Source organism: Peromyscus leucopus, chromosome 10 (genome assembly GCF_004664715.2).
Source record: "Peromyscus leucopus breed LL Stock chromosome 10, UCI_PerLeu_2.1, whole genome shotgun sequence".
Classification (NCBI taxonomy): domain Eukaryota; kingdom Metazoa; phylum Chordata; class Mammalia; order Rodentia; family Cricetidae; genus Peromyscus; species Peromyscus leucopus.
Window position 1 is genome coordinate 19,192,249 of NC_051071.1, and position 288,358 is coordinate 19,480,606.

Here is a 288,358-nt window from a genome sequence, read left to right on the forward strand (position 1 = left end):
CCACTATCTTTCCTTTCATTGTTTTCCCATCTTTACTTCAGTTTCCATTGTCTATTTCATTCTTTAGCCTCCACATCAGGGTTACCCCACCCCCACCCACTGCTTTAGTACAGGCACTTAGCCATAATTGTGATACCTCCCAAGACTTGAATGGACCAAAAAAAAAACCAAGCTAATTGGTGGGAACTGCTGAGGTACTTCAGTGTCCAAGGCAAGGCATGGTCTTAAATTGTACTTTAATTCCTATATACCCCTCAAGAACACAGTGAACAGTACTTTACTGGTCTAGTTTACGTACATTTGACCCTCAATTGACAGATTAATGTGGTGAATAACAGTAGCTTGTGGGATCACTCAGACCAGAATTGGGGACTAAAATTTCTTGGAACCATCCTGGTCCTGAGAACATTGTACAAAACAAAACAAAAACAAAAACAAAAACAAACAAAAAAAGGAATTGCAGAATCTGGGATGTGCCTACTTTTGCTAATCAACAGATTAATGGTGAATTAATTCTCTGAAGACTTTTGAAGTATGCTGAAAACACAGTATATAAACACACTTCATGCAGTGTAAGTATACCTTAATAATCTACTTACTTAAGGATACATATAAATTGGTTTATATATATTACATATAGATCACTCATCTGTATTTTTATTATCATTAGTAAAGTGAGGATTAATTTATAAAACTAGCATAATTATTTTTTCAGATGAATAGAAAGGTTTAAAGAAACTCTCTGATAACTGTATACTAAGAAAGATTTTACTACCTAGTCTTCTGAGAGACTTTATTTCTCAGAATTTGATGGTTGAAGAAGATAAAAATATTCGACACCAAAGAATGCTACTTTGGTATATTGATTATGTTGAGTTAGGGGTAACTGAGAGTCAATGAATGTGAAAAGGATTATCCTAGAGCTTCCCGTAAATGACTAAAGTAGAAACATTTGAGAATTGATACATACTATGAATCTGTTGGCTCAGAAGAGTTTTAGAGTCCTGAAGAAGATGGGAAATGGGCACCAAGATGCTGCTGCCACAATGCTTCCAAATAGTATTTTTCTTCCATCAGTTCCCCTTAGACTGACAATCCACATTGTGTGTACAATTGAGGAGTAAACTATTTTACCATCTCTACCATATATCAGCCTTCTTAAAAGTGACATGTGAGCTCTCAGGTATATTTGCCTTTGTGGTCCTCATGTCAATTCCTCAGGGCCTGTATTTATATGAAACTACAAGCAATGAGTGGAGTTTGTATCTCTCTTTTCCTATTAATCAGTTGAATGAGCAGAGACTTAACTTCTGAATACATGGGGGGAAGAACAATCCTCCCCCCCGCTTTAGGAAGTCTGATCAAAAGAAAATGTAATGGCTACAAAGATTACACAAAGTAACATATATAAACTTGCAAACTGTACAAAAAGGAAGTGAAATAATGAAAGGGATTAAGACTGAACTACAGCTACATTGACTGGATAACACCACAACCTGCAATGAATTAGTAATGAACAACTCGAGAATTTCTACTGAAATCAAAAATCACTGGGAAAGCAGGATCCTCAGACCAGGTGTGAGAAGGAGGGCTAGAGATTGACAACTGGGAAAACAGCCGGAGGCAAAATGTAAGCAATGAGGCATTCTGAGAGTATCAGAGAAGGAAGAAGGTGAAAAAATTCCAAATGCTGCCAATGAGACAGGGATGGCCAGGAGTGGCTATTAAAACCCATCAGCCATGTGTGACTGTTCACTGCAGGTAGACAGGTTGAAGACCAAACTCACTGAGAACATAATTTCATTCACTCCTACAGCCTGCAGTTAAACAGGAAGACAAGCGTTTCGACAGTCTCCCAGCCAAGTTTAGCCATAATGAGGCATTTTAGTGGTTAAGATCTGGTGACTCAGCTGAATAATAGAATTTTTGTTCAATATGAGAAGCTAGACTCAAACAAACATAAAACCAAACACAAATCAAAAGAAAATAAAAGCCTAAGTAATTCTATATAATTTGTTTTTGATTCATGTTCTTTAGCACCTAGGAGCTCTGGGCTCAACCATGTCCTATTAAGGGCAAATCTTTGCAGAACACGTGAGCATAACATATTTTAGAATAATCATTTGTCCTAAACATGTAGATAAGTATATGCAAATAAATAATGCTTGGCTTTTGATTAGATCAATCTCATTGATGGTGTTGTCTAAGCTCTCATACTTCTGATTCATTTATTTGCATGCTAGAAAATGATAATGGTGCTCTACCACCAAATCTAGTGATCCCAGACAATAATGACAGCTTCTTTCCTTCAGAGTTCTGAGTCCTGATCCATACTTACATTTCAGCTCAACTCTGCTTCTACTCTTACATTTGTTATATTTTTATAGTGATTTTGAAAAGTTACCAATCTATAATAAGATATAGCTTTGAAATAGTCTTCTGTCTACTAGGGTGCTTTTTCTAAGATTACTTTAAAATTTGCACTATGCATTTTTAACATTTTTGAGATATAAAATTACATCATTTCTCCCATCCCTTCTTCCTTCCAAAATCTCCCACTTACACCATCTCTTTTAAATTCATAGCCTTTTTCCCTTTAACTGTTGCTACATATATAAAGTTACATGCATATAAATGTTGCATATACATTTGCAAATATATAAATACAACCTGTTCAGTCTGTTTAATTATAACTCTGTATACACACACACACACACACACACACACACACACACACACACACACACACACACACTTTTCAGAGCCTACTACTTGGCATTGCATCAAATCTGGTATATATTTCCCTGGGAAGACTTTCTCTAGCTCTCAGCATTCTTCAGTTGTGATAGTGCATTTTAATGTTTGAGACCTCATGGACTTTCCCTTGTCCATATTAGTATATCTATTGGTGTTATTCCTGTTCAGGTCACATTAATGCAGCTATGATAGTAAGACTTTTTGGATGTAGCTACTCTCATTTCTAGGAGACACAGCCACACAGTAAACCTTCTGCTTCTCTGCCTCTTACATTTTTTCTGCTCCCTCTTCCACAATCATCCCTGAGCCTTGGGTACAAGGGTTATGCCATAGATGTATCAATTTTGACTAGACTCTACAATTTTGCATTTTGATTGATTGTTTTTATATAATGGTCTCCATCACAACATGTATTTTAAAAGCTACTAAACTTCATATTACTTGAATGATTATGTTGTACTTATTATTTTGTAACACAATCCTATTGTCTATCACTATGGTTGTGCTATTCCCTTACTATACTTTCATTTGAACTTAACTGAGAAAATTACTAAGTGTTAAAATTAGTATATATGTCATTTCATACAATTATCTTGTAGTTATGACCCAAAAATTTTACTTTGGGCATTTAGATATAGCCTATCAGTTAAGAGCATTCACTGCACTTATAGAGAAACTGATTGTACTTTTACCTGTCAGAGGACTCGTAAGCATCTGCAACTCCAGATCTAGGAGATCTGATATAGTCTTCTAGTCTTCTTGGACACCTTCATTCATGTACACACAGACACAAATTTATTTATATAATTAAAAATAACCATTAGTGAAAGGTGCATTTGTCAAATTTCAAGTAGTAGAAAACCAGAAAATGAATCTGATAGTAAAGATATTTCAGTTCAAACTAAGATGTCACATTTTCACCAAAAGCATGCTGAATGAAAGGCAATATGAGTCTCTAAAACTATTTATTCAGCTTAGTGTTTATTTTCTGGAAAAGTGTGCATGTATACCTATACTTGCACATGTGTATATGTATGCTTTTGCTAGTTTGAATAATTAGAAAACATAGTTTAAAGAAATATAACAATGCTACTTTCTAGTTTCTCTTTTAAAATAAATATACTTGGCTTCCTAATTTTTCCTTGAATTGTGATTCTTCTTCATTCACTATAAATTCTGAAAGAAAGAATTATCATCATATCAATTCCAAATCCTATTACTTTGATTTTGCTACCCCAGGGAATTAGACCATAAAGACACCAAGTAAACAAAGAACTCCAGAACTAGTATGAGATGGAAAGAGCAAGTCATACTATATAATACTAAATCATTGTTCATTTACATAATATTTTCCCCTTGGGATTTTCAGGTTGATTTATGTTAGTATTGAACATGGAGGTTTTTAATTTGTTTGCTACATTAAGCATGAAATCATTTTGCTTTTTGTATTGACTCATATTGCACGTGTTTGCCTTAGAACTGAAGTATGAAAGGACAATGGTGAGAAGAGGGTTTTGTGATGATCATGAGCAATTTATTTGCATTTCACAGACCTTGAACACAAGGTAAAATACACAATGCTTTTTGGTTTTATATTTAAAATTAAAACTTAACAAACTGACACTAGCGATTTAATTTATTCTATAAGAAAGTATCTTTCTAAAAGATAAATTTATTTATTTATTTTACATACCAGCTGTAGTTTCCCCACCCTCCTCTCCTTCAAGTCCTTCTCCCCAGCCCCTCTTTGTTGTTTCAACTCCCCAATACTCTTTTCTGTTTCTTTGTAGGAAAGGGCAGGTCTTCCATGAGTATCAACAGAACATGGCATATCACGTTACAGTAAAACTAAGCATGTTTTCACTATTAAGGTCGGGTAAGGTGACCCAGTATGAAGAGTAGGGTCCCAAAGGCCAATAAAAAGGTCAGGGACAGCCACTTCTCCCACCGCTAAGAATCTCACAAGCTACATAACTCTGACTTATATACAGAGTGCCTAGGTCAGTCCCATGAAGGCTGGTTGTCAGTTCAGTCTCTGTGAATCATTTAAGTCTCCTATTTCACTATCAAAAACTTAATCCAAGAGAGTCTGCAATATCTCACTTTCTCCCACAACAAAGTTGCTGAGTAGAAGTCGGGCCATGGTGGGGATTGTGGGAGTTTGTTGATGGACCTTGTCTGTCACCTTGGGTCAAAAATCTCATAAGACCACCTTGATCTTCTCTTGGGTCATTGCAAGCAACAGCTACATTGTTTGATGAAAGTCTGTAAGGATTGCCAGGTCTGCCTCTCCCAAACCTCTTTTGAAATAAGAGCAATACTCAAAAGTTTCCCTTCTGACTTTCTTAGTCCTATTGCTTGGCCATTTCTTTTTCTTCTTTTCTCCCAGTTACAAAGGGATTTAGACCATTATAGAAGGAAAGGAGCAATTTTAGAAGAATTATCTTCTTGGATGGTATGGCCCTTACATAATATAAAATATAGACAATTCACAAGAAAAACAGTAAGTTTTAATATGTTCTGCTGATAAGAATGTTGTTGGGAAATTTTAATTTCCTAGGCACATTAGTGATCCTTCTGGTCAGAACTTTACCATCCCTGCAGCATCGGACTCCATGCTTAGATGCTGCTCTGCTAGACCTGGTTAATTCTAAAAATTTTATAAGTGACAGCTGTTTACATTTTTGAGACACCTCTCTCATTAAAGCATTAGAAAAGTTGTTTTCTACTTTTCCTATGGATGCAAATCCAATAATTTTGATACATTGCTCACTGATTTTATTGTGCTGATCATTCTAATTCATAACTAACAAGGTTTTATTTTGATATAAACTACTTTCTAGTTTCTCTTTTAAAATAAATATACTTGGCTTCCTAATTTTTCCTTGAATTGTGATTCTTCTTCATTCACTATAAAATCTGAAAGAAAGAATTATCATCTTATCAATTCCAAATCCTATTACTTTGATTTTGCTACCCCAGGGAATTAGACCATAAAGACACCAAGTAAACAAAGAACTCCAGAACTAGTATGAGATGGAAAGAGCAAGTCATACTATATATTACTAAATCATTGTTCATTTACATAATATTTTCCCCTTGGGATTTTAAGGGAAGTTACTTTGCTGTTTACTTTTTAAATAATCTGACTACATTTTATACTCTTGGGAAAACTGCTATTATTAACACTCTAAAAGGAAAAAATAGCAAATTAAAGATTAAATAGAATTGCTTCATCTTTATCTTAATTATTAGAATATAATTCTATTCCTAAAGAATTTGGAGGAGTCACCCATTCCTAGTGGACTTGGTGAATTTATTAAGCAAAGCTATATTTAATAGAATTTTTCTTTGAGTTTCCTGGGAGCAAGCTTGTAAAGGGCTCACAAGGAAATACAATATTAATAAATGTGCTTGCTACACCCCTCCAAGTAATGTGCTGTCAGTGGCTCTGGACCTACTTACTGCCCCAGAGCTCTGCAATAAGGAGAATAGCACATCAGTGTTATTCACTAAAATTGTTGATTTTCAAATTAGAAAACCAAAACAGAAGGAAAACCAGCTTTTTGGTATAATATTATATTTTATGATGTGTTTAATAGTGCTTTTTTGTAGTAAGAATCTTAAAAGGTCTTATTAATAAAATCAAACCTGGAGCCAGGTATTGGGGTGAATGCTGGAAGATCAGAGAAGCAGAACAAGCCACAGCCACCTCACCTCACCAATTCCTCAGCTGATCCTATTTCCTTAGCCTGGAAACTTCTGTGCTCTCATCCAAATGGCTCTCAGATGAACTGCTGCTAAAAGTCTAAAAGCTTAACTAGGCTCTAGATCCTCATCCTCATGCCTTAAATACCTTTCTGTTTTCTGTCATCACTTTCTAGGATTAAAGTCATGAATCACTATGTCTGGCTGTTTCCAGTGTGGCCTTGAACTCACAGAGATCCAGATGGATTTCTACCTCTAGAAAGTTAGGATTAGAGGTGTGAGTACCACCATTTTCTGGCTCCTATGTCTGTCTAGTGGCTGTTCTGTTCTCTGACCCCAGATAAATTTATTAGGGTGCACAATATGTTGGGGAACACGATATCACCACATTTGTTGTTTATTGATGTTGTCTGCTAGAAGATGGAATTTCTGGTGCTTTCATGTTAGGGTTCCTTAGACCACTTAAATTGGAGTGTCACAAAAATAATAATTTCTCCTCACTTTATCTATGTTTTTAACTGTCATTGAATTTATTCATTAAAAATATCATACATGGGGATGGAGAGTTTTTTCATTGGTCAAAAGCACTGGCTGCTCTAGGTTCAATGTAGGCAGATCATAACAGCTTGTAGCTCCAGTTCTAGGGCCTTTGGGGGCAACAGACATGCATGTGATACACAGACAAACACACTGACCAAACACCTATAAGCATAGATAAATATATTTAATTTAAAAGAGAAACTATTATACACGTTTAAAGTGAATTCTGTGGTGATATTTTATCTGTGCTGAAATGTGATATTTTATTTGTATGTTAATAAATAAAGTTTGCCTGGATATCAGAGGACGACATAGATATCCATCCATAAAGAGAAGTCAGGCGGTGGTAGCACATTCCCTTACTCCAATCACATGGCAGGCAGTCTTTTTGTGTTCAAGGACAAAAACAAGTGTGGTAACACGAACCTTTAATTCCAGTACCAACTATAAAGACCTGGAGGTCTGTATAGACAGGCAGTGACAAGGAAGTGAGGTCGTGCTATGGGATGGTCTGTATGTCAAATTGCTCTGATTGGTCAATAAATAAAACACTGATTGGCCAGTGGCTAGGCAGGAAGTATAGGTGGGACTAACAGAGAGGAGAAAAGAAAGAACAGGAAGGCAGAAGGAGTCACTGCCAGCTGCCACCAGGACAAGCTCATGTGAAAATGCCAAAATGCTGGTAAGCCACGAGCCACATGGCAGGGTATAGATTTATGGAAATGGATTAATTTAAGCTATAAGAACAGTTAGCAAGAAGCCTGCCACGGCCATACAGTTTGAAGCAATATAAGTCTCTGTGTTTACTTGGTTGGGTCTGAGCGGCTGTGGGACTGGAGGGTGACAGAGATTTGTCCTGACTGTGGGCAAGGCAGGAAAACTCTAGCTACAAGGTGTCTGGGCTAAGAGCCAATGAGAAGACAGAATAGCAAAGCAATAAAGGTGCAGGTTAGACAGGAAGAAGCTGGTTCTCTCTGGGGAAGCTACAGTGGTGTGGTAAGATTAGCTGGTGGCTATCACTATTTCCCTGATCTCTACAGCTTTCACCCCTATATTTGGCTCTGTGTTTCTTATTTAATAAGACTGTTTAGAAACTCATCTACAGAATTCTGATTTACTGTTACCTTTACCCTATCCAATATTCCTCTCTTCCCTCTTTCCTACAATTGCTTTTAATCATTCATGCCATTCTATTTATATACTCACTAAGCTTAAGCAGGATCAGCTATGTGACCATAAATTTGTCTTGTTTAGCTTGGGATACCCAGGTGTCATGTATCCTTAGCATCTTGAGTCTCTTCATTCACTGTCAGTCACTGAAAAGGGAAACTTCTCTGACTACACTGAGAGTAACACTTGTGTATAGTAAAGACATAAATCTTTACAAGGGAACTTAGACCATGATTTAGCTAATCAATCCCCAGACCAGATGTATAAGGTGCCATATTTTGTTTGGAAAGTTGGTATTGTAGATCACAGGTTTCACAGCTGGGTAAGCCCTTGATGCCTTTTCTCTCATAGTAGCCTACTTAGTATCTTCTTCCATTACAAAAGCTAGCCAGCATGGAAGAAGATCCTGCTCAGTTTAAGTTAGACTTGTTTATCCATTAAAGGTGTGTAATGTCTTCAGTGGTAGGATCTTGTCAATTGCTTATGATAGAAAACCAGAAAGAATGGCAAGAGACTGTAATGTTTTGGGAACCTCTCGAACCTCTCTGGCTAACAACACATAGAAGGAATCTCACATGGCACTGGAGATTTTGCTTAGTAACCTTGGGTTTTCAGAAGAGTATTATCCAGATATGAAAGATGTCTTCTTTTTTAACTGTCTTAACTTATACTTTTAATTGGTTTGCAAAATAATAACTTTTCATATGATTGCTTCATGTGTCTTTAGTTTTGGTTAACTGTTTCTCTTTGTTCCTTTTGCTCATCTATCATGCAACCACCATTTTTCCAACTGTTCTCCCTCTCCCATTCTGTTTACAGATCATCTATACTCTTCTCCCCAGCCACAACACACACACCTTAAGGCCCCTCCCATACCAATGATCTTCTTGCAGTTTTATTACTTCTGTAAGTACTCCTGGTCAAACACATAAACCTAAAGATTTGAAGCCATGATCTACACATGAGAATGTGACATTGGTCTTTCTGAACTTGAATTACCCCACTGAGTAATGTCTTTAAAACTTTTATCTATTTACTTTAAAATTTTAAATATTTATTTTATTTTATTTATTTATTTATTTATTTTTTTGGTTTTTAGAGACATAGTTTCTGTGTGTAGCTTTGTGTCTTTCCTGGATCTCAATCTGTAGACCAGGCTGGCCTCAAACTCACAGAGATCTGCCTCTGCCTCCTGAGTGCTGGGATTAAAGGCGTGGGCCATCACCACCGCCCAGCAATATTTAATTTTTTACAGCTGAATAAAATTCCACAGAAGGAGCACCAGTTATGTAATAGGTTTGTACTTGTTATATATAATAATTGTGTCACATGCCCCACATTTTCACTAGTGTGTGCTCAGGAGTAGCATACTTGGAGCAAATGACACTTCTAATGTTTGTGTTTTAAGAAACCTTCGGACTGGCATCCAAAGCGGTTCACCGTTTTAAATTTCCACAAACAGTGAATAGGTTCTCCTTTCCCTACATCCAAGACAGCAATTGTTGTCATTTGATTTCTTGATAGAAGCAATTCTGACAGGGGTGAGATGGAAAGTTAAAGAAATTATAATTGCATTTCTCTAATGGCTTTTTAATCATGATTAAAAGTATGTTTCATAGGGGTCTGTGTCTTACTTGTATCAAAAAATTTTGTTTTTCTGATATTAATTTTCATCAAACATGGCAAACCTATTTACATAAACATAAGTAGAGAACATTAAGTCCAAGTTATCTTGAGTCTGTGGATGTGACATATATACCATAATGTATTATGCACAGGGTGATCATTCAGATGAATAAGTTCTCAAAAAAATGAGAATTATTTAACAGCTGAAAGAAAAAAAATAGGTGAACTGGCATGGCAAACTAATCCTTACAGGAACAAATAGAGTGTGTGTGTACTTGGAGTACCTTTGTGTCTTGTGATCCCTTTGTATCTTCTCAGTCACTACCCTGGGTGGAAGCTTCCCAGGGAAGATGAATGATGGCAGTTTTACTCTCCAGAGTATCTTTGCTTAGCCATAGTAGGGAAGCACAGAAAGCTTCTATGACCTCTGCTTCATCTCAAATGTCTCTAGTTTGTATAGTGCTTGTTTCCTCATGAGTTCCTTCACATACATGCTCTGACAAATCTTCAAGGCTGGTACACATTGGCTGAATATTTTAAGGAGAAATTTGGTATCATCTATGCTTGTTGCTTGATTCAACCACTAAACTTTATGGCACTTAGAGTATAGATGTGCATAGAGGGCTTCCTAAAGACATATTTAGTTTTGGAGTGCAAATGACATTAAACTTCATTTGAGAGTAACGAGTATGGAAAAGCAAGCAAGCAAAGCCTAATTGTTAATCAGAATAAGTACTTGTAGATGAAATTTTTAATAAGCCTGTATAATGAGATACTAAATAGTACTTAATGGGACATAGGTTATTCAGATAAAAGCAAATAAAAACTACTAATGAGTTACTAGTTCATTCCAGATAGAATCACTACTATCAAAGAAAACAAAGAAACAAACAAACAAGTACCAAATAGTGGTGAGAATGTCGGAAGCAAACATGGAGAAAAAGAAAATGGACTCTGTGGTGGTTATTAAAATTAGTGCAGCCACTATGGAGAACAGTGTAAAGGTTTCTAAATAGGTTAAAATATGTAAATTACAAATAAAATTCAACAGTCCCACTTAGAGTGCATGACTGAAAGATATAAAGTCATCAAATCAAAGAGATACCTGAATTCCTAAGTTTATTGTTACACTAGTCGTAATAACAGAAATGTAATCCACAGAGGTAAACATCTACAGATGAGTGAATGAAGGTGTGGTAGATACCTACTGTGTAGCACTTTCCCCTGAGACAAAACCTTATGTATTTGGGGAAGCTCTATAAAACAGATATTCTAATAAGGGATAAAAACCCTCCATCAAACAAAGAAGATATCTTAGCACACAAGACCTTTTGATGAGAGGTAAAATATTCTTTACATCATCAAGCTAATTCTTTAAGCACAGAAAATAAGCAACTAAAGGGCTTCAGAAAGTCCCTAACACTGATTAGATTTACTGGGCTTTTCCATCCCCAAGCATATGGAGGCAGTAAGGACTGCTGAGGGACACTGTGAAAGAAACTGTGCTGCCTAGAAGAGACTCAGACCAGCTGAGTTGCCTGGAAGAAACAGATCACCCAACCCACCGGGATGAAAAAGATGTAACTGAGTTGCCTACTTACAGCTTAGACCAACAAAACTTCCTAGCAGAGCTAAATAGGCCAGTCAAGTTGCCTGGAAGAGGCTCCAAACAACCTGGAAATGACACTCACCAACCTGTTGAGATACCTGCAGGTTGTGCACCATAGTCTAGATCTTCAGCTTTTCTGAGCTGTCATGCAGGTTGCTGTGGACTTTGGGGATGCAGCTGTCTTTGAGTCACTTCTCTTGTAAGTAACTCCTCAACCGTCTTCCTATAAGTTACCCCAATAAAATTCATTGAGTTACCAAGTTGGACTTTGATAGTATCTATATTTTGCTCTGTCATTGGTGCCCTATCTGGGAAATATATTCCAAGAAATAGTGCCACTTAACAGTACACAAAATAGAGAGTTATTCTGTCCCAAAAAAGAATGATGTCAGTTAGCTCCAGCACTTCTCTGTTTGGTTTTAGTTTGGATGAACTGTCCATTGGTGAGAGTGGGGTATTGAAGTTGCCCAATACCAGTGTGTGATGGCCAATGTGTGATTTAAGCTGTCGTAGTGTTTCTTTTTAAAATGTGGGTGCCTCCTGTTTGCTTTTTTAAATTATTTAATTATTAATTATTTAATAATTATTATTTAATTATTATTACATATATGTCTGTATATATAGTTAAAATCTCAAAAATTAAAATGAATAATTTATAAAAGAACAACAGCACACACAGTAATAGGCTGATGTGCTTTAAAAAGTAATGCTGCTTGAGTTTAGATGTGCAATGTACATATTATGTTCATTTATTTTACATGCCTGATATTATTCTTGCTAAATGGCTACTTTTAAATTAGAGATATTTTATTGACTCTGCTTTTGAATCTTACCTTTCAAAATTATCCAGATATAGCAAAATGAGGCACTTATTTTGATTTCTTACACTATTAGTCTATTTTTTGAGGCGATAACATTAAACACCAACTTTTTAAAGAGACAAGAAATGTTGTTTCTTGTAAATGTGCATCTTTAAGTGAAGAAAAGCACCTTGATTGTGACAACATTTCTCTGTTCTCACTGAGCACTGGAATGCTAGATGATGAAGATATTGACATTCAGAGAGACAGCCAGGCTAGTCCATAACTCATTACACCAGGTGAAGTGCCTTCCCAGCATGAACAGAAGCTACTTATGTCTTTAGACTTTAGAATACAACAAAAAAAAATCTAACACAGAGGCCTTTGGGATATTAGGTGTAGGTATTTTATAAATGTATGTGGCTGAGTACCCGGTCTTCATGAGTTTGAAATTTATTTTAGTGACCATCAAGATATGATTTTTTTTTTTTTTTTTTTGGTTTTTCGAGACAGGGTTTCTCTGTGTAGCTTTGCGCCTTTCCTGGAACTCACTTTGGAGACCAGGCTGGCCTCGAACTCACAGAGATCTGCCTGCCTCTGCCTCCTGAGTGCTGGGATTAAAGGCATGCGCCACCACCGCCCAGCAAGATATAATTTTTATTGTAATATTATGTCTTTTGCTATGTCTCCATGCCATCTGAGTACATAGGAAAATCTTGTCTTTGAAGATCAGATAACACTGTCATAAGCAGATTTTGATCACTATCTGACCCTTTAAAGTGATATTTTAACTCCAAATTAGTTTACTTTTGTTTAGTTTAAGCGATTTTAACTTGATGAATGGTTCTTTTCCCAATTTATGGGTTATAAATGTGCTATTGCCATGGATTTATACACAATAGAGATAAATTAACATGTATACTCATAAAATTTATATGGAGAAAAACATTTCCATGAGCAAAAGAATGAGAATCCTGGTAAGAAAATAAATTCCCTATACAATCTGAATTAATATATTAATTCATTGGTTAATTTATTTAGTAAATAGAAATTTTATCAGGTTTTGCTGTAACTGTACTATTAACTCTTTACTAGATGCAAGGAAAACAAATTTAAATGGTGTCGTTATCTGCTTCAAGAAGTCAAAGGAGATTAAATTCAGAGGTTAGAATTTAATGCAATGAAAACAGGGAAGAACATGAAAAATGAGCTGCACAATAAGAACTAATTGAATTACACACTAAGTCTACAAGTTAGGAAGCCATGGGAACTGCTTTTCCTAATGGATGTACCAAATGTAACTTTTGTATATAGTCCCCTTGAAGATGTCCAGTCACTAGTTGAGAGACTTATGCACCCTGGGTGAGCATGAGTTGCCCACTTGAAATGCTACAGAGAATCTGAGCACGCCCTTTAATCAAAATCTCTGTCTGTTGCCCACTATGAGACAGTGAGATTATAGCTTCAAGCTTGTAACCGGTTTCTCCACAAGGAAGAAAAGAGATACAATACTTTAACATGACTCTTTTTCCTCCAATGTGGAGATATAAAAAAAAGTTTGTATACCTCATATTAGAGACAAGAATAATGTTTATATACCCCATATCAGACACTGACAGAACACCAAAGAAACAATCTTACCCAAATGGGGTTTGATGAATCAATTAATCCTTTGCAGTGTTTACAGAATGTAAATACCTCAGTGGTAGCTATATCACTGAAAAACGCAACCCTAGTGTGGTTGAAAGGTCATGAAAAGTGCATTTCTGCATCTTCCTGCTCAACTTGAGGAGATGGGATTCTGTCTAGATCTGAGAGCATCAATAAAATGCTTCTGGCAGGGGATAACTTACATGGAGATTGTCCATTTTGTTTGATTGTGGATTGATTTGTTTTTAATAAAATATTTTTATTTTAATTTTTGAGACAGGGTATTTCTGTGTAATTCAAGAAAACCTAGAAATAATTGTAGGGAAAAGGGGCTGGCTAAAGAAACCCATCCTGACCCTGGAGCTCAGAACCAGGAAAAAAAAAAAAAAACACAGCCTGTGTCTGAGACCTGAGCCAGAGAAATACTCTTTATCCCCAAACCTGGAACCAAGGAAAAATTCCCTGACTCTGAAACCAGTACCAAGGGAACACTCTTGGTCCTTAGACACAGAGCCAGTGAAATAAATGTGCCCTGGCCTTAGAATTAGAGTAAAAAGTCAACAAAAGCCAGTGAAAGAAATATAGTTTGGCTCTGAAATCAGGGCTATCTCTGTTCCTAGCCCACAGGTGTTTCTGCAGGTGTTTCCCCTTTTTCAGAGTGAAGCAAAAAGAACCAACATCTTAGGCCAGAGAAGAAGAGGAACTCTGATAGGAAGATCCCTTAAGTGGGGGCTGAGCAAAGCTCAGCTATAGTGGCTCTCCAGGAGAGGAGAAGGATTGCTATATCCTGCAGGGAGCCCATGTGTAAATCTATGTAAACATAGAACTTGTTAGACAATGATCAATAGGCAACTACTGACAGCTGAGAGGGGGAACAGCCCTGGGAAATTCTGTTTAGATCTGTACCTTATTTTTTTTAAATTGGATTATTTGGTTTGTTGATGTCTAGATTTTTAATTCTTTAAATATTTTGGAAATCAGCACTCTTTCAGATGTAGGATTGATGAAGATTTCTCACATCCTGTAGGCTGCCATTTTGTCCTATTGATGATGTCATAACCATTACAGAAATTCAAATGGATGTAAGAAACAAGCTGGTGTGGATATCCTAATATCTAACAAAATAGTCTTCAAACCAAAAATAATCAAAGGAGATGGAGAAAGACATTTCATACTCATCAAAGGAAAAATCCACCAAGATGGTGTCTCAATTATGAACAGCTAAGCCACAAATGTAAGGGCACCGACATCTACAAAAGAACGATTAATAAAGCTTATAACACACCAAAACCCATACAAAAATAGTGGGAGACTTCAACACCCAACTCTCACCAATGGACTGGGCATATAGACAGAAACTAAACAGAAAAATAACAGAACTAATAGATGTTACTACTCAAATGGAGCTAACATATCTATAAAACATTTCACCCAAACACCAAAGAATAAATACACCATCATCTTAAAACCTCATGGAACCTTTTCCAAAATTGGCCATATACTCAGTCACAAAGCAAGCATCAACAGATATAAAAAATTTGAAATAATCCTCTGTATCTTATTAGACAATCATAGATTAAAGATGGATTTCAACAACAGACACAACAGAAAGTCTGCACTTAATACTTATTTATTCTTTCATTCATTAATTTATTATTTATTCATATTGAAAGTAGATTTTTCTCTCATACAATACATACTGAGCACAGCTTTGCATCTTTCTACTTCTTCCAGCTCCCTTAATCTTCCCTGTCCCCCAGATCTACCAACTACTATTTTCTCTTCTGACAGGAGCAAGCCTCCAAGAAAGGGCAGCCAAACAAGACCAAGCAAGGCCCACAAAAAAGACAAGGCAAAAGTCTTCATATCAATGCTGGATAAGGCAACTCAATAGGAAGGAAAAAGTTCCAAGATCAGGCAAAAAACTCAGAGACATACCTGCTCCCACTGTTAGGAGTCCCAAAATAACACCAAGCTAACAGCCATAACTCATAGGCAGATGGCCTGCAGAACCATGCCTGCTGCTTAAGTTTTGTTGATCCCATGTGAGCTCTGCTTAGTTGATTTGGTGGGTCATGTTCTACTACTGTCCTCCATCCCCTCTGACTCCCATAATCTTTCCTCTCTCTCTTCTGAATGGTTTCCTGATCTCTGGAGGGAGTGGCCTGATGGAGACCTTATATTTAGACTCTCTCTGTGCATGATATCTGGCTGTGAGTCTCTGTACCTATTCCCATCTAATGCCAGAGAAATCCTCTAATGAAGACTGAACAAGACATCAATCTATAAGTGTAACAGAATGTCATTAGGAATCACTTCATTGATTTGTTTTTGCTAGTTGTGTTTGGTTTCACCCTAGGTCTCTGGGCTTTTCAGTCTCCAGTTCCTAGCCACCTAGGTAGTGCAGCACATGGAATCCCTCTCTGGACTACCAGGCTTGGGTCTCAAGTTAAACCAAAAGTTATATATATATACATAATTTCTATACCACAATTGTCCTAGCACATCTTGCCAGCAGGACAGATTATTGGTCAAGGGTTTTGTGGCTGGGTTGGTATCTAGGTTTCTCCTTCCATAGCTTTCGGAGTATATTTTTGTGCCAGAAAAGATGAGAACATACAGGTGAAAACTCCATCCTGTCAACAGTTTAACCTCTCTACATTCAATAAGTTAGGTGGAACTTGTTCTCAGCAATGGGGCCCCACTGTCAGTTTTCAGAGAGTGGCCTTTTATCCTAGAATCACCCTGGATTGTTCAGGGATCTCCACAGGGTGCTCTTAGACAACAAAGAACTCAAACAAATTCCATGTAGTCCCCAAACTGGAAGCCTCCCCTGGCTAAAAAGGATATCCAATTCGGACTCCATATCTTCCATTATTGGGGTCAACCTCATAGATTCCAGGAAGTTTTTATTGCACTAGGTTTACACACACACACACACACACACACACACACACACACACACACACACACACACCTATGCTCCCCAATTCCAGATGTCTTCCCAACAATCTCTCCCTCCATCCTTTCCTTCCAACCTGATCCCTATCACTCTTGTCCCCAACCACCCCCAATACACCCACAAATTTTATTCTGTTTCCTCCTCTCCCCTGAGAGGTCCATGCTTCCCCCCAGAGGCCTTCTCTTTACATCTCCTCTCTGGTTCTGTGGAATGTAGCTTGATTGTCATTCACTTCACAGCTAATAGGCACTTATAAGTGAGAAAATACAATGTCTATCTTTCTGCGCCTGGGTTACCTAACTCAAGAAGATTTTTTTCTACTTGCTGTGGGATACTTTTCGGTATGCTGTGAATATCTGTTGCTCTATTGGTTGATAAATAAAGCTACATTGCCCTATGGCAGGGCAGGATGGAGCCAGGTGGGAGAATCCAGAGAAATAGGAGAGAAGGAGAGTGGGGCAGATGCTGATAGCCACTGCCAGGAGAAGCAAGATGTAAAGATACCAGTAAGCCACAAGCCATGTGGCCAGGTATAGATTTACAAAAATTGGTTAATTTAAGATATAAGAGCTAGCTAGCAAGAAGCCTTCCACGGCCATAGTTTGAAAATAATATAAGCCTCTGTATGTTCATTTGGGTCTGGGCAGCATCTTCAGCAAATGGTGTTGGTCAAACTGGATGTCTGCATGGAAAAGAATCCAAATAGATCCATATTTATCATCCTGCACAAATCTCGAGTCCTAGTTAATCAAAGACTTCAACATAAAAGCAGGTACACTGAACCTCATAAAAGAGAAAGTGGGCAACAGTCTTGAAATCATTGGCATAGGAGACAACTTTCTGAATAGAACACTGATGGCACAGGCATTAAGATCAACAATTAATAAATGGGACCTCATGAAACTGAAAACCTTCTGTAAGGCAAAGGACATCATCAATTGGATAAAGAGGCAGCCTAGAGAACTGTAAATTTTTTTAACTGACTCCATATCTGACAGAGGACAAATATCCAAAGTATAAAAAGAACTCAAGAAATTTGAAATTAAAAAGCCAAATAATTCAATTAAAAATGGGGCACAGCTATAAGCAGAAAATTCTCAATAGAGGAATCTCAAATGGATGAAAAATGCTTAGAATGTTTCAACATCATTAGCCATTTGGGAATTGCAAATCAAAACTACATTGAGATTTCATCTTATACCAGTCAGGACTGCTGAGGTCAATAACACAAGTGACAGATCATGCTGGAGAGGATGTTGAAGCAAGGGGAAAACTCCTCTACTGCAGTTAGGAGTACAAACTAATTCAGCCACTATGGAAATCATTATGGTGACTCCTCAAAAAATTGAGCATTGATCTATTGCAAGACCCATCAATTTAGACATATACCCAAAGGATGCTCCATCCTACCATAAGAGCACTGGCTCAACTATGTTAATCATGCCTTTATTCACAATAGGCAAAAACTGAAACAAACCTAGGTGTCTCTCAGTAGAAGAATGGATGGGAAACAATGTAGCACATTTACAAAGTGGTGTATTACTCAGCATTTGCATCTTTTAGTCTTTTGTTTTCATTGATTTCTGCCTTGATCTTCATTCTTTATTGAAAGGAAATTTCATGCAGTATACTTGGAACACATTCTACCCTCTCACAACTCCTTCTTACTGTCTATTATACTTGGGATTTTGTCTTGTTGCTTTTCTAGAGGTGTGAGTCATTGGCAATCTGCTGTATCATCTTATAATGAACCAGTTTAAATATGAAAGGAGGAAGGAGGAAAATGATTATTGTTTGTGATTTTTTAAATAAGCAGCAGATGGATAATTAAAAAAACATACCTTTTAACTCATAATAGTTTTAGGCAAGAGAATGGAACTGGGAAAATTATACTGAGTAAGGTAACTCTGAACCAGAAATGCAAATGTCTTGTGTTCTCTTGTGTATAAAGATCTAGACTTAAATATTTTGTTTAATATGCTCAAATTGGAGCACAAGAAAAGCCAAGAAACTATAAAAGAGTCTTTAGGAGGAAAGTTACATTAATGGAAAGGGATAGTAGATTATAGGTAAAATTCAAATAGTGTTGCAGAATCTTGGGATTGGAAAAGGGTTAAGTAGGGAGGAGAATAGGAACATGGGAGCATAAGAGGGTGTGGAGAGAGTTCAGTGAAAGGAAGGGTGTAGTGCTAATTCAAATGAAAACCTGCTATCTCACAAGTCAATTAAAATATAACTGAATGAGATAATGCAATACATGTGATATGAAAAATGGGGATGGGAGATAAGGAGATGTAAAGACTTATGCAGGAATTGATGCAATAGGATGGATGAGATTAGTGCCTAGGGAATGTGTTGACCTAAACAAAGGAATTACGAAAGAGCTTCATGGAAAGCCTGGAGTTATTAAGCTAATTTTAAAATACATATTTTAAAAGGAACATTGAATGGAGGTACTCTGCATATTTGTGTAATGGTGCTTTAGAAAGACATGTAAATAAAAACTATGTTTCTAGTATGGGATAGTTATTGATTAGAGAGCCCAAGAGTTCTCCAGAAACAATACAGACTGTTGTTATTGCTTTTAGGTGCTTATCAACAACCTCAAACTGTTTTGAAAATGTCCTTGTTTGCTATCTTTAAAAGAGGTAGAAGGGTCTATGCAAGGTATTGAGATGGAAAAGACATTAATAGTCTCACGCAGCATGGAGCCCTGTATATTATAATACTTTTATGCCAGGCAAAATGTGACCACTAGTATAATAATGGCATGGCAGTAATGGGGTAAAAATTAACTTACTGACTGAATCTGAAACATGTTCTATAGGAGAGACTTCATGCTTGGAACCTAGTCAAAATTCCATAGCTGTGGAGGTCATTAGTCCTTAGGTGGAATTTACTATTTTTATTTTGTTAAATGATCACATTGCTAAACTCTCTTCTAAATATTTATATATATGCTCATAGATACAGGCTATCCTCAACCATCCTCCAAGAAGTTTCTTTTTTCAGTTGTTGTGAGTGGATGAAGAGACTCATAATTGGTTAAAGTCCTGAGGAAAAAAATGATTATGAGTGCTCAGCCCTAAGCAGGACAACTTCCCACCTCAACTGTCCCACCTCGATTCAAGAAATATGGAAGAGATCTTGAAAGCAACAGATGAACTAGAGTATGGGGAATGAGGTTTATATAGTTCTGCCTCCTGGCAGTAGCATTCATGAACACATACCTACACACACACACCAAAAAAAAAAAAAACAAAAAAACAAACAAAAAAAAAAACAAAAAAACAAAACTGCACAAGGTCAAGCCAGTTAAATTTCTAGAATGGAATAAAGATGTACTTGACAGTACCCATTTCTCATTGTAGAACTAATGGCTATTGATAGCATAGGGGTCAAGAATCATTCTTATTTGAAGAAGTGGCTACAGGTAAGTTTCCCATACTGCAGTAGATGCTCTGGTACCTATACACCCATGGGCAGCAGGGGTTAAAATTAATAGGTTATAGAATAAGAAGTAAAGGAGGAAGGAGGAGGAGGAGGGAAAAGATGGAGGAGGAGGAAAAAGAGGAAAGAGGAGGAAGAAGAAATAATGAAATTAGCATGGGATATGTTGCAGGTTTCTAAAGACAGTTGGAGGGGAATCATTATTGAATATAGATATAAATTTTAAAAAATGAGTTTTTTCAAAATCTGAAAAAATTATTAGTACTCTTCTCCTTCTCTCATGTTTTGTACATTTTAAATGTCCTATAATGCAAGCTAGTAACATTTGCAAACTAAAAAGATCAATTTATTTTATAAAATACCCTGTACATAGACTATAAAATACGATACTTACTGCCTTCTTGCATACACTGCTGTAAATAAAGCCCATGGAAATGATATTTTGCTCCTTGAGGCACATCTTCCCCTAACGTTTAACACGACAACCCACATATATTTACTCTCTGAACTGTTTGAAAATCTAAACTACTTTACTCCTGAAATCTAATGCAAATTATTTTGTTTTAGAACAAGATATAATGATAATCCCTGACAGCATGACTTTTGCATTTGTGTTATGTGAGAAAAGTATCTTCCTTTTGACCTTTAAACACTTCATCATTTCCATCTATATTTACATGATAAAAAATTCCTAAAAATTAAAATTTATAAGGTTGCTTTCATCATATATTTAGTAAGAATCTAACATAACTTCACAGTCTGTTCTCAATGGGACAAGCACAGTGCCATTTTTCTTTGTTGCTGTAAGATATAACAGGCTCAACTAATGGTGAAAATTAAAAACAAAAAACAAAAAAAAAATTCTGTTCTGGTCTGATTTCATGGAAGGACCAGCCATTGCTTTCCCAAGAGCCAAAGGGACATCCTATTTATACATTTTACTATGATCCATTACTACTTTCTCTTGTAATATTGTTCCCACACAGCACTTTAGAGAATATATATTGAGTTGTAATTCATGATCTTCCATAGCAGAAATAAGTGTCTATTAATCATTGTATAAAATTGAATTTCAATAGCCATATGAGTTTTATGATAAACCCAGCTATATTACAGGAAACGACCATTTACTACAGAATGGAAAATTAAAATAGTTACTACTTTAAATATTTGAATTAACAGTGTGCTGTTTGAAGTAAGATACTGACTTCTGTTATACACAGCCAACATAACCATTTTCTAACATAGCAAGCAGTTGTCTTTGTATAAATAAAATTGATGGGGTCACCTACTTCTACTTTCATCTTAGCCAATAGGCTCTTGCACTCATGAGTTTTTAAATAGTGAAATCAATTGGAAGTTGAAAGTAAAATACTCAGTAAAATTATTAAAGGTAATACATGTATATTTTCTAAAACTTTGTACTATAAAATTTTTACTATAATATTTTAATTTTTGTAATTAAAACCTTTTTATTCAATATATTTTTATCATATTCTTCCCCCTAACTTTCCCCCAATCCTCCTCACTTCCCTTTCCACACAACTATATGTTCTTTTCCTCTCAGAGAAAAAACAAAACAAAACAAATCTACCCCCCAAAAAAATACAAGACAAAAGAGATCCTCTGTGCATCAATCCACCCTTTTAGAGAGCTTCTTCTTGCAGTATATGGTAATTAATACAGAGATCCACAACTGGACAATGTGCAACTTTGTAATACACAGTTCTGGGGTGTTTTTAATGACCCTCCTCTCCTCAGGACTCAGGGAAACTTGTGGAAGAGAAGAAAGAAAGACAGTCATAATGAATAATGAACTGGTGTATGGCACACAAACAAACAAACAAACAAATCTCCAGAGTCAGCAAGACATCAGGACTGCCACACATGTGAACTCACAAAGATTGTTAAAGCACACATGATGCTCGCCTAAACTCAAACCTGACTAGATGCCGTTTTTTTGAAGTAGTATCAGTATTCTTTCATAACTGATAAAAATTAGAAAAGGGACTGGGAAATTAATATTCTGGTAATGTTTTCTTACTTATAAAATATTTTATGATGAAGATTTCAACTGATTATACTTGATATTGAGATTAGAAGAAAATATGGTACATTATTAAAAAGTATTATGATTCCTTAACATAAGTTTGACTTGACCACAAACAACTTCTGTAACACTAATCTTGTCTCTTGGACAGAAATTCTGGTCAAGTAAACAATGGGAAAATGTAACAACATATTTATAATCATATCATGAAATGAATGATTAATTTGGGGTTATGTGAGAAAGCCAGATGTAACTGGCTCAATTAAGAGAGTTAGTAACTAATTGAAATGCTCAGACTAGAAGATACCAGTTGATTTTAGTAGAATAGACTACTATGCTCAATCTTGTCTTCTAAAGCACTTTTCAATGAAATGGGTTAACTATATTAGATACAAGGTAAGTAAAATGCATGTTCATTTATCTAAAGATTTGTAGACCTTTTAAAATTTTATGCTACAGAATACTAAATTCATAAGTTTTCAATAAGAGAGAACATTAGATTAAGCATAGCAAGAAAATGTAAAAGGGAAACTAGGGAGGTTAGTTTGGATGTGCTTTCTGCTAGCATTAATATGTTAAATATTAAGATATTTTTAAGTTTTGTGTTTTTCTAGGAAGTTATCTATACTTTAAGTTGCTTTAAACCTATAGTTCATTTTGATCTTAATAAAAATGACTTTGCTAACACTCAACATTTGAATTATATTGGTATGTTGCTTATGGTATTTTTTTACAGTTTGGAATTTAATAAGTTGATTATCCCATTTTTAGAATGTGATCATATTTTTACTCATATTTTGTAATCAGTCAGTGCTTATTTCTTTTAAATTTGGAGTATGACACGGTTGGAATAGAAACCTTAAGTTATTTAGACATGCATTCTGTTAATTTCTAAATTTGTGAATTTTTTGTCTATTTTATTAAATTTTCTATTCATTTTACACATCAACCACAGATCCTCTTTTCCTCCTTCCTCCCACCCCTCCAGAATTCTCCCCCCAATCCACCTCCCATTCCCACCTCCTCCAAGGCAAGGTCTCCAATGGGGAGTCAGCAGAGCCTGGAATATTCAATTGAGGCAGGTCCAAGCCCCTCCTCCCTGCACCAAGGCTGCTCAAGGTATCCATAGGCACTGGGCTCCATTGGTCCCCATGCCGGCTCTTCTACCAGTACCAAGCTGCTTTTATTACTGTTGCTCTACAGTAGAGCTTTAGGTCAAGGATCGTGACGCCTCCCGAGGTTGCTTTATTGTACAGGATTTTTTTAGCTATCCTGTTTTTTTTTTTTTTTTTTTTTTTTTTCCATATGAAGATGATGAGTATTGTTCTTTCCAAGTCTGTGAAGAATTGTGCTGGGATTTTGATTGGGATTGCTTTGAATCTGTAGATTGCTTTTGATAAGATTGTCATTTTTACTATGTTAATCCTACCTATTCATGAGCCTGGGAGAACTTTCCATTTTCTGATATCTTCTTCAATTTTTTTTCTTCAGAGATTTAAAGTTCTTATCAAACAGGTCCTTCACTTGCTAAGTTAGAGTTACCCCAGGGTATTTTTATATTATTTGGGGCTATTGTAAAGGGTGATGTTTCTCTGATTTCTTTCTCAACCTGTTTATCATTTGTATATAGGAGGGCTACTGATTTTTTGTTAATCTTATATCCTGCTACATTACTGAAGGAATTTATCAGCTTTAGGAGTTCCCTGGTAGAATTTTTGGGGTCACTTATGTATACTATCATATCGTCTGCAAATAGTGAAAGTTTGACTTTCTCTTTTCCAATTTCTATCCCTTTGATCTCCTTTAGTTGTCTTATTACTCACGCTAGAACTTCAAGTACTATATTGAAAAATATGGGGAGGGCAGACAGCTTTTTCTTATTCATGATTTTAGTGGAATTGCTCCAGTTTCTCTACATTTAATTTGATGTTGGCTGTCAGCTTGCTTTCAATTATCTTTATTATGTTTAGGTATGCTCCTTGTATTCCTGATCTCTCTAGGAATTTAACATGAAGAGGCATTGGATTTTGTCAAAGGCTTTTTCAGCATCTAATGAGATGATCATGTGTTTTGTTTTTTTTTCAGTTTTATTACATAGTGTATTACATTGACAGATTTTCATATGTTGAACCATCCTCGTATCCCTGGGATAAAGTCTACTTGGTCATGGAGGATAATTTTTTGATGTGTTCTTGGATTCGTTTGCCAATATTTTATTATTTTTGCATTAATGTTCATGAGGGAGATTGGTCTGTAATTCTTTTTCTTTGTTACATCTTTGTGTGGTTAGGGTATCAGGGTAACCGTAGCCTCATAAAAAGCGTTTGATAATGTTCCTTATGTTTCTATTGTGTGGAACAATTTGAAGAGTATAGGTATTAGCATTTCTTTGAAAATCTGGTAGAATTCTGTGCTGAAACCATCTGGTCCTGGGATTTTTTTTTTTGGTTTGGAGACTTTTAATGACTGTTTCTGTTTTCTTAGGTGTTATTAGTCTATTAAATAGTTTATCTGGTTTTGATTTAACTTTTATATGTGGTACCTATCCAGAAAATTGCTCATTTCTTTCAGATTTTCCAATTTTGTGGAGTACAGGTTTTTGAAGTATGACCTGATGGTTCTCTGAATTTCCTCCTTGCCTGTTGTTATGCATGCCTTTTCATTTCTGATTTTGTTAATTTGGATGCTCTTTCTCTGACTTTTGGTTAGTTTGGATAAGGACTTGTCTGTCTTGTTCATTTTTTCAAAGAACCGACTTTTTGTTTCATTGATTCTTTGTATTGTTCTCTTTGTTTCTATTATATTGATTTCAGTCCTTAATTTGATTATTTCCTGGCAACTACTCCTCCTGGGTGAGTTTGTTTCATTTTGTTCTAGAGATTTCAGGTGTTCTGTTAAGTCACTAGTGTGAGATTTCTCTATCTTCTTTATGTGGGCATTTGGTGCTATAAATTTCCTCTTAGCATTGCTTTCTTAATGTCCCATAAGTTTGGGTATGCTGTACTTTCATTTTCATTGAATTCTAGGAAATCTTTAATTTCTTTATTTCTTCCTTGACATATTGGTGATTCAGTTGGGCATCGTTCAGTTTCCATGAGACTATAGGCTTTTTGTAAATTTTGTTGTTGAAATATAACTTTAAAGCCATGGTGGTCTGATAAAATACAGGAGGTTATTCCAAATTTTGTATCTATTGAGATTTGCTTTGTGACTGAGCATGTGGTCAGTTTTAGAGAAGGTTCCATGGGGTGCTGAGAAGAAGGTATATATATATATATTTTTTGTTAGGGTAGATGTTCTGTAGACATGTATTACATCCATTTGAGTCATAATGTCTGTTAATTCCCTTATTTCTTTGTTAAGTTTCTGTCTGGCAAACCTGCTCATTGGTGAGGGTGGGGTGTTGAAGTTTCTCACTACTAGTGTATGGGATTTGATGTGTGATTTAAGCTTTAGTAACATTTATTTTACAAATGTGGGTGCCCTTGTATTTGGGACATAAATGTTCAGAATTGAGACTTAATCTTGGTGGATTTTCTCTGTGATAAATATGCAATGTCCTTCCCGATCTCTTTTGATTGATTTTAGTTTGAAGTCTAATTTATTAGACATTAGGATAGCTACACCAAATTGCTGCTTATGTCCATCTGATTGGAAAGTCTTTTCCCAGCCTTTTATAATGATGTAGTGTCTGTCTTTGAAATTGAGGTGTGTTTCTTGTATGCAGCACAAGGATGGATCCTGTTTTGTATCCATTCTGTTAGCCTATGTCTTTTTATAGGTGAATTGAGACCATTAATATTAATGGATATTAATGACCAGTGAAGGTTAATTCCTGTTATTTTTGGGGGGTAGTATTGTGTGTTCCCCTTCTTTGGTATTTGTTGGTGTGGAATTATCTGTTGCCCATATTTTCATGGGTGTATCTAAGTTCCTTAGGTTGGATTTTTCCTTCTAGTGCTTTCTGTAGGGCTGGATTTGTGGATAGATATTGTTTAAATCTGGTTTTATCATGGAATATTTAATTTACTCTGTATATGGTGGTTGAGGGTTTCCCTTGTCTATGGTCTCTTAGTGTCTGCATAACGTCTGTCCAGGACCTTATGGCTTTCAGAGTCTCCATTGAGAAGTCAGGTATTATTCTGATGAATCTGCCTTTATATGTTACTTGGCCTTTTTCCTTTGCAGATCTTAATATTTTTTCTTTATTATGTATATTTAGTCATTTGATTATTATGTGGCAATGGGACTTTTTGGGATCCAGTATATTTGGTGTTCTGTCTGTAAGCTTCTTGTGTCTTCATAGGCATTTTCTTCTTTAGATTGGGAAAGTTTTCTTAAATGATTTTGTTGAATATATTTTCTGTGCCTTTGAGTTGCTATTCTTCTTCTATCTCTATTATTCTTAGGTTTGTTTGGTCTCTTCATGGTGTCCCAAATTTCTTGGACATTTTATGTTATGACTTTCTTGGCTTCGGTGTTTTCTCTGACTGATGAACCTATTTCCCCTATTGTATCTTCAATACAAGAGATTCTTTCTTCCATCTCTTGCATTTTATTGATTATGCTTACATCTGTAGTTACTGTTTATTTACTCAAAATTTCCATTTCCAGCATTCTCTCAGTTTGTGTCTTTTTTACTGCCTCTATTTCAGTTTCCAAACTTGAACTGTTTTCTTCATCTGCTTAATTGCTTTTTCTTGGCTTTCTTTAAGAGATTTATTCATTCAACTGTCTTCTGTATCCAGAGGGCCTAGTCTGGTCCCATGGGGCTCCACAGCCACCAGTCCACAGTTCATGGGCTTCCACTAGTGTGGCCAGTCATCTCTGCATGTCCTCTCATCATGATCTCCATGTCCCTCATATCTCTCCTCTCTCTCATCAATTGGATTCCCGGAGCTCAGCCTGGTGCCTGACCATGGATCTCTATATCTGCCTCCATCAGTCACTGGACAAAAACTGGGGGGCATGCAGGCAGAGGGATCGGGATCTGTCCCTGGTCTATGGGTAGGCTTCTGGAATCTGGTGCCTGTGGTGTGACACCCTGCACAGCCTTGGTGCACTGGGAAGGGGCTTGGACCTGCCTAGGCTCAGTGTGCTGGACATTGCTGACTCCCCATAGGAGACCTCGATACGGGGGATGTGGTGATGTGGGGTGGCTTGGGAAAGAGGGCTGGGGGTGGGAGGAGGGAGGAGGGGGGTCTATGGATAGCATGTGGAGTGAGTAGAAAATTTCTTAATAAAGAATAAAATAAAATAAACAGATTTACTCATTTCTTCCATTTTTTTGTCTTTTCCTCAATTTCTTTAAGAGAATTTTTCATTTCCTCTTTAAAGGCCTCTATCATCTTCTTAAAGTCATTCTTAAGTTCAATTTCTTCTGCTTCTGGGTTGGAATGTTTATGTCTTGTTGATGTAGAACCACTAGGTTTTGAGGGAGCCTCTCTTGGTCTGATTGATACTCTTGATCTAATGGGAGCTCTTGGTCTAATTGGGGCTCTTGGTCCAATCAGTGCTGATGAACTCTGTGTCTCAGGGAGAAGCTCTTAGTCCAATGGGTCCTAGTGGACCCTGTCTCAGGGAGCGGCTATCCCTTCCCCAGTCTCTGGGCTCTAATGGCTGAGGAAGGGACACAGAATGTGCCTGCAGGGCCTAGGTGTTAGAGAACTGGTCTGCCCAGTCTGGATATGGGACCTTACCTGTTCCCAATCTGGGCAGGGTGGGCTTATGGGTCCCTTGAAAAAGCTTAATGGTACATTTTAATAGTTACATTTTAATGACACATTTTAAAGATGCCTTTTTAAAAATGTTATGTGTAGAGGTGTTTTGACTGCATTCATATCTCTGCACCACCCACATAGACTTCCTGAAGACACCAGAGGAGGGCAAAAGGTTTTCTGTAAGGGTCACAAGTTATTGTCAGCCTCCATGTGGATGCTGAGAGCCAAATTGTGGATCTTTGCAAGAATAAATTCACTGAAGTGCTGATTCATCTCTCTAATCTATTTCATTTGGGTTTTGATGACCAATTTTCTGTATTTATAGCTTATCTAGTGTTACATGTATGATTGACATGCATTTACTACTCAAAAATAGTGTTACTGGCAGCAATTCTTATCTTTATTATTGTTAACAGTCAAAATTTTTAAGGAACATAATGTCGATTTGCAACCTTTCAAGGTTATTAGTATTGGATTTGTGGCCCAAAATGTAAACACATAAGTTTTTCAGAAGCCCTTGAAAACAAACAAAAAAATTATTCTTTTTGGATTTCACATCATACATCCTGTTACCCTCATCTCCTCATCCGTTCTTATTTACTCTTTGTCCTTGCAGGTTCCAGCCAAAAAGAAAAAGAAAAAAAAATCTCAAGAAAGCTGAGCTGTGACACAGTGAGTCACATGGTTTACACTTTAGTCTATACAGCTTTACTTGCAAGTGTTCATTTTAATGAGTCATTGGTTTTGTTTGAGGTCTCTGGCTTCTGCTACACTATGGGTACTGGGCCCTCACTGGGACTCCACTTGGATATCCTATTGTTGCTCTGTGTAGTAGAAATCCTGAAACTTTGGAGCTGCAGAATCGGCCACTTTACGTGTTCCATTCATAGATGGAATGGATATTGGGGTAGTCAACTCATAGCCCTGGTTCAGGGCCTGGGCAGTAGCTGATTTGGTGAACCTGTCAACTCTTTCATCCTTACTGGTAGGGCGAGCTCTCTAGCACTGGGCCTGCTAGCTCACTCAATGCAGGAGACAGCAAGGGATGAGGCCATTTCTCCTGCTTTCATACCCTCAGAGCAGGCTCACCAGCACCCTACACTACCAGGGCCAGCTCTACTGTGCTGCTCAGGGAGGTGCAAGGCCCTCTCTCCCAAGTGCTGCAGCTGGTGATGGGGTAGGACCATATCTCCTGCTCTCTTGTCCCTTAGATCAGCCCTCCCACATGGCAAGGGGTGGCAAGGGGCACAGTGGCACCTTTCCCTCACCATGCCACCACATGGCAGAAAGGGGGAAGGTTGTGTCATCTTTTCATCTCTCACACCCTCAGGGATGGCTCACCTGCACCACTGCCAACAGGGTCATCCCTACCGTATGCTGCTCAGGCAAGAAGTGCATGGCCTGCTTTCTTGCTCTCGTGGCCTCAGGGCCAGCTCTCCCACTCTCACTCCCTCAAGCCTGGCTCACCTGAGCCCTGTGGCGAAGGCCTCAGCTCTATGGTGCTTCTCAGCCAAGGGGCAGAGCTAGCTGAGTGCTATAGCTGGTGAGGGACAGGACTAGCTCTCCCTAGTGCTGCAGCCAGTGAGGAGTGAGCCCAAATCTTCTCAGCTCTATCCTCAAGACCTTCAGTGGTAAGCAGAACCATGGACATCAACACAGACCAGGACTGCAGCAGGACCACTGACCCAGACCTGGCCCTTGGCAACAGCCAAGACCTGGATGTCACTATGGCCATAGGTGACAAGCAGGCCACCAATCTCAGCCCGTGTCTGACTGCCTTCACCTCTTCAAATCTGCTTCTATCCACAGGACAAGAACCATTCTGCTTCTCTCTCTCTCTCCCATACCCCACATTATATTTTCTCAATATAAATTACCCATGGTTTCTCCTACCCACCCGGGGCAGGCGGGCCCCACATGTGCATGTGGGTTTTCTTCAACTGCTCGGTCCTAATAAAAAAAGTGCATCTTATTTGTAATGCATCTACTATTAGAAGTACTGGTCATCTCTTTTCTATTCCTTTAAAAGATGCTTTATTATAAAAGCTTAAGTGATATAAGATTCTCCTCTCTAAATTCTTTTATTAATGTTGTTCAGTTAAATGATCATCACACAAGTGTTCTTCTGTCCAGTCCCACAATTGTAATGCTCATGATAATTGCCTTCTCAACTATATTGTTCAAAAGTTCCAATACCCAATGCACTATATATGTACTTATATATAGTATTGTATAATATATATGTATATGTACATATGAAGTCTATCATTTTCTATAAAATATAGGCAGCAATATATATCTGTACATACTGCATCCACAGGTTCAACCAACCATGATCAAAACATTTATAACAGTCTTGTATCTGTGATGAACATGTAGAGATATCTCTGTTGTCACCACACACAAAATATGATAGATACCACCACTATTTACAAAGCATTGTATTGTTTTTATTACTATAGACAATCCAGAGGTAATGTAATGCATACAGGAAGATGTGCGTAGGTTATAGGCAAATGTTATCTCACTTTATGTACAGGATTTGAACATCTGTGGCTTTGTGTTCAGAGGTCTGGAATCTTGCGATGCAATCCTCACAGATCCTGAGCATTAACTTCTGGGATAGCAAAACATATCCTTTGTTTCAAGTAATTTGTCTCCTGCTATAAATATACTTAAACAATCTGTGTGGAGATTCATCCTAAAGAAATTTAGGATGTTTTTTAAAGAGAAAGACATCATTGACTTAAATGAAGATTATTTCTGAATATTTTAAACATGAATGACATATTTTGACTGGATAACTGACATTATGGGAAAACATAAGAAATGTATATGTTTACCATGAAATACATTCTCTGTAATGGAAAACCACTCAAAGGGAATTAATTGAAAATTTATCACTTGGAATAAACACATGATAGCATAGTGCTAGTGATAGCATACTAAGTGCTTCAAATACTGTTTTATTTCCATTCAACATCAGCTTTTCAAATATGCTTAAAAGTATATTTTTGCAAATAACAGAATGGCTCAAATTTGTGATTAAATTATGGCAAGTATATCGATATTTTATGGTCTCTATTGTGGACTGAAATAACATTCTGCTTAATGGGCAGCACTAATGTGAAGAAAATCTATATAATGTGCTTTCATTAACACAGGCAGCTTAAGATATGAAATGAAGAATCATAAAGCTGCTATATCATTAGAAAAGAATTCTGTACATGTGTTTCACAAATGAGCTCATTCGACTTAGTGTACAAATTAGACAGTGACTGTAAGTATCATTCTGTTGTTTTTTCTAATTACTTAATGAGACAAATTTGGACACTAACCATAGTGTAACTGCAATATCGCTAGATGAGTTAGAGTAGATAATATTGAGATTTTGTGAATTGATTTTTAATACTAAGATTGAAGCAAAGTGACTGATACAATGGAGTCTTCATTCAAGGATCACAAAATATATTCAACTGCCCTAAGATAGTCTGGTTTTTGTACCCAAGCATTCAGACAATTTTGGCTATCAGCAGACGAAATATAAGGTTATCCTGCCTGAACTAGCTAAATGTACATTGATCCACGTTCACTCTTCATCATATAATAGATATTGATTCCCAACTTTGGGGTTTTCCATTTTATTTATGAAATTACTGAGCAGGAAAAATATTGCTCCAGTTATCAAAAGACCAAAACAAGTGTTGATTGAACTGAGATTCTTGCCAAGGTCTGTATTCTCAGACATGACTGAACAAGAAGTTGAAACTCTCTCAGAAAACCTTCCGTTTCATACATGCTATGGGGACTTTTAGCAACAAACCTAGATGTGCAGGACTCTGAGCCCAAGGCAAAGATGTTTTTATAGCTTGTAGTGTAACCTTGTACTTCACTTCTACAATTAATAAATGCTCTTAAAGTGGATGTATGAAAAGACAAATGGCAGGATATGATGTATATGAATCGTATTTGGCATTCTCGCTCCAGGGCCTCCAAGTTTCCCACAGCTTCAGAGCTGACTTGAGATAGTATGAAAATTACATAAGTAGAGGAAAGAACTCTGAAGGGCCCAGGATGACATACTTGTCCTTCTAAGAGCTGACAGGGTTATTGTATAGACAAACTAACAAAGCAGAAGTGGGCCAATTCAACATAAGAGGCTTAACATTTTTACCTTCTAGGCTTAATTCCTGGTGATTTAAATTAGTAATAGACTTTTTTTAAGAATAAAACTATGAAAATGTGTAAATATTTAGCTAAAAATATATAACAATTTTGGACAAATGGCATATGATTAGGCTTACAAAGAATATTTATTACATATGCAAGTAGTTTATCATACGTGTTGTGTGAAGGCTGAGGGAAACGTTGAGGTGGGCATGCAGTATGCTCACTGAGCCATTATTTTGTGCTGTGCATGTTACTGCTGTGGCAACAAAGCTTATAACAATAGGTAATGTTGTGCATTTATATAATGATTTATATTCATGAAAATGTTGTAGCACTAATCTAGGGAAGTGGCTCATAAGCAAAGGCACTTGCTGCCATGCCTGATGAGTGGAGTTCAATCCCTGGGACTCACATAGGAGGAGGAAAAAAACAATTCCTTCAAATTGTCTTCTGACCATATGTGTGCCATGACACACACACGTGTACACACACATATAATACAAATAAATAATTTCAAATAATTTCAAAATTGTATATGAATATATCAATGTTCTAAAATTCAACTTCTATGATACATCTCAAATATGCACATCAAAATGTATAAATGCCTAGACATCAGTTTTTTAATTTGGGTTATCTGCAGGTATGGATAATTATAAAGTATCCATTACTATCTAAATGGTCTAAGCAGAAAATCATGGCAGATGCAATGGATTACTTTGTATCTAATACTAGATTGGGAAAGCTGAGTGTGATAGAAATTGCCTTTAATTTCATCATTTATGAGATAGTGGCAGGTGGGTCTCTGAATTCAATTCCAGTCTGTTCTACATAGTCAGTTCAAGACCAGAGATTTATAGAGAAATACTGTCACAAAAAATAATGGAGTACTAAAGAAAAAATATCTTTGATCTGTACATCGAAGGAATTTTCAAGACAGGTAGAATTGCAGCGGGCATAGGATTTGACTTTGTATAGTTTTTAAGAAAGAGTCAGGATAATAAGCATATACTATTTTTTTGCTTTTAAAGATGAACATCAAGTATGACAGGGTGTCATTCACAAAAAATAACTTTAAGTTTATAAGTAACTTATTAAAATATGAATCTACCTATGCATTAATATTTATAACATTTAATAATACACAAATAGGTAACAAATGAATAAGCCAGCAAATAAATAAATGTTCACAAAGAAGAGGGATTCTCTTAAATGAAATTTTCAGCTCTGATTGATTCATGTATTTGGAAGAATCTAGAATGGAGGCCAGGCAGTTGGTGGCTCATGTCTTTAATCCCAGAACTTGGGAGACAGAGGCATATGAATCTTTGTGAGTTTGAGGCCAGCCTGGTTTATAAAGTGAATCCCAGGAGAGGCTCCAGGCTACACAGAGAAACCCTGTCTCAAAAAATCAAAAAAAAAAAAAAAAAAAAAGAATCTAGAATTGTAAAACCTCCACTTTGTAACCATTATAGTAACTTAGTCATGAATCATTAATAATTAATTGACTAATGTCATTAATATACAAGATTTTGCATAATCTGGAAGTTTCTCAGTAAAGATTGAATGTTATTTGTCACAGGTAAAATTATAAATACAATTAAGCAAATACATTCAACAATAAAAATACATTGAAAAAATCTTGACCAGATCATCAAACTACTAAAGAACAAACGCTGTTATGCAACTCAGTGTACCAGGAGAATATAAAATTGCTTCCAGAGTTCACCAAGTTAGCTGTAGACTGGATCTATTCACATGGACAACACAAGACAAACTCATACTGAGAGACAATCTAAAAAAACAAGTGAACTCTACTTTAAAATGTGAATAGTGTGAAAGACAAAGAAAGATGGAAGAGCTATTTCTTCTTAAGACATTCCAAAGAAACTTGAGCAGACTCACTGGGATTCTACTTTGGAGAAAAGTAAAACACCACAAGATATGCTGTTGGAGAAATGACAGGAAACTGAGATATGTTCCAGATTAAGTGACATGAAAGAACTAAGGTTTAAATGAAGATCTATATATTAACACTAAGTTGCTTGAATTTAATCACCCTTAAATGACAGTGAAAGATATTGGGAAGCACATACTCATATGTTGAGAGCTACAATAGGTGTCAGCTATTTGCTAGAAGTATGAAGAACTTGAAATATATATTTTGTTATTTGACATATCAAATGTATAATTTATTTCTCATTTGAATATGTCTATCCATCTAGAGAGGTGATGGGACATATTAGCCACATGGAAATTTGGAGAAATGAGCCAATTATTTTTATGTACTATTCTTATGTTTTTCTGAGTTTTAAAATTATTTAAAAATAAAATATCTAACATAAAGTATAAAATTAAACAATAAGACATATTCAGAAGATAATTTGACATAATTATTAATGATTATGAGCTTTCGAAAATCAAACAACTTGAGTACAGTGATAATTGTTATAATGTTATAATGAAATGTTATGAAAAGAAAGGGTCAAATAAACACATTTTTCTCTATAGAAATTAAAAACCATAAAATAAGTTATATGTAATCAATACTATTCATAAATATAGTCTTTTTAACTTTTTGTTATTGCTGAAATGTCTAGGAAGGACCATGTATATTATGTTTCAGAAACTTAATTTGCTACAAGCTTTGGGAAAAGCAATTTGGCAATATTTATCTGGATCATTAAAATTGTTTATATACTCTAGTCCATTAAGCCTGCTTCTGTAATTATTTTTTAAATAAAATGATGGAGAAGGCAATCAAAAGTTGGTATAAGGATGTTCACAGCACTTTAATGTTATGGAAGAGATGGAACTGCTGTCTAGTGTATCTGCAGGCCAGTCATTTTCGCAGGATGTTCTAAAAGAGCACCCAAAATGCACAGCAAGGCCCGAGAACAAAGTAATCACATATCTGCATCTTAAATGGTACTAAAATAACAGAATATTATAAAGATATCAAAATAGCAAGTTTTGTTAAACCCCAGTGCTGCGGGTTAGCATTTCTTTTGCAAAGTACTTAGCTATTATTCCTATGAACAATTTAACTTCCCAAGTCAAATAAAATGCATTATTTAAGTAAACAGTGTTTGTAATTTCATACATAGTGTTTACAAGTGGCAAAGAAAGTTTTTCACTTAAGGAACAATTGTCAGGAAAAATTAAGTTTTTCTCTATGTGTTAGAGAGTACAGCATATATTGTCAACAGAAAGGCATCTTTTCCAGGAGTGGAAGTAGGGGTGTTACATTGAATTTCTACTCATTGAACACAAATGTGAAGAACACAGATGGATTTAATATAGTAGAGTGGTATTTCGAGCATGGAGCTATAATGGCCACATTTCTGTTTGCCTTGAGTACATTGTTATTCTTCAACTATTTACCCATATCATGTACAAAGCCACATTAAGTTCCTAGTCTGACATCGGTATGACAAACCCAGATCTATTATAATAAATATCTTGATGGGGAAACAGAGCTGTAGGAGTAGGAAGAATATATTTGACAGATTAGAGCATTGGAAAGGAGAAAAATGTATGGAGACAGAGCTGTGGAAAAGTACATAGGAACCAAACAAACAGTAAAGCAACACAGAGATCAGAGAACATGCCTAATGAATTGCATTGGGGAAACCCTCTGCTGTGATTTCAGAAAAAATATCCTTGATTCTCACTTAAAATGAATATTGTGGAGCATTCAAAATCCAAATTGTGTTTGGAAAGGTCTTGCATGAGAAATAAGGACAAAAATAATAACTTTTGACTTATTACCCTCTGGTAGTTCCTTATAGATCCTTTATTAATCTTTTTAACTAAAATTATTCTGTGAATGTATGTCTATGAACCACTTGGTTGCCTGGAGACTCTGTAATTCAAAAGGGGCATAAGGTCTCCTGGAACTGAAGTTACACACACTTGTGAGCCACCATCTGGGTGCTAGGAAACAAACCCAAGTCCTCTGCTAGAAAAAGTTCTCTTAACCACAGAGCCAATTATACAGCTCCTTTACTAAATCTAAAAGTAATAATATAAATAGCCCACTGCTCCTACATAATTTATATATGCCTTGCAACAAACTTCAATAATATTTATGAGAATTTAAAAACTCTATCAACCAACAGTTAAATTGACAACATATGAAACCTCACTAGTACCCTCTAAATACACAAAGAAAAAGAAAAAAAAATAAATTCCACTCAAAGCATAAGTAAATGGGCTGAAAGCATCTAAGAATTAATTTGGCTAGTTAGATACATTTTTAGAACACTGAACTGTTATTGTCAGTGCATCCATCTTAGGAAGATACCATAGGGGAGGGGAGAAGGGACTCTACAGAGGGGAATGATAGAAGACAGGTACCATATTTTATGTAATTGTAATATTTTATATTTGATAAGTTCATGTATTTGTAAAATGCATTTTTATCATATTTACCCCTCACTCTTCTACTTTACTCATTTCACCTCCACTCCTACAATCTCCAAATTTGAGTCTTTTAAAATACATTATAATATATGCAAAATATATTATACTATAATCACATCATTTATCCCTTTCCTTTCTTTCCTTTAAACTCCCCCCTAAGACTGTCTTTTTTATAACCCAGTGAATCTAATTTTTGCTGCTTATCTACATATATATGTGAGGTATAAACTACACTTATCTTTTGATATAAGGATAACTTCCTAGTATACAGCTAGAAATTACATTTATTTACACAACTTGCCATAATAAGTTCTCCTCTAGGGTCTATGAACTATCTATCCATGGGTATTTGGCTAGGTTTCTACTACTAGACATGAATTTCTTCTTATTCAACAGGTCTTAAGGCCAATTAAATTGCTGTTGGTTCCCCCTAAGATATAAGTATCACATTTGCAATACTATATTGTCAGGGTATTTACTGTTTTGATTCGTAGGATTTACAATTGGGTAAGACTATTTTTTAATCTGTTGACAACTTCCACAGCACATTTGGTATCTGTAACTACATATCTTTTTTATACATTTGGTATCTATAACTTCCATATCTTTATGGAGATATCCAGGTCAGTTTCAGCCTGGTTTCTCCTAGTCCCAAGTCCAAAGTGTGTAGTGTTTTCAGCAACTGAATCTTATCTTCAAGTTCTGGGACTTATCTTCAAGTTCTTAGGCAACTAAGAGCAATGGTAATAGCCTCTGTCATTTTGGGAATCTCTTGGACACCCTTGATGAACAACTTGAAAGGAAGCTTCCTATTTTTGTCCTTATAGTTTAGCTCTATCAAGGAGCATTATCACCCCATGAGGCATAACTCTATTTAAATTATAGATAGATTAGAAAGACAGAAAGAAAGATAGATAAATGATAGGTAGATAGATAGATGATAGATAGATAATTATTTCTCAAGTGCCAACAAAACTAGAATCTATAGCCCTTATTATGCATATCACCTGTTCTGTCTCTATTATAGAGTCCTTTAGTTGTTCATAGTGATGCCAGATTCTATCATTTACATAACTTTGCCTTTTGGTGCATGTATAAATTTTCCTTTCAGCTGCAGTAAATTTTGGATATTGACAATGTACTTTCTGCAACCACCACTTTGACTTATCACAGTCAGTTCCATGAGGCTCATTTTTCCATATCCATGGAATGTTCAGATCATTGATAGGAAAAGTGCCAAGAGCAGAGGTACTCTCTCTACCTCCCTGATAGTGGAATGCCTATGCCTGACATGGCAGTGTGAAGTAGGTGCAGAACAGACACTTTTGAATCAGGGGTGACCTCATTCCTCCCATTACCATCATTGTTTGCCTGTCTGCTTCTAGGCTTCAAGGTAAACTTATTCACACAAATTGAGCTTCCTTCAGGAGTCTGCATCTGTGACTTTAGGAATCAATTCCATATGAGATGAATTAAAAAACACAGCCTGCAAACAAGGAATATGATTAAATCTTTCTTTTATATTTTTCTACACAACTTTCTACAATGGCCTTACAAAAAAATCTCTGTATCAAAATATATAAAGTTGCAGTTCCTTTTCTGTAAGTCTTTCAGAAGACCAGAGGAAGTATGTTTGGTTTGTGTTCTCCAACTCTGAGATGGCCCTAAAGTGAATCATTAGATACATGCAGGCAATATGTCTAGCTATATTTTCATATGTGTTTTTTCTGCTGAGGTAGCTCTCAATCTGCCTTATTGCAAAGTTCATTGTCTGTTACATATTTTAGTATAGTCATTAGAAACAGTATGATAATTCAGAACATGGATAAAATGTATAGTGACAAATTGGAGTATCCATTGTCTTAGAAGGGTGAAGAAAAATAATAGAAGTAGCTTAGATGATATATATGAAGACCTAGTGAGGCAGAAGATTTACTTCAATAATATACAGCTCAGTAAGTTAGGTCTATTCATAAGACATTGCTATATATTTAATAATAATTACCAGTATAAAGTTTCCCACTGTATAGATGTGTCAAATATTTGGGGATATAGTTATTATACCTTTTAAAATTTAACCATCCATTTTTTTAGATAGCCCTTGCCATTTTGAATTCATAAGAAAGTTTTAAAGTAAACATAATTAAATTTTCTTATATTGTGAAATTCAAGTATTATGTGGTATTCTAGCACATTAGATATGTGCTTGCCTTGTATAATCATAAAGACAAGGGAGGGATATGGTTTTTGCTCTAATTTCTCACTTCCTTCCTCAGAGAAACCAACATTAGGTGAGAATGAAATTTCCACTAGGGAATCTGTTCAACTCTACAAGATTACAAAGATGTAGCTGCTTACTCTTACTTTTCACTTAAGTCAGGCTTCTCAAAAATTAGAAAAACTAAAAGAGGACTGATCTGTTTTTGTAAAAAAGCAAAATAATGTATTTTTTATAGTGAAAATTATTTGATTCCCAATGACTTATTACTAAACACATAGATATATATCACTCAGTCCTCATCAAAGAAGTTTTTTCTTGCAGTCAATGGTAGTTAATACTGAGGCCCACAACTGGTCAATGCATAGACAAAAGAAACTAGAGAGCTCACCAGTAAATGAGACAGCTATATCACACCCTTCCCCTCAAAGCTCAGGGATCTATGTGAAATAGCAAATGAGAAGAATGTAAGAGACAGAGGTGAGAAAAAACACAAACAAGATAAGTGTTTTCTAAACATAGCGGGGCATATGCACTTATGAACGACAGAGATTGTGACAGCATGCATTATTTACTTTTTATTGCAATGATTAAATATAACGACCAAAGCAAATTATAGAAGATAGAGTTTTTGTGGCTTATGACTTTATGGAGTTATGCTCTGTAATGTTTCAGACAGCATGGCAGGAAGAGACAGATGTGATGGCTGGAGGTGGAATCTGTAATCTGAGAGTTTATGTCAAGAACCACAAGTGGGAATCAAATTAATGGAAATGGCACCTGGCTTTCAAACCCCAAAGCCCTCCCACAATAACATTTCCCCCAGCAATGTCTCACCTACTAAACATACATAATCAGAGCCACTGCCTAGGGACCAGGTATTTAAACACTGGAGTCTGTGTGGGTACAGTCAAATCACTGCAATGCACAGAACCTTTACAAGCTTAAATCACACAGAATCCCTATATGGAGGAGGGTCCTGGAAAAGAAAATCCTACCCCTAGCTGAGGTGTTATTGATATTTACTTGCTGCTTAGGTAGGGAAAGTTAAGTTTTCTTCACTGGTTTGACAATTGATATATCAGCAACACTTCAGTGATGTTTCAATGTCCAGGAGTAGTGGGACCAACACAAACTAGACTCAGTGGTATTAAAGGGGGCAGGGATATGAAACTGGATAAAGTGGGGTTGGAAAGTTGGGAAGAATCTGAAAAAAAATATGTGTGAGTTGGTAAGTATGACCAAAATAAATTTTATGAAATTATCAGAAAATTAAAAAAAAAAACTTAAAGAATTTTCAAAAATCCTTGAACTCAGGAGCAAGGCACATGGGGGGGGGCAGTTAAAGAACTACAGGGAGGAAATGGGTGGTCAACATGATCACATTTTGTAGGATACCTGTGTGAAATTCTTGAGAATAAACATGAATTTTCTATATCTCTAGCAAATGATTTTTGTTCTTTTGTTGAGAATCAGTGGAATGTTAGCTGTCAGCTTAGCTGGATTGAAGAACTCCAGAGGTAGTGGTAAATCACCATGCTGGGTATGTCGAAGGGGGCATTCCACAGACACTACTTCATGAGGGCTTTGACCTAATGAATACATTAATCTATTGATAGAAGCAAATCTGAAGGAACTATTGGGGACTGGCCAAACTATGACAAGTAAGGGCTCCTTCCTGCTATGATGAACTCTTCTAATTATTGGGGACTGGCGGAGCTATGACAAGTGAGGGCTCCTTCCTGCTATGATGAACTCTTCTAATCGTCGGCCATGATGAGAATGGCTCTGCTTCATCCTCTATGTCACGAAGGACCGAAATGTCTGAAAATTAAGGAAAATAAATATTTAAAGTTGAAGCCATTTCTGTCATTTCTTTGTTCACAGTAACAATAAGATGAACTGATAGAGTGCAAAATTGAGAGGACATTGCTGTATCCTCAGCTTCGTTCCACTGATGTCTGCAGTTACGCTTGTGTGATGATATTTCTAGTACTATGCTTTCTGGGAAGTTTTGAAAACAAGAAGCATCTATCCTTCACATATTTGATTTTTTTCAATGTTGTTTTTGGTAGTTTGGATCCTTTAAATTTTAATCTTAATTTTAAGTTCGGTTTGCCAATTTTAGTAAAAAACGAGAGAGGAATTTTGAAAAGGATTGTATTAAATCTTTAAGTGACAAGAATACTGTCATTTTGTTAATATAGTGTTTTCAACATTGATTATGTTGCATTTTTACTTATGTAGGTAGTTTTATATAACTTTAAATAATACATTGATCAATTTCAGTGTGTAAGTAAACTGTTAGGATAGATTTATTTCTAAATGTAATATTATTTCCAATTGTCTTAAACATCTGATTCTCAGTTTTTTTTCCTTTCATTTTCATGGATTATTCATTCATTCATTGTTCATGTATTGGTATAAAACATAATTTTGTAATATGAAAAAATATTGACATGCTGGCTTTATAGATAAATTTCCAATCTATACAAAATTGACATATGCTCATATTTAGCTTCTATTATTGATCTATTAGATCAATATAATTTTAAAAAATAAGAAATGTTTTATAAATAACTCCCTAAATGCTAGTCTTCCATGTATAGATCCAGTTGCTTTCCCTGTAGCAGCTGCAAGTTTCATTGGCATCCACAACTCCATCGCTACACTTTTATCACTATATCAAAGTTTTGCTTGACTGCATTGCATATTTACAGTTCAAGTGATTGTTGTTTTGTAGAATTTGACCCTCATAATTGAATAACCTTGTCCTACATAACTTGGACTCTCACTTGCAGAAACAAACGCATGTCTCTCAGGAAACATGCCAGTCATGCCTCTGTTCTTCTTTTGTCTCCTCCATCAGGAGTGCACATGTCCAGGTAAAATACTAAAATAAAAGTCAGCATGCAAGCCAGATTTCCTGATCTAGTCCATAACCAGTACTCACAAAACTTCTTTGTACACAGATCACCTTTCTTGTGTAAATTCTTTATTTCCTTTAGTATATTTCTTTCCCCAAGTTCACTATTAGCTAAAACCTAGTACCAAGCTTCTTCCTCTCTTTGCCATCCCCCTACACATGCACCCAATAATCCTTTGCCTGTAGCAATCTCCATACCCACAAGTTTAGTTCCAGATCAGTGTCTTTTGAGCCTGTCATTTTCTTGAGCTTATTTTAGCTGGTGAGACATTCCTTTACATTCCCATCCTTCCCTCTGCCTGCTGCCATCTCTGCATCCATAGTCCTAGCTGCAGATCCATAATATGGGGTCCATTTTTCCTGTTCAAATTAGAGTCTATCTACCAACCTTATCTGACTTTGCTCAGGTAATGTATCTCTTGAAATAGCCCAAGCTATGGAAAGCTACACTATCAAATTAGACACACGTCAAAAAAGAAATCTACATGTCCAGTTAAACACCAAAATGAAAAACAACATGAGTGGTTAAGACAGCATGTTTCCCCAAAAAAACACACTAGTCATGTAAAAATGTTCTCAAATGAGAAGTATCTAGATGATCCCAGACAATTTAACTCAAATGTCAATCATAAACTTTATCAAAGAATACAAGAAACTTAGGAAAACATGAACAAATGCTTCATTGAACTCTAAGAAAATAATAGTAAACACTTGAGTGATGTCCAGGCAAATGCAAGTATACAGCTGAATGAAATGATGAAGATAAATCAGGATTTTAAAACTGAATTCAATTAAGAAATAGAAACATTGAATACAAGTGGAACTATTCTAATCAAAAAACTCATTGGAAAGCCTTACAAGTAGAATAAATAAAGATAAAATATGAGAAATCAGAGATAAAGTAGAGAATTTGTATGAAAAAGGTAAAATAAATAAATAAATGACAGTAAATGAACACACTGGGAATATGGGATGCCATGAAAGGACCAAACCTTCCATTTTTTAGAAGAATTGCAGGTCAATGACATATCTTTAACAAGACCATAGAAGAAAACATCTGTAAACTAAGAAAAGATATTCAGATTCAATAAGTATATAGAACACCAACTTGACTAGACCAAAAAGGAAACATCTTATGGCATATCACTGTTAAAACATTAGATATGAATAACAAAGAAAATGTTGAAAATTACAAGAGAAAAAATACAAGTCACATAAAAGGGAAATTCATGAAAATAACATGTGAATTCTCAAGGGAAACTCTGAAAGCCAGAGAGCTTGTAGCGATGCATTCAAAGTTTGAAAAGAACACAGCTGCCCACCTAGACTACAGTATCCAGCAAAGCTACTTGCCAGTGGTTGAAGAAGAAAGAAATGTTTTTCATGATTAAAACAGCCCAATAAAATTCATATAAAAACAGAAAACAAAAAAGAATCAAAATAAAAATATTAAGATTAAACAAAATACTGAAGACAATACTTCAAACTGAATATAGGAATAAGCACAGTCAATCTACTCTAGAATGAAAACAATTAATGCTATAGTTTACTGTCAAACAAACTGCAACTTAGATCATAAACCAGTAAAACCCAGCAATATGATGTCAGTACACACACATTTCAATAATAACTCTAAGTGTTAATAGCCTCAACTCTCCAATAAAAACACACAGGCTAACTGAACTGATTTCAAAAAATGATGTATTCTCTACAAGAAAAGCATCTCAACTTGACAGGCACCACCTGAAAGAGAAAGAATAGAAAAAAAATTAATGTTCATGCAATAGTATAAAGAAGATACCAGGTTTTGCTAATAAACATCAGATTAAAACTAATTGGAATAGGCATTGAATGACACTTAATTTAATCCAGAGATCAATTAATCATGAAAACAGTATAATATTAAATATATATACACCCAACTATTACAGACTGACAAAAACTAATAATAGTTGGCAATTTCAATACCTCACTTTCTCTAATAGATAGATCATCTGAAAAAGAACAACAAAAAAAATCAGAGAATCCTCTAATTTAAATGACATCTTACATTGGATTAAATTACAGTGAACCTGCCAGATATCTACAACATATTTCACCCAAGGCCAAAGAATATTCTTCCTATTTAGTGGTAGATGGAAACATCTCTAAAATAGACTACATGTTTGCACACAAAGCAAACCTTGAAATGGAAAAACTGACATTGAAACTCAAATAATCATAGGTATCCTTTATGATGATAAATGCAATCAATGTTTAAATTAAAAACAAACAAATCTCTAATAAGTGTAAAAATCAGGGGATTAAATAACAAATTACAGAAAGATGAATGGGTCAAAAAAGATAGAACTGGAGAATTTAGAAAAATAAGAACAAATTAAACCCAAATCCAGCATATGGAAAGATGTATTAAATACCAAAGCAAAAATTAATAAAGTAAAACAAAGAAAACACTCCAAAGACTATGTAAATCTTAATGCTGGTTTACAAGATTGGCAGGCCCTTGGCCCAACTAACCAAAACAAAGAAAGTAATAACCCAAATTAATAGAACCAGAAATGAACATGGAACCATTGCAGTAGACATCGAAGTAATTCAGATATTATAAGGCAATACTTTATAAACCTCCACCAGATTGGAAAATCTAAAAGAAATGAATGGATGTCTCGAGTCATTCAAACTGCCAAAGTTAAACTAAGAAGTGAACAAGAACCTAAATAAACAGATTCAAAAAAGGAGACATAAAGAGTGATCAAAAGTTGTCCAGCTAAAATAAAATCCAGGCCCAGATGGATTCACAGTAAGATTCTATCAGACTTTTAAAGCAGAGTTACATCTAACCCTTAAACTGTTAAAAAAAAATGAAACTTAAGGAGTTCTACTAAACTCCCTCAACAAAGCCTGTATCACTCCATTATTCAAGTCAGGTAGAGGCAAAAGAACAGAAACAACAATGAAAAAAATTACAGACCAATATTCTTGATGTAAATAAGCAAAACATTTTAAAATTCTCGATAAAATACAAGCAAGCTGAATACAATCACATACCAATAAGATCATGCATGACAATCAAGTTGACTTTATCTCAGAAATTCAGGGTTAGTTCAACATATGTATGTCAATAAAGATAACCTGATACAAAGATAAAATCATTTTAATATATACACACAGACTTTTCAAATTCCGACAGGCCTTCATAATAAAAATTCTTAGAAGGAATAGGAATAGAGGGAATATAGCTCAACCTAAAAGGAATATTCATGATAAACCCACAGCCAATATTATCCTAAATGATAAAAAACTTGAAACAACCCAACTAAAATCAGGAAGAAGACAGGAATGTCCACTATTCCCACTCATTTTCAATATAGTGCTAGATGGATTAGCAGGGACAATAAAGCAAGAGAGGGAAATTAAGGGATACAAATAGGAAAAGTCAAATTAGCCCAGTTTGTAGGTAATATATTAAGCACAAGAGATCCCACAATTCCCAGCAGAAAACTTTGACAAACAATTAACAATTTAAGCAAAGTAGCAGGATACAAAACATCAGCAACAATCACACTGTACACCAACAACAATCACACTGAGAAAAAGATGACTGACTCACTTTTATTTACAGTAGCACTTAACACTAATAGAATGTTTTGTGATAAAGCGAACAAGGAGGTGAAATGCCTTTACAATGAAAAATTCAAAGACCTAAAGAAAGAGATAGGGAAAGACAATAGAAAATGGAAGGACTTCTCATTTTCATAGATTGGTAGACTTTATATTGTGAAATGACCATCCTACCAAAAGCAATTTAGAGATTCAACACAATCCCAATAAAAATACACATTTCATTCTTCACAGACATCCCAGGCTTCAAGATATATTATAGAGCTATAGTAATAAAAACAATGTGGTAATGGCACATAAACAGATATGTAGACCAAGTAAATAAAACAGAAAATGCAAGTACATATGCTTGTAGCTACTACTATCTATTATTTTTCAAAAAATGAAAAAAAAAGAAGAAAATCCAAGCAAAAGAAAAACATACACTAGGAGAAATGAGCATTTCAACAAATGGCTCCAGGAAAAATAGATACAGGAGAATGAAGTTAGATCTCTACTTATCACTACATAAAAATTAGATGCAAGTGAATCAAAGCCCTCAATTTGATTCCTGAAACACTAAAACTGTTGGCAGGAAGCACAGTCAGATCCCTATAAGACATAGGTGTAAGAAAGGTCATTCTGAGCAGGACTCCATTTGCTCAGGGATTAAGGCAAAAATTTATAAGTAGGAGATCATAAAACTGTAAAGAAACAATTAATAGAGTGAACATGAAATTCATTAAATGGGAAAGAGTATTTGCAAATATATAGTGACAGAAGATTAATATCCAGAATATAAAATGAACAAAACAAAAGAAAACAAAGACCCAAACAACAACAAAATAAAACAAACAAACAAAAAACACAGAGACAAAGAAACACACAACCCAATTCAGAAATGGGTTAGGGAATCTAAGCAGAGAGTTCGCATTAGAAGAAATAGAAATGACCAAGAAATACCAAAAAAATGCTTATCATCTTTAGCAATAGGGAAATGAAAGTTTAAACAGTTTTGAAATTTCATCTCACAACAGTTATATCAACAACAACAAAAGCAGAAATGCTAGTGAGGTAGTATGTAAAATAAAATGTTATATACTGTTGGTGGGAATACAAATTGGTGCAGCCTTATGAAATTCCACATAGAGCATCCTCAGAAAAACTAAAACAAATGTTAATAAAAATAGATGTTATCTAGATATACTAATCATTGTCATAAATCCAAAGAACTTGCCATCCAATTAGTAGGACACTTGCTTAGCAATATTCATTGACCCCCACTCATAATATCCAGGAAATGGAAACACTATTTGTCTTTCTACAGAGGAACTGATAATGAAAATATGGTAAGTATATGTAATAAAATACTATTCATATGTAAAGAAATGGAAACTATGGGTTTAAAATAGATTACATTGTGAAGATAATCCAGATCCAGAGAGATAAACAATGCATGTTCTTTCTAATCTGTAGTTCCTACCTCAAAATCTCCAGGTATAAGTGTAGCTGCCACCTCTCAACAAAGCAGCTCTCTACACCAAACCCAGACTATCACAGAAAACTACATCTAGACACAATGCGGCTGTCAACAACAGAGTGTGGCAAGCCCACCCCAATAGATATAGCGACATCAAAGCTCCTGCATCTCAACAGTCTATTATTTGTGCACACATATAAATATATGTATATATGCATGTAACAATAATAATCATAAAAAGAGCCTATCAGTTGGAGAGTTGGGGGTTATGGGAGGAGTTGGAGGGAGGGTAATTGAGTGGCTGTAGGCTAGAGACTGAGGATGGTAGTGATGTAATTCTGTTTTAATTAAAATCTATTTTTCAAACAAGACTCTTATCAAAGCTTAACTCTATTGGTTTTTCCACTAACTGATTTGTACACACAATTTTGAAAATGTCATTTAGAGTCTTGGGCATTGATCAAATTGCTTCTTGTTGCTGTATTCCTCACAAGTGGTTCATTTTCATAATCAAGAACCTAGTGTTATATGAGACACAAAAAGATATATGTATATCCTTTCATGGCATTACAAATAATAACATGCAATATAAATAGAATCTTTCAGCAGTTCCAAGTTATCAAAATGGGTTTGACTTTTATTATCATTGCAGTATTTTTAGTGATCTCTATAGAAATTGAACAGATGGCTTCATGTATAATGGAAGAACTATTATCATTAAATGGGTAATGATCTACAACATTTGAGAAGGAAAAAATAAAATTCTATTCTTTTTACAGGTTTCAATGAGACAATTCTTTCATGTATAGGTAATCATTCTGTACAAAGCTCAATAATTCTTTAAGGATAAAAGAAAAACTCTCAACTAAAAATGTGTTTATTCTTAAACTGGAGTGGGTTGTTGCCTTGGTAGGTCTATTTCTTTAACAACTTATGTGCCCTCTGATATAACCCTTTCTCTCAGATTAGTTACAGAACAATGGAAAGTGTATTGAAGTCAGAAACCCACACAGAAGTAACACAGAATATATTCTGTTAAAGGTTATTGACTAGTACAATTCATACAATGATGTTCTGAAGGAAACTGGAGGCAGAAAATAGGATAAAATCAGTAGAAGAATATTCATCCAAGACATGCTCAGTTACTACATACAGTCAAACATTGTTCAAGGTGCCTAATATGCAGTGCCCTTAGCTAAAGAGGAACAATAAAGAGATAAGACAGAGGAGCAGCTCCTTATGGTCCTTGTCTTGAGCATAGAAGTCTCAGTTCTCCTCCATATACTCTACTCCATTGGTCTCAATATCCCACACTCCAAAAGAAAAAAGAGAAATACATGGGATTGTTTGGAAGAAGGAGAAGAGAGTAATGATATAATTATAATCTAAAACTTAAAAAGAGAAATAATGAAAAAAAGACATTTGGGATGTTATATTTATAATTTCTGGAGTCCCTGTAAGGCATTTTGACATACATACATACATACATATCTATATATCTCTATCTCTATCTATCTCTGTCTCTATCTCTATATCTATATATTACAAATGGGGTTTGTTAGGTCTCATCAAGCATGTATAAATCTTGAACTAAGGAGAAAGTTACATCTTTCCTTAATCGCCATGTCATTTCCATGCTAATCTGAATGAATGATGCTTTTTGTCCTTTCCCAGTTCTAATCATTTCTGTTTGTTTTTTTTTCTGAAATGGTCATTTTACTCTAAAATCCCATGATTTCTCATTCTCAAAGAATGAGAAAAAGAAAAGGAAATTATAGACCCAAATCCCTTTTATATATAGATATTAAAGTTCCAAATTAAATGCTCATAAAACTATGCCAAATAAAATATGTAAAGGATTATTCACTATGATTAAGTAGGCTTCAACCACCCCAGAGGTGTAGGGGTGGTTCAACATATGTAAATAAATAATCATAATTCACCACATAGACTAAGGGACAGAAATAACATGATCATCTAGTAAGATGCAGAAAAGGCCTTTGACAAAATTATAATATCCTTTAGAATAAAAGCCCTGAAAGGACTGGTGATGTGAGGAGCTATCTGAATATAATAAAAGAAATTTACAGCCAGCCCACATCCAGCAACATTCTAAATGAAAAGTAACTCAAAGAATTTCCATCAAAATCAGGAACAAGACGAAGTTGTTCATTCTGCCCATACCTTTCCAATATAATGCTTGAAATCTTAGCTAGAACAATGAGACTACTGACATCTAGGCAATAAAAATAGGAAGAGAAGAAATTAAAGTATCCTTCGTTGCAGAGGATATGATTTTATACATGAAGTACCATAAAGACTCTGCCAGAAAAATTCTACAGCTGATGCTTTCTGCAGTGTAGCCAGATACGAAATTAGCACAAAATAATCAATAGCCTTCCTACATAAAAATGACAAACATACTGAGAAAGAAATCAAGGAAACAATACTTTCCACAATAGCCTCACAAAATAAAGTATCTTTGAAAAACTCTAAGTGGAAACTTATATAACAAAAATGTTAGGACACTGAAGAAAGAAATGGATTAAGATGCCAGATAATCAAAAGAGTTTTCATGCTCATGCGTTGGTAGGATTAATATTGTGAAAATGGCTGTCCTATCAAAAGAAATCTACAGTTTCTATGAAAAGCCCATCAAAATTATAACAGGTCTATCAAAGAAATTAAAAGTAATCTTAAAAAATAATAAACACACTGAGGAATCTGGATGCAGACATCCACAGCTAGGCCCCGGGTGGAGGCTGGTGGGAGTCTAATTAGCGAGAAAGAGGAGGGTTTATATGAGCGAGAATTGTTGAAACCAAGGTTGGATAAAGCACAGGACAAATAGCCAAACAAATGGAAACACATGAACTATGAACCAAAGGCTGAGGGGCCCCCAACTCGATCAGGCCCTCTGAATAGGTAAGACAGTTGATTGGCTTGATCTGTTTGGGAGGCATCTAGGCAGTGGTACCAGGTCCTGGGCTTGCTGCATGAGATAGCTCTTTGAAACCTGGGACTTATACAGGGACGCTTGGCTCAATCTGGGAAGAGGGGACTGGACCTGCCTGGACTGAGTCTATCAGGTCGATCTCAGTCCTCGGGGGTGGCCTTGATCTGGAGGTGGTGGGAATGCAGGGTGGGCTAGGGGGAAGGGAGGGGGCAGGAAGGGGGAGAACAAGGGAATCTGTGGCTGTTACGTAGAACTGAATAGTATTGTAAAATAAAATAAACTTAAATTTAAAAATAATAATAATAAACACACATACACAATGATATCCAAAATTATCCTGAACAATTAAAGAACTGCTGGATGTTTTACCATCCCAGATTTCAAGCTGTATTACAGAGAGCTATAGCAATAAAAAAAAAAAAAACCTGCACAGTATTGAAACACAAACAGATACATGGATTAACGTAATAGAATTGAACACCTGGAAATAAGTCCATGCACCTATGGACACCTAATTTTTGACAATAAAGATAAAAATATACACTAGAGAAAATATAGCAAATTCAACAAATGATGCTGGTCAAATTAAATAACTCAAGGAATGAAATCATATCCGTATCTTTCACTGTGCAACAACCTCAACTTCAGGTAGATTAAAAGTCTTGATATACAAACTGATACCCTAAATCTGACAAAATTGAAAGGAGTAAATTCAAATACTTGAACTCATATGGACAAAAAGTGACATTATGAACAGATAGAACAAGAATTAAGTACAACACTTAATAGATGGTACCTCATAATACTAAAAAATTCTATATAACCAGGAGCAACATATGTAAACAAAGAAGCATCCTATAGAATGGCAAGAAGACATCTTTACCAATTGTATATGTGGAATTTCTATTCTATCTAGAATAGAAAAAGAAGTGTAAAACTGAGTATCAACCAATGGTGGTGGAGAATTACTGCCTTTAATCCCAGCACTTGAATGTAAAAGCAGGCAGAGCTCTGAATTCAAGGATATCCTGCAAAGATAGTTCAAAGATAGAGAAGTCTACGCAGAGAAACCCTATTTTGAAAAACAAACAAACAAAAACATAAATAAATAAAATGCTGAGCATTAAAAAAAAGCTCAATTAGAAATTGGATACAGAGTTATGCATAGAGTTCGAGAACCATGAAATACAAATGACTGAGAAAAAACTTATCTCATTCTGAGTGAGTGACGAATATTAATAAAAACAAATGACAGTAGATGCAGTGAAGATGCACAAAAAGGAGAATTTTATTAATTGCTGGTGGAAATGCAAACTGGTACAGCAACCATTGATGGCAAAGTGGAATTTCCTTAGGAAGCTGAGAATAGATCTACATCAAGATCTAAATATACTGCATTTGGGAATACACACAAAGGACTCTATATTTTGTTATAAAGACACTTAACTTGGTTATCTACTTCATTGTGTCTCTATTCACAATAACCAGAACTTGGAAATGCCCTAGAAGTCTACTTACTGTTGAATGGATAATGATGATGTGGTGCATATACACAGTAGAATATCATTGACCTCTTAAGAAAAATATAAATTGCAGGTAAATTGATGGATCTAGAAGCAATAATCATAGCTGGTAGAGAAGAGGCACTGATTCTATAGATTTTTTAGGTAGAGTTAAAAGCTTGGTTGCATGTAGTACAATGGGAGAGAAAGGAAGGCTACCCAGGACCAATCTCACATGTGGTGGTGTGTCCCAAGTGAAGAGATATGGGCTAGGAGGAATGTCTAAAGTGGGCAGTGGCAGAAGATCTAGGTGACCCTGGAGAGATTAGAATATATGAGGGAAAGGAGGGCATAAGTAGCCTTTGTGAGTCCCCATCTAATATGTTAGATGTAAGTGTCCTAGAAGAGACAGGTCTGGGATCCCTGGTAAATCCCAATGAATGTAAATAGACTGGTTACCTAACTATGAATATTTGTGCAAACAGTTAATGTGACCTATACTAATGCTACTCTCTTATATAATATGTTGTCTTTATCAAAACAGAGTTAATATCTATATAGAATTATTTTAATACTATAGGCTCTAGTAGCATTTTGGTTTTGCCAAAGGCATTTTGGCTAACATCCCTCTCATATTCTAGGACAGTCCTGGAGGACATTGAATATACTTGTTAACTTTCTTTAGTGTTACTTAGTCTCTGCTTTTGCTAAAATCAAATTCTATAGCAAAAGTAACATAGCTTTGATAGATAGATTTTTAATTATTCACTACTCTGAGTTCTAGAGTCAAAGAATAATGCCCTGGCAGATTTTGTAAAGTTTTCTAATTGTTGTCCTTTTCCTTTTCCTTTTCCTCTGTCAAGTAGACAATTGTCCCATCATTATATTAATTTCCACAACCCCATCAGGGGGACTGCAGTCCCAAATTACCTCCATGACCATGTATCTTGAAGCTATTGGCTTTATGTGCTGTCTAGCTATATGTCAGCATGATACAAGCTACAGGCATGTGAAAGGAGGGAAATTCAAATAAAAACTTGGATCCATAAAATACCATTCTGTAGATCACTCGCTTAATTAGTGATTGATGGGGAAGGGCCCAGGCTTTAGGGGTGGGGCTACCCCCTGGGCTGGTGGTTCTGAGTTCTATAAGAAAGTACACCAAGAAAGTCATGAAGAACAAGCCAATAAGTAGCATTCCTCCATGACTTCTGCATCAGCTCTTGCCTCCAGGTGCCTGCCTTATTGGAGTTCCTATTTTTACTTCTCTCAATAGACTATTATTCAGGCTATGTAATAAAAATAAAATTCTTTCTTCCCCAAGTCTCTTTTGGTTACATTGTTTCATCAGAGCAATAATAACCCTATCTAGAATGCTTGAGCTGTAGGATTTCAGCATGTAAGTTTTAGTCTATACTAGTATTTCTTGTCTCTGAACTTCTTAGTGTTTCTTATCATTTATTACTATGAGGCTTTTGAAAATATCAATAATATATTTTATAGAATATCTATTGAGTGGATTTTTTAGTGTAATATATTAACACTATTAAGAAGAAATAATGGATTTGGAGGAAGAATCCTGAACTTTTTAAATGCTAATTTATTATGTCAAATAGTAGGAATATAAGGAATTTAATAAAGGCTCTACTGTTATAAACCTATTATCAACACTATAATAAATGGGGGAAGTTGACACTATGTCTTCTAAAACTCAGAATTCAGGATATACTCTTTCCAACCTGGTACAATATAGTACATGAAGTTTGGAGAAATCAATGAGACAAAAAAAAAAAAAAGAAATACAAATGAGTAAGGGCAGAAATAAATAACTCATATTTGCAGATGACATGATCTATATTTTGAAAACCTTGTGATGGTTAGTTTTCATTATCAACGTGATAGAATTTTTGTCATCATAAAAACAAACTTTTGGGTATGTTAGTTTTAATTATCAACTGATACAATCTAGATACAATCTGATACAAACAACTGTCAGTTGATGCTATCTAGAACCCCCTAGGGAAAAAGCCTTAGGAAGTAATTATCTAGATAATGTCGACATGTAGGAACACCTTTAGCTATTTAAACCGGCAAAGACCTACCTCAAAAGTAGGTGGCACCATTCTACATGTTTGAAATTATTAATTTTAAGATTATTACCATCACAGTTGATCATCCTGTCAACCTGAGTACTGGAACCTAGGCAGTCTAGGATGAATCCAGGTGCTTCTGAAACTTCCCTATTCCTCACTCCATCTTGCTTTCCTTTGGAGCTCACTGGCTGGCTTCTGACGCAATGTCACCAGCTACATCCTATTCTTGTCACCATACTGTTCCTGCCATATTAGACTAAATTCCATAGAACTGTAGGCAAAAATAAACTTTTCTTTTTAAGTGACATATTTTTTATAGCAACAAAAGAAGTAACTGATAAAATTCTAAAGATTAACAACTTTTAGATGTGGTAACAACTTCTATATAAATTCAACATCCAAATGCCATTAGCTTTTTATATCCATAATGAGCTTGTTGAGAAATAAATTAGGAAAAAGTATTTCATTCATGTTAGCTTAAACATTAATAATGAACCTAACCAAGAAATCCTCATGGTAAAGAATTTCTACCATAAGAGCCTTAGGACCAGGAATAGACAAATTGAAGAAAACACTTAAATATGGAAAGACATATGAAACACAAAGTAGTCAAAATAATGCAAGGCTGAAAATAAAGTATTGAATATATCTCAATGCCTGGTCTCAAATTATAATTTAGAAGCATAGCAACAAAGCTGTCATGGCCCTGGTTCAAAATGCCATGCAGACCACGAGTGGAGTGAAATAGAGAAGGACCCATACACAAACTCACATAGAAATAATCATCTAATTTCTGACAAATGTGTAAAAATGCATATAATAAAAACAGATAATTTTATCAACAAATGTTGGGAGAACTGCACATCATTATGTGGAAGTATGACATATAGACTATGAACAAACTCAAGTGAAATTGGATCAAAGGAATACTGCAAGACCTGACACTTTTAAACTACTAATGGAAATGATAGAAAACACACTGGACTCCCTGGAAAGTACTCGAATAACATAAACTATATAACCTAAAGTATTGACAGGGAAACTGCATAAAGTTAAAAAGGTACTCCACAAAAAGCAACATCATCACCAGACTGAAGGGAAACACAACACAGAAGAAAATATTGTCTAACTGTGCATCAGACATGGCCTTAATATCAAGAATATATAATTAACTATGAAAATAAACACCAATAAAGCCAATATCCACATCAATAGTGAACTAATAATGGGCTAAGAAAAATAAAAGTGTCTCAAAAATAGGAAAAAATGACCCATAAATGTGCTTAAAATTCTATTTGTCAGGAAAATGCAAATTAAAATTACTTTGAGAGTCCATCTCAGCCCAGTCAGAATAACTATCATCAGGAAAATAAACATCTACAAACCTACAAAATCCTGGATTATGTGTTGGCTAAATACTCCTGGACATGAGGGGTGTGCTTGATATACCCAGTGAGATTCCACTGGAGAATATATTTCCCTTTGCTAGCAGGCTTTAATTGGAAATAGCTTCTTCTTTACAAGTGAGAATCTGTGTGCACTACAGCCTCTTGTTCTTGGACCCTATTGCCTTAAAATTGTTCAGGTCCTATGTGTGCTAACATCAGCTAGTTCTGGCACAATGTGGGGAAAGAGAAAACTTTATTCATAATGTTGACATTGTGGAATCATATGGATTTTTTTTTATAAAACATTAAAAAGAAAAACTCCATATGGCCAAGCTACATCAGTACTGAGTATATAAACAAAGAACTTCAAATCCTAGCACATGGAGATTCACAGAGATTCATGAAATTTGGTTTGAGTAATGAAACCTAATAACAGACTGGGCTCTGAGCCTGAAGGTGTGTGATTCTATAAACGGTTCTCATATCAATTCATGTCATAAAAACCTTAGCCTAAAGTTTTTAAACTAGCTCAGTCCAAAAAGAAAAAGAAAACAGAAAGCCTATAATTAATCAAGTAAGCGTAATTTTGCAAACAACTAGAAATTTGAAAACTGATTTTTTTCAGATAGCAATAGATAAAATGTATGTAGACACAATGGAATTTTATTTAGCTCTAAATATTGACATCATTATATGTGTGCAAAAATGGGTACAAGCATAAATCATTTTAAACAAAATAAGCCAGACTGTGACATTGAATGATACCTTTTTTTCATATTCCGATCCTAAATTTTATCTCTCCCTACTATCTATTCAGCTGTCTCTATATATCCCCTCCCCATTTCACTCACTCTGAATGAAGGTACATACATTTTGAGTTTGGAATGATGACCATGAAAAGGGACAGAAACACACACACACAAACACACACAAAAGTAACCTATAGAAGAGATAGTTTAGATGCACACACACACACACACACACACACACACACACACACACGTAATGGACACACATGCTATGTGGGCAGTAATAGGGGTTACTGTGGAGGAAGATGAACACTAACTTGAAGGAAGCACGAACAGGAAGATGGCACAGGAGTGAAAAATAAGACAAACAAAATGAACTTTGAAATAGTCATTATGAAACTTGTGAATTTGTATGCTAACCTAAAAGACTAAGCTTTAAAACCTTTCAGATAATGTAAAAGTATTAACAGGATCCCACATTTTAAAACTATTCCTAGTTTCTGTACAAACGTAATCTCAATTCATAATTATTTAGGTTCTGTGGATATTTTAATTTAAATAATGCTAATAATCACTAATTACTGGGAAAACACAACATTTATAAATCACTTTTTACCATGTGATTATAATATGCAGGTATAGAAACTCTTTTCTGTTTGATTGCCTCTGAACTTTAAGGGTGATAGGTTTCAATGCAGAAATAGAAAACATTTCCTCCGTTATGATGGGGGCATTTCTCTACTTCTCCTCTCACAGCTCTAAGAACCCATCTGGTGCAGCTCTGTGCAGCCCCATGCACACTGCCACAAGATATCTCCAATTTTAACTACCTGCAGGTGAAAATTCAGTTTTCTCCCAGGGAGTTTCACTAGGTAAACAACAACTCTTAAGGGCAGGCACCATGCCCAAATTGTGTAGATGACCAACACGAATCAAACTCAACTGCATCTGTGCAAGTTCTTTGCCTCATAATGCTCAGTCAGAGGTATTTGTTTGTTTCCTCATTTGTTTCTTCTGATTGCTTGTTGTTTTTTTAAACCTCACAGGTCTTTTCATATATATTATGGCTTCTGGTTTTGTGTTTCTGTGGAAGTTCTATGTATGCTAATGTGTGTATCTCTGCACTGTTTCTGTATGTGTGTTTCCTCTGGTTCTTCTGTTTGCTTTTCCTGTCCTATTATGATCGGTTTGCTTCTGTTACTTTATTTTATCATTATTTTATCCTTAAATACCTGTTTGGTTTCAAACAAGAGACAGAAAGGGTATGGGTCTGGAAGGAAAGAGAGGTGGAGAAGAATTGGGAAGACATCGTGAATGGGAAGCATTAGTCAGAATATATTGTAAAAAATGTATCTTCCATAAAAGAAAACATTACATTACATGTATCAGTAAGAACAGATAGATTCAAACTACTATTTGGAAATAATTACTTCTATATATCCATAATGACTTAAGTAGTTGATTTAAATTTTCAAACACACTTTTACAAATGAGAAGATATAATGAACAAATTAAGAAATTAAGTAATATATTATTTAAGTTAATTTAATAAATATTTAACTTTTTCAGGTCAATTTCATGTACAGACTTTGAATCTTGATGTTCCTATTTGTTTTATTTTGTTTTTTGTTTTGTTTGTTTGTTTTTTCTAGACAGCGTTTTTCAGTGTAACAGTCCTGACTGTCCTGTCCTTTGTAGACTTTGTAGTTCCAGGCTCACCTGGAACTCAATGGGATCCTCCTGCCTCAGTCTCCCAGGTGCTGGGATTAAGAGAGTGCACCACCATAGTCCAGCTTAATGTTCCTATTTTTAAAGCTATAGTTACCTAGTTCTGAGGGCAGAGAATAGCCATTAGATATAATTAAGTTAACTGACTTTGTTGATGCACTGCATTCCATTTTAAGCTAAATTGGACAAATACATTTATAGGCATTTGTAGCATGATGGAACAGATATCAGGAATAGACAAAGTACTACTTAAAATATTTTGCTTTTGATTATTATGTGCCCAATAGTGCTCTCTTCTAGATTCAGAGAACCTTTGAATTTTTCAAGGAAGATTTAGCTAGCATAAATAGTAATTCCTTCACAATTTGATGTGTAAAATACAGTGAACATGTACTTAATCACTAAGCAATATGTTTTATGTCCCCAATACATAGTACCTTGTTATTCTCACACTATGTTTTACCCTTTTCTGAAAGTTTTAGGTCAAATATGGCATCAAAACTAATTGCAATCCTGAAGTTATTTTGATTCATTATTAATACAGCTTTGTTGGAAATAATATATGGATTTCAGAATCAGATTCATGTCATCCTTATCTTAAGTCTTTACTTCTCTTTATATGACTTTAGTTTTTCTTTTTTCTCTTTTATTAATCTTTTAAAGTTTATTTGATTACTCATATTTATGTTTGGAAATCACTACTTCTTATGAGGTGAACTATAAAAATAAATAAATAATTAGATGTAGTTGGATGGATACTGATACTACTGAATTCATTTAGATCAGAACACATTCTGGTAAGATTGTACTAATTAGCTTCTCAGATGACCTCAAGTCACATTTCTCATCAAGGCGGAGTTAATTTTGTTCCCTGTGGCTATGTTTAATGACCCAATACCATTTGCTTTTGTGTGATGGTCTTATATATTCAAGGTCAGTTTCCCACAAGCTGTTTTCTTTCTTTCTTTAATTTTAAATGTATTCTGTCTACATTTTGAGCTGCAAAGACTGAAAATTGTGTGCACTGCATAACAAAGTTGAGTATAATTTTGTATGTCCCATGGAAATAGAATATAGAGAAACATAAGGAAATTAACACAATTATTCATAAATTTTGATTTTTTATTTGTTAAACATATTATGCACTATTTCAATATAAAAGATCTTCTGAAATTAACATAGGTTCTAGGACCTTGCCCTTATGAACAGGTATGTCCTTACATTTTCATCAATATTTTGTTCTCATGAATTATAAGCGAGATTCAATTTATAATTCGCTATGCAGTACCTAGAACACATGAAGAGTTGCTTATTCATTATATATATGTGTGTGTGTGTGTGTGTGTGTGTGTGTGTGTGTGTGTGTAGAAACAAAGTTTTCTGCATTTCCTGTTAAAAACTATGTTGTTACTTGTTATTATAAAACAAATTATCCAAAAACCATCACTGAAGTGATGGTGGTTACAAATGGCTAGCTTGGCATCTCAGGTAGAATTTATGTGACTGCAGGGCAGGATGGCCTCATGGAAACAAATTTTTCATAGTTACTAAGGACTCTGGAGAACATGGCAGCCTTATATCTGCCCTACTCACCAGTTAGTGGGGAGCCACAAATGCCCTGGTTCCAGGAGATAGATAGAGATATGACTTCTGGAGGGAAGAAAGACCAAGACATCCTGAAACACTGGGATTGTGGCAATCTTCTTTATAAAATATCATATGCCAAAATGGTAGAAAGTCACAAAATAAGCAACAAATCCATCCCATTGAAACTGTTATGTACATTCAGCTTTACTGTATAAAGTACTTATTGTAATAAAAATGAATAAGTTGCAAAGATATTTAGAGAAATATTTATTCTTAAGGTGTATTTGCACATATGAAGAAACAAACCAATTTTTTGGAAAAAAAATTTACTTGATATGAATTTACTTGAATTTTACTTGATATGATTTGATATGAATATATGTAATTTGTATATTTCTGTGTAGTTTAATTTTTCATTGAGTTAAAATTATGTTATAGCATATATATAAAAAATAGACATGTGAAATTTTAATTTCTCCTTTAAAATATAAAGAACTCTTATTTCTAAATTATAAAGACATAGTAAGGGTAAAATAGAAATTAAAATAACAAGCTACTAGATGGAATAAATAAGAATTGCCAATAATACATATGTATTCAAGAATACATAAAATATTACATTTTATAAAATGGCAACAAGTATCAACATGTAAAATGAAAATAATCATCTATGAAATAATTAAGAATGTTTATTATTTGGAATAGAAATGTACAGCTAAACAGTTATTTTTTTATGAAGTATGCAGTTAAGTATCTAAGCATTAAAAAGGAAATTATAAAGATATAAATAAAAGTTGATGCAAAAATTTATATATATATTATATATATATTCCACACACACAAACACATACAGAGAAAGAGAGACAGACAAAGAGACAGAGAAACAGAGAGATCCTGACTGCTCTGTGTTCTGGATCGAAAGTAAGTGGTAGCCAGAAACAAAGGGTCTTATTATCAAGTTCTAGGCGGCAATCTATGATTGAAAAAAAGGTTCAAAGATAAAGAAGCAGTTTATGCCTGATACTGTAGACTGCTGTGGGATGCCCTGCTGTATGCTGTGAATGTGTGTCGCTATCATTTGTTGATACACTGTTTGGTCAATGATGAGGCAGAATAAGATTAAGTGGTTCAATCAAACTGAAGACAGAGTTGAAGAAGGGTGGAGTAGGGGAAGATGTCAGCCAACTTCAAAGCAGAAGCAGCAAGACATGTAGGAAATGAGGTAACCAGCCACAAACCATGTGGCAAAGCATAGATAAGGAACATGGGCTAATCTAAATGTAAGAGCTAGCTAGTAATAAGCCTGAGGCATCAGCCAAGCATTTATAATCCATATAAGCCTCTGAGTATTAATTTGGAAGCACTGCTATACAGACAATGGGACAGAAAGATCTGCCTCTGGATATAGTGGGCCTGGTCAAAGGTCCATGGCTGGGGAGGGCATAGGCCTTAGGGTGAACTGCTAATCTGTTTTCCAAAGCAGTAATTTGACAGACTCCTAAATATTCTTGTCCATGTCTACAGAGTAATGCAGTTACCAGTGTTGGTCAGAGAAACCTTGTTTTGCAGCCAACTATGGCTAATCAAGCTGTTGGGAATAAATGAATGTGGAGTGTTCAGCCATCAATGGAATATTCAAGGGGTTACTCCATCTGATACTCTGGGAGCATGGCAGGAGAAGAGTCAGAAAAGTCAAGAGCTGGATGAAACAGTCAAGTCATGACCTGACCAGTAATTAATGGAGGAGGTATTTGTGGAGCTCAGATCCATTCTCAAAAGCTGTTGACATTTGATGGCTTCTGGGATAAAGAATGTCATTGTCTTCTGTAGTGTAGCCAATGATAACTTACCCATGCTGCTACAGATCCATACTTGTGTACATGCAAGTAAGTGGCTTTGAATAAATTCAGTGGATCACAAAACAGCAATAACAAAAAAAAAAAACAGAGTAATAAGTTGGGTCAGATTTAATTATATACATGTATGAAATTAACAAAGTACAAGTTAATTGCAGAAATATTGCTTATATAATAAAAGCAATCACAATAAATGTATATTTTGATCTTTCCCCTAGCACAAAAGACAGCTCCAAATGGCTGAAGGGTCTCAGCATAGGACCTGAAACTCTTTATCTGATAAAAGAGAAAATAGGAAATGTGGTTGAACTGTTGACATATGAGAAGAATTTCTGAACAGGACTGATAGCATAGCGATTAAAGCAAACATTAATAATTAGACCACATGAAATAAAAACTATTATTTGTTTTAATCATAAAATAAAATATATGATTAAATTTATGATTAAACATTGGTGTTGGACAAGAGAGAAGAAAAAGACAACAAAGAGGGTAACAGAATCAAAGGCCAACTCACTCTCTAACTCAGGAATCTATTAAAAACACTAAACTGGAAGGCATAAAATATATGCAGAGAACCTAGTGTAGACCTAGGCAGGCCCTGTGCATGCTGCCTCAGTCTCTGTGAGTTTATATGATCTTTGATCATATTTGATTAGAAGGCCTTATATTCTTGGTGTCCTCCATGTCCAATGGCTCTTATACTGTTTCTTTCTCCTCTTCCATGGGCTTTCCTTTGCCTGGAGAGGATGGATTTGATAGAGACACCCCATTTATAATTGAGTGTTCCAAGTCATCTCATTCTGGCATAATGTCTCTGTATTTGTTCACATCTGTTGCATGATGAAACTTACTGATGATGGCTGACAAAGGTACTGACCTATGAATAAAAAATATCATTAGGAGTCATTTTATTGCTACCTAAAATAATTCTGTTTTTTTTTTTTTTAGTAAATTTATTTTACAACATCATTTAGTTCATAATAGCCACAGATTCCCTGTTCTCCCACTCTCGCCCCCCTCCCCCTCCCCCCACCCCACCCCTCATTCCCCCCTCCTCCAGATCAAGGTCTCCCCCGAGGACCGGGATCGACCTTTATTTTAACTAATTTTTTTTTTCATTTATTTTACATACTGACCACAGTTTCCCCTCCATCCTCTCCTACTATTCCCACCCCCTTCCCTTGTTCTCCCCTCCCCATACACTCCTTTGTTGTTTCCATTCAGGAAAGGACAGGCCTCCCCTGGGCTTGAACAAGTTGAGGTAGGTCAAAGCTCCTCCTCCTGTACCTGTATATAGACTGGGGTACATAATCCAGCATGGGGAACAGGTTCTAGAAAGCCAGCTAAGTGCCAGGGACAGGTACTGATCTCACTGCTAGGAGTCTTACAAACAGACCAAGCTACACAATTTTCGCAAACATGCAGCGAACCTGGATCAGTCCCATGCAGGCTCCCTAATTGTTGGTCCAGAGTCTGTGTGCTCCCAAGAGCTCAAGTCAGCTGTCTCTGTGGGTTCCTCCATCATGACCTTGATCCCCCTGGCTCCTACAGTCCCTCCTACCTTTCTTCAACAAGACACCCTGAGCTCAGTCCAGTGCTTGGCAGTGGATCTCTGCATCTGCTTCCATCTGGATAAAGGTGTTGTGATGACAATTAGGCTAGCCACCAATCTAATTACAGTAGATGGCCATTTCAGGCACCCTCTCCACTATTGCTAGGAATCTTAGTTGGGGTCATCCCTGTGCATTCCTGGGATTTTCTTTGGCACCAGATTACTCCCTAAGCTTGAAATGTGCTCCCCCACCAAGATGTCTTTTTCATTACTCTCTCCCTCTTTCCTGCCCCTAACCTGCCTCCCTCATCCAGCCAGCTCAAATGGACCTTTCCAATTCTCATCCCCCATCCCACCCTCACTCCTGCCCCAGTTTACCTAGGAGATCTCTTCTATTTCTCCTTCCCAGGGATATCCATGCATCTGTCTTTGGGCCCTCCTTGTTATCGAGCTTCTCTGGGGCTGTGGATTCTAGGTTGGTTATCCTATACTTTACTCTTAGTGTCTATCCACTTGTGAGTAAGTACATACCATCTTTGTCTTTCTGGTTCTGGATTACCTCACTCAGAATCATTTTTTTGCTAGTTCTATTCATTTTCCTGCAAATTTCATGGGGTCATTGTTTTTCACAGATGAATAATACTCCATTGTGCAAATGTACCACATTTTCCTTATGTGTTCTTCAGTTGAGGGACATCTATATTGTTTCCAGATTCTAGCTATTATGAATAATGCTGTTATGAACATAGTTAAGCAAGTGTCCTTGTAGTATGACTGAGCATCCTTTGGGTATATGCCCAAGAGTGGTATAGATGGGTCTTGAAGTAGATTCATTCCCAATTTTCTGAGAGACTGCCATACTGATTTCCAAAGTGGCTGTACAAGTTTGCACTTCTACTAACAATGGAGGAGGGTTTCCCTTGCTCCATATCCTTTCCAACATAGGCTGCCCTCAGTGTTTCAATCTTAGCCATTCTGACAATTGTAAGCTGGTATCTCAGAGTTGTTTTGATTTGCATTTCTCTGATGACTAAGGATATTGCGCAATTCCTTCAATGTCTTTCAGTCATTGGAGAGTCTTCTGTTGAAAATTCTGTTTAGATTTGTACCCCACTTTTTAATTGGATTACTTGGTATTTTGATGTCTAATTTCTTGAGTTCTTTTTTTTTATATTTGGAGATCAGTCCTCTGTCAGATGTGGGGTTGGTGAACTCTATAATTCAAGTGAAGAGGCAGCCTACAGAACTGGAAAAAAAAATCTTTGCTAGCTATACATCTGAAAGAAGGTTAGTATCTACAGAATATGCAAAGAACTTAAAATTAAAAGAAAAGAAAACAAAACAAAAAACTAAACATTAAGAAAACAAAATCCTGGTATAAAAAATGGCATGTCTCATAAGGCAAATTACAAATAGTTGAAAAAAATTAAGTATTTAAAATTCCTAGTTATCATGAAAATACAAATTAAAATCTTTGATATTGTAATTTACACCTATAGGAATGCTTAATATACCCAAACAAAATAACAACAACTGTGAATGTGGAAAAGGGTAAAGCAGAACCCTTGTTCACTGCTGGTGGGAGACAAACTGTGTGGTCTCTAAGTAAATGATGGGGAAGTACCTCAGCAAAGTGGGAGAACTACCACATGTCTACCTATTTCACTATTCGATGTACCCAGAGACTATATCCTACCATAGTGATACCTGCTCATCAATGTCATTGCTGATCTATTCATAAAAAATACGACAACAATAACAATGACAGACTGTTTTAATAAATCTAAAATACAGCATTAATACAGTGAAAGAGAAAAAGAAATATCAGGATAATTAGTAAATGTTAAAAGCTGCGTGGGAAGACACAAGCATTCAGAGCAAAATAATAATGTCTAGAACAATTATAATACAGTTTGACAAACATAATCTGTGAATTATTTCATTCTTTACCTGGGAATATTATAAATCAGTACATCTTTTTAAAAATAGCAAAATATGTTGAAATAACTGTTCTCTATGAATAACCAATTTGTGGCCTAGAAAACTTTCCAAATAAAATAAATATCTATACAATTAAAATCCTCAATTTTCTTCTTAACTGTGAATGAACACTGAAACTATAAATACTGACAAACTTATTTATCATTTAGTAAGATATCATTTATCATATAGAAATACTCAACTGACTTAATTTTGTGTCAAAGTGAATAATGATAAATTTTAAAAATTATAACAAATAAAATATCATTTCTCTTTATATTTAGACATGAACTAAATCCTTGGAAAATGGCTAAATGTGATAAGGCCTTAGAATATTGAAAATTGGAAAATTAAAATATAGAGATTTAGAAATTATATAAAGTATTTTCTATTGTTAACTTAGTAATAACAGCTCCATTTATAGTAGTCAAGTTTTCTACTCCATAGAATGACTTTTCATTCTACTTTAATTTCTTGACTATTACCAAGATATTGATATGTATTTTAACTTATCTGTTCAATATTTACTTACTATTTTATAAAATTAGTTATTTTCAACACAGAAACATTTTGCTCATAATAGTTTTTAGCTTGTTATTGCTAAGGTTACAACAAGTCATTTCATTTGGAAAATAATTTCTATATTATTAAATTTTAACAACTGTTTCACATGATTCTCCAGTGAGTACATTTATTTTGTCTTTCTTCTTGGCTTGCAATTTCCCAGCAAATGTAATTCAAATGGCCGCATTTAAAAAGCATTTACCATGATTTTAAAGTTAAAACATACTACTGAAAGTTTTACTTAGAAACTGATATTATGTATTTATTATCTGATATGATACCTAGTATATGAAAAATATAATATCAGCATGAATGCATAATATCATAATTAAAAAGAAGGGTCCAACTGACTTTGTGGCACCAAGTATAATCTCAGCATTTGAGAAGATCATGGCAGTGGACAGTAGAAAGCAGCCTGGACTGTACTCCACTACCAGAATGGTAATGATTGCATACAAATAAAAATCAGCCCCTCCAAAAATCAATACTTTTATTACTTTCATCATAATAGCTACTTTTGAATTTTACCCTCTTTGTTCATGAATAAAATTTCCTAAACAATAAATTTATCAGTTTGGCTCTGTTAGTGGTTTTATTAAATAATGTGTTTTTTTTTAATGATTTTAACATCCAGTTTGTGGAAAACTGGGCAATTTTTAGTCAAATTTCAAAATACTCTGTGATCACCTACAATCGTCTGTGCCTGTTTCAAAAGAAAACAACTATCCCCTGACTCATGACACACTTGGTGGTTTAGGGTTTGCAAATATCACTGAATGCAAACTAGCTTGAGTCCTGACTGAACATTTGGTTGTGTTTTCAATATTCTGCCTCCCACTCTTGGACTTTGCAACCCAGACCCCTCGGCCTCTCTGTTCTTCACCATACACCATGATAGATGCTTCCATCAGATTCTTCGCATTCTCTGTGTTAATCATTCCTTAGGTGTTGCCCCAATTTTTCTATTCCATTGACACAGCCCAGGCAGTCAACTCCTGAACGGGGTCTGACTTCAAAGAAATTGACTTCTCTCATCTACAAATCATAACCCTCAGGTAAAATCTAAGTAGCAAGGAGGGTTTTGCACAAAATTTCAATTCAAATTCAGTTTGTAAGAAACTATTGAAGATGAAGTGCGTGACAGTGACCACACTCTAAGACAGTATCCCTTACAATATGAAGTTAGCTGATTTATTCAAAGGGATATGCAGAAACCTTATTATCTGAGTTCTGGGGAATGCAGGATATTTAAAATTGTGGATGTGGGATGGGTTGGAGGAGTGAACGGGAGGACAGATGAGAGAGGGATCTGTGGTTGGTATGTAAAATGAATTTAAAAAGTCTTAATAAAGGAAAAAAAGGAAAAAAACAAAATGGTTTAGTTCTTCTGTCTCTTGTTTGTTTCATTGCTGAAATTGAAAGACTGGGGAGGGAACATATTAACTTTGCTCAATCCTTTTTATTTTCATTTCTTTTTCATTATTGATTTTTATGTTTTATATTTAGCATCCTAGATCCATTTAAATACAAAAATGAGATCATCTAATTTCTTCATGATTCTATAAAACAGAATTAACCTTTTACCTACATTCAGATTCTACTTTCTTCTTAAGATTTTGGTTTGATTACCAGATTCCCTATAATTAAATGAGAAAGTATAATTTAATGATTAAAGGTGTGTACTGGGTTCCTGTTCAGTACCCAGGCACCCAGTCCCCAGCTCACCCCCTTCTCTTTTCAGGCCCCATTCGTCTTGAGAACTCAATGTTATGTTCTTCCTCCCATATTCCAGCCACTGCTTCCTTATCAATGCCCTTCCCTTGATATGATCTGGCTGGCTCCCTGTAAACTCCACCACTCTGTCCATAGCTCTTGCCTCCTCCTCCTCAAGTACCTACCACACTACCTTGGGACCCCATTCAGCTTCCCAGCTCTCCCTGTAGACCGAGCTTCTTCTAGACCTTGTGGTACCTGCCTAGTCCCATCATCAAGAGGAGCAGTCCCAACCACGGGCCCTGGCTTCTAGAGGAAATAAGAGCTCTACAGTCTCCAGTGCCAGTGGATGCAAATCCAGTGGTCAGTGTCCCATCTACCCTGGAGACAGGAGTTCCCAGAGGTGCTGCTGGGAGCTCAAGGTAAAGATTAGATGGAGGAGCAGCGCAGATCCTGGCCCCTTATACACACTTTCTGAAACCCGAGCCCACAGTCAGCCTGTTCTTTCTGGAAGGCAAAGCTTAGTCACTGCCTGCATGTCTCCAATCCACTTTGGCAGGGTGGCTGGACTGAATATCTGTCTAGCTAAAATTGCACTGTTTACTATGCTCAGCACTTTCCCTCGGAACTGGGATGGAGGCAAGTACTCTAACCTTGAAACTAGGCAAAGTAGGATGGGCAAAACTTCCTGAGAAAGCTAAGGGTCTCTATTCTGAGCTGTCAAGCTACTAATCAAGATGTGAATGCCAACGGCTGCCCTTTCACACCTCATAAGAAAAAAAGAGAAAGATTAAGACAATTGACCATCATGAGCATCCCCAGCCCCGAGGCAGAGAGACCCAGAAGCTCTGAAGGAACCTTGTCCCTGCCCACTGGCCCACCTGCCCTGCTGCTGAGTCTCTCTGATGTTTTGGTTGTATGAATAAGTACAATTTCCCTCTGAGGGGAAAACATTTACTGAGAGCTTGTCAAATGTACTTAAAAACATATACCTAGGTTACACTGGGAATATTAATTATCAGTTGAAACTATGTGCTTAATGTAATAGAAAGTGATTCATGTGATAATTTTATATTGCCTATTAAAATATACCATTTTCCTCAACTGTTGGACTTTATGTAACAAAATTCTAGTTAGAAAACTAACTTTGTTAGATAAAATTCAACAGCTGATATCACTGTAGGTGAATAAGTATAGTTTTCACCCCTCATCAAGGAAACTTTGATTTGAAACAGACAGAGACCACTACAGAACACTACAACCAATCAAAATGCAGAGTGGTGAAGCCCAGTCTCAATGGGGACATTTACAAATACTCAAGGCTCAGAGAACATTGTGGAAGAGGCATTTAAAGATTTGTAAGAGTCAGAGGATCGAGGAGTTTGCTATGAGATCATGTCCCCTAGTAATTGGAAGTTACGCACATAAAGTCTTACTAACATGACTGCCTAAATATGAGCTAAACAAGGATGATAACCATGGACATGATTAAGTGTATGTTCGGAGAGAATCCAGTAGGCCTAAACCCTACACAAAGAACTATAGACATCAGAGGAAAGCTAGGAGCAGGCAACTTAGTCTTCCCCATTGAAGAGCACACTGATTCACTGTCCAGTGAAAAACAGTCAGCACTGAAAACACAATGGAAGTGGACGGAACAGGTTACATTTAGGAATATATATTCATATCCATAGATATATGTATATATACATATATTTAATACATTTATTTACTTATTTTTATATTCCAGCTATAGTTTCCCTTCTCTCCTCTCCTCCAACACCCTCTGTTTCCATCCCTCAATCTAACTCACTCTCCTTTTGTTTCTGTTTAGGAAAGGGCAGGTCTCCCATGAGTATCAACAAAATATGGCTTATCAAGTTACAGCAAAACTAGGTACCTCAATGAGGAATAGAGTTTCAAAAGCCTGTAAGCTCTGTTCCCACTGTTAGGAGTCCCCATAAGAGAACCAAACTGCATTACCTGTCACATGTATGTAGAGTGCTTAGGTTAGTCACATGCAATTTCCCTCGCTGTTCAATCTCTACCCAGGTTAGTTGATTCTGTGAGATTTTTTGTGGTGTCCTTGCCCACTCTGCCTCCTACAATCCTTTCTCCCCCGCTTCTGTCTAATGTTTGCCTGTGGGTCTGCATCTGTTTCCATCAGTTGCTAGATGACGCCTCTCTGATGGCAATTGGGCTACGCATCTACCTGGTTACAGGAGATGGTCAGTATTGCTAGGAGTCTTAGCTGGGATCATCCTTGTAGATTCCTGGGAGAATCACTTGTGCCAGGTTTTTACAAGACTTGGAAATGTGCCCCTTTTCCAGTAGTCTCTTTCAGTACTATCCCTCTTTGTGCCCATCCCAATCTGATTGCTCACGTTGCCAGAACACAGTTCTGCTTACCCCTGAATCTATTCTACAAGTTCCAATTGGGATATTGGACTTTCAGTAATATGAAAAAAAATAATTGTTTGGCATTAAGTTTTTGGTGATTCATTACAATAGCAGGAGAAAAGTAATATGCTGCTGTTAAAATATATGATACAATCACTGTGAATAGTAGGTTTATTTTCTCCAATTTTTATTACTTATTTATGTACAGTTTAAGGCGGAACGAATAGTTGCTAGTTGTCTTTATGTCCTCCTGGGACTTTATTAAAAAACATGCTTAGGTCCACTGGTTTGTTATTAGTAAAGCATTCACTCCACTTACACTTTAAAATATAATGAATAATTTCATTATCGTAACATGTATACAAGTGCCCTTGGGACATAATATTTAAAAAAAAATAGAAGATAAAATGAAAGTATTGAACTTACAAATTCTTATCATTTACAAAGCAAAAGCATAAATCCTAAGTCTGATAAAAGAATGCTTATACCAAAAAAAATTAAAAAGTTATTACTTGACAAGGATAAGAATAGTACCAAAACTGAACAAACATGTGGTATGATCTTACCTATTCCAAACCCAGCATAAACAAGCAGAGGTGCTACTACTTTCTAAAAAATATTACTGCATGTTTAACTCTGAAAAAAATGCCCATAGTGCCCTAGTATTTGTGATATAAATAATGCTACTTCTCAGTTAACTTGTCTGAATTGTAAAAGACATTTTACTTGATTATAGATGATAAAATTTATATTAAAATTTTATTTTTGAGATTATAATTATGATATTTTCCCTTCCCTTTCCTCCCTTCAAATTCATGTTGTTTTTTTTCCAATGATTATTTTACACACACACACATACACACACACACACACACACACACACTATATTTCCTCTTCCATGGAGATCCTGGCATCTCCCCATGAACCCAACTTTTTACCTAGACTATCTGGGTCTGGGGATTGTAGCGTACTTATCCTTTATTCCTTTATTTTACAGCTGACATTCAATTATGAATGAGTACATACCATGTTTGTCTTTTTCAATCTGGGTTACCTCACTCGAGATGATTTTTTTCTATTTCTATCCATTTGTCTTCTATTTTCCTGGTGTCCTTAATTTTTTAGGAATTGAGTGATACTCCATTGTGTAAATGTACCTCATTTTCCTTATCCATTCCTTGTTTCAGGGAAGTAGAAGAGATGTTGTGAGTGGACTTAGGGCAGATGAAAAGTCTTAAGCCAGCTTGGTCTTCCCTAGTTACTAATAGCTCACATTCCTCTGCTACTGGCCACAGCCCAACTTTTTTGCAGCATTACTTCCTTCCTCTGTTTTTTCTTCCTGCAGGATTGCTAAAGATTAGTTTGAACATACCCATGTGATTCATGGCAACTTCCTTTTCTTAATAGCCTTAAACCTTATCCATCTTCAGTCTCTGTTGTTATCTAAGGTGACACATTACAAGCATTCATGGGTTAGGCTTGAGCAATCTGGCTGGCTTTATTCAGCCTTATTTGAAGATAACTCCATTGACACATGTGCTGCCATGCATTAGTTAAGAATTACCTAAGAGACGCAATTAATTGGTATTGATAATACATTCAGTGACAACCACATCAAAGTCAGGGAAAAATCAAACTCATTTCTCACCTTGCTTTTTATATCTCCAGACTTTGGCAAAAATGTTTGTTATTGGGTCAATCTCAGTTAAAAGACAGGCAAGCATTTTGGCAGTTGAACTGTTTATTCAGAGATGCCCCATTTTGTTCTACCTGTTGGTACTGAAGACACACTGAATGTTTATTCACCTCTGTAATATCATTGCCAACTTCATTTCCATATCTGACCTCTCTTTGGTCATTAAAATGGTGTTCAAGAAAAGGTCATTTACATTTTTGAGACAATCACTAATAGATAATCTACTTAGTGATTATTTTGCAATTTTGTTAAAGGTCTTTGTCTGAAGACAAAATGATAGGACATTATAAATCTCTGACCTCTATGTTCCTTAATATAGTAGAAGTAATAAACCATGCTAAAAAATCACCAGAGTTTATGGCTCAGAATTCATCATGGATTCATAAATGTGCTAATGTAATTGGATGTGTCTTCTTTTCCAGAAGAAAGCGGTGTAGAACACTGGGGCAAATGACCAAGGACAAGGAAATGGACCCATGAAAGGAGCAGTAAGGAAAAGTGATCACTGAAAACAATGTTTGTCATGTCTAGGTAGAAATTAATTTGCTTAGTGTTTGTCTATTTAATGAATGGTAACCATGAGTAATATTGTAATGCACAGTCAGATTCCCAGTCTTTAGGCTTAAATACCAGAAGATAATATTTATTTAAAACTAACCAAAAAACAGATATGTATACCATGTCTACAAATGTATGCCCATTAGAGAGTGTTACCAGCTACAGTACCAGTAGAGACAACTTGATTACTTTTGTACTCACTTGTTTGCCTTATTATGGTAATTTAACTTTATAATAGGTGGGTTCAGATTTATTCTATATCCTTCAAGACTTTGCGTTTAAATGCTAATCTCAGATAATCAAGGGTTTGGCCTTTGCAATGCAACAAAAATAAAATAAAATAAAATCAAGAAAGTTAAATTCACGGATAGGTAAAGATTTAGAATGTGATAAAGTAGCTTTTAAGATAATTCCAAACATTTGAATTATTTTATGAAATCTATTAAGAAGAAAACTCTGGAAAATCATTTTAAGTACATATACAGACTGAACATGGGGCAAATTTCTTTAAATTAATAGTGGTTTCAATGAAAAGTTCAAATAGTTTGGTAGACTAATGGGCAATGATTATAAATCAGAAGTTCATATATTAAAAAGAAAATATGATTAACTCATAAACACAAAGATGATATAAATACACAAAAATAGAATAATTAAAATAACATAAACAAGATTATTTTCTTCTGTTATCTAGGAAACATTATGGGATCAGACAATTTCCAAGGTTCACCAACAGACAAAGAAGGATATTACAAAATGATAAAAATATTGTATAGAGAAATTAAAACTTACATTAGCAGAGAGACTTACACAAGAATGCTCAGAGATGCTTTAGTCATCACAGACAGGAATAGGTAATAGCATTTTTAACAGTCTGGTGTAGCTGGAGTTTTCTTTCCCGGTTCTGCCAAGCCCTGGCAGTACAACAGCCCACTTATAAAATAAACACACAGACACTTTTATTATTTAAACTGTTTGGCCTAATGGCTCAGGCTTCTAGCTAGCTGTTCTTGTATCTTAAATTAACCCATTTCTATTAGTCTATAAGTTGCCACGTGGCTCATAGCTTACTGGTATGTTACACCTCGCTTGTCATGGCAGCGGCTGCTAGCATCTCCATGAGTCAGCCTTCTACTTCCCAGAATTCTCCTCTCTCCTTGTCCCAACTATACTTCCTGCCTGGCTACTGGCCAATCAGTGTTTTATTTATTAACCAATCAGAGCAACACATTTAACATACAGACCATCCCACAGCAGTCTGGCATTTTGTATAAGATACTTATGTTACTTTTCCTAACAGAGGAGCAGAGTAATTGTCAGTAGCTCTTATGTATTGTAATTAGAGCATTATTGGGGAGACGTGAGGACACTTCATGTCAATTAATCTCTACCATGTCCACAAACTGCATCTACAAGTGACCACAAATAGTTCTCAACTGTATATCTGTTAATGGAGAAGACCTGAGAATTTGAGTATACCCTGGGAACTATTAGTTGTCTGTGAAGGTATGGTTTAGGGAACATTAGTTCGTGGAACTGACTGATCAGGCCCAATTTGTCAGCCCCAGCAATGGAAAACATTATATTTCAAGGAGTACCAAAAGTACACTCAAATTGTATGATGTGTAGCTTTGACTTCCCTACCTTCTGATCCTATTCAAATAATTCTATGCATTATATCTCAGATGTGCAATTAATAGCACTTCTCTGTTACAGAAATTCCAGCAGTAGAATACCTAGGCCTCCCAGAACTGGAGATTGTTCTCTGAAAATTAGGCCAAATTTATTAAAAGTTTATCATTCAATGGAGTTTTCAAGATGAATAGCGAATCCATTATTGCAACTCACATGGCTAACAGTTTTCTTCTTTCAATCATGCTAACTGGGCTTGGTGGCACAGATCAGTGATCCCAACTATTCAAGAAGCTGAGAGAAGGCTGCATGATATATATATGGTTGGGCTTATAGAAGAGTGGTAACATATTTACTTAGCAAGCTCAATATTCTGATTAAATTTTCAGCACCAACTTTTAAAGATTTTTTTTTGTATAGCGTAATTTGGTTGCTCTTCCCTCCCACAACTCTTCATGAACCCTCCACGTTTCCCTAAACACTCAAAATCGTGCATACTAGATCTTTCTCTCTCTATCTCTCTGAAAAAAAAAAAAGATATAAAACCACCAAAAAGGGACAAAAAATGCCCAAACCAAACAAATGAACAAAGAATCCACAAACAAAACAAAACAAAACACGGAGTTTGTGTGTTTTGTGTTGGCCAACCAGATTTGAATATGAGCCTAGTTCAACAGTGTGTTTGGTATACACAGTGGCTCTCCATTGGATAAAACTGCTTTTCTTATTCTTTCCAGGAATCAGTTGTGTGGTGATATTTTATTTGTGCACACCAATAAAGCTTATCTGGGGATAAGAGGAAAAAGCCAACCACTATATTAAACATAGAGGTCAGGCAGTAGTGTCACATACCTTTTAGGATAGAACTTTGCATTCATTTCTTTGTTTAAGTGATGGGATTTTGTCTGACATGAACCTGCACCGATCTTGTTCATGCTGCCACAGTCTCTGTGAGTTCTTACATGTATCATTCTTATTATGTGGGGAAAGCAGTCCATTTTTGGAGCCATAAACCACTTGTGACTCTTACAGGAGCTCAGGTCAGCTGTCTCTGTGGGTTTCTCTGTCATCACGTTGGCCTCCCTGGTGTGTATAAACCTTCCTCCCCTTCTTTAGGATAAGTCCTGTAGCTTGGCCCAATGCTTGGCTGTGGATCTCTGCCTCTGCTTCCACCAGTTATTATTTGAAGACTCTCTGATGACAATTAGGGTAGTCACCCATCTGATTACAGTAGATGGCCAGTTTGGGTCCCCTCTGAACTATTTATAAGGGGCTCTTAGTGGAGGTCATCTTTGTGAATTCTTGGGGGTTTCCCTGTTGCTGGATTTCTTCCTAACACCAAAATTACCCCTTTCTTAACTCTATTAACATCCCTTTCTTAACTTTTCTCCTCCATCCCACCTCCAACCCACTGCTAGAGCATAGCAGTACCAACCACATCCCTAAGTTACCATATCCCCACCCACTCAAACCTGCCCCCAGTTTACCCAGAAGATATCTTCTATTTCACCTTCCTATGGAGGTTCGTGCATCCCTCTTTGGGCCCTCTCTGTTTTCTAGCCTCTCTTGACCTGTGGATTGTAAGCTGGTTATCCCATATTCTACTCCTAATATTGATTTATGAGCGAGAACATATCATGTTTTTCTTTCTGGGTCTGGATTACCTTATTCAAAATGACTTTTTATAGTTCCACCCAATTGCTTGCAAATTTCATAAGGTCATTAATTTTTACAGCTAAGTAATACACTATTGTGTAAATGTACCACATTTTCTTTATCCATTCTCTGGTTGAGGGGCATCTAGGTTGTTTCCAGGTTCTGGCTATTATAAATAATGACACTATGAACATAGTTGAGCAAGTGTCATTGTGGCATGACTGAGCACACTTTGGGTATATGCCCAAGATTGATATAGCTGTGTCTTGATGTAGATTGATTCCCAGTTTTCTAAGAAACTGCCACATTAATTTCTAAAGTGATTCTACCAGTATGTACTTCTACCAACAGTAGAGAAGTGTTCCCTTACTACACATGCTCTCCAACGTAAGCTGTCATCAGTGTTTTTGATCTCAGCCATTCTGACAGGTTTAAGATGGTATCTCAGAATCATTTTAATTTGCATTTCTCTAATGACTAAGCATGTTGAGAAATTCCTTTAATGTCTTGATTATTTGAGATTCTTCTGTTGAGAATTCTGTTTAGATTTGTACACCATTTTTAATTGGGTTATTTGGTATTTTGATATCTATTTTCTTGACTTCTTTATATATTTTCGAGATCAGCCCTTTGAAATATGGGGTTGGCAAAGATATTTTCCCATTCTGCAGACTGCCATTTTGTCTCATTGACAATGTCCTTTGCATTAGAGAAGCTTCTCAATTTCAGGAAGTCCTATTTATTAGATGTCAATCTCAATGTCTATGTTATAGGTGTTATATTCAGGAAGTACTCTACTGTGCCAATGTGTGTAAGGCTAGTTTCCATTTTCTCTTCTATCAGGTTCAGAATAACTGGATTTATTTTGAGGTCTTTGATCCACTTGGACTTTAGTTTTGTGCATGGTGATAGATATAGATCTATTTGCATTCTTTTGCATGTAGACATCCAGTTATGCTAGCACCATGTGTTCAAGAAGCTTTCTTTCTTCCACTGTATAATTTTGGTTTCTTTGTCAAAAATCAGGTGTTCATAGGTGTTGGATTTATGTCAGGGTCTTTAATTCCATTTCAATGATCCACCTGTCTGTTTTAATGCCAATACCAAGGTGTTTTTATTACTATAGCTCTATAATAGAGCTTAAAGACAGGGATAGTGATACCTCCAAAAATTCCCTTATTGTTCAGGATTGTTTTAACTATCTTGGATTTTTTTTTTATTTTTTACATGAAGTTGTGTATTTTTCTTTCTGTTCTGTGAAGAATTGTGTTGGAATATTGATGGGGATTATGTTGAATCTGTGGATCACTTTAGGTAAGATTGCTATTTATTTTTTACTATGTTAATTGTTCCTATCCAAGAACATGGGAGATCTTTCCATATTCTGATACCTTCTTCAATGTATTTCTTTAAAAACTTAAAGTTCTTGTCATATAGATATTTTACTTGTTTGGTTGGAGTTAACTGAAGATATTTTATATTATTTGTGGCTATTGTAAAGGTGGTGTTTCTCTGATTTTTTTCTGAGCCTATTTATCATTTGTATCTAGGCGGGCTACTGATTTTTTTTTTAATTAATCTTGTATCCTGCCACATTACTGAAAGTTTTTTATCAGCTGTAGGAGTTCCATTGTAGAATTTTTGGCATCATGTACGTATACAGTTATATTGTCTGCAAATAGGAAAATTTTGACTTTTTCCTTTCCAATTTGTATCCCATTTATCTCTTTTTGTTGTCTTATTGCTCTAGCTAGAACTTTGAATACTATATAAAATAGATATGGAGAGAGTGGACAGCCTTGTCTTGTTCCTAATTTTTGTGGACTTGTACTGAATTACTCTCTATTTAATTTGATGATGACTATCTGCTTTCTGTATAATGCTTTTATTATGTTTAGGTATGTTCTTTGTGTCCCTGATATTTCCAGAACTTTTAGCAAGAAATACTGCTGGATATTGTTAAGAGATCTTTCAGCATCTAATAAGATTATCATGTGTTTTTTTTTCTTTCAGTTTGGTTTTTATGTATTGAACCATCCCTGCATATCTGGAATGAAGCCTCTCTGATCATTGTGGGTGTTTTTTGATGTGCTCTTGGATTTGTTTTGCCAGCATTTTATTGAGTATTTTTGAATAAATGTTCAAGAGGGAGACCGGTCTGTAATCCTCTTTCTTTGTTGCATCTTTGTGTACTTTGGTATCACAGAAACTGCAGCTTCATAAAACGAATTTAGCAATGTTCCTTCCATTTCCATTGTATGGAAATATTTGAAGAATATTGTTATTAGCTCTTCTCTAAAATTCTGGTAGAATACTGCATTGAAACTATCTGGCCCTGTGCTTGCTTTGTTTGGGAGACTTTGAATGACTACTTCTATTTCCTTAGGGGTTATAGGCCTATTTTCATTATTTATCTAGTCTTGATTTAATTTTGGTCTGTGGTACCTATCAAGAAAATTGCCCATTTCTTTTAGATTTTCCAATATTGTGGGGTACAGTTTTTTGAAGTATGACCTAAGGATTCTCTGTGTTGCCTCATTATCTGTTGTGATGTCATGCTTTTCTTTTCTGATTTTGTTAATTTGGATATTCTCTTTCTGCCTTTTGGTTAGTTTGGGTAAGGGTTTCTCTCTCCTGTTGATTTTTTCAACGAACTAACTCTTTGTTTCATTGACTATTTGTATTGTTCTCTTTTGTTGATTTCAGCCCTGAGTTCAATTATTTTCTGCCAGCTATTCCTCCTGGGTGAGTTTGTTTGTTTTTTGTTTGTTTTGTTTTCTAGTGCTATCAAGTGTGCTGATAAGATGTAAGTGTGACATGGAAGACCCTGCAAAGGAGAAGTGGATGCGATCTACATGAGCAGACTGGGTGTGGGGGTGTAGCAGAGGGTGAGGAGTGGGGGATGAGAACATAGGGAAATGGGAGGGTCAAGCTGGAAAAGGGACAGAGTGGGAGGGCAGGGAGGAAGATACCATGATAGATGAGGACATCATGAGAATAGGAAAAGGCAGGGTGCTGGGGAAGCTTTCAGGAATCCACAAGGATGACCCCACCTTGGATTGCTGGCAGTGGTCCAGAGGGTCCTGGACTGTCATACTCTGGTGACTGGTCTAGCGAATAACCTAGCTGTCATCATAGATCCTTTGTTCAGTGACTGATGGAGGCAGATGCAGAGATCCACAGCCAGGTACCAGGCTGAGTTCCTGGAATCCAATTGATGAGAGAGAGGAGGGATTCTGAAGGTGGGGGACATTGATATCATGATGAGAGGAGGTGCACAGATGAAGGGCCACACTAGTGGAAGGCCATAAACTGTGGACTGATGACTGTGGAGCCCCCATGGGACTGGACTAGGCCCTCTGGATACAGAAGATGGTTGTTTGGCTCAAACTGTTTGAGGGGCACCCAGGAAGGGGGATTTGGATCTGTCCCTGGTGCATGGGCAGGCTTTTGGGAATCTGGTGCCTGTGGTGTGACACCTTGGGAAGGGGCTTAGACCTGCCTAGACTCAGTGTGCTGGGCTGTGCTGACTCCCCATGGAAGACCTTGATTTGGAGGATGTGGGGTGTGGTGTGGCTTGGGAGAGAGGACTGGGGGATGGGATGAGGGAAGAGGGGAGACCTGTGGTGGAATGTGGAGTGAGTAGAAAATTTCTTAATAAAGAGAAATGAAGAAAAGAAAAAGATGCTAGTGTGAAATTTCTCCAAATTCTTCATGTAGGGACTTAGTGTTATGAAATTTCCCTTTAGCACTACTTTCATAGTGTTCCACAAGTTTGAGTATTTTGTGCATTCATTTTCATTGAAATCTTGGAAGTCCTTATTATCTTTATTTCTTCCAGTGCTAATTCATTTGTGAGTTGTTGAGTTTCCATGAGTTTGTAGGCTTTCTGCAGTTTGTTTTGTTGTTGAATTCTAACTTTAACCCATGATGATCTGATAAGATACAGGGGTGCTGGGCGGTGGTGGCGCACGCCTTTAATCCCAGCACTCGGGAGGCAGAGCCAGGCGGATCTCTGTGAGTTCGAGGCCAGCCTGGTCTACCAAGTGAGTCCCAGGAAAGGCACAAAGCTACACAGAGAAACCCTGTCTAGAAAAAACCAAAAAAAAAAAAAAAAAAAAAAAAAATACAGGGGGTTATTCCAATATTTTTGTATCTGTTGAGAATTGCTTTCTGAATATGTGGTCAATTTTAGAGAACATCTATGAGGTGCTGAGGAGAAGGTATATTTTTTTGGTGTTTGAGTGAAATGTTCTGTAGATGCCTGTTATGTCCATTTGAGTCATAACATCTATTACTTTCCTTATTCCTCAGTTAACTTTCTGTTTGGTAGACCTATCCACTGATGAGAGTGAGGTGCTAAAGTCTCCCACTATTAATGTGTGGAGTTTGATGTGTGAATTAACTCTATTAATGTTTCTTTTAGAAATGTGGGTGCTCTTGTATTTGAGCACTTTCAGAATTGATACCTCATCTTCCTGGATTTTTCCTTCAATGAAGATGAAATGTCTTTCTCTCTCTTTTGATTAATTTTAGTTTGTAGTCTATTTTGTTAGATATTAGAATAGCTACACCAGCTTGTTTCTTAGGTTCATTTGATGCGAAATTTTTTCTAATTATTTACTCTGAGGTAATCTTTCTTTGAAGTTGAGGTGTGTTTCTTTCATGCAGCAGATGAATTCCTGTTTTTCGTATCCATTCTGTTAGCCTGTGTCTTTGTGTAGGTGAATTGAGTTTCTTGATGTTAAGGGATATTAATGACCAATTATTGTTAAATCCTGTTATGCTTTGGTTTTGGTGGTGGTGTGGTGGTAATGTGTATGCATTTCGCTTCTGTGGGATTTGCTGATGTTTGATTATCTATTGATTTTGGGTGCAGCTAACTTCCTTGGGTTGGAGTTTTCCTTCTACTACTTCTGTGGATTTGTAGATAGGTATTGTTATATCTGGTTTTGCCATAGAATATCTTATTTTCTCTATCTGCAATGATTTAAAGGTTTGCTGGTATAGTAGTCTGGGCTGGCATCTCAGGATCTTCTGGCTTTTAGGGTCTTCAGAGAAGTTTGGTGTAATTTCGATAGGTCTGCCTTTATATGTCACTTTACCTTTTTCCTTTACATCTCTTAATATTCTTCCTTTATTCTGTGTGTTTAGTATTTTGATTATTATGTGGCAAGGGGGCTATTCTTTTTTTCTGGTCCAGTCTATTTAGTGTTGTATAAGCTTCTTGTACCTTCATAGGCATGTCCTTTATCAGGTTGGGAAAGTTTTCTTCTATTACTTTGTTGAATATATTTTCTGTGCCTATGAGATGGAATTCTTCTCCATCTTCTATCCTATTATTCTTAGGTTTAGACTTTTCATGGTGTCCCAGATTTCCTGGACATTTCGTATTAAGGATTTTTTTGGATTTAACATTTTCTTTGACTGATGAATTTATTTTATCTATCATATATTCAACATATGAGATTCTCTCTTCTATCTCTAGTATTTTGCTAGTAATGCTTGCATCTCTAGTTCCTGTTTGCTTACCCAGGTTTTTCATTTCCAGAATTCTCTTGGTTTGTGTTTTCTTTATTGCCTTTAATTCAATTTTCAAGCCTTGAACTTTACCTTCACCTGTTTGATTGTTTTTTTTTCTTGTCTTTCTTTAATGGATTTATTGATTTCCTCCATTTTTTGGTTGTCTTTCCCTTGATTTCTTAAATGAAAAATTTCATTTTCTCTTTGAGGGCCTCTATCATCTTCATAAAGTTATTTTAAAAGTCATTTTCTTCTGTTCCATCTGCATTGGGATGTCCAAGTCTTGCTGTTTTAGGACTACTGGGTTCAGGTGTTGCCATCCTGCCCTTTATGTTATTCTTGCGCAGGGCCTTTACCCATTTCTTTTTCCAACTGGAGTAGTTGGTGCTTGTGCCTATAGGTGCTGCTATACTTCCAATTGGTGTGGTTAATGCTTGTGCCTATAGGTCTGCTGGTATTGCCAGAGAGGGCTGTCCACAGGAAGGATGCTAGGGTAGGTATGATTTGAGAGTGTAGTGGGTCTCGTGGGAACAGAGTCCAATGGGTGGCAGAGGTGCAGCCTGCCCACATATTTCTCACTTGCTAGCCTGCTGCAGTGGTCTGCATCAGAGCAGTGGGATTCCTTAAGAGTTGAGGAAGGGCCTAGCTGCCCTGCAGGGGCTTAGATAGGAGGGGGAGGGACATTGGATGTACCCTAAGGCTTAGGACCTGGAAGTTGGGGCAGTTCAGCTGAAGGACCAGTCACTCACCTATTTATCCATTTGGTGTGAGTGATGCATGTATTTATAGGTGTTGTGGGAGATGGGAAAACTAATTTTAAAAAGCCACTTTAAAATAGTTGAAATGGAATTAGTTAATACGAGCGGGGAACTTTGCTTTTGCAAGACATGGGTTGCTTAATTAAAATAATGGTACAAGACATGGAATATTTCCCTATAAGTTAATGGTCATGGAGGCTCAATAGGTCTCTAAATAATTTTGGAGGCTATTTTCATTGACTTATTATAAGTTTAGAATCTATTGCTGAAGATATCACAGACATTAACTATAGGACACTCATTCTTCAACATGGTATTCTATTGAGAGTAGTGTTCACTGAAGAATATCTGGATACATTAAATGGAGGTGATGCTGTCCTTTCACTGTCAGATTAAATAAAGTTGCAAAAGAATTGGGGGACTCATTCTTTAGAGTCAAGAAAGCATGCAAATAAGGGGTAGACATTTCTGGGAGAAAGTTCTCATAAATATGTCATATTTCTGCACCTAACAGCAGTCCACTGAGTCCATTTGTGCTGAGATTTACTAAAACAGGCTTATCATTGCAAAATGTATTTCTTACAACTTAGAAGCTTCTGTCAAGTACCTGAAAGAGCAAAATGCAATCACCAGTCAAATGGGATTTCATCTCCTTGAACTCATGGAACACAGACACAGTGTTGACAATTTTTAACAACCAAAGACACCTTAATTTCATTTTCAGTGACTAAGATTTTGTCTTCTTTTTTTCCTGACCTGTTGAGCCTCTACACACCCCTGTTCCATCTAAATCAGAATGGAGCTAAGCATTTTCTGTAATGTAGGAATTTAAAAGTAACCTTCTCTTTTTCACCTGCGGTGTAGATGGCATGCTGTCTTGTGAGATGATTCAAAATGTGACCTATTGATGGCCCTAGGATGGAAAGAAGAAAAGGCTTAAATCAGTAGGAATTTATATTCATAACTGGGGGTTAGATGGGCTATAGTCATTAGCCAAAGGTACTAACCATAAAATCAAGCATAGGACTAAACTAGACAAGACCTTGAAAGACTCAACTCTGCCCAGTGAAGACAGAAATACTTTCAAACTATCAACATCTAAAAGCCCTCAAACCCCTCTTCAATGAGCTGCTAGACTGAGAGACAGATGTGTGTCTCTGAACTCCTTGTTTACAATGAATTCTACAATGAAATGCCTTTGTCAAAGACTGGTGTTATAGTATCACCTTCTATACATCATGGACAATAACCGTCTCTAGTGTCTGTAACAACGTGTTTCACACTGATATTCAAAGAACTTTAGATACTGAATGAGCTTAGAGACTGTGTCCTCTCCATATCCCTGCACTCTTGTAACAGAGAAAAAGAACTGAGTTTGTTCACTGCCTAGTACCATGACGATGAGGCTTTCCACTGGTGAAAGATTATTTCAGAGATTTGAATTTTAAAGAGATTTGGATTCTCTTTTAACACAACCCACCACATCTGTCAATATTCTCCAAACCCTTTTCACATGACTACAGAATTTGGAGCTTATGGACTACGGATAAATTTTCATAGTCAGCTTTTACAATTGTTCTGAGTAACACCATGTCTTCTGTCCTGCCTCAGAAGTCTCATCACTTCTTCAAGGATCCACCAACCTCTATCCAATTAAATTATTATCTTGTTATGTTCCCAGACTCCTCATAGTTCTTGATAGAGAACCATTTTGATAATGTAAAAGGAGTTGATTATATTTTAACTAAGCATATCCTGGCATTTTTTGATCAAGTGATCAGGTTTTTTTGGGACAGAGAAATACAGTTAAATTATGATTCAATATAGAGTGAATTTGACTGATATTTCTTGAAATCTTTGTGCTACAATGTACCCAGCTTAGTTATTGTACTGGACCTGAAATATAGAACAAGGAGGAACTGAAGAAATCTCTGTCACCACAGCTACTTTTTTATTTATTCTACATTCTCCCTTAGGACCCAACTAGCTTTATCAGATGTTTGAAAATACTACTTTGAACATGGGAAAAAAGAGTCAGCTCTTGGAAGCAGAGTAAATCTGCTGAAGAGGAAAGGTTCTCACTGTGAGTGTTTAAAAAAAGATGATGTGAACACTGTACATTGTGTATAAGCTATCATGCAATTTTATATAATATACATGTTGCTGTTAACAAAATTTAAATCTTCAACAAAGAAATCATGGGATGCTTTAATTTAATAATAAAGAAAAAATAAAATTCTTAAAGGAAACTAAAGATGGACATTTTGGAATAACAAAAATAAAAACCCCAAACTACCATTGTAAAAAGAGAGAGAGAAAAGACAAAGTAATAAGAATGTGGTGTTTAACAGAGTCAAATATTGGGGAAAGGAGGATTGACATGAGGAATCTAAAGAGGCCAATGGCTTTGGCAATTAGGAGGTCACTGGTGACATTTAATCGTACAAGTCATTGCATAAGTCAGCTAATGAAGACAAAGCTGTCAGCCCCCAAGTGTACCATAATATCAGCCTTATGATGAATGATATTATCCACAGGGTAACACTTACTGATGACTGGGATTGTGATTAAATTGCCATAGGATACCAATGGGAATGTTCATTGCAACCCGTTAAATATCAGCACTGCGATTAATACTCTAGAACAGACATGCTAGAAAGAGATAGTGGCTTGCTACTTATATCACTGTCGAATTTCATGTCCCCCTTGAGGGCTTATTGATGTGAAGTGGAGTGCATTTGCTGACATAGAGTTAGTTCAGCTTTATTAAGAATAAGAAATTATTAAAATGGTGTTTCAAATAAAAATAGAAACATTTTAATATGCATATGCTGCTGCTATTCTATAATTTTTATGGTTATTTTCCCATAATTTAGAATATTTTTATGAAAGAACTATGATGGCAATTGTCAAGGGACAAACATAACTTTAAGAAAGGTCACTTGTTTTTATTCCTTCCAGAGAATATTCTATTGTAGGAATTTTCCATATTAAGAATTCAGCTATATATAATTAAGTGCATTCTTCTTCTGCTACCTTTTGAAAGTGTTCTCTTTTTTTCTTTCAAACTGCATACATTTCTAGATACTACAGTCTTCTATCTACCCTTATTTTTAAAGGACCATGTTTGTTGTCTATAAATTTTGCACACTCTTTCTTGTTTAAAAATTGTTTGCATGTCAACAAGGAGTGTGTATTTGTGTGTGTGTGTGTGTGTATGTGTGTGTGTGTGTGTGTGTGTGTGTGTGTGTGTTTAGAGGGAAGTAGATTAGGCACCCAGGTTATGTTAATGAGTCTGTTAACATAACTCAGAAGGGGGATGCTCATTGTCCTCCTTCCCATGTCAGTTTATTTCGTTGCTTTTGTTTTTTAGTGGGTTCACTGAAAGGGAAATGATGCAAAAGCTAGATTTCCAGGTACTTCAAAGAACACAATTCTAGGCAGTGGGTGACAGCAAAGTTGATTAAGGGTATGTGTCCTTGACTTTAAGGTGTTAGAAAAAAATAATAGGGGCCAACTAAGAATTTCGCTGTTTACCTTTAATCAATAAGATATTTTTCTTATTTTCATTTTTTTCCAAAGTGTTATCTGTAATTAAACCTGTGACTTATGCTCTATGATTCTCTCAGATGGAGAGGTACTTCAAACATTTACAAAAGTGACCACTGGATACATTGTGTATTTTAAAAATTTTCAGTTTCCATTCAGATTTTAAAGATATAAACAGAAATTTGAGGTTTTCCTAGTTAAATATTGCTTCAAAGAGATCAAGTCTGTATATTCTACCATTCTGTCATCAGGTAACATACAAGAATAATAATAAATACATACACCTTACAAAATATTTCTTCCCAAATGTTTAAGCTTAAGTTGGAAATCACCCAAATATCAATAGATTATTGAATACATTAAAACATATACACATATAACAGAATGATATAAAAGACGGCAACAGTACTCATTCACATTGCAAAGTCATGAAAATAATATGTAGCTGAAGCACATACTGATGTCACATGCTGGATGCTTTCATAATCTATTGTACTTGAGTAGGAGATTTGTAAATATGGAGCAGATTTTAGCTCACCATATGCGGAGGAAGGGCATAGCATACAAGAATGAACACCAGATGACTGTGATTGAAGTCTAAGACTGAGCTAGGATGCTGACTTCAGGTAGGTATCACAGTATATGAATTACATCTCAATAAAATTGCCACAATAAACTTTAATTGTTTCAAAACTATCACATTGAAGCTGGAGAGATGAATCATTTTTTAATTCTATAACGTGCTGGCTGTGCAAACATCATGACCTGAGTTCAGGTGCAGCCACCCAAGTAAAATATGGGTTAAAGTTCATGTCTATAACCTTCCTGTTGGAAGGGAAGACAAAGAGAGACAGATTCGTGAAGTTCATTAGCTAGCCAGTCTAGACAAATTTATGAATATCGGGTGTGGTTATATACCGTGTAAAAAACAAAATGTGAATAGATATAAAGAAAGTCTCCATATTTCAGCCTCTACCCATCACATGTGCATGAGCAGGTGAACTCAGCTACATACCTATGTACACACACCACATACACAGACAAACATACATACACACATGCCCACACAAGCAGTACCTATAAAAACCACATATGAAAAACACAGTACAGATATCCATGTGGTTTTCATACCACATCTAAGACCCTATGATTTTGCTTGTAGTTTAGCTTTACATACAGGTATTTTTCTGTGGGTAAATCTCATCACCAGAACTTTCAGTTTATGTTCTTATCTACCTGAAACTTGTACTGTTTTTCACAAAATAGTTCAGTTAGTCATTTACTATTAAGAAACAGGGCAATAAAAATGGCAAATAATAATGGTTTAGTTTATGCTGAGTACAATGAGAAAACTGTGCCAAATGTTGGACTTGGTAGCATATAGATGTAATCTCAGAACCCATGACTGAGACAGGTAACTGTGAGTGAAATGTCAGTTCTATAATTGTCTTTCATAAGAAGGAGAAGGAGCAGGAAAGGGGAGATAGGTAGAGAGAGTATTGATAGAGGGTATTGGTAACTAGGAATTCATGGAAGGAGAGACTAAGGAAGACAGAAAAAGAGGGGGAAGGAGTGAGGGAAGAAAGAGTGAGGATGAATAAATGATAAATATTAAATTAATTTTTAAATATAGTTTCTTCTGATTTGAAAGTATGTGTGTGTGTGTTAGTGTGTATGTATGTGTGTATGTCTGTCTGTCTGTGTGTGTTTGTGTGTATGTTGAAAACTCATTTTCCAATGCAATAATGTGGAAGGTTATTTGGATAATAGGGGTTCAACCCTCATGAATTATTACCTTTAATATTCTAGAAATTTATTTATTCTTACAACTGTGGTAGTTTTAAAAAATGAATTGTACTGTCTTTTTTTCTGGCTTTTCTCATGTTAGAATGGTAATATTGTGGTCAAAGTAAAAAGCATTGCTTCAGACGCTCCCTGAAGCTTCTTGTGTTTTATGGCTTTGATCAAAATGATTACCCTACTTTATAAATTACTCACTCAGTGGTATGCTCTTATAGTAACAGCAAATAGACTAACATAAATCAAACTCAAATCTGGACCAAAATTCTTAGGACAAAGTTTACTGTGTAAATCTAAACATTTACTAAGTAAGGATGGGCTCATAGAATAGAAGCCAGATCTTGACCGTCAAATTTAGAATAAAGCCAGAAATAGTGTTCTGTAACTTTCATACTATAAAACAAAGTTAGGAGTTGTGGGATGATTCATCCCTAACAGGTTTGAGGGCCAGCTGGCCCAACCCAATAAAAAAGATACTTTCTGAGAGCCAACCTGGGTCTGCCTAAGGGCCTTAGCAACAGCAGCTGAGACATTATCTGGAGATGACCTGGACTAATGACAGGCAGCATGTCATACCAGCAGATGCATATACATCAGACCTTCCCCCAGGGTGGGATGGAGAGTATATAAGGCTTGGCTTTCCTGAGCTTATTGTTTTGAAGTTCTCTTGGAGTCTGTATGGTTTGACTCTGTGCCTGCTTGGCCCCCTCGCTCAAAGGGAATATCAGTACAGGACCCTGCCACAAGGAGTGTAGAAGGGAGGCAGAGACAGAATGGTGTAAGAACAGAGGAAATGATCATCACGCCCTTCCAAGAGCCTGTGATGACCAAATATTGAGTCAGTCATTTACCCCAGATATATATGTGTACACACACAGACACACACACACACACACACACACACACACACACACTCACACACCACTCCAAAATGAGTGACAATATTCATCCCAAACCGTAGACTATGTTTATTTTTGCTGTTCATATTTTCCTACTTTTTCTTTGTTGCTTAAGTATGGATATATAAAGTTTTTTTAATGTTTTAGTTATATTTCATTCTAGTTATTCTAAAATTATAAAGAAAATGTTAGTTTTATACAGCACTTAAAATTTTAGATATTTAATTAATTTTTCAATGTTTTTAAACAGTCTATAATTGCCCAACAATTATAAATAATTCTATCCTCATCCAGAACAGGCAAGAAACAGAAAACTCGAACTCACTGATGGTATCTGCTTCACTGTTACTTTCTTCATTCCTGATGTCTAGAGGAGTGTTTTCACTTTTTTCTTTCAATCAAAAATGCTGATTAAGGTTCCATGATATCACTTTCTGTGCATGCTATATTTTCATCTGCCTGCACTGGGCTGTAGATCACCAGTCTATAGGAGACATCAGTGTACTTTTGGAAAAATCTGCTATTAGGTTCTGTGAATTCATTGATGATTTTAAGGCTATGTTGTTTTGTGTTGGCAGAAGATGACTCCAGACCAACCTTCTTTAGCTGATAGGCCAGTTGCTTCCAACACTTGGTATTGTGACATTAGTGTTAAAAATTAAGTCATTAAAATGTACTGTGGAAGGATTAACTCAAGCAACTAGTATTCTCCTTGCCTCACATCCATTTTTACGGTAAGAACATTTAGAATCCTCTTTTGAGCAGTTTTGAAATTTATGGTACCTTGTTAATTAATAATGGGTAATGCTGTGACAAAGTAACTAGAAGTTATTCCAACTATGCAAGTCAGACGCTCTGATCAGCAGGTCCCATTCTCCAACCATGCTCCAGGTCACTGTATTACACAGCACTTCTGACTCTGACCTACTGTAGATTTTATGTAAAAGTGAGGTTATCCTGCATTTTTCAGTTTTCCTTGCTTATGTCACCCCAGACAACTATGTATATGACTACCAACCCACTGACAATGTCTCAGCTAAAGTCTGAGTTCCAGATCACCACAAGCAGGCTTTTCTTTGTTGTCCCAAAGGTTGCAGGGCACAGGAAGGGGCCTACACAAACAATGGTTAAATTTCCACATGGATTGTTTTTTTTATAAATGTCAATTCCGCTATTTGCCAGAAAAGACAAGTGTATGTTTTTTGCCGCTGTTGTCTCTGTCAGGTGCTGTAATCTGCATGGTTTCAATTCACCACTGCCTTCAAGCTTGCTCACATCCACAGCAGTTGTAAGGATGGTTCTGGTTCCAGAAGAAATGCATGGGGATAAGAGCCAGCTTAGTATGTGGCATGTTTCTTTTCTTTACTACTAATCTAAATTATATTTGTTTTCCCACTTTCTTCTCTTCAACTGCGCTATTTTTCTATAAAATAAAGTGTTATAACTAACATATGTATCTGTGATTTACCCAACTTAACTGCTCAACTGTCATTACTTGGGAATTTATGTATCTCATTTTCAGGCCCACAAGATTTGAATTTTTTTAAGGAGACTATATTGCTGCTTTCAATCTCAAGCCCATTGTCAATTCTTTTTTTTTTTTTATTGAAAATAGATTTTTTTGTACAGTATTTTCTGATTACAGTTTCCTTTCCTCCAACTGCTCCCAGATCCTTGCCATCTCCACTGCCACCCACATCGATACCCCTTCTTTCTCTCTCTCATTTGAAAACAGGCATCTAAAAAGAAATAATAAAATTCCATATCACTTGAATATTAACATTGTTCTATTAATTTCACTGTTCCTTAATCCTAATTTCCTATTCATCTCCTAACCCCCTTGTCCTTATGTCAGCCATTCTGTCTTCCTCAATGATTGCTACCCCCATTATTCCTTCTCCTGCAGGCTAGAAGGTCTGTTTCCCCACTCTTGTTCACTTTGCCTTTTTTTGCATCATTACCTAGGCAATTTCACTCTACCCTGTGTCTTTTTTTTACAGCAACATTTGCTAGTGGTTCTTAAACTTATACTCACAGCAAAGATCTCTAACTGCAGTCCTGAATGTACAGCTGTTTCCTGATCATTTGTCCTTGAACATTTATGTCAGGATTTGTTTCCTATTACCAAAGCAGCATTGCTAAATCTGATCACTCTGAAGACAAACAGGAAGCATGCTCCAGTTTTACATGGGCAAGAATACAACACTCCTCTCACTCAGTCCTTCTAGAATAAGTCCTAGAGATAATCTTGTCTCCTTCATATAGGGCATCCGATTTACCAATAACACTGCACACCTGTGCCAATGACCAAAGACACAGAGTCAAAGTGTCTATCAATGCCATCCTCAGTATTGCAAGGGATCCCTAGTCCATGTTTACATTCCATCTTGTTCTATGATGCAACTTCTCTAATTCAAAGTCCAAGTTACTCATTGAATGTATAAATGGGATCATGAAAATATATTTTCAAATGTTGGTTTTCTTATTCAAAAAAGGGTTCACATTTTTTCACACTGTGGTAGACCTGATGTGATTTGCTGATACTCAGACAATACATAATTCTCATCTATTTGTGCTGCTTTTGGAGGGTTTGTTTGCTCCTTTGCCTAATGTGTTCTCCAAGCATGTGTATTGCATATAACTTGCTAGGCACTGTATCAGGCTTAAATCAGTGTCTTTCCTCATCAATGTCCCTTACTCATAGACACTTCATCCCCTTGTTGTCAACACTAGTTTCAGCAACTTAGCTGTAGGATCTTCATAACCATTTAATGGATGGTGACAATATCATGTGTATCTGGTGTCCATATAGCTGGGGTCAATTGTAGAGATGACAAAATAACAGAAGTATACTCATTATTACTATCACTTATTATTATTATTTCAGTTATTGTTGTTCATTTTATTTTGAATAAGATCATTGTTTAAAGAATACTGAGTTATATCTATCTATCTCTATGTATGTATTTATGTATGTATGTATCTATCTATCTATCTATATCTATACACACATATGTATATATGTATATGTGTATATATGTATATATGTATCCATATATATATATATATATATATATATATATAGAGAGAGAGAGAGAGAGAGAGAGAGAGAGAACATACTCTATAGTGCATGATGCTCTCAAACTCAATTTGTAGTCCTTGACATCTGTAAACCCACAGCAATCCTTCTGTCTTAGGCTCATCAGTGCTGGCATTAAAAACGTTCAACAATATCTGGGTCAGAAGATCTAGTACAACTTCTGCTTCTTTATTACCAGAAGGAAGATTAGATCATTTTAAGATGAAAGACTTATTTAAAGTGTTTGCCTGTGTGACAAATATAAATCCCTAGAGTCAGATTAATTTATTATAAAAGGACAAATATTCATAATTGACAAATTTGGACTCTATTGTTGTTGTCCATATTGACATGAAAAATGGCTTGTCATTAGGGAGAGCCTCATTTTGTTATTCAACCTGGAAACTGGCTCTTAAGGAAATTGCTGTAAAGAAATAGAAAATTGCCTTGAGCAGTGCAGTATCATCAGAGTAAGCATTTCGGCTGATGTAACCACTTTAAAGGACAGCATGTCTGGCAATGTGTCTGTTATTATGATTATTTAAAGCTCACATCCTATTACAGATCAAACAAAGTAAAATAAAGAACTTCTCAGTGATATTAGCCAAGCTAGGTGTTTCATCTGTATGGTGCTGGCAAACACTAATGCAGGCTAAATTCACTGGTTAATTTTCCTATTTTAAACGGACAAAAAATAAATTGGAGAGAGAAGTAAAGCCAGCAACAAAAATAATTAAACAGCTAGGGGAGACGAGTAGGTTTTGATTAGTTGGCTGAGAAAATATGCCCAAGGACTAAAGGAGTGTCTCTATTACTCTTCTCAAACAAATGAGAGGAAATGCTCATTACTGAGCATGTGTACACAGAAATGACTTTGTTGGCAATAGCAGCTTTGTGCAGTGCATATGTTTCATCATCTATGCACCCTACTGTGTTACGTTGACCCAACAGGACAAATCAGAAAAGCAGTACATATGTAGCGACACACAATTTTCACATATACCATTCATTTTAGAGTAGTAAGTCAGAGACTTACAGCCAGCCCAGAGAGTACTGAAATCAACTGATTGTAATATTTTATAATCCATGCAATCCCTTTTTGTGATCCATCATAAAACCAGTATATGGAGGAATGGAAGGGATCAATTCAATGGTCTCACTTCATATTTTTTATAGCATTTTGTTCAAACACAATTCTAGGAACTGTATTAGTTCCTTGTTTGTACTATGATAAATATTGAGAAACTCATGGCTTAAAAGAGAGGAAATTATTTTTTTCATTGTTCTAGAAGACAGGAATCCAAAATCTATATCACTGAGATGAAATAAAGGTGATAGTAAACAGTCAGTTTTCTCTGGAGCTTATCCTGTCTCAAGTGGTTAACTCTAAGCACACACCTATACAGTACAAATTGACTCAGCAAATTGTGTGTGTGTGTGTGTGTGTGTGTGTGTGTGTGTGTAACAATAATAGTTATAGAAAAGGTCATGAATTTGAGAGGCAGTGAGGGCAGGGAAAGAGTTCACTAGAATAGAAGAAGGGGTAGAAATAATGTAATATAACATTCATGTAAGGAATTACTATATACATATTAATTAAATATATAGTAATATATAATTGTATACATATAGTAATATACATATATGGTTTCAAATTTTTAAATATGAATTCAAAATAAATGTTACTATTGTTATAAGAGCACTATCTGTGATGAAAATATTATAGTAGGAATAGCTCCATATTAATTCTCCTGCATCTATTAACTTGCATCTTTTTAAACTCACCATTTAACTTTTAAGTATGTACAAAGTGTCTTTCCACATAAATCTTAACTCACATTAAAGAACAAATAGTCTGTGAAATTCTCTGATGCTCATCCTTTGGGGGATAGTTCATTCCTTGTCTTGTTGCTGCACTGTGCCTAGTATCTGATCACATACATTAACATTTTTTAACATAAATTAACATGTTTCCATACATTCTTAGTGATATTTATTCCTCCTCCCTCCTTCTCTGTCTGTGTTTGCACTGTAACATTTTCCCCAGTATCTACCTTAGAGCACCGTGTCCTCCCATTTCATTCCTTAGAATGGCTTCTTCTCCCCAGCTCACCACATGTTCCCTTTTTATTTTCCTGATAGCTGCAGTTACTTCAGGTGATGTAGTTGCATCTAAAGATGCAGAGGTAAGATCTATAAATAAGAGGGAATATGCAATGTTTGCCAGTACCCAGCATGGAAAAACTCCTTTAATTTGTTGGTCAAAGGAGCCTAAAAGACCTTCATATATGTATATACACATATGACTGATGTTGCCCTATTTTGTTTCCAAGAATTTGAAGATAAGATCCTATTGCTGAAGATATCACACTCATTGGACAGAGTACTTGGGTGATGTGAGCTGTAACTGATCTGGAAGCCTCCTCCGTGATGACTATCTTACATAGTACCAGAAGGATCTGGTACCAAGCTGCCATGGTAAAAAAAGAGCAATCAATAACCCAATCCATCTATAGGCCCAGTGACCAGAACAGCAAGATACCCCATAAGGTATGATAGTGTCACTTATATCCTAGGTGTAACCAACAGCCAAATTTTTACTTAATGCCCATTCAATTGGAGAAATTTCATGTCAGGTGATGTAAACCTGACCCAGTACTCATGGCTGGTGAGGTCACGGAGGCTAGAGGAGCACTTACTACTGTCACTTTCTAAACTAGTATAATTTCTAACTGCATTCTAAATATTTCCCATCATTCTCACAGACAGACAGGTATAATCTCCTCATTAAAGAAGCTTCTTTTTGCAAGAAAGACCATGATAGAAAGGCACAACTCAGGAAAAGGAAAAGAAGAGCTGACTACATGTTACCCAGATCTAGTTAACTAACACATCTACAACACAATCCCTATACATGTTACCCAGACCTAGTTAAATAACACATCCACAACACAACCCCTATACATGAGGCCCATGGAGCATCATGGAAAAGGAGCAGAAATGTAAGAGCCAGAGGACCAGGCAGTCATCTACAAGATAGTGCCTTCTGCACATTACAGGGAAGCTGCACCTATGAAATCTTAATAATGTTGGAGCTTAAACAAGACCCCCCAAATGACAATATCAACTGATGTTTCAACATATATGGGGCAAATCTCACAAAACCTTTTCTTCAAGACAAAGAGTTCTAAACAGTTACTATTGCTGAGAGAGGAAGAATCAGTTTTTTTTTCCAGAAATAAAGACCTTGGTAGGTTATCCAATTCCAAGTGGTCAGTTATAAACACCTATACAGATGGGCAATACTCAATAGAGAAGGCAAGTGCACATACACACATTTACACACACAAACTATATATACATGTTGCTTAATTAATTAAAAAGAAAACAAAAACTTCAAAAGAAATAGCACACACTTCTATATAAGAAATAATTACAAAGAGATTATTTTAAATATGACAATCTTATCAATGAAAGTGAGGTTGAACTAAAATTTTAAATGTATCTGCAAGTCCCTTATGAGAACTAACTTACCAATAATATTAAATATCTGAACATTAAATATTAGAGAACAGTCATAGTATGACAACCTGTGCCTCAGGACTTGACTGCAGAGGCAGGGAGATCACAAGTGCAATGGATACATGAGATCATGCCGAAAGTTCATTGGGAAACATATAATAGAACACTATTAACTGAACTAATTAATTTTTTCTGTGAGTTCTGTTGGGCCTCATTGCCAAGGTAAATAGGTAAACTTTCGTTGGTGCTTCTCTGAGAGTATTTTTGGATGACATTAATCAGAGTGAGTAATTTTCCTCTGTGATGGGATTGGGTTTTGTCTATTACAGAAGAAGGTTTTAACAGAACAAAACCTGATGCATAGATAAATATACAAGTACACACACACACACACACACACACACACACACACACGCACACAAATTGCTATTGACTTTTGTTGAGTCAATTTATATTAAAAACTTCTGTAATAGGTTTATTGTGATTCGAAATGCATTTTCAATTTACACATTTTTTCCTGTTTTATTTATGTCTTGTTATTATAAGAACAGGACAGTCGCAGTTTAAATGAAAATTATCACACAAAACTCTTTTTTCTTTTGCTTCCAGTTTGTGGTTGAAATGTGTTCTCTTAGGTCTTTCCTGCCACCATGCCTCACATTCCATTATGTACTCTCCTCATGGAATCGTAAGCCAAAATTAATTCTTCCTTCTGTAAGTTGACTTGGTCATAGTGTCCTATCTGAGTAGTAAGACAAGAAACATCTTTGTACAATTACTGGGAGGAAAGATAAAGCTAGAGAGAAAAAGATTTATGGTCAGATTTGGCGGTCTACAGTTGCTACAGGCAATATGTGGTTTATGGAAGATTTGTCTACAAAGCTGATGCTGGAGACTAAGACTATGGGCAGATATTTACATGGGAGATGCATAGCAATTAGAGGAGTTGAAAAGCAGCCTGTGAACTACAGGCACTTTCTTGGACTTCATGACAATGGACTCTGGAACCACAGTCTGTCCCAGTTGCCTACAATCTTTCATGTAAGAGCAGTACTAGTTCCACCTTTCAGCAGATAGGTGTGGTTAAGATTACCATTCTTTGATTCCTTTGTAGCTAGGAATGATCATGTATCCAAATTTGCAAAAAGAGCAATAGCTGAGGTGTTTGAGAAGATATCTTTATGTTTGTAAACAAAAAGGTAGTGCCAAATTGAATATGCTTGCTCTATTTTTCTTTCTGGCTCTTTTCCACTCTCCAGTGCCCCTGTCTGCAATGCTTAGCAAGTGGGGTTCTCAAATAGTATTTTAAGGTATGAGGAAAAAATCACATTGAAATGACTTTTGACAAGACGCTGGACTGTCTAATTCAAAACAGATTATTTTATTGGGAAAACAGATTCATAAATATTTCAAACATAAGAATTTAGGTTTACTGGTACCTGAAACCATAGTCTCTTATGTCTACTAGTTCTAATATCTTAGTAAGTTATAAAGCTCAAAGAATGGGGAAGAAAATATTTGAAGATTAAAAAAAAATAGAGAAGCACAACACAGTCAACAAGAAGCAATGACTGCATGGCCAAAGCTCCTCAGACTTGTCATGTAGTCCCTTTCAGTCTTAACCCAACTCGTAAGGGCTGAACATGACAACAGTATCTTAGGGGCGAGGCCTCCTTCACAGAGGGAATTTTGTCTTATTTACAGGGTCGGCCTCAGAAAATAAAGACTGTCAAAGGAAATTATTGTTTTCTCAAAGTGTTCTTTTTAGACAGCAGGATAGTGACACACCTTCTAGGATACAGGTAAATACCATGCCCTCTTTATGGCAACTATCTATATCTCTAATTCTACTAAATCTTACTATCTCTCTATTACCTGCTACTTTTAAAATGTAATACATGCTGGGCAGTGGTGGTGCACACCTTTAATCCCAGCACTTGGGAGGCAGAGGCAAGCGGATCTCTGTGAGTTTGAGGCCAGCCTGGTCTACAAAGTGAGTTCCAGGAAAGGCACAAAACTACACAGAGAAACCCTGTCTCGAAAAACCAAAAAAAAAAAAAGAAACAAAAGAAGAGAAAAATAAAATAAAATAAAATGTAATACATGATTTGAAATATTAAATGTCACGAGATTCAAATACATGTGAAATTGTACAAAAGATATATATGTGTTAAAGGTTTATAATAATGCTCTCTCAAATAAATAATAACCTCTCAAATAAAAATAATACACATTCTACTGCAATGTAATTGTACACTTCATTAGCTTTATCAATATCATATCAAAAGCAATTAATTATGATGGCCAGAAACTATCTGAAACACAGTAATATATTTTTAGAATCCAACTCAGTTAACAATAAAATTAACAAAATATATGGAAAAGAAAAAAAAAAAAACTGAAAGTGACCCACAGTTGAATGACTTTTCTAGATAGTCTCCTTCTATTAGCTTTTTTTCTAGGGATGGTAACAACACACCAAATATGATTCTACCCAAGTCCATCATAGTGAATTAGTAAGCTCATTGAGATTATTTCCATAATTAGAGTGGAAGGGCAGCATACAGGAGCAGGGGTATGGTAACTTAAAGGAACATTGGCAACAGGACAGCGAGAACACAGTGAACTGCCATCCCATTGCACAATTCTTTATCACTTATGTTTCCTCAGGGAGTGAGAAAGGGACAGAGGAACACTCAAGCTCCCAGATTTCTTAGGATTTTCCAGTGGGATAACAGTTGCACTGACTCAAGACAGAAATATTGTTGCTAAACCAGAGAAAACAAAAACAGAACACTGTCACCTAAAGGTGAGTGTAGGAGGCTGACTTCAGGTAGCCTTCCTATGACTGCAGCCAACCACAGCAATGATCCTCGACTAAAAAGGATGGCCACTGTCTTGCATAACTAGTACTTCTTCAAGAACCTAAAAAGAAATCCTCAAGTAATGCAATGAACAAAAAGATAAATATGAAATATTTATCATTGCACAGATACCAAGCAATTACATGTCAAAACTTGTATGATTACAGTAAATCACTAATTAGAAGTGTATTTGACTGTCTTCAAATGATATATTCATTCACACAGGAAATTCTAAGGCAAGAGAAAAGGTAAAACCAGAAAATGTGCTGGACAGAAACTTGTTGAATTCAAATGCAAATATATTAAGCAACAATAATTGGAAAATAATAGGAAGATGCTAAGGGGGCAAGAATAGCTGATATAAGTTTTAAAATTGAAGAACACAATGAAATCTTCCTTATCAGGTATTCAAATTATAATTAAGATAGTATGTGTTGGGTCATGGTGGAATATTAAATACTTGGAACCTGTAAAGAGGCCTCAAGCAGACTCTTAAAAGGCAGACACTTAGACTACAAGTGAGATAATATTAAATGCCAGTTGAAAAATTAAGAATTTAATAATGGAAATCAACTGAGAATCCATGTGTCAAAAATAATTTCCATCTTTATCTTTTCTCTCATAAAATACTTTTGATATGTTAACATTTTATATCATTAAAAAATAACAATAGCTTTAGAGAAATATTAAGAAACTATGACTGAGGGAAAGAACTGAGCTGGTCCATTGCAAAGAATTTACAATTCATGTTTTAGGATTCGTGGATAATGCTGTGTTTCCAGTGAGTGGATGAGGTCACTAGAAGTAATTTACCACCCAGCAAAATACCTAGGCACTGAAGTTCTATAATTTAGCTGAATCTGTGGGCCAAGGAAGGAGGCCACAACCACTCTAAGGAAAGACTAAGAGCTAGCTCATAAAAATGATAAACAAGATTGACCCCAGAAAAATTAGGCAAAAGAAAGAGAAAACATAAGATAGCAAATTTAGAAATGAAAAGGGAGACATTAAAATAGATACTAATGAAATTCAAAAGTAGTAACAACATGCCTTAAAAAAAAAGCCTTTATTTCACTAAATTGGAAAATACAAAATAAATGGAAGAAGTAATAGATAAATAGATAAATCTGACAGACAACAATTAAACCTAGTTGAAATAAATAATTTAAATAGATTAACAAGATTTGAAGCAGCAAGTTTCTAGGGAAAAATATATAAGAATAAAAGGGCCCAGGACCAGTTGGATCCTTGAAGAATTTTCAAAAACTATAAATGGACCTGTCCATCAAGTGAAGTGAAATTCTAAAGAAAAGGAGGAAATCTTTGCCAAATATAATTCAACAAGTGTTTCATATCCAGAAGATCTTGAATATACACAGAAATTAAAAAAAAAATTGGTACCATTTGCCATCTAAGAAATGCAGATTGAAACAATTTAAGATTCTATCTCACACATGTCAAAATGGCCATTATAAGGAATACAAACTACACATGCATGGTTGGACATGAAGAAAAAGAGGACATGTTTATGTTGGTTGCAGGTGTGTAATCTAGCAGAGCTACTTTCCAATTCAGTTTGGGGCATTCTCCTTATTTCTGTGCCACCTTTTCCCCAGCATATTTTATAGGCAGGACAAACTGTAGGTCAAAAGTTTTGTGGCTGGGTTGGGGTCCCAATCCCTCCACTGATAGTCTTGCCAGGTTACAGGAGATGGTCAGTTCAGGCTCAATATGTCGCATTGCTAGGAGTCTTGCAGATGGTCACCCTCATAGATTCCTGGGAGTTTCCGTGGCACTAGTGCTGTGAGCCACAGAAATATGAAGTAGGAACTCAGCTGGCACTGACAAGGCTGATCCATTAGCGCCAGGGGCTCTGGTGGAGGTTGAAGACAAAACATAAGCTGTTTTGGTGATATTGCCTTTTGAATGTATTAGCTGTTTTCTGCATTGAATTTTTGTGCTCTATTGTAGCCTTCTCATTTGATACTTTCCCAAAGAACTTCTAACCCTGTGATTGATCATTTATTGGGCATAACTCTCCTATGCATTTGAGGTATTTGTATAACATCCCCCAGCAAGGTGTGAAAACAGTCACACAGTCAAAACCTTTTCCCCAAGACCAGATCTTTTTGTAAACTTAGAGGTCTGCCTTCCTGCAATTATCTTCATTGGCACGGAATTGGTCAGTGTTAAGTGTCCAGGCAAAAGTATCTCATTTGAGACATTCTCAGACACCCAAGGACATAGAATTACAACATGTCTGAGTTTGTTGATTCACAGACTTTAGATAGAGGGGGATCAAGTGTGCCCTGGGCTCACCAACTCTGCAGATAGGAAGGTGATGTCCCAAGCTAAACTCGCACTAACAAATTCCTAACTCCTTTTCCTTTCACCTTGGTTTGTTAATCAGCTTATTATCTAACCACACTTAGGAATGCAGTATTACACAAGGATTCCCCATTTCACCTTCTTAGCTTTCCCTAATTGATTTAAGGTCTCTTTCCCTCTCATTTGACCCCATTGTCTTTAAGAGTTCACTGAGGCTTTTACAAGTCAACCCTTCCTTGAGTCATAAAGAAAGCCTGACAGTCTCTGCCTGGTGTAAACTCCAATCTGCTTTTATGACCCTAAAAGAATTCAAATTTTGTGACCTTGCTTTGGCCAGGGAATTGCTGACTGTATGTGTATAAGAACTGGAAACCTCAGAGACTCCAAGTAGAACTAAGATAGAACAAAGAGAGAACAGCAGAGAGATGTGGCAGAGAGAGGAGCTAAGAATGAGAGCTGAAAAGAAGCTGTAGATTTTGAATTAGCTTGCATAGAACAATAAATAATGGATTGAAAGAGTGTAGAATCATCTCATATCTTTCAGATTAGAATCCTGCTGATTGTAAGTGCCTTCTCTGGACTCGGCGAGAAAGCTTTTCAGAGCAGGCAACCGAAAAGCTTTCGATACACTAGGTTTCTAGCTCCTCTCAGAAACTGAAGTATTATATCCCACCTATATAATTTATACCATTCCTTGATATATATCCAAAGAATTTTGTGTTCTACTACAGATATAGCCTTATCCTCATTGCTGATTTAGTCACAACATGTAGGAAATGAAATCAACCCAGATGCCTTTCAAATGATGAATGAATAACAAAGCTGTGGTCCATATATATAACTGACTTTTGTTTTGCTGTAATGAACAGCAAAATCATAAAATTTACAGATCAGTGAATGAACCTGGAAATTATCATGCTGAGTAAGAAAACTTAGGCCCAGAAAGGCAAAAAATTGTATGACCTCTCTGATATGAAAATTATAGCCTCAAATCTCTCTCTCTCTCTCTCTCTCTCTCTCTCTCTCTCTCTCTCTCTCTCTCTCTCTTTTTCTCTATATGTTTAACTTGCAGTACATGTGAATGTTAGGTAACTAGAAAGAGGCCACTAGGTGATGTATTTAAGAATGATGGATAGAAGAATGCAGGTAATATGAAACAGAAAGAAGGAATCTTTAGGAGCCAAAGATTTTAATCAGTGAGGAGGGATAAAGCACATGAAAAAATAGAGAAGTGGGAGAATTGACAAAAATGGAGTTGAATGAAAAAGCCACATGGAGATGTATGACCTTAAAAACTAAATGAAAATATGTTTGAGGGGGGTCTTAGAAGATGTGTGATATGAAAGACTCAGAAAAGATACTATCTATGGGTTCGAAGCTTAGGAAATGAGTTAACTGGGAAAAAAAAGGACCGTGAGAAAGCCTTATGGGGACCCATTAGTGTGTATTCTAAGTAGAAAATTATTTTTTTAATTGAAAGAGTTAGAATTGAAGTACTCCATACATGTGGACATTATCATCCTTAAAAAAATAAAACAATTTATTAGATGAAAGCCTGAGTATCAGACTGGAGCTCTTCTATATGTGTTATTTGTCTGAGAGGCCTCAGAAATCTCCAAACACCATAAGCTATCATCATTGCTTTTAGATGAACATCATAATTAGATGATAAGATCTTATTGTTGAAGACATAATATAGTTTCCTTGTAAGACAGAGAGAAATCAAATTTTGGACTGGCCAGAACACTTTCTCCTGGCTGGATTTCTTTAATATTGCCAGTAGGTACTACACAGTCAAATGTGGGGAAAAGGCATGAAAGGTCTTACACAATTTTGGACCTTACATGAGGCTGGACTGATATATCACAAAAGATGTGCTCACTAATGCAATAGTTGCTCTTGTTACAAAAATTACCCTTTCTGATCAAATTTGAGGCCTGATCACAAAAAAAGAATAGGTGCTTGATACATTAAGCTACATCAAAAGCTTGTGTTAGGGCTGTGGGAAAAACCAGAGGGTAAGGTAATGTTGTTATTCAACAGAAAAGTTGTGTTGGTAAGCTGCCTTTTAAATTATGTGTGTTTATACCTACAGAGATAGGATGTAAAGAAAAAGAATGCATACTGCTAATTAAGAGAATTGGAGTTCAATTTTCACACCCATATCGAATTACAGCCCCATGTAACTCAGGATCCACAGGATCTAACATCCTTCTCCTGGCCTCTGCAATTACTCGCTCTTATGTGCACATATCCACATGTGATTGTACACTCATACACATGATTTAAATTTTAAAATGTTAGAAAGAATATATTACTGATTGCAACAGCTTAAAAATAAAAATTTATGCCAGGCTGTAGTGGTGTACACCTTTAATCCCAGCAAGCAGTGGTAGAGGCAGGTGAATATAGGAATTTGAGGCCATCCTGATCTACAGAGTGAGTTCCAGGACAGCTAGTGCTGCACAGAGAAACCCTTTCTCTAGTAACAATCAAGCAAAAAAAAAAGATTTGTATGAAGACCATATAAATTAAGTTTGCAAGGAATGATATAGATCAAAAAAGATATTTCAAGATGCAAGTTTATAGAAAAAAAATCATATAAATCAATCTAAGATTTAGACAGACATCGATTTTATTTAGTGGTAAATTAGATATAAATTATTTCATAGAAGGGAGAATTCAAATCCCTTATATACAAAAACATGGTTATCATATGTGCAATTATAATTAGAGTCGATGGTTTGTACATATCATCTGAGCATTATGTAAGTGTAGGTAGAAGTATTGAGAATGTGAAGGTAGCCTGGGCTAAATCTGAATACAATATCCATATAAAAGGACAAAAAATGGAAATGATAATAAATGAGGACAAAAAGCATAATAACAAGTAAGATCAGGTCATATGCAATGTATCGTTCATATCACTGGTGAAGCAACTATCTCAGAGCCTCATAGTAATAGATGTTGATCCGATAGAAGAAAGTCAGATGTTAGAGATGAGAAAGTAGTGCTGCAAACCCATCAAATCAACTTACACAGTAATTTGACAACATTATTTATGTTTAAAATAACATACTTATGAGCAAGTAATTCTTATCCTGGCTATTTGTAGAGATCTGGCCACACATAGATTTTAGTAAATAACAGACAGATTTTTCTTGTAGTATGATCTGTAATTAAGACAACTATAAGCAAGCCAATCCTCTATCTGAAGTAAATTCTAAAACATGATATGCTCTTTTAATGGAAGAATCTAAAACATCTCCAGTGAATGATTTAACAACAAAGCATGACATGCATAAAATCTAAATATGTTAAAAACATTACCCCAAAGCCAATTGCTTTATATAGTTCATATATCTAAATACACGTAGATGGGACATGCAAAAAAATCAATGTTTATTTTGTAATTTAAACACAACAGTGAGCTTTGGGAAGCGAGGAATAAGCTGTAGATTAAGACAGAAAGGCCTCTGGAATGCTTAGTTTGCTTTAATGTTGTGATCAGAAACAATTGTTTGCTAAATATTGAGTTATGAAGTCTCAAGAAAGGGTTCTAGGAGAGTTGTGTTAAATTGTAGTCATTAATTTGGAGGCAAAGGAATAAGCTTGTTGGTGAAGGCTTCTTACTCACTAGGAATATCGGAGAAGCCTTTCACTTGCATTGATGCGTCAACAGCACCTTACATCAGCTGTCCAGCAATGCTGAATATAGATATCAAGAAAGCTAGTCAGTCCACCGTTTACTGTGGTGTTCACATTGTTAGTGATGTTTATATGTCAGTGTTTCTTTGTTGCGATGCTTTCTCATCATTCATATATATTTTAGCTTGGCTCTTTAGTTAAGGAAATATGTGTACTTATTTTATAATTAAATTTTTAGTCTTGGATTTCCTAACTTTGTGATTATACTCTAGATTTGATCCATTGATTGTTCACACACAGCATTCATTTAGCACAATATGCCTATTTATCCTTTGTAACTGTGTGTATATAATCCTGTGGGTTTAGAAGTTAGGCTAATTGATTTGTTTTTGTATTGTATCTACTTTAGTGGGTGATTATCCACAATTATAGCAGATTAAGCCAGTGTAGAGTTGGGCTATGTAAAATGCTTCTTCACCTTTGGTACTACATTGTTGAATAAAATGTGAAGGGAGATTTTGTTTTCTTGTAAAAGGAAGATAGTCTCAGCAGGATTTTGTGGCAGCTGAATAAACAGAATTATGCTTTCTTGAGAAAACATTCACAACTTCTAGCTTTTAACTAATTACAAATAAGACGATTTTAAAACTTAAAAACCAGACATTGGTTCATTTCCCCTCTCACTAGTACTCTAACATTTCAACTCAGGACCTGTTCTGAGCACGTGCTCACATCACTGATAGTTTCTGTATTTTCTTCTCTTAGTATTCTAATGTTTCTCCTTATTGCAGAGAAGCTCTCCCATTTCTCTACCTCTCCAGCATGCTAACACCACCAAGACTCTGAAATGATTAGCTGCTCATTCCACAGGCAGCAATCACATTTTGTTCCCTATTAAACCCTTACTTATGTCATCATTTAGTCTTTTCATGGGGTCTTCAAGATCTTTCATGTTACATTCATGATTTTATACATTAACCAAAACATTTTGCATCATTGTTTGATTAATTGATTGGTTTTCTGGCTATGTGCACATAAGAGCAAACACATGCATGAGAAATTCAGGGAACAACTTGAAATCGTCTGTTATTGTCTTATACCATGTAAATCTCAGGAACTGGATTCAAGTCATCAGTCTTGGTGGCTAATACTTTCACCCACAAAGGTATCTTGCCAGCACTTAATTTGTCATTTTCTTTGAGTAAATGGTCCAGTTCCTCTACCTTGTATTCAAACAATGACATTCTGTCTTCTACTTGATCCATTCTATTGTAGTTAAACAAAAAAACTTTGTTTCTCAGATTTGAGTTTTTATGAAACAATAGGTAGACAATCTCCTATCAACTGGTAATGAGTGCTACATTACTTATCAGGTTCAGATACTTTCACTTTATCCCCAAAGGACTGCTAGCCTTTATTAATCATTTTTAACAGAGTAGAGTCATTATCTCTTTCCTTTCGAAAGGAATGCTTCATTTTATAATATGAAATAACATGTGAGATAATATTTTATGATAACAAGATTGGTAAAAGATTTGGAGCAGCAAAGAGGCTACAAATAACCTTTTGTTTTTCTATTTCACTCTGAATATATTGAATATCAAAGCCCATGAATGAAGTTAGTCATTTTTTAATTAATTAAATTTATTCATTTATTTTACATTGCAACCACAATTCCCCCTCCCTCTTCTGTTCTCATCCCCTCCCCTACCTCTTCTTACCTCACCATCCACTCCTCTGTTTATGTTCAGAAAGGAGCAGAGTATCCCATGGATATAAATATAGCATGGCATATCAAGTTGAGGAAAGACAAAGCTCCTTCCTGTATTGGGTAGCCATTCCAGCTTTGGTCTGGAAGTTCCATCCCCCATTGAGGCTATCACGCCTACAAGGCAGGGCCAAGAGAGGGCCCTGAAGACCCCAGATCCAGATGTACAGTCCTCTCTTGTTTCTTGGTCCCTGGATGCTGGAGGTGGACCGTGTAGAATTCTCCAGAGAACACTGCCAGACTGTGTTATGTCTTCCCCAGACTCTGGAAAGTATCCCTTCACTTGTAAGTTACCCCTCAAAATAAACCTCCCTTTTAACTACTTGGAGTGGCCTTAATAATTTCACCCATATCTGGCACTCACATGGGGCAAATTCTAAGGTCTGGGTGGCTCCTGCCCTCAGCTTCTTCCCCAGCTGGTGGGCTTGAAGCTGCAGGTTACCACCTGCAGAGTTCTGTAAAACCAGGAAAAACCTACAGGGTTCCATTCTTAAAAAGGAGCCAATCTGGTCTCAGTTCCATGGCAAGTTTAGCCCCAGACCAGTGAAATCGCTGTGAGTGGGGCATTCCCCCTCTTTCCTGACTGCCGTCTCCCCACCCTAGTTGGAGGCGTCCACAGTTTCACCTAGTTTAAATAGACGGGGCACTGTCCCCTGTCCCTGGTGGGGTTTTGGAACCATGCCTGCTGGCAGACCTATTGTCTGTAGAGGCAGAGAGGGCCTTAGAGCAGCCTGGAAGTCTCCAAGCCCTGAAGCTCCAGGGGGTCACAGGAAAAATTGCCTGTTGTCTGTGCTCACTCTGCTGCCAGCCAAGGCTTTCAACAGGATCTGCTTTAGCGCTATACCAATGCCTCCTTCTGGCTGAAAAGTCCTACTACACCCTCCCCCGCCCCCAGAACCATGGAAAGGTAAGATAGGCAAAGCAGCGTCTTATTTCAAATAAAGTACTTGATAATTTTATACCTTAAAATTGACTAACAAATTTTGAGTAATTCTAATATGGCCAACAACATTACCTCACAAGAATTTAAAAACCTTTTTGCCTGTATGATGAATGACATTCTCCTGGAAATATATGACTTTCCTCAGGCATATCTGGCCTGTACCATTTTGGCATTCATCGTAATAATTCACACAGTGTTCAAACACTGGTTTAATGATAAGAACAAAGATGAGCTATTATTGGGACTGATACAGGCTTTAAAAGATAGCAATGAAGGCTTACAGAAAAAGATTCTCTTTCTGGAATCTGCTTTCAAAGATAGCAGTGAAGGATTACAGAAAAAGATTCTTTCTCTGGAATCTGCTAATCAGGATTTACAAAACAGACTTGTACTGAATATTGATCTTATTGATAATAAATGTGAATATTTAATGGATAGAACACTAACACTCCAGACACTATATAAGGAAGAAAGATTATCATTAATTGACAAGATAAGGTCCATGGAATCATGTGTTTCTGAGGAACATTAATTTCTATGATTCCACGAGAAATCTGGAGTCCCTTGCAAGAGAGGAGGTTCACTCCCTAGAACAGACCCTAGGTGCTCATTTGCAATCCCTGGAAGAAATTCTCAATAAACATGACAAGGGACCTAATAAGCAAAGGGGCAAGACCATAGAGGTTGTAAGATCTCCAAATGGCTCTCATACAATGGCTTATCCTGTTATCATCCATGAGAAACCAGCAGATGACACACACCCAGAAACATATAATACATATACATTACAACCAATTTCAGAAAGAGACTTTAAAAATGTAAAGGAAGCAGTATTTATGTATGGGATACACTCCACATACATAAGACAGATGTTAAATTCATGGTCTACCTCACATAGAATCATTCCAGATGACTGGCATCAGTTAATTTCAGCTGTTCTAGAATATGGCCAGCAGCTACAGTGGAAAAGCTGGTTGAGAGAAGAGGCAAAAAATTTAGAACAACAAGGTAAACTCAGAGGTTTTGTGATCTCCCAAGATCAAATCCTTTGTGAGGGATGTTTTGCTGACAGGAATGTACAAGCCACTTATGATGAGCATACAATATCCCTATGCTGTACAGCAACTCTAAATGCTTGGGAAAAAATTCCAGAACCTGTAAAACCAACTGAGGTATACACAAAGATATTTTAGGGACTGCACGAACCCTTCATTAGTTTTTTACAAAGGCTGAACACAGCTATAACAAAAGCTGTGTCAGATAAAGAATTAGGTAAAGTATTAACTGAGTCCTTGACATTCAACAATGCTAATGCAGAATGCAGAAGAATACATATACCATTAAAGATCAGATCAACTCCTTTGGAAGAATGGATACAGTACACTAATGGTGTTAAATCTCTTAACTACAGTAATGAGGCTTGGATAGGAGAGACAAATCCCAGAGGTGAAAAAAGGCCCCGTGGTACCAAATGTTTTAAATGTGGTACACCAGGTCATATAAGTAAAAACTATACATGGGGTACTCCTAGAAGTAATACTCCTTTTAGGAATAGCCTAAACAGGAGACCCCAAACACCTCCTGGATTATGTAGGTGTGGCAAAGGCCAACATTGGACCAGGGAGTGCAGATCAAAAATAGATACAAGAGGCAACCCTTTACTGGCAGGAAATGCCTCAGAGGGCCTCTTCCAGGCCCCCAAATCAAACGTAGTATAAACATTCCCAGTCACTGTGGAAGAAATTCCTCTCAGGACAACTGAGTAAACCAATGCCTAATGTAAAAACCGATACTGCAATGGATGATAAAATTGCTCTGATAGATGGATCACAGTTTACAAAGAACACTATAAAACAAATATTTTGGCAGACTTCCATAAATGAACAAAGACCAATGTTTAGAATTCGAATTAATGGCCTGGTTCTGGAGGGCCTGGTAGACACAGGTGCAGATGTGACTATAATTACACCAAAATCATAGCATCCGAATTGGCCTCTTCAAGAGGTAGATGTCCAACTTTTAGGGATTGGCACCCTATCTCAGATAAAACAGAGTTCGAGATGGGTTGAATGCATAGGGCCAGAAGGACAGAGAGGAAGGCTGAAGCCACATGTGGCAAATGTAGCAGTAAATCTTTGGGGTCGAGATCTGTTATAATAGTGGAATACCCAGATTAAAATTCCTACACTCTCAGAAAAGGAATACAGACCAATGCATGTTTCTAGGAATAAATTCATAACAACCATTTAGGCTGTACACAAACAGAGCACAACTGCTTTTGAACTCTCAGAAGCACGAACTACCTTACCTTTAAAATGGCTAACTAATAAACCTGTCTGGGTTGGACAATGGCCTTTGACAAAAGGGAAGCTACAAGCTTTAGAACAACTGGTTCAAGAGCAGTTAAATGCTCAACACATTGAAGAATCTACCAGTCCTTGGAATTCTCATGTATTTGTTATTAAAAAAGTCTGGTAATTGGAGAATGCTGATAGATCTGAGAGTTATTAATAAAGTAATTCAGCTAATGGACTCCCTATAGACTGGGATGACCTTGCCCTCTCTGCTACCCAAAAAATGGCCTATAATAGTTATTGACTTAAAGGACTGTTTCTTTACCATACCCATACAAGAAAATGATAAAGAAAAATTTGCCTTCACAATACCTAATTATAACAATTCTCAGCCAGTCAAGAGATATCAGTGGAAGGTCCTCCCACAGGGAATGTTAAACAGCCCTACCTTATGCCAGTACTTTGTGCAAAAACCATAGGAGATTCATGTAAAGTTTCCACAATCCATAATTTATCACTATATGGATGATATCCTATTAGCTGATCCAAAGTTAGACACATTAAAAAGCATGTTTAAAGAAGTAAAAAAAGTATTGCCTCACTGGGGACTGCAAATTGCTCCTGAAAAAAAATACAAAGAGGAGATTCTATTAATTACTTAGAATGTAAGATAGAACTACAAAAAATTAGACCCCAAAAGCTACAACTTAGGAGAGATTTATTGAAGACTCTTAATGATTTTCAAAAGTTATTAGGAAGCATTTTCAACTTACTGGGTATCATGGGAATACCCAAAGATGGACTATAAAATTGGCTAATATTCTAGAAGGGGACAAAGAATTAAATAGTCCAAGAGAATTATCAGCCGAAGCTGAGAAAGAATTGGCTCTAGTAGAAAAGATAATTCGAGAAACACATGTGGAGTTCCAGAACTTAAATGCATTCTTGTCATATTCCCTTCCAGACATTCCCCCACAGGTATTTTGATGCAGAGGAAAGATATTATATTGGAATGGATATTCCTACTACATAAACCAAATATGAAATTAAAGACTTATATAGAAAAGATCTCTGATTTGATTCAAAAAGGTAAATTAAGACTTCACCAGTTGACAGGAATGGACCTAGCAGAAATTGTAGTACCTTTATCTAATGAGGAAATTTCATGGGCTGGAGAGCTGGCTCAGGGGTTGAGAGCACAGGCTGCTCTTCCAGAGGTCCTGAGTTCAGTTCCCAGCACCCACATGGTGAATCACGGCCAGTGTGGTGGGATCTGGCACCCTCTTCTGTGTACAGAATGAATGAATGAATCTAAAAAAAAAAAGTTTAGGGGAAATTTCATCACTATGGAAAGATAATGAATACTGGCAGAGAACCTGCAGTAATTTTTTGGGAGAGATTAATAACCACTATCCCAAAAGCAAAAGAATAGAATTCATAAAGAAGACTGAATGGGTCCTTCCTCACATTGTATGACAAAAGTCAATTTCTGGACTCCTGACATTCTATAGTGATGCAAGTAAATCAGGGAAAGCAGGATATAAATCAGGAGACTTAAATAAAGTGGTACAAAGTCCATACAGCTCTGTACAAAAGGCAGAACTACATGCCATTCTTATGGTACTAATGGAATTCACAGAACCCCTCAATATAGTCACTGACACTCAATATGCAGAGAGAGTTGTTTTACATATTGAAACTGCTGAATTTATCCTTGATAATAAAGAATTAACTTCATTATTATTACAATTAAAGGAAATCAGAAAAGGGTATATATATATATCACATATCAGATCCCATACAGGTCTGCCAGGACCTCTAGCACAAGGTAATGATGAGATTAATCAGTTACCAATATGTAATTGCTAGAAGCCTCAGAATTTCATAAGATATAACATGTAAATAGCAAAGGTTTGAAGAAGGATTTCTCCATCACTTGGCAATAAACTAAAGATATTGTGAAAAAATGTCCTACTTGTTCCATCTATAACCAAACTCCATTACCTTCAGGGAGAAATCCAAAAGGTATACAAAGAAATGAAATTTGACAGATGGATGTGTTTCATTTTGCAGAATTTGGAAGATTAAAGTATGTACATCATACAATTGACACCTATTCAGGATTTCAATGGGCAACTCCTATGAGTTCTGAAAAGGCTGATTCTGTGATTACACACCTATTAGAAGTTATAGCCATCATGAGAATACCTGTACAAATTAAGACAGACAATGCCCCAGCGTATGTCTCCAATAAAATGAGACATTTCTTTGCTTATTACAATATAAAGCAAGTTACAGGTATATCACACAATCCCACAAGCCAAGTAGTCATAGATAGATCTCATCGAACTTTAAAGAATATGCTAAATAAACAGCAACAGGTAACAATGACTCCTAGAAATAGATTGCATAGTGCTTTATTAACCTTGAATTTTCTCAATGCTGATGAGAAAGGAACAACAGCTGCAGAGAGACAGTGGATGACAGACAAAACTCTTGAGCTAAACCAACCAGTTTATTGCAAGGATGTGCTGATCTCAGAATGGAAACCTGGACATGTTCTACATTGAGGAAGGGGTTTTGCTTTTGTTTCTGCAGAAGAAAAGCTATGGATACCAACAAAATTAATAAAAATTTGACTCGAACAGGAGAAACCCCTTGATGAGGAGAAGTAAAAGCTCATCCACCAATGTGACATCTCTACAAATTGTAAGAAAGATTTAACAATCAAAGGTTTGGGTAGGGTTCTGTTTTTGTCTTTTCAGGATAGTAGAAATACCCATCTTCCAGAAATCATAATGCCTTGGATATCCGGATGTTTACAGCAGAAAGAAAGAATCTATTGTTACCAATCTACACAGGGTAAAATCTCACTGTCTAACATCTATATCTCTATCAATCTAGAAAAGTTGTGGTTCCAATTTAATTATAAACTAAGCTTGGCTTTGGAGATGGAATTGGCTCACTCCTTCTCTAAACCCAAGCATATTGCTAAAAGAAAAGGTTGAGAGATTCTTCAGTCCTATATCAGAAGAGCCCTCCGGTGTGGGACAGAAGGAAACCAATAAAAAGGGACCATTGTCTTCAAGATTCTAATTCTCTCTATGCTCACTCTTGATTTCTCGAAATCCTTTCTTATATGTTATGTCCTCTTTAAATCCAAACTTTCCATTTTGATAAAAAATAAGGTTTTCCAATAGCAATCTCTGAAGTCTCCAGAAGGAAGATGGGGCCCCAACAACAACAACTTTACCGAATCCATAATGATGCCATTGTAATCATCATCATACTACACTTTTTGCTAGAATTTCAGACAATTTTACCCATTACTCTAAGACTTGCTGCAGAATCTACAGTTAGTCTGCAATTCAACTATCTGAGCTTTCTCACAATACCCGACAGTGATACCATCACCCCAAAAACAACAGGAAGCAATTCTAAGAAAATGATGCCCCTTCTCCCTAAGGGTTTCATATTTCTCAGGGTTATGGATGCTAGTAAACAAATTTAGTAAAATAGCAGCCTTAGATAATTTGTACTGTAATTTGCACTGTCATGGATTCTTATATGTTGATACAATTGTAAATATTTTTATATTCCTATTTTTATATTTTTATATAATATAAAATATATTATATTTATATTTTATATTATATTTATAAATATATATATTCTGTATATATATTTATATATACCTAACTATATTTGTTAGAATGTACATGTATTTCTACTCTTATTTGAAATATTTGTATATTGATTCAAATGTAAATTTATATCTGTCATATTTTATGTATGTTCTACTTCTGTTTAGGATATTCGGTCTATTGATATATATTTAAGATTATTGTCATATCACATATTGCACTATATAATCCTACCTCTGTTATAAATATCTTGTGTATTGTCACAATTTTGAAGTCATCGTTCTTTACTATACATTTGCTTGTAGACTGTTTACCTTGTTTACATGAAGCCTTAGTCCTTAGGTTATTTTGGTAGATAAGACTTATAAATTTATAACCATGTATGCTTATCATCTCTATAGTTACATTAGTTAGGTTATCCAGATTTACAGATACATAGTTCAGATGGACAGATAATCTTCAAACCCTTCATAGACCTAGAGAATATGGCATTTAAACAGCTTAGAATTCTGCTGACATGAGACACAATTGCTCCTGGCAGCACCAATTTGATCCCGAGAGAATGTTGGGCTTCTAAGATATTTCCATTTGGAAGTTTGTCTTCTTGGCACAAAATGGCCTACTGGGCAAAGAACTGCCCTTGCCTCGACTGCTGACAGTACGAATGCAATGCTGTCCTTTCTGGACAAGCGGGACACAAGGAAAGCGATCACTGTACTGTGCCAAGACAGGTTAAGATGGTCTTTCAAAATTCCTGCTTCTGAAAATAGTCTCTCAGGTACTCTAGGCCTATAGCCAATTTGAATGCACCAACAATGCAGAGACCCACAACTGGCAAAGGTCTAGGAAATAAGAAACTTGAGAAATCTCAGCTCTAAATGGACATCTATGTCATGTCCCTTTCCCTCCAAGCCTTAGGGATAATAGAGGAAGAGAGTGGAAAGAATGTCAGAGCTGGAGGTGGTGGCTGAATTCCAAGGAAGAGTTTCTTCTGAACAGAACAGTACAGCTGCACTGTACATACGGGTTCATAGCAATTGTAACAGCATGAAGACCTAATAATATTTTTTAAATCAAAGGGTTATGAAATATTAAGTATTCATGGCAGGGCTGCTTTTTGAATGGTTTGAATTAGTGTTTTGGAGCCTATGTTTTCTGCACCTAGCTTTGAGTAAATGGGTAAATTAATTTAAGTGAAAAAAAAAAACTAAGGCAAGTTCTCACCTTGAAAATGGATCACAAATGCAATGGAGGGGTAGAAGTCAATAGAAAGGGCAAGGTGGGTTGCTTCAGAGATGCATAGCATTGTTGGTGTTCAGAAAAAGACCTGTTCTGGCTGATTCTAAAAGTCCTGGGAATCATTTCTTTGAGTCATTCTTCATTTACCCAGCGATTCACTAGAGGCAGTTCCACATTCATAGAAAACACTAGTAATTTCTTCATGATAAGCAATTTCAAAGAAGAAAGAGAAAGGTGTTTTTCATATAAATTTTCTGGCTTTGATAATTGTTCTACGGTTAAAATTAGATATAACCAAGGAAAAAGACAAGATCAACTTTCTATACTTGCAACTGAAACATCCATTTAAAATCTAAATTTATTTTAATTAACATGTTTATAGAAAATATATTTGGGGGGCTGGAGAGATGGCTCAGAGGTTAAGAGCACTGTTTGTTCTTCCAAAGGTCCTGAGTTCAATTCCTAGCAACCACAAGATGGCTCACAACCATCTGTAGTGAGATCTGGTGCCCTCTTCTGGCCTGCAGGGGTGTGTGCAGACAGAACACTGTATACATAATAAATAAATAAATCTTAAAAAAAAAAGAAAGAAAATATATTTGGTACTAAAAGATTTATTCTCATCTTCTCAGTTGTCTAACTGTAGGCAATTTTCAAGGAAAAATATAGGTGGATATTTCATACAATTACTTTAAAATAAAATAAGGATCCTTTCTGATAAACCTTAGTTTAGAGATTTGAAAGGTGTCATTAAAAAACAAAACAAAAATTACTCTGTTTAGTCCATACTATGGCTGCTTGTTGGCATCTGCTCCTCATAGGAACTGTTATGATTTTGATGAGCTGTGTTCCCATGAACATGATGCCCATGTAAATAAAAATACTTAATATAGTTTTGGCAAAAAAAAATGCTCTTTGGGACAGCAGGAAGGAAACACTTCTCTGTATTAAAGTCTAAGAACAGTGTTTGAGTCAGAGCTCATATCTGAAAGGATTAAAAATAACACCAGAGGACCAAATACTCCAAACATAAACATCTAGAGGCATTACAAATTTACATCAGGAAAATACTTTTTGTACTATATTTAATAGAATGGCAAATATATGCCTTATATCATGAATGTTGCACTGGCCCCATCATAGAATTTCCTTAATATAAAATTAATTCAGAAACCTAAGTAGAACTGTTTGCTCCTTGCAAGGGAGGTGGTGTATTCAGGGAACTTAACACTTCACTTGTAAAGGTATTGCATGTTAAATTTAGAAAATATATAAAAAAAATACAATTTGCCATGAATTCTGTTAGCTGTTTAAATTTAAACTTTTGTTTGATTTATTTTGTTGTTATAAATTTTTTGAAAATTGTATTATTCTTAGAATGCATAAGAAGAGATGTTAACAATCCCTTGTAGCAAAATGCACAGCTTCCCAAATTTGGTAACTACAGCCATTTTTAAAACATAACAAATCTCTTAAAATATTGATATTAATATTTTTTTTACTTCTTTTTTAAGCTAGCACATGCAAAAATACATGATAATATGGTGCTCTTTTAAAGTGAATTTTGATAAGGGCCCTGTAAAATATATCTCAGATCAGATAAGATATGAACTTACCGTATTTATTTAATTCAGAGTCTAAGAAATAAGGAAGTGTTTGGGAAAATACTATTTTACCATTTTATGAGTTCCCATTTATTAATTGTCAATCTTAGTGTCTGTAATACAGGTGTTCTATTCAGGAAATTGGCTCCTGTGCCAATGTGATCAAGGTTATTTCCCACTTTCTCTTCTACCAGGTTCAATGTATCTGGATTTATGTTGAGGTCTTTGATTCACTTGGACTTGAATTTTATATATATATATAAATTGAATTTATATATATAAAGTGTAACTATAACTGCTAGTCTTCAGTCCCATCAAAGACCTGAGAAGGAATATAATGGTACCTGAGAAATGGTAGATAGATACAAGCAAGCAACTTTCAAGAATCTTACAAGAGTAGACCAAGACAGCTGGCAGCCTGGATAGTCACCTAATGTTTCTCAGCATTGTTGGTGCATTCAAATTGGCTATAGGCCTAGAGTACCTGAGAGACTATTTTCAGACATCATTGTTACTACTAAGACACCTATACTGAGCATACTATATGTAATGCTTCTAAACTAGCATACTCCTGCAATCAAATTGGCGGCTACCCTAATTGTCATTAGAACTTTCATCCAGCTACTGGTGGAAGCAGATGCAAAGATCTACAACCAAGCACTGGGCTGAGCTCTGGGAGTCCAGTTGAAGAGAGGGAGGGGGGATTATATAATCAATGGGAGTTAAGATCATGAAGGGTAAACACACAGAGACAGATGACTTGAGCTCAGGGAAGCTCAGGGACTCTAGACTGATAGCCAGGGAGCCTGCATGCCACTGAACTAGGCCCCCTGCATGTAGGAAACAGTTGTGTACACTGATCTGTTTATGGGACCCTAGTAGTGTGACCAAGATCTGTCCCTGGCACATGAGCTGTTTTTTTTTTTTTTTTTTTTTTTTTTTTTTTTGGTGGGGGACCTATTCCCTATAGTGCGATGCTTCACTTACCCTTATCTAAGAAGAATTGCTAAATGGTCTTATAAAAAAAAAAACCTGTAGCCAGATACTGGAGTGAAAACTGAAAGATCAGAGAGCAAGCCAGCCACGTCTTACCTCTAGGAATTCCTCAGCCCAAGAGAGAACTATTTTCTATATACTGACTCCTTTATGCCTTACTGTGCTCTGCCATCTTACTTCCTTTCTCCACCCAGCTTTATCACTTCATCTTTCTGCCCAGCTCTGTCTGTCTATACAGACCTCCAGACCTCTATGGTTAACTAGCACTGGGATTAAAGGCATGTGCTGCCATCCCTGGCCCTGTTCCCAGTGTGGCCTCTGATCTCTGCCTCCTGAATGATAGGATTAAAGGCATGTGCTACCACTGCCTGACCTCTATGTTTAATATAGTGGTTGGCTTTTTCCTCTGATCCCTAGATAAGCTTTATTGGAGTGCACAAATGAAATATCACCACACCCTTTATGTAGGGGGCGGGGGAGAAGCTTGTTCCTGCCTCAACTTGATATGCTATGCTTTGTTGATTCCAATGGGAGGCCTTACCCTTTCTGAGGAGTGCATGGGTGGATAGAAAGGAGGTTGGGGGAAAAACGGGAGAAGAGGAAGAAGGGGAAACTTTGGTTGGTATATAAAATAAATTTTAAAAATTAATAAAAGAAAGAAAAAAGAAGAAGAAGAAACATGCCCAAGACATCACAGGGAACCAATGTACAATACTAGGATATGTGATTAAAAAAAAAAAGACCTGAGAAAGTGCGACAAGTTAAACAAAATTACAAAAATTAATATAAAGCTTTCTATAATAATTTTAAATATTAATAGTCATAGTTCACTGATAAAAAAGACACAATTAATACAGTGGATTAGAAAACAGGATCTGTCTCTGTGCTGCCTCCAGGAAACATACCTCATCATCAATGGGAGGCAAAAACGTATTACAAGTTGTTGGAAAAGAGCAGCAATAGCTCATCTAATGTCTGACAAAAACAGACTGAAACTGAAAACTAGTTAGAAGAAATTAGGTGGTGTCATGGCTGGTTTCTATGCCAAACACTTTTTATCTGCTGCTATTGATGTGACTGCATATTACTTTTCTTTAATCACATAGGATGTTTGTATTTTACTGTTGAAGCCTCATAATTCTAGGAAAAGCCTACATTTGTAATAGTGCATAGTCTTTATATGTTGCTACATGGGATTTGCTGACTTATTTTGGGGAATGTGGTGTGTAAACATATGAGAGATAATAATTTATAGTTCATATCCGTGAGGGATATCAGTCAGGTCTTAATAGCAGGGTAAAACTGTATTCAGAGTAAATCAGAGGCTTCCTCCATGCAGAATGATAAGATCTGTTCTTTACTTGTTTAACAGAATCATAGGCACCAACACCAGCCTGATCATCCCCTTTTTAGAAGAAATTTAAATATTTTTGATGGTTTTGTAAATATATTTGTGGCCTCTCTTCTTCCTGGGGAGTTTTGATTGCTTGCATTCCCAAAGAGTTTGTCATTTTTATGAAATGTAGTCATTTTGCCATTTATAGTATTTATTTATAGTTTTAAAAATTCATCTGAGGAGTATATGACTAATCTTTCATTACTTATATGCTTAATTTTACATGGTAAAATTTTAATCTGAATAAACATTATTAATGACTTACAAATTTGATGATTTTTGTATAAGAAGGAATTTTTAGCCCTATTATTTTTTCCATTTTTATATTAATTGCATAAAGTTTTACTGTGTTCTGCATTATATCCTGTCTCTTGTCCTGGCTTTAATTTTTTTCTTCATTTTCTCTTGTATATTTGATTTTCTTTTATTTCCTGTTGGAAGGATTTGCTACTAGATATACATCCCCAGAAATGGGCTGGATTACAGTCTATAAATTTTGATTAATTTCTCTTGTTATTTGTACTCAGAACAAATTCTTCTCAGATGTATTTCTGATGTTTTTCTTTGCTGAATAGATTATTTAGAAATGTCTTAATTACATACTGATGTGCCTTTTTAAAGACATTTATATTTTTTATGTTATTTAGTCAGAAAAAATACTTTGAGAATCTGAATTTGAGACTAGTTTTATGATCAGATTATAGTCAACTTTGGAGAATGTTCCAAGGATCCTCAATAAGAACATGTCCTCTGTCGTTTTCAATTGGAGTGTTAAATAACTTTCAGTCAGGGCATCATAGTTGGTCATGTTTTAAAAGATTATTAATCAACATTTGTAGATATTTGTCTACTTACTTAATTATTTATTTAACTATGTGTTTTGTAATGTACAGCTCTAAAGCTAAGTCCATCAATTTCTTATATAGTATTTCAGATTTTGGCTTTTGTGTCTTGGGCATGTATATTAGGTATATGAATGTGATGGTGTGCTGTCCTTTGAATTATTTTATTACATTATAATGACATAAAATGAATTTCCCTATACTTAAAAATTGCCAACAGACAGTATCATATGGCATTGGGTAATGAGACTAGCCTGTGAACATTGTAATAGCTCTCCCAATATCTGTTTCTCACTCAGTTTAGTCTTAAATGTGTGATACATTGCCATTGTTTTGATTTAAACAATTACTCATATTTTAAGCAGATTGTTCAAATAATGTGGTAGGTGAACTATTAGCTTCCAAAGGAGTCATAAAGCCCATTTTTGGTAGTTTAAGTGGTGTGTTCCCCATAAGCAGGGACATTAGAATACTTGGTTCCTAACAGGGCATTGTTTGGAGAAGCTTAGGAGATGTGCCCTCTTTGTAGAAGATGTCACTGGGCAAGGCTTAAGATTTCAAAAAACTTCCCACCATTCCCAATGGGCTCTCTTCCTTTTTTTGTGGATAAGGATGTGAGTTCTCAAATGCTGCTCAATTATCATGCATGCCTACCTGCTGCCATGTTCCCTGCCATGATTGTGATGGACTCCTCTCTCTCTGGGACTATGAACTCTAAATTGAATGTTTTCTTTCATAAGTTGACTTGAACACTTGTGTTTCTCACAGTGGAAAACTAATCAAGATGTTAATACAAGGGGTCAAGATCATGTTGAGGAAAACCACAGAAACAGCTGACCTGAGCTAGTGGAAGCTCATGGACTCTGGACTGACCACTGGGGAACCTGCATGGGACAGAACTCAGCCTTCTGAATATGGGTGACAGTTGTGAGGCTTGATCTGTTTGTGGGGCCCCTGGCAGTAGAACCAGGATTTATACCAGGTGCATGAACTGGCATTTTGGACACTCCTCTCTGTGGTAGGATACTTTGCTCAGCCTTGATGCAGGGGTGAGGGGCTAGGCCCTGCCTCAATTTGGTATGCCAGACTTTATTGACTGCCCATAGTAGACCTTACCTCACTCTGAGGAGTGAATGGGGGATAGGATGTGGGGGAAGGTAGGAGGAGCTGGAAAAGGGGAGGGAGGGGGAACTGGGGATGGTATGTAAAATAAAAAAAATTAAATAAAAAATTTAAAAATGTATTCTAAAACACTGTAAACAAAATATATGCCTCAGGAAAGAAAAAGATACTAACATAAAGAATTTGTGAATACCTTATTTTACATGCTAAATATGAGTTTCAACAAGGGTTTATGTTAATGATAAGAAGCAATCATTAAATTATCTGAGTGACTTCAACTGAAAGAAATGCACTGAGAGGAGGAGGCAGGAGTGCTATAATTAGATGGGCAGGATGTGAATATCTGCTTTTGTTAATTTTAACATTAATGCAGTGCACCAGAGTAACAGCAGGTTGGAGAATCTAGAAATTGTTGGGAAGCTGTCTTTCACAGAATATATAGAGAAAAGTATGAATGTGTTGATCCATTTTAGACAACTAAGCTCAAGAACATTAACAGGCTTGCCTTGGGTATTAATTTTATTATGATTAATCCTAACATGAAATGGGGTATACACATAAAGATTCCTCTAAATAACTATTTACACTGTCCAATAGTTTCATATATTCCTGATAATACATGTTTGCCTTAACTGGGAATATTTCTTTTTCTAATGCTTTCAGATCATTTTGATATCTGGAAATATCTTTTTTTTAATCTTAAATTAAAGCATTTTCACCTACAGAATTTCAAACTAATGAGGTGTGTTTTCATTTTGTACAATAAGTGTGTGTGTGTCACACTCTTTACAGATATATAGATTTTAGTGAAATGTCTGTTGCTCTTGTATTTATTCATTTTATTTTGTAAATAGGATGTCAATTGTGACAGCATAGTTTCACTTAATTCTCTGTATTACTATTTTTCATTTTGTTTATTTGTTTTCAAGTACAATAATCAATTCTACAATGAAGTTTTAGGAGATTTCATCATGACTTTTAGACTTGACATTAGTGATTTCACCTTACTGCTCATATTTATTGTTCATACTTTCTTTGGCTTCTTATACTTTATTTCCATAGATGCTTTTGTTTTGCCACTTACAATAATGCTGTTGTGGTTTCTACACTAATTACAGCAGGTATCCTTAAGGTATCACAGTCATCTCTGAGTCCATTTCTCACTATTTTACCTGGAATGTAAGAAGCTTACATTTCTGCACCTCTCTTTAACTTATCTTTAACTCATTTGATATGTTCTGCGGGATCTTTTCTTTGCTGTCAAAAAATATTGATGGTTATATTTTATTCTGATTAATTTGTCTTGATGTAATAGCAGCTATAGTTTATAATTTTATTGTAATTACTGTTAAAACCATGACTATCAAATTTTTCTTTTTATTTTATGCAAGATGAAGTGGATGTCATCATCCAAGAATGAAGAACAAACCTAGAATTTCTCTGCATTTTTGTTCTAAACATCCATATAAAGAGTAGTGTGGCTTTGCAATCTTGCTGGTGAAAAGGTAGTTTCACTATGTTTGCTGAGTCAAATGATAATGTTATTAGATAAGTCACTGTGAGAGACTTAACAGTGTTTTTTTTTTTTTCAGCTATGTGAACAAGGGTAGTTTTACTATGTTTCCTGAGTCAAATGATAATTCTAGACGCACGGTGAGAGACTTATCTAATAATAGTGTTTTTCCAGCTATGTGAACCACAAAAATTAACACAGACCAATATCTAGCTCTGGTGAAGGCATGTACAATTGCTTCCTTGCTCCATGCGCATCCTATTTTGGTAACCACTGATTCTAGTTAGGGTAAGGTATGTGATAGATCCTCCTTCCTGTAGTAAAATGACAAAGTGACCACACTGTAAATTTGTAAAATGTATCTTCATTTGTGTTTATACATTTTATTTCAATGTTCGTGATAATGACTTATCTTCCTTATTCATGAAAGGATGACAGTCTAGTTTGGTTTCTCTCTCTAAGATAAGCACCATGGCTAAAAGCTATTTGAGTAGGAGTTTATTTCATTTTCTAGCATCATCAAGGGAAGTCAGTACAGGGACTGGGGCAAGAGACATTGAGGAAAGCAGCTGAGTGGCTTACTTTCAGGCTTGCTTTTATCTACCTTTCTTATGCAGCCCAGATCTACCTGCCTTAGAAAGGTATTGTTCAGAGTAGGTTTATCTCTCCTACATCAGTTATCAATCACTGAAATACACCAAAGACATACCAACAGGTCAGACTGATGGAGAAAATTCTTCTACTGAGGTTCTCTCTTAACAGATATGCCACATTGACAAACAAGATTTGCAGTCACAGAGGCTGAGAGCATTCAATTCACCAAAAAGCTGAAGCCAGACACACCTATGTCCACCTACCTACAGAAATAAAAATGCAGGAAGAGCTTATCTTTAGTCGTCTTATTTTCTTGGGTGTTTGTTTTCATTCTTGGAAAAACAGGTTATGGTTCACAGACACAGTAAGAACTATAACGAGTCAAGCAACCCATCTTCTCAGAAGCTCTTATGATAGGAGTTTTCAACATAACTTCAGATATTCTAAGGCTCAAAGGTTTATGTGTGCCAATCCTTTGCTTATGTTCCTGACATTAAATATTTCTGTTCAATTTGTATACTGGCTTGGCCAGTGAAAAATTGACCATATGCTTTATATATGACTCACTATGACAATTTGAATTATAAACATGAAGGCTGCTATAATATTCATATAGACAAATGTTGACATACACTAAAATATTATAGGCAATATAGTCTGTATTAAAATTTAATGGTAATCCTAAATTATCATTTATATGAAAAAATCACTAAATTCAACAATACTTTATGATTTTATAATAATTAATACAAAAGAGCAAGTAAACATATTTCTTTAGTATTCAGACTATCTTCAGATTTTCTACCATTGTTCTGAACATATAAGATACTATATAGTGTATATACTAAGTTTTGTGGCCTCTATTTTTCCTGTAAAAGGTGGTATGTAATTTGTGTTGAGGACATTGTGGATCATACATTTCTCTATGCCTTCTTCTGTCCCTTCTCAATTTTTATTTCTTTCTTATTCCATCTTTTTTCATTCCTTTCTTCCTTGCTTCCTTAAGATCAGGTTCAGAGACACTCCTGAAAGATTTTTTTCCATAATATCTGTATTTTGTTATTTTGTCTTTCCTTTAGGGGTATCATGGTTAATGTCAGGTGTATCTTGTTCAACTATTTCCTAGTCACGATGATGGATAGGAGCAACTATTTCATTTCTTTTCCACAACTTTGAAGATGGTACTAATCAACCTGGCAGCTATGAGATTGCTTGCATTAATGATTGATGATAGACCACTCTCATTTTTGGCATATGACTCATAAGGGATCCAGAGTTGAATGGAAATGTTATGACAAAACTCCTGTCAAACATGACTGCTTGTCTGTGTGACACATATCTAATGCCTGCACCTGCAGAAGTGGTCATGAGCTTTGACTTAACCAGGTGGCAATAGTCTTCATTTATATAGGTGCCCACCACAAGATACATCTTAACCTTGAAGCTATTCATTAAGATCTGCAGTTAAATGATGCATTATTTTAATATGTAACATGTATTTATTTTTATAATTTATTTCTGAAGTTTAAACAAGATTTAATTATATGTGTTTTAATAAGTATCAACCCAGACTATTACTCCAGTTAGATGTATGTAATTACAGAGTATTTTTAAGTTTGAACTTCATATGTCTCTTTGTAAGAGGTATGTTAAAATATTAACCACACTGATTTGAGGACCAAATACTAAGCTAAAATCAAATTCTAAAGGAGTAATGGACCTGAAACATATTGTAGCCAAAAGGGTTCAACAGCAATTTCTGATGTTTAAATAAGCATTGATGTTATGGAAGAATTCATCTTCATGTATAAATTATTCTGAAAGTATTTTAAAAAAAACAAGATGCTTGATTCATGTTTTGTTGTGATGGAAATTCATCCTTTGGTTTTCTCTATAGTTTGATGAAATATTTGTCAACTGAAAAACATCAAAAATTAGCATATATATTTTCAAACTCTGCAACAAAAATTCTAAGGGAATAATGTTCTAAGATGTTTGCTGGTGTGTTTTAAATATATATTATTTTAAAAGTGGCCTAAACAATCCATCAGTTTTCTGAACACAGTAAAATGTTACCTATCACATTTCAGTATTACTTACTAAAGGGTTGTTCCTGGACTTTACTCTTAACATGGTGAAGTTTCCACTTCTCCATCAAAGTCATGGTATTTTACATTTACAGTCTCACTACCTGAGGTCAAGTGGTTTTTTTTTTTTATTATCATTCATATTTTCAGTTTATTTGTCTATGAAAATACTCAATTTATTTCTTAAAGTTATTGGAAATATACTGGTAATATTTATTGTACTCTTAAATATTTTGGAAAAAAATGTGAATCTAATTTAAATATAGTTTTCCTTCATCATAAATAATTTGTGTACGTTACTTTCATATCGTAAAATGATAGTTCATGTTTACTCCCACAGTATTTCATAATGGTTATTAGATATTTTTCCTAAAAATATTTGGGTGATTTTTAACTATGCTGAGGATTTCAAAAGACACATTGCATATATAATTTTTGTTGTTAGCAAGAATATGAATTTACTTAATTCTGAAATTTTAAATTTTTTTCCATTGGCAACAAATTGTTATTGGCATGTACCTTTCCCCAAAGATAGGCTTTGTATAAACATCTTCAATTAAGCATGTCATGTTCCTTGAAATTAATTGTTTTGTCTCTTTTAATTGACTTATGAGTTATTGTTTGTATGTATCAATGCGTATGTTGGGTTTCATACAGACAGCTTCATTTGATCATGTAGCCTATGTTGATCATTATTTGACCTAATTTCTATAGATTATCACAGTCTGTTTTCTCTATATAAAAACATATTATCTGTAACCCAAACTGAATTGTTTCTATTTCAGACTTTTTCCTCATAATTTCAGATCCCCAATGTACTGTTGAACACTAGTTGGTAGACAGGGCCGGACCAATTCTGTGAGTAGATTTTAATGGATATCACTATATACCCTTGATTACATATTTACTCCCTGGATTCCAGTAATTAGAAGCAAAACTCTCAGATATGTAAACCTCAAGATGTTCAAAGTGTGACATGGAAAATCAAGTGTCATAGTTATACCTCTGTTTAAAATTCTCAGCAGTCAAAAGCAGTGTCCTAGTCAGTACGGGTTTATCTTCATCTGTATACACAAAAGCCTGCCGTGAAGTTTCTACATATAACTAAGATTAGGAAGCCTATGACAGATGTGACTTGTGAGGCTGTAGAGGTGTATAACTACAATTTTAATCCAGATTTTAGCTACCATAGGAAGTGTGTCACCAGGCACCTTTCATAGTTCACAATTTGTAAGTCCAATCTATGTGGCCACCTCTGAAACAAATAGTACTTTATCAAAAGTGTACAAACACCAACTTGTGTCATTGTCTCTGATTGTCAGGGTCTTAGGAAGAACACCGCAAGTTAAGGTGAAGACAAAGACAAAGTCCAAATTATCCTCTTCTATATAAATCTGTTTTGTAGGAATGTAAGGAAGAATAGTTGAAAATAATGACCAGAAGTTTATTTCACAGGTGTAATAAACACTAGATTGTTTCATTAAAGGATATTATGGCTTGTGGGCATAGTAATTAGAGAAAGGGATATATAATATTATACATTAATGATTATGATTATCAACTAAAAGGAAAGAAAAACTCACAAGACACAATCAGAAAACTATAATAGGAAAGGGGGAATTATATTAACAATAATCTTTTCATATGAAACAATGAAGAATTAACTCCTATGAAAGAAAAATTACTAAATAAAGATGAACTATTTATTTTGGCATGCAAAAGTATTTTTATGTTCATTAGTCAAGGAAATGCATTTACTACAAAAACAAAAAGGAAGGCTTAATTCTCGTGCCCAGAATCTCATCTCTTGGAATGTTAATACAGAAAGATTGAGAATTTGGTATCATCTTCTTCTTCTTCTTAGTGAGGATCCTGTCTCTCTCTCACACACATGAAAAGAATCAACCAAACAAAATTTAAAAAAAAACAGGCTTCATTATCAATGATGTGTCCTACTAAGGAAGTAAAAGGCACAGAACACCATAATATTTTAGACTTCAGATCAGAGAATACATTTACAGATTAGAGAATTATTGAAACAAAGGAGGTTCACACCACTAATTACATTTGTTTGGTTTAGCATTTTTTCAGTAAAAATTAAATTAGAATAAAGATATACATGGAAAAAAGAAAATATAGAACTCACTGTTGAGGGTCTGAAGAGTTGGCTCAGTGGTTAAGAGCACTTACTGCTTTTCCAGAGGATTCAGGTTCAATTCCCAGCACCCTACATAGTGGCTTACAATCATCTGTACCTCTACTTCAGGGAGATTCAACATCATCTTCCACCCTCTCTGGGCACCAGGCACACACACGGTACACATGCACGCAAAATACTCACATTATATTTAAATTTTAGAAAAAGTTAAAAAAAAAAAAAGACAATTGTCTAGTGGTGGCACAAACTTTTAATCCCAGCACTTGGAAGGCAGAGGCAGATGTATCTCAGTGAGTTCCAGGCCAGCCTGGTTTTCAAAGCAAATTCCAGGACAGCCAGAGCTGTTATACAGAGACACCCCGTCTTGAAATACAAACAACACAAACAAACAAAAAACTCACCATGGATAGATAATGTGCCTGACTATCAAGAACATGCAAAGAATAGTCATTGTTTAGGATAAATAAGGTCAACAAGAAACTATAGTGTTTGCCTAATGTGATGTCCTGAAGAGGCCAATTACAGTGACTTAAACCAGTAGCAAAGTGCTAATAGATAATTTTTAAGGAAAACTTTACAATATCAACAAGTCATTTAAATACTGGTAATAAATATAAAGTTTAAAAGACTATTATTCACTCAGATACAATACAGAATTTGTAACTAATAAGTGGCAAGTGAATGTAAAGGCTTTTCACTCTGGGGATTAGAAGATTCAGTGAAAATGTAAAGTGATTCTAGATTCATCTTAAAGGAGCAAAATTATCACTGAATTCCAAAGACATTTAAAAAATACCTATCTGATTGTGACACTTGCACTGAAAAACCAAAACAGAAAGAGCAGATAAAGCCTTCCTTAAAGGAACCAAAAGCTACAGGAAACTACGTTTTTCTCAAGTTATTTCTAAAGGTGCATTTCAAACATTAACTTCTGTCAAGATGTGGTACCTTTTCTACTTATCTCTTCCTCATGCAGTCAGTATAGCATAGCAACTCATCACAAGGGTCTGAAAGGAGTTCAGATCCTAATGGCTTCTGTTCTGCCTGTATATCCCAAACAGGAAAGTCTACTGGAACTGGCAGGAGAGGCAGACAAGAAGATCTCCAAGAAAGTCTATCTTCATGGATAGAGCTAGAACAACGGGGCCACCCACCAATAGACAAACTTTTGAGAAGATTCTGAGCAACAAGCTGCACCCTCCCCAAGATTTCCATTGTAACCCAATAGAATATTGATCCTTGAACTCATGAACCCTGCCACAACACCTCTTTCCTTAAGTAAGGGCTGCATCTCACAGAGAAGTGTTAGCTCATCTGCTCATTTACACTGGTACAGAATGGAGAAGAAGCTATGCCTGGAATTTCCTGGCATCCTGTTGAGTGAGCTGAGATTCCTGCTTCTTGCTGCAAGATATAGGTGGTTCTTTCATCACCCTGAACAGACAGCATCAACACATCCCTAGAGCAAGATATGTTTCCATCTACTTTCCATCATTGTTAGCCAAACCTAAACAAGATTGTGGAAATTGCAGTCATTGCCTACAGGTTCAGTATTTCCTTTTCACATGGTGACATTCCACTGAGTCTCTAGGGTGACTACCCCTAATCCTCCACCTTACATCAATACTGAGATAGGTAATTTAGTGAGGACTAGAAAGCACTCTATGCCTCTTTCAGTCATATTGCATAATGTCACGGGGGTAAGGTGAGAAGAAATGATGTGCTCTGCCAACAGCCATGACACTGCGGGAAGTAGCACGGAACAATGGGTTATAGCATCTGATACAGTAAATCATGAAGAATCCCAAGCCCACGATCACAGTGTGATGGCTACGCTAGTCTTGGTTGTCAACTTGACTATATATGGAATTAACTAAAACTAAAAATGGAGTATACTTGTAAGGGAATTTTGATTAGTTTGAAGTGGGAAGATCCACTTCTAAATCATGATCTTTGAAAGTAGGAAGATATATCTTAATCCAGATCTTTTGATGTGAGAAGACACACTTCTAATCTGGGCCATGCCTTCTGCTGGAAGTCTATATAAGCACATAGAGTAAGAAAGTTTTTCTGTTCTTTGCCTGTTAGCTTTTTCCTTGCTAGCAGTTCCATTCCATTACAGGCTTTATAGCCAACATCTTTGAGATCCCTTCTGTATACTGAAGATCAACTGAGAGATCTGGCCTCATGGACTGAACAATTACTATATCCTTAGACCTTCCATTCATAGGCAACCATTTGCTGGATTAGCTGGATTATAGCATGTAAGTCATTCTAATAAGTACCATTTACATATATACATATAATAAATAATATATATTGCATATAGATCATTTGAAGTATATATATATATGCTATGGCCATGTACATGGTCACATATATGGCAGTATATATACATATATGATGTATGGATAATGTTAAATGGTTGCAAATCAATCCCTTTAAGCAACATCAAATAGTCTGTTGTAGTAGGATCAAGCTCTTTGATATTTTAGGCTTATGAGTTCTTTTACTTAGGAGGCAGTGGTCACATCAATGGCTTTTTTTTTGCTGTCAGAGTATAAAAGTTGATTGGAGTTATCTCTTTGCTTCTACCTTCCTAGGAGCTCACCTTCACTTGCAAGCAGAGGAAGAATTTAATACTCACATCCCAGGCGGTATAAGAAGGACTTGATGGGAGATAATTTATAAACAACCTGACCATCCTGTGACAAGCCAGTGAGGTATTGCCTGTTTAAAAAAAATGGTCCAGTGAGGTACGTGGTCTCATAAGTGATTTATACAGAACATTAAAGGGATGAGTAAAAATAATCTGCTTTACCAAGAAACAGAAAAGGCTGATAACATGAATGAGAAATGATAACCAGTAGATGCTAAAAGAAAAATAAATCTGAGGAAGATTTTATTTTTCTTCCTTTACTAAAAATAGATTCTTTTCTCATATAATATAATCTGTTACAGTTTCCACTTTTTCTGTTCCTCCCAGTTCCCCATTGCTTCCTCTCCGATCCAGTCCACTCTTTTCTGTTTTTCATTAGAAAAGAACAGAGTTCTAAGAGATAGCAACCAAACATAACAAAATAAAATATAATATATAAAACAAAAAACATCCCATTGACATTGGCCAAGGCAATCCAACAGAAGAAAGAAAAAAAAAAGCTCAAGAGCAAGCACAAGAATAAAAAACCCACACATTCACACACTCAGGATCCCCATAAAAATACTGAACTGAAAGTTATAATACGTTCTCAGAGGCCCCGTTGAAAACCTGTCAAGGCCCAGTGTTTGTTGCTTCAATTTGTCAATTCATATGAAATTTGCTCAGTTGATTTAGGGGGTCTTGTTATCCTGTTGACCTCAATCCCCTCTAGCTCTTACACTCTTTACATCTCCTCTTCCATGGGGTTCCATGAGCTCTGAGAGGAGTTATTTGATAGAGACATCCCACTTATAGTTGTGTATTCCAAGGTCTCTTTCTCTGCATGTCAGGCTGTGGGTCTCTGTATTTGCTCCCATGTGATGCAGAAGGGTATTTCTCTCATGATAGCTGAATAAGTCACTGATCCCTGAGTATAGCAGAATATCATTAGGAGTCATTTTATTGTCCCTTTTTTATAGACCAATAATTGCAGCCAGAAATTTTTCTGTGTCCCATAGCCGCTTGGTCCCAAGTAAACATACAGAGGCTTATATTAATTTGGTCTATGGCCCAGGAATCTTGCTAGCTAGCTCTTTCATCTTAAATTAACCCATTTCTATTAACCTACATTCAGCCACATGGCATTACCTCTCTTTTATCTTGTACCTTCTGTTTCTTCTCCCTGTCTCACTGGTGACTCCTCTCAACCTTTCCTGTTCCCAGCCTTCTCCTAGTCTAGTCCCTCCACCTACACTTTCTGCCTGACTACTAGCCAATCAGCATTTTATTAAACCAATAGGACTGACAAATATTTACACTGTACAAGAGCATTTTTCCACAGTATTTCCCCTTTTTTTCGTTTCAAAACAAAAACTCTGAATCTAATCTCCTATGTTTAGCTTTTTTCCAGACCATTATCCATAACAATTTGTAGCAACATTCTAAAGAAAGACAAACATCCTAATCCATTTTTTGGGAATGTGGGCATAGTATACAAAGCTACTTCCTGCAAATTGGGGGCACTGGTAATCTTATGGGAACCCAGCAAAAGTTTATGATTATGGTCAAGTCCTCACTGGAGAAGTCTATGAGGCTTGAGAATTTTGGCCAGTTGCCTTGAAGTTGTTCTGGATATTGGATCATCTGGGCCATCAATCCCATTGGAGACCTCTTAGGGGGTCTTTCTTGATGGAACCATATTAACTTGGAAAGAAGACACAGCTTCTCATCTTCTGTGGAAATAAAAACAGAACCTCTTTTCCAAAGTAATGTATCCTTAAACCCAAATTTTGAACTCAAAATTCCTTTAAGATATATATGTTTGTTTAACCTGGTAACTCCCACAATCAAATGCCTCATAGCAGTTAAAAAAATTCCAAAGACAACAAAATAATATACAGTATTCAGACTCTCTGTGTGTTTTCCATCTTTATGTGGTTTATTATATTTTTTTAATTATTGTATTTCTTTTTTAATGACTTTTTCTATCCTTTTTCTTTTCTCTCTCAAGCCTACATATATTTTTAAACATCTTGTAACCTTTTTAAAGGTTTTCTCCATCTGAATCTGTCTATTATATATTTTTAATCCTTTTCTGACCAGGAGAGTTTTCAAACTAAACTGAGTGACTAGGACTGAAATGCAGCTTTAGTAACTGGGTCCACCCCACTCCTCTTTCCAACATGGCACAGGTACCAAGGAGTCACACTTATGTCCCCAATTCTGAGAAGTGGTATTAAGTAACATGGAGCTGTGTTCTTAAGTCCATGCCTGTCTTCTCAAGCCCATAGGCAGCAACTGGGAGAATCCTCTCTGTGGGGAGACTGTGAAAATTCACCATGCTGCTTAACTCATGGCAGCTGGTGGCCAGTTCCATCTCTCAGGCAGCTGTCCAGAGATGCTCTCTACACTGCTGCTGGCATGAGACTGTGAGACTGGTAAGGACAGTCTGGCTCCATTTCTGTGTGTTCAGAATCCCTTTTTAAGCTTTTTCGGGTCTATGTGGATCAATGCCCCATGTTGGGTACCAATTGTAAGCTGAAGTTTTCCTGTGTCCCACAGCTGCTTGGTCCCATGTAAACATACAGAAGCTTATATTAATTATAAACTGTTTGGTCTATGGAAGGGGAAGTGCTCTGTGATGGTCTTTCTGTACAGTGTAAATATGTGTTGCTATCATTGGATGCTAAAGAAGCTGCTATGGCCTATGGTAAGGCAGAATAGAGCAGGGTAGTGAATCCAAGCAGAGAGACAAGGAGAAGGCAGAGTCGGGGAAGACACTGAATGCTACTGAGGGAACAAGATGTAATAGAAAACAAATAACTCCACAAAGCCACCTGGCAAAACATAGATGAATAGAACTGGGTTGAATTAAGTTGCAAAGCTAGTTAATGATAAGCCTGAGCCTTAGGCCAAACATTTTGTAATTAATATAAGCCTCTGTGTGTTTATTTGGGACTGAAGGGCTGCAGATTGAGGCAGGACAGAAACTTCTGCCTACAAATAATATGTTGTTTTACCCTAAGTCTCTGGGCTATCTAGTCATTGTTTATTAGTCATCCAAGCAGTATTGGGTATGGATTTTAGTTCATGAAGCAGTCATTAGTGAAATCAGACATTGCATGGTTATTTGCACAAGCTCTGTGTCACCATTGTCCTAGCATATTTTGCAGGCAGGATAGATTGTAGATTGAAAATTGTGTGGCTTGGTTAATGTTTATGTTTCTCTTTTGGTAGCTTGTAGAGTACCTTACCATAATAAAGATACTAGAATGCAGGTATGAAGTTTCTATATAGACACCAACTTTGACCTCTTTGTGTTCAATAAGTTGTCTGAGTATTGTCTTTAGCAATGGGGTCTTGATGTTTGTTTGTGGAAAGCAACCTATTGTTTAGGCAGCAGACTGGGTTGTTTAGAGATTTCCATGGGACCTCTTGGGCAAACAACTCAATTATATGTATGTATGTAATACATAGATGTAAGTCCATGAATGGGAAGCTTCATTTGGGGACAATTGATGAGTCCTTCTCCCTCATTATTTGGAGATGTCATTAGGATAATTTTCATATATTTTAGAAAGTTGCCATTGCACTAGGATTTCATACCACTTCTCAAATGCTACTCAATTCTATTTCTCCCTGTATTCCTTCCCTCAGCAATATCTTCCTTCCCACTTCCTACTTGATCCACCATTCCCATCACCTCTACCCCATTCCCACCCATAAAATCTATTCTACTTACCCTACTCAGGGAGATCTATGTGTCTCCCATAGTACCTTTCTGAGGAAGACATTGAAAGCAACTGTCATGAAAGAATATTGATAAGTAATCATGAATTATCATGAAACAAAAGAGTAATTGTTTAGCCTCATAGAAAGCAATACACAACAAAGAGTCAAGAGGATATATATTTATCCTCTTGAAGTGTGTGTGTGTGTGTGTGTGTGTGTGTGTGTGTGTGTGTGTTCATGAGCATGTATGGGTGATCTAAAAACAAAATATTCATAAATATTTTAATTTTTTTTATTTTATTTAATTCATGTTTTTTGAGAAAATCATTTTTCTTTTTATATTTCATTTTTGATATTATAATATAATTACAACATTTCTCCCTTTCCTTTTTTTCCCTCTAAACCCTCCCAAGTACCCCTCTGCTTGCTCTCCTTCAAATTCATGGTCTCTTTTTTCACCAATTGTTACTGAATGTATATGTATATATGTATAAACATATATGTCCATAAGTATACCCTGCTAAGTTCATAGAACATCACTTGTATGTACACTTTAAGGATTGGCCATTTGGCACTAGACAATCAACTGGTGAATTGGTGTGTTCTTCCCTGAGGAAGACAACCTCTTCTTCTCTCAGCTGTCCCTTGCTGCCTACAGTTCTTTGTGAAGAGTTGAGGCCTCACAGGATTTCCCTTGCCCACTCTGCCGTGTACATTGATGTTTTCATTGTTCAGCTCACATTTGGGCAGTCTTTTGGTGAGACTTTATGGGCTTTACTTCTGATAATTCTTGTGGACACAACCTCACAGAAAATGCCCAGATCCTCTGGCTCTTCCAATCATTCTGCCTCCACTTCTGTAATATTCCCTGAGCCTTCAGTGTTGAAGTATATTGTTCATCTATCTATTGGAACTCTACATTTTGATTGGTTGTATTCTTCTATTGTGATCTCTACCTGTTGCAAAGGGAAGTCTCCTTGATGAGGGATGAAGACTACACTTATCTGCAGATATAAAGAGAATTTTTATATGTTGATATAATGAATTAATTCGCTTTAGTAAATTAGTGGTTGTAGATAGATACTCTTCCAATAACCATGACTTTAACAGCAATGAGTAGTTAGCTAAGTTCTTAGTACCAGGCACGGTATCCCTCTTGTTGAATAGGTTCTTAAGTCCAAATAGAGAGATGCTGGTTAGTACCAGTATATGTCTGTCACTACTGCATTCTCCAAGTTAACATGCCATGTTGTTCATTGATGTGGTTCATAGGCATCATGGCTCAGAAAGACTGTTGGTTGCTTCCCTCCATTAAAAGCTTCCATGATACCTTAAAGTACCATGAAGATATTCCTCATGAAGGAGACATTAAGGTCAGTTCCAGCTCAGGAGACTCTGGGCACTGTTTCTGATATACATGATATTTTCAGCAATTTGAATTTACCTTTCACCCATGGGACAGCTAAGGCAACATCAATAGGTTGTATGTTATGGGAGTCTCATGGACAGCTGCAACCAACAACTCATTTCCCCTGATGACTTCTATGCTGATTACTAGAAGAAAAAAAAAGGAATGAATGACTGATGGTTACCTTTATAGTATATGTCCATTGTGGACAAATTAAAGAGAATTCCAGTAACAAAGTTAATACAGATACAATGTATCAAATATTAAAAGGTAAAAAGTGAAGGAAGTTCAGACATATACAACCAGTGAGCTAATGTTCACATCAAATACATAGAAATAAGAAAGTGAAATACATTGAAATTATTCAAACAAATAGGGACTGAAATTCCTCAAATTTGCCAAAATTATAACCTACAGTCACAAGAAGACATGTAAAACATAAAGGAAGGATTTGACAGAAATTCCTACCATGATACATAATAAATAGGCTGAGTAAAAGAAAATAAACTAATGCATCTTGCAAGGAGACAGGAAGAAATGTTTTATTATTAAAACCAGAACACAATTTTAAATGTCATAATTTTCTTTTCTGAAAGCAGATACAAAAACAAAGGTTACAAAACGCTTTTTTATAATGAAAGAATAAAGGTGTTAATTGTGAATTTCATACCTGACAAATAGCTTTAGGAATAAAAATGAAATAATATGCATATGCAAGATGTGTTAAATAATTTATTTTACTTTATTTATCAAAGAATAATCCAGAAAGATCTCTAAACATAAAGGAGATGAAAATAAAACAAAAACCTTAAAGTTTGAAAGGAAACATTTAAAGGAGTGAAAATAAAACACACTGTCCATTTTTTCAAAAAAAAAATGCATCCTAAATTTTTTGTAGTGACAAGCAAGTTTTGTACCATTTGATGAGAAGTCAATGTACACAAAGGGAATACACTTGTATTTTAAAGTTTAAGAGGATAAGCTGTCCTAGATTTTGCTCAAAATACTAAACATTGCTACCAACCTATTATAATGACATGTCTAAGTAACTTAACAACATTAAAAAAAAAATCTATAGCAACCAAACTAGGCATCTTGGTACACACCTATAATTCCAGCTTTTGAGAGCATGAAATATGACAATCATGAGCTTCATGCCTGCCTGGCCAACTTAGCAAGACCCTGACTCAAAGCTAACAAGTTAACCAAACAAGCAAACAGCCTTAAGAAGTGATACACAAAAGAACTGTAAATAAAAATAGAATTATCTTTTTTGTTAGTTTGTTTGTTTGATTTTCAAGACAGATTTTCTCTGTGTAGTTTTGATGCCTGTCCTGGGTCTCACTCTGTAGACCAGACTGGCCTCAAACTCACAGATTTTCGCCTGGCTCTGCCTCCTGAGTGCTGGAATTAAAGGCATGCGCTACCACTGCCCAGTATAAAAATAGAATTACTTTAAAATTCAAACATCCTAGGACATGAGAACAGACAAATAAAGAATAGAAAGCAGATGAAATAAGCAGAAATTAATAGATTCGATTCAGAGTCAAATATGCATATATCAATCATTAATTGTCATCACTGAAAGAGAATGCATGTGGCATGGATTAAAAGAAATAAAATTCAACAACATGATATAGATGAGACACAGTTTCAAGACAACAACATAAGTAAGGTGATTAGAGTGGCAAAATGAATAATGTAGAAAAATAAGAACATTGCCAGAGAAAATTAGGTGTATCTCATAAAGATCCAGCAATGTGACATAGATCAATATGACAATCCTTAATAGGTAAATTAGAGCACTCCCCAATAATTCAACTAACTGACACAACTAAGAAAAATCAGCAACACTGGAGACCTGGATGACATCATCAGTCAGTAAGCTCAAGGGGATCCTAGAAGCAGGAACTGAAGCAGACACCATGGAGGAAAGCTGTTTACTGGCCTGCTCTTTATAGCATGCTTTGCCTATTTTCTTGAACAATCAAGTACCACCTGTCCAGGGTGGTGCAAGCCAACGTGGACTGGACCCTTCTACATCAATCTTTATTCAAGAAAATGCCCTACAGGCTTTCCTACATGCTAGTCTAAGGAGACATTTTCTTATTTGAGGTTCTCTCTTTCCAGATGGTTCTAGTGTATGCTAAGTTGACAAGAATATAACCACCACACACCTAAGCTCAAAATGCTTGCTTTCAGATAGCACTAGGGTGAGGAGATTACCCCATACAGAAATGTTCAAGCCATAATACAAAACTCAAGATAACTTAGTGAAATTATAAGTTAATATTTGTTATTTTTCTTAGCCAAAATGGAATTGAGCTATAAATCAATTCCAGGAAGAAGAAAGAAAATTTCAAAATCTTAGAAATTAACAATAACCTCTAAATAGTCCATTGGTCTAGAAGAGGCAAAGTAAGGAAATTTGCAACAAATACATAGGCTAAAAGTGAACTACACAGAGAACTATGTAGATCTAGCTGAAAAAAATCAAGTGGAAAAGTCACAACTGCATCTTTAAACTATTGTATTAAAAAAACAGAAAATTATAGCAACTAATCTTTAAAGTAAGCAGAAGAAAGAATTAGAAAGCAATGTAAATAACTAGAAAAGAAATGGAAAACATTGTCTTAGAGAAATTTAGATATTTGGATGTACATTTTGAGATATATGTCTTTATCAACACTTAAAAAAAAGCCAACAAGATCTAGAATGAGAGAATAAATAATGAACACGTTGCTGCAAAAGTTTGAAACCTGCTGAAATTTATAATCATTTCAACGAAAATAAAGCATATAGCTATCAACTCAATGAAACATGCACAAGATCTGTGTGCTGAAAACCTCAATATAAGGCCATGCATGCCCTTCTTCCCAGGACTTGAGAGGCAGAAGTAGGCTGGTCTCTGAGTTTGAGACCAGCCTTTTCTACAAAGTGACTTCCAGGAAAGCCAGGGCTACACAGAGAAATTACGTCTCAAAAACAATGGCAACAACAAAAACATACAAACAAACAAACAAACAAACAGAAACAAACTCAAAATGAAATGTAAAATAGCTTCATAAATGGAAATACCTTTCCATTTAGCCATTGATTGGATACACCAAGCATAGGAAAGATAGAATTTCCTTCTAAATTGATCATTGGTCTCATTGTAATATCTATTAAGAAAATTTTGCATGTTCTCTGAGTATTTGAAGGTGTATGTAGAAAGCAAATGAGCTATAATTGTGTAACTTTTACAAAAAAAGGTGAGAGAAATAAACACATGTGATTTCAAGATATATCCCTGCTGTAATTATATTGGTACAGGAACAGACACAATGGCTAACAATAGAACGACGAGCCCACACAGTGACCTGCATGGTATGAGACTAAGTTTGAGCAATGTTCATTATAGAGAATAATGTTTAATTTCAAAGGGAGAGAGAGAGAGAGAGAGAGAGAGAGAGAGAGAGAGAGAGAGAGAGGGAGGAGGGAGGGAGGGAGGAGGGAGGGAGAGAGAGAGAGAGAGAGAGAGAGAGAGTCTTAAGGCAAATGAACGCAATGCTTCCAATTTGGGAATTTTCTTAGGACTTTTTTGTTCATATTTTCTTCTTTTCTTTTCCCACTTTTTCCCATTTGTTTTATTTACAGACAGGGCTTCACTGTGTAGCACTGGCTGACCTGGGACTTTCCACCATTATTTTTCAAGATAGGGTCTCTTACTTATCCATTTGGCAAAAGAGCTTCAGGAATTTGCATGTCTGGTCTCTACTCTCCAGTGCTGAATTCAGATCACTGGGATTTCTGTATTGAATCTTCAGGTCTGAATTCAAGGCTTTGTGCTTGCCTGGAAGATATTTTACCAATCCATCTACTGAGAATCTAATTTATAAGTTTTTCTCTTTGACTTTAAGTTTACAGTTTAATTCCAAATTACCACAGAAAAGTGTACATTGAGTAAAATAGATTGACCTTTCATAATGTAGTTAGGTTTCATCTAATTAGGTAGGTTGAAGATTGGACAGAACAATATAGAATTTTAATGAAATGCTTTAATTTTGTGTAAATATAATCTCTCATGCAGTGAGAAAAATAAGAAAAACCCATTGCTCATTTACTTCCACTCTTTTCTAGAGCCCGCATATATCCTGTGTATAATAGTTTTATGTATCCTTCTACTAATTTTTAAAGATAATACATTCATTTAAAAGCTCTGAGGTAATTACCATACAGTTATTTTTTATACTTTACAAGTGATTATAACCTCTTTATCTTTCATGTAAATAATTCAGTGTCAATTACATGGTTGTCCATCCTTCACCATGATTATTATTATCTCTTATTAATGTATGACAAACTACTCAGTTTCACATAGGAAAAGGAGACACATTGAAACAAAGTAAACAGTTGGAAGTCATAAGCTAAATGACTGTGGGGAAAAATAATGGTTTGTTCCTTAACTAGCTTGTGTTACACAGTGGGTTATTTAGCTCCATACTATATGGAGACAAATAGCACACAAATCGGTTTCATCTTCTACAAGTCAAACTTCTAAAGAGAAATGCTTAAAATTGCAATAGTTATCAGAGCCAGTGAACCACAAAATCGATTTCAGAAAACAAACAAAAGATAATCTACTAGCAGGGGAATTTGTCCACAAATCAGCACTGGCAAATGGCAGTGTATCATTGATAGGATCCAAAATACATATGGCCATGAACTATCTATTTTTTCTTCCTTCCTTCCTAACTCCCTCCCTGTCTCTGTCTCTCTCTCTTTCTCCCTTTTTCCCTCCCTTTCTTCCTTTCTTTGTTTATTTTTTGGTTATATTTTTACATACCTACCAAAATTTTTACTCCCTGCTTTCCTCATAATTCCAGTGAGACTAGGCACTTGCTCTTCTGTTGAGGCTGTATGAGGCAATCCAGTAAGAAGAATGGATCCCAAAAGCAGGCAACAGATTCAGAGACAGTTCCTGTTTTCACTGGTAGGATTTTCACAAGAAACCAAGTTACACAACTGTAGCATATATGCAGAGAGCCTAGACCATATGCAGAACCATATGCAGGGTCCCTGGTTGTCCTTTCAGTCTATGTGAGCCCCTGTGTGCCAAGGTTAGTTGGTTCTGGGGGTTTCATTTGTAGTGTACTTGATACCCATGGCTTCTCCAATCAATCCTTCCTCAGCCTCTTCTGTATGATTCCCCAAGCTCTACCTAATGTCTCTGCATCTGTTTCTATCAGTTGCTGAGTGTGCCTTCTCTGGTGACTATTGGGCTAGGCATCAATCTATGAGTATAGCAAAATATCATTAAGAGTCCTTTCATTGACTTTTTTTTGACAGTTGTGTTTGGTTCTATCCTAGGACTATGTGCTATCTGCTTCTGGGTCCTGGCCCTCAGGGTATGGGTCTCCAGCTGGGCCAGTCATTAGTTGGTCATTCCCACCATTTCTGTGGCATCTTTACCATAGCAACCCTAAACCCAATCTTAATATATTTATCAGCTTATCTATTTTTTGTATATAGGACAGAAACTAATTTTTTTCGAGTAAATTTTCTATCCAGTCACTGCACTGAAGGTGTTTATCAGCTTTAGCAGTTCCTTGGTAGAATTTTGAAGTCACTGGTATATACCATCATATCATCTGCAAATAGGAATAATTTGACTTATTCCTTTCTAGGGGATCAAGGGGATAGGAATGACCAATTTCTATCCCCTTGATCTTCCTATGTTGTCTTATTGCTCTAGCTAAAACTTCAAATACTGTATTGAATTGATATGAAGAATGTGGAGAATCTTGTCTTGTTCCTGATTTTAGTAGAATTGCTATGTTTCTCTGTTTAATATGATATTGACTCTTGGTTTGCTGTATCCTGTCTCTATATCGTCTATATGATATGTTCCCAGTGTCCCTGATGTCTCCAGGTCTTTTATCATAAAGGGGTTCTGGATTTTATTACAGGCTTTTTCAGCATCGAAAGAGATAATCATGGTTTTTTTTTTCCTTTTCTTTCACTTTGTTTACATTGACAAATTTTCTTATGTTAAAACATCCCTGAATCTCTGGGAGGAATCCTACTTGACATGGTGGATGATCTTTTTGATGTATTCTTGCATTCAGTTTCTGAGTATTTCATTGAGTATTTTTGCATCTATGTTCATGAGGAAAATTAGTCTCTAATTACTTTTCTTCCTTGAGTCTTTGTGTGGTTTGGGTATCAGAGTGACAGTGTTCTCAGAAAACAAATTTGGCAATGTTCATTCTATTTTTTTTATTAATTTGAGGAGTATTGGTATTAGCTCTTCTTTGAAGGTCTGGTAGAATTCTGTACTATAATCATCTGGCCCTGGGTTTTTTGTGGTTGGAAAGCTTTTAATGACTCCTAATTTCTTAAAAATTATAAGCCTATTTAAATAGTTTATCTGATTTTTATTTAACTTTGGTAAGTTTTATATATTGAGAAAATTGTCCATTTCCTTTTGATTTTTCAGTTTTATGGCTTACAGGTCTTTGAAGTATGATCTAATTATTTGTTGAATTCCCTTGGTGTCTGTTTTTATGTCTCTCTTTTGTTTCTAATTGTGTTAATTTGGATATTCTCTCTTTGCCTTTTAGTTAGTTTTAATAAATATTTGTCTACCTTGTTGATTTTTTGAGGGAACCAAATCTTTGTTTTACTGATTCTTTGTATTTTTCTATGTTTCTATTTTACTGATTTCAACCCTAAGTTTGATTATTTCCTGCCATCTTCTCCTCTTAAATGTGTCTTCTTCTGCTTGTTCTAGTGCTTTCAGTAGGGGTGTTCAGTCACTGGAATGAGACTTTTCTAGTTTTTTTTTTTTATGTAAGCACTTAGTACTATGAAATTTTCTGTTAGCACCATTTTCATTTGATCCCATAAAGTTTGGGTATGCTGTGCTTTAATTTTCATTGTATTCTAGGAAGTTTTTAATTCCTTCCTTCCTTCCTTCCTTCCTTCCTTCCTTCCTTCCTTCCTTCCTTCTTCCTTCCTTCCTTCCTTCCTTCCTTCCTTCCTTCCTTCCTTCCTTCCTTCCTTCCTTCCTTCCTTCCTTCCTTCCTTCTTCTTTCTTTCTTTCTTTCTTTCTTTCTTTCTTTCTTTCTTTCTTTCTTTCTTTCTTTCTTTCTTGACCCAGAGATAACTCAGTAGAATGTTGTTCAGTTCCATGAGTTTGTTGGCTTCCTGTTGTTTCTGTTGTTGTGGAAATCCAACTTTAATACATGGTGGTCTGACCAGATGCAGGGGGTTATTTCATTTTTCTGTTGAGACTTGCCTTGTGATCGAGTACATGGTCAATTTTGGAGAAGGTTCCATGAGATGCTGAGAAGGTATAATCTTTTGAGTTTGGGTGAAATGTTCTGTAAATATCTGCTAAGCATATTTGAGCCATAAAGGCTATTAGTTCCATTATTTCTCTGCTTAGTTTCTGTCATGATTACCTGTCCACTGATAAGAGTGGGATATCAAAGTCTCTCACTTTTAATGTATGGGTTTTGATGTGTAATTTAAGTTTTAATGATGTTTCTTTTACAAATATTTCTGCGTTTAGATGTTCAGAATTGAAAAATCATCCTGGGGGATTTTTCCTTTAATGAATATGAAATGTCCTGTTCTATCACTGTTGAATAATATAGGTTTGAAGTCTCTTTTGTTACGAATTTGGATAGCTATAACAGCTTGCTTGTTAGGGCCATTTGACTGACAAATCTTTTTCTAGCCCTTTACTCTGATACAATGTCTATCTTTGATGTTGAGGTGTGTTTATTTTAGGCATCAAGTATGGATCCTGCTTTTGTATCCACTCTGTTAGCCTGTGTTTTCTTATTAGTATATTAAGTCCATTGATATTGAGTAATATTAATGACTATTGATTTTTAATTCCTGATTTTCTATTGGCTATGTGTAGTGGTTGTAGTGAATTTCATTGATTTGGAGTTTTCCTTCTAGTACCTTCTGCAGGGCTGAGTTTCCTTTAAATTTGATTCAGTCATGAAATATCTTTTTTACTACATCTGTAGTGATTGAAAGTTTTGCTAGGTATATTAGTCTGAGCTGGCATCCATGGTTTCATGCTGTCAGCAAGACATCTGTCCAGGACTTTATGGCTTTTAGAATCTCCATTGAGGAGTCAGGCATAATTCTAATAGGTCTGCCTTTATATGTTACTTGAGCTTTTTCTCTTACAGATTTTAATATTCTTTCTTTGTTCTGTATGTTTAGTGTTTTGGTAAATAGGGGACTTTCTTTTCTGATACAATCTCTTTGCTATTCTGAAAGTTTCTGAAACCTTAATAGGCATGTCATAAATTAGGATAGGGAAATTTTCTTCTATGATTTTGGTAAAGATATTTTTTGGGTGTTAGAACTGAAAAATTTCCCCTTCTTCTATTTCTATTATTCTTAGGTTTGGTCTTCTTATGGTGTCCCAGATTTCTTGGATGTTTTTATTTAGGAGTTTTGTTTTTTTTTCAGAGTTATCATTTTCTTTGGCCAATAAATCTATATCTTCTTTTGTATTTTCAATGCTGAGATTCTCTCTTCTATCTCTTTTATTCTACTAGTGATGCTTGGGTCTGTAGTTCCTGCTCAATTATCCAGATTTTCCATTTCCCAAATTCCTTCAGTTTGTATTTTCCTTATTGCTTCTACTTCTTTTTTCATTTCTTGAATACTTTCCCTCATCTGTTTGTTTGTTTTCCTTTGGCTTCCTTGGAATTCTTTAATGGATTTATTGATTTCCCCGATTTTTTTATTGTATTTTCCTTGATTTCTTTGGGGGAGTTTTTCATTTCCTCTTTAATGACCTCTAACAACTTCATGAAGATGTTTATAAGGTCATTTTCTTGTGTTTGATCTACATTGGGATGTTTGGGTCTTGATGTTATAGAAGAGCTAGGCTCTGGTCATGCCCTGGATTTTGTTGATTGTATTTTTAAAGTGGCATTTAAGCATCTGGACTTATGGTGAAGTCCGAGATTCTGACTGGTATGGCCTATGTTTGTGTGGAGAAAGTCTGATGGAGCTGTATGCTGGAACCATCAGCAAGATAGATAATAAAGTGGGGTGGCATTGGCTCTTAGAGGGTTCTTAGGAAACAGAATCTTAGGAGGGGAACAGTTCCACTCTCAGGCAGGTCACTTACTTGTTCTGGGATGTGTGACTATGCTGTTTCTCCAAGTAGAGTTTGCTTTTTAAAATGAAACAGTTGTAATCCTGCATACCTGCAATACTTTAAAACTTTTGGAAATTGTAGATTGTGAAAAAAATGACAGACAACAAGAGTTTTCAAGTATCATTTGCTGCTTTATCTTCAATGGATATTATATTGCAAGAATATCTCACAATGTCACACCACAGCATCCCTTTGATGTTGTGAATACATAGAATATTTCCATCATCTTATGATCCCTCTTTATGCCAAAAACTATTTCTTTCTTCCTCCTCCCAAATCTGACCCTGTTAATGTTCTTCTGGATTTGACATTTCAAGAATATTCCTTAAATAGAATCATTCCAGTCTGTGACATTTTGCATAGGCTTTTTTTCTTTTTCATTCAGAATGATTTTTTGGAGACTCACTGCAATTTTAGGTATCAATAATATGTCCTTTTTATTCTTGATTACTATTTTGAGGCATGAATGAACTATAGTCTGTTTAATTATTTAACAGTTGGTAGATGTGTTATCCATTTCAACTTTTTTCATTTTATGTAATAAGAACTCAAGAGTGTAGTCTGGGACACTCAGTTATTATATGTTTAGTTTTCAAGAACTGTGAAAATATTTTCTGGAAATGATTTTAGAATTTTCTTTTCTCACCATCAGTGCCAGGGTGAGCCTGTTTCTCTGCGACACTGACAGTACTTCCCTTTGTCATTGTTCTTCAGTTCAGCTGTGGTGTCACTTTGGGCCTGCCACATTTTTGCATGTACTTTGTTAACATCCCAATGGCATAATTAATGAAATGCCAATTATTATTTTTTTAGATAAATAAATTAATTATTTTCTCCAGAGTAAAGCACAAATAGCCAATTGTTTGTCTTATCTTTTTAAATTTTTGTTTTGCTTTGAGAATTCTTTGTATGTAGACTCTTGGCATTCATCAAATTTTGATGAATCATTCAACTTTTCTCTCAGCCAACTACTTGATTTTTAATTTTCACAACAATATTTTGCACGAGAAAATTGAAATTTTGATGAGATCCAAAAATATATTATTTTTATCTGATTATCAAATGATACTTTTTTATCTGACTCATGAACTAACTGTCTAATCAAATAGTGAAATTTTCTCCTACATACTTTCTTCTGAAAATTTTATAAATTGAATTCATTCTTAAAGTTTATGATGAGTCTTGTGTTATTTGTTAGGGAGTGATTCTATTTTGGGTGTAGATGCTTACTCTAGGCTAACTTTGAAATGAGTATCCTTATTCATTTAGTTGCTTTTGATCTACAATAAAAAACTAGTTGGGCCAGAGGACCTTGGTTGATTCTCAGAACCAACATATGAAAACCCACAACCATCTGTAACTACAGTTCTTGGGGATCCAATAACCTCTTTGAGAACCTGAAGGAACCAAGCATTCGTGCACTTGGTACACAGACATATGTTCAGGCACAACACCCTTACACAACAAAATTGAATAAAAATATGAAAGCAAGCAAAATTTAAAGCCAGTTATGGTGACACATGCTTTTAAACCCAGCACTCAGGAAGCAGAGGAAAACACATCATTATGAGTTAGAGGCCATTCTGATCTATGTAGTGAGTTTCAAACCAGCTAAGGACACATATTAAGACCCTATCTAAAAAAAATTAAACAAACAAAAACCAGGCAAATGCATTACGATGTTTGGGCTCTCCAATGTTCTCAATCGGTCTAGAATCTTTCATTTTAAATACCACATCATCTTGACTATGCAGTTATATTTTGATTATTTCTTTTTATAATTGAAATGAGATCATTTTCTATATTTCCTAATTATGCTTTCCCCTCTCTCAGTTATCCCCCTCTCTCAGATCCTCCACCTTCTCCAACAATTCAAATTTACACTCTTTACTTCTCTCTACTAAGGGGATTTTTTGGGATGAGTTGATTTTTCAAGTGAGTAAACACTGAATACACTGATCAATTGGAGAAATGGAAATAGTGGAACAAGATTAATTAAATATGGTGGCAGATGCAAGGGAGTAGGGAGAGATTATTGGAGAGATAACTATCATTAAAAGCCATTTGAAAGTGCCATGTGGTAACCCAGTACTTTAGAATCTTCTAAAAATATACTCATACACAAATACACACACACACACACACACACACACACACACACACACATTATATAAAGGAAGTTTAAATAATAGTGGGAACAATGCCTTAAACATATACAATACACTAGCATATAAAATCCCAGTAGCAGGAATATGTTATGTTTTTCTTAGTTGATGGCCCATGGAGTCCCATAGACCTTCAAACATGTCAGTAAAACTCTTTTTGAAAATACACAATACATAACACATAAAGCACATTGATACTGTTCTGAAAGCTTCATCCCTGCTGGTTAGTTTTCATAATGCTAGAAGGTGCTATGCCTTTTACCAGAGGGAAAAAAAGTAATCATCAGTTTACCCACCATAAACTCTGAATGCTAAAATAATTATCTGTCTTCAAAATATGCCTACCAGTATACTAGTGGCAGTAACTTTATGGAAGTAACTAACTAATATTTTATTGGATATAAGATCCACTCCATAATATTAAAGCCAATGACTAACATTGTTAAATGACTAAGAACCTGTGACTAGATATGTCACAGACCCTAGAAGGGAGCCTAATACCATTGTCAAGCTAAATAGAAGAAATGTTTAAATTACTCCTATGATTTATTGCTATACTCATAGATTGGTGCATCTCTAATCAGATAAGATTTTGATTTTAGTAGATGGCAATTGACACAGAGATCCTCTACTGATCAGAATAAGATACTAGGGAATATTCATCTGTAATTGAGACATACATCACACACACACACACACACACACACACACACACACACACACACCACACATCACACATATCACACATCATACAAATACCAAGGCTAAAAGAATTTTTTGAAATAAAGTTGTAAGAGCCATTTGTGGTGGATGACTTCAAGGAAAAAGGGTTTTCCACATAGAACAAGTCAGTTACATTTATGAAGTAACAGCAACTGTGACAGCATACACAGGACATTCAGAACCTCAAGCTAGAAAATATCCTTACACAGGGGATCTGGTCTGAAGAAGTCTTACCACTATATGACAAACTATTGGCTTTGATAGTTTCTGAGAGATGGAGAGTCCATTTTCGTTAGTGGTGTGATCCTTGGATAGGCTGACTATAATCCAGGCTAGGCCCTATAACAAAAATTGTTTGGCAACACAGATTGGCTTCCATGAGGAAGGAGGAGGAGGGAGGAGGAGGGGAGGAGGAGGAGGAGTTGGAGGAGGAGGAGGAGGAGGAGGGGGAGAAGGAGGATGAGTTGGAAGAGGAGGAGGAGAAGAAGAAGAGCAGTAGGAAGAGGAAGACAACTCTAAGTTGTGAGGTTAGGGAGGAAAATGTAGTAATTTTGTAAAAAGGAATGAATATGATTAAAATATATTCTATGAAATTCTCCATTAATTAAACAAACTAATGCTATTTTGTAGTAGTTATTATTTTAATTTAATTTACAGTCCTTCTGTTTTTAGTATGATGACTTATTTTCTGTTATGACCATATATCTAATAACTTAGTATATTATTTTGGGGAAAGGAAAGAATTAACTTGGAGATAAAAATTCCTACTTTGGATCTGTGGAGTGACCTAAGAATTCCTATATAGCCCTGAAAGAAATTCTTACTTCCCTTTACAGCCAAATGTCTAAAATATAAATGAATAATATCATCCTATGGGAAAGAATTACAATGGAAATAGAATTTCCATCCTCTGGGTATGTTCTGTTTAAAGAGTAAGCCTTTGATTGTGAAGGAATTGAATCTTGAAAAATCAAAATTGAGGTGTATGGTTATACCTAATAAAGTTAGCATAGTAGTCCTATAAATTCTTCTGAGTCTTATTTGCCAGTAGAATCCATCAACCTATGCACAAGGAGATGAAACTTTGCCTTAAGTCTAAAATAGCTTTCAGTGAGTTACATATATTAAAGTTAATCCTGATGATCTTAACGACCCAGCCTCCTCACCTTTCTTTCCTTCAGATCTATAACTAGACAGAAGTTCCAGAAAAGTTTAAAGATGAATCATAAGACATAACCCATGTATTTACAGATTCTAAATACATTTAACTTAAAGAAGAGTGCTCAACAAGCATTGGAGCTGTATAGGTGGATATACATCAATGAACTCTGTTTCCAGAAAAAAAGGCAAGCTACAGGACTCTGTAGAACACTTCTTATTATCCATTCCCAATCAAGAATGAATAATATGAAAGACTTTAGATTAAAACTGATGAATTTTTAAAATATGAATTACATGACCAATTATAGAAGGAGAGTATGGAAACAGCAGCCAGGTCTATAATAATAAACTCTTACATTTTCAAATGGCTTGAAAGAAAAAAATGTGAGTTAGGGAAATATCAGTAAATTATGACATTAATGTAATTGCTACAAAATCAAACTTGCTATTTTTTGTTTTCCTGCTGGAGATTGAACTCAAGGCCCTATGCATGCTATGCATTAACTTCATTGCTGAGTTGTACCCCTGTTCTGGTTCAGGGCATTTTCACATCACTATGTGTTATTATATGATCACAATTCACTACGGAAAACTAGACTGGATTTTTAAGATCATGGCATGTTCTGCCATGACAATGAATATTTTTCAATATCTTCATAACATCTATCTTGAAGCTATATAAAAGTTCAGATAATTCCATAATGAACTGCAGCCACCTCCCTCTCATCCCAACAGACCCTCTCCTGTTCTCCCTCCCCTATTTTTCTTTCTATGATGTCCTGAATCCAATGTTTAAATCAGTCTTTAGGAAGAGAATTATTTCATATGTCAGAACAAAAATCTCTCTCCATAGGGTAACTTCAATATTTATAAAGAAAAGATTCATAATGTCTCGCCTCTAAATTCTGCAGGTTGCCTCAGACCCTGTCCACATTCCTTTTGCCATTCTTCTCTCTAGAAATTGCTTTAACCCAGAAAACAAATTATAAATAATCCCTTCCTTTAGCCATGGCTTTCCTTTACTCTAGGCCTCTACTGTTGATCCTTTTGTTTTCTAAAGGCAGATATTTCCTTTTGTTCATAAGTACCACACTCTAATTGTGGCTTTACAGCTCACCATTGGATACCTATGACTGCATGCATTTTGAACTCAGTTCTGCACCAGAAGTTCTAATTACACATGGAACAACCACCCAGTTTAACAACAAGCAATTTTAAATTTTGTGACATATGCTTTTAGCCTGGGTCCCAATTATGAGTTACAAAATTCATATTACCTCACATAGATTCTCCTTCCACACCCACAGAAGGTATTCCATACCCCCTCAAATCTTTTTAAAGTATAGTTCATGCCATAATTTTAAACTCATAAGAAAAAAATCATTAAAATCAGAATAAGTAAAAAAAAAATCCCACTTCATCAATATATCAAATATAAATCTGAAGGAATTACTATATGTATAGTAGCTTAACAATAGAAATACAAATAAATTTAATACAAAGACAAAAGAACACACAAGAATTTTAATTCAAGGGCAAGAAGAAGGTTCAGTGGGTAAATGTTCTTGTCATTCAGGATCTGAGCTGGGATCCTCAGAACCCACATACAAGCCAGGCACAGTAGCACAAGTGTCTATAATCCCAATGTGCCATGAGAGAAAGGAAAGTAGAGCTAGGAGAGTCTCCAGAAGCTGGCAAGCCAACTTGCCTGTTCAAAATATGCCTCAAAGAGGTGTAAAAAGCAGTAAAACCAAAGGCAGTCATCTGCAGACTGCTCTCTGACCTCCATATGTGTCCACACCAGTCCAAGAAACACACACACACACACACACACACACACACACACACACACACACACACACACATTGGATTGGGAAAAGCATGCATGATATGAGGAAAACTGACCAACTAATGTTCCATGCCCCGTTCATATCTGCCCTCAAATCCCTTCTCTTGATTTCAAATGTACATATATCAGTCCACACTATGTGATCTGGAAAATTCTAGCCCCTGCCTTACTTATAGCTTATTATATATTGTAATTCCTTTGCCTATAATTTCTTAGCATGATTTCACCACAAGAATTTGCTTCATATTACTCCACTGATCACATTGTTAATAGATATCCTTTGTCTGTGTTAGACATCCCCCAGCTGTAAATATCTTATTAAATCATGTTTTTTTTTTTATGCCCTTCACAATGCACGACTGGGCTGACTAAAGAACTGATGATGATTTTGAAAAATTTCACTCTACACACTTTTATTAAGTACCTACTATAAAAGTAGAGAATTATATGAGATAGTAGAGATCGTGATGATAAATAAGACCTAGTGTCTGCCCTGGAGTAGCTCCATACCCTAGTGGTTGGGGCTGTTTGACCTATAAGAATAAAAAATATTATGAAAAAGGATCTGTATGCACTTAGCTTGAGAAACAGATCCATTAGGGATGATTTAATAACAGACTGTGATCACAGAAAGGTTAGCAAAGGCATGGCATTAAAGTACTCTCAATCTTTCTGAAAACCTAAAAGGGCTATTAAGCCACTATAAGAAGAATATGTGTCTATAAATAGCTGTTACTAAAAAAATAGGTTAACGTCGGGTACACAATTATTATTTCTGGAGCTATTTCAAAATAAAATGCCTCAATTTGTATATAATTATATTTCCCTTCCCATAGTGTGTGATGATATTCTTTTACCAAGCACTGTGTTCTTTGCAGATTTCACATTTTAATTTTATTAGTGTATGGTTATAAATATGAAGAAATATTTTTCTGGCTTAATTGAATATCAGCTTGAAAGTGAATAATACATGTTATACAGCACTCTTCTACAAAACATGTATGAAGCATAAAGCTGATCTGACACATTAATAATTATTCAAGTGTTTCTGTTCAGTTATTATGCTAAATATAACTGTGAGAGTCATTCTGATTCCTAAGGGATATGCATGTTCTGTGAGGCAAAGTCACACTTCAGCAAAGGAGATGAATTTAGACCTTTAGAAGTTGTGACATTTGCATATAAATTTAAACTCTGCCTCTGAGCAGTAAGAATGAATTAATAATCCAATTCAAACATTTGAAAGATATGTCTTATAAGAAATATGGTATTGAAAGATATCATATAGTGGTAATACAGTAAGAAGAATGTTCCTCTTAAAAACAATTTAACTTTCAGAAAAACAACGAATGTAGAGTCCATCCAATTTGTAGTATATATCTAATGTGTACATCAATAATAAGAAAGCCACTCCAAAGCTGAAGTATTGTCATACTAATTGAGGTTGATATTTTAATTCATCAATAGAGAAAAAACATATTATTTTTAATTAAAAAATTGGAAGATAAACCAAAATGGTAGAAAAAAAATGTTAGTTTCAGTGTCTCTTAAGGATGTCAGGTTTAAAAACAAACATTCCCCAGTTAAATCCAAATTTGGCAGGAAACTTGATATATTAGTTACAGATGATTTTCTAATTTAGTGATTTGGGTCAGAAAAGACATAAAACCTCCAAAGATATCTCCCATCCTGAAACAAAGTTTTCTCAAAATGAATCTATCTGGTGTACAAAGAAATACTATGCTGTTAATAATCAGGTATGTCAAGAAGTAGGTCAGCAACATACATTACAAATGCCTCTCAAAGCTGTGTAATGATGTCAAATCGTTCTGTATACAACTAAACTTGCTCCTATTGAATCTTAGTTCACTCAGCTAATGAGTCATTGAGGAGTTTCAATTGCGTTATTTTATTAATTAAGACATAATTACATTAGTTTAGAGAAATTTGATTTGTATCAAGCTGACAAATTACTACCCAGGTTGGCACAAATCTCCAATACTTAACTGAAGACAGGAAAGAAAAAATATAAAATTACATACAGTATCAGAAGATTATTTCAAAACTCTTCCTTTTTGCATTTTTAATCCTCCACTGCTTACCCCTGTGTTTGTTATTTGGCAATTATTGAAAGAAATTCTGCCTGAGTGAGAGGAGAGTTTATTTGAGTGCTATAAAGATTGTTTTGTATTTTTTTCTGTACATAGTACGGTGTTTTTTGAAACATCTCTACACACTTATGTTGCCATACTAAACCTGACAGTGTGGTTAGTGCTCCTTCAGAACTGGTTTCCCAGATTATGAAAGAGTCTGAGATGTGAACTAGAGAACAATATAGAGGAAGTTAAATGAGTCATTCTGCCAGGAACTGAGAAGTTCAGTGTGCCAGCAGAAGCACACACATTAAAGACTATGCACATCAGTGAGGAAGAAGGGCTCATCTGGAACTTGGTCAAGAGGTAGTTTCCATTACTATCTGAAAGAGAGTCTGCTTATATTCTTCCCAGATCTAAAAATTTGAGTTTTGTAATGTAAAATTAATTGGTGTCATTTATTTGGTAAAATATAATTTTTTTCTGCAGATTAAGGATATAAGGATTTATTTGTGCTGAAATGTGATTTTATTTTTATGTTAATAAATAAAGTTGCCTGGAGATCAGAGGTCAAAACAAGCCATAAGCAGAATCAGGTGGTGGTAGCTCATGCCCTTAATCTGATCACATGGCAGGCATAGTCTCTGTGTGGTCAAGGCCTCAGGCAAGCATGGTGACAAGGACCTTTAATCCCAGTACCAACCATAGAGGCCTGGAGGTCTGTATAGACAGGCAGTGGTGAGGAAGTCATGGGGTTGGGTTCAGAGCCAATGAGAAGGCAGAACAGAAAGGCAATAAAAAGACAATTCAGACAGGAAGAAGCACTCTCTCAGGTGAAGCGACTGCTGGTGGTAAGCTAAAGCTAGTCGTGGCTCTTGCTCTGATCTCTTTGGCTAATAGCTCTGTATTTGCCTCTGTGTTTCTTATTTAATAAGAATGTTTGGAAATTCGTCTACACTATAGCATGTTTGTTACTGGTGGCTTTTAGTCAGATCTATAGTGAGGATCCAGAGGAGACTTCACAGAAGTAGATAAGGAAAATATGCAATGTGGTGATGAAAGGAAGGATGATGAATTCAAAGTTATAGACAAGGTAACACGGACAAAGCAGCTGTATGTAAGCATTAAGGACACCAGGTTTATTAAAGAAAACCTGAGGACTTTGCACTGGGACAAGTGTGAAGAAAGTTTGAGGATAATGGTGGCCCTCCATTTCCAGTTTCAGGGTTAAAAGTCTGCAAATACTTATGAAAGAGTTTGCTTTAAATAGAGTGTCTGGGAGGATACAGCCTCAAGAATGCCCTATAAGGTCCAAGAACAAATCTCTGAGTCTGCTACAACTATAGCACAAGGAGGCCAGGGCGTGTGTCAAGCTGTACAAGGAACTTTGCTTTGGGTATGTCATGCTGACTTTGCAGGTAGGCTGCAACTTACATGCTTATGATCCTAAGGCAAAAACAAACACCAACCAGTCTTGTTTCTTTGAGTAACAGCACTGTAATGCCACAGACCATCATGCCCACAGGGAGATAATAAATTTATTTATTGAATTTAGACTTGCTACTTTGAAAATTAGATTGCTCTGTAATTTCATGATAATAAATGATACAGTTGTGTGATTCACATTTTTCTGTGATGTATTCCTTATTTAGTATAATTATATCTATCCTGTTCATGCTGATACATTAAACATCTAAGTCTGCATATGGTTTATACGGGTTTTAAATAGATTTGTAGAGGATGCTTAAATCTTTTTCTAGAGAGCTTTTTAAGGTTGCTAAATCCCTGACTCTACAATAAAGCCATTTGAAGTACTCTGTTTAAAGCTGTTGTTAGTGCTCAACCGTGTTCTCTCTACTTCATCTTAAAGGATTTTACATTAAGCAAAAGCAGTAGCATGCCATGATCATTAGATGAGGGCCTTTATCTTTCAGTATCTGGGTCTGCAAACTTTACAGCCGCACATGCAGTTGGACAGTTAAACTACACAGAAACATAGCTACCCACGCCTTAATGCTTTCTTGTCAAGACCTTTACTGTTAAAACAGCTGGCCCTTCCTTTTTCTCATTTAATGACAAATCTTACCTTTGTGGTAGTATATGGCTGTCAGCTCAGCACTGGAATTACATATTAATGCTGAAAGGTGTGAGCTTGAATGCAGTCTGAGATACAAATTGAGATGCTTTCTCAAAATAAATAGAATTGGAAGCAATAAAAATCTGTCTGTTTTCTCCAACCAAGTATTCAGATTCCAGAATCAAAATTAACAGTCACAGCTGGAGCATAAGTAGGATGCTCAAGTTGGTTGCTCATTCCCCACCTGTCATACCAAGGTGTACCCAGAATACTCACTTAAGATTGTTTCTGTATAGAAACACTGAGATGGGAAGTTCAAATCTAACAGCTTGTACAACAGCCTTATCTTTGTTACTTTGTTCTCATTCTTACCTCCTTCTTTGCTCAGTGAGATGACATTCTAGAAGAATGATACAGTACTAAACCAACCATCTTGTTGCTTTAACTGTGGGCCAAGGATGTGCAGGGACACTCAAGGTTTATAGCATATAGCCCTTCCAGAAGTCACATTCTAACTCCACAGGACGGATATCAAGAATGTAGAGAGTACTGTCTTCTTGTGGGATGAGCTTTACTTTTCTCCTATACTTGAAGGGAGAGAGACTGGCGCCTAGAGAGTAATTGTGCTACATAAAGACACGTCAGGTAGTTCACGTGATTACAAAGCACAGAGGTAAGCACCAAATCCAATCATTTTTTTTAAGTCTCCATCTTCCACTCTATTCAAATACGAAGAAAATGAAACAAACAGGAGAATGTGTCAAAGAGGCTGCAATAAATATTTCTCTAATTTTCAATTTTTATTTCAAATTTAGTTTCAACTTCTGTCTCCTTTCTTGGGTTACTGGCAAGTTTTGAATTTAAATGATTGGACCCCAAAGATAAAATGAATGTTATAACCCTAGGGAATTGGTGCTACCCAAAAAAATCATCCAAAATGAATTTGTTAGTGATACTAACTACTGATGACCTACTATGATCCAGTTGTGTGTCTGTCTCCTAGTATTCTACAGCTCCTCTTCCAGGCTGATTCAATGGCTAAGCCATTAAGTAAATGCTTGGTACATTTATTTTATTGTTGTGTAGCTCAAAACAAAGAAGCTATTTGTTCTGAGGTCTTATCTATTTCTACCTCTCCTAATGGTGTTTCTGACAAATCCTGAAAGAATTTTGGGCAAGGTAACCAGTTATTCAGTTAAATCATCATCCATTCTATCATGTGCTCCTACAGCACATGTTAAATACAGGTTTATAAAAATCTCCCCAGTAAATGTGAAAGAATAGAATGCATTTAAAGAAAAACCTTAAAATTTAAGCATATAATAACTTATTAATACAGACTTTTCACTTGGTATTGTATAACAGAGCAATGGTATTATTAATATCAATATGACCATCAGATTGTCCTTTGAAGATGTAAATGCTCTCATTTTAGAATATTTCTTCTAGTTTCATCTTTGTGGCCCTGATGACAGTTAATTGCAGACTACAGCAAATAGATTTTGCCATTTCTTTTTTTATAAATTACACTGTATTTGCATCCATAAAATGGGAAATGAGTCCACTCTATCCCTAGACTTAGCTGGACTCCCTCTTAGATGAAGTCAGGATGATGGTGTTCAGTCCTCGCTTACTTACATCTTCTCCCTGTGGGAAAATTTTCACACTTATTCTATTGGAATACTTGAATGTTGAAAAACAAAACTTCATTTAGCCTAGGAATGTAAACATATACTACATAAGCCCCATTTAAAAGTTTTAAAATTGTGTTATGATGGTGTGGATGAGGAATATCCACCAGGGGACCAAGTGTTTGAACACTTGGTACTTGGATGTTGGTATGTTGGTGAATATTATGAACTACTAGGTGGTGTAGCCTTGATGAAGCAAGTATAATTCTGGGAGCAGGATTTGAGAATTTATTGCTTTTCCCGACTTTTAGGTCACTGTTTCTGTTTCATGTTTTGGGTGAAGTAATCCTTCAGCTTCCTGTCCTTCTTGCCTGCTGCCATGCCTCCCTCAATTATTATGGCTCCTCCTTTGGAGAGAAAACAAAATAAATTATTTTATCTATAATTCAGTTTTGGTTATGACCTTTATAATCACAGCAAACATTTTACATGTCAAAACTTGTATTTGAGGAAATAGAAGTTTTCTGGTTGTTCGAGGGGAAAACTAAACTCTTACTTAAGCCAATTGTTTAACAAAAAATGAGTTGTTTATAAGAAACATTAAGATACTAAGGTAATATGAGGCTGGAGAGAAAGCTTCAAATCTCAGTGTTTGCTGCTCTTGCAAAGTTTAGGTCTTAGAAGTGACAGATCGCTATTGAACTCTGTTGTCAGTTTCCCACTTCTGCTACAGCAAGAGAAATAAATGGGTCAATCAGATATTAGTAGAAAACTGTAATTGTATGATGTTTCTTTTTCCTTTTCAAATTGCATCTTCTTTACTTTACATACTTTTAATTTGTGAAGAAAATGAACAGAATAAAACAAACAAACAAAAATCCTAGAATACACGCTATTCAACTGTAGTGGGTAGCTATTCCAGCTTGGTTCTGGAAGTTCCAACCCCCATTGAGACTCTGGCAACTGTCACGCCTATGAGGCGGGGCCAAGGGAGGCGTGTGGAGACCCGAGAGACTTGGATGGGCAAGCTCTCTCTCTGTTCCTGGACCCTGGACAGTGGAGGCTGACTGAGCAGAGCTCCAGAGAACACTGCTGGATTGTGATACACCTTCCCCAGACCCCCGCAACCTATCTATTCCTTCATTTGTAAGTCATCCACTAAATAAATCTTCCTTTTAACTACGTGGAGTGGCCTTTATAATTTTCCCCAATATCTAGCGCCCACATGGGTCAAATTCCAAAGGCCTACGCGGCTCCTGCCCTCAGCCTCCTCCCTGGCTGGTGGGTATCTAAACCCGCCTGCAAAGTTCCATATAACCAGGGAAGGCCTACACAGTTCCATTCCCGAAAAGGGGAGCAGATAGTCCGGTCTCAGCTCCCTAGCTTAGCTCCGAGACCAGTGAAAAACCACTGCGAGTGAGGTATCCGGCTCCCGGCTCCCGGCTCCTGGCCATCCCGCCATAAGTATTAGATTCAGGTTCTTTAGGATAGGACACCTTTTGGAATGATCTTTATAACATGCTATTTACCTATGCTCTATACTTCTCTGGATTTTAGTATGTGTTTCTTGCTTGATATTGTTTGCATTGGTTGTAGTTCCATCTTATCTAGGTCATTATCCCTCATTATTCCTGGACAATATTTAATAACCGTTCCTTTGTATATAGTCTTGTACTAGTTTAGAACCTTCTTATTTAGACAAAAAGGGGGAGATGTAGTGGGTAGCTATTCCAGCTTGATTCTGGAAGTTCCAACCCCCATTGAGACTCTGGCAACTGTCACGCCTACGAGGTGGGGCCAAGGGAGGCGTGTGGAGACCCGAGACCTGGATGGGCAAGTGCTCTCTCTGTTCCTGGACCCTGGACGGTAGAGGCTGACTGAGCAGAGCTCCAGAGAACACTGCTGGATTGCGATGCACCTTCCCAAGACCCCCACAACCTATCTATTCCTTCATTTGTAAGTCATCCACTAAATAAATCTTCCTTTTAACTACGTGGAGTGGCCTTTATAATTTTCCCCAATATTCAACCCTGATATTTTGTGGCAGGGTGTTTTCCTGCCTTAAGTCATCAAGGACAGCATGGAAGATACCCCTTAGATATAAGCTGTAATGTGTCTTTCTCTGTCCTAACTGACAGCACCCAAGTAATGACCTGGAGGCTTATTATTAATTATGAAAACTTGGCTTTTAGCTTAGGCTTGTCTCAAAGAGCTTTTATAACTTAAGTTAATCCATAACTTTATTTATATTCTGCCATGTGACATTACCTCTCTTCCACCTTGCATCTCTCATTATGTCTCTGTCTCACTGGCAACTCTACTTTAATTCTTCCCAGAGTCCTATCTCCAGGAGTCCTGCCTAACCTCTCCCTACATAGCTATTTATTCAGCTCTTTGTTAAACCAAGTGTAAGGCACCTTGGCAAAGATATATCTTCAGAGTATAAACAAATATTCTGCAACATGTCCCCCTTTTTGTCTAAATAAAAAGGAAATCATTTAACCCTAACATAGTAAAACTATATATCATAAGAACAATTATCGGGTAAGAATTACACTTACAATGTCCAGTCCACTTTTATTTGGCAATTTTGGAGAAAATACTCTATTGTTGATCCTATCTAGTGAGTCCAAAGATTTGTATCTAATCCACTTCCTATCCTAACTTGTATTACCAACCCAAAGCTATCTTTTTAGACCTCAAAACATTTTCTTAGAAAAACAAATTAAGATTTGATATTTCCTAACCTTATACACTTTATATTTCTTACATAATTTTCTTTTCTGAAATTCATAACATGGAAAACTGTAACTATAACTATGTCACCTTCAACTCCATCAGAGACAAAGAAGGATATACCACCTACATAATCAGGAAGTGCAAAGCAAATAACTTCCAAAACTATAGAAAGAACAGAGACATCTTGCTCCCTGGGTCATTACCAAAGGTTCCTCTGCACTATTGTGGCATCCGTCTTTGGCCCATAGACCTAGAATACCTGACAGACTGTTATGTGAAACATGACTTTTGAAGGACTGTTCTACCTTGTCTTGGCAAAGTTTGGCAGTTGTCTTATTTTGTGTCCTGCTCATCCAATTTGGACAGCATTCTGTCAGCAGTCAAAGCAAAGCCAGTTTCTTGCCCAGTGGCTAACTTCATGACAACAAAAGCAAACCTCATATGGAGGTTCTTCAATACCCATCATCCCTCTTTGAAGTAAACTGATGCTGCCAAAAGCTGAACAGTCTCACTATCATGAAAAGACTCGTGTTATTGAAACATCTAAAATGCCATATTCTATAGGTCTCTGGAATGTTTGAAGACCACCTGTCTATGTAAAATATACCTGTGTTTCACCTTGAGAACATACCAACCATGACTACAAGTTTAATTATTATAGACAACTAACTACTAACCTATATTTCTTAATTATATATAACATTTTAAAATGAGCTGCATAGGTACATTATAATAAGCAAGAGTAGAAACATATACACAGTATAACAAAAAACCTTAAATTTATATTAATATATAAAAATATCTTTTAAAAATATTTTTATTTTATAAATAATTTAATTTTACATATTAGCCACAGATTCCCCTATCCTCCCTAAAAATATCTTTAAACAAGAGTGGAAACATATAGAGTATGTTCTAACAAAAAAAAAACCCTAAATTTTTATCAATATACAAAAATCTATACACATGTAAAATATTTGAGATTAATAGTTGCTCTTTAGTTTAAAGTAGATTCAATAATCTACCCATCTATCCTTTATTTTCATATTCCCCACTTTTTTCATTTCAGAAAGAGAACCTTAAATCCAACTCCCTATGCTTAATTTCATCCCTTACCATGACCAGCAACAATTTATAACCCACCCACTAAATGATGACAAACCACCCAAAACCACCCATCCCACCTCTTGAGAATATAAGCATTGCATTCTTAAAATTACTTCCTGCTACCTGGGAAGTGACATCATCTTTAGGGGATCCTGCGAAAATTGAGATAATGTTCAAGTCCTGGGAAAACTAGCTGTAGCATTGGTTGTCCAGGCTGTGTGTAGTAGAAAGGTGCAGGGCTTATCTGAAGTCTTGACTAGAGTAGCTTGTAAGGCTGGACCATCTCAACCAACCACCTTGAAATTGTTCTGAGCAGTTTGATGTTCAAAGCTGACCTTTGAATGGTGTTTTTCAGCTTAATGGTGTCACCACAATCCAGATGGTCATTGTTGTGGAGCCACATTATCCTTTTGCATACTTCAAAGGAATGGTCATAGTTCACTGCAGAAAACCTAAACATTTTAAATGTCATATGCAGCAGACCTCAGAGTGGTTAAAGGACCACAATCTCATCAGCATATCTGGGATACACAAACTCAAATCCTAGTTACCTGCTTCAGACTCAAGTACCAAATCATATACAGGAAGCTAGATGAAGCCTATATCAAGAATTAATACTCTATATGACCATTAATATCATGATAGAAAGTTTATATATTATATAATATTTATAATTACATTATATATTTATAAAATATATAATATTTATATCTTAAGAAAAGTTTTAAAGTGCCAAAATAAAACCAAAGAACTATGAGATTAGTGACAATAGAAGGGTACCTTAATTTTGGTTTTCTTCTGTCCCATATCAGGTGGCTCTTCTGACATGAGATAGAGATTTTGGATTTTCTTTTAACAAGCATGCTTGGGTTTAGAGAAAGAGAGAGCCATGTTCCAACTCCAAAGCCAGCTTTAATATTTAATAGAAATGGGACAAAAAAAAAACACTTGCCTTTTATGTTTTTGAGAGTAGCAGAAACAAATATTTGGGAAGATTTATGAAATTCCATCCTGTTGAAAATGTGCTATACTATTAGGCCAATTTTACTTTTTTCCTTGGGACATTTTCTCTGAATAATTCTTCCTTCTTCAGATGATTTATTTGTCCATTAGTCTTGAGATTCCATAGGTAGATGCATATATTCTCTTCAAAAGACAAAATAAAATTTTGTGTAGTTCTTTTGTGTGTTGGTTTGTTTTTGTCAGGTTATAACTTTGTTAAGACAAAATGTTTTTTGTGAACAGAAAAAGTATTATCTTTTAATAGTAAAAAATATTTTTTCTACCTGATGAAATGAAAGGCATTTATTATTCTTAAAAATTAGTTTGTATTGAATGACCAAGCAGTTTGATGAACTATAGCCTCTCCTTATCCAGAGGTCTCTTCTTTTTGTATATAATCTTTATTAATATTTATAGTTTCCCTAGCCTTTCTTCTACTGTGGAAACAAAAACAAAACCTCTTCCCCAATGCAACAAATATCGTGCTTTCCATTCTGAAATAAAAACACCTTTAAAATATATAGGCTGATTTAATTAAGCGTTTTTTCTACTATCCAATGTCTCTCCACAGCCATTGTTCTTTTTCATTAGCATTTAAAAATTTTTGAGTGAAAAAACACTGTTTAATCTGTCTCTGGGGCCTTTATTACCCCTTTCTCTTTACTAAGTATGTCTTTTAAAGTGTAATTAGATCTTTTGTTAACTGCTTTTCCTGTAGTAATGTATTGTATATATTTAATAAGATTTATGTTGTGATATGCAATAAAGTGTTTCATGTTACCAGAGACACATAGTAAAGCATTGTTAGCCTTAATTTGTACAGGTGTCCCTATAACAATTATGACTTCTAATAAATGCATAATTACAGAATCAGCTTTTTTTTTTTTTTACAACTTAAAACAGTTACCCATTGAAACCCTGATATGTATCTATGGTGTTTTAATTTTCCAAACTTTACAAAATGAAGTACATCCATTTGCCAAGTTTCATTTCTTTGAATACATCTTAGGCTACTTCCTGTAGGTAATAGAGTTTGATTACACAAAGAAAAAGTACAACTTTTTTTTTATAATTTTCTTGCCTTGTTGCCAAGTGTTAGAAAAAATTCTTCAAATCTTTGCTGTTAAAATGGTGTCTCTTGTGAAATTCTGAAACCTCTACAACATTTCCTACCAATAACTGATCAATTTCACTGTGCTAGAAGGTTCAGTATACATGTATGGTATCTGATATGTGTTATATACAAAGAATGACTTCTATTTCTGATTAATTGCCATAATTGAATAAATAACAAATGTGGTGGTATTGTGTTCCCCAAAAGAGTGTGAAACCTAATAAACTTATCTGGGGTCAGAGACAAAACAGTCACAATATTATATATACATAGAGGTTAGGCAGTGGTAGCAACCTATGGATCTCTGTGAGTTCAAGGCCACATTGGAAACAGCAAGGTGTGGTAACTCATGTCTTTAATCCCAGAAAGTGAGCCTTTAATCCCAGGGAGTAATGGCAGAAAGCAGAAAGATATATAAGGCGTGAGGACCAGAAACTAGCAGCATTTGGCTGGTTACGCTTTCAGGCTTTTGAGCAGCAGTTCAGCTGAGATTCATTCTGGATGAGGACTCAGAGGCTTCCAGTCTGAGGAAACAGGACCAGCTGAGGAACTGGCGAGATGGTTACATTTACAAACAAAGTTAATTCTAAATCATCTGGAATAAGTTAATTTTAGTTGATCATATGAATGCCTGTGTCCACCAAAGTCAGGATATGCTCCTGAGGGTTGGGGATTATGTCAATCTTCAGCTTTTTACCACTGTCCTATTTGAAAGGATAGTTCAGGTTTTCATTGCGAATCTTGTCCAAGGCATCAGAAACATTAGATATTAACTCCCATATAAAAATTTCTTGTTTGAATAAAATATACTGATTATGAGAGGCATTAGCTGAGTTATTTCTGTTTGAAATGGAAAGGTCTCTCCCTATTCCTCTTTGTGGTGCAATTCTTTAGTCATCTTGACAGGTAAGTGTATTGGTAGTACAGATCAGAAGAGGCCTGTACCACATCAGACTTGCATACTGAACCTAGGCTGCATAGGGGTAACTCAAGAGATGACTATATGATGATTCTTATCCTAGCTGCAAGGGAACTCTTTCCTGGAATTTAGATTAATTAATATCCTTGGCAGATGAGCCAAGAAATCTCTCCTGGGATTCACTTTACTCAAGGCATTTTTGTTTTTATTTTTGTTTTTATTTTGTTTTCTTATTTTGTTTTGTGTTTAGAAAAAAAGAAATTAAATAATTGAACTTAGGTTATAAAAGATTGATGGGTAAATTAGAGGACTTGCTTCTCTTGCAGGAAATCCAGGATCATGGTCCAGCACCCACATGGGGTTTCACATACATTTGTAACTCCAGTTACAGCTGGCCCCAGAGGGAATTAGGCACATCTGATGCACTTAGAGGCCTATGAGCAAAACACACATACACATAAAAATTAAAAATAATATTTAAGTGATGACCTCTTCAAACATACATGGTATAATACTGCAACCTTTGCACAACTGGCACCTACCAGGTATCTACAGGCAGGCCTAACATCCATTAGTGGTCTGTCATTATTAAGGTAGTAATACATCCACTTAAAGATTAGACAATACTGAGATGTTTTCCATGTCATCCATTTAACATTGGCATAATAACAGGATTTCTACTTTCAGCTGGACCTTAGCATATAATAACAATTTATGAAAAATAATTAACCATGAAATTTGCAAACAAAGTCCCACATCAAAAATGGTGGTGCAAACCCTGCTACCAGTGTATTAAATGTGACTCTAGGATAATACAGAATTGATGCATAGTGTTTTGAAATTTAATAAAAAAAATCAGACACTTAAAATAGTTTCTGTATTGGCTGGAGAGACTGTTCAGTGCTTAAGAGCACTGACTATTCTTCCAGAGGACATTGGTTTGACTCCCTGTACCCACCTGGAAGCTCATAGGTGTCTGTATCTCCAATTGACCTGATTTAAGCCCCCCTTTAACCTCTTCAAGCACCTGTTATGCAAGTGGTACACAGACACACACATAGGCAAACCACCCATACATATAAAAATAAAATAAAATTTAAATTAAAAAATGGCACATGCTTTAATTGAAATTGTTTGTTAATTGATGCATAATGAATGCAAAATAACAAAAGTAATATAGGATTTGTATACAAATGAGTTCAATGCCCCTCCCTTTATTTCTTAAGTATGACTACCTAGTGGCACATCTGAAGTTGGATTAAGTAGCAGAATGACCGTTTGATGCCACCACATAGAAGTAGGTGGCCTCAAGGAGAAGCCGAAATCTGGAGTAATGAAGATAGTTTCAGAATATTAAAAAGCAATCTAAATTAAATGCTACTAGAGCAGAGAAGAAAAAACAGTGTGATGAGAAAATCAGCTTTGTTCACAATTGCCTGGAGCCACAGTTGCGGTGGGGGGCAGTTATAGTGGTCTTTACCAGTTGGTTGGCTCTGAGCAAATGTGTATCATTTTCAGAAGAATTGCTAAAGCAGTGTCTGCTCTTTCTTCCCAGATGGTAATACTTGTTATGAGGCAGTGACCGCTGTGATCTTTTCTCTCTCCCATTTCTCAAATGAAGCTATTATAGTGTTCACACAGTTCTAAAAAAAGACTAATACTGGATTTTTTGAAGATGATAAATTATAAATGTATCGTCTGCTAAAACATTAGAGTCTCTAACTGCATGCCACAGGGAAGTCTTCTTATCTACAGAATTTGAACTGTTTTTTAAAGAAGAATGCAAAATAAACATGGGACTGAAGAGTGATCTTTGGAAATAAGGAAAAATCTTATCTATATTAACTGCAGGTTTTAGCCTATGCCTGAACATTTAGAAGACTCAGTGGAGAGGTTATGGTATATTTATTTTATTTGACTTTCTTAACAATTGAACCTTATTGGCAATGTTATTGTGCCTCGGTTTTTCTAATTTTATTTGTTCAGCTCATGGGTGGATGAAGGTCCAATTTATGTGATGATTACTGGAGGAAACACGTAGGAAGTATTTTAAAGTGTGATTTATTATGAACAGAAATATTGGAACTATCTCCTTGGTCAATGATACAGGACATGATGTCTGATGTTTCATATGACTATCAGGAAGTACTGACAGAGAAAATTATGTGAATTGTTCTACAGAAAGAAGCATTCAACAAAGAAAGCAGAATGAGCTACCATGTCAAGTTCATAATGTTATTCTAAAAAAAAATCACAGAATATGACAGAGAAAAACTCATGTAATATATTTCATATGAAATGTATTCATAAATAAATTCAGATACTTGTGAATAGCTTCAAGAACTATGATGATCTTTAATAATTGTAATCAATCATTCATGTGTCACTAATTACATTAAGGATAGAGTGTTCAGACCCAGAGCCCATTCATGCTCCTTCCTAGTTGGGCTCCTGTATTTGGGCTTGCCCATTGGACTTTAGAGAACTGTAGTCATCTAGACTTTTAGTACATAGAATATCTCTTGCCAACTATTAAAATTTATTGCTGAGTGTATCAATGATTTATTAAGTTTTGTGAGTTTGTAGTACACTGTTTGAAATGTATCATAATTGCTTACTTATTTTTTTCTTTATTAATATTTATGTTTTTCTAGGGTTTGTCTATTTTTGCTACTATAAATGAAAGCCGTGTGCACATTTGTTTTCACAATTTTACATTTTATGTAGTGTGTGTGTGTGTATCCACACTGGTGCAACATATATATGAATGTCAGAAAACAACTTGGGGAGGCCTGTTCTATCATTTATCATGTGGGTCTCATGAATTGAATTCAGTCCATCTGGAGGAAGTGGGTTGCCACAAGACAGGTCTTAATGATTATACACTGGCCTCACTTCTGAGTGGAACACTTTAATCCCTGCCTGTTGCTATAATGTTATTGTCCACCATCTTCTATCTCCATGAATTTGCTCTGCTTCAGTCTCCGTGTCTTCCTTGCTATGACAGATTATATTGTGTTAAACTTTGATTCACTAAAACCTCTTCTTCCTTCAATTTTTTCTTTCAGGATTTTGATCATAGTGATAAGAAAGTTATCTATTACACAATCCATAATAAAAAATATTGAAAATGCATCAAATTATATATGCATGGGTATGTGTCAGTACCTAAAAATGTACACATATGAGTACATCTACATAAATAGGTGCCATTAAAAATGTTGAAGAAATGTATTAAGTAGATATACCTTCTAGCATTTATTTAGGCATATTTCAAAGCAGCAGTAATATTTAATATAACAAAATATTTTTGCATCCCAAGACAATAAAATAATATGAGAAATTGGGGTATATTTTCTAGAGCAATGTGTGGAAAATATATCTTCCTTACGAGTAGAAGTTTATGAATGAAGTACAGACAAGTGTTTATAAATACATAAATCTTATTATGTATCTATATTGCAAAATATGAAATATCATTTGTAGGTGGAATAGGATGGGGTTATTAAAATATTTACTAAAGTTAACTATGTTGGTAGATAAGAAGAAACATTACACTAAACACATTCGACACTGAATAGTGTTTTTACAGGGTGCCTGAAAATTTTAAATCTAATGCATCAATGAAATTGGATAACAATGTAAAAGAGAAAAATAAAATACTCAATTTATGGATAAAACACATAATTATGCTGCTTGGAACCTATACCATAGCTAAAAATGGTATTAATCAGAATTTAAAAAGTGGAATTCAGATGATATTTACTTAGTGAGTAATTTGCCTATATAAATTTGTGACACAAAAATGAGGAAATTCTAAAACAGTAAGATATATGCTAGCAAATGAAAGTAGAGATATATTAGTGGTATAACAGGCATTATTTAAATAAAAAAGAAGGAAATGAAGAGATTTAGTTATACCCAAACTTTGTTCTTCGAAATGACCATCTTTGAATAAATAGTATGACGAAAAACAAATGAGAAGACTTGAAAGTTATTGCAAATGGGAAGATGAGGCCACTATGAAAAGATGTGCGTGGTTCCGGGCATTTTCATCAGAAGAGTAATAGTTTAAGATCTACATATGAAGTCATCAGTATGCTTTGTGTTTGTGATGGTAGACTAGGAAGGAATTTGAAAACCAGTCACTGTGCTTTACAGAAACAACTCAGGAATCTGTGGTAACCCATTTGTTGGTTAGGAATATGGCTTAAGGAATATGCTTTGTGAATTATGCTTGAGAAGTGGATGCCATTTCCACACAGGACTAGAAAACAGTAGACAGTCATTTAACACAGATACACTGTTGAGGAACTGAGGTTTGTGTTGCTCTAGGTGGTAAGAAAGTGAGGATGCAGAATACTTCCATGAAGAGCCTCCTAAGTGAAGCTCTATGGCAAGTCCTGGTGGCAGCAGAGTGTTCCATGGATAAATAATTTTACTTGGGTACCTTTAGTGTTACTGGTGCTTTATAGTATTAACACACAAAACATAAGTTATATATTAAGAAACAAATATGATGAGGAAACTGTACTATCCACACTTGATTGTGGCTCTGTGATGCTTTGACCATTATTATTACTTTAATGTGGATGTGTGTATTCCCTGTCTATGAACCCTATGCATACAGTGTCTGTAGAAGCCAGAAGATGCAGTCAGATGTCCTGGGAACTGGTGTTACAGACAGTTGTGAGTTTTCATGTAGGGGCTGGGAAATGAACCAGGGTTCTCTGGAAGAGCACCATGTCCTCTGAACAACAGAACCATCTCTCCTCCTCTTTGACCAATATTTTACATGTTTCCCTCATAGCTGAATCTAATCCAACTGTAGAGTATCCTTTTAATTATCATTAAAAAAAACCCTTACTTATATGCTTGATGATAATTTCACCAATGTTAAGAATGTAAAAGTATGGGAATGTTGTACTGTCATGTAGGCTCCAGAATTGGGAGTGCAAAATGATTGGCAAGCTTTTCCCCTAGGAAAATTTCTTTTTCTATTTCCATTCCTATAAAGGAAAGAAAACACATTTTTTGACATGTATCTCTTTTCCCAATTCTTCAGCTGAAAATCTTGTCATTTTTTTTTCTGTTTTATGACTTGTTATGTGATATAAATAATCTACTTAATACAAATCACGCATATAAAATAAAAAAAGCTCTCCCTTCTCCAAAGGTCAAATGCATGGCATTAATGAGGTCTCTTCAAATCTGGAAAGGAGACTTAAAATCAGGAACAAGTAGCCGTGTATCTTATATCAATAGGAGACAGACTGATGAAATTAGAACAATAACACAACAAACAAAACCACACAGTTTATTCAAGACAGGCATTGGATGTTTTGGTTCATGCCATAATCCCTATAATCAGATGATAGAGGCAGGAGGATCAAAGGTTTAGGACCAACCAGACTGAGACCAGTCTGAGCTATAGGAGACCTTTGCTTGAAAAAACAAACAAATGAAAAAAAAAAAAAGGCATTATTGTTATACATGGACAGACTAAGAAATGAGGTATGGTCTATCCTCTGTAAGTCGTTAAAAATACAGATTTATACACTTAGCTAACTCTAAGGAGATGAAGGGAAGAGAACCAGAAAATAAGACAGGTTTCTTTAGTGAAAGAAAAATCTCAGATCTGTGTAGAAGAGCAGAAGATGGGAACGTGTGTGTGTGTGTGTGTGTGTGTGTGTGTGTGTGTGTGTGTGTGTGCTATTTCTGTACACACCTGTGCTGTGTCTTTACATCGTCATGGCTATGAAACATCTCCAGAGAGAATCTAACAAAGATAAATCCTCACTTGACTTTTCTGTTGTGAGTACCTTGCTCCAAAGAAGGAATTCGTGGGAGATTCATTTTTTTTCCCAGTAATTGTTTTTTGGAGTCAGGTAAGGCAAGCAATAAGAAAATTGATTCTTTATTCATCTATCAAATCTCAATTATCCACAGCTTATAATAATGCTCATACAAATTCTGGGATTCTGTCTGGGCTCTACAGTGTCTAGGATGGCTATTTGAAGTACTTAACAATGTTGATGATAGCATTGATCCTAAGGTCTAGCTATTGTCTTACTGTCTGAATGAAGATACTTATTAACTAATACAAGAAAATAAATTCATTTACAGTTGTCTATGTTGTACATAACAATGTTCTAACTACAAAAGATCGACTGAAAGTCATGAAGTATTCTTGTATAGATTTAGATGTGTGCTCTACTCCTAGGCAAAGGGATATCACTCTGCTGATGTTAGGGTCCATGGCTCAGACATCTTGAGTGATGGAGTTGTGTGTCTCATTTTCCAATGCCATTTCCTATTATTATCCTAATTTCTGTGCCTCCATAGCAATACTAATTCAGAAAAGAAAAACAGAAATAAAAAACAACACATTAATAGCCATCAATATTGCTGCAGTCTGTGTTCTTCCCTGCCAATGCCCCCTACTGAACTGTGGGAGATGGAGCTTTAGTGCATGGATAGAATGGATTAATTCAAAAGTGGCTCTGAGTAATATTTATTTCTTTTCTCTAAAATCTTCATCTTTGAGACAAGGGGCCTCCTGAGTACAGATGATATCATCAGACAAGAAGCACAATAGTGAGAGATGTGTATGGAATCCCATTCCCTAGCAGGGTCTCTCCAGACAGTTTTCTCTTTTTCAGAAAATTCATCTGGATTAGCAACCTAGTGCTCCTGTGCCAGCATTTGCATTTCTGTCCAGGGGAACACATAGTTCTGAAAAAAAAAAATGTATTGTTACTAGGGTAGGGGTGATGGGGATCAGAATTGTCTTTTAGGTTGTTATTCTCACTAATAAAAGCATTTAAAACCAGACTCAAAAGGAAAATTCATGAGAATTTCATGAAGGTTTCACAGTAAAGCAAGCTAGACAGACTGAAAATTCTTGCAGCCTCCAGGAAGATGGGGCTAGATAAGAAGAGCGAAAAAGCTGTGAGTAACAAGGATGAGCAAGCATTCCAGGTAAATGAAAGAGCCCCTTCCTCTTCTCCCCATTTCTATCCTTTGCATGTTCTATTTCCTCCACATATTTTACACCGAAAATTGAAAATATATTACCAAATGAAAGGTGTCAGAGACCACACCACACCTCTTTTCCTGAAGGACTCGATTGAGATTTCATGGGAATGACCATGATGGGTTTCGAAGAGACTGTGGCGAAAAAGACACCTGAGGAATCTACATATTTTTGGCTGTGATTTTTACCTTTACTAGCAAATCCTTGGACCACTGATGGATTTTCTTTAATTGTGCTCCCTTTCTTGGGTAATATTTCTTGCCTTGTTTCTTTTTAACCAACAGAAGTTTCCTATAGTTTCATTCAAAAGATAGTTTCAGTTGACATATAAAAATAAAATCGTGCCTGGCAGTGGTGGAACACACCTTTAATCCCAGCCCTTAGGAGGCAGAGCCAGGCAGATTTCTGTGAGTTCTAGGCTAGCCTGATCTACAGAGCAAAATCCAGGACAGCTCCAAAACTACACAGAAAAACCCTGTTTCAAAAAACTAAAATAAATGAAAATAAATAAATAATAAAATAAAATCATGGTAATGTTTCCAGGGAAACATTTTGACTTTTTTATTAATAAATTTCATTTAAAGCTTCAAAGTTTATAGTATTTACTAACCACACTAGCTATTTTCTGTATTGATAACTTTGCGCTCTCTTTTCCAAGTAGATCTTCTAAGATTCCTAGACTTAGAAAAGCAAGCACACCTGTGTGAACAAAGGAAAAAAGAAAAAAAAAAGCAATTCACTTGAAACATCAATACGTTTTAATAAATATTATTTATGTTCTCTGGGTATTAACAATTTCTTCTTAAATTCTGATGTGAAAATGATTTAATAATTTCCATGGAAGAGTAAGTTCTACATCCTACATGCAACAGATTAATTCAAGAGAACAAATCTTTAGGCAGGTTGTATCTAATGCTGTTGAATCATTGTTGACACAGTGTCCTTGCTTCAGAAATCGATGTGAAAATGTCATTTTTCTTCTCTCTGATGACATAGATATTTGCTTTTGTAATTTTTTGACTGGATGATGTCATTTGCACATTTCCATTATTTATTCTTTGAAATGTACATTTAAAAAGAAAATGTACGAAATGAATCGGTGTATTATGTAATTTGTCACTGAGAATTGAGATCTCATGTTAAATCACTACCTCTTACTGACTCATAAGAATAAACTATACAGTTACAGTATGATCTACATCTCTAGTTTACACTATAAAAAACTTGGTGCCCTTATAAACCCCACCTATAAAAGCTCCACCCTATCCAAAGTATTTACTGTTCATTATGGCCAAAAATCTCATAGACTCATAGTCTTTCTTTTTTCAGGAATATTTTACTTTAGAAAAACCTTCACTTATACTATTATATCCCTTGAAATGTAAATGCTAAACTCCACTATCTTCCCTTACAGGACTTGGAAGGCCTTTAGATTGTTATTGTGAAGGATGGGGCCTACCCCTGCTAGGCCTCTGTAGGAAAGAGTAACATGACTTAAAAACACAACCAGCTGAAGCAACTGATCTTTCCACTTTTACACTGCTAGTCTTCACGTTAACTTCCCTCCATAACCTTTTTACAATGTATGTCGCAGTTGAGTTGAGCTTACTTCATATTGAATACACTTTTCTCTACTATTTTGGCCTGAACAAAATAACTTTACCTCTATTAGCAGATATTCAACTCTATTTCTCTTAGATATTTGTAGATAGAAAAAAAAAACTTTATAAAAATGCAATGCAAAACAATTAAACCAAAAAAAATCTTTAATTCACAGAGAACCCTGAATTTTCGAGGGTAGGCATCTTCTAATTGGTTACCTACCAATAATCAAATATAGGTTAGTTTGATTGTGGTGAGTGGACACCTGATATTTTTTTCCATAATCACGTTCCTAATTTTGTTTGTTTTGTTATGTAAGAACTCAAAATATGGACACAGTCTCAAGCTATAGATCTCAGTCTTTGCCAACTGACATTATCAGGGTGATATATGTGTCATTCTTCTTTTTAAGGCTAGGATATGCATTACTAAGCAAGCATTTTTCAATATTGTAAGAGCCTGTGTCTCACAGGGAGCTCTCATTGCATCTTTGCACAGCAGAGCAGACAAGGCAGCTCTCTGAGCCTCTTCTCTATGGCACCAATCCCATTCATTGGGGTGTACCTTAATAATCTAGTTTAGTCACTTCCTGGAGATCCCACATTCTAATCAGATCACCTTGAGGTTTGTTTCAATACATGAATTGGGAATGGATACAGTCAAAACATTCATACTCAAAGCATTCCATATTCTTTTTTAATTTAATGTAAAATCCCTATTGTGATTATTTTATAAGAAAGAATTTCAGAATTAAAATAAAAGCACCTATTTTGTGTACTTTGGCTATATTTCAGTAAAGAATACAATGTGAAAATTATTCAATGAGAAAGTCAAAAGAATAGAAACATTTATTTATACAAAAGGATCATTTCCCTCCTAATTTTTTAAGCAAGAAAAGTTTATCAATACAGTCTCTGCCTCACCATTTTACAAAATTGTGCACAAGTATAAGACTGACAATACAAAGAATAATGCAACCTAGAGAACGTTCAATATATGCCATAAATTGTAACAGAGGAACAACAAAATGGTTTTAAAATCTTTATATGTGTTTTAAATAGCAAATATATTTTAGTTTCTTTACTGCCATGATTTCTAAACAATATTACTTAATTCCTCCAAAAAGAATTCAATACAAACTTCTTGTTGAAATAACTGAAGATGTAAAAATTCAGAGGAGGCACTTTTTTTCAAAGACATTATTATTTGTGTGTATGCATGATGTGTTTGGCAGAATGACACAAGTTTTGCACACTATAATGTAGAAGATGGAGGAAATGTTTGTAAAGTAAGTTCTCTATTTCCAACTTTATATGGGGCTCATCCCCAGGAGTTTGTTTATTTGCTTTATTGGATTTTTTGTTGCTATTGTTTGGGTATTTTAGTAATGAATATATTAGAAGTACTGTACAAGTGATACAAAAAGAAAGATAACTTAAATTTTTCTATGATAATTGGTGAATGCAAAGGTTGAGATAGCATTGTAGAAAGCAAGCTTAACCACCTGAAAGGGAGGATTTAATTTCTCCTACAATATAATTTGGTATCATGTACTTTAGATACTTCCCCATAATTCTGCTGTTTCAGAAAGTGTCCTAAGTAATTCAAAATCAATTGAATAACATCATCTTGGAAAACTACAAATAGAGTCATGAAGCAATCATAAACCCCTCTTACTTTCCCTTAAAACTTTGGTCACTCTCTGGATAACTTCTGCCCATGCTGGCCTGGGAATCAGTGTGACCTTCTTATACCTAGAAATACAGTCTAGTCAGGATCCCCAATAGAGACACCTGACAGTATCTCAAAAGTATTCCCTATCACTCACAACCACCACACTCTCCTACTAACCAGAGAGGGAAAATGAAACCAAGGAACAGAACCCAACAAAGACAAGACCAGATATGAGCACCTAGAATTATAATCATGCCAAACCCAGATGGTTAGACACCAGTTATATACACAAAATTAATAACATCCAAGATGATATGTCTCCATTAGATCCCCAACAACTCTGCTATAGTAGGCCCTGAGAAATCCAATATAACTAAACAAGAAAAGAAGAACTTCAAAGTAGCTATTATGAATATACTCAAGGACCTTAAAGAGAATATGCACAAACTCATTTATAAAATCTATGAAAATACAAACAAACAGTGGAATGAAATGAAGAAAAGTATTCAAGACATGAAAGTGGAAATGCAATCAAAAAAGAAATCAAAATCTGAGGTACAGATGGAAATGAAAAATTTAGGAAGTCAAACAGGAATCTCAGAGGCAAGCTTCATCAACACAATTCAAGAGATGGGCAAGAGAATCTCTGACACTGAAGACAAGATAGAAGACATGCATACCTCATTCAAAGAAAATGCTAAATCTAACAATATCTAGGCACAAAGTATCCAGGAAATCTGAGACATTTTGTAAACACCAAATATATGAATAATAGGAATAGAGGAAAGAGAAGAAACCAAGGCCAAAGGCACAGAAACTATTTACAACAAAATCACAGAAGAAAGTTCCCTTATTCTTAAGAAGGGGTTCCTGTTAAGGTACAATGTAAGATGAAATGCTATGTGGTCTTATTAATAAAAAACCTGGAGCCAGATACTGGGGTAGAAATTGAGAGATCAAGGAAGCAGAAAGAAGTCAGCCATGTTCTTACCACCAGAAATTCTCAACCAAGGAGAGGGCTTCTTCTTATATACTCACACCTATATCCTTTCTGTCCCTGTCCTCTTACATCCTCTCTCTGCCCAACTACATCAGTTCCTGTCTGTCTGTACAGACCGTCAGACCTCTATGGTTAGTGCTGGGATTGAAGGCCTGTGCTACCATGCCTGGCTTTGTTCCTAGTGTGGCCTTGAAATCATGGAGATCCAAATGAACCTCTGCCTCCTGAGTGCTAGGATTAGAGGTGTGTGCTACCATTGCCTGATTTCTATGTTTATTGTAGTGGCTGGCTTTTTCCTCTGATCTTCAGATAGGCTTTATTGGGGTCCACAAAGAATATATCACCACAGTACAAGAAGCATCTAGAAAACAAAATAAAAGGACCAGAAAATAAAATCCCCTTAGCACATAATAATCAAAACACTAAACTTACAGAACAACAATAACAAAAGAATATTAAAAGCTGCTAGGGAAAAATGATCAAGAAACATTTAAAGGCAGACTTATTAGAATAACTCCTGACTTTTCAATGAGATTCTAAAAGTCAGACAGGCCAGGAGAGATGCTCCACAACAATCAAGAGCCTTAGATGCCAGCCCAGACTACTATACCCAATAAAATGTTCAATCACAATAGATGAAGAAAGACATTCCATGATAAAACAAAATTTAAGCCATTATCTATATAAAAATACAGCCCTATAGTAGGTTCTAGAAGGAAAACCACAATATAAAGAGGCTAACCACATCCAATTAACACAAGTAATAAATAATGGCAGATCAGAAAATCAAAATAGGGAGCACACCACAACAAAGGAATAAGAATCAACAATCACTGCTCCTTGATAACTGTCAACATTCCTGATCTCAATTTTCTATTAAAAAAGACACAGATTAAAAGATCTAATTTAAAATTGAGTCCATTCTGCTGCTGCATACAAGAAACACACCTTATCATAAAGGATAGACATAGTATCAAGGTAAAACTATGGAGAGTTATTCCAAGCAAATGAACACATGAAACAAGCTAGTGGAGCCTTTAATATCTGACAAAATAGGCTTCAAACCAAAATGAATATGAAATAATTTTTATCAAAGGAAAAATATACCATATTTGTCCTTCTGAGTCTGGGTTACTTCACTCAGGATGATTTTTTCTAGATCCATCCATTTGCCTGCAAACCTCATGATGTCATTGTTTTTCTCTGCTGAGTAGTATTCCATTGTGTATATGTGCCACAATTTATTTATCCATTCTTCAGTTGAAGGGCATCTAGGTGGTTTCCAGGTTTTGGCTATTACAAACAATGCTGACTCTTCCTGCTGTCAAGCTTTCATAATGTCTGAAAGTGCTGTGCAGCTTCAGTAGTTAAAATATTTCAGTAATCTCTCCCAGTTCTGGACTCTACATGTTCCAATCACTGGGACAATAGTGACAAAAGTGATTTTAAAGATAACCAGCTGCATTCTGACTGGATATGAGGCATGGCCCACAGAATGAAAGTCATACCTGGAATATAGATTAGTCAAAAGCCCATGACTGAAGATATCATAAGTCATAATGTCAAACTGTCTTTAAAATATTTGTGTTTATAACCATAGATGTGTATGGCTCTCAACTTATCTTAGAGACTGCCCCCTACCTCTCTCTATCTATCATCTATCTTCTACTTATATGTTTATCTGCCTTCTATCTGCCCCTATCTTCTTTCTTTCTTTCTCTCTATCTACCTATTTTCTATTTATCATCTATCTATATCTATCTATCTATCTATCTATCTATCTATCTATCTATCTATCTGCACACAGAATGGAGAGGAGTATATGAAAGGGTTTTGAGAAAAGATATTGAAGGGAGAAATGTAACTATTTTATAATCTAAAAATGTATGGTTACAATATCAAAATAAAAGTTTTAAAATATAAAAAAAAAGAAAAATATACCTAGAGGACATTACAATTATAAATATATATACACCAAACGAAAGGGCATGCAAATTCATAAAAGAAACAATAGTGAAGCAAAAATGTCATTTTGACCCTCATACAAAAATGATGGATGACTGTAATACCCTACTCTTGCCAATAGACAGAGAATCCAGACAAGAACAAAGGAGAAAAATCTTGGAGCTAAATGATGTCATAAACCAAATGGACCTAAAAGATAGTTACAGAACCTTGCACCTAAACATTACATTTGATGTTAGTCAAAGGGAAGAGAAGAAATTCATCCAAACACAAAAGAATATACCTTCTTATCTGTACCTCCTGAGATTTTTTTTCCAAAATTGACTCACATACTAGGACACAAAAAAGTCTCAATAGATACAAGAAATTTGAAATAATATTCTCCATCCTTTCTGACCCCATGAATCAAAGCTGGATATCAACAACAAAAACAGTAGAAAGCTTGCAAACTTTAGATAAGATCTGTGACACATTCAAACACTCCTTCCTGATAAAAGCCTACAGCTAACATCAACTGAAACAGGACAAGCTCAAAACATTATTACTAAAATAAGGAAGAAGATAATATTTTCTATTATCTTCATATCTAGTTAATAGGTTACCAGAAGTCTTCATTAGAGGAGTAAGACAGTTGAGGTAGATTAAGTGGATAGAAATAGGAAGGAAAGAAGTAAAGGTGTCTTTAATTTCAGATGATATGGCTATAATACATAAGTATTCCTAGAACTTCCATCAAGAAACACTTACAGATGAGAAACATATTCAACAAAGTAATTGGATACAGAAGTGACTTAAAAAAATCAGTATCCTCCTTATATAAAAATGGCGAATAGACTAAGAAAGAAATCAGGAAAACAACACCTTTCATATTGCCTCAAATAATATAAAATATCTTGGGGGTAACGCTAACCCACACAAGTGAAAACTTGTATGATAAAAAAATTAAGACATTGGAGAAAGACAGTGAAGAATATATCAGAAAATGGAAAGAGCTCACATGCTCATGGATCGGTAGGATTAATACAGTAAATGTGACCATCCTATCAAAAACAATCTGCAGACTCAATGCAATCACCATCCATGCAAATTCCAATTCTTCAAAGAACTTAAATGGTCAGCTTTATATAAACACAAAAACTAAACAAGGAGAGATAAAACAATCCTGAATATTTAAAGAACTACTGGAGGTATCACCATCCACAACCTCAAATTGTTCTACAGAGGACTACTAATATATGCAGAGCATGGTATAGGTAAAACAAGACATGTTGATCATTGAAATTCAACTCAGGACAGAGACATTATTCCTCAATCTCTGGATATCTGACTTTGATTAAAAAAAAAAAACTCCAAAAATGCACACTAGAAAAAAGACAGCATCTTCAATTAACTGTGCTGTTCAAACTAGATAGCTGAATCTTGAAGAACACAAATAGACCCATACTTATCACCCTGTCTCAAACACTAATGCAAATAAATCAAAGATCTGGATATATGACCATATACACTGATTTTATTAGAAGCAAAATTAAGGAATAGTCTTGAACTCAAGAGAAAAAAATTAATTGAGACCAAATATAGCAACGGGAGTAAGAAAAACAGTGAACAAATGAGACCTCTTGAAACTGAAAAGGTTCTATATGACAAAGATACCATTGTTGAGGCAAAATGGAAGCTTATAAAATGAGAAAATATCTTTACCAATTGCATATCTGATAGAGGGAAAATATCTTAAATATATAAATGACTCAAAAATGGACATCAAGGAAACAAACAAACCCATTTAAAATGAAGTGCCTTCTTACTGATGACATCCAATCTCCAGCCCACACTTAACTTCTGCCTTGAAGGAGGAAGAATGAACAATTAGTCTTCTGATTTTATCTTCTTTAACTCAAGATATAGACAAATGCCATCTTCCAGGAATTGGGATGCATAGTCTGTCCCTTTTTTGTGAGGTTTACAATTGGATGGCTTCAGAAATAGAACCAAGATTTGATGTTCTCTCTGTAATACATTATAGGACACAGTTACCCTATGCATTGTTGTGGCTGATCACCAAGAGGTTGACTTAACAGCCTGACTGATTTTATGAAGCTGTGAGTCCTAGTATGGACCTTGCTCCTATGAGGCGTATAGGGAACAAGGTAATAGAGACCATGCAATATGAAGAAACCTACACCAGTTCCCCATCCCTGCTCAGAGTGGAGTGGAGAACAGGCAAGAAGCTTCCCATTATCTTAAGGAAAGTTATATCTATTTAGCTAGCTTCTCCAAGTTCTGGTTATGGTCTGGTTTCAGACTCACCTGTTTCAAACTTTCCCAGGATTCAGCAGGCTCTTGTCTCTATGGTGTTCTAAAACAGAAATAGCAGGAGTCCTTGGCTCTGCTGTTGAGTGAGAGTCTTACCTTGTACCAGACCACTACAAGATGACTGCAGATTTTACTGTTTTATTCAAGAAGACACCAATGCAAAAATACAGTCAAATTAAAAGAAATATTGTATAACACTTGAAAAAGAAAAATAAGATAAATCTCTAGAAACCAACTCTAATTTGAAATGTTAGATTCTAGTTAGCAGTAAGAACTCCACCTTAGTTCCAGTTTGTTCTACTCAGAGCTGTTACCCACAATTTCCTGAGAATATGCTACAATTCACAACCCTACATAGGTGTCAATCTTCTTTTTAGAATAAGGCCAAAGCACAAATGTTCAATCCTCTTCTGAGTGATTGTCCTAGAACCAAGTCCAGGCTGCTAAACCATACATTTCCATGATAGGCTAAAAGTATATCACTATGGAAAATTCCCAACCACCTCCCCTAGTATTACATTATGATTGGATAGAACTCGAGAACTGTCTTTTTGTAGTTTTTCCCTTTAAAAGTAGCTGCTACCCCTACCTCCAAGACATTGTTGGAGTGAGTCCTGCCATCTCCCTGATATCAGTTTTTCAAAATAAAATTTTGACTTGTTCAAACCTGGTCTTTCATGGTGGATTATTCCTGTATTCTAGGACCCTAACAAAAAGAGGTATGTTATTTACAGTAGAAATGTAAATAACGGTCAAGGGGAGCTCTGTGGATATAAGAGCAATACAAGCAAAAAGGAAGCTTTTATTGAAGAGGAAGTGTATAGGTGTATGTGTATATGGGTGAGTTTGGGTGTGTGAGTGTGTGCTGGTGTATGTGTGTGTTTGTGTATGTGTGTATGTTTGTGTTTGTGTATGCTTATGTATGTGTGTGTAGGTTTGTGCAATATGTATTTGTGTATGCTTGTTGATGTGTATGTGGGTATTTGTGTATGTGTAGGAGTGTTCTTGACTATGTGCTTGTGTGTATGTGTTTGTGTGTGTATTTGTACATATGTGTGTGGTGTGTACTTGTCTGTGCATGAGTATGTTGAGTGTGTGTGTATGTTTGGAGATTAGAGAGCTGAAATTCAATACTGAGAAATGTCAAGTAGAATAAAAGACTTGTGACCCAAAGACAGATATTCAAAAATCATCTGCTTAAGAAAGAGAAATAGATTAAAATATGTAACGAAAGTGTATGGTATTTACATAACACACTGAGTAGATCAATACACACATTTTGTACTTTCTGAAGGAATACACAGGGATAAATAACTGGAAAGATTATTTGAAGATATAATGGGGCTAGAGGAATGGCTCAGTGGTCCAGTGCCTGTGACACACAAGCATGACGACAAGATTTGAAATACCCAGAAATCCATTTAAATAACAGATTGGTGAGGTATCCTGCCTATAACGCAAGCTTCAGAATACACAGATCACAGAGCAAGCTGATCAAGAAAAGCAGCCATATTGGTGAGCTGAAGCATTTGATTCAATAAGAGGAAGAGCATTAATGAATAAGAAGGAAAAGCATTAGTGAAAAAGAGGAAGAGCATAATTCCAAGAATTAACTTCTAATACACACACACACAAACACACACACACAGACTCACATAACAATACTATGATTAAATTTCAAAATTTGGAGATGAAGGAAATTCTAAAAGCATCAGAAGAACAACAATCTGTTTCCTACAAATATATTGCCAGGAGATGATAAAGTGAAATTATCATTAGAAATGTTCAGGAAAAAACTAAATAAGAAAAGGATCAAAATAGGGGGTTAAGATAAGGTAATGCTTAATCATACCACAAGGTCACTTGATCAACTATGCTTTATGACACTGACATTAATCCACACACCTATGAATACCTTATTTTTGACAAAGAAGCCAAAACTGTAGAATGGAAAAATGAAAGCATCTTCAACAAATGGTGCTGGCATAACTGGATGTCAACATGCAGAAAATTGCAAATAGAACCATATCTATCACCATGCACCAAAACTCAAGTCCAAGTGGATCAAAGACCTCAACATAAATCTATTTACACTGAACCTCATAGAAGAAAGTGTAGGAAGTATCCTTGAATGCCTTGGCACAGGAGACCACTTCCTAAATATAACACTAGTAGCACAGACACTGAAAACAGCAATTAATAAATGGGACCTTCTGAAACTGAGACGTTTCTCTAAGACACAGTGCATAGTAAATAAGACAAAATGACAGCCTCCTGAGTGGGTAATATCTTCACCAAACCCACATCTGACAGAAGGCTGATATCCAAAATATATAAAGAATTCAAGAAAGTATACATCAAAATACCAAACAATCTAATTTAAAAAAAAAATGGGGTACAGAGCTAAACAGAGAATTCTCAACAGAAGAATCTCAAATAGCTGAAAGACGTTCAAGAAATTGCTCAACATCCTTAGTCATTCCGGGGAATGCAAATAAAAATGACTCTGAGATACCATATGTCAGAATGGTTAAGATCAAAACCACTGATGACAGCTTATGTTGGGGAGGACATGGAGCAAGGAGAACTTCCTCCACTGTTGGTGGGTGTGCAACTTATACAGCCACTTTGGAAATCAGTATGGTGACTTCTCAGAAAATCGGGAATAAATCTACCTTGAGACCTAGGCATATACCCAAAGAGTGCTCAATCATACCACAAGGACACATGCTCAACTAGGTTCACAGAAACATTATTCATAATAGCCAGAACCTGGAAACAACCTAGATGCCCCTCCACCAAAGAATGGATAAAGAAAATGTAGTACATTTACACAATGGAGTATTACTCAACTTTAAAAAAACAATGACATTCTGAAATTTCCATGCAAAGGGATGTAACTAGAAAATATCATCCTGAATGAGGTAACCCAGATGCAGAAGGATAAACATAGTTTTTTCCCACTCATAAGTAGATACTAGATGTAAATCAAAGGATAACTATACTACAACCCACAGCTCCATAGAAGCTAGCTAAGAAGAGGACTCAAAGATGGATGAATGGATTGCCCTGGAAAAAGGAAATAGATGAGATCTCCATGAGTAAACTATGGGTAAGAAGGGGTTACCGTGTCTAGGGTATGGGGGATGAGAACATAAGGTACGCGATGGTTGAGCTGGCACAGGGGCAGAATGGGAGAGCTATGAAAGAGATACCATGATAGAGGAAGACTTCATGGGGATAGGGAGTAACCAGGTACTAGGGAAGTTCCCAGGAATCCACAAGGATGACCCCAACAGGCAATGATGAGGAAGTAACGTAACTGGGATTAGAGCCAATGAAAAGGCAGAACAGAAAGGCAATAAAAACACAAGTTAGACAGGAAGAAGCTCTCTCTGGGGAAGCAACAGTGGCGAGGTGGTAAGATAAGGCAGTTGTGACTCTTCGATTGTTTTCTGATCTCTTTGGCTATTACCTCGGTATTTGGCTCTGTGTTTCTTGTTTAATAAGACTGCTTAGAAATTCATCTACAAATACCCTAACTGCCATCATAGAACCTCCATCTAGTAACTGATGGAAGCAGATACAGAGATCCACAGCTGGGTGCCAGGCTGATTTCCAAGAGTCCAGTCAAAGAGAGAGAAGAGACTGTATGAGCAAGGGGCATCAAGATCATGGTGGGGGAACATACAGAGACAGCCAAACCAAGCTAGTGAGAACTCATGAACTGAAGACCAACAGCTGTGGAGCCTCCATGGGACTGGACTGGGCCCTTTGCATGAACGAGAAAATTGTTTAGCTTGATCTGTTGAAGGAACCCCTTGGCTATGGGATCAGGATCCATCCCTGGTGCATGAGCTGGCCTTTTGGAGCCCACCACCTGTGGTGGGACACCTTGTACAGCCTTGACCTATGGGGGAGAGGGTTAGAGGGGAGCACCTTGGTCCTGCCTCAACTGAATATTCCAGGCTCTGCTGACTCCCCATGGGAGGCCTTACGTTTATGGGGGAGGGAATGGGGAGTGGGTTGGGGGGCAAGGCTGGAGGTGGCAGGAGGAGGGAAGAGAGGGGGTCTGTGGTTAGTATGTAAAATGAATAAAAGGTTTCTTTTAAAAATTTGAGGTAATCAGATAACTGACATGAAAGCATAAGAGGAATTTAGCTAGGAGGAAGGAACAAAAGTTAATGACACAAATGCATGAAAATTCCTTATAGAAAGCCTCTTATTATGTATGTTAACTTAATAAAAAAAAAGGTTGTTAAATCACAGTGCTGGGGAAATGAATAAAATCCACTGTAAAATAGAATAATAAACTTCTGTCCTTCGAAAATGAAAGCAAATTTTTTTCTTAGTCAAACCAAGGCTAAGAGAGTCCATTCAGTTTAGTCTTCCATACACGCAACACTAAAGAGAAAGTGCCAAGCGGGGATGAAATAGTGCTGAACAGTGACAAGCAAAGATAGGATTCATTGGAATGGCAATTATGTAGACAAGTTTTTAAAAAATTGTATAGTGTAATGGTGCTAGTGAATTGATTCTAATGCAAACACAAATTTGAAATTCACAAACCTTGAACGTAAAAACTAATAAAATAAAGCCACATTATAAATAGATGTAATTGGTACTATAGCCTATGGTATGAGATAAAAAGAATCATAATTGTTTAATTCTCATCTATAAATAAAATCAATATAATCAGTTCACACAATTTCTTGTGAAAATAGTACTACAGGAACTATGATAACCAGACCAAAAATACTATTTAAAATTATACACACATCCACATCTCTCTCTCCCTCTCTGTCTCTGCTTCTCTCTCTCTCTCTCTCTCTCTCTCTCTCTCTCTCTCTCTCTCTCTCACACACACACACACACACACACACACAGATACAACATGCATGCAGAGAGAGAGAGAGAGAGAGAGAGAGAGAGAGAGAGAGAGAGAGAGAGAGCACAATTAGTTTATCAATACAAAAATATACAAAAAAAAAAAAAAAGATTTCAGGAGAGATGTGTAAAACAACCAGGAGACGGTCTGGAAATACTTAATCAGGTGACAGCAGTGAACTGCTCTTTATCAATAATTAATTTATACATGAGTGAACTGAAAAATCTAAAGGACAAAGCAGCTAAAGTGGCTGAACAGGTGGAAATTCCCACAAAAAATGCTGACTGGGGAGGGAGTTCTGGCAGTAAACTGCTTACTTCTTAAGCGTGTAGATCTGAGTTCCATCCCTGTGCCCCTTTAAAATGAAATCTGTGAGATATAGTGACATTATAATCCTAGCACTAGGGTGATGGAGATGAAATGGTTCCTTGGGTTCACTGAATAGTAAGTCTAGTGTAGCTGCACTGCTGTATTCTAGGCCAATCAAAGAAAGACTATCAAAAAAGGAGGCTGAAGCTGGGCAGTGGTGGCATAAGGCTTTAATCCCAGCACTTGGGAGGCAGAGCCAGGCTGATCTCTGTGAGTTCAAGGCCAGCATGGTCTACAGAGTGAGATCCAGGACAGGCACCAAAACTACACAGAGAAACCCTGTTCTGTGGGACATTCTGAATGCTGTAAATGTGTTGCTCTAATTGCCTGATAAATAAAACGCTGATTGTCCAGTAGCCAGGCAAAAAGTATAGGTGGAATAAGCAGACAAGGAGAATTCTGGGAAAGAAAAACAGAACTGAGGAGGAGACATCAGCCTGCTGTCCAGGGAGCAGCATGTAATAACACACAGGGAAAGCCACAGAACATGTGGCGACACATAGATTAACAGAAATGGGCTGAGTTTAAGTGTAAGAGCTAGTCAGTAGTAAGCCTGAGCTAATGGCCAAGCAGTTTTAATCAATATAAACCTCTGTGTGTTTACTTGGGTCAGAGTGGCCACGGACTGGGTGGAACACAGGAAAATTTTCAGCTACAACCCTGTATCCAAAAAACTAAAAAAAAAAAAAAAAAAAAAGAAAAAAAAAGGCTGATAAGGCTGATGAGGCTGATGATCTTCTGGCCAAAACATTAACAAGTGCACTGGTACCTCCACAAACTCAGACACCACCTCCATTCATTCACATACACATAGTCACCTAAGAATTATATTTTCCATGCCATTATATATTTTACCAATGTTTATAGTAACCATGAATAAAAATGATTACAGTAAACACTTGCTGAATGTAATCCTTATATACCATGGAGTCAGCAATATTTTTACCAAATAAATTCACATAGTTTAAGAGAATATCTTAGTGAGTTAATATTGTGACAACAAGGAAGAATCCCAGTACTCAATTATAGGTACCAATTTCATGTTGTTCTACAACCAGACAAAATGATGCCTCTGCTGAAAGCTTTACCTATTAGAAAGGAATGGCTCCAGCAAGGAAGGGAACTTCAACAATAGTAGATTCCTGGTTATTTTTACCCAATATTTGTTGGTATGAGAAGCATAAGTATGATGAAAGGAGAGATACACATTGCTTAATATTCCCATGATTGATACCAGTTATAAGTGCTAAAAATGCTAAGAGAATGTAGTCAACCAGACTCAAGACTCTGGAAAGGATTTAACTGCAGAGGTCACCACCAGAATGTTGCCAACTGGATTTTTCTTACAAAAATGAGAAACTAAAGCTTAACCAATTCAACAACCAAAACAGTGAGTTATAGAGAGAAGAGGGGATGCTCTGAGTACTTGGTGATTTCTTTTATACTTGGAGGATTAAGAAAATAAAAGTTACTGTGTCATAATTAACATTATATTTGCAATCAGAATGGAAACTGCTGCAAAAAAATCTTGAGTAAAGGAGTATAAGTTAATACTCTTTCAACATGAAATTTTTGTTAAAAGATGAAATGAAACCAACAATTTGCAGATAATTTTAAGCACAAAAGATTCCCCTCTTTTTAAAAAGGAGGGAAAAGGAAAGTGTTTCTGATTCTTGAATGAGAAATCCCCCTGACATGTATGGCTGCTTGCAGAGTAACGTGAATTCAGACCTGGAAAGAAATGGGCAATCTGGTGTGTAAACTAACCTGAAAGGGACACTTGTGACAACCACTGAGAGGTTTCAGAATATCTTTTAGCAAACAGTGGGGACTGCCTTGGCTGACGATATGTGTGTGTGTATTTGTTTCATTGTCTTCATGAGAGAAACTTGAAGAATTAGCAGCTCCTGGAATGAGCATAGAGTGACATTAAATAAATTTCATTAAATTTAACCTGTTAGTTCTCAATATTCATTTCATCACTCTATAGCATTGTTTCCATGGCCTCATTTATATAACTATTGTGACAATATCATGTAAAAATAAGAACATTAGAGAGAGCTACAGCTGATGTTACCATGAGTGCTTACACAGTATTGGTATTTATAAAAACTTAATCTGGTTTTACTTGCTGTGTTGAATGGTTTGCTGAAATGCCTATTAGAACAACCATTGTTTTAATCTGTTCTAAAATGTCAAATACTGCGATGTAATGAAAAGATTTTGTTCTGAGATCCTGCCAGTACTCTGGTGTTTGACACTCTTTCTGCTCTGCAAAGTCCATTCTATTTAATCTTTAATGGCTTCTAACTTCTTGAGAAATATTTCCTATACTTTTCCATGAACATAGATTTCAAAAATCATACTGTACAGCATGTTTTACTGCTGTGTCAGCAAATCAAATGTGCCGATATCTGACTTAATAGTGTTCTCCAATTTTTATTACTTAATAAATTTCAGAAGCTCACAGTTCACTTTATATGCATGGACATTTTTCCTTGAGTGGGTTTGTATGCTCACACTTTAATTATTACAAATTGTATCTTCTATCAATTAGAGGAAGAAATCAGAAAAATTCAGAAAAAGGGGGTTTATATGATCACATTTGAATGTTTAGTAAGAAACTTTAAATTTGATAAATTATAGATGATTTATTGCTAAGGTGATAGGACCACATTTTCCCCCAAGTGACCACCTTTGTGAAGAGTCTTGCCTAACACCCAGGTCTTCCACTCTCCATCAACAGTGTGTGTGGCCCCTTGCCATCCTGGAGACACTGTATGTTCTTCTGCTCTTTATCCTGATAGTCACCTCTTCTGTTTCTGAAACCAGACCCTCCATTACTTACATATGACTAGTGTAGAGATAGAAAGTACCAAGGTTAGGAGGAATAACTCAACTGCAGCAATTCCCAGACTGAGCTTTCAGTGATGAAGCACCTAACACAGCCCGTTCACTTTTGTTTTGGCATAAATTATTTGGTGTTAAGAGAGCAGTTTGGGAAATAACACAGAAAAACAAAATCTTAGGATATGTGTTAGACTGTTAGACTGTTATTAAATTTTAACAATATCCTTAAGAATATTGGGAAGCCTGATATTCTCTGTTGACTACTGAATAACACACTGTCAGTTTATACTATCCACAGAGGTAGAGCCCAGGCTAAGTAATAGAATAGTGTTTGAAGCTATTTTCTGGGATAAATGTATAGAGAATAGGAGCCATGTAATCTACATTATATATATATATATATATATATATATATATATATATATAATATATATTATACTTCACACATGCTTCCACATTGACATCATTTGACCACTCTTCATATTCAGGTTTTTAAGCCCTTGACTAAAATCATTTTCTAGTTCTTTAATACTTCAGTTCCTTTTTGGAAATCCAGAATAATGACTTTTGCTAAAACTTTGAAATACCTAGCCTGCATAACTTATGCTTGTTGTTTTCTTACTACTTGAGTGCAAATAACTTAACAGTTGCTGAAGAGGAAAAACACTAGAATTGGTTGGTAAATGTTCATATTACATAATTTGAAGTAAAATTATTTATGCCATTTGACTAGGATTGATTCCTCCTACACGAACTGCTGGCATGTGTGTAAGTATTTTTTTCTTTCTTTTTTATTGAAAACAAGGGAACATTGTCCATAGAATCAACTAGGCAGGGCTCATTGAAGCTCACAGACTGAAGCAACAATCACAGAAGCAGTACGGGACTGAGCTAGGTCCCCTGCATGTAAGCTATGGGTGTGCATCTTGGGGTCACTGTAGAACACCTAACAGTAGGGGTGGGAGTGTCTCTGACCCTTTTAACTGTTCTCATGACTCTTTTCCTCCTACTGGATCGCCCCACCCACCCTAGTCTTACTGTAACTTGTATGCCATGTTCAGTTGCTGTCCTTTGGAGGTCTGTTCTTTTCTGAAGGGAAAGGGAAGAAGAATGGATCTAGGGAAGAGGGAAGATGGGGGTATGGGTGGGAGTGGGGGGGGGACAAAAAGTTATCTATAAGAATGTTGGAAGATGTTCCACATAACTAATATGTTATTCACCAGCTTAAAAAAAAAAGAAACAGATTCTTCTCTCATACAACACACCCAGACAGATTCTCCTTCCTCACTCCCCCCAGGTACTTCACAACTCCCCTCTCCCCAAGATAAACTCTTCCTCCATTTTTCCTTCAGAAAGGAGCAGGCCTCCAAGAGACAACAACCAACCATGACCAAACAAGTTATAGTAAGACAAGGCAAAGGTCCTTGTATCAAGGCTTGACAAGGCAACCCAATAGAAGGAAAGAAGAGTCCCAAATTTATTTAAAATGGGAAGTTGACTAATAATTCTTGATTCAGTAGTACATCTTGAACAAATTTAGTATCAGGATAGTTTGAAACCAAAATAAATGAACATATGGAATTGGATCCTAGATAGTCCTTTCCTAAGCTTTTTAAGAAGTTCTAGTTTTCTTTCTTTCTTCCTTTCTTTCTTCCTTTCTTCCTTTCTTTCTTTCTTTCTTTCTTTCTTTCTTTCTTTCTTTCTTTCTTTCTTTCTTTCTTTCTTTCTTTCTTTCTTTCTTTCTTACTGTTTGCTTTTAACTTTATGCCTGGAATTGTTCTTTTAGCCTTTAAGTCAAAATTCGCAGGCCCTTGTAGAGGTGCATGGATCTGAGGTAGGAATAGAATTCTAGATAATATAGGAAGCCTCACTCCCTATCTTGTGACTATAAAAAGTTACAGAAATGCAAATGTAAAGCTTCGAACAGTGCTTTGAGAATTAAATATAATAATTTAAGTCAGAGAAGAGTATATGCAAGGGCTGTTGCTGAGATTGTGATAGAACTTCATGAACTGTTTCTGTCTAAATAAACAGCTTCTTTCCAGGCAAATTTCTCAGCTAGACTCATACCTTACCTTGAATCTATCCCATAATCTCCCCAAAACTAGATGCACAGGATATGAGTCTGGATGCACTGAGAAAAACAGTGGGATTGAGGGGAAGCTACAATAATGTACAAGTGTTGTAATCTTACAGTAGACTGTGATTGTCCTGTAATCTCTCAGAGGACATGAAGAGTTCTAAAACCCTTGTACACAATGCATGGTGCTTGACATTAAGCAACTTGTTTTGTATGGTATGTAAATTTAGAACAGACAAGGGACACAAATAAAAGTAATTTTAGTTGAATTCAGGACAAAATATTCCAAATAGTATCATTTCTTCATGGAAATAACATTAAGCTTTAAATATAATAGTTTTCTTCTTCCTAAATCAATTGTTAAGACTATCCTGCATATTTTTGTGCTAATATCATATCCTTTTTCAGATCCACAACTTTCTAATATCAGTTAGCCAGGGCCTTTCAAGTTGGTTATATTGTACAGGCACAGTTGTGTAATATGGACCAAGGACTTTGTAATAAGCAAAGAAAAAGTGCATAAGAAAAAGAGGATATGCTGTCCTTTGTTTAAGTATTCCAAAAGGCAAATATCAAAGCATCCTCATCATGGGTATTTGGGGATGGAGCTTTTCAGTTTTCATTAGGCTGTGGGTTTGGAGTTCTCATGGATGGAATTAGTGTATTTAGTAAAAGGCCTGTAGTTGATCATTGCTCTTTTGCCCTGCTGCCTTGTGAGCACACAAAGAAAGTGCCAATGTTATTGCTGAGTACCGAAGATGGACCAGACATCACAGTTCTTAGTCTTTCTAGCTTCCAGAACTATGACCAATCAACTTCGGTTATAAATTATCTAAACTGTTTTGTTATAGTAGCAGTAATGGTAAATGAATCACCAAGCATGTCTGAATTCCATATCTCCACACTTTCATTCTTTGGCTATGAATTTTACAAGCTCTCAGGCTCTAATGCCACGCATTCTGGTACCTGCTGATGACTCTATTCACTGCTCTTTTTCGTGTTTCTTATTTGTTTCTTCTCAGCTTTGCAATATGCTTCCAAGACTCTATTTTGCCAGTGGATTTCTCCTTTTCAACAACTTGATCCAATGCTGATCTACTTCAGTTTTAGCTCTATATCTGCATAGTTTTAGTCAACAATCATGGGAATTCTATGCTGCATGACAGACAGAATTCCAACAGCTAATAGAAAGTTGAAACCAAAAAGAGAACAGCAAAGGATCTGATGGCTGTGCCTAATGACATAAAATGAATATAAACTGTGTCTTGATTGTAAAAGAGAAATCAATTTAGAAGGTATTGACTTGGAAGAACTTAATTGCTCATAAAATTAATTTATGGATGACTTTATTTGATGTTTGGAAACAGGAATACAAATGAGCTCACGCTGATGTTTATGAATTTCCAAGGCTGGCCAAGAAAAGGTAACTGACAGGAATTGAAAATGGAAACAGATTAAAAGAGGAAAGTGGTGTACACTCCCATGGAAATAACCCACACCAGGTTTTATGTAATGGGCAGTTATAAAACTACTTAACAGTATGAGCTAGAGACAAGATTAAAATTACAAAAGTGCTGAATCAAACTCTGGTCAAAAACTTTTCAGTGACTTACTACTTAAAATTGATAAAGGAATATGGAAGTTCCTTTTACAAACTTAAAGGAAATAATAACTTTGTAAGAAGTTACAAAGGAAATAATATGATATCTCTTAAGCTCCCAAGAGTTATCAAATAAGACTCTTCATGCTGAGACATCAGATTTTTTTCATAAAATATTATGTCAACAAAAAAGTAGGGCTCAATAACATGGATGTAGATCATAAGTAGTGTACATGACTTGTACACCTTGAACCTGAAGCAATGGGAATATTCTATAATGAAGTTTGCATGATTACAAATATTTAAAAGCATTGTCTCCTATATTTATATTATTGTTATTTACATTTGCTAATTAAAAATATTATGCATATAATTGTTTGCCATATATATATATATATATATATATATATATATATATATATATATATCAATAACATGAGGCATCCACAAAGGCTAGAAGGAATCCACAGATTCCTTGAAACTGGAGTTACGTGCAATGGTCAATCACCATATGGATGCTGGAAAACAAAACTCATTTCTCAACAACTTTTGGAAATGTTCTTAACTGTTAAGCTATCTATGTAGTCCCTGTTTTTGTTTTCACAGGTGGCTTGACCTGTTAGTCATTTGATCTAAGTCAAACAATGATTTTATCACAGAATATTTTGTAAGTTTATAATCAGGTATACACTCATGAGTGTGAAAAAAAGAGCAGATTTGTATTGTAAGTGGAAACTCCTTCCACTAACACATACTACAATTTATAATAGCAAATAAAACATAAAGACATACACATAAATACAGACATGCATATGTATATGAAGTTAGAAGTTACTGTGATTTTCAGTATTATAAAAAAATAACACTTAACACCCACTGAGTGAAAATCTCCCCCTAGATATTTTTACATGTAGAGCAAAATGAAGTACTCACAACAATGTTGAAAAATTATGTTTCTGAAGCTTATATGTTTAGAGGTTAATTTGTATAATGGGAACAGAACATACATTTTGTAGAAGCTGTATTGATCTAACCTATCGTGTCATTGTGTACAGGTTTCTGCTTTGTATAGACTCTCTCCTTAAGACAAGGGCTGGCACAGGTTGTATGCTAGTGTGTGTGTATGTGTGTGTGTGTTTACATGTGTGTATTTTCTCTTGCTTTTTGAATAAGTCATCTATGTCACATCATATTTGTAAATAAGGTAATACATGAATTTTAGTCACTAGATGACCACTAAAGTCATAAATAAGTTAGTATCCGAGTGTGTGGTTGGGGAGGTATGTGCCCAGATATTCACATCTAGTGTGGAAGAATGTGCAGAAGGTAGGACAGATGGAAAGTCTCTGTCTACTTAAGTTGTTCTTAAAAACAGGATAACCATCCATTTAAATTTGGCCAGTTGCAATACCTTTCAAGTGTTTGTTTATTTTTGTTATAAATGTCTTAATATTTCTGTTCTGTGTGAAATTCAGATATATGACACATTGCATTTTCCAAAGTAATGAAAGACAAAGTTTAAAAATCACCATATTAGTTCTGTTAATAAAGCTCATGAAATGGAATTTCCAAACCAAATATATGGACTTTTCAATAAACCTTGAGGATTTGATATACAGTAAATACTTAATATATCTAAAAATAATACACATCAGAATAAAGTAAATCCAAATAGTAAAGAAGAGTTCACATGGTAATTATATTTGAAACCAAAATTAAAAGGAGTTTCCATACTTAAGTGAAATTTATATTTGGATTACTCAGTAAATATGTCAAAAAAGATCAATATTATATTGAAACAATTCTCCCAATTAATTAATGACTGAATTTGTCTAGCTACACATTTATAAACAACTGGGGAGAGAGTCCTTGAGGCAGATTTTCTTACCTGAGCACATTTAGATACATTTCATTTTGTCTAGAAATCAAGTCTACAAATCTGATCATTTATAAAATCCAAGAAACCATACTCATTAATGTATATCATATAAATACAATGAACTCAATGCAAGTTTTACTGCATAAAAATAATGCCCATTTTAAATTTGAAAGACATTGTCTGTCCTCTGCTGCATGTGTTGTTTCCTTGGTAATGGGACTCCTGAATCTAGAACATGGCATCAGGCAGAGCTACACTTAGAAATGAGGTGGTTTTGTTTGTTTGTTTGTTTTATTTGCTTATCTCATCTGAATCACTTCGAGAAAAATAAGAAACTGGATCACTCTTGATTAAGCGAGGATCGTGCTGTGGTAGATCTTCAAGAGAAGGTAGGAATCAGGCAACACAGTGGATTTTTCCTACAAATTAAAAGACTATTGTTACGTTTATAAATGAAAGTAAAGGGAAGAATCCAAAATGAAAATTAACCAGGTTTTCTTGCTACCATTGGTTCTTGGGTTATGTTCATCTAAGGTCTTATTTGAAGAAAGATGTATCAGATAGTTTTATACATATATTGTAAAGAATATTATTAACATTTCATGGTGAGTCAATTTACCAGGATTAACAATATTTATCTCTTCTGGAATTCATACTTGTACCTACCAAGTAAGTGACTAATAGCACATCTTGTAAATTCTCCACATATTTTCTAGCGACTGGGCAACTAGTAACTGACACTTATCAAAATTATGCTATATTTATTTCTAAAACTGCTATGCTACTGCCATGGATATCACTTTGTATGCTGTGAATGTGTTGCTCTGATTGGTTGATAAACAAAATGCTGATTGGCCAGTAGTCAGGCAGGAAGTATAGGCAGGATAAGCAGACAAGGAGAATTCTGGGAAGAGGAAGGCTGAGGAGGAGATGTGAGTCTACTGTCCATGAAGCAGCATGTAATGGCACACAGGTAAAACCATGGAACATGTGGCAACATATAGATTAACAGAAATGGGCTGAATTTAATTATAAGAGCTAGTCAGTTGTAGGCTTGAACTAATGGCCTAGCATTTTTAATTAATATAAGCCTCTGTGTATTTACTTGCATCTGAGCAGCTGTGGACCAGGCAGAACACAGGAAAACTTTCATCTACATGCTACTCTTATTTTTTGTTAATTATTTGATATAATTCAACTGCAAAGTAAGAACTGACAGAGTATAAATTTTATAAAATTTAATATAAATAATTTAGACAGGCTTGATAAGAAATAAAAAAAAGGTATAACTGTGTGAAAGTGAGCCATAACGAATTTACCTCTTTTCAAATTTTTTTTTCAAATTTTTCATCCACATTAGCAAAAAATAAAAACAAAGTGTCATGTCATTTTGTAAAATGTTTTATTAAGAAATACATCAAACACTTATAACAGTAATAAACTGGCATAGTAAACTGACACCAATATTAATCTATTAGGACTTTATAACTACAAATCATAAACTGTTTCAATGCAGTTCTACTCTTCCAAGTTTCTTCATGATCTTTGGTTATTTTCACTCAATCACCAGCTAGTTTCCTCAGCAAATTCTTCAAAAGGTGGCTCAAAGCATTATATACTTTTTAAGTGTTTGAAATGTCTCAATCCTCCAAAACAAAAAGTACTAATATCATTGAATGTTGCCCAAAAGTTTTATTCATCTCATGTTTTCTTCACAATTTGTTTGAATGAAGAATCTAACAGAGTTAAGACATACACACATATGTGAATTTGTTAGCATCTTTGAACCTTTTTGAATACACAAACACACAGGCATACAAATACATTTATTTTCAATTATTTGATGAAAGCTACTTCTAATAGCTTCATTTATAGTCTTCATTTTATTATATTTATATTTTTCTTTTTTTATTAATTTTCTCTCATATATTACAACCAGAGTTGCCCCTCCCTTCCCTCCTTTAGTCCCCCGCCCGTCTACCTTCTCCTCTTGAACCACTCCTCCTCTGTTTCTCTTCAAAAAAGAACTAGTCTCCCAGGGATAACAATAGAACATAGTATAACAAGTTACAATTAGACTAGGCACATACTCATATCATTTCTCATATCAAGGCTTTATGAGAAAACCAAATAGGATGAAAAATGTGCTAAACACAGGCAAAAGAGTCAAAGATGGCCCCACTCCCACTGTTAGGAGTCCTACAAGCACATCAAGCTACACCACCATAAGACATATGGAAGGGATATCCATGCAGGTTCCATGGTTGTTGTTCAGTCTCTGAGTCCCTATGATCCCTGAATCTGGGTTCTTGTGGTGTCCTTACCTCCCTGGGCTTCTAAAGTCCTTCCTCCCTTTCTTTTGGAGGATATCCTGAGTTCCTCCTAATGTTTGGCTGTGGGTCTCTGCATCTGCTCCTATCAGTTGCTAGATGAATCCTCTCTGATGACAATTATGCTAGGCTACAAATATCAATACAGAATATCATTAGGAATCATTTTGTCAACTTTTTCTTTTTTTCTGATTGTGGCACTCCTCTGGTTCCTGGCTCTACAGGAAGTGCCAGACATAGGCTCTCTCTTTGTGGCCTGGGTCTCAACTTGGACCAGTATTTGGTTGTCCATTCCCACAAGTTGAGCCATCTTTACCCTGATACGTCTTACAGGCAGGACAAGTTGTAGGTTGGAGGCTTTGTGGGTGGATTTGCGTTCCAGTCCCTCCACTTGAATCCTTGCCTGGTTACAGAAGATTGCTAGTCAGACTGCATGTCTTCCTTTATTAGTAGACTTTGCTAGGATCACCCTCATAGTTTTCAAGGAGTTTCTATTGCAGTATTATAACTCTTCCAGAAATGTTCCCCCAATTCCAGTCATCTCTCTCTCTGTTTCTTGCACCTTATCCCTCCTATTCTCCATCCCCACCGTACCCCAGTCCACTCTGGAAATCTACTCTATTTCTTCTTTCCTGGGAGATCTATGTGTCCCCTCTTGTTCTCTCTTTGTTACTTAGTCTTTCTAGGTCTGTGGATTGTAACATAGTGATCCTTTATTGTATAGCTAATATCCACTTATAAGTAAGTACATACAGGGTTTGTTTTTCTGAGACTTGGATACCTCACCCAGGATGATAGTTTCTAGTTGCATCCATTTGCCTGAAAACTTCTTGACATTATTGTTTTTAATAACTGAGTAATTTTCCATTGTGCCAATGTACAACATCTCTTTATCTGTTTTTCATTTGAGGGGTATCTAGGTTGTTTCCACATTCTAGATACTCTGAATGAATCTGCTATGAACATAGTTGAGCAAGAGTCCTTCTATTATGTTGCAGTATGTAGCTGAAAGTTTTTCTGTGTTCCTGCCTGGTGGCCCTACGGTCCCACAGCTGTTCAGACCCAAGTAAACACACGGAGGCTTATATTAATTAAAACTCATCTGCCATTAGCTCAGGCCTACTACTGACTAGCTCTTACATTTAAACTCAGCCCATTTCTAATAATCTATATGCTGCCACGTGTTCTGTGGCTTTACCTGTGTGTCATTTTGTGCTGCTCCCTGGATGCCAGGCTGGTGTCTACTGACTCAGCCTTCCACTCCCCAGAATTCTCATTGTCTGTTTATCCCGCCTATACTTCCTGCCTGGCTACTGGTCAATCAGTGTTTTATTTCTCAACCATTCAGAGCAACACATATTCACAACATACAAAACGTCCCACAGCATCAGTGTCCTTTGTGTATATTCCTAAGAGTGGTATAGCTGGGTCTTGAGTTAGATCAATTCTCAAATTTCTAAGAAATTGCCATATTGATTTCCATAGTTGTTGTACAATGTTGCACTCACACCAGCAATAGAGGAGTGTTCTCCTTGCTCTACGTTCTCCCCAGCATGAGCTGTCACTTGTTCTTTTGATCTTAGCCATTCTCACAAGTTTAAGATGGAACCTCAAAGTCATTTTCATTTTCATTTCCCTGATGGCTAAGGATGTTGAACATTTATTTATGGTTCTCAGCCATTTGAGAGTCCCCTGTTGAAAATTCTCTGTTTGGATTTATACTCCATTTATTAATTGGGTTATTTGGTTTGTTGGTGCCTAGTTTCTTGAGTTCTTTATATATTTTGGAAATCCAGCCCTCTGTTAGTTGTAGAGCCAGTAAAAATCTTTTCCTATTCTGTTTCTGCCATTTGGTCCAAATAATGGTGTCCTTTGCCTTACAGAAGCTTTTCAGTTTCATGAGTTCCCATTTATTAATTGTCCATCTTAATTCCTGTACAGGTTTTCTATTCAGAACATTGTGTTCTCTGCCAATGCATTCTCTTCTACTAGGTTCAGTGTTTCTTGTTTTGTGTAGAGGTTTTTGATCCACTTGGACTTGAGTTTTATGCCAGGTAATAGATATGGATCTATTTGCATTATTCTACATGCCGATATCCAGTTAGACCAGCACTTTTTATTGAAGGTGCTTTCTTTTATCCATTGTACTTTTCTGGCTTCTTTATATAAAAAAAAATCTGTCGATAAGTGTGTAGATTTACTCAGGAATCCATAGGTGTGTGGATTTACATCTGGATCTTTGATTCTATTCCATTGGTTAACTTGTTTGTCTTTATGTCAATACCATCTGTTTTTTTATTACTATGACTCTGTAGTACAGCTTGAAAGCAGGGATGGTGATACCTCTAGGAGTTCTTTTATTTTATAGGATAATTTTAGATAGACTGTGGTTGTTTTGTTCATATGAAGTTGAGTATTGTTCTTGCAAGGTCTGCAAAGAACTGTGTTGGAATTTTGGTGGGGATTGAGTTAACTCTGTGGATTGATTTTAGTAATATCATCATTGTTAATATGTTAGTCCTATCAATGCATGAGCATGGAAGATATTTCCATCTTCTGATATCTTCTTCAATTTCTTTCTTGAAAGACTTGAAGTTATTGTGATACAGGTCTTTCATTTGCTTGATTGGAGTTATCCCAAGATATTTTATATTATTTGTGGCTAGTATGAAGGGTATTGTTCCCTGATTTCTTTTGCAGTCAGGTTGTTATTTGTTAACAGTGTCATTATGGTGTTATTTCTTCTGTTTCTCTGATTGTAGAAAGTTTCAGAATACATTATAGCATCTATAATCTCAATTAGATTCAGAATCATCATTTTCAGAATCCTTCACTGTTGTCATTTTCTACTTCTTTAACTAATGGCCATTGTAATTCAATAGGTGTCTTTCTGATTGTGTATGCATTAGCTGCTATTGATGACCTTCATTGAAATTGGCTTTCTCAATAGAAGTTATAGCTGCAAACATTATAATTCTCTTATTCATGCTTCATTTAAAAATCATGATTCTCAATAGCAGATACATTTCCTTAACTATTTTGTTACCCACATCCCTTCCCTGAAAACAAATGCAGATATCTGGATATAGTGGCACATGCCTGTCCTCTTGGTCTTTGGTTTTCTGAAGCAAGAGGACCATGATTTTATGGCCAGTGTAGGTTGCATGTGGAGATCATGTAAATACATAAACAAGTATTGAAATTTCTTGTAAGTTCCTTGTTTTTACAAGATGTAGTTTGTCAATAACATGTTTTATTTACTTTACAAGATTTAAAGTTCCTATTATGATTAGTCACTTCACCAGAACTGTTAGAAAGTTCCAGAATCCCCGATGTTAAAGACAGAATTTACAGCATTGTGTGTTCTTTTTAACCCCTGGGGACAGTTCCCTAATTCTACAACAGAGTACATAACTCAGTAGTTGAAAAACAATCTCTCTTTTAAGTTTCCCTTTTCTCTGCCAATAAGTCTAGTAACTATATTTTACAAGGAGACTCTGGTTTGGAGTAGTTTTTCATTTGGTCCTTGTAGACTTTCTTTTGTGTATTTATAACGTTATTCATTATAAAAATATTAATGTTTGTCATTTTTATCCTTCTGATTGCATATATTGTGGGTACTATAGATAATTCCAATATAATACTTCTAAGTTTATTTTTTTTCAAAGATTTTTTCATGTTTTTATTTTAATTTCTTAAATTATATACATCCTGCATATATTAAATGTTAGTTCATTCTTGTTTCTATGCTATTTTGCTGAAGACATACTTCTTACAAACAATACAAAACTGAATTTTTTGGCATTTTGATTCAATATAGGAATATTTAACTTTATTTTTTTTATTAAGAGATTTTCTATTCATTTTACATACCAACCACAGATTCCCCTGTCCTCCCTCCTCTTGCCCTCTAAGATTTCCTCCCCCAACCCACCCCCCTTTCCCACCTCCTCCAAGGCAAGGTCTCCTATGGAGAGTCAGTAGAGCCTGGTACGTTCAGTTGAGGCAGGTCCAAGCCCCTCCTCCCTGTACTAAGGCAGCGAAAAGTATCTCACCATAGGCACCAGGCTCCAAATGGCACTCATGCACTAGGAACAGGTCCCGATCCCACTGCCAGGGGACCTCTAAACAGTTCAAGCTAAACAACTGTCTCACTTATCCAGAGGGTCTAGTCTAGTACCATGGGGGCTCCTCAGCTATTGGTCCACAGTTCATGTGTTTCCACTAGTTTGGCTAATTGTCCCTGTAATTTTTCCAAACATGGTCTCGATATCTCTTGCTCATAGAATTCTTCCTCTCTCTCATTGATTGGACTCCTGGAGCTATACCTGGGACCTGGCTGTGGATTTCTGCATCTGCTTCCATCAGTCACTGGATGAGGGTTCTATAATTACAGTTAGGGTATTCAGTCATCTGATCACCAGAATAGGCCAGGTCAGGCATCTTAGCTTTAAAAACAAATATCAGAGCATGAAGAAAACACTCACTCCTGGGTCAGCAAAATTGTAGCTGAAATCTTGATTCTTCTATGTACATAGTTTCTGAATTAAAAAATTCCTCACAAACTATTTATACTTGAGTTATAAAGTGGATTATTCTCAGCCTTATACATGACTAATTTCATGTAGAGAAGACAGGGAGGCTAGGGACACATAAAAGTCTTTGTAGAAAAAGTCAATGCCCCTGGTGTTCCTCATATGCTTTCACAGCTTGTTCCTAAAAATAAGCAACAATGTTCCCACTGCAGCTCAGAAAAAAATTGAATGAAGAGTCCAGAAAGATGACATGTACATACATGGCATGTTGACTTCAGTAATTTATTTGCATTTACATATTTGTCATCGGATGCTATAAGTTGTCTTTAAATATATTAAGACAGTTGTCATAGTAAGATTATTTTAAATTTAGATAATTCATTTCACAATGGAAAGGAGGAAGGTTTGTTAGTAACTTAGAATGGATTACTCACCTCTGTTTTAAACCTGTAACGGTAATACAGTGAAGTTAAGCCACATCCAGTGACTGGGTCTTTAGAACTGAGCCACAGTGTTTGTAGACACAGAGAGAAGATCAAGCGAAAAAGAAGGTCTAGCATTCAGTGCCTGGTGAACCACAAGTCAAGGGAAGCCCAGGGGTGCAGCAGTACCCCCAAGGGTCTCAGAGGAGGAATGACACAGCCCACACTGATATTTTTGTCTACTCCAACCTACACTTACGAGAGTTGTTTAAGCCCCACTGTGAGGTGACAATTAGTTAGAGCATACTCTAGAAATTAACTTAGGCACTAAGTTAGGAAACACATTTTTGGCTGAGAAATGACAATGATCTTTGATTTGACTCTATTTATCATCTCCATTGCTTTGCTTTTTCATATTTGTCTCTGTAACTGTACAGTATTCCATTTTAGTAAGAATCTAATGAAGCAGTTTAGAAAGAACACAGAACATCAACATCTTATGTCCTACTTATGTGGTTTCATCATTTCGTCCTCTATCTCCATGTGGATCACACTGAATGCCTTCACTGAGATTCTTGTTTGGCTACCCAGAACCTCTGCTTCTATGTTTTCTCTAAGTCTTTGCTAGTCCATTAGGAATAGCACCAAATATCTGCACTGATCATTGGTCATAAATGGTCACATTGCTCTGTATTCCAATATGTTCCTAACCCCCTTACTGCATTTAACGAGGTTTTAATATTTGTTTCTGGAAATAAGAGTACAGTAGATTTTCAGTAGTAGACAATGTTGGTGGCAGTGACAGTCTGATGAGAAATGTTTCTGTGAGGCTCAGTGTGTGCCAGATGCTGCTAGGATGCTTTTATGGCTTTGACAGATCTTCTACAACTGCAGCCTTCTCATATCCATGTCTGTGGGTTCCTTTTCAGATGGCAATATTGAACATTAAAGAAGCTGAGTAGATACTTAAGGTTACATAGATAAGCCAGATTATATTAAATTATGATATTATAGTCTAAGAAAGTAACACTTGAAGTTATTACAACATTAAGAATAACTTGATACTAATGATAATATTCTTACATTTTATTTTTTGTAAACAGGAGAAAATAGTCTATTGTCTTTTGAGCTAAGTGAAAAAGGCTTAAAAGCTTTATTTTAAACTGAATACTCTAAATATTTCTTCTAACATTCATCTGACAAACAAATTGACTGTTTTTTCATTATTAAATGTTGAAATATATATTTAAACAAAACATTCTTCAGGGGGAACTATTAAAAGACTTTTGTGCTTATAACTAACTTTTTTAATAAAACAGAAGACATTTATATTTTTTCTTGTTACATTTTGTGTTCAGCAGATATACTGAGGGGAAATAATAATGGCTTTATAATGACATGGACTTACTTGCTGCTCTCATAGTGGGAGATATGGATTCTCGGTACAATAGTTGAGGAGCATATAACTGCCTGTAACTCTAGCTACAGGAAACCTGATGCTCTATTCTGGTCTCTACAGCACCCACACTCATATGGCAGACTCACATCAACATGTGAATAAAATATTTTTTAGAAATTAAAAATCATGAGCCATAAAAATTATCTGTGTTGGCTATTCATTTACAAAATGTTAACATTTTCAGTAGATAAATGAAAAATTGTATTTAACCTTAATCTTGAATGTGAAGCCAGTTTCTAGTGATACTCAAATGTACACATACAATACAATGTGAACATTGATGATTGGCATTCTCTAATTGAAAAATACTGCTATAAGTACATATGCTTATGCTAAAATTGGATTGTTACACTACCATCAAATAGACTTCCTTCTTCACTTGGGCTTCCTCCAGGCTTCAACTCCCAACGCGTGTGTTTTAGTTGTAATTTTTGTGTTTTTCTGACAGGAAAAACTTGAGGAATTTTTTTCTGGAGTCCCACCATTCCAGCAATAATGATAAGGATGTGAAGTCTTACAAGAATGATGATGGCAGTGAATTTGATTTTAGAGCTCTAGCATTGAATCCCTGGCCCAGGAAAGGCAGTATGGATGGAAAGATGTAGGGAGACTTAGAATCCACTTCTGCTCTGCACCTTGTTCCTGCAGGGTGGGGCGGATAGAGAGAGCTGCTATCATGTGACACTGAAGCTGAATCAAAGGTGGTGGCAGGGAAGGGTATTAGAATGAATATTTCTCAGATAACAGTCCCACTTGAGGACAACTTAGTACTCTCTGCAACGTCAGCTCTAATAGTCAATTCCTTTCATGGATAGGAAAGTGCTCTTTCTAAAAAGTGACTTTAAAACCACAACAGTTTTCAGTTCCTTCTATTCTTCCTGGAAGGTACAAAGAGTAGGTGCATCAGATAAACAAATATAATTGCTACTAAGAATCTCAAATCATGAAGTCATGAAAGTGTTAAATTCTGTTTTTTTTTGTTTTTTTTTGTTTTTTTTTGTTTTTTTTTGTTTTTTTTTGTTTTTTTTTGTTTTTTTTTTTTTTTTTTTTTTTTTTTTTTTTTTTTTTTTTTTTTTTTTTTTTTTTTTTTGGTTTTTCGAGACAGGATTTCTCTGTGTAGCTTTGCGCCTTTCCTGGAACTCACTTGGTAGCCCAGGCTGGCCTCGAACTCACAGAGATCCACCTGGCTCTGCCTCCCGAGTGCTGGGATTAAAGGCGTGCGCCACCAACGCCCGGCAAATTCTGGTCTTACATAGAAAGAAAATGTGTTTTAATCAACTGCAAATTAGCTAACCAACACTTCAACTGAACAAGGTATGGGGGACCCCGGACTGCAGTCCCAGAAAGTTAGCAGCCTGCTTAGTGTTTGGCAATGTTGTATCCCTAACAATGATGGTTTTAGGAAAGTTTATCTGGAAATTTTCTCAAAAAAAAAAGTCTCTTTGATTTATGTGTGTTCAAAGAGTCATCCTTAATGTCTAAGCATGAAATAAAATCTTCTAATAAATAACTTACCTTTATATTTTATTGTTTAATGGCCATAGAAATGTTCAGGGGTTGAGAAAAGAATATCAGGATACAGATATTAGGAAGCCAGGAAGACAAAAGGAAGAGGGTCTCTAAGCTAGGTAGAGGAGGTGGGAAGTCAATACAGAAGGAGTAAGAGGCACAAATGCCCAATATTGCTTGATAAAGCCTCAAGGAATATTATTATTTTGTATTTACTTATATCACATAGAATACATATGTGTATGTGTATGCATACATGTATACCACACATAACACACACACACATACAAACTCATATGGTTGGATATATGTATCTAAAGAAAGTCATACCACTATCATTGATAATGATCCCCATTAGAACCATAAAAGTCTCCCTATTTCTGGAAACACAACACAATTAGAACAGAAAACTTATGTTATTTTGCTAGATTTAATGTGATAGTCTCCTTTCTGTGGTCTATCTTCCATATTCCAGAAAAATACAATGCAAGCTGCCAAGTGAGAAAAAAATTAATTCTCTTATCTGGCTATGATATCTATGTACCACAGCAATGATCAGCATAGCAACGTGTGTTTGTGTGTGTGTGTGTGTTTGTGTGTGTGTCTTTGTCTGTGTGTCTCTGTGTATGCATGCGTGCACATGCACCCGTGCTTGTGTTAAGTGAATCTCACATGGTGGTAAACAACATTTAACTTAAATTTCACTCAACAGGAAGGAAAACAGGTCTGATGATTCAAAACTAGACAGTGTCCCAGGGATGATATAGTCATGGATCATAGAAGAGAACATCTACATAGAAGAGAATTGGCTACCGCATTGCTAGACTGTCATAACTCCTTACTGTAGTCTAAATCTTTTTCTTGTATCTACAGATAAGTGTAGTTACCAGTCTTCTTCAATGAGCTTCTCTTTATAGCAAATGGAGACCATCACAGGAAATCTCACTGTACACTATGCAGGGATCAACAAATCATGGGGAACCCAGCCCCAGCAGATGCATCTAGATCACAGCTCCTTCATCCATGGCATGGCTCCGGGGACATAGTGGAAGACGGAGTGGCAAAACAGAAAGAAACAGAGTATCAGGAAGTCTGCTGTAAACAATCTCTCATAAAAGCAGCTGCATGAACAAGATCTGAACAATGGCAATACCAATAGACAAGTTGAAGCAAAGGGGGCTGGGAATCTCACAGGGCCACACCCCCTGCTCAAAGAACTATAGACAAGCAATGACTGCTGGGAGAAGGAAAGGAAGCCTCTTCCAGGGATGAGCCTCAGCAAGTATTTCCAATACAAAGTAGACAGCCCTGAAACCATATAAACACAATAAAAATGGGCTCAGGTTGTATTTACATATGCATGTGTGTGTGTGTGTGTGTGTGTGTGTGTGTGTGTGTGTGTGTGTGTGTAACAACAATAAACAGGGGAGAAGAGGCTATCAATTTGAGGATCTGGGAGGACATTTAAAGAGTTGAAGAGAGAGGAGTTGGGAAGGGCAGGAGGGAAGAAAAGAAAGCAGTGTTATTATATTTTAACAAAAATATATAAAAAATAAAATAAAATCATCAGGAAATATACCCTAAACTGGTGAGATACACCTTAATATTGGAAGGCATCTTTTATTTTTGGCTATAAGAAGGTACGTATTTTTAATTTTTTTCATTTTACATCAAGTTTCCAGTTTCCCCTCCCTCCCTCCTAACATCCTCTCCCCCACTTCTTCTCCACCCATCTCCCAATCCACTCCTGTTTTTGTTTAGAAATGGGCAGGTCTTCCATGGGTATCAACAAAGCAAGGCATATCAAGTTACAGTAAAACTAAGTACCAACCCTTCTTTTAAGGCTGAGCAAAGCAATTCAGTATGAGATATAGGTTCCCCAGAGCCAGCTAAAGTGTTAGAAACAGTCACTGCACCTATTGTTAGGAGTCCCATAACAACTGTCACATATGTGCAGAGGTCCTAGGTTGGTCCCATGTAGATTTCCTGGTTGTTGGTTCAGACTCTGTGAGTTCCTAGCGTTATCCCTCAGATTCCTGTACCCACCTGCCACCAGTCTGTAGTAATATTTTATTTGTGCATCCCAATAAAGTTTATCTGAGGATTAGAGGAAAAAGCCAGCCACTATATTAAACTTAGAAGTCAGGCAATGGTAGCACATGCCTTTAATCCTAGCATTCAGGAGGCAGAGATTCATCGAGATCTCTGTGAGTTCAAGTCCAAACTGGGAACAGAGCCAGGCATGGTGGCACAGGCCTTGAATCTCAGCACTAATCATGAAGGTCTGGAAGTCTATATAGACAGACAGGAAGTGATATAGCTGGGTTGAGAGAGGAAGAGGGCAGGGACAGAAAGGCATATAGGCGTGGGTATACAGGGAGTAGGTCTCTCTATTTGCCTGAGGATTTTTAGTGGTAAGAACGTGGCTGGCTTCTTTATGCTTTCCTGATCTCTTAGCTTTTACCCCCAATATTTTATTAATAAGACTATTTAGCAATTTGTCTTACATGAGTCTACCCAGGAGATCTGTTCTACTTCCCCTTCACAGTGAGATCCATGTATCCTCCCTTGGGCTTTCCTTGTTACCTAGCCTCTCTTGGTCTGTGAATTGTAGCATTCTTTGGTTAAGGAGCATCTAGGTTGTTTCCAGGTTCTGGTTATTATGAATAAAGCTGCTGTGAATATAGTTAAGCAAGTGTTCTTTGCATATGTTTGAGCATCCTTTGGGTATATCCCCAAGAGTGGTATTATTGGGTCTTGAGGTATATTGATGCCCAATTTTCTGAGAAACTGCCATATTGATTTCCAAATTGGCTGTACAAGTTTGCACTTCTCCCTAAGCAATGGAGGATTATTCCACTTGCTCCACATCTTCTGCAGCAGGAGCTGTCTTTTGTCTTTTTATCTTAGCCATTCTGATGGGTATATAGTGGAATCTCAAAGTCATTTTGATTTGCATTTCCCTGATGGCTAAGGAGGCTGAACAATTCTTTAGTTGTTTTTCTGCTATCTTCAACAAATGATGCTGGCATAACTCGATATCAGCATGTAGAAGAATACAAAGAGACTCATATCTTTCACCCTGAATAAAACTCAAGTCCAAGTGGACTTGAGTCCAAAGACCTCAACATAAACCCAGACACAAGGAACATAGCAGAAGAGAAAGTGGGGAATAACCTTGAACATACTGTCAAAGGAAACAAAAAACTTATAGTTCAGACACTAAGATGGACAATTAGTAAATGGGAACTCATGAAACTAAAAGCTTGTGTAAGGCAAAGGCACCATTATTTGCAACAAATGGCAGCCCACAGAATAGGAAAAGATTTTCATCAACTCTGCATCTACCAGAGAGTTCATCTCCAAATATATAAAGAACTCACAAACTAGATATCAAAAATCCAAGTAATTCAGTTTAAAATGGAAGTTAATATTTAAGCAATGCATCTATGGGGACATGTGCCTCACAGAGGTCTCACTACCCACCCCACCAATCCCAGTACTCTGTGCCTGAGGATCATGAACTGCCATATAATTCCCATAAACTAAAACACAAATCTGAAGATCTGAAGCTAGGATTGCAAAGTTACACATGAAGTAGGGGTATTATGAATTTAATTTGACGAAACAAAATTTAAAAATCCTATGTATTTGAGCTACTCAGTCGGACTTGAACATTCTCCCTATGAATGACTAAAACTGGACACAGAATTTGAAGGAATTGAGCTAGAACTGATCTACAAGTCCTGTCTCTGAGGATTGTCCTCATATTTCTGAAAGGGGCTATACATGCTGCTAAAAAGGAAAAACAGTTACTAGTCTTACCTCATAAGTATTTTAAATCCTTGGTTGTGGGTTTCTCTGCAGATGTAGTAAGCCAAATTGAACCAAATAAAAAGGTAAAGGACCATGTTTAATCTCAGCAAAGCACTCCAGGGTGATCTTGGGGGAAGGGAGAAGGAGAAATGACATGGCAGGTCTACAGACCAGAGCTTAAATACCTGTAGGCGTGGTCTTGAGCAGCTCTGTTGGGGGTGGGGGAATGCCACTTGTCGTGCTTTCTGAGGGGCATGGTTTGGAGAGGTAGGAGGAGGGTTGGGATGGAGTTTCCAATGGAACACTAATTACTAGCAATGCTTATGAACAATGACCATGACCAGAATGACAAGATATTCTGGAAGGCTTAATAATGTCACTTGTATCCCGGGGGTAATCAACAGCAGTCTACCTGACCTTAAATTCTACTCAACAGGAGGAAATCCATGCCTACTGGTCTAAACCTACCCCACTACCCATGGCTGGGGAGGACACTCTACTGCTGTAATGTTCATAAACTATGGTAATTTCTGACTACATTCTGAATAATTATCTTTTTTAATCCATAAAAATATAGCTCTCAGCCTTCACAAAAGAGGTTTCTTTTTGCAGTCAATTGAAACCATTAGAGAAAGACACAACTGCTCAAAATGTAGATAACAACTGACTTATGAGTATGCCCAATACTAATAAATACATCTGTAGCTGCACCCCTACACCTAAGGCCCTTGGAACATGATGAAGAATTGGGCAGAAAGACTGAAAGAGCTACAAGATCTGGAGAGGAGTACATCTGCTATGTGATAGAATCTTCTACAGGGAAGCTGTACCAAGGAGATTTCAATATGATTGCCTCAATAAGAATTAAAATTAATTGGCAACGATAATTGACATGTAAGCCTTCACGTCTAGAAAAAAAAGTTATAACCTAATGCCTGGGAGAGAAAGAATCAATCTTTTCTGGGACCAAACTCCCAAAAGGTTAGCTAATCCCAAGAGATCAGCCCAACACACATGAGCAACCCTAAAAGCTCTCTCCTTTTCATCTTATTAATGACAACTTTTGTCTCAGTATCTCTACAGTCAGATGTTAAGCTGTCTGTAGTTTCAATCTTTGCGCACCCACTGAATTAGTTTCTTTTCTAGTCTATGGTTAGTTGTGCATCTATCAAAAATGTATTTTCTTCTGTGGTTTAAGAAAATAGTGTTCCTTTAAAATATCTGCTCAGGTGTTTTACATTATTTTTAAAGTAGGCTCTTAGTGAGTATTAGGTTTGACTATTTGGAAGAAAGAAGCAAAAATTTGGAACTATCATTAAAAAGTATTTCCGTCTTGCCTTTTGTTTCTTCTGTCAGTACAAAACAAAAGAACAATGGCAAGAAGAGATAATATATCTTGAGACCAATTTGAATGACACAGATTCAGGTTGGCTGAAATGATATATTCCCCATGGGACTTTTATATCCACAAAACAAAAGAAAACCATAAATAATGAATTTACCCGATAGATTGTTAAGGACATACGTCTGCCAGGTTATAGCAAATGAGGACATCTTTGCTCTCAGTTTGAAATTCTGAGACTTTTGGTTGATAGAAGTTAGTGCTCTATTAAGACAATACATTCTAAAACTGCTGTGTAACAGTCACAAGGATGATGGTTCTGTTTAGAGGCTGGTGAAAACTGTCACATTGACTAAAGGTAGCCTAAGCTAATTTGGGTCATGAAACTAGACCACTTCAACTTTTCATATTCACAGTTTGAATCAGTCAGTCTGTTTACAGACTCTTGAACAGGGATGGGGCTTTGATCAGTGAGCTTGACTCCCAAGTTTTATTTTAAGAAGCTTGCGGTCAGCTTCACAGAATTTGAGGATCTCTCTCTGTGTGTCTTTCTGGTACTCCAAACAGGCATGTACTGGCAAAAACCAAACCAAACCAAACCACACCAAAGCTAAACAAAAGACAAAACATCAGAAACAGCAACAACAAATCAATTTCCTGGGATCTAGCAAAAGGGCCTAGGATACCTGAATTATTGGACAATAGGAAACTTCAGCTTCTAGGGTGTAGATAATACAACCTAAGGCTGAAATGGCAAGCGATGAACAGCTCAAAACAGGCCTTGAATTTTCTGATTTGACTAGTATTTACATCCTAACAGCCATTTTGTTTGCTGTTATTTAGGTTGTCAGCACACTACCTTAAGAACTTGTGTATCATTTTATAGATTTTGGTTTTCTTCTTTTTGGTTGTGGATTTTACTTCTGCGTTTTCTATTATATTTTCTATGCTTTTGTTTATACTATTTTGAATCTTTATAATTCTAGCTATTTCTTCTATTTAGCATAGATATTATCCATCAGGAAACTGTAGTTTTACATTTAGTATGAAAACTTATATTTGCTTTTCTTTTTTCAACTTCTTACATACATATGCATATTCCTACTATTTATGTGGCTATTTTGAAATTATAAAAGTCATCTACTAGTATGTTAGATATTATTTGATTCTTGAATTTTGGTTTATTTGTATTAGTTAAAGAAGCATGAAGCTTTAATTTACCAGAGTCTAACATCAATTATCTTTTACCTAGTCCCAGGAAATCCAAGAACCTTTGAGTCATTTCTGTATTAATCATGGTTGCACTCTGGTTTTGGTTGCCCTGATTCCCAAATTGTATCATTTACCCTGATCCATCCTGCCTGCCATTTTATTGGGCAAAATTCAGGTTAGGTTCACATTGTTCTGTCATGAAGACAGGTAGCCTCATGCTTAGTAGTAGATGGTCAACACAAAAGAGATTTCATGGTTTTTGTTTGCTTATTTGGTTTTGTTATTTTTATCCCCTAAGAAAAAAGGAGGAAGAATATGAAGTTCAGTGGGTTGAGAGGTAGAGAATATCTGAGAGGAGCTTGGGGAGGAGAAAGAATATGGTGAAGATACAGTGTATGGATTTTTTAAAAAGTAAATAAGAAAACAGATGGTAGTGTACCATGTGGCTTTAGTTGTCCTTTGTAAATTATTTTATTTTAAGTTTTGTTTCATTTTGTACTTTCATCTTTGCAAATGAGTGGATCTCAACCATTCTAGGCCAAACCTGAAGGCTATGGTGTGGGAGAAATTATCACACCTCCTCTAAGTAGTTCCTGAACTACCTCATGTCTTCCCATCACTAGACATCTACCACCTCCTCAGATGTGCTCTTATTTCTTATGTACCTTTCCTGAGTTAGTGAATGAAACTGGAGAAAAGACCAAATGACCTGTTGTGTGTGTTTTTATAGTTGAAGATTTCTCTGGTCCTGCACAGGCCTGTGGTTGGGGCAAATCTCTCACCCACAACCCCTCAGCCTTTTATAAAATAATCACAGGGGCTTAATATTAATTATAATTCTTGGCCACTAGCACAGGCTTATTAATGACTAGTTCTTACACTTAATTTAACCCATTATTCTTATCTATATTTAGCTAAGTGGCTTGGTACCTTTTCTCAGTTCTGATTTGTCATTTGCTTCCTCTGTGTCTGGCTAAAGACTCCTGACTCAGCCTTCCTCTTCCCACAATTCTCCTAATCTGCTTATCCTGCCTATACTTCCTGCCTGGCTACTGGCCAATGTAGCTGGAGAGTTTTCTCTCCAGTTCCCACCAAGTCCCTGATTGGCCTGCTGTGGGGTGTTCTGTGTGTTAAATGTTGATCTGATTGGTTAATAAATAAAACACTGATAGGCCAGTACCCAGGCAGGAAGTATAGGCGCGACTAACAGAGAGGAAAATTGAGAGAACAGGAAGGTGGAGGGAGATACTGCCAGCCGCTGCCATGACGAACAGCATGTAAAGATGCCGGTAAGCCACGGGCCATGTGGCAAGGTATACATTTATAGAAATGGCTTAATTTAAGATACAAAAACAGTTAACAAGAAGCCTGAGCCATTAGGCCAGGCTTTACATGCCGGCATCTTTACATGCTGCTTGTCATGGCGGCGGCTGGCAGTGTCTCCCTCGACCTTCCTGTTCTCTCAATTCTCCTCTCTGTTAGTCCCGCCTATACTTCTTGCCTGGGTACTGGCCTATCAGTGTTTTATTTATTAACCAATCAGATCAACATTTAACACACAGAACACTCCACAGCAGGCCAATCAGGATTTTATTTATCAACCAGTTAGAGCAACACATACTCACAGCATACAGAACATCCCACAGCATGCTTTTGTAGCAGTTCATCTTCCTTAGTGCTTATATGTTTACTATGCTTACTTGAAATGCCATATCTCAAACCAATGAGCATAGTATTATTGATTTCTGTTAATACATTAGGAACATCAGTGGTTTGTATCATGAGTTAAAACAACATTTCTGCCTTTTTCTTCCAGGTAGCATTTTAATATCATTGTATAATTTCATCAATAAGCAGTTACATGCATATTATTATATTTTAATTAGTAATTGACAGATTTGTATAAATTCCTAGGCAAAAGAGTATAGGAAACATTGAGATTTTCACCCTCCTTTAGAATGGCAGACTAAAGAATCACTTATCTACATCTTAAAAGCAATACTATCAATCTAAATAAATAAATAAATAAATTAGATATACTAGAATGTTTTATGCATGTATATAACTTATTTCCACAAACCTCAAATGTGGTTAAATACTGTGAAACTGCTTTGGTTGTTCTTCTTTTGTTTATTAAAACAGAAAGTCAAATCTGTGACTGACATTCAGTCTTTTTTTAATATGCTATATTATTCAGGAGTTTTGTTTTTCTATTTTGTTTGCTTGTTAATCTGTTTTGAGTAAGTAGCTGCAATAGCAGTGTACAGGCAGGGATTTAGCACATTCCTTTTCAATGAGTTGAATGAATAGCTACATAAGAATGACTCTGTTTAGCTTTAACTCCCAAAGAACAGGGCCATTTTTTTAAATAAGAAATTAATGGTGTCATTCATCATTATGCTTTAAATATTTATTTTATTTACTTTGCTTTAGTGTACTACATTCAGAAACCTCGGACCCCCAAAAGTAGTCGCATTAACAATGCTGAATCAGTCATTGCTTCTCAACCTATTTCAAGTCCTGAGGATCTTGCTTATTATATATATTACCAACAAAGTTCTCCATTCTTGAATCAGTTAGTGTAAACATATGTTAGAGTAAATTGAAATTGCCAATTAATGCCAATATTATATTGCATTGTGATCTAAATGAACTATTCCAAATTCACCTGTAGAATTATTATAAACCCTTTAATCAAAGGCATTCTGATTCTTTTTTATTCTGGTTAAATAAAATCACAACCTACCAAACAATACCATTATTTGGTAAACACATAAAACAATCAGGATTAATGATATATTTGACTATTATGGAGGGTACATTGTATTGTGAATATATAAAACCTATTTATGTGACAATAGTCATAAAATCAAGGCATCCACTTATTTATATTTAGAAATATTCATAAATAAAATGAGGACATCTGTGTAGAAAATAGAATTTTCAGTATAAACATGAAATTAAAATATGTGAAATCTTGTTTTACCAATGAAAAATTTTTCTTTTCATTTTCTGAATCAATAATTGTTTGTTATATACTATTTTCCCCAAAAAACTCTATTAAAGGCTTGGTCTTCTGCCTGCCTGCTGCCTGTCCTGGTATCCCCACTGTTGTTCATCATTCATTTCTTACCAAAATAATTTTAAAGGGCTTCCAACTCTTCACTCAAGTCTTCAATTTTAGTATTCACTCAATCAGTTTTCATAAAGATGTCAAAGTAATACATTTATTATTGTATAAAATATACACACATAGATATTCCTGTCTTCTACTTCTGTCACTGTGGTCTTTGGAACATCCACTATCCACCCTTTAGATGAGTATAATGTTCATCACTTCACAGGGCTTTCTACAGGATTGCTTCCAAGCAATCAAAGAAAAGAATTGTTACTTGTATTAGTTTTAGAAATCAGTCAAGAATTATAAGCATTTATGCAGAAAGGATGTATAAAATGCACAGAAATACTGGGAAAAGTTTTAAAAGGAGCTGATTTGATAAAGAAGGTTTAAGTGGAGCATATACAAGAACAAAAGAAACACTATTATGTGACTTCTAGTTTCTGCACCCCAAATCAAAGCTTTCACAGTGTTGTGTTTCTTTCTCTAACTCATTATAAGAATTTATAATTTAACATGAAGAAATAATGAAAGACTTAGACTTAAGTTAATTATGTAATAATATAGCCAGTCAACAATTATTTTGTTTATCCTATTTCTAGGATTTACTGTAAATGTTATGTGTTAATGAGTTCATTTAATTTTCTCACCAGTCCTAGAGAGTAGATAGTGCTAATTATCTGTGTTCTTTCAGCTTAAAATGCATCCATTTTACAAACTTTGATGCTGGTTCTGGAAGTTTTCCACCTATTTCACATACTCTCTACTCTGTTGACTTTCTACTGGGTTATGCCAACTGGAGATCTTCATGATTCTAGAAGTTATTAATCTCTCACTTCAGTGTACACTTATTGAATTTTATCATATCAATTGTGTAGCCAGGTTTTTATACTGTATTTCTGAAGCTTAAAACACCTACCTGGTTTCTACTGATTGTAAACTGACTGCAACAATGTTTGTCAAGTCCAAAGGAAACTCCATTTCCCCAAATTCTAGTGGTTAGAAAAAGCCAACAGTCCTCAGGATTTTGTGAAGCTTGTTCACCTCTACAATAAATAGCCATTTCCCTGAACACCAGCAGAAGATACAAATATCTATCTGTGGTTAGCAAACTCAAGTGCACACTGGCCTCTAAACTTCCTCAATATCACAAGTATCTGTTACACATTTCAGAGTCCATACTGGCATCTTAACTCTTCTCAACTCCTCCTCTACTGTAAATTCCTCCAGCTCCTCAACTTTCATTCCCCATCTACTCCTCCTTATATCACTGATATTTTCAATATGCACTTTTTGTTGTCCACCCCTCTCTCTCTCCTCTCTCTCACTTTCATTCTACTCTGCTCTTGCTTCTCTCATGGCCAGGTTAGGTCTAGGGTCGTGTTCAATCTATTACATTCTCTCTTAGGCCTAGATTCTTCCACATGCCACTATCTATTCCTTCTCTACACTAAGAAAATTCCCCTTAGCCATACCATGGAGTGCTCATGTTGTCAATTTATACAGTATTATTCTCATTTGAACTCTATTGAAAATAATACTCATGCACAAATGAGTTCGGTGGCTTTCCCAGAATTGTTAAACTACTAAGTTTCAGAGCAACAGTCAAGACTCAAGTACCTGACCTAGCAGATGAATTCAGGGAGTAAAAGTATTACCACATGCTCAGAGCTCACAGCTACATATGCAACTCCATAAATGTTAGAAACAATATATATGTTTATCAAAACAGTAGCATTAGTCTCCTTTCTGCTATCTATGGCCATCTAAGCCAAAGATTTCTGTTGTGGTTTATAGTCTTGAATGAGTTTCCTCCTTTGTAATTGATCTTACATCAATTGGAAAGCAATTGGTTGCACCTGTAACAGTCACTAATATATTAGAGGACTGTTCTTGCCCGGAATAATGGTGCAGTGCACAGATTTCACATTTGATCAGGACCATGGGTAGAAATTCCTCCAGGGCAGCTTGAATAGTGTGTTGTGGCACCACAAAGCCAGAAAGCAAGAATGGAATTTATATTTCCACCCCAGTTTATTTTCTCTGTGTCCTGTAGCCAAAGTATGCAGTGTCTTTAGCAAAGGGGACTTTTCATGTGGTTCTGGCCTGTAACCAACAGCAGTGACAATAGGCTTTATGGTCAGGGTTTTCCCAGGTCAACAACTCATAGGGTAGTAACCTGTCCCTGTTACTAGGATGCATTAATCCCAAATATGGGAGGAGAAAGACCACAGACCAAAATTATCATGGTCAAATTAATTGAAGCAGGAAATTAAACGAAGCTTTTTTATTCATGTACCCAGGCTGCCTCCCCTAAGGTGGAGTTTGAGAGGTCATCATTGGATGTGTAGAAGACAAGGCTATAGCTCAGGGGCAGAGATTTCCAAATGGGAGATTTTGCAGACAATTAGGTGAGATTACAGGAGCAGAATGTAAGCATAACAAGTTTTTCCTAACAACCTCTTGAAACAAAGTCAAGGTTTCAAGGTAGGCATAACAAGGTAGTCAAAACAACAGGTGGTCATATAAATTTTTGAAACAAAGGTATGGTTGCAAGACAGTTACCAACAACTTTTTGAAACTAAAACATGACTGACATTCATGGAAGCGGCAATACCAAATCATTTACAGGAAATGTCACCAGTGGGGCATATCCCAATCCTTGAAAAATAGAGTTTTAATCCTAAACATGAATGAACCTAGTTTGTCTTTACTATAAAGATGACTTTTCAGCTGAAAATGGAGCAAGACTGGTTCCTCAGATGTTCATTCAAGAACATCATACACTCTAGGAATACACTTTCTCATCCATGTGGGATACCTTTGTTTAAATTCACTGACTCCTATTTCTGTAGTTCTTCCAGGTCTTTTTAAATATTAAATTGGAAAGACACCCCAGGGTTAGTGATATATGAGGGAAGCTTTTTACAAAAGGCGGACAGGATCTTTAAATGCCCACAGGTATGAGGTGTTTAACAAGTAGCAATTAGTCTTAATTAGCTAAGGGCTACAACAACAACAAAACAATGTTAGTTAGGTCTAAGGGAATTTGAAATATCCCATTACATGTATCAGTTGTTTCATCAAAAACAGCAATGTTGAAATGATGTAATCATACTATAATCTCAAAAATAAAGGAATTTTGTCAAATTGCATCTAAAAGTAGAAATAAAGCACCTAGTTTTCCAGAAAATGAAAAATGAATATAATACTAGCAAATGCCTTCCTTGTATTGTTTTCTTATCTGTTAACTCACATGAACATATCAGTTAACATTCAGACTCTTTACAACTCATGTTGTAAATACATACATCTACAACTAATTGTTAGTCACAAATAAAAGTTCAGCACAAATCAACAAAAGTTTTACAAGCAAAACATTTGGATTTGTTGAATTCATAATAAAATTATCATATATTGCTTATTTTAAAAAGCAATGTTAGGAGCAGTTGCATGCATAATGCATAACAATATCTGGCACTTCATAATCCATGGTTATTTTCATTAGACATTTGAATCCTGGGATGGGCATCCATCAGAGGATGGTTTTACATTTCCCTACATGGTTATATCTCCCTACCTGATGGCCTCAGTGAGGGAGCCTCACAATTCTCAGCTCAGCTCAGATCTGAGAGGGAGCTTGGCCATGCTCTATTCTGTCATGCCTGCTTCTGAACAAGCCTTCTGAGTTCTTCCCGGATCCATGATATGCCAATATCACAGCTCTTGTCTTCCAACACTCACTCATGCCTGCTGACATGGCCCCAGTCTTGGTGAGTACTTTCCACCTCCAGGTTACTTTCTTGTATGGTGAAATGTATCATAACTCTGTAGAGATAGCAGTCCCCACCCCAGGACAAGATTAATCTTTTTTTCTGCTCTGTTTTATCATTCTTGTCTTCATTGAAATGTTGTTGAGGTTTTAAAGATTTCTAGAAAATCACTAGCAGAACATTTGGCTATCTGTTTACTTGTTCCCATAATTACAGCTTGACATGATTCGTATCACATTTACCTCCAAGTGAGGTGGTCAGATGCCTGTGAGTACTTGCCCCTCTTGTCTCATCTCCTTTAGATTGCTTTGGCACTTTATGAACTCTATTTATATGACTGTCAATGTCATTAAGATTTGATAGAGCTTCTCCTACAACATAAATCTCTGCCCTGCTCTTGAACTCAATAAAGCCACTAAAGTTCACCAGGCCAGAAAGGACTATGTTCACAGTCGATTTTTGAAAGAGGTCCCTGATAAATTAATTCCTCCCTTAGTTCTAGTAAATATAGTCCTGTTTAGACTGGTCAATTAGCCATCAAACACTGACTCTTTCAGGCACAATTTCCAAAATTATGCCCGTGCTTCTAAATCTGCAGTACAGGAGGAATTATTTTAGTGATAAGCAAGATATATTCTCAGTTCATATAACTGAGTACATCAGAGACAGATTTTCCTGGAATGCCTCAGGCTCTGTAGTATGTGTCCTAAGGTCTGCATGTCTTATCACCCATCATAGTAAGCACACAGCTGCCAATGGAATTGTACACCCTCTCATACACCATAAAGCAAGTCAGCCACATTTAGATTTCCTTCATGGATATTCTACCCTCAGACAAAACAGCCTTAGCTACACATCTCATCTCCCTAAACTGAGAACATGAAATAAATCCTTCCAAACTCATAGTTGCTCCTGCCATTCACCATTTGGTCATTAGTTTTCCTGTGTGAATTTTGCTTGGGATATGTGAACAAGTATCAATTCATCACAAATAAGACACCATAGAAAGACGAAAGAAATGATTCTAACCAAGTATAGCTTAGTAAAAAAGAGAGCTGCAGGAAAATGGGAGCCATAAAGGCAGCTGAATCACTAAAATGGGTGATGACTTATGAAGCTATGTCTGGAGAGCTTTCCTAAGGTTTCAGGCAGCTTAGCAGAATGGGGAATCATTTCCTAACAGTTGTTGCTTCTGAATCTTAGAAATCTCTGTGTGTCTTAGGCCTTGTTAGTTACAGGAGATCCTTTCATCTTTGCCAGAAAGTGTATGAATTTGGAGAAAACAGAGGTAGGGGACTTGTTTATCCCTTGCAGACTTGAACTATTTTATCAACTCTTCTAAGATTCTCTGTTTGCTGCTATATTTTTTGTCATCTTAAGCTGATTGAAAGTGTATCATTGGCTGATATTAGAGCCTATCACTTAAGGCTACCCTCAGAGCTAGATAAATCACTGTTTTACCATTGTGGATATCAGGACATTGGTACAACAGTCATTGGATTTGGCTATTTTAGCTCGTTTTCTCACCATCATGCACTCACTCAGGAATAAACTTGTGTTTTCTTTACCTTGGTCTCATTATCCTTCCACATGGTGGTGTATTCTGGGTAAATGGCAAATGGCTGGATAGATGCATGAATGGGTGGGTGGGTGATGGATGGGTTTAGAAGAGAATGTTTGGATAAGCTGTTTTACTTAAACAGATGTGAAGATAATACTCTCAGATAAAAAGTAAGGATCCCCCCGCAAAAGAAAACCCAAACAACAATGCAAAGTCACTTCTAAAAGGAATAATTTACTGAATTCTGACAACTTCCAATGGTTGTATGTGTCTTATACATTTTTATCTTTGGTTTTGAAGATAGTTCTCTGACAGTAATGACTGCTCTCCACACTGTCGTTTGCTTATGTTTAGACAATGTCTTTATATGTCAGCTTTTTCATATTCATCAAGTTTTCTGGTTTGCAACAAATAAGATTATAAACATAGTGCTCCTTAAGACACTTAATAAAGTCAGGTACTTAGAAAATACCTAAGTGGTTTCTAAAACATTGGCTATAAGTCTTTTCAAGGGACTAATCAAATGCAGAGATACAGTTTTTAGATAGCATTTGTATTTCTCCAATGCTGCACTGTTTGTCATTTTAAATATGGGACATTTTCAGTACTTCCTTTTGTGGGCATTACCTTTCTGCCCACTGGAAAGACATGGCTCCATCACATATGCTTCATATCCTGTGTCAAAATTAGAAAGGAATGATATGTACATGCTTAAATTATGGTGTGAACTAAACAGTAAGCAATAAAACATCAGCAACATTCAAACAAAATTTAGAATAATATGTTTTAGAGAACTCTTATACTCATAGAGTATAACATTTCTTTAATTTAGTAACAACTCAAAGATCAAAATATATTCCATTAATTTAACTTTAGAGCCGTACAGAGAAAACCCTATTCTCTCACAGAAAGTAAACTAAACCATCTTAGAATGGAAGGTGAGTTCAGGTCATTTACAAAGATAATTTTAATATGTTTAGAAAATAGGTATCTAGGGGATATGAATTATCACATTGTTAACAAATCACATAATAATTTACATAATGACTGAGGTAATTCAGTTGAGATGCCAATTACTGTTACAACTAATGTCCCTAGGGAGTATCCTAGTAATTGTACACAAACCTCAGCTTGCTATTTATGAGAAAAAAATGGTTTTGGAATTTGCATACATATGTATTAGAATATAACATTGGTTTTTTTGGCAAGAAAAAATTTTTACAGCAGTCTAGAAACCCAATGTCTGTGTAAGATAACTTAGACATGAATTGTCCTAATCAAATCACATTTCAAAAAATAAATGAAGTAGGAAGGTTATTGTAAAGACCAAACAGCCACATCCTCGGAAACTGGGACAAACTCATAGGCTTCTGCTTTCCTACAATTTCTGGAAAACACCCTGACCCTGATACCACACAAGAGTTTGAAAGGAGATTATCACATTTAAGCAGAGCTTTGTCAATATAAAAATCAACGTGGCCACTTTTTAACAACAGAGAAAATGATTTCTTTTTTTCTCATCACATAGTACATTGTAGTCTCTCACTCTCAACTTTTCTGAAACTACCAACTAGAACAAGAACACATGATAAGATATCAACAGGAACTTTGTCCATTTCAAGTACAGAATGTACATCTATTTTTTTGGCGTTAACATTTAATTTCTAAACCTTTCTAATTTGAAAACTGTAGAAAAGAAAACAGTATCCAACCTGAATATCATATTTATCTTTTTCCTACACCTTGTCTTTGATGCCTTGGATTTTTATTAACAAATTTCTCTTTCACAATTTATCAAATTCAGTAAATATTTACTTTTGGATTCATCTGTTCCTTTTTTGTTCCTTTTAAAAATTTATTTCCCTGTACAAATTATCATCTCAAATCTAGGAAAACCCACAATATAGTAAATAAAACAACCAGAGACTCTTACCATGAGTGCAAAGTTTAAAAAGTCACAACAGTTTGTAAATAGAGTACTCTTGTATAAAGTTCTTAAAAATAAACCAAAGAAGCCGGGCAGCGGTGGCACACGCCTTTAATCCCAGCACTTGGGAGGCAGAGGCAGGCAGATCTTTGTGAGTTCGAGGCCAGCCTGGTCTACAGAGTGAGTTCCAGGACAGCCCCATATCTATACAGAGAAACCCTGTCTTGAAAAACCAAAAAAGAAAAAAGAAGAAAATAAACCAAAGAAAAGAAAGAGACCACAATAAGAAGACCCCATTTCTGATACGAGAAATATGTCAGTAAAAGAAGATGAATATCTTTCTTGTTGATGACTGATACTGAAGCTGTGATTTACACCATGTTCTTGGAGTCAATAAGAGGAATTTCAAAGGTCAGGATTTCTGGGGCCTTCCAGAGCTAGCAATCTATTCTATAAGTTTTTATATAAACCCCTTTCTTATAAAAGGTTAAAGAGGAAATATTCCAGGTTTTTTGGTTCACATAATCTCAAGCAGAGCTATTGAGCTTTTTCATTACATGAAGGAATCCAACATAGACAATATAAACCAATGAGCATTATTTGCATTCAATAAAACTTAAATTCTACTTACTCTACTACATGCTGTTGACATTAATGCCTAAAGGCTGCTTTGCCTAACTTTCAAGTCTCTTTCCTAGATTTTCTCAATTATTTTGACAGTTTTACTGAAAGCAAAAATATAACCAACACTACATGGCACATTCATTCCTCTGCTTTGGTTTGTTTCTTTGCTTTTGTTTTTCATTCCTTCAGTATCAGACAGTTTTTTACATCGTGCTCTAGTTTCATTTTGTTGGCATAAGTAAAATATGCAAACAAAAAGCAACTTAGGAGAGAAAGGGTTTGTTTTATTATAAAATTTTAGGTTATAGTGCAACAATGTAGGGAAGTCCCATATTAGAGCTTGAAGCAGCTTAGTCACATTATGCCCACAGTCACAAGCAGAGAGAAATGTCACATGCTTTCTTAGAACTCAGCTGATTCTCTGTCCTCTTATACAGTCCAGAACCCAAACTGGCTTTTGTTTTTTAAAACAACTTTCACGATGACATTTTGTCTTCCCCACCCAACTTGTGTATAAGCTTGATTGTGTTTATATGCATGTATTTGTATATCTGTGTGTGGAGGTATGGATTTGGGTGTGTTTGAAGGCCAGAGTTTGACATTGAATATCACTCTTCCCGTTATTTTTTTGAGGCAGGATCTCTCATTGAAACTTGAGTTTGTTGATTCGGTTGTTGAGTTAAAGGCACATGCTGTCTCACATGGCATTCATTGTTCAGCAAATGCTGGGATTTAAGTCAGATTTTCATGCATGCCTGGAAATTACTTTACCCACTGAGCCATTTCTTCTGCCTTCACGGTATTATTCTAAATTTAAGTGGATATTTTAACTACTTACTAGTTTATTAAAATTGTATTGCTTTTGAATTATTTTGCTATTTGTATGAGTGAACTATTTGGTCATAGTAGATTTCCCATAGTTGTATTTTTGTAAAGAAATGAACTCTTTAGAGTTTTTAAAATAATTCTGTAAAAAGAGTTCTACCAACTTTACTATGGCCATACATTTGCAAATGTAATATATTGCTTATAAATTTTACTATTTCTATACAAAATTGAGTGATTTGTTAATTTACGAACATTTACTAATATGAATAATAGCAATACTTTGTTGTCAGTAACTTTATTCTTTTATTTATTTTCAATGAATTTTGTGAAGAAAGGAAATATTCACTTTAGAGAAACAAAGTATCCCCTTATTAAGACAGGGGGACCTAGTACAATTGTCCCAAATGTACACTAAAATACCTATTTACACACAAAAATGTGAAAACTCACATGGTGAAGCAATGGCATTCAGTCAAAGTATTGTCAAGCCTGGGAGAAATGTCTTCTTATGTAAGCAGATGGAGCTCAAATTAAAACTTGCAAGTTTTTTTTATATATATAAAACAGACATTTGAATGGAGGAGGTTAACCACTACCCCTTTAAAATATTGTTTTTTAACTTATTTTTCACTGGTGGTTTGAAGTTTCATTCCCTTTTTAACTTTGATCTTTATTTAGAGACTTCAGGTTTGTTGATATTAAACACAGGCAATACTGATAGATGCATGATTCTGCAACTCTGTACAGTTAGCTTCATCTGTACTGTATATTAAAGGTGGAATTTCTATGTTATAACATACACATAATCTCAATTATTTTCCAAAGTGATTGTAACAATTTATACTCCAATCAATATTCAAGTAATGTCTATTGTTTCATATCTATATCAACCATGAGTTGTTGAAATAAGACTGTTGGCAATTGTAGCTATTATTATGGGTCTATTGAAGTATCTTTTGGTGATTATTAAAATAATGTTCAGGTGGTTTTCAAGCATTTACTAAATATTTAAATATTTATTCATTATCTGCTAATGCATACTATGGTACCCAAATTTGAATGGCTTCAAATATAACATTTATTATTCATAGTTACACACGTCAGGAATATGGATGCAATTTATTAAGTCTCTTTAGGATCCTGTTAATAAATTCACTAAGCCTGTAGCTTTCCCCATGCTGAACTATAGGCAGATCCAATTCCGAATGAGTTCACATTTTTGTTAGGACTCCTTCAACCTTCCACACACCATCAGAACTCTAGGGGGATTAGCCCTTTGTAACCTTAGCCTCTTGGCTTCCTTCAGAAGAAATTTTAGAAATGAAATATGCAGCATTATTCATAATAGCCAGAACCTGAAAACAATGTAGATGCCCGTCAACTGAAGAATAGATAAAGAAAATGTGGTACATATACATAGTGGAGTATAACTCAGCTGTTAAAACAATGACATCATGAAATTTGAAGACAAATGAATAGAACTAGAAGAGATCATCCTGAGTGAGGTAGCCCACACCCAGAAAGACAAACATGATACATACTCACTTATAAGTAGATATTAGCTGTAAAGTAAAGGATAAACATGCTACAATCCACAGACCAAGAGAAGCTAGGTAACAAGAAAGGCAAATGGGGGAATGCTTGGATCTCACCATGAAGGGGAAATAGAAGAGATCTTCTGGGTAGACTCAGGGCTGGTGGGGATGGGAGCATGAGGGATTGGGTTGGGAGGGTATACAGGGAGAGTAATGAAAAGGACGTTGTGATGTCTTGATGGGAGGGGCATTTGGGGGGTCAGGTAGAAACCTAGTGTAAGTTAAAATCCCCTCAATCTACAAGGATGACCCCAGCTAAGACTCCTAGCAATAGTGGAGAGATAGCCTCAACTGGTCATTTCCTATAATCAGATTGGAAACTACTCTAATTGTTATCAGAGAGCCTTCATCAAGGGACTGATGGAAACAGATGCAGAGATCCATAATCAAGAACTGTGCTGACTTCGGGGAATCCTGTGGAAGAAAGTGAGGAAGCCAGGGGAGTCAAGGTCATCACAAGGAAACCCACAAAAACAGCTAACCTGTGCTCATAGGAACTCATAGACTCTGGACCAACGCTAGGGAGTCTACATGGGACAACTTTGGCTTTCTACATATGTGTGATAGTTGTATGGCTTGTTTACTCATGGAACTACTAATGGTGGGCAGGGTCTGTCCCTAAGGCTTTGGCTGGCTTCCAGGACCTATTCCTCTTACTAGGTTGCTTGCCTAGTCTTAATATAAGGGGAGTAGCTTACTGCTACCTCAATTTGATATGCCGTGCTTTATTGACATCCGTGGGAGGCCTAACCCTTTCTGAACAGAAAGAGGGGAGGATTGGTTTTGGGAAGGTGGAGGGGGAAGAGGTATGTGTAGGGGGAATGGGAGGAGAGGAGAGAGGGAAAACTGCAGTTGGGATGTAAAATATATGAATTAATTTAAAAAAGAAATGTACTGTGTGCATATTCGGAAGCAAAATGCCTTTATGATACCTACTGTTGGAAGTGATTCGTGAAATACATTATGACTGTGTTAGATTTCTGCTGATTTCAATCTTGGGCTGAGAATCTTGCTGCAGTAGTTAACGCAGAGAAACAACTGTTGAGGGTACTAAGAACAAGAAACTGTGAGTGCTCAGCTATAAATGAGACAACTACATCAACTACTTTTTTAAAGGGCCAGAGATCATTGTGAAAGAGAGGGCAGAAAGAGTGTGAGAGCCAAAAAACTGAGAGAAGCTCTGTGACATGCCCACCCCTGGATATGGCATGCTCCACTCATCTAATTGTAGCAGTTGTGGCTACCTCTGCATGTTTCTGCATAAGAACAGGCCAGCTAATCATTCTAGAATGGAGAGGGAAAAGGCCTGTGGGGCTCTTCCCCTACCTGACAAGCTAATGGCAGTTGATGGCTGCTGAAATAGGAGAGGTTTTTTTTTCCCCTTTGGAAATTAAACTATCAGGTTGCAAATGCCCCAGTGCATGCTCTCACACCATCTGCATTTGGATAATTAAAAAAAAATAGGATATGAAGTTGGGAAAGAAATATAGGGGGCAAGTTAGTATTTTAGAGAGAGTGAGAAGTAGATGTGACCAAGATATATTGTATATATTCATGAAATAATCAAAATATGAATAATAACAAAAATTTATTTAAAAAGAATATTGCAACACAGGAAATGTTAGAAAGATTAATATGTTATGAATGTAAATGTGAATTCTATTTTCCAAAATATGTACAGATGAGTGTTCTGGATAGTTTTATGTCATCTTGACAAAAACTAAAGTCACCTGAGAGGAGGGAATCTCAATTAAGAAGACACTTCAATAAGATGGGGCTGTAGGGTGTTTTCTTATTTAGAATTGACAGAGGAGGGTCCAGTCTCTGTGCTGGTGGTCCTGATGTCTATAAGAAAGCAGGCTGAACCAACCATGAGGAGCAACCCAGTAAACAACATCCCCCATGACCTCTGCAGCAGCCTCTAGCTCCTGGTTCCTGCCTTGTCTGAGTTCTTGTCCTGATGTGTTTATAAGTCAAATAAACCTTTTCATCTCCAAGTTGCTTTTAGTCATGGTGGTTCATCACAGCAATGAAAACCCTAACTAAGACAATGCCACTCTGGTGCAATACATTTTCCTCTTTGAAAAATATTGCTGTTTTCTATGGCAAAAACTCATTTTAATGTCAGTTTTCTGTTAACTAAATTGCTTTGTTTTTTATAATGATTTATCATTATGAAATGACATACTTGTGCATAAAATATACTCACACACACAAAAATACTCACACATGCACACAAAAACTTGACATACAATACACAACACACACACACACACACACACACACACACACACAGCTGTACACAAAATCTCATGAATACCATGAAAAGAACCATGTTCAGTAGCAGACTCTCTCAAACAGCTGGAGCCAGGAGAACTACAAGACACCCATAAACTTCTGACAATTGGTTTTCCTCTCCTGATTATTGTGAGCTTTTTGGAGACCAACTGGTTATCTTTATAATATTACCAAATAAACATATTTTAAAACATAACATGTGGTATTCTAAACTCTTAAACAATTGAAGTAGAATCATCCATCTGTTTCATGTCTTTGGCTTTTTATCCACTATATATTTTTTACTGTTGTACTTACCTGTACATAGTTTGTTCCTGTAGTTCCCTGGCTATCTGTAACATGTTCAAATAACACATAATGTTGAAGAGTTTCTGATTGGTACCCAGCTTATGACTATCAGTAGGGGGCTCTCTTAACCCCCATATATGTACCTGGAGCATGTCGCTCAAGAGCGCTCTTCTAATGTGGTCAGTCTATGAAGTGGGTGCATCAAAGTTTCAAAACGTTTTAGACTGTAAAGATCAATCCTGTTTCAGAATGTAAATTCTAGCCCCTCTGAGCCTACAAGAGGGCTCATTACTTATAGTGTAGGGACAAGTGCAGGGATCTGGATTTGGATTCTCAGAACCCAAATGAAAAGACAGGCTTATTCACACCCCTAATCTCTGTACTGGAAGTGGGGAAACAGGGCAACCCCTATGAGTCCTGATTTAATATTCTTGCCAAATCGATGAGAACCAGGCTCAGTAAGACATCATGTCTCTAAAAAATAAGTTAGAGCACAATTGGGGAAGATACCCAGTGTCAACCTCTGGCTTGACTCACCTGTGTGCAGGAATGTCCACACACATGCACACTCACACAGAAATACACAAATGCTGACGCCATACACACAAAACTAATTAATAATTTGATAGTCTTTCTTATGAGAGTTTACTAGTATGGGGATGCATTCTAATTCCTATTTCTCTAATCACTGTGATGGTTGAGGATCTATTTCCTATAGTTAAAGGGAAGTTAGAAGCCATGTCCAGGTCTTCTGCTGTACATCACTACATGCTATCTCCTTTTTCAAGAATATATATATATATATATATATATATATATATATATATATATATGAAATAGAAGGGGATTTTATATGGCTGATTTTCTCCTAGTCTATACCTCCCATTTTTAGATTTTTATTTGCTTCTATTTTACTCCTTAAAAATGACTTGTGCAAGTAACAGGACATAAAATTCACTTACTGTAAATGTTTGAATCAATGAGTTTTTAGTGAATTTATTGGATTGTGCAAATATCACTGATATCCAGTTTTAAAATATTTTGTTCTTGCCAATAAATTTCTTTGTGCTCATTTTACGCTAATCCTCATACCCATCTTAACTAGAGGCAACCACCATTCATCTCTACTTTATAAATGTACTCTTTCAACCATTCATCCGTATAAAATCATATACTGTATAATTATTGACTTCTGGCTTATTTCAGTTAACACAGGCTAGTGAATTTCCTCCACATGAGTTAGGGATTAATATTACTTTTCAAGAGCCAAGGAATCCTTTGTGAATGTGTGTCTCATGTTTATCGGTTTATGGGCATTTCTTTCCAATTTGTATACATTATAAAAAATACAAAATGATTGACCTGATATATATAGATATTTTAACATCTCTTGTATTTTGCATTGGAAGATATAAAGCATGAAATTATTAATACAGCTGGGCATGGTGGCATATGCCTTTAATCTCAGCCCTGGGGAAAGAGAGTGCATTGAATCTCTGTTATTTTGAGGACAATCAGTTGTAAGTAGTGAGTTCCAGCCCAGCCAGGATTACACAGTGAGACTCTGCCTCAAAACTAAGAGGCAATAATAATAATTCATTACATTTATAGATACCTTTGTAGGAAGAGTTAGAGCCGTTTTATAGAGTGGATAGCAACTAATTTTCCAGCCAGCAATGTATGAGCTTCCTGTTTATTTTCACTTCTCTAATATTCACTGCTCTCTGCTTAAATTTTTCAAACACACACACACACACACACACACACACACACACACACACACGCACATATATAGTGTTATATTATTATGGATTAAATTTCCATCTTCCTAAATGCCACTGCTTAACACCCTAATTCTCTACCCAACCCTTACCACTGACTTTTTTCCTGCTTCAGGAAATCTATGAGGACAAAGAACCAGGAGATTGGATCATGAATTACCCCAACCAAGGGTGCTGTTCCTGTTTCAAAATCTAAATAACAGCCTCAGCATTATTACAGCTGAACCCTGGAATGAAAGATGAAGAACAGGACTCATGGGAAAACTGTCCTACTGGTTAAGCTGTACATCCCTCTGTTGATATTCCTATTTCTTTGCAGTGGTGTGGGTCTCCCAGTATATGCTACTCTGTAAAATATTCTTAAACAGGAGACAAACTAGGAAGAAATGCCAAGTCTACCTGGCTACAGTATTTCAATATGTTGTCAACTTTCTCCCTTTCACCACCATCCACCATGCCTCTAACTACTTCTTTGCTGCATCCAACAAAAGACCTCTACTGACAGATGTACTGGTCAATACACTCTCCTTTACTCCAGGACCAATGTCTCACTAACATCATTCCTTCCAGCCTGACATGCATCATGCTTCCCCTTCTTCTTTGGCATAAGGGGAAGACAACTTCCTGAATAGATACCTCCTACCAGAGTTTTGCACTATTTGGCCTTTTAATGTGTGTTGGAAACATGTGTCTTCATTAGTTTAAAAAAATGCTCCAAATTTTTCCCTACATAATTTGTTAATTTGTCTGCCTTGGAATTGAGTGGGTCCGTCCTCTGTGTGTTCATGTTTATATATATGTACACACACACACACACACACACACACACACACATATATATATACATATACATATACATATATACATGGGTGCCTACTTTATGACATTAATATTCACACTGCTAATGTGTTGGGAAAAGAGTTGCTCATTCTATGAAGTGGATTTTTATTGATTTGTCTTTTATGGTTTTATTTGTATTTGTGGTTTTAATGGAAATAATTTGTGTCCCTCAGCTATCCTATTTAGGTAACTATTTTGAGTAGCTTTTTGTAGGTTACATGTGTTAATCCACTTTACTAACCAGTGTTTTAGTTATAATCATTGTCTTTTTAAGCAGTCTTAAAATTACTTTTTTTAAGAACACATGAAAAAAATATCTACCATGTCCAAGTAGGCTTCATCCCAGGAATGCAAGGATGGTTCAACATACAGAAATCTGTCAATGTAATAAACACTGAAAGAAAAAAACACAGGATCATCTCATTAGATGCAGAAAAGCCTTTGACAAAATCCAACACCCCTTTATGATAAAGGTCCCAGAAAGGTCAGGAATAGAGGGAACATATTTAACATAATAAGGGCAACATCCAATTAAATGGAGAGAATCTCAAAGCAATTCCACTAAAATCAGGAACAAGTAAAGGCTGTTCACTCTCTCCATATTTATTCAATATAGTACTTGAAGTTCTAGCTAGAGTAAGACAACAAAAGATCAAGGGGATACAAATTGTAATTGGAAAAAGTCAAACTTTCACTATTTGCAGACAATATGATAGTATACTTAATTGACCCCAAAAATTCTTACAGGAAACTCCTATAGCTGATAAACTCCTTCAGTAATGTGGCAGGATACAAGATTAACTCAAAAAATTAGTAGCCCTTCTATATACAAATGATAAATGGGCTGAGAAAGAAACCAGAGAAACATCACCCTTTACAATAGCCACAAATAATGTAAAATATCTTGAGGGTAAATCTAAGCAAGTGAAAGACCTGTATGATAAGAACTTTTAGCTGAAGAAAGACATCGAAGAAGATATCAGAAAATGGAAAAATCTCTCATGCTCATGGATAGGTAGGATTAACATAGTAAAAATGACAATCTTTTTTTTCTTCACAATAATTTTTTTTCTTTTTTCTTTTATTTTACAATACTATTCAGTTCTACGTAACAGCCACAGATTCCCTTGTTCTCTCCCTTCCTGCCCCCCTCCCCTTCCCCCCAGTCCACCCCCATTCCCACCACCTCCAGATCAAAGCCACCCCCGGGGACTGAGATCGACCTGATAGACTCAGTCCAGGCAGGTCCAGTCCCCTCCTCCCAGGTTGAGCCAAGCATCCCTGTATAAGTCCCAGGTTTCAAACAGCTATCTCATGCAGCGAGCCCAGGACCTGGTATCACTGCCTAGATGCCTCCCAAACAGATCAAACCAATCAACTGTCTCGCCTATTTAGAGGGCCTGATCCAGTTGGGGACCCCTCAGCCTTTGGTTCATAGTTCATGTGTTTCCATTCGTTTGGCTATTTGTCCCTGTGCTTTATCCAACCTTGGTTTCAACAATTCTCGCTCATATAAACCCTCCTCTTTCTCGCTAATTAGACTCCCAGCACTCCACCCAGGGGCCTAGCTGTGGATGTCTGCATCCAGATTCCTCAGTCCTTGGATGGGGTTTCTGGCACAACTATTAGAGTGTTTGGCTATCCCATCACCAGAGTAGGTCAGTCCAGTCTGTCTCTCTACCATTGCCAGCAGTCTTTTGTGGGGGTATCTTTGTGGATTTCTGTGGGCCTCTTTAGCACTTTGTTTCTTCCTTTTCTCATGTGGTCTTCATTTACCATGGTCTCCTATTCCTTGTTCTCCCTCTCTGTTCTAGATCCAGGTGGGATCTCCCGCTCTCTTTCCCTCGACCCTTGCTGTTCATTGCTCCCACTCAAGTCCAGGCTGTTCGTGTAGATCTCATCCATTTCTCTGTGTCTTTCTTGGGGTCCTGTTTTCCAGGTAGCCTCACTGGTGATGTGAGTAGCAGTCATGGAACCATGACCATACCTAACTGCAACTTTGAAATCTTCAAAAGGACTATGGTAAAGCCATTAAGCTGATTAGCACCATGGAAAGATCTGCTTTGGACTACAAACTGCTTAGGACAATTTTGAGATGGCTAGCTGAGATGATCCAGCCTGACAGACTACTTGAACAAGGACTTGAAACAAGCCCTGAACTTTCCTTTTATGCAGAGTCTGGACAAATGATACAGGACTTGACAATTAACCCAAAAATTTCCTTTTCAAGATTCCCTAAAGATATCTTCACCCCTAGAAAGCAAAAAGGAAAAAAAAGAATAAGATATGAGATAGATCATTGAATCTACTCTGAGAAAATAGGTAAAGAAATAATGGGATAAATAGGTAGATCACTGAATCTACACTAAAAAAAAAAGGGGGAAGATATAAAAATGACAAAAGGTAGACTACTGAATGTATTATGAAAAGAAAAAAGAGAGAATATTGATATGATAAGATAAAAAGGGAGATTATGGAATCTACTTTTAAAAAGGAACTACTTGTTTTAAATAAGATAAGTAATGAAAATTTTTTGGTCTGAGTTTATCAGATGTTACTGGACTGGACATTGTTAATATATGTAATGGAGTTTTTGTCTGAATCTGTCAAATGTTAATGGACTAGACATCATTAATGCAATTTTGGCTGTATATATTGTATATACTTATTGGATAGTTTTTCTTGTATTAGTTATAAGCTTTCTTTAATTTTAGACAAAAAGAGAGGAAATGTGGTGGTATTGTGTTCCCCAAAATATTGTGTACCTTAATAAACTTACCTGGGGTCAGAGAACAGAAAGCCACTAGTTAGGCAGTGATAGCACACGCCTTTAATCCTAGCATTCCAGAGACAGAAATCCCTCTGGATCTCTGTGAGTTCAAGGCCACACTGGAAACAGCCAGGCATGGTGACTCACGCCGTTAATCTCAGGAAGCCAGCCTTTAATCCCAGAGAGTGGTGGTAGAAAGCAGAAAGATATATAAGTCGTAAGGACAAGAAACTAGAAGCATTTGGCTGGTTAAGCATTTTGGCTGGTTAAGCATTTGACTGGTTAAGCTTTCAGGCTATGGAGCAATACAGCTCAGCTGAGATTCATTCTGGATGAGTACTCAGAGGCTTCCAACCTGAGGAAACAGGACCAGCTGAGGAATTGGCAAGGTGAGATAGCTGTGGCTTGTTCTGTCTCTCTGACCTTCCAGTATTCACCCCAATAACTCGCCTCGGGTTTGATTTTATTAATAAGAACTTTTAAGATTCCTGCTACAACCAACCCCACATCTGACAGAGGACTGATATCCAGAATATATAAGGAACTCTAGAAATTAGACATCAAAAAGACCAACAGTCCAATTAAGAAATGGGCTATGAGCCGGGCGGTGGTGGCGCACGCCTTAATCCACACTCGGAGCAGAGCAGTGATCTCTGAGTTCGAGCAGCCTGACTACCAAGTGAGTCCAGAAAGCGCAAAGCTACACAGAGAAACCCTGTCTCGAAAAAAAAAAAAAAAAAAAAAAAAAAAAAAAAAATGGCTATGGAACTAAACAGAGAATTCTCAATAGAGGAAACTCAAATGCCCGAAAGACATTTAAGGAAATGCTCAACATCCCTAATCATCAGGGAAATGCAAATCAAAACAACTCTGAGATACCACCTTACACCTGTCAGAATGGCTAAGATCAAAAACACTGAGGACACTTTATGCTGGAGAGGATGTGGAACTGCTGGTGGGAATGAAAGTTTGTACAACCACTTTGGAAATCAATATGGCGCTTTCTTAGAAAATTGGGAATCAATCTCCCCCAAGATCCAGCTATACCACTCTTGGGCATATACCCAAGAAATGCTCAATCATACCACAAGAGCACTTGCTCAGCTATGTTCATATCAGCATTGTTTGTAATAGCCAAAACCTGGAAACAACCTAGATGCCCTTCAACTGAAGAATGGATAAATAAATTGTGGCACATATACACAATGGAATACTACTCAGCAGAAAAAAAAAAAAACATCATGAGGTTTGCAGGCAAATAGATGTATCTAGAAAAAAATGACAATCTTACCAAAAGCAATCAACACATTCAATGCAATTCCCATCAAAATCTCAACACATTTCTTCACAGACCTGGAAAGAACAATATCAACTTCATATGGAAAAACAAAAAAAAAAAAACAGGATAGCTAAAAGAATCCTGTACAATAAAGCAACCTCTGGAGGCATCACAATCTCTGACCTCAAGCCCTCCTATAGAGCTATAGTAATAAAAACAGCTTGGTACTGGCATAAAAACTGACATGTGGACTAAAGGAATCAAATTGAAGACCCTGACATTAATCTGCACACCTACGAACACCTGATTTTTGACAAAGAAGCCAAAACTGTACAATAAATTTACTTTTTGTAGTCTATATCTGTGAACTTTGCAAAGATTTTTCTCAATTGAGAAAATAGCAGAACATTGACCATATATATGTAGTGTAAATATTAACTACACATACCTACATACACATACATATATACATACAAAACACATTCTTTTACTTTAACTTCTTTGCTTTAAATCCCTCAGATTTCTTCTAAAAGCATTTTTCCTTTAGCCTAAAATAAACTACTGTGTTTGTGTGTGTATATGTTTATTTGTGTGTGTTTACTGTGTATCTGGTGTGATGATTTTTTATTAATGTGAAGGTAGCATTATTTCAATTAAATTTTAAATGATATATTTACTTAACATATACTTTCCAATAACCAAGTTTCCTCCATATTTTTATTTGTATCTTTCAATTTTAACTTTCATCTACCAAAACAAGATATTAAACTGTTTCATTTTCAATTAATTTCTATTTTCTTCTCTCTGCTTACTTTTTTAATGCTTTCTTCTTTTTGCATTTCTGTAGTTTCTACATTATCTAAGGCAGCTCTTCAAAGGTCTACTTGAATGTAAATTTTATGATATATATCAGTTTTAGAAAATTAGAAGTGCTTATATATACAAAACCTGATTTTGTCCTACAATCTTAATCCCTTTTCATTGGATCCTCTCACTTTTCTCTTTCATTATTCTCCTGCACACATGCACACACACACACACACACACACACACACACACACACACACACATATATATATATGCATGTGATATATATGTGTGTGTGTGTATGTATCTAATTTGTAATAACAAACAGTTCTGTGACACATTTACTGATTCACCAATTGTTTGAATGGTGTCTTTGTTTCTTCTGCTCAATTATTTCCATTTTATTTTTATAATTATTTGTATTATTTTACATACTTATGGTTCTGTTGCATGCCATTATTATCGATGTCATATTTAGCTCTGTATGGAGAAGAGTTTTCAATTCTTCACTTATTAACTAATGTTGGGGGACCATTATTGGTTGTTCTTCATCTTCTGCTTTGTGTACCCTATTTTGTTTTCTTAGTTGCAGTTGCTCTTAACAAATTTCCACATATATTTTGGATAGTTTATTTTTTCCATGAGTAACAATTTATTTTCATAATTGGTCATATAAAAATTTTAAACTTAGTGTGAATGTATTCAATTTTAATGGTTAGTACTGATTGTAAACTGATTAGATGAAATATCACCCATGGAATAAACATCTGGGCACTCACATGAGGGTTTTCCTTGATTTGGTTATGTGAAATAGGAAGATGTACCATTCATTTATTCTGCTATTCCCTGGTGGTCTAAATAATAGGGAAGTTCGAGGGAATATCTGTTGCCATTTTACCTGCTGGGGAGTTTATGTTTCCTGTTGGTAAGCTCACACAACCTGTTGCTGACCATGCCTCCACTGCTCCTTCTTTGCTGCTGCTGCCACTATCCTTCAAGGGCTCTTCTGTCTTTCAACATGGACTGAAGACCATCAGCCATTCCAAAGACCTTTGGTTCCAGACTGGAAATCCAAAATCATCCAGCCTGAGGAACAGCTATTTTTCAATATGAAAACAGCGATTCTTTTGCTACTTATACTATATCATTGAAGCTAATTTATTAAATCTTCTTTTGACCTATATTCATTCTATGACTTTTGTTCCTCAGAATACTGAATAATACACTCCTAGACTTATTGTTGTTAGTTTTAGCAGACACGAAGTGATCAATAATCTACTGACTTGAGTTCAGTTTCCAGACTGAGATAATTTTAATCTGAGCATCCATCTCTTTAGCTGGCACCTCCATATTACATACTAGAATATTGCACTTTGACAGTCCAAACCAATTCATATTATTTTATTCATTACATATACTAAACTGTGACTCTGCAATAATGTTGTAAAATAAATCTGTCCCCCAAATTTTGATTTACTATTTGAATCATTTACCCAGATACCAAATTACTTATATGTTAACAAATACTATGTAAATTTTCAAAGTTCAGATGCTATCAGCTTACAGGTATGTTTCTTTCTTGTAATACATCATTTGTCAGTGTATACCCCAATCTTCTACTGTGTATTGTATTGGAAATGGGGAGATATCACTAATGTGAAGAAATGCAAGAATGAGATGATAACTCAATTTAAAAAAATCACTGAGAGAAGCAGCTGAAAAAGTAGAAACTAAGGAGAATACCGCCACCTCACCCCCCAAAAATTATATGGTGGTTTTAGCACTCAGGAAACAAGACAGGGGATTATGAGCTCACAGCAAGCCTGTACTACATTGTAAGGCCAAAAAAGTAAACAGAAACAAAAACAAATCCACATGCAATCACAGGGCAAAGACAGAGAATAGAAAATACCCAATATGAGCTAGGTTAAAAAACATATTCCCCATGTAATGTCATCTGTTTCTTGAATATTACTTAAGGGCCTGGCACAAGCCTATGTTGCTATTGAGAATCTGAATCATTTAGGAGCTAGGACTCAGAGAAAGAAAATTAGGTCATTGAGAGCATGCCATTGAAGGAGATATTGGATCATCATTGACTCCCTTCTCCTTCCTGGTTGCCATGAGGTGAGCATCTCATTCTGCTTATAATCTTTGCTATAATGTTTTGCCCTGCCACAGTCCAAAGATAATGAAGTCAACTATCCATGGGTTAGAATCTATGAAATCATTAGACAAAATATTTCTTTCCCTGCTTTAAGTTTATTATCTTAAGAATTTTCTCACAGCAGAAGAAAACTTACTAAGACAATAAAAATTTTTCTTTTTATTTGAGAATCCTATGCCTCTGTATATTTATGCTACTTTACCCATGGCTGCCATTCCACCTCACTATGGCTTCTGTGAAGATGTTGAATAGAATAGGTGCCATTGTTCAGCAATTCATATATAATTATTCCAGTAATTTTCTTTTTTTTTTTTCTTTCTTAGGACCTGAGGACTGAACCCAGGGCCTTGGGCTTGATAGGCAAGTGCTCTACCACTGAGCTAAATCTCCAGCCCCTCAAGTAATTTTCCCACAAGAAAAATGAAAGAAGTTAAAGGGTTCATCGAAATTTGCAAAGCTTAGACTTTAAATTGAGGAACACACCACCGGGCGGTGGTGGCGCATGCCTTTAATCCCAGCACTCGGGAGGCAGAGACAGGCGGATCTCTGGTAGTTGGAGGCCAGCCTGGGCTACCAAGTGAATTCCAGGAAAGGCGCAAAGCTACACAGAGAAACCCTTTCTCAAAAAAAAAAAAAAAAAAAAAAAAAAAGGAAATGGATAAATTGAGGAACACTGTATGGGAAGTCATTTTTAAGTTTTTGTTTTTATTTATTTTATTAAATTTTCTATTCATTTTACATATCAACCACAGATCCCCCTCTCCTCCCTCCTCCTGCCCCCAGGCTTCCCCCCCAAGTCACCCCCCACTCCCACCTCCTCCAAGGCAAGGTCTCCCATGGGGAGTCAGCAGAGCCTGGTATATTCAGTTGAGGCAGGTCTAAGCCCTCCTCCCTGCACCAAGCCTGCTCAAGGTGTCCTACCATAGGCACTGGGCTCCAAAAAGCTGGCTCATGCACCAGGGATGGGTCTCCATCCCACTGCCTGGGGGACCGCTAAACAGTTCAAGCTAAACAACTGTCTTACCTATCCAGAGGGCCTAGTCCAATACTATGGGGGCTCCATATATATTGGTTCATGTGTTTCCAATAGTTTGGCTGTCCATCTCTGTACATTTTTCCCATCAAGGTCTCTATGTCCCTTGCCCATAGAATCTCTCCTCTCTCTCATCAATTGGAGTCCTGAAGCTCAGGCTGGTGTCTGGCCATGGATCTCTGCATCTGCTTCCATCAGTCACTGGATGAAGGCCCTATGATGACAGTTAGGGTATTCACTAATCTGATTACTGGAGTAGGCCAGTTCAGGCACCCTCTCAACTATTGCCAGTAGTCTAAGGTGGAGTCATCCTTGTGGATTCCTGGGAACTTCCCTAGCACCCTGTTTCTCCCTATTCCCATGATGTCTTCATTTATCATGGTATCTCTTTCCTTGTTCTTCCACTCTGTCCCTGTTCCAGCTCAAAACTCCCATTCTCCGTTCCCTTATTTATTTATTTATTTTAGAAGACACATATACATATCACATCATATAGATAGTAAATACCACATTTTATATATATATATATATATATATATATGTATATATATATGTCACCGTATTTATATATACATATGTGTGCATATATTTAATAAAAGAAATAGAAATCATATGTTTAAGAGATATTGGGAAGATATATAGGAAGAGTTGCAATTCCTAAATGCTATTCATTCTCTCCCTATCTGAAAAGGCAAATGAACCACTCACTATGTTCTCATCCCCCATCCCTTGCCCTCCATTACCCCACCCCCACCCCCAGTTTGCTCATGTAGATCTCATCTATTTCTCCATCTCTGGGTGATCCATGCATTCCTCCTAGGGTCCTCTTTGCTAGCTAGTCTCCCTAGTGTTGTGGGTTGTAGTCTGGTTATCCTTTGCTTTACATCTAGTATCCACTTATGAGTGAGTACATACCATGTACCCTTACTCTACCAAGAAGGCAACTGCCATTCTTAACATATCAACTTGTCAATGGCTGTCACATTACCACATTTCTCTGTATATTGAACCAAAAAAAATCAGGAAGATAAGACCTAGGTAAATAATCCTAAAAATCACAGGTATCCCATCAGCTTGAGCATCCATAGAGAGATTTCTCCTTTACTTAGATTTCTAAAATAGAATGAAAGCCTGAAAGCACCAGTAAATGATGATTTGAAACATTGCCAATTATCTGTAACAACAATTTTCATTTTATCTTTTTCACTTGTATTCTATTTTAGAGATCACTGAGTGATTTTGCATACAAATCTCTTTTGAGACTATAATTGCAAAATTTCTCTCTTCCTCCCTTCCCTCCCTTCCCTCCCTTCCCTCCAAACACTATCATATACCCCTCCCAACTCTGCTTCAGTATATGGCCTTTTATTTTTCAGTCTTGATGAGTATACAAAATCTAATTTCAAATACATATTTATCACATTTATGGACCTGATAATTAACCAGTTCTGTAACCTTAGGCATACAATTTCTCTGGAAATAACATTTCTATCCTCCTGAAAATTTATCATATTTAGTGTAAATAAAGGTGTTGTGATAGATGACCTTAAACATGCCTTCCAGTTCTTTAATTCTGTGATACACTATAGAATTAACTACATTGCTATCCGTTTTGAATGTCTAACTTGACACGATATATATAGTTAACACTTATGAGTGCATATATTTTTTTACCAGCCCTTATATTGCTTCTCAAGAATCATATATCACAGCTAGTAGATATGTGCAAACTTAGCCTCCTTTAACATTATAGCATTAGTGATATGAAAAATTAAAACTGAGGATAATTCTTGGTGTCTTATATTTTCTATTTTTAAAACACTTATAGTTAGCAATTACATATTGATCAGGATTTGGGTGCTTTTCACTAAATTACAGTCATTTCCACTGGTGTTACATTGATATATCTGCAAAAATAGTTCTGAAAATAAATCCAAGAAATCATACAGAAAATGTTTATTTAGGTGCTTCTAGAAGAATCTACCTAAATGTTATTCATTCTCTCCCTATCTGAAAAAGCAAATGAACCACTCACTATCATACTGAGCAGAGAGTTTGGCATTCTTGGAATGAAAAAAGCAGAGAACTATTTAGATTAGTGATTTTCATCCTGATATCACAACTCTGCTGCAGTCTTTGACCAATAGGAGACGGGAACCAGATATTGATGATAATGAAGGTCTCAATTTTTTTCAGTGTGATCCAACATGATAGAAAGTTATCCCTGGGGAAAAAGATTGTATAGTTTCTGTAAGGTCATGATGTTAGGCAGGGAAGATTGTTCACAAAGCAGTGATTCAACAATAGAGTTCTGCATACGGTCTTGGGGAAAGTATTAGTAAGTTCGTGACCTCATGACTCTGTTAGGAAAGATATAATAGGAACAGTTGTTAAACATTTGGCTTATAGAATAAAAATAAAATGAATCGGGAAATCTCATGAGCCTCAACCCTACACAAAGAACTACAGGGAGCAAAGTGATGCTGAAGGCAGAAGAAATAGTCTTCCCCAAGGAAGAGGCCCTAAATCAGTTATTTGATACTAAGTGGTCAGTCCTAAAATCATATGCATACAAGTATCATTATGAAGACTGAACAAGTGTATTTATTTATTTTAGAAGACACATATACACATCACATCATGTAGATAGGTAAATACCACCTTATTTAGATATACATATATGTGCATACATATATATATATATATATAATAAAAGAAATAGAGATCATATATTTAAGAGATATTGGGGAGATATATAGGAAGAGTTACAAGGGGAAGAGAGACAACAAGGGTAAAAGGATTGTAATAATTATATTTTAATTTCTAAAAAAAATTGAAGTAAATTGAGGTTTCTTTCCAAAAGAGTATGGAGCATGCAGTGCAGGGTAGTATCATAAAAGATGGTGTACACATATAACTAAAAATCTGTAAGTGGCAAAAGGAAGTTTCTGAGTGCCTATTTTATCATTGATAAGTTCATCTGGTGCAGAACATTAAAAGTAGGATTACCACGTGCAGAGTTTTGGCATCTATTTTCAAGTAGTGTGTGGAAGATGGAGAATGTCATGAGTAGAGACTTGTTACTACTATTTTGTAAAGTATGCATTGAAAACATTTTGAGTAAATAGCACAATGGGCATGTAAAATGACTATGTATTTTGTTGAAGACCAAAATCAACCAAGAAATCTGTAAAATTATAGTTATATCCACTGTGCCTTTGGGATGGCCATAGGTACATACATAGCCTGAGCTAACACTTTGGCTTATATTAATTTTCTGACATATCTATATGGCTTTTATTTACTTGCAAGTGTGTAAGCAATGGTTCTCAACCTTCCTAATGCTGCGACCCTTTAACATAGTTCCTCATGTTGTGGTGACCCTCAACCATGAAATTATTTTTGTTGTTACTTCATAACTGAAATTTTACTACTGTTATGAGCCATAATGTAAATATCTGATATTCAGGATATCTGATACACAATTTCTGTGAAATGTGTTATTTGACCCTATGGGGATAGAGACTCATACATAGGTTGAGAACTGCTGAGAGGATGCTGATTTTTATGAAGACTAAGAGTGAATATTGACACAGTGATTAAAGCCAGAACTGCGATTGATCACTCATGAATGCCAACTCTGTAGAAACTAGGTGTATGTTCAGATATGCAATGTGTACTGCAATGTATGCATCTTTATAAGCTAATCTGTGTGTCTAAATAAATTAATAACACACACATATAAAATAAAATCAGATCTTTTTCAGTACTTCTCAATTGCTATTTATGGGTCACTAAAACTGTCATTTTTTTTTTTTTTGCCTGTGATTTTATTTTTATTTTTTTCCTTTTATTTTATTTAAATATACCATTCAGTTCTACATATCAGCCACGGATTCCCTTGTTCTGCCCCCTCCTGCCCCCTCCCCTTCCCCCCAGTCCATCCCCCATTCCACCTCCTCCAGGGCAAAGCCTCCCCTGAGGACTGAGATCCACCTGGTAGACTCAGTCCAGGCAGGTCCAGTCCCCTCCTCCCAGACTGAGCCAAGCGTCCCTGCATAAGCCCCAGGTTTCAAACAGCCAACTCATGCAATGAACACAGGACCGTGTACCACTGCCTAGATGCCTCCCAAACAGATCAAGCCAATCAACTGTCATACCTATTCAGAGGGTCTGATCCAGTTGGGATCCCTCAGCCTTTGGTTCATAGTTCGTGTGTTTTCATTTGTTTGGCTATTTGTCCCTGTGCTTTATTCAACCTTAGTTTCAACAATTTTCGCTCATATAAACCCTCTTCTTTCTTGCTAATTAGACTCCCAGAGCTCCACCCGGGGCCTAGCCGTGAGATCCAAAACTGTGAATTTATGATGGTTTGTCGTCAACCTGGTCTGAAACACAGAGCCTGCAGCTCAGCTCAACCAACAAGCCAGCACAGTATGAACCTGTCTGCTGCAGGGACACGGGTTCCATTTTGTCTGTCATCTAAATTTTAACAAATATGTTAAAAAATGAGTAATGACAAGAACAATTTTCAGTAAGAAAAATTGCTTGGTTTTAAGATACATTGGAAATTCCCCATCTACTATTAGTATATTAGGTCTGTCCTTTTAAACTTCATCAGTTCTTACAACTGTAATAAAATTATCATGTGCAATTTAAGTGCAGCATTAATGAAGCTGACTGGTCTATAACATGCAGAGGCAGTTTTACCACCCATTAAAATACCTGAATTAAGATATTTTTATCCTAACCACTAAAAGAAAAGGCTAATCCAGTAACAGTTTCATTAGGAAAAAACTGGAAATATTTGGTCTAATTCAGTTCTTGATAATATCTTTAAAGCTAGAAAATCACAAAGTATAAACAGAATGTACTTTTTAATTTGATTTCCTAAAAGTTACTATAAACCTTAAAACATTTGCAAAAAATATATTGACTGTATGCTATTTCTAATACACAGATGCGCAGAGGTTGGGAATCTAGCCAACATCACAGAAATGTTCACCAAAGTCGCCTGGGTTTTAAAAAGCCTTGTCTCCTGTAAATTCCTATGGGCAGCAGGGTGAAAGATATGCAGGGTTTCAAAAGAAACCATGCTTTCATTTTGTAGGTCTAAAAATAATGTGCTATGGAAACACTGTGTGTTTAGTTTTGATAGAAATAGTGAGGACATACAACCTCTGATATTACAGAGAAAACCCTGGCACGATTGATAGAAAACAACCTAGGGCCAGAAGGTTTTGCTGATGTTTCTGTTTCCTTTTTTTCATCACTAAAGTCATATGGCTTGTACAGACACCAGCAGGCCTCACCAATTTCTGAATAGCTTTGTGGAATACTAGATGCCTATTAACTCTGACACAAAAGAGAAGTGCTATCACATGTCTGTGTCTTGGCATATTCTTATACACAATACCATATATTATTTCAAATAGAGTTTCATTTTCCTTTTTGTAGTTATGCTTTCTTACTTTCTAATCATAATTATTCACATCCTTCTAGACGATGGGATTCTCAAACCCATACCACTTTATAAGAACATGTCCTTCTGTCCATATTGTGCAGTGAGTACTGCTTTTGGTGGCCTTGCTACTGTGACCTGTATCTCAAGGAGGTAGGAATTATTCCTGAAGGTAGAAATTCACTGGTATATTTGCCTTTTAGATTGGTTTTCCATAGGTAACTGGTATCAGAGAAATCAACCTTCTAGAATTTTAAAATCTCTTTTTAGATGTAAATATTCTGTTCATTGGGTGGAAATCAATAATTCTCAGATCATCCCTCATCTTCCCAAAAGTAGTAACTGTGTCAAAGATGGCAATTAAACACATTTTGCAAAACTTTCTCTTTCAAATGTAGTAGAAAATAATTCAGTGAAATAAGAAAACTTTACACGCAACTTTAAAAGGAAAATATTCAAAACAAGGTAAAATAACAGGTGATGATTTATTGAGAATTTTAAAAATTATTTAATTAAATTTTTAACTCTGCTCAGTCCTTTGGTTACTTTATGAAGCATCATGTTGAAATCCATGCTAAAAACTAACTCATGCCGGGTGGTAGTGGTGCATGCCTTTAATCCCAGCACTCGGGAGGCAGAGCCATGTGGATCTCAGTAAGTTTGAGGCCAGCCTGGTCTACAGAGTGAGATCCAAGACAGACACCTAACTACACAGAGAAACCCTGTCTCAAAAATCAAAAATAAAAACAAAAAAATAAACATAAAAACTAACTCATTCATTAAAATGCAACTGTAATGAATTTCAGCCACGGAACATGTAGAGTTGAGTGTCTTAGCCAGCCATTGACAACTGTTCTGAAGAGAAAACTTACCTGAGGTTTTGGGAGGGACATGCCTAGGTGGGTAGGGAGGACTTCCTTTTCTAACATCTATTACTGCCAGTAGAGGTATATGTGTGTTAGGATTCAACTGCCTAACAAAAGAGATATATTGAAAACTTAACCCCATGCAATAGTGCTAGGATATATGCCTTAGTGAGATGTGGATGACAGCTAATGACGGTTTGCAATCATTACTGAACTCTTCTCATTATCTACCATGAGAGAGGACCTGAATCTGTCAGTACTATGAAAATGACTTCCACCCTTTTGGGGTTTTCTTTTTATAAACAAGATCTTGCTGTGTATACCAGTCTGGTCTCTAACTTGCCATCCTCTTTTCCTGCCCCTACATACTAGGTGCTGTACTACCAGCAAAGCTTACATGTACCCTCTTAAGATCTCTTGCTTTGACACTGTGATCTGATCATATAGACGCTGTCACTCAGCATTCCCACTATAGGGCCAATGAATGGAGGTTGGAAACTTCCAAATGTGTGAGTTAAATAAAGCTTTATTATGTAAACTAGCTAACAGATCATTTTCCATAGTGTCAGAAGTCTGACTGTTATACTAGCAAAAAAGAATTGTATGGGATGAGTAATTATGGAAGACTCCTTGTAGAAAGTTATTGGTATCTTTATTATGTTTACTCTTTGGGATATTGACTTTTCACCAAAGCTAACCGATAGTCTTTGACTTTCTAACCTTGGAATCTTATGTTTCGAGGTGTCATTTTCTGTAACATTATCAACGTGCACAGAGCCTATGATGTGGGCTCCTGATTCCATTACATATTTTAAACAAGGGAACTCTTACTCCTGAGAATCTCTAGTCCCTGAAAAACTCAGCAATTCCTTTTGTTGCCTCGCTGTACAAAACCTGTGTATACTTAGTCTAGATCTGGAAAAGACACATTTCTTTTATGATGACATATCTTCCTAGTGGAAGAACCTAGGGTTAGTACAGCAGGGAGCAGCACCTCAGACTGTCTTATCAAGAATGAACACATTTTTAGACATAGTAGTCCAGTTTCATTAAGTGTTTTCCTTCATTTGCCAAAGAACTAAACAAGAATGTTTTACCCATGCTAGCTTTTATTTGACATTTTTATTCTGGCATTTAAAGATAGATTAAAAACAATAAAACTAGGGCTACCCTTACTACACAGAGGTTATCGACTGTATTTAAACCAGCTGATTTTAACTCATTGTTCTTGTCCTGTCCCAGAAGACTGTATGCGTAAAAGAACTATTTATGACATTTTTTCCTCAAGTCTTTATGTCTTACCTCACCTGATTAAAAAAAAAAAAAAAACTCACAAAGAACCTAGTGTTTGATAAAAAGCAACACTCAGTCCTGGCACTCAGCAGAAGCATTTATAATTGCTTAAAATACCCTTGGCCATCTGGTACATATAACACTAAATTTATGAAGTGTTCTCACTCCGGAGACTCAGAAATTATAGCAGAATTCTTTAACTTAAACAAAGTTTTAACACTCTCAAATGTCCAAGGACGTTCATTTATTCATTCTTCCTTATTTGTCACAATTTTTCATTAGAATAATGGAAACTCCATATACAAATGTCTTCAAAAGCTTTTCTTATAATAGAACAGGATAGCTTGTTCTTATAAAGGTTATTTAGATTCATAGCCATGTAATTCAGACCAGGCTCACTTGCTGAAATCATACAACTCTTTATAAATAAATTCCCTTGCTCATATAATCCCTCTTCCCTCTCTCTAACTGAACTCCCAGAGCTCAGCAGCCTGGTGCACGGTTGTGAATCTCTGCACCTGCTTCCATCAGTTACTAGATGAAGGCTCTGTGATGACAGATAGGGTCTTCACCAATCTGATTACCAGTTCAGGCATCTTCATCACTGTTGCTAGTAGTCTAAACTGGGGTCATCCTGTGGATTCCTGGGAATTTCCCTAGCACCAGGTTTCTCCCTTACCCCATAATGCCTCCCTCTATCAAGATATTTCTTTCATTGCTCTCCCACTCCATCCCTCCCCCACCTCAACCATCCCATTCCCTCATGTTCTCATCCCCCATCTTCTACCCTCTATTGGCCCCCATCCCCTGTGTACTAATTGGGATCTCCTCTGTTTTCCCTTCCCTAGGTGATCTGTACATTCCTCTTAGGGTTCTCCTTATTTTCTAGCTTCTCTGGACCTGTGGGTTATAGTCTGACTATCCTTTGCTTTACAGATAGTATCCACTTATGGATGAGTACATACCATGATGATGGGGCAATCTACAGAGACAACTGAACAAAGCTCAAAGGAACTTACGAACTTTAGACTGAAAGCTGTGGAACCTGCATGGGACCTGACTAGACCCTCTGCATACAGGAGATAGTTGTGTATTTGGGTCACTCTGAGAGGCCCCTGGCAGTGTGATCAGAATCTATCCCTGGTACATGAGGTGGCTTTCTGGATCCCATTACCTATGGTTGGATGACACCTTACTCACCCTTGATAAAGCGGGGAGTGGCTTGGTCCTTCCTCAACTGAATGTATCAGGCTTGGATGTCCCCTCATGGGAGAACTTACCCTGCTGGAGGAGGGAATAGGGGCCCCTTGGGGGGGCAGGAGGAGGGATGAAAGAGGGATCTGTGGTTGTATGTAAAATGAATAATAAACTCCAAATAAATTCCCTATACCTACATTTCCATTTAATTCCATGCTCCAAACCATTGTCATAGTGATGTTTCTCAAAGCACAATTTAGGATGTGAATCACTTTCTTTAGGCTTGTTTTCTCTTGTGGTTGCCTAATACAGGCAGCTACTTACTTAACTATAGAACAATACTCCCCTCCCTTCATAAAATATATTTTCAACCAGGAATATACACTCAAGATACTTTCAAAATTTAACACTGAAATGATTCTCTACCTTAGTAACAATATGTGATTTCCTTTTCTTTAACATGTAGGTCTTGGGGTTTTTGTTTTGTTTTGTTTTTGTCTTTCTGACTTCTGTGATTCTTTTATTTTTCTTAAATGTCTTCCCCTAACCCTCAGTTGGTACAAAAGATTTTCAATCAATTTTCATCTCCCTTTGACATTAACCATTATTTTTAAAGCTTATAACTTACATTTATACTTTATTAGTTTTATATTTTTTCATACTAAATATGATTATTACAATGAAAAAAATCTGACTTTAAATTAATTAATATTCCCAAGTATATTAGGTATTCATAGGTAAAGTGGAGCATAGTTATCTTGATTAAAAGTTACACAGCAAATATATTCAGAAGCATTATTAAATTTGAAAAGTATAATTAACTGATATAATAAAAGTGTTTTCCAGTTAACTTTTTAGTGTGGTATCTTCTGAATTTCTTTGCATGGAAAGAAAATTAGATGTATGGCATTCAATACCTACCCTAAAAAGGACTACCCACAAGGCAAACCACTGTGTCTCATAATTCTGTACTTTATACGTTAGAGTAACCTATCAGGAGATTAAAAGCTTGAAGACATGCCTGAACTTCCCTTTCTAGTTGGCTACTTTGGAAATGAACTGGTAATTTGTTGTTGTTGTTGTTGTTTTTCTTAACTTGATACAAGCCAGGGTAGAGGAAACTTCAAGTGGGAAAACGCTTTAGCCAGGTTGGCCTGTAAACGAGTCTGTAGGGCACTTTGATGACTAATAATTTATATGGGAGTGTCCAACTACTGAGAGTGGTCCAGTGCCTTAGGCAGGTGGTCCTGGGTTGTACAAGAAAGCAAACCAAACAGGCCATGGAGAGAGCAAGCCAGTGTTCAGCATTCCTCCATGGCCTCTGATTGAGTTCTGCTACCAGGTTCCTGCCTTAAGTTCCCGACTTGGTTTCCCAAAGTTCATAGTATTTTATCACAGCAAAAGAAAGAAAACTATTAAAATAAAATTAAATTAAAATAAAAATGAAGTTTTAAAGCAGGCAGAATATAGGGGCAATTGCTTGAACCTAAACTTTTGGGCAGGTCTTAGCTTAAAATCAAGTAAGAATTCAGTTTGTCTATAGTGATGATATTGAAAACAAGCATCATGGCATTCTATAAGTACTTGACTTCCATGCAAATATCAGTCTGATCAGAAATGAATTCAGCATGAATGTATCTCTACTATAAATACCTAGATTTGAATATCAATCTAATTGTTACCTACATATAAAAAATATAAAAAATATTAAAAATCAATTATTTAAGTTACATTCATACTAAATTATTTTTATACATGTACTTAATTGCAAAGCATAGTTGTGGTGTATTAATCCACACAAATTATAACTTAAGAAAAGCTTTTTAATTATTCAATCAAGAATCTATAAAGTGCCTCTGAATATTCTATTTCAATTGGATAATTAGATGATTGCATGGAGTACTGAATTGAATTATTTGCAAAAGATAATTTTTAAAGAAATAAAATTTGAGTGACAAAGACTAGGTTCCTACACTCACCATAATTATAGAAGGTGACACAAAGTGTATGCAACTTGCTGTTCCCAGAATTTTTGAAGGCAGATGAATGATCTTCATATTTTACAAGTCGTTTGGTTTAAGGACACATAATTGGATGCTTGTAAGCCAGCTGCTATTAATGCTGCGGGGCAGTTTTAACAGTCACTCACATTCATTAGCCATATTAGCTTTAATTTCCCAGATCTTCTCTGATGTTAAACCAGTTTGACTTATCGTATCTATGCTGAATGGATAATGGCAAAATATAACTTCAGTACCCCCTTTCTGCTCATATTGGCTTTTTCTTTCAAATGTTGGATTACTACACAGTCTTCAACATCTTTTAGATAGACCTCCTCCTGAAAGATAAAGAGACTAAATGTGTGTTAAATAAGCAAAAAAAAAAAAAAAAAAAAAAAAACTCAGCAGATTAACATTAATTAACTTATACCAAGAATCTGCAGAAAATCCACTAATAATATGACCAAAGATTACAATCAACAGTTTCCATAAAGGAAAATTTGGGATGTTCTGGAGTCTTATATACCTAGAAGAAATTAGTCCTGTCAGTTATCAATCTTAATGCTTTTCTTGGCTTCTGGGTCTCATGTTTTGTATGACAGGAAAATAAACTAGCAATCTTTCCAAAGCATGAACTCTGGACTTTGAGCTTACAGGGAATTTCTAAGTAGAAATTTGCTATACTCTCAGGAGAAGGAAACATAACAAAAAAGCAGATAATGAAGTACATATTTATTAGATGTGTTTTAATGATTTCGCAGAATCAAATTTGACTAAACCTTACCATGTGAGAATGCATTGTATTGAGAAGTTGAAATAAGCACTCAAACATACTTGCTCCCTAGCTTTAAAATAGAAGGAGGAATCTGAAACATTTTGGTCAGCAAAGAGAAGGACCCAACTTGAAGCTTTCATTATCATCTGTAATGATCACAAAGTATTTAAACAAAGTTACACACACACACACACACACACACACACACACACACACACACACACACACCACGCTTTTAGAAAACCTTACAGGAACCAAACTTCATCTTTTAGGAAAGAGAAATACTTGCCATAAAAATGAGAATAAAGTATAGAAAATGGGTCCACACAAGAGGACATTCGAGCAGGGCCATAGCTAATAGGAGCTTATATTAAGATGAGGGGAATGGCTAACACAGTTTCTGCATCTCTGTGGAAAACAACAAATCAAAACTGTGTTTTAAAAAATAAAAAGATGCTAACATTACTTCCCTCCAGACAGTTAAAATATGTGCCAAATGAGGATAGCAAAAATCATTAAAGGATCAGAAAACAATGCAAGTAATAACTACACCCATTTGCTTTTTACTATTATCCTTTCTCAAAGTCCCAGGCTTTTGGGGCAACACACATACTTCCATGGCTTAAAATTTAAAATCCCGAATTTATACTCTAGCACCAGCTCTGTCAGGCTACTCTGGTATCTACTATCAAACTGTGTCTGAGACCCCCAAAGCTCAGAACTCCTTCAGTTTATCAAATCTAGATCGAAGCATCTCACCTCACCTGTTTCCTTCTGCAACTTGAGCTTCAAATGCATGGTAAGCACACACTCTAGCACCAATCTGCCCCCACCTTAATTATTTTGCATTCATTAAGGTAATTTTAATATATGATTTACATTAATGAAACAGTCCAAGTGCTCCCCCCGCCAAAAAAAAAAAAAAAACAGACAAAAAAAAAAAAACCAACAGATCTTATGTTCTGAACTAATGAATTGAAAAGAATTTTGAAAGAGATTTGCAATTGTTTACCTATAGAGTAGTAACAAAGTCAAAACTGAAAGGAAGAAAACAAACAAATCACGTACTTTGGTTTGTTTTCTTTTTTTATTTGCATGGATTTTGAAGATTGGAACTCAGATCCGAACATACATATGTTGGGGAGGGGGAGCACAGCACTTGTCTTGTCATAGAAGAGAAAAAGCTACCCAGCAAGAAACAGTCTGAGGTACAAAATAATCATTGCTATAAACAGAAGAAGAACATTTCCTTCCAGTGAGCTTCCTTGTAAAGCTAAAGGGCATTCTGATTGATATAAACTTCCACACTTAGCACCAGTGAGTGTGATGTGCAAGAGCCTTAACTCTGAAAGGAGGCAAGAAGTAAAGAATTTCCAATTTACACGTTTAGATCACACTCTATTAGGATGCACTTTGCCTGTAAGTAAATTGGAGCATTAAAACTAACTTTAAAAGTAGAAAATAAAATTATATTTTAGGCAACTATGGACCCATATCAAATCTCTTTAAATATGCCATTACCACATTTAATGCAAAAACAGGTTATCTCCAGCACTGGTTCTTTCTCAGAATCATAGGAAGTTTTGTATATGGAAAACAATAAATTCACCCCAAGAGGTGCTTGTAGAAGGAAAACAAAGAGATCTTTTGACAATTGGTGGGGAACATTTTTCAGTCTTTGTTAACATTGACTCTATAATTTAAAAATATGACTTTTACATATTGCTTGATTCTCTTTGTACTAATACAGAATAATATTCAACATTATGCAAATTTAATAATTTACTTTGTATCTAAAACCATCTTCCCATAATATATTCTAAAATTTATTTTGCAATGAAATAGTAAGTTCCAAAAATGTGAAGCTTGAACAAAAATGACTACAATAATTTAAATAATATTAGACAACTTCTGTGGACATAATAGCAGAGAAAATTTTCTTCATTAAAGCAAGCTGATTGGAACTGTAAGCATGAGAAAAAACTTATGCATATGTGGCATATAATGCATGTTTGTATTGGGATCACCTCAAAATATTTTCAACCAATTCTTATTTTCTTTGTTACAAGCCTAGGGTTACAAGAGAGTCAGGTCCATCAACTCCTGCTTACCTTCTATGTAGTCTAAAAGAAAGTAGAAAACTGAAATTGACTTAGGAAAAAAATGGATTTAAAATTTGGCCAAACAAAAGAGGTAATGCACATAATTGAATTATCCCTACTATCTTCATGGGGATTTACAAATTGTAGAAAACTAAAAGTCAGATGCAGAGAACACGGGGTCCTTGCCTTTCTCCATTGTGTCTATTCGAAGGTCACCTCCTACAGTTCCCTCCTTTGTCATAATACAGCCTCACAAATTAATATAGCCATATTGGCAGCACCTATCAATTTAGAAATTAAATAATCTTCATACTATGATTGTCAACAAAATACAAGAGTGACATATTTGAGCTAAGATTCATTATTTCAGCAATGTGTTTTAGTGACCACTAATCTGCACAACTGACAGGAATTATTTTATTTTATTTTTCTTTATTAAGAAATTTTCTACTCACTCTACATACCACCCACAGATCCCACCTCCTCCCTCCTCCCTTCTCCCAGCCCTCCCTCCCAAGCGACCCAACATCCCCCAAATCAAAGTCTCCCATGGGGAGTCAGCAGAGACCTGCGCACTGAGCCTAGGCAGGTCCAAGTCCCTTTCCACTGTACTAAGGCTGCGCCAGGTGCCACACCACAGGCACTGGATTCCCAAAAGCCTGCCCATGCACCAGGGATGGATCCCTATCCCCTGCCTGGGTGTCCCCAAACAGTTCGAGCTAAACAGCCATCTTCCATATCCAGAGGCCTAGTCCAGTCCCGTTGGGATCATGGGCCTCCAATAATGTAGCCGGCCATCTCTGCATTTCTTCCCATCATGATCTCGACATTCCCTGCCTGCAGAATCCCTCCTCTCTCTCATCAGTTGGATCCCAGAGCTCAGTCTGGTGCCTGGCCTTGGATCTCTGCATCTGCCTGGCAGGAAGAATTTTAAATCCATATGCAAGATCTTTTATTTTTTCCTCTCAAGAAATGTCAGAAAAATATCAATTCTTGTCACAAGGTTAAAATACAATGTTACCCGCTGCCCTCATCACCTGTCCCCTGTCCTCTGCAGTCCTTATACCACTATCACCAAGGCCAGATTTTTGAACAGAATTCTCCTTGGTAGATACTTGGGCTTTAAAGAAACAAGGCGGGGCTGGAGAGGTGGCTCAGAGGTTAAGAGCACTGGCTGTTCTTCCTGAGGTCCTGAGTTCAATTCCCAGCAACCACATGGTGGCTCACAACCATCTGTAATTTGATCTGGTGCCCTCTTCTGGTGCGTAAGCAGAATACTGTATACATAATAAATAAATAAATAAATCTTAAAAAAAAAAATTAAAAAAAAAAAGAAAGAAACAAGGCATCTGCTTGTTTGAGTTAGTCAGAAGCAATGGGAGAGGAAAACTATTCAGCACTCCATCCCTGATTGGACTCAGGAAGGCAAAAGAAGCAAGCCTTCTCCTGACTTGTATAGGTAATCCAAATATACTCAATGTATTTGTTCTTCTAAGAGGATGGAAACATAATAATATCATTCAGAAAACTACCTGGCAGTTACTGGATCTTTATGATTTCCAACCTGATTTTTCTGATGATTGTATAGCAAAAATAAAAGTAATAATAAACTAGCTTTTTAAGTTTTCCATAAAATTATACATTGCATTTATTTGTTTATTTTTATAATTTGTTTTTGAGACAGTCTATACTTAGTCTCAACTGAAATTTAAGTGTAGATTAGACTCTTGATCCAGTTGCCTTCAGCTTCAGTCTTCAGAGTTTACAGATATGGGCCATGCCTAGTTTTTAAGGAGTAGATTTAAGGTGATATATAATTAGTTTTCTCACAAGGATAATGTATATTTCATATAGAAAAACAGAAGGAAGAAGACAAAAAGAGACAACTGAATCCCACCTATGAGCGTTGGCCTCTGTGTATGTAGATTCAACATACCCTATATACAAAATAATTATATTTGCTTTCTTAGCAACTTTATTAGCCATTTTAAAAAACAAGCATAATAAATACAAAAGATCTTTTGTTCGGGTAATGTTCAAAATAGGAAAACATTGGAAAATGATTTCATTAATTTTTATTCACTAAGAAATTATAAATAAGATCTATATAAATGTCAATTATATATGATAAAAATAGTATACATAACTAAATACAAAATAATAATATATAATTGACAATTATATAATATATATGCATATATTTCTGCTAATATGTAGTTATATTTTCAATGTACTTCAGTGCCCATTTTAAGTAATTTTAAGGCAAAAAATTCAGTTTATACATCAATAATTAATCTCCAAGCACATAACAATGACAGATTAAGCAAAAAGAAAAGAGTAACTAAACTGCAGAGCTATGTTAATACATAAGAATCAATAGATTCATGTTTCATGAGCAGAAGAGGAACTCAAAGGCATAAATACTAGGAACAGTAACTGCTAAAGTCTGGGACTGAGCTCCTTAGACCCTGATTGGTACATTGTCAGGAGTAATGGGGCTGCAGAGGTGCCCATGATGTGGTAGCTGTCTGCCTCCTGCAAAGAGCACATTAGAGGAAGAGTAACAAGTGGTATACTCCAGGCTTACATCATAGAGTGTTGGGAAATTTAACTATGTAAAGATGTCTTACATTTGTTTATGCTGCATTTGTTTAATTATGTAAAGATGTCTTGCTGTTTTACCTTGCCTGCCTAAGGCACCTGGTTGTTTTAATAAAAAGCTGAATGGGCAATAACTAGGCACTAGAGGGATAAGCTGAGCTGGTGGGCATAGAGAATAAAGAGGAAGAGAGAAGAATGAGGGGAAAAAGAGAGAGATGCCTTGGGCCAGGCAGTCCCCAGCCAGACAGACACAGAGTAGGACATAAAGAATGAAAGAAAGGTAAAAAGCCCCAAGACAAAACGTAAATGAAGAGAAACAGGTTAACTTAAGCTATAAGAGTGAGCAAGAAACAAGCCTAAGGTAAGGCCGAGCATTCATAACTAATAAGTCTCTGTGTCATGATTTGGGAATTGGTTGGTGGCCCAAAAGAAAGCCTTCTAAAAGAGACTGTTTCCCTGAAGGAAACCATAAGCTCAAGTGAGAAGAATTTCGGCATTCAAGAGCTCAAGGTAACAGGTTCTGGGTTCTAGACACAGGACTCCTAATAAACGATTCGCTCAGAGTAGAGGTGAAGTTCCTGCAAAGCCCCCCTATTCTAGAGTGGCTTTGTTTCTGTCTTCTAGATTGCTATCACCAAGAGGTTTCTAACATGCTAAGCTGTCTGATACTACAGGAAGCACAAAAGGGCTATGGAATCCAGCCACCTTATTGTGATGTTAGCTCTTGGTTCAAGGTGGTAAGAAGCCACCTTGCTACCTTGTCTTTCCTAGCCACAATAAAATTTCTGGAGAAACTTGAGGGTGTGATTTTCTTTCATGAAGTAACTTGGTATTTTACCTTATCTCTTATTTTCTTAATTAAGTTACACACTTCCCCTCAGTTAATAGAATGTACATGAAGTAGAGAATCCAGTTTGCTACCCAGGCTTCTCTAAAATTGAGTGGATTTGACACATATGGTTTCTACTTTTGTTTATGGGAAGGAGGGATAACAGAGCATGGGGACCGCTAGCAGGCCAAAGATCTCACCATTCTTGCTATCTGAAGGGTCACTTCCCCACACTACTACTTTTCAAAGGTGTGACACAGAAGTGGTGTATATGGAATTGGAATCTATTTTCTTTGAATGTGGAAGCAGTTCACAAGGATGTGAATATTTTAAGCTGAGAGACTATTATCCTTTGTTATGTAGTAGGAGATTACTAACACGGAGGTTTACTGGTGGAGACAAACTTCATTTGTCACTTCTGCAGAGGTTCACTTGGCCTGCAATGAAGTTGGTTTATGAGACCAGAGTGCTTGAGTCTGCTGCATGTGCACTGCTGCTTTGAGAAAAATAGTATAAGCAAGGTAAGGCACGTTACTCAAAAATAGATACCCTGATAGCAATACGGAGCAGTGCAGAGTAAGTAAAGAGACAGAGAAGAGTGCTAAAGAGCAGAATTTTCTCCCTCAGCAAGCAAGCTCCAGGGGTTCAGTTGTCAAGAGCACATCTTGCTCTTCCAAAGGAGCTAACTTCTGTTCCCCTCACCACATTGGCAGTTCACATCTCTTCAAAAACCTCACATACAGGAGAGATGACATCTACCTGAATACTTATGGCATACTCTCACAAAGATACAAATATACATCCAAGAGCACATAAACAAACAAACAAATAAATAAATAAAACAAAGAAATGACAAAAAAAATTCTAGATTCTCAAAGGTGATGAATTTATAAGCTGTGCCATACTAGAAGAAGTGACTCTTCATTACATCAGTTTCCTGGCATGCTGAAGGGTGAAACTTTCAAAACGCCTGCTGCCATCTCTTTGCTCATTCCAACCAGGTTCAGACATGTCTCATTCCACCTTTTCCCTTCCTTCATAATTTATCACAAACTGTTTGCTTATTCACTTGGGCACTGAAACTCTGGAGAAAAATATGCCCGATACATTTTGATGGTTATTCTTCATTGTCAATCGGACTACATTTGGAATTAACTAAAACATCTTTGAGGAATTATTTTAATCAAATTATTTGAAGTGGGAAGACCCATCATAAATTCTGATCTTTTGAGATTAGAAGATCTACCTTTGACCTGGCTTAAGCCTTCCAGTGACAGCTTATATCAAGGACACAGAAGAAGGAAGCATTTGCTCTGTACCTGCTTTCTCTTGCTGTCAAGTTCATTCCTTTTCTGGAATTAGAGCCTAATCCTTTGGGATTTCAGTATATACTGAATACCAGCTGTGATATCCAGCATCATGGACTGGACAAGCTCTTGATTCTTTCACTTGGAAGACAGACATTTTTGAACTAGCTGGAACACAGCCTGTAAGTCACTCTAACAAGTCCCCTTTATATATATATATATATATAAACATAGTAGAGGAAAAGTGGATGAACCTCAGTGGTTAGCATAAAAATAAAAATAAACAAGGGCCTGTGACCAGGACTAAAGGTTCTTCTCTCTGCAGTTGTTAATTATTTATAGTTCTTCATTAAGGAGTAAGGACCCATGAGAATTCCTCCTTTGATGTTGGGATGACAATTGTTGTTGACAAATTTCAGGTCCTGTTTAGTGAGCCAGTTGTTGAGATTTCATGGGTGTAGTTTCCCTGTCATAGCTAGAAGGCACAGTCTCTCAGAAGACTTCCTGATCCTCTGTTTCTTGCAATCTCAAGTGATCAGCCATAAACACATATACATATGATCAACACTAAATGAACTCAGCAGGTTTTATTTGTATTTACATATTTATCTACACATACATGTATATGTAACAACAGTAATTAAAGAAGAACAGGTCATGAATTTTGTAATGAATGAGAGAGAAAATGGATAGAATGTGAAAAGGAGTTTGACAGAAGAGAGAAAGAAGTGGAAAAGATATAATGTACTATGTGTGATATTAAAAAAAATTTAAGATTATGTGTAAAAAGCTGAAATAATTTGAAGATAATATTCTTATCATTTTTGTTCCTTCAGATTAAATAATTTCTGTATATTCAAAGTGTATGACAGTCTAATCATTAAGTATGACCACCAACATTTTCACATTCAAAATATGAGGTGTTGGCATTATAATGATGACATTAATTATAGAGTATGAAAATAATATGCTCTTGTTTCCAGGATCTTCTTGTGAAGCTGGAGAAAAATATAAACACAGCTTGCAGCTTCAATAAAGGAATAGAGAATCCTCTCTGTGGAGCAAATCCATGTAGCTTGTGCCTCTTTCATCCCTCAGTGGCTTGTCCTCATCTGATCAGATACTATTCTACAGCCTTCCTTCCTTAACTCAGGTGTTACTGAGTTGTAGGTAAGGATAGGTCATTCTCTGTGTAGAGAATATCCTTTTGAAGGAGTGAGTTTTATAGAGTTATGCAACCAGAAGAAAATACTCAATTTAAAAAATTTAGAATATCTAAACGTTAGATATCATACAGTATGTAAACTCTGTATTAGTTTGTCATTTTCTGAAAGATAATAAATATATCTAAATCCATAGATATTTATAAATATATCAGTAGCCTAATGTGAAACATTTCACAGTCATAACTTTTCAATTTGAGCGCGGTGACATATATTATTTTCCCACTACTGGGATCATCAAGAAATTGGCAGTAGTGATATGCACAGTGGTTATTACTGCTAGATAATTAACCTTGACCTTTATTAACTGATCTGAGAATAGTATTTACAGCATTCTATTAATTCATTTGGTACTGATATATTTTGTAGTTGGTAGAACAGCCTCAACTAGGAAGACCTGAAGGCTGAATTCCACAGGTTTATATTTCTTCAAGTGATTCTTATGTGGAGAAAAATTAATTCCTTCCTGACTAGTACAAGGCAGAAAGAGTACTTATGTGATGGAATTACTCTAATTACTTTTTTTTAAAATTTTTGGCTTCAAGAATTTTAGCTTCAATATTTGTTTATAAAAGTGACATTACAAAGAGATTTCTTTTGGTCATTGTTGCTTACCAATGATTTAAGGATTCAGAGTTAGATTGAAATATATAATAGTTATAAAACTTCAATGCTAATACTGGCAGACTTTTTGTGCTATGAGACATTGCTATTTTTATAAAGGATGAATATTCTAAGTGAGGCAAACATGGGATTTTTTTTTTAATTTTTCAGGAGAATTTAACTTCAGCTCCCTCATAATTTCTATATGTATTTCACAACTGTAGATAAAAGATGTACTTGTTTATAGAAACATGTCTCTTATAGGCATGGGGCTGCATGTTCCTAGACTGACTATTCAACCCCTCATCTGGACTGCCCACACAATATGGAGTGTGGTTCACCATTCTCTCTTCACCCAGACTTCAAAAAATTTCAGGTTTATATTAGGAATGTGTACATTAACATTCAAAGTTATGTGGATCACTAAATGAAGTACAGTATGGTTTTACAGGGTTCATACTTTCTGAAGTCAAGCTGGCAATAAAAGCAGAAGAATAGATTTCATATAAACATAGACTAGCATTCTTTATCACTATTGACTATCTTAGTATGCATACATGTGTCTTACAGAAATTAAGAAAGAATCAAGGCTCTAACATGTCTGGATTGATTACACTGTTCCTGTGTTAGGTAAAATGGTATTTGCAATCTAGGTTCTGTGTATAGCAAATTCTTCCTAAGCTGTGCAATTTAAATGTCAATTTCAGCATTCTGAGGAATAATTCCACATTACTATGTAAGGAGGACAGAATAATTTAGCTATATTCTTGTTAAACTTTAATACTCTGTTTTATTTCCAAGGCTTCCTTCCATTAAATTTTGAGTGCTGGAGTTTCTACCACCATTCACTCCAAGTTTTATAAAAAAAATAATATTTTAAAACTGAATTGTTTTCTATGTATTAAGCAATTATGGCAAAGTTGAAAAAAATTCTGCATCTTACTGAAAACTATGACATCTGTAGTGTTTATTGAGGAGCTTTAACTATGTGAACACAGTATCTTCATCATTAAAATGAACTTATAAAGTACATATTGCTGTGTGATTTTTACAAGTGGGGGATGAAAAATGAATAAAATTTCTGGATGAAAGTCTCTATGATGACAGAGTATTCACCAATCTGATTAACAGGGTAGGCCAGTTCAGGCAGTCTCACCACTATTGCTAGTAGTCTAATCTGAGGTTGTCCTTGGGGTTAAGTGAGAATTTCTCTCTTGCCAAGCTTCTGCCTAATCCCATAATGTCTCCCTCTATCAGGAGAAAGGAGAGAGGGGGAACTGGGATTGGTATGTAAAATGAACATAAATAAATAAATTAATTAAATAAATAAATAAATAGATAAATAGATAAATAAATGAAAAAAGATCTCTTTCATTGCTCTCCCACTCTGTCCCTCTCCAGTTTGATCATCCCATTCCCTTGTTTTCTCATCCTCCATCCCCTTCCCTCTATTGCTCCCCTCATCCCCAGTTTACTCACAGAGGTCTTTGCTCATGCCCTGTGGTAGCCCTTATCCTTTTGGAGGAGAAAATATGGAAGTGGGTCTGGGGGGATCCTAAGGGAGAGTAGGAGGAGGGATCAGAGGGGGATCTGTGGTTGGTATGTAAAATGAATAAAAAATTCTTAAAAAAAAACAAAATAAAATAAATTAATGAAATTAAAATCACAATCCACCCAATTAGCAAATGACTGAAGCTGCAAGCAGCACCCTGGATATGCTGGGCATATTACTAGGCCTAGCAAGATGGCTCAAGCATATTTCCCTTCATCCTAGCATTGCTGGGTAGACTGTGCCTCTTTGGGGACCTTCAAAGGTGAACAAGTCTGAAAGAAAGCTAGGCACACCTAACTACTTGGTGGTGGAGTGCACATTATACATATATATTTATACATGTCCTGAAATATTTGGGCTGAAAATTATCTACCTACTCAGGTTTCAGTCCTGTAAAGCAATAGAGACTTCTTGTGGGAATCTGATAGAGGAGTGTGCGATGAGACATTGCTCTTTTTCTATAAGTATGAATATTCTAAGTGAGGCAAACATGAGTTTCTTTTAATTTTCCCCAGAATTTAACTTTAACCCATCATCTGTTCATATAATTCACAACAGTAGATTAAAGATGCACCAATTTATAGAAACATGCCTTTTGTTGGCATGGGGCTTCATGTTCCTCAGCTGGCTGATCTGTCCCTCATCTAGGCTGACCCCACAGTTTAGAGAATTGCTCACCTTTCTCTATTCACCAGGTTTCAAGACTTAATTTTCTAGACTTAAACAAAACAAAGCTAAAAGGAGTATTTCTCGAAGCACTCTGTTGGTTTATTACTTGAAATCCCCTATAAAGTGTTTGAAAAGTAACATTTATTTTATTAAATACAGATGAGGTCACAATCTTAGAGACACATTTTCTGTCGCTGGGGTGCACAACAATTTGTTTTAAAAAAACACTTTGAAATATTCTTTAAAGCTGCCTCTTCTCCAATTTGGATTGTGTCTTTGTGAGCCTCTCTGTTATTTTAAATCATGCAAACATGGAGGGGAGGCATGAACACATTGGTATCATTTTGTTGTGTCTTAGTCAATCAGGGAAATGCAAGTTATGAAAATACTGTAGGCACCAAATGGTAAGGTCCAGAGGTTCAGATAATTGATGAACATTGACATCTTATAAACAGCAAAGATACCTCAGCACCAGAAGGATATTGTACCACGATACAATTATCACAGAGTAAAACAAAGTAACAAAATGCCTTTCAGTCTCAGATTCACTTTGATCTTAGTTGGCAGTTAACTCACTAGTTTTATTCAATCCAACCGATGTTTTTTCTTGTTGCATTCACACATTCAAAAGAGATTTTTTTAATTCTTTACATTTACCTTTAAATTTTGTATTTTCCAAACTACTTTGCTTGTGTAAATTCATGAATCATAAGTTAATGTTATTTCTTTGTAATACTTTAAACAAAGATATTTTATCTTCACATGGACATTATTCTCATTAATATTGCATGTTACAAATTGAAGAATTCTATAAAATGGCAACCACAAAACATCCCACATCATAGGAAGCAAGCACCTGCAGATGGATACTAAAGGCATAAATGTAATTATTAACCTATAAAGCTAGAATAATTATCCATGAATTGGACAAAATGCCATTCAGTCTAGTAATCATCAGGTTCTAAAACCCAAAGTCCATCATACCCCTTATTTTGCCTTTGCCCTAGCCTGAAATACTACCAGTAGCTTGTATATTTAATAAATGTGGAGGAGACAGTCAATAGAGGAAGCATAATCATGAAGCTCATATTTGCCAGATCCTTCTGTGTGGAGCTTTGCTGTGGGTCTGACAGTAATTCCTGACAGCAGGTACATGGGCTTTCACATTAACGGATTGCAAATGCAGCATACTGTCATCATTCTCTAGTCAGAGGGAAGCCTCCATGAAGGCATCACTGTCACCATCTGTATATGCTTTCACACATCTCTATGCCCTCGTCTGACAGGACAAAAAAGAGCACATTGCTTAGGTGGCAGACTTAGTGTAGACTACAAAGAACCAAACAGGTTCACTGCCTCTGGCTCACCCACAGACTGAATCTCGCACCTTGCTGTATGCATTAATACCTTTGTGACCTCCTAGCAAAGTGAGCAAGTGAAAGTTGAGTGTCATAAAGCTTCTGTGCTCATTTTACCACTTGAGACTATTTCAGTTCAAGACTGTATACCAATAGAATGCAAAGAATTCTGTCTTTCACTCCAGTCTTAGAAGCCTGTTTCCTTTCCTACTTCTCCTTCGTGGCCATTTACTAACAGACCTACTCAGTATGTTAGCAAAAGAGATGACTAATGAAGTCCCAATAGTCATTAAAGGAAAATTCCCATGAACTGGGTAAACATGAGAATTACAAATGTGATGAATAGGAATGAGATACTACAGAAATTGATATTGCCAAGCATATCATTTCAGCTACATTTCAATACTCATAACAATTACTTAGAATCAGCATCACTGCACTGCTAATCAACAGCATCTGGTCATCTTCACAGCTGTTACCCAGGAAAGTCCCACACTCTTCCCCCCTTGGATCGAGGCATAACTGTGATTGTAATGAACACCTATCTTGATGAGGAATACAGCCTAACATCTTGGAGAAATTTCAAATATAGGCCCATTTGAAAGTCAGAGGTATGCAGTTACCAAGGAGACTCTCTTGTGAGGCAAAACACTGGCTGTACTTTGAGCAAGGCAAATTTATTTTACAGATACAACCTGCTATTCTTTTAAACTTACTCCCCACAACGGCCTAGGAAATAAAACAGAATTATAAATAATATTATCAGTCATGCACTTCAAAGACTAATTCACTCAATTATTCATCCATTCAAAGAAAACACATGTTCGTTTCCAGCCAGTGTTCATGATTTCAATTGTATGCCTATGACTATACTCCCATAATAATTCAACTTAATTGGAAAAGCCATGAGGAAAATGCAGAAGACTGATGAACTGTTTCAGAGATCCAATAGGCAATAAAACAACAATGAAGAAGCAGAACTCACTTCAAGCTCCAGAGGATGTTTCTATGAAATCCTGTAGGTAAACCCAGATTGGCCTAGAAATAATACTTAAAAGAAAAGCAAAAATGGGGTGGATTGAGTGGGAATAGTCTTGGGATGCAGACAGCAAATTACCATGGTTCTCTCCATAGAGTAGAGACGTTTACAGCCTGAGAGTTACCATATGGAAAGAAGAAAGCATTTGTGTGAAGAGACGAACAAATCTTACTTCCAGGTGTGCTTTGGATTCTCCACCATCCCTCCAGTAGGTGATCTTCTGTATTGTCTTCTCCAGCCCAGCTTGGAGCCATGTACCTGGTCTTTGGAAGTTCACCCTCTTTCATTTTACCTATTCTATATAGACCATGTTCTGCGAACACATCTCCTCATGATTCTTCTGAACATGAGTGCCTATGACACCTCCTTCCTCAACCCTAACTCATGTCACATTAATTCTTTTCAGTCCAATAGCAAATAGAATTTTTTTTTTGAATTTTCTTTCTCTCTCAGTACACAAACTTTCCGTCCTTTCGTGGACACAGTTGGAATGAATATAAAAATTTAGCTTGATTTCAATCAGTTTTATATTCAAAATAAAAGCACCCCTATCAATCCCTCCACTGACTTCCATGGCCTGTGACTTACAGCTGTCTATGCTATGACATTAATGTAATTTTCCAGCTGTGACTCTCAAAACCCTGCTGTCATGTGGTTTGTTGCATTTCCTTTAAATATCCCTTTCTACCCCTTCCTAATGCTCTCAACCTGTGGAGAGCTTAATGATACAAGATGTATTTTTAATTAAGTGGCTCTCTTGCATGGAATAGCAAAGCTACCATTTATTGAATGCTTGTTATATGCCCTGTTCTAAGCATGATAATTCTGAGTGCTGCTTGGCTTCCATTAGCTGTTTTATTTTATGAATAAGAACATTGAGGGTGAGCACATTATATGCTTTGCGGAGACAGAATGTGCGTTCTAACACATGCGAGTCTGTCTCTGGGACTAGGTAACAACTTTCCACTCTGCATCTCTCTGTTGGCACATAGAGAACCATTCTCCCCTCTTCATGAATTCTACAATTTATATGTCTCACTCTATTCTCTAATCAGGGTTCAGTTTGTGTTTTTTCTTGTTTTTATCAAGAAAACAAGGTATAGGTTATAAATAGAAATGTTGGCCTCTGGGAGTAGTGACAAATATTTTTAACAGTATAGTCTGTTTGACAAATTGTGTTGGTGCAGTTGCTAACAGCTTGTCTTGTGTGTGTATGTGTGTGTTGTGTTGTGTGTGTGTGTGTGTGTGTGTGTGTTTAAAGTAGTCAATGATCTGGCTTAAATTAAATGTTTATTCAAGTTTTACTGCCAGGACTGATTTTTATTAATTTCCAGGTTTATTTCTAATTCAATATTCATGTTTTATAAATTCTCATTTGCATTTTTCAAATAATAAATTTTTTGACTGTGATTTTTGGTATCTTGTTGTAGGTAAGCACCACCTCCTGTCCCGAATCAGAGAATTGCATCATCAGCTCTGTGTCTATGGCAGGTTGATTTGACTTTTCCTTCTGTTATAGGAATCAACTAGAAGAAAGAGAAGATGGCTCTTACTCCAACTCTCCCATAATCCCTATCCTGAAAATAAATTCACTGTTACCCAGCTCCTTTGTAGGCCACATTTTCACTTTGCTTCTACCTAAAATATTTCTTTTCCTTTTGCACATTTTAGGAAAATGATTATGCTAGCTATCTCTTCATTTCTGGTCTCTCTCTCTCTCTCTCTCTCTCTCTCTCTCTCTCTCTCTCTCTCTCTCTCTCCTTTAACCTTTCTAAAGTATATTATTATTTAAGGCATAGTCCTGATCATATTTTATTGTACTACAGATAAGTAACTTCAGAAAATATGTTGGGCAGAGTTGCTATTTTTAATTTTCTTTCTTTCTTTTACAGCCAGACCATGTTTCCCCCGCCTCTACACACATCCACTCACTCAAATCTCCCCTCCTTCTGGCCTCAATCCCCTCCTCCTCTGTTTCTGTTCAGAAAGGGGTAGGCCTCCCATGGGTATCAACAAAGCATGGTATATCAAGTCGCAACAAGATTAAATACCTCCCCTTGTATTAAGACTATACAAAGCAATCCAGTATGAGAAATAGGTTCCCCAGAGCCAGCCAAAGTGTTAGAGGCAGGCTCTGCTCTTATTGTTAGGAGTCCCACAAGTAGACCAAGCTGCATGACTGTCACATATATGTAGAGGCCTAGGTTTGTTCCATGCAGGCTCCCTTGTTGTTGGTTCAGACTCGGTGAGTTCCTATGAGCCAGGCTAGTTGATTCTGTGAATTTTCTTGTTGTGTCCTTTAACCCTATGACTCCTACTATCTTTCCTTCCTCTCTTCCACAGGATTCTCCAAGCGTGTCTAAAGATTTGGCTGTGGGTCTCTGCATCTGTTTCCATTAGTTACTGGATTAATGCTCTCAGATAAAAATTGGGGTGGTCACCAATCTGAGTTCAGGCTTCGTATCCACTATTGCTAGGAGTCTTAGCTGGAATCATCCTTGTAGATTTATGGGTGTTTCCCTTGCATCCGGTTTCTACCTAACCCCAAAATGCTGCCCCCCCCATTTCCAATCAACTCTTTCAGTAACCTCCATCCACCACCCAACCAATTTCCAGCTTCCCATCCCCACCTGCCCCTAGTCCACCAAGAGATTTCTTCTATTACCCTTTCCCAGGGAGATTGTTACCTAGTCTCTCTAAATCTGTGGATTATAGCATGGTTAGCCTTTACTTTACAGCAAATATTAATGTATGGCTGTTTGCACACCATGTTTATCTTTATGAGTCTGGTTTACCTTACTTAGGATGATTTTTCTAGTTCTATCTACTTGCCTTCAAATTTCATGGTGTCATTGTTTTTCATAGCTGAGTAATACTCCATTGTGTAAATGTACATTTTCTATATCCATTCTTCATTGGAGCGCATTCTAGGTTGTTTCCAGATTCTGAATATATGAGTAAAGCTACTAGGAACATAGTTGAGCAAATGTCTGTAGTGCAAATTCTACTTGGTCTTAATAATTAAAAACCCGGGGTCAGTTATTGGGGTAAAGCTGAAAGATCAGAGAAGTAAAGGAACAGCCACTGTCACCTTTTACCTCCACAACTCATAATGAAAAGGGCCAAGCTCCTGTCTCCAGATGCATTTTGTGCTCTCATAGCTTTGTAATTTGGAGTGCTGTGAGAGAGGGTGTGCCTGGCATATCCATTCAGACACAGCAAATGCCAATTTAATCATAAAGTTCATGGCTATGTTGATCTTATGTTTGAAGATCATGAGAGAAATTGGAAAGCACTCAGGAAACAGCAGAGTCTGCGTATGGATCAATGAGAGGCTGCTTTTGTCCCTTCTACTTTTCCCACTCCCTCTTTGGCACCCTCACCCCATTTTCTTTAGAAATTGTATCTTTTTAGATTTACTGGGGAGTGTGACTTATCACCAGGTCTGAAATGGAAATTTAGGCATTAAGTCACAGTAATGATTTACCTAGTTTTCACCTACCCTACATATATACAAACTTACTCCATATTGCAGGCAGAGGTGCCACTGGACTGACACACAGTGGCACTTTAGGAAGAATTTTGGACCCTAAGCAATTCCTGTCAGAGCTGTGATGCAAACATGATAATCATGTTGAGCCACCACCTAGATGAATGCCATGCACTATTTTTTGTTGGTTTGAAATAAGGGTCACAGGGACTTGTGACCTACTACTGCCAACAATTACAAATCAGCTGTTATCTGTGTAGAGCTAATCCAGCATATCTTGCTACTAGCTGCTTGCAGACATGTTCTTGAGCTTCATCTGTGCCCTCAGTTTTCTTCCCTTGGTGTACTTTTAACACCATTGGCACAACCCCTCAAAATTTGTCATTCTCATTCTTGTATTTCTTCCAAAATATTGTCCAAAATCATCACAAGAGGCAGTACATATGAGTCACCACTGGCCATTTAACAAATCACACACAACTTTGTACAGTGAGGTGCCAATAATTTGTTTACTTCAGAAATAAACAAGTACAATGCAGTCTTCCATGCATGCACTCTCCACAATTGAATAGATCTCCTCAAATTTTGTCCTGGTGTTCAATATCATGTTACTGGAGGTTTTGGCAAATAGCGTTATCAGAATAAATTAATTTTTCAGACAGAGGAGAAACAATGGGGCCAAAAGATTCTTTTTTCTATTCACCGATCCTTTTATCAAGCAGTCATCAGTGCACCATACATGTTTGTTGATTCCAGAGCCATTTGTCCTAGCAATCAAGATCAGCCATCACAGCATGGCTTCTGATACTGGTCCCTTGGATAGACTATAATGCCAAGACATAAGAAACAAAACTTGAAAATCTCCAGGCTGCCTGCTTGTGACTTATACCTCATCTGTTCTACTGCATTCCACAGTGCAAAGTAAGACAAAGCAAATTCAGGTTCAAAGTGGTGGGTGTGAGTCTGTGTCCAAATAGGAGGTGTGAGAGTGAGGCAAAGTTAAAAAGACTGAGCAGTTTGTTGTTGTTGTTGTTGTTGTTTCAGTTTGTAATCTATTATCAACACTTTTCCATCTCAACTCTTTGGTACATGATTCTTTGTGATACTTGAACATAGTTGGACCAAATTACATAACTGTAGATCAATCTCATGAAAAAAATACATTTTACAGTTCTGTTACATTTTAATATGAATCAATGATTATTTTAAATTTTCTGTCCAAATTCTCCATTCTCTTGAGCAGTTTGCATCATGACCTCTAGCCTATGAGAGAACAAGACCAACAGGAGTCATCGATATTCTGGTTCAGGATGGTCAGGGATTCTCAATATTTGTTTACAGGACAGTAAATATTGAAATGGAGGAAAGAAGATATATGGAAAAATGTGCAAAGCATAGTGTGTATATAGAAAAATGTCCTGCTTGTGGTACTATTCACATGAAAACCATGAAATTGGTGTACCTTATAAATAAAGAAGAGAATTAACATATAAAAGATGTGGAAAAGCTCTGTGCCTAATGTTTTTGCTTTAAATTTGTCCCCTACAATTAATACTGAGAGGTGATTGTGCTGTGGGCAAAACACTTTCAGTGCATGGCCTCTATTAATCTGTAAACTAGGTGAGCAAAGTGATAGGGTAGGCTGCCTGCAGGAAGCAGCAGTATCTCCTCTTGAATAGATTCATGTGGAGGTATAAATTCATAATGTTTAATGTTCTGAAGAAATAAAACAAAACAGAACATTTGCTGTTTAATGGATAAATATTTTAAAATACTCTTCTTAGAGATATTTTACTCATGTATTTTAAAACATTTCTCTTTTTACTACAGGCACATTTAAAGGAAAGCAAAATTGTTCTCTATAATTGATATCCATCTGTTCTTCTCCTATACTTTGCTAGAGCAACATATTTCCATAGTTATTCCATAATCACTTCACAATAAACAATGCTACAATCACTACTTAGGATTGCAGAAATTTGAAGAAATGAAAAGTACACAATGCAGTGAATGTTGTGAAACACATAAAAATGTAATGCTTTTGTTACTACTTTGATTAGTTTCAAGGTGGACAGCTTGAAAGTTATTTTTATATTTTCTTTATGAAAAATCATTTTGCAACATTATTGGAATTGAAATGTTTTTCATTAAGTATAGAAGCTATAAGGAAACCCCAAGTGCAGGTTCTACATTTCCTCACATTGGAATATGTACAACTCCCTGGTTCTCTACTATGAGATAGGTTTCATTTATAAGCTGAGCCAACCTTCAGTCAACTCTCCAGCACTGAAGAAAGATGGATGGATGCTGGGAGGTACATGATGGCTTTTCTCTGATTTCAGGGAGCTAATACTGATAGAGTAGAATGTGACAGCATAGGTAAAAATATATTTATTCGACTCAGTCCTCTGGGGCACTAAGTAACATCATGCCAGTAGTTATGTAGTTGGGAGACTGTATCACCCTGTCTTAGGTATTTACACTTTGGTGAAGTCCTTCAAAATTCAAAACAAAGATTTTTACTTGAAAATCTTTTAATGAAAAAAATAATTAACAACACTCTAGTTGATTATATATACATTTACAAATTCAAAATTTAAAGTGGACTTAATATTAAACTAAAGATAACTTAAGGCAGCTATGAATAGAGAGATGTGGTACCAGAATAGTGATATTAGGTACAGCAAAAGAGAAGGTGAAAGTCATGAAGATATTTGTGAACATGAATTAGCTTATATTAGGAAATACTAACAGTTATGCAATGAAAATAGGAAATTTTTATCTCAGACATGGAAGGCACACTGTCTGAAGAAGACAACAAAAAAGATTTACTTTTGCAATGAGCCCAGGATCTGGTACCACTGCCTAGATGCCTCCCAAACAGATCAAGCCAATCAACTGTCTCAGCTATTCAGAGGGCCTGATCCAGTTGGGGGCCCCTCAGTCTTTGGTTCATAGTTCATTTGTTTCCGTTTGTTTGGCTATTTGTCCCAGTGCTTTATCCAACCTTGGTTTCAACAATTCTCACTCATATAAACCCTCTCTTTCTCACTAATTAGACTCCCAGCACTCCACCCGGGGACTAGCTATGGATGTCTGCATCCAGATTTCTCAGTCCTTGGATGGGGTTTCTGGCCCAACTATTACAGTGTTTGGCCATCCCATCACCAGAGTAGGTCAGTCCTGGCTGTCTCTTGGCCATTGCCAGCAGTCTTTCGTGGGGGTATCTTTGTGGATTTCTGTGGGCCTCTTTAGCACTTTGTTTCTTCCTTTTCTCATGTGGTCTTCATTTACCATGGTCTCCTATTCCTTGTTCTCCCTCTCTGTTCTTGATCCGTGAGTTAGCTGTTTGAAACATGGGACTTATGCAGGGACGCTTGGCTCAATCTGGGAGGAGGGGACTGGACCTGCCTGGACTGAGTCTACCAGGTTGATCTCAGTCCTCAAGGGAGGCCTTGCTCTGGAGGAGGTGGGAATGGGGGGTGAGCTGGGGGGAAGGAGATGGGGGCAGGAAGGGGGAGAACAAGGGAATCTGTGGCTGTTATGTATAACTGAAAAGTATTGTAAAATAAAATAATAATAATTAAAAAAGATTTACTTTTGCTAAAATTTATATACACAGATATATATGCTCTTCTCTCATAATTCAAACATCAGGATATTTTAATGAAAAATGTAAAAAAACCTGCGAACACTGGTGGTAAGCTTAGCCAAATGGATCACATGCACATTTCTGACTATAGAAAGAAAACAATGAGATGATTATATATATATATATATATATATATATATATATATATATATATAATATATATATATATATACATATATATTGGTTTTTTGAGACAGGGTTTCTCTGTGTAGCTTTGTGCCCTTCCTGGATCTTGCTCTGGCCTAGATCTGCTTGGCTCTGCTGGGATTAAAGGCGTGTGCCACCACTGCCCGGGTGATTATATTTTTTTAATTTGTGTTTCATTTTTTTTTCTAAGACTATGACTGTATCATATAGTTTACATCCTAGATTTGTAAACACTAAATCAATAGTAATGAATTCTCAAGGCTAAAAGCATTAATTTTTAAGGCTAAGTTTATTATGAAAACAAAGAATTACTGGAAGAATATTTCAATGTTTCAAGTTTTATTTTTAATTATAATTACATGTCTATATGTGGGTATGTGTATGTGAGTGCAGATGCCCATAGAGGCCAGAAAAGACTGTTAGATCCCTTGGAGATGATGTTACAAGTAGTGATGAGTAATCTGACATGGGTGTTTGGAACTGTACTCATGTCCTTTGAAAGAGCAGAATTCACTCTGAACCATGGACACATCTCTGCAACACATTTCAATTTTTAAAAGTAGTACAGAAAGACATCCAAGTGTGCTGTGGGATGTTTTGTATATTAAATGTGTTGCTCTGATTGGTTAGTAAATAAAACACTGATTGGCCAGTAGCCAGGCAGGAAGTATAGGTGGGACAAGCAGAGAGGAGAATGCTGGGAGGTGGAAGGCTGAGGCAGAGAGACACTGCCAGCCACTGCCATGACAAGCAAGATGTAAGGTACCAGTAAGCCATGAGCCACGTGGTAACTTATAGACTAATAGAAATTGGTTAATTTAAGATATAAGAACTAGATAAGAAGCCTGCCAGGGCCATAGAGTTTGTAAGCAATATAAGTCTCTGTGTGGTTACTCGGTTGGTTCTGAGCAGCTGTGGGACTGGCAGGTGAGAGAGACTTGTCCTGACCATGGGCCAGGCAGGATGGGGAAAACGTCAGCTATGCAAGTATATTGGGAGCTGATTAAAAATGTGGCAGAAGTAGAGTATGGAAATTTTGCAAATCCTTATTGACACAATCATATTCAATCTCAAGTACCATAGTGTTTAAATATTTGGAAAGACACATAGCAAGCATTCTAGCTTAAAAATGGGAAAACTGACAAGAGTAAAGAACAAAGTAAGACCCTGATTGACAAATCATTTGGTTAAAAGAAGACAGTGCACATAAAACAATTAGGGTAAAAGCCAAAACACATGAATTGTTTTGTTACTAATAAGTTGTGATCCCAGAAAATTTGTTAGTATTGAGTAGCACAAAGTATAAAAGAAATCCTCAATTCAAAATTCTTCCAACAATTTATGACTGTGGAGAATTAAAATTGGATATTTGAACAAAGCCACATCCTAGAAGTACTGAATTGGCATGAATATTTACTGTGGAATTTCAATGATCCATCCATTAAGAGTCATGTATTTATGTATTATAATGTATTAAGAAGGGAATGTATGAATCAGGCAATGATGGCACAGGTCTTCATTCCCAGTACTTGGGAGACAGAGGCAGGTAGATCTCTGAGTTTTAAACCAGTCCAGTCCAGTCTACAAAGTAAGTTCTAGGATGGCCACATCTACACACACACACAAAAATGCTGTCTTGAAAAGACAACAACAACAAAACTAAAAACTGAAAAGGCAAGAAAGAAGCAAGAGTCTGGCCAATCCTAAATGCATTTTCTGTTTGTCCACTTGACAACCATCTTGAAGGCAGCTTGTAAGAGTTTTAAAACTTTTCTATTTTGTAAATGTAGATAGAGGTTAAAATAATTATTTGTTTTGAAGCCTATTGATTAATAAGGGAGGAAATATACTATTTTATTAAAAACATAATAATCTTATTTTTGACTATACAATTCAGTATGAAAATATTCACTGTATGAAAGATTTTAATTAAACTTCTATTTTGAAAATAAAAGTTTGCACATTAAAGGACATTTACATTGTTTCATATGAGTATTTTGTCACAAAAATTAAAACACTTACGTCATCAATCATAGAAAACTTGAGCTGGTTCCCAACTAGAAGCCTCATCTGTAAGACAACTGCTAAATGGTCTTATTAATAAAAAACCCAGAGCCAGATACTGGAGTGAAAACTGGGAAATCAGAGGAACAGAATTAGCCACAGCCAACTTCACCTTACCAACTCTGCAGGCTGCAGAGAGAGCTAATTCCTGGGTACTTATGCCTATATACCTTTCTGTGCCCTGACATCTTACTTCCTCTCTCTGCCCAGCTTCATTACTTCTTCTTTCTGCCCAGCTCTATCACTTCCTGTCTGTCTGTCCAGACCTCCAGATCTTTATGGTTAACTAGAACTGAAATTAAAGGTGTGTGCTGCCAAATGTAGCTCTGTTCCTGGCATGACCTTGAACTCAGAGATATCCAGACGGATCTCTGCCTCCAGAGTGATAGTATTAAAGGCATGTGCTACCACTGTCTGACCTCTATATTTAATATAGTGACTGACTTTCTCATCTAATCTCCAAATAAACTTTATTTGAGTACACAAATAGAATATCACCACATTCACCACTACTGGTTGGCATTCTTGATGCTGGAAGGTACTCTGAGGTGTTTTTGGAGGACAAAGGTAATCATTCATAGTACCAGTTACAAACTGTGCTATCTACAGCAGAGACCTCTCTGTATAATAGTGGCACAGATGTTACAGAAGTAACAAACTACTTTTTAATTGTGCTTAAGGTACATTCTGTTAGATGGAAGGTATATTTGTCACCTATAATGTAGCAAAGGAATCTGAGACTAGATAGTGGAATAGGAATAGGGGAAAACATACTACTATTAATCTGCTAAAAGAACATAGCAATAAAATGACTTCTCATGTTGTATTGCTACACCCATAGATCAATGCCTCACTCAACACCCATCAGAAATTCCTCTCCTTGAAGTAGATAAAAATTAACACAACAAAGTCTTGCAATTGGACAATAAGAACAGAGTGAGAGACTTTAAAACACTCAGTCCTCAATGGGATGTGTTCATCATATCCCTCCTCTCCAGGCACCTTGACTTCTCTGAGAGTATTTACCCGAACTCCTTTAAGATTATATATGCTTGGGAAGGATGGATTCTAATAAATCTGGTCAGTTTTAGGGACTTCTGTACCTACTAAGTTGTTTGCTTCTTGACCTTGTAAAGCCTCACTTTAGTATCGATTGTTTCACCATCCCTTAAAGTATCATGTTTTTCACTTCCAATCTTCCAATTGAATGCTCTTAATTATTTTTTGTTACATTCCAGTTGCAGTTTCCCCTCCATTCTCTCCTCCCAGTCCTTACCCCCATGCCCTCTTGGTTCCCTCTCTGCAATTCTCTCATCCTCCATTTCTGTTTAGGAAATGGCAGGGCTCCCATGAATATCAATAAAACAAGGCATATCAAGTTGCAGTAGGATAAGCATGTCCCCATTCTTAATGAGCTACCCTCCAAGACTGATGGTTTATCTTACAGGAAATTGCTAAAAGTCATTGGGTATCCAAGCCAATTTTTTGTGCATAAGGTATTTTGCTTAATTTTAGTGGGAAAATGTTTATTTTTGTCCTTTAAGATTTTTTTAATCTTCTCTCAACTGCAGTTGCCCCTCCCTCTTCTCCTCACAGTTCCTCCTCCCACATCCCCTCTCCCCCCCAAGATCCACACCTCTACTATTTCCCTTCAGAATAGGGCAGACCTCCCAGGGATATCAACTAAATATGGAATATTAACTTGGACCCAGACTGAGCAAATAACCTCATATTAAGGGTGGATGAAGCAACTAAGCATGAAGAAGGGTACCCCAAAACATGCAAAAGAGTCACAGACAGCCTCTGCTCCTACTGTTAGGTGTCCCAGAAGAACACTAAGGTACACAAACATAAAATACATGCAAAGAACCTAAGTCAGACCTACACAGGCTCCCTAATTGTCGGGTCAGTCTCTGTGAGCCTCTATGACCCCTGGTCAGTTGATTGTGTGGGCCATTTTTTCATAATGTCCTTGATTGCTCTGGCTTCTCCAATCTTTTCTCCCACTCTTCTGCCAGATTCACTGCCTAATATTTGACTGTAGGTCTCTTCATCTTCTCCAATTAGGTCCTGGATGAAATATCTCTGATAATGATTATGCTAGGCTCTGGTCTAGAAGCATAGCAGAATATCATTAGGAATCATTTCACTGACTTTTTTCCCTTTTCTTTCTTTTGCTGGTCTTGTTTGATTCTATCCTAGGTCTCTGGACTATCCAGCCTCTGGTTTCTGGCCATCCGGGAATTTTCTGGAATGGGTAGTCTCTTATGATATGTATCTCAAATTGGATCCGTCTTTGGTTGGCCACTCCTACAAGTTCTGTGACTCTTTTACCCCGGAATACCTTGGAAGCAGGACAAATTGTAGGTAGAATGTTTTGTGGCTAGGTTGGTGATCCAATTCCTCCTCTGAAAGCTTTGCTCGGTTATAGAAGATGGCTGATTCAGGCTCTGAATCCCCCCTTACTACTAGGAGTCTTTACTAGTGTTATCTTCATAGATTCCTGGGAGTTTCCACTGAAGTAGGTCTCTACCTCATCCCAGAAATGGCACCAATTACCATAGTCTCTCCCAGTATTCTCTAACTATACCCCCACCTGATCCCTCATATTCCTATCCCCACCTACCTCCAGTACACCCACAAATTATATTGTATTTCCCCTTCCCAAAGAGAAGCATGAATATCCTCTTGGGCCCTCCTTGTTGCCTAGCCTCTAGGAGTCTGTGGATTGTAGCATGATTACCCTTTACTTTCTAGCTAATAGCTACTTATAAGTGAGTGCATACCATGTTGATCTTTCTGGGTCTGAGTTACCTCATTCAGGATTATTATTTCTAGTTAAATCCATTTGCCTGCAAATTTCATGATGTAATTGTTTTTAACAGCTGAATAATACTCCACTGTGTAAATGTTCTAGATTTTCTTTATCCATCCTTTGGTTGAGGGACATCTAGGTTGTTTTCAGTTTCTGCTTATTATGAATGGAGTTACTATGAACACAATTGAACAAGTGTCCTTGTGGTAGGGTGGAGTGTCTTTGGTTATATGCCCAGGAGTGGTAGGTATATACATGAATCTTGAGGTAGAGCTATTCCAAATTTTTGAGATTCCCCCATATTGATTCCAAAGTGGCTGTACAAGCTTGCTCTCAAACCAGCTAGTCAGTAATAAGCTTAAGCTAATGACCATACAGTTTGTAAATAATATAAGCCTCTGTGTGTTAACTTGGGTCTTAGCGGCCACAGGACTGGCAGATGAGAGAAGTTTGTTCTGACCGTGGGCCAGGCTGGACACAGAAAAACTTCTGACTATAGTTAAGGGTGTTAAACATTTCCTTAAGTGTTTATCAGCCATTTCATATTGCTCTGTTAAGGTTTTCTGATTAGATCTGTACCCCATTTTTAATTGGATTATTTTGTTTGGTGATGTCTCCTTTCTTGCATTCTTCATATATTTTGGATATTAGCCTTCTGTCAGATGTAGAGTTGGTGAAAATTTTTTCCTATTCTTTAGGCTACCATTGTGTCCTATTGAGGTTGTCTTTTGCTTTATAAGAAGCTTTTCTGTTGCACAAAGTCTCATTTATCAATTCTCTATCTTAGTACCTATACTATTGGTGTTCTGTTAAGGGAAACTATCTTCTGTGCCAATGAGTTCAAGGCTATTCCCTACTTTCTCTTCAAAATGGAGAAACACTCAGTGCAATTCCACTAAAATCATGAGCAAGACCAGGCTGTCTACTCTCTCCATATCTATTCAATTTAGTACTTAAAGTTCTAACTAGAGAAATAAGACAGTTAAAAGAAATCAGGGAATACATATTGGAAAGGAATAAGCCAAATTATCACTTTTCACAGATGATATGCTAGTATACATAAGCAACTACCAAAATTCTACCAAAAATTCCTACAGCTGATAGACACCTTCAACAAAGTGTCTGAATACGATTACCCCCCCCCAAAAAAAAAATCAGTAGCCCTCCTATATGCAAAAGACAAAAGGTTGCAGAGAAATCATGGAAACAACACTCATCACAATAGACACAAATAATATAAAATATATTGGCATAAAACTAACCAAGCATGTGAAACACTTCTATGACAATAACTTCAAGTCTTTAAAGAAAGACATTGAAGAAGATATCAGAAGATGGAAAGATTTCCCATGGTCATGGATTGGTAGTATTAACATAGTATAAAATATTAACATATTCTTCTCCAATAGCAATCTACAGATTCAATGCACTCACCATAAAAATTCCAACACAATTCTCTACAAATCTTTAAAGAATGACACTCAACTTCACACAGGAAAAAATTCTGGATAGCTAAAACAATCATGTACTTAAAAAAAAAAAAAGAACTTTTAGAGGCATCACCATCCCATATTTCAAGCTGTACGAAATAATAATAGTAATAAATACCACATAATATTACCATAAAAACAGATGGGTTGATCAGTGGAATTGAATGGAAGCCCCAAATATATATAAATTCACATACCTATGAACCCCCAATTTTTGTTAAACAAGCCAGAAACATACAATAGAATAAAAGAAAGCATCTTCAATAAATTGTGCTGGTCTAACTAGATGCCAGTATGTAGAGGAGTGCAAGAAGACCCATATCTATCATCCTGCACAAAACTCGAGTCTAAGTGGATCAAAGACCTCAGCATAAAACCAGGGACACTGTACTTTGAGATTTAAGGTGAGAGAACAGAACTCAAAATGATCAGAGACAAAATGTAGTGTGAATAAAAATATGGAGCAAGTTTTGAGTTCCAGTCTGTCTCACCACATAGTGTGTTATTTTAGGTACATGAACCATATTTGTGTTAGACATGAAAAATAAGGTCCCTTCTGCCAAGACAGCCAAAGAGAAAGAGAACTAACACTAAACAGTGTTTCAGAAACATAATGTATTTCTCCATAGCACTCTGAAAAGGTGAATTCTTCAGTGATAACATATTCCCCTGTCCCCCAAATTTTAGTTGCTTTGTGCCCTGCTTTGTGGACTCCATATATCATATGGAGAAGAAATTTCCAGAGTTATTGAAGCAGAATAAATAAATGGGAAGAAAGAACACAGCTTGATTGACTTGAAATTAATTTTATCTACAGTAGCCTCTGTATTTGGTCATTAGTGTGTTTCTAAGGGGATTCTGCCTATTGTAAACTGTAGCCTAGGTAGATGTGCAAACATGTTGTAGTTACACACTAGAATTTGCTCAGGCTGCTCTTCACTTTCTTTCTCATTATAAAAGTAGCTTATCATACTGTTGTTAAGGCATTCTAAACCATCAGTACTCTCCAGTCCTGTCCAGGTTTTCATCTTTTCCTGATCCAAATTAACTTAGGTTTTCTTAAAAGAGGCTTGGGGTGACTGGCATTATCTGAAGCTGCCTGTACAGCTAATGAAGATCCAGGCAACCACTGCATGGATACCTGAAAGACCCCTGACCCCATGGCCTCTTACATCAGAAGGGACCTCTATCTTGGATAGTGAACTCTACTCAGCTGTGTTTAGAGCTTTTTTTGTGAATCTCAAATTTTAGTCAATAGGTCTAAGAAGAGGCATCTGTCTGATTGGGTCAGAAAGAATCTAAACTCAGTTGAGAGACTAATTATATTCAACAATTGGCTGGATTGAATCTACTTAAAGGAATCCATATTTCAGTGAAGGGTTGATCACAATCAAAGTAGTGCAGACAGGCTACATCCCCAAGTAGTAAGTATCAGAGCTATCTGATGTGTGTGCACATGCACATGCATATTTAGTGTGGGGGAAACTAAGTATCCAAAGTATAGAAAAGCAGTGACTGTGGTGGCTCATTTCATCTGTGAGTCATATTAGGAGATTAGGGTCAAAGCCTACCTCCATAACAGCTGGAAGTGTCCACCTGTGTATGTTTGTTCTTTTTAGGTATATGGGAATATCTTAAAAAATAAATCCAAATTCCCTCAAATAAGAGTTTTTTAAAAGGCACATAAGCATTGAGATTTAACAATAAACCTAGGACATGATTGAGATATTGGGAGGAACAGGCTTCACTTGATGGCCCAGCAAAGCAATTTTATAACTGAATATTGATGCTCTAAGATAAAATCTCTATACCAGAGGATGTGGCTAAGTCCTTAATGCTTACTATCATGTAACTTCTTCCAATTACTGACTTATAGGGATCCTATAACTTGTCCTAACCAGATGGCAGAGAACAATGTGCAGTTTGAAGGCTAGTTCATGTATGGACATGTATAATCCTGTGGTCCTCTCTGTCCTATGAGGCAATGTACAAGATCTGTTCCACCATGACACTGTTCATACCTTGTCAGTCTTCATGGTCACCAGATCTACATTGGAAAGCCTACAACACCTTCCCCATGGATTTAATTCTTTTTGTTTTTAGATGATATGGAACACACAGAATGTGTGTGTTAGACAGAGGCTCTATGATTCTGAGACATACTGCAATCCTATGAACTGTATCCTTGATTGATAAAGCTCTGCACTACTGAACCTCCACAATTTATTGATATTTTAAGAACAGATATCTTGAAAAGTACTGTAACATTTTTAAAAAGAAACTAAAATAATAAACTAGAAAATATATGACAAATTTTCTCAGAAAGTGGATGAACTGAATTACACAGAAAGTTACACAAGTCATTAAGGAAAATATGAACGTCTCATAGACATAAGTCAAATCAGATGAATATACAAATGAATCAAATTATCTGAACAGATGATTTGTGTTCATTAACGGACACAAAAATGAAGACTGAAAAATTGCATTAACTAACTATTCTGTCTTTTTTTAATGGTATTTTAAATCTGAATCCTCAAGAGTTACATCTTGGTGATAGAGGAATCAAAAGAGCACTTCTTTGTGGTTTCTTGTACCTTAAACTTTTTAAAAAATTAGCATGAAATGATTTTGCTCTGAGAAAACATTATCAATTATCATTTTAACATAATACCTATATGGTGAAATTTTCTTTAACTTGGCTTGTTTCTTTTTTCTTTTTTAAAATTTTATTTTACAATACTGTTCAGTTCTACATAATAGCCACAGATTCCCTTGTTCTCTCCCTTCCTGCCCCCTCCCCTTCCCCCCAGCCCACCCCCATTCCCACCTCCTCCAGATCAAGGTCTCCACGAGGACTGGGATCGACCTGATAGACTCAGTCCAGGCAGGTCCAGTCCCCTCCTCCCAGATTGAGCCAAGTGTCCCTGCATAGGTCCCAGGTTTCAAACAGCTAACTCATGCAACGAGCCCATGACCTGGTACCACTGCCTAGATGCCTCCCAAACAGATCAAGCCAATCGACTGTCTCACCTATTCAGAAGGCCTGATCCAGTTGGGGGCCCCTCAGCCTTTGGTTCATAGTTCATGTGTTTCCATTCATTTGGTTATTTGTCCCTGTGCTTTATCCAACCTTGGTTTCAACAATTCTCGCTCATATAAACCCTCCTCTTTCTCACTAATTAGACTCCCAGCGTTCCACCCGGGACCTAGCTGTGGATGTCTGCATCCAGATTCCTCAGTCCTTGGATGGGGTTTCTGGCCCAACTATTAGAGTGTTTGGCCATCCCATCACCAGATAGGTCAGTCCCTGCTGTCTCTCGACCATTGCCAGCAGTCTTTATGAGCTGGAGAGATGGCTCAGCCGTTAAAGTCTATGCTCACAACCAAAAATATTATATGGTGAAAATTTTGCACTCAGATGTTTTTAAAGATGATAGACATCATGTCAATTAAAATATTATTTCTCTGCATGTTAGTGTGTAGAAAAATGTGTGTGTGTGCGCGCGTGCGCATGGTTGTACATGATTGATCATATGTGTGGTTGCAGGTCGACAATTGTAGGTGTGGTTCATCATGCTCCGTCTACCTTTTTCTTTTTCCTTTTTGCTTTTTTTAAAGATGGGTCATTCCCTGGTTTGGAGCTTTCCAAGTAGGCAGATTGGCCATGAATTCCAGTGATTACGTGTTGTAGCATTGATAGTTGGTGGTTAATTTGTCACTATTACAAATCAAACATTCTGATGGTAGTGAGGCAGTCTTCATAGGGGTCCCTCTCTGGTGACACTAGCAAGGTAGATCTCCCAGTCTGGCTATATTATCGATCTGAGGTGTGTTGGTACTACTGACCTGCTTCTGCCAGTACAGCCTCCCACAAAGATTTGAGCTGTAACCATGCCTGAAACTATTTCTATTGAGCCCAGGTGCTGGGAGCACTCTGTAGGCAGTCAAAGACAGCACTTCTTTATAACAAAAATAGGTCATATAAAGATGAAAGTTCAATCAATCATCATATCTGATATAAAATAGTACCAGAAGAGAAGAGACATTCCGTATATGAACCTTTACACACTGAAAACATCACCAGGGAGACTAGGGATTATTCGAGTACCTGAAAATGCTGCAAAAACGGATTAAATTCTAGCAGAAGACATTTCCTCACACATCTTTTAAAAAGTTCAAATCGGATGTAGTACTTACTCTATAATTCCAGCCTCTCAGATCTCTACAGGTTCAGACAGGAGCTTTCTGTGGGACTGAAGCATGGCCATCTGGCAGATGGAGGAACTCAAGGGTAGTCTCTCCCCTGGGGGATAATTTTGCTAATTATAGCAATTGTTAGAAATTCCTTAACATTTATAGTCCAGGGATGTTTCTTTTTTTTCTTCCTCATTTAAAAAACTTACATCTCTTTTTTTCTATTACATAAGATGCTGATATTTATCTTAAATATTCAACATCTTCCCAAAGAGTCAGTGCAGTCAGTGTCCTGAAACTTATTATATTTTACGTAGTTTAAAATAAAGCTTGCATGTTAAATGGAGATGTTACATTTTCTAGTTTTATTTGCCATGTGGTTAAAAAAATACATGTTTAAAATGGCTTCACTTATCTGTAATGAGTTAGGCTTCTGTCACTGAATTTTTGTTACAGAATGAGTTCTACTTGAAAATTGCTTTCCACTTCTGTCTTTTCAATATTTTTAGCCACACTGTTACAGTCTTTCTACTGAACTGTGTCTAGAGATAAAAATGTGTTCAAACACAACCTAATTGTCTTTGTCACAAAACATGAAATATATACTAAGAAATCTAAACATGATTACATAATAACCTTACATTTTCATTTGTTATATGATATTTACATGTTTAACTTTATTCCAATTTTAGCACTTGGTCTGATATATTTAGTTGCTTACATCTGTGTTTAATAACCTGCTTCAAAACAGTTGAAATTTGAAAATTATCTGAATATCATAATTCAATAAGTAGAATAGAGAAGACTCTGTTAATTTTGTGCTACACCACATGAAACAACACTGCAGAGTAAATCAACACACCTAGGTCACAGTTGATAAACATTTCTGTTATAATTCTGTTACATAGTTGTTTGATATTTCAATTGTGTTTGAGCTTCTTAAATTGATTAGCGTTCTTATAATTATTCTGTAGTTGATAATGTCTTACTATATGCAGTAACGGTAATATTCACTTAGTGCCTATTTTTTTAAGCTTTACTTTGAAATAAAGATTGTTCATGTGTTTTAATTTTCATAAACAAGTAAAGCCCTTCTCTCTCCCACAGGAATAAATTTGCACAGTCTGTTGAAAGCCACATCCCTTCATAAATGATCAATGCCTGTGGTCCTGCCTTAGTTACTATTTACATTCTTTCATAAGAGCACCAAGAGCCAAGTACTTGAATATTTTGGAAAAAAAATGTGGCGGTAGCAGGGCTAAAGCAAAGAGCTAGAGATGAGACTTAGAAAAATTAAGCAAAAGTATTTACAAGCTATATAAATACACAAACTGGTGGATCAACTTGTTTGAACAGAGGATCTCAAATGGTCTTATTGCCATTACAAATACTGTCTTAGTTAATATCATTGTACATCATGGTTTATAAACAAATAAATCTGCCTGCTTCAGTGTTGCTCTTACAGACACATTATTACATCAAACTTTGTTATGTGGGTGGAAAACTATAAATGAACTCTTCACATAGTAAAGGAAAAATTTGCTTTTATGTATTTTTCAGACTAAAAACAGGATTTGTTTGTTATTATTTTATTTGTGTAAAATTATTAATATTCAGTGTTTATTGTAGTCAAGAAGACATTTGGATATGTGTTTTCAAAAAGTATTGCTAAGAAAGTAAATAGAGTGGGAGTCAATAACAGTGTATGTTTATTCCTGAGAGAATCCCTTAAGTTTGAATGTCAAAGGAAATTCGTTCTGACATCAACTTGGGTTAAATATTTATATATTAAACTGGTTTGTGATTTTAGAAAAGGCTTCATATGGGATCTATACGTTTGTAGAGAGAGATAAACAAAGGCAAAATAGATAATGAAGTAGGAAATTGGCTGTATTATGAGATGGTAACAGGGGACAAGGAACACAGGAGGAGGGACTCCAAAGAAGCAAACATTAAGCATATGAGTATCCTAAATGACATAGTACTTTGTATGTATTACAAAAGTTGATATTAGGGCTGCAAAATGAACATGCCACAGTTCCAATTGACTAGAGTCTGAAATATTTATTACCTTTTATATTTATTTTAAAACTTTCTCATCAGAATTCTGCTTCTATAATGACACTCATCAAAGAATCCAAGTTATTCTTCCAATGTATTTGCAATTTTCTGAAATTATATGTTTAGCAATGTGCTCAAAAACTACTTCTTGAAGAGACAGTATTAGAAGATAGAGACGTGGACTTAATCCTTCCAACAGGGTTATATCATTTGGTAAGGGGAGGATAGAAAAGATTAAATTGTTAAATTAACATGAGTATTGTTTCCCTGCAACTCATTTTTGGGGCAACTTTGAGAGCCCTGAACCCGTGAAAGCATATATTCAGCCTATACCTAGGTGACAATCTTCTTCCAAGGCAGGAAGAATTAGAGCACTTTCTGTTTTTAAGAGCGATATTTAATTCCACAAAATAATGCCTTCTCAAATGCTTCTGTCCTATTTGGAAGTTTTCAGGAATGTGTTAAATATCTGGAGTGTTTAATATAGAGAAGTAATTTGGCAGCAAATGGATTCTGATCAAAGATTTTCTTAACACAGAAATTATTTAAAACAAAGAAAGAATGAAATGGAAGGTAGTCTTTGCAATCAATATGAAGCTGTATGCTGGGTAATCAGGTAAAGGGATTTTCTATGCAAACCAGGTGTCCTATGCTCAATCCTTAAAACTCATATAAGGTACAATGAGAGAACTGACTCTACACAGTTGTTCTGTGACCTCGAAGTACACGTAATGGTAGGTATGTATCTGCATTCATGTTCACACCACACACACAACAACAACAATAATAATAATAATGTCTCTCTATATGGTAATAAGATAAAATTTGTACTATATTATCTCATAAGACAATGTGAATTGTCCTATGTTCATTCATTTTGTAATAGTTTTATTATATCACAAAGACCTGGAAAATATCAATTATTTTTTATTATAGAACATGCTCTTAACTTACCTCAGTTTTACTTTTGACACAGAATTCCCATGTGAATGTCCTGTTAAGGTCTGTCTCTGAATGTGTTGAAAGACTTTTTTCTATTATTTTTAAATGATAAATAATTCAAGTTCTTATGAGTCTATCCACATACTTGTAGGAAATAGGTGGAACGATAACTATTGCAGCTGATTTGCAGTGTGACAATGTGTATATTTCTAATATGACCTATGATACTTTGATATCCTTCAGAAAGCTCTTACAAGTTTTTACTCCTAGGAGGTGGCCATGACTTTGTCTCCTGTCCCTGTTCCCACAACCTAAACTTGCTTATCTTAATGAGGTAGGTATTCAAAATGATATATGATGTGGAATATTTATGTGATGTATTCATTTATAAGTATTCATTTATAAGATTAAATGATCTCTTTCCATTTATAAGAATGAAAAAAGTGGTTTAAATTTTATAGCATACATTACTTCATTTCTATTTTTAGGTTTGTTTCATTACTTTAATTACTTTTTAAATATGTTTGATTCCTTGAACCAATGGTATTTACCTTTCTATAATGAAAAAAATTAAAATTACAGGTTACTTTTCAAACTGTTGGACAGTATCTTATAGTATACTACTTATATTCCTAAAACAGGATAAATGTTTTGTGAGTAGTATTTACATTGTATTGTTTAGAGAATAATTACAAAACGGTAGAAAGATAATAAGTACAGATGTAGTTTTTGAATGTATATGTAGTTGGTGAAAACTTGACAAAGAAGACAACTAAATATATTAGTGTGTGTGTGTGTGTGTGAGAGAGAGAGAGAGAGAGAGAGAGACAGAGAGAGACAGAGAGACAGAGACAGAGACAGAGACAGAGGCACAGACACAGAGAGACAGAGGGAGTCAGAAATTAAGTAGAATTAAGTATTAAGATTGCTATATAAGAACACTGTTTGAATCTGCTACACTAACTGTTAATGCGTAAATCTTCTATATATGGATTGGGAAATATGATCCACGTATGAAAACCATGGTAAATAGAATGGAAATATGCTCAGAGAGACCTAACTTCTCACCACTCCAGTATATCATGCAAAAAACAATCAGACTATTACAACAGACCTCAACCTCAATGCCAATTCTTCAGGATTTCCAACTATTGCCTATGACACTCTACATCCCAGCCACACAGATGGGCCATCCTCACTGATGTAATGCAGAAGTACCCTGAAAAAACAACAGCAATCATAAAGTCCTTGAAGCCAAATGTTTATGGCTTGATGTATTTCAATAACCAGCCAGATTTTCCAATATCATTGACTCAGAGTGTGTCATGCATAAAAGGAGCCAGTGGGGACATCCATGTGGATACAATCAAATGGATCATGAGAATTCCAATGAAAGTGTTTCTTATTCCTAAATGCATACCGATAGCTCACTGGCTTGATGTGAAGAATTTGTGATTGCTTTCTTGAAGAATAGAAAGAAAATAATTCTGTGAGAACCTATCATTATTCATAAACAGATAGTATTGGGACATAGCATTTTCTACATTATTTAAATTAGTGCCTACAGAAAGTTTTCCAGACCATATTTTATCTATATATCATAATAATTAGAAGAGAGCACATCCTCCCTGGCCACTTAGGCAAAAAAAAAAAAGACTAAGTCAAAAGGAGACTCCATGACAAAGGGACAAAACAGCTTTCTATAATGCCAATTGATACATTGGAAACGTGGGCTCAGATTTATCAACAGGTAGATACATTAACTAAAATGGTTCTACAATATGATAGGAGACTTAGCCTGCTTTATGCAGAAAAAAGGAGATATTATCCATTAAAGGGGCTTTGACCCTCCTGCTTTCTGTTAATTTCTATTGTCTCTTACATTATTGATATAGAGACTAAATAATAATTCCTATTTGGATACCATTAAGCAGCTAATGGTTTTTAGATCCAAATGTAAACTAGCACCCATCATAGAGCCAAGGATTTGATCCAGTATACAATTTCAGCGGAGGATGTTAGACCCGAAATTAACCTGTAAGTTCCACATGCCCAAAGACAAGGTGACTTCCTGGAAAGCTGGGAGTTGTAGTTCTTGGAAAATAACTACAAAGCCTCATGGGAAAGTACTATAGCCTAATGTTTTTGTCCATATATGCCCTGATAACACATATTTCAAGGCCACACAGCTGGAGAGCTTCCAGATGGTGGTCCAGACAAAATTCCATCTTGGCCAATATTTAAAATTTTAATAAAAGCTATTTTTAAAATTAACCTCTGTCCCCAATGTACATCTGTTTCAAACTTGGGACAAAAGTCTAAGGTGCCTATTTAACATATCAAAGCTGAACCTGGCTGCTAGCTTCTTCCAGCAACCCTCAGTCCATACCTGATACAGGGTATTATGCCCCAATTTGGGAAACAAAAATATGTTTTTTTTACAATAGACACTTACTCTCTCTTCACATGGGACATAGCCATGTGAAAACTCAAAGAAATTAATTCCCCACATGCTCTTACCTTTACCATCATGGGCATTCCCCATCAGATAAAGACTGACAACAGTCTTGTTACTAGGTCTCAATTCATGACTTTCAGGTTACAATGGGAGATTGCCCATTGTGTCCTTACAATCACCAGGGCTAAAGGGTCATAAAACAAAACAAAACATCAAACTCTAGAGGATCAACTTAAAAGAGAGAGGGGGGGGGATTGACACCCCTTACATACAATTGGCATTAGCCCTGGCACGCCAAAATATATTCAATATCTACAAGATTTCCAAGTACCCTCCCATTTCCTTCCACTGGCACATGCCAGAAACAACCCCTCCCATCTTGTTATGATGGCATGATCCCCTGGAATGGAATATGAAAGAGAGCCAATCCCCCTCCTCAAAACGGGAAGGGGTTTTTGCTTTTGTGTTTCCACAGACCAACTGAGGCATATTTGAGTCCTAGCCAGAAGTGCCTAACATCACCCCACTGACCAGAAAGATGGCCCACCTCTCACTGATGCTTCAAGGACAGAGGAGACAGAGGAAATGCCACCTTTGTTGGAGCAACAAGATCTCCTGGAAGGATATCCATAACCTGTTGGCCGCCGCCTAAGGAATGTGCTCCCCACACAAGCCTCCCTTTCTGCCATTTTAATGGCAGTTTTTGCTCTAATAGGCCAGTCCCATCACTGTTCAATGCCCTAATTTTCTCCCCAACATCCACCATTGGCATTTTTCCATTCCAGAAACCTTTAGATTTAATAACTATTAAACTTGTTTTATACTGGAGGAAGAATGTTGTTTTTATGTTAATGAGTCTGAGCTGATGGAACAGAACACATAAACTCCATATAGGTCCTACTGGCCTGCTACAGCCCTAGGCCTTGATATTCAAGTCCTCTGCTAGATTGTCTCCTTACCCTTTTTGGCCTCACCCTAGCTATTGAGACTCTCTCAGTTCTGCCCCCCACCCCTTATTCAATTCTTACAGTGTCAGATGAGCAACATCACAAGGATTGCCTCTAACCAGATCCTGGTCCAACACTAGGCCCTTCCACAAAAAGTGACCAATGATTATGATGATACTTTCCCCTTATAAAAAAGGGGGAAGAAGAGGGGGGGTGTGGGGCTGTGTGGAGCTGGCCAGAAGCTAAGAGGGGATTGAAGCATGCCTAAAACCCTGAGTTTCTCATCCTGAGAGAGACAGGAATTTGGCTGCTTTTCCCACCTTGCCCAGGTGCCAGCAGACCCAGCAGTTAGGTTTCTCTAAGTGGGGATGTGCCCTGATACACACAGTAAATGATAAGCTCACACATCTCCAAAGCTATAGGGAATGATTGTTGCTTATCTGATTGCCTAAACATCCTATATGTTTAGGGCTGGACTTCCTATATGATCCCATAAGATTCCTTCCCTTATCTCCTGTTGCCTCTGAATATGCAAATTAAGAGCCTCAGATGTTCTTGCCCCAGCCAAGGACATACCACCAAATGAATCTAACTGGCCATTCTTCTTAGGGTATAAATGTCCCTTGCCTCCTTCCAATAAAGGAGCTGTCCACTGACACAGAATCCCCCTTGCTCCTTCCTATAGTACTCATGGCCCCTTGAGATCTGCCTTTGGCCCTGCCCATGCTTGTCTCATTACCCCTCCCTGGATCTGGCTAGTACAATACTTCGACCATGATGGGACAAAGTGGGCTCAAGGCCACCATGACTCTATGTATCCCATTAATAGCATGCTTGAATATTATTTATTAACAATTTCAGACCAATAAAAATAAAATTATAAGACCACCATATGTGTTAAGTGTGTAATATGTTTTATCCATGAAATATTTTATTTGAAATGAGGCAATAGTTACAAGAGTTATGCTGAAGAAAATTAGCACTCAGTGTGTTTTATATGCCAATATTCAAAAATCTATGGGGCTATGAAAACAATTTTCCAACATCGTAATAACCAAAATAAAACAATTTACTTAATGTTCAATTTTTATCAAATTTCATTTTCATGGACTTTTTTAGAGCACTTTGTATACATTTAGTTATGTAAACACACATAAAGCCAGTAAACATCTTCTATACTAAGAAGTTACCCATAATCATGTCTTTTACAAAGGAGATACTCTACTCTTTGCTATTCACAGAGCTACTGTTGAAGATTTGTTTGTGTTGTCTCTCCAAGACCAAGAGTTTTCTGGAGGACTCAGAGGAAAATAGAGGGCCTCAGAGACAACAAAGGGAGGCTTAAAAGATGTGTGGTCTTTTCAGTCAGGGAAAGTAGAGAAGAGGGTCAGGTAATTGTTTCTCTGTCACTCTGTGGATCAATCAGGTTTATTTTCTAATTCTTCACTCCCGAGTCTTATTATGAATAAAACAATAAAAGTAACCATTATAAGCTACCTATGAAAAAAGGCATAAACCTATGAGCTGACATCACATTTGTTTTCTGACTCTTGAAAATCTGTGGCATTGTCACATTCAGAGCACACAGTGAAATTTTCATTTTCACTTCCAAGGTCTTCCCTCTTTAGATATGTACTTCCCTTTGACATGATTCTCAGTTCATACAGTAAGCCTGTTTGAGATTTTTAATTTGCACAGGTGAAATGACTTGTTATTCATTTTCATAGGAAGTTAAACCTAACATTTTTTTAGCAAAAATATGCATTGAGAAATAAAGCTGAATTGACTTTTCCTATAAGAAACATCTACTGTGTTTGCCACAAACAATCATTTTAGTTTATAATTTGAGGATGGTAAATTCAAACAGTGTGGTATCTTTTTTGTGATGGCTTCCCTCTAAAATTCCTTAAATCAAACAACTATATTCATCAATCCTTACTTTAAGTACTACATCATCATAGCAATACTCAAAAGTCACCTTCTCCAGTTTTGATTTGTTTCAAACTATGCCTAATAAAAGAGTATTGATTTATTGATTACTTGTATGCAAGTTTAATTACAAAATTAGTTTTATTTCCTTTAAGCCAAATCAGTTGTGAGCAGCAATTTTTTTCTAGAACTTTGTGATTCTTAGTTTTCATCTGACTAAAGCAAACTTGCTCATATTGAAACGTAATAACAGACCATTTAGTGAAATGCATTTGTAAGGTTTCTTTGTATGCATTTAGTTTTAAATTTTAATTGCTTATCTATTGACTCATATGTTAATTTTGATACTCAACGAAAATAACAAGGAGCTTATATTTGAGGCTTGAAAGTACAGTAGATTTGTTTTGCTGTAGTTTTGTTTTTTTATTTTTAATTTTTTTCCAATGTAGCACTGGAGTACCTCTGGAAAAGTTATTTGAACATGTTGAGCTATGGTTTTTTATCATTAAATAAAATTTATATCCTGAAGACAATAAAGTTATAAAATTAGATGACATGTGAACACTGTATTACATATTATTACCTAATTGATGTTATTTCCTTTCTGAACTGAGCATGAGAGATTAACAGTCTTATTAAATATAATGTGTATTAACAACCATTATAATTTATATGACTTAAATATTTTCTTAAAAAGCCAGGCACTTGTCTATTCCATTGATTCAGTTATCTGGTAGAGTCCTTTAGAAAGAGAACAGTATTATTGCTAGTGAATTTTTTATGAGATTGGAACTACTTATCTAACAGATGCTGCACTGTAAATGTATGATACTAACAGTGAATTGTGCTCTCTTTCAGAGCCATTTGGCAGATTTAAGCACTTTTGTTTTATTTTCATTTGCATAGCAAAACCAACATTCAACCAAATAATTTGATTATTATTTGATAATGCCTGAGCTTTGTGATTTTTGAGGTGAGTATCATTGCTCACAAGCTAAAGGAGACACTAACACAGAAGTGTTGGGGGTTCTGTTTAGGAGACAAACAATTCCCTTTGTAAGGAAAAAAAAAACTCAACAAAAAGTCATTGTCCCTCTAAATACTCTCATTTATTGTTGTTTAAAATCTTATTATTCCATTTGCTATTTCATAGTATTACATTACAACTGTAATATAGGTATATGTGAAATAAATACATTACTAAGACTTTCTAACTCACTCTCTGGGAATGCTAGCCAACAGAGAAAAGATAATCACTAAATTGAAACAATTGTGTTGGAATTTGATGTTTATGCCAGCCTGCTTCCTAGGGCCATTTGCTAAACAAATCACTTTTCATCCCTTGCTGCAAGCAACCAAGTCCTGCTCTGGTCAAACTCCACACATGACCTCCAAGAACACATGCAGTACCCCCCTTTTCAGCTCCTGCTGTCTTCAAAGACAAGAAGCATGTGCTGCCATGTGTGGGGAATCATAAAAATTAAGTCTGCAAACCAAACAGTTGCTGGAACCCAGGCTCAGCTTCCTTGTCCTTGTGATCTTCATCAAAGGAACTAGAGAAGCCACACAGAACAGTGTGGAAAGTAGAATTTATTAGAGATTAAACTGAAGCACTCCAAGATGGACAAGAAACAAAACCATTTTGTGATTTACATTTGAGAAAGACAATATATTATTTCCAAAATATCTTGGACAGGCAGCTCTTGCTGAAGGGCTTTTTCCTGTTCAGGAAAAAGACAAGCTCATTTGTATTGACTCTACTTAGAGGGAACATGGTTTGTGATTTTTATTCATCAGGAATAGTGCTAGGTAGTTAGGTATTTTAAAGTTTACATAATTCTCTAATAGCCCTTCCAGCCAATTCACAATGTCATGTCTTCACCCAGGGCTAGATATTTGACTTAGATTCCATTCTTTTGGCAATAACCACAATCCAACATTCAGTATTTGGTTTTATAAACTGCTGATTGGGTGGAGGGGTCTCCAGCCAAAATGACCAAGGTCCACAAATATCTAAATTCCTACCTAAAAGTCATTTTTTGTTAGTTTAACAGAGTAAGTTAAAATAACATAAAGACAGGAAGATTACTCACAGACTATGATGAGTAAATTCCATCATGTAGTAATGCTATCCAGGGCTCTTCAGTGTACCAGTTACTGCTTTTTCCATGTGTCCTGACTCTACAATGGACAATGCTTCCTCAGAGAACTGTTTAGTTGCACTTTTCAATACTTTCCTAAAGAAGGCATGATCTCCTGTTTCATCGATTTATTATATATGTGTGTGTGTATGTAACATATATATAACAATATATATATATATATATATATATATAGAGAGAGAGAGAGACTCCATTGTTTAACGTTTCTGTTTCTTTTTTGTTGTTGTTATTCTTTTCTTAATTTGTTTTACAATACCACATTTTTATTACTATAGCTCTGTATTAGTTTGAGATAGGGGATGGTGATTATCTCCAGCTATTCTCCTATTGTACAAGAATGTTTCTGCTATTCTAGTTATTTACGTTTTCCATAAGAAGCTAAAATCTATCCTTTCAATTTCTCTGAACAATTGTGTTGGAATTTGATGTTTATGCCAGCCTGATTCTTAGGGCCATTTGCTTGGAATACTTTTTTCTAACTTTTTTACCATGAAGTAATGTCTATCCTTGATGTTAAGCTACATTTCTTGGATGCAGCAAAAGTAAGGATCCTGTTTTGTGTTCTTGCTGTTACTCTGTTTTTATGGGGGAATTGAGGCCATTAGTATTGTGAGATGTAAAGGTATGGTATTTGTTAATTCCTCTTATTTTGTTGTGGTGGTCTGTGTGTTTGTGTGTGTGCTTTTATGTGTGTGTATGTCTCCATTCTTTTGATTTGCTTATCTGGGCTTATTTATTCCTTGCATGTTATCGGGTGTAACTGGTTAACCTCTTTAGATTGACATTTTCCTTCTAGTTCCTTCTGTAGGAGTGGGTTTGTAAATACATACTACATAACTTTTGTTTTATCATGAAGTGTCTTTCTTTTTCCATCTGTTGTGAATGAAAGTTTGTCTGGGTGTAGTAGTCTGAGCTGCCACAAGTGATCTCTTAGAGTCTATAGAATATCTATACAGGCCCTTCTAGCTTTTAGAATTAACATTGAAAAGTGAGGTGTTATTCCATTAGGCCTATCTTCATATGAACTTGGTCTTTATCTTGTGAAGGTTTTAATTTTCTTTCTTTGCTCTGTAAGTTTAGTGCTTTGATTAATATGTGCTGTGAGTACTTTCTTTTCTGGTCTAGTCTATTTGGTGCTCTATATTCTTCTTATACCATAAAAGGTACTTCCTTCCTTAGGGTATTTTCTTCTAAGATTTTGTGTAAAATATTTTCTGTGCCTTTGACTTGTTCTTACTTGTAGCTGGAGAATTTCTCTCCAGCACCCGCCAAGCCCTGGCAGTCCCATAGCCCACTTATAAAATAAACACACCAACTCTTATATTATTTAAACTGCTCGGTCATTAGCTCAGGCCTAATATTGTCTAGCTCTTTCTCTTATACTAAGCACATTTTTGTTAATTTATGTCACCACGTGTTCTGTGTCTTTACCTGTTGCTTCTGCATGATGCTCCTAGACAGCAGCTGGTGTCTCCTCCTCTCTGCTTTCCTGTCCTTTCCTTTCTCCTGTTTGTTAGTTCTGCCTATACTTCCTACCTGGCTACTGGCCAATCAGTGTTTTATTTATACAGAGCGATATACACAGCACTTACTCTTCCTCTATTTCTATTATTCATAATAAATTTTGTATTTTTATAATGTTTCAGATTTCCTGGATATTTTGTGCCATGAGTATTTCAGATGTAACATTTTTTTGGGGGAGGGGGTAAGGGTATTTATGCTTTTTATTTTGTCTTCAATGACTGAGATTCTCTCTTTCATCTCTTTTAGTCTGTGGTGATGCTTGAGCCTCAGTAGTTCCTGTTCCAGTTTTTAAAATTTTCATTTACATATTTTCCCATTTGGGTTTTCTTATTGATTCTATGTCCACTTTCAGGTCTTAAACTATTTGATCCATTTCCTTCTACTGTTTGTTTGGTTTTTATAGAGTTCTTTAATATATTTATACATTTTTTTCTTCAAGGACATCAATCAAATTTACAAAGACTATTTTAAGGTCTTTTTCTTATGCTTCAGTTATGTTGGAATACTCTAGTCCTGTTTTGGTTGAATTGCTGGACTCCAGTGGAGATATTTTATGCAGGCTTTTTTTATTGTGTTTTTACATTGTCATGTCTTTATTTGAGTTTGGGTAGATTGAAATTCTATGTGCTGATATCTGGTCTTGTATTTCTTGGCTGTGGGATTTATTCCTTGGTTTCTGTTGCCATCTCTGGTTCTTAGGAGAGTGTACTTGCTATGTGTTGGCAGGAAGGAAGTATTTCTCAATTCTGATAAGTGTGGCCACCTGGGTTTCCAGATAAAACGTGTTTCTAGGTATTGGGACTGATACTTAGGAATGGGGATAGGTTAGAAGGGGTTGTCTATTGGAAGCAT